Source organism: Lycorma delicatula, chromosome 3 (genome assembly GCF_047948215.1).
Source record: "Lycorma delicatula isolate Av1 chromosome 3, ASM4794821v1, whole genome shotgun sequence".
Lineage (NCBI taxonomy): Eukaryota > Metazoa > Arthropoda > Insecta > Hemiptera > Fulgoridae > Lycorma > Lycorma delicatula.
In genome coordinates this window covers 116551012-116814446 of record NC_134457.1, presented here as the reverse complement: position 1 = coordinate 116814446, position 263435 = coordinate 116551012, and the positions used below count along the sequence as shown (strand labels likewise).

Sequence of the window (263435 nt, the reverse complement as noted above, 5' to 3'; positions counted from 1 at the left end):
AAATGGAAATCTTTTTTGTAATATCCTGCTGAGGATGCTTCATACAAATTTTTTACTGTGTATTGTGTTAAAAAATAAAATGGTCCTTTGGACAATAGGCAATTTTAAAATATTATTGAGATTTTCATTAAAAATTGACAGTTAGATTTAGCATTTAATTTTGTAACAATTACTAAATTGTTTTAATTCCTTTTGGTTGATTTGTTGAGAACAGATGCTATTTTATTATTAGCCATCATTTTTAAATACTTATATAGTTGATTAGTGATAATATTTTCAAGGGTATATTCGCTTTTGAATAGTGGTTGAAATTTGAATTTTACAATTAAATGTTTTACTTTTTTTTAAAATGCTACCCGAATATATAGTAGAATATTATCTTAAGATAATATTATATATTAGGTAGTATTTTGAGTCCATTTTTATGTACAGTATTTATATATAATCTTCTAGAATGTAACAAAATTATCGTTGCATAGTCACAGATGATATAGCTACACTTCTAACAAATGAATCTACTTTTAAGGTTTCAAACAAACTTTAGGGCCATATCATCAAAATGAAAAATTGGTGCAAAAAGTAGAAAATTTAAATGAATGATAACAAATCAGAACAAATTACATTTACTTCAAAAAAGAAAACATAACATCAAATATATGTAAATGAAACTTTAATCAAATGATGCAAGGTGCTTCAACCATTTACACTGCTGACTGTCATCGATTAAACCTATCTAATATCTGTGGAAGCAATTAGGTTTGAAAATGCTAGATCTTTGTTGGACTTTTGTTAAGGTATATAACATGCATTTTTCTTCACTCTCTTAAAATTACTGTTTCATATATTCTTCATATCCCGTTGATTTTTCTACATTGTAATTTATCATATCCAATTATTACCATCATTCATTGTATTTGTTTATTTTTATTGTCGTTTACCATTATTCATTTATCATTTGTCCTATTCATTTCATAGATTATTTGTGGAATAATTTTGTTTGTTGGTGACATTATTGCTGGGTATTATATTTTTTCAGTTAATTTATTTCCTTACATTTACTTATTGATATTTTTATGAATAAAACTCATTGTAAATAAAATAATTTGTTTAAAAGTATAATTTATTTTATATTTTTATACAAATAATTATAATTTGACGGGTGGACTAGATATATAAAAATGCTATACCAGTACAAAAAAAAATTCTTACCACCTGTAGCAACGACGGTTAACGCAGAGCGCGGGCCTGTGCAATACTGTGTAGATTCTGAACGGGGAACTGTGGTGTGCGCTTCTCTGTTCACAGTAACGGCGCGACTGCCGACGGTGATGCTTTGCTATATCGGGTGTTCTAAGGTAATGAAGAAATTCTTGTACATTTCGATGTATTATGCTTGATATGCTTTATGAGCATTTTAATTAGTAAAAATATTAATAGTACTTGAGTATATTAATTAGTTGTAAATATGAGCATATTTATTTGATTAGAAAAATAAAAAAATTGTGTAATAGATTTGATGCTTACATTTTTTTTTAGTTTTAGTAAAAAATATTTGTATTTAGCGCTAGTTTACGGACATGAATATTTATTATAGGTTTTAATAACTGATTTCGAAAAAAAATGTATCTATTAAATCACAAAATACTACATAACTTACATATTAAGTAATGGAAAGTAATTTAAAATGTTTTATTTATTATTTTAAAAATCTAACAATATTATGTTACGTTATATTGTTTACAACAACACATTTAATTTATCATTACAGAAATTAATTATTTGTTTTTTAAGTTTTATTAGGATTAATAAATTATTTCTTGTAATCCGTCATTTAAACTAAAGAAAAAAATAGTGCGCCGGTAAAAAAAAAATTATATGTTTTGATTTTTAATTTTTAAAGATGTTTATAGTATTATATTAATTTCATTAAAAAAAAGAAGAAAAATATGAGCAAATTTGACTTTATTGTTTGATAAATTTACTTACGTCTTCTCTGCTTTCTAAATTCTGAATAAAATTTTAGATTCCACTAATCTCCAAAACTGTGTGATAGGTAATCTGACTTAAATCCGGATGGTTCTGAGTTTAAATCCCATCCTGCTAATCATTTTCATACATAAAAATATTCGTTCTACATTTAATAAATACAGTGGGCTAAACCTATTATTATCGGAGAAAATAAATGTTTAAAAAATTTTCATTTGTGTTCGAGAATCTTTGGCTCTGTACGCTTAGACGTTACGCATCTATAATTTAGTTAGTGGATTAATTTGTTTTTTTTTCGAATGTAATCAAAAGTATTATATAGTTCCGTCTATTATACAATGGATTAATTATTTGAACTCAATTTCTGGGATTTTGACCGAAATTTTGTTGGTGTTTACTGAGAATAGTATGCAATTTTTTTTGTAAATAAAACTGCACACCCTGCTTAAATTTGTGCTCAACCAAAATATATTAGGTGACAAATTTGGAGAAATTAGTGAGGTTCCATCCCTATTTATTAAAATATATCGCTATTAATTAACACAAAAGAACACTTTTTGGGGCAAGCATTCAAGTAACATCAATTAAATTCGTACAACCACAACCACCCCACCTCCTGTTTAAAGCTTTCCACCAACTAAATTGTGTGGTAATAATAGGTGTTATTATTTTGAATTAGTAGGAAAAAAATATTTATAATTAAGATAATAATTTAATTTTTTTTAAATTATTTAATTACTTTATTATCTTAAAAATAATAATAATATTTTTCGATTATAAGTGATTAACCATTTACAGCGTTATTAATTAATGAATTAAAAATAAAACAAGTTAATTAATTTTAATTAATAGATTGAACAATTGAAGAATTAATTTCATGGATTTTATGAAATAATTTTGATAATTTAAAACAATTTTTTAATTTAATTTTAGTTTAGTGTTGACTCAGTATTTGATTTTACTGTTGCGAGTGTTGTTGGAGTACCTCGTTTAGTTAAATGATACTGCTATTAAATTTTTTTTATTACTAATGTGTATATACTATTAAAACTAACGGTAACTGTGATGAAAATCGAAATTTAAATTGGATGACTACCGACGTAAAGTTCAGTATATTATAAAAATCATTTCCAGTATGAAGAAAGCTTTAAATAATAATCAATTACCAAATTACCCGTTTCGGATTCTAGATTATAAATAATTAAGAAAGTTTAATAATCATAATTGTATTTAATATTAAAACGCTTTTTTTAATACTTAATATCCATAATTATTCTTTTTTATATTTTATATATATCTAATAAAACAATATTCTGTAAAAGCTTTCCAAATAGTAACGCTTCAAATTAAAATATTACATTGACAAAATAATCAAATTTATTAAGCTTAATTCATTTTTTTTTTAATTTCTTTACTTTTGTAAAAATTATACGACAAAATTCCTTTAAGAATTAAGCTTAAAGGACAGTAATCCTTTAAGAAAGCTGTCCAGAGGTTATTTTTGCCTTGGTATCAGTTTAAAAGAAATCTGTTATTCATACAAAGCTAACAGTCTAATATTATCTGAATTACAGGGATTTATAGTAAAAAATATTAAGGTCTGCTAGTAACCTAACAAATTAATTATATATTATAACAATTATATAATTTTCTTATATATATATATATATATATATATAAGAAAATTGTAAGTAAAGAGACAAGTAATTGTGTATTCTTCCGATAGATCTGTACAAGCAGATACATTAATTTACCTCGCTGAGTAGAATTTTTAATAATAACCTTTTTATCAATCCAATCTAAGATTAGAGAAAAATTGCTAAAAAAAGATCCATTTTATATTTATTTTTTATTCAAAGCTCTATTAATCAGACGAAAACAGAAATAAATCAGGTTTGTAGATATTTATTCAGTAGTTAACGAATTATCAATGTAAAAATATAGTAGGAATTTAAAGAAGCCATGTCTATATACAATCATTTGCTTTTTTGAGTTTTTAGCAAATGAACTGCTGTGGTCTTTTCATGAATTATAGTTTTTTTTTTTTAAATTTTTAATTCATAAATACTTTTTCTTACTGTTATTTTAACTGGCTAGAACATATTTTTTATATCGCACTTTAATCGCAAAGTGCGATTTTATCGCACTTTAATTATTTTTTATTATATTTTTGTTTTAACATAAGAAATTTATTAAAAATTAAATCAAAAAATTGGTAAACAATGAATTAAATCATTTCTTTTGATATTTTTTTAGAAAATACTCCTTTAATTTAAAAAAATATAATTTTGGTTTATAAACGAAAAATATTTGTTCCTCTTACCATATTTCTATTCCTTGTTCATCTTTTTAACTTTTATTAATATTTCTTCTTACTTTATAACTGCTTTTTCTGTTCAAGAACTACTGTTTTAGTCGGGCTCATAATTCGAATTCCATATATCAAGCTGAATTTCCAAACCATTATTTCACAGTTATTTTACTTGTTCAGCATCATATTTTCTTAAAAATTAATATATTACAGTTCGAAAATAATATGCAATTTTCTGGCTCTATATGTATATTAAAGTGTTTTATTGTATTTTAATATAATATAATGAAACTGCTGGAATTTTAAATGTTAAATTAGCTAAAATTAACAAAATTCACATGATATTACAATATCATTTACTGTACGGTTTTATAAACCATACATTTATTAGTTAGTATTTATTACATAATATTTTAACCTGTAACTAAGGTAAAAAGTTATGAAATAATTAAGTTATCGATTTAATAAACTGATAATAAACAATAGGACAAGAAAAAAAAATACAATTAGTAGTTCATTAATCTTCAATTTGTTAAAAAAAACGAAATCTAAAACTAATTTTAGATTTGGTCGTATACACGTAATATTCATTGGATAAGTAAAAAAAGTTTTTTTTTCAGTGTTTTCACACAAAAATTATCATCTGCTAATATAAAAAATGGATTTTATTCTTGAGAATTATTATTTTAAGGGATTTTCTGTTTTTTTTCCGTTTTCATTATTATTGTGTTTATTGTATTTCGGATCATGAGCCTCACCTAAAAACTAGGTTACTTTACTGGATTTCTTTATAAGTATATGTTTAATAATTAATTGATTTAATAATATTTAAAAGTAGTACACTTCGATGATGTTAACTATAACACAATTTAAGATAAGTGATTTTATGAAAAATTCCGAAGGTTTTATAAACGTTGCACAAACTACATTTTTATGATATTACATCAAGATGTGTAGGCTTCTTGAATCATGTATTAATTTGTTACTATTTGTTTGAATCAGACTGTGTATATTTTGTAAATCACATTTACAACATTCCATTAGCTATTTATTAATTGATTTTTTTCCCTGGGATCAAAACGAAGTGCCGTTATCAGCGCCCGGACACAATATTAATAAACAAATTTTTAAAGTTAAAAATTAATTTTAAAATTAAAAAACAGTAATATAAAAACGCAGCATAGATGTAAAACGCCTATGACGTATGCTAAAGACGAAATAAGATCACATTAAAATGTAATATTAAAAATCTAAGTTAGAACAACAAAATTATCATTTGACAAACGCCAAATGGCATAAATTGCCTAAAAATACTATATGAATAATAAGATATTTGAATACAGATCTTAGATTTGATACAGGTCTTAGAAAATTTCAAGACATTCAATAACATCGTCACATTTTTCTCAAGACGTTTCGGATGTTTCAGATGACTCTTCTTTAAACTTACAACGCCACGCCGCAGAACAGATACATTCCACAAGGATGTGGTGTACTGTTATTTGTCAGTCTCAGCAAACATAGAGTGCATTGGTTTGATTCATTAGGTGTCCATGAGTGGCATCGTGGCCGATGAGGTCTCGAACATGTTTGACAGAAACACTCAAATAACTGAATCTGAAAGGCTCTCAGAGTATTTGCAAAGTACCTGTAGACGAGTCGGACAAGACGGACCGGGCAGACGTAGAGTCTATTGGTGGTCCCCTGTAATAGCAAAATCGAGAGTTACAGCAATCGCTGCGAGGAGGAAAATGCAATGGGACTCACGACGAAACGAAAAGGTGGACGAGAGAATGAGGGAAGAATATCGTAATGCAAGAAGGCCATTGACTGCTGCGATAAGGGATACTAAGCTTAAGGCTTGGGAGGGGCTTGTTGCTGAGCTTGACATGGACCCCTGGGGGGGCGTCTATAAGATGGTAATGGATCAGCTCAGTCTGTCAGTTTCCTCCTCTCTGGCGAGGTGGCGCTCCAGATGGTAGAACTCTTTCCGGTTACGGAGTTAGATTGGAGTGTTATTCCGGTCGAGCATGACAAGAGGTTTACCATAGAGGAACTGAAGAGTGCGGTGAATACGTTACATCTAAATAAGAGTCCGGGGCCAGACTTAGTACCTGGCAAAATAGTTAAGGAGATAGTGCACTGAGGATGCGCAGTGCATAATGCTGGTCCATCCTCACTGGCAAGAGGGGGGAAAAAATACATGAATAAAATGTGTCCATGAGTATGTTTAGTGTACCCTATTCGCAAACAACAAATAGTAACCTCCTCTTGACAATTATTTCTGCATGAGAAGATCCTCTAGTAGACTTACAATGAAGCTTGAACAAAACGCATCTGCAGCAAGACGGATAAATGAATGATCTACATCGAGCATCGATCAGCTCGAGTACCAGACAGAACTCTCAGCATGTCTAGCATTTTTAGACAATTTTAACTTCAGCTCTGTGAAATGTGTTACCTATTTCATTCGTTCAAACCATAACCCCTAACTGGTTCACCATATAAAAACAGTTGAATGTACACAAGTTCCCTCAACTGGAAAAAAGCATTTCGTTTTCTCCAGTGAAAAGGTGAATCAGTCATTTTGCACTACGATTCCAAACGAGTTGTTTTGAAGCAGCCTCTCGGCAGTAGCTGGTGGGGATTTGAAAACCTGGGAACCCAGAGATACTGTACCAGGCGACTAATAGGATACCTTCATACAGATCTTGGTTGTTTGCTGCGTAATTGGTGCAACAGGAATTTTATTTGATGATGTACTAACTGAAGTGGTTCTTAGTAAACCACTGTCAGTCTTTCCACCAAAAATACCCTTCTTTTTTACTGTACTCTTAGTTACCTAGATATAGTGGCTGCATGAAGCAACTTGATCAGATAACATCTGAAAAAGCAGTTTGATTCACTGCAGGATTCGCACTGTTGATTACCTGCATTTACAGAAGCTTACCTTGATGTAGTGGTGGCAAAGGGGTGCCTGGTTTTCTGATGTTCTTTGGGAAACCACTTGAACCCATTACTACCTTATTGATCAGGAAAGGTGAGATCTTATGAAGGTAACGTACCTGATTATTGTGAAGAACATCAAAGCTACTATTCGTATATTGTAGACAGGATGTTGCCATTTAAATTATTACACCACTGAGTGTAAGTATTAGAAGAAACAGTAAAAGATGTTGTTGTGTTGCTATGTGAAGTGTATATGTTGAAATCTGTGTAGTGTTTTTGGTGGGGTGTATGTGTATAGTGTAAAAGGTTCAGCAGCTCAGTGTATAGTGGGAAAAAAGCTGCATACACTAGGGCCGTGGGGATGCCATTCCAGGAGTAATGCTGTTAACCATAACCAGCTGGGACTGATTCAGTTTTAGTTAAAAACAAATAATTAATATTAAATATTAATTAATAGTTAATATTAAACAGATTGATTTAAATCCTGTTGTGAATCATTCAATGTCGTTTTATTTCAAAATTAATACATATAGACACAGACTTTGCTGTAATCTATCACTTTATGAGCTACTTGAAAATCTAATGATTGATATTTGAATGTTATAGTTTCATATTTATTTGTGAACTTACCAATGATAAATTTTGTGACACCAAACATCTTAATAAATTTCTCAGCAGTACCTATTACATACAGTTAGAGAGATATTATTTTGAAAGAAATAATTTTCCATTCTTGTTAATTTTCTTAACCATTTTTGATAGAAACAAATAATTGCTCAGGTTATTTTATTTTTAATGAATTCAACTTTTTTTCAATGTTATTACAGGAGTTTTCTATAAGTAAATGAGTTTTTATGCTAATGATTCATTGAAACTTTTAGTTAAATCACTGTTTAATAACTGGCTTATTAGAATCACATCTCTTATACAACACACAAAATGTTGCAGTTAACAAAAAAAAAGTAGAGTGAAACTACGCCAGTATATCTTAATTAAAATTGTTCAAATAAACTGATAAAACATTTCATTTCGTCGACTTTGTAGCAACACAGAAAATGTGTTTGTAAGAGCTCATCACTGATCATGTAACGCTTTGTTGTGGGTTGGGTGTATTGTAAGATTTAAATAGTGTCCGATTTCACTTGTTTAAGTCAACTAAAAGTTTACTCTGACAAAGGTAACATTGTTACTTAGATTTCTATCGACTCTTTCAATAATCCTTGTGTCAACATAGTCATAATTAATGTATGTGATTTATATTTTAGCAGTTTAAAAAACTATATCTAACAACTTAAAACATACAGGACAGAACTGCGAGTTGAAAATGATTTACAACTGACAAATTAAACAAACTTCTTCTTGAAAATGATTAAAATGTGAAACAATGAAACTTCCTTTTTGGAAATTATAGTTGTCATAATATTTTGGGATCTACTGCTCTAACTTAAGAATAAAATGTAGAATATTTTTTTCTCAATTTTATCTAATAATCCAATCTATTCTAAATTCTATTTTCAACTTCAATCTGAGTGCTATTTTTCTACTTTTCCTAGATTGTTAGAGTTGTTATTCATACAATTTCAGAGTGACAATGTCAGGAAGGGCAGATATTAACACTCAAATTAATTCAATTTTTAAGGTAAAATTTTCATATATTTATATGAAATGTGACAACTTTATCAGTGATAACAGTGCTCTATGATTACTAAAACACATTGTATTTAAAACACATTGTATTAAAACACATTGTTGTAACACATTGAAAAGCACAGTTATTTAACTATGATGTTTGTTGCTACTGAGTAACAACTTAATAACAAAGTGCGAAAGAATAGACTTTGATCACTGTTTTTAAATATGGATGAATAAAAGTAAAGAAAATTTAATTGATGTAGGAATATGGTTGATATTTTCCAATAAAGTTGCCCAGCTCTACAAATATAATTTTCCTTTCAAGAAATTTTCCTTTTATAAAGTTCATGGAACAATTGATCTGAGTGTGCTCATGGACAAGAGCACCAGAAAATGTGGTCATACATTTTACATCCATTAAAAAAACTATTTCAAACTACTGAAATGTTAATCACTAATACATATCTCATTTATCAATTTTCAACCTGCTTTTTTCACCATTATGAAAGGTGATTTTGATTTTTTTAAATGGGATATCAGTGTATGCTCACTTGGACTTGCTACAACTCATTATTACTACCTAGACTTATACCACAATCCTTATTCACATATTTAGATTATCCAACCTCAAACATTCTGATATGTATCAATCTAGGAAAGTGTATACATTATAAGTATTGACATGATGAAATTACGGGTAAAACAGAGTATATAATTTATCCATTTCCAATTTGTGTATTGAAAATATTAACTTTATCATTCTAGGATATATTATTTATAAAAGAACTTATTGATTTTAGATGTGGATACAAAATGCTAAGTTTATATTTTTTTAAATAATAATCTATGAACGATTTCTAAATATTCCAACCTTAATTATAAAACAATCAGAGAATTGTTTTTAAATTCTCCTTCAGGAGCTTTTGGAGGTTAGACTTTCGGTAGGTTAAATTTGTACTTGTTAGCTTTACTACCTACCAAATAGGATTTCATCTTTATTTTACAATTAAACTGTCTACTCCATCTTTTTTGTTTTTCTTTCTGTACTGGGAATTAATTCAGTCAAGCACATGATGTTCCTATGGGACTCAAATATATTCCAGTTTAATCAAGTTTTATCGTTCTATTACCTTTTATATGATTTTATATAAGCATACTATCCTAACAAATTCTGTACGATAAAAAGATGTTTTTATTCTTTCCCTCTTTATAGTAATATTTAAAAATCTCCCTTCTAAGTCATGAGAAATGAATTAGATATCTAAAAATATTACAGTAGAAAAGTTAAGAAATATTTTAATAATTTCCTGTTGAATTATAATGGTAAATTGGTTATAAAATATTTCAGCAAAGTAATAAATCAGGTTAATTCGATTAAAACATTGATGTATAATTAAAAAAAAAGATTTCTTATAAAAGCTACTGTCTAAAAATAACTACTCCATTCTTATACCTACGTACCACTTATATAAGTTATTTCAGCTTTACTGAAAGTTTTTAAAAGTTGAAACTTTGTTATGCAGCTGCGAAAAGAAGTAGTAGATCACTTTGAGGAACAAGCTATGAGATTGTGCCATATATTTAGTTAACAAAAATAGAACTTTCTTAAAATATGTAAAGAAAAAGGTAGTTTCTTGAAATCCATTACATCCTTTGGGTCCTTTCCATAAGTATATATGTATAAGTACATACGTATATATATATATATATATATATATGTTGTATTAATAGGAAATATTATATATTATAATTAAAATTCACTTCTAATTACATTGAGAAAAAAAGAGATTAATGTTATTACAACATTATTAATGAGATTCAAGGTAAAACTTTTAATTAAAAAAAAAATTATGCTGACAATAAAAATTAAATACTATAAAGTCTACTGAATCGATAAAAAAAATTATAAATAAAATATCTTTAATTTTGAAGTTTAAAAAGATAAATCTCTCATTAATAAATAATACCCTTTCTATGAATCATGAGACCTTGGTGATGGTGAGGGAACTTGAGTGCTCAGTGATACAGAGTAGCTGCACTGAAGGTTCAACCATATCGGAGTGGTATCTGTTGAGAGCCAGAGTAAGGAATGATTCCTGAAAGAGGGCAGCATCTTTCAGTAGCTGTTAAGGGCATAGGTCAGGAAGACTTAAACAGCTACATCAACATCACTCAATCTTCTAACTACTCCTCAGCTGAAAGTGATGGAAATCTACAATTTTTTTTTTCCAAAAAAATGTAGGTCTCTGCATTTTCATGTAACAAAGATGAAGGCACCTTCCTTGGTAAAATATTCAAGAAGTAAACTAGTCCCACATTCAGATCTCCAGGTGGGGACTGCTATGGAAGGGGTCACCAGAAAATTAAAAAATAATATTCTACGAGTCGGAGCACGGAGTGTTAGAAGTCTAAAAAGGTTGTTAGGTTAGAAACTTTAAAGAGGGAAAGGGGTAGGTTAAATGTAGGTGTAGTAGGAATTAGCAAGGCTCAATGGGAAGAGGAAAGTGACTTTTGGTCAGGTGATTTTGGATTAATTAACTCAGCATCAAATAAAGGGCAGGCAGAAGTAGGTTTCGTAATGAACAAGAAGACAGAGAAGAGAGTAGAGAATTTCAAAAAGTATAGCAATAGATTCATTGTGATCAGGATAAAATCAAAATCTAAGCTGACAGTTATTGTTATCTATATGCACAAGTGCTCATGATAATGATGAGGTTTATTGTGTATATGAAGAAATTGACAAAGCAATACATAAATGGTGATGAAAATTTATTAATAGTTTGAGATTGGAATGTAATCATCGGAATAGGCAATGAAGAAAATATTGTGGGTGAATATGGACTGAGCAAAAGAAATGAAGGAGGGGACCGACTTATTGAGTTTTGCACAAAGTATACTTTAGTAATTGCCAACACCCAGTTTAAAAAAATTAATTAATTAAATTTTATTCCAGTCTGTGTTATAGACTGGAATAAAATGTTCAGCTTTTAAAAATATTAGGGTTGATGTATAGAGATAGAAGAACAATTTCTAACATTTACAGGAACCAAACTGGACAGTAATAATTGAAGAGCATAAGAAAGAAGCAGTAATAAAAAAATGAGTCATATGAGGATGATCCGTATCTCCATTACTTTTTAATCTTTATATAGAACTAGCAGTTAATGATGTAAGAACATTTTAGATCATGAGTAACAGTGCAAGGTGAAAATATAAAAATGCTACGATTTGCTGATAATATAGTAATTCAGCAGGGAGTAAAAAAATATTTAGAAAAAATAATGAATGGCATGGATGAACTCCTACGCAAGAACTACCACATGAAAATAAACAAGAACAAAATGAAAGTAATGAAATGTAGTAGAAGGACCACAAATAAAAATAGGATGAGAAAGGACTATGGAGGTAGAAGAATTTTGTTATTTGTTATTTTGAAGAATTCTGTTATAATTCTACTGGGATGGGAAAAGTTGTGCAGGCAGGCAATGTTTGGAATATGTAAAACAAATTGTTACGGATGTAGGATGTAGGGGGTGTACCTGAATGAAATGACTGGTACTAGATAGGTAATCTTGGAGAGCTGCATTAAATCAGTCAAATGACTGAAGACAAAAAAAAATAATAAGATAAATAATCTTGGTGGTTGAACGACTAGTCTTGCTCCCAGAGTTGTGGTGATATTAGAGTTGAGATTATATTTGGGAAATGCATTTTTTGATAAAATATATATATATATAAAACTATCTTATCGTCGTCCTGATAGTCTTGTCAGGAATGACGATTCCTGACAGACAGGTGGACGATTCTTGGGCGGCCTTACTGCTTCCTGTTCCTGGTATCATGACTGTCTGATTTATTGACTAAGGTAGATTGAGAGTCAAGAGTCAGGGGTGAGAGGAAGGGAGTGGGTGAGTTATGTTCCTGGCAACTATTCGGGGTCCTGACGTTACATATAAATGTAGAACGTCGGACCTTCCGGAACAAATCTTAATGTGGCGATTTCCCAATAAATGTACTCCAACATTTTTTAAAGTAAATTTTTCTTTATTAATCAGTATTAATCGTGCCAGGATTAATGTAATTATTATTTAAAAAATTTTGATTTTATTTAATTTAAGACTAATTAGTCTTAAATAACGCCTTAATGCAAAGATGCTGGTTTGTTTTTTTATTATAACAATTAATAAAAAATAGATAGAACAAATATAATATAGTTGTTGTATGTATTTGACATATGTTTGTGGAATATTAAGTGTGACGAATTGTTAAAATATAATTTAATAACGTAGTTAAAAATACAAAGCTACTAAATAAAAATAAAAGTAAATACAGTCCTTTCTCTAAGCGCAAATTGAGTTGAATGAGAGGTATCCCATGAAGGAATATTTAAAAATTAAGTACCGTGATGACTTAATAGAATAAATCACAATAAAATAAAATTAAAAATTAAACAAGGTTCTTTATGCTTAGCTTAAGTATATAAAGGATGAAAATTTACTTTTTTTTAATCTCTCTAGATGTAAGAAATGGATACTAGGTACTAGCTGCTACTTAGTATTTAAGTTTTTTAATTATCAAAATTTATTAAGTCTACATGGATGCATAGCCTAACTTGCTTAGAAAAATTGATTTATGTTCGTTTAAATGCTAAAATTATTTTTAAAATTGTACAAATTCAATAAATTATTTTTTTAAGTTGCACTTCTCTTTTAATAAAATGATGATTTTTAGTTATGAAGGGTGATATGATCTTACGTATCGATTAGTTAAGTAATCCATTTATTGTGCCGGTTAATTCTTTTTTCTACTTTTTTCAAATAAAATAAATAACAGTTTTAAGTCTGTTTGAGTAAATAATTCGTAATTACTGGACAAAATTCAACTGATTTTACACGGTTATTTGCATATTAGAACAACGATTCAACTATCCAAGTTTGTAGTCGGGATCTCAAAGAGGTGGCGAGTTGGGGATCATACCTCCACTGTGTCTGGGCATCATGAAAATTTTATTTATACGAGGTTTGAGGTTTCTTAAAAATACTCATGAATATTTTCCTTGTACGAAGTAAAGGAAGTATTGTGATACGAAAAATTTCAGTTTTCAACGGAATTATTCATTTTGACTAGTTTTGGCGTGACGTCTGTATCTACGTATGTTTGTATCTCGCGTAACTCAAAACCGATTAGCTGTAGGATATTGAAATTTTAAATTTAGGACTGTTGTAACATCTAGTTGAGCACTTTCCCTTTTGATTGCAATCGACTGGACCAAAATTGCCCAAAAAAGCCCAAAATCTCCAAAAATTTGGATTTTGGAATTTTTCTTAACTGCAGTATAAGCCCTTATTGAGATCTTTTTAACAATTTATTATAAGTGGTAATTATTTTAAATCGTTCCAGAGTTATAGCCAAAAAAAGTTTTAATTAAAGAAAATGTGGATCTTAGGGGAAGCCACATCGGTTCGAATCAGACTTCATATTTCTTTTTTAATTTAAATATATTGATTTATTAATAATTATTATAACCTGCCATTATAAAAAAAGTTTTATGATGAGTAATAATTCAATAACAAAAAAAAAAGATGAAAAATATCAAAAGTTTTTAATGAAATAAATTTTATTTAGTTTTCATTTAAAAAAAAAAACGTGTTAATGTAATTTAATAAGCGTACAAGGAAGTCATGGTTGTCCACATCAGATTTTTTTAAGAATAATGATTTTAATAGATTTTTAACTTCTAATTTTCTATAGATTTGTTGTTTTTAATTCAAATTTGGTACACTTATGTATAAGGAATTGTTGTTATTAAATGTTTGAATTTGGATTTTAAACAGGTAACAAGAAATGTTTAAACTTGGAACGTACGCTTGTATATTTATTTACGCATCAAATAGACTGCTGGTGGTGGTAGTAGGGATGTATAATACAGGGGAATGAGTTAGTACTGCGCTTGCGCCAGATCCGCTGTGTTCTCGGACCTGTTTCAACAGGAACGAAACGTTCATTTAATCGTTTTGATCAGTGTTGTGTAGCAACTTGAGTAAAACCTTTACAGTAAATTTCATGATTATTTAATTGATTGTTGTTTATTTTAATATCCGTTGGAAGAAAATTAATTCTGCAATAATTTGTTATCAGGTAATGTCATTTCATGCTTACACTAATGAAATTATAGTCTGTTTTCTGATAAGTAACATTAAAATAGTTTTAGTATCTTTGTAATGTAAAAAATGAAATGTATAATGAACGACGACTAATATTTGCAAAAATGGAGCTTTGGGTATAGTACACACACGCGCGTATATATGTGTGTGTAGAATAATACTACTTATTACGTTGTTGATAAAATACAAAGATAATTTATTTTATTGTGTGTTTAATTACAGTAGATATTTTTTGGTACTAAAATTAATGAATTTGTTGTCGATTATTAACATTTAAGCGATATACAAATGACAAAATGGTTTCATTATTCTCCCATTCAAATATTTTCATTTCTCAAAATTTTCTATTAAAAAAGATTAAAAGATTTTACATGCATAATACTATCTGTATGTGTATTTTTGTAAGTGTGATGTTGGTCTATTTGCCTTTATATCTCGGAAATGTTTTAAACCATATACATAAAATTTGGTGTAGCAGATTGAATGTATTAAATTTTTGAAAAGATTGTTTGAGGAATAGGATGTTATTGACAGATTCCTAAATTTTAAAGTGAATTGGAGCCCATAAAAATTTTATTCGTACTCTTCTTAAGTCAATTAAAAAAAATAATAATAAGAACATACCGGTTTTTTTTTTTAGTTTAAAAATAGCTTTCATGAATTAAATATCTATTAATTTAAAAATGAATTATAACACGAAAACCGTTAGTTTAAAACTGCTCTAATTAGATAAAGATAATAAGAAATGTTGATAGACAATTAAGTAGTCAACAACCAATCATGTATTTGTATACCGAAAGATCTGAACTGGTAGTAATCGAGTAATCGGTAAATCTGTGCGTCTAAATTGTTACGCATATTATGGCATAGCAGTGTTATACGGATGACATCATCCTACTAATGCTTTGTGAGAGCATGCGTGATTGAAAAACAAGGCAGCACCAGTAGCATTTTTTTTGTGGATCAAGTATTAGAAATGTAGACTACATGGTGTGTCATTATTTTTTTTGTTAACAAATACTTCCGATGCACAAAATCTTTTATGTGTTATCCATCGACAATTTATATAATAAATTTTCTCACTTTCATGTTTAATGTTCTAATGGATAATTTACATTTTATTATAGTATGCAAAATTAATTAGTTTTAAATATTATTTTATATTTGTTAATTTCAAAGTAAGTAAATATGTGACAAATATTCACTAATGATTGATTAACATTTTTTTTATGATTTGTTTTATTTGTTTTTTTTTTTATTTTTATTTTACTTTTCTGGCAGTTTTAGTATAATTATAATACATATTCGCCTAACCGTCTAATTATTATGAATCTAAATTTAATATATTGGTAATTTTAAATGTGATTATTGTATAAGATTTAAATGAATACTTAAAAGATCGATTTGAATCTAACTTTGAATTTCAGGTTGACTTGTCTGTAAATAAGTTGTTTTTTTACGCTGTAGTATCTTATGTAAATAAATCTAAATGCTGGTTCTCCATTTATTAATTTATAAAAGCTTATGAAACAAAAAAACAAACATGGTCATTTAATACAACCGTCCTTTTAAACTCGTGTTGTTGCATTTATTATAAATGAAATTAAAATCTTCTTTTGTGCCTAATCCTTTACAGCATTTTCAAAGGTTTTAATTAAATATGTGTTATTATTTTATTTTATATTGCAATGTTAACGGTTTAATTGAAAAGCAAATATTCCTGTAAATTTACTACGTCAATCGATATTTAATTTTTTACTTAGTTCGTATTATTTTAGTAATATCATCTCTTAAGCGTTTTTTCTCTCAATTAATCAGGCTTTGTTTGGACTTCGAGTTTCGTTTAAATTTTCTTAATGAGTAGTAGCTGTGTAATGAACTATTTCACATTAGAGATATTCATTAATTTCTTTTTTCACATAATCTGCCGCATTCTTTCTTGTAGCTGCTCTTTAAAAGTTCCTGAAGTTTGACTTGGCATGGTTGTTTTATATATATATATATATATATATATTAATAAAAAAGAATAGTAGCATGTATAAAACTATACACAAATATGTTAATTTCACTAATTTTGTTTTTCCCAAGCAATAAATTTCCAAGAAAGGCAATACTGTAATGTTTTGAAGTTTCAAAACTTTAGCAAAGTAGTGTTTTTCGAAACCTCTTTAGTGATTCCAGGTTGATTAATTGGCATGTAAACACGCCACTCGTACAACAAAGAAGGATGGTTGGATACATATTAATTAAAAAGCAATTATTTAATTTTTATAAATACATTCACGCATTTTTATATTATATCCATTTTTTTTTTTTAATTATTTTAACCAATTGCTTTGAGTTGTTAACGGACTGGAGTAAATGACTAATAAATGATTAGTACGTGACCATACTACAGTTTTAGTTCTGGAATTTTTTTTAACAAAGAATTAAAAGATTCGAAATCCAAAAACTCGGGATAATTTTTTGATACAAATTTCTATCCGGTATAAAAATGTGATCTAATGTAAAAGAATGTCCTTTAAATCATTATATCCTTTAAGTCGATATAGAACTTACTACTTAATGACGTAACGAATTGTTGCCAAAAGTGTTTAATATTAAAAGTTAAATAATTTTATTATTTCTAAAATGAGTAAATTAAAATCAGAGTTGGAGTCGTCAACCGAGATTAATCCAGTAAACCTTAGATATCAATTTACTCAGTAAATTATATAAATCATCTAGAGATCATAAAATGAAGTACTATTCATAGATCTCGATTATGCAACTTAAATAAACAGGTGAAACATTTCACTATATTGTTTCATGTTAAAAATTTAGCCAATTCTTTTTCGGTAATAAATTTATCTCAACTTGATTCCTGGTCAGCAGTGGCATTTGCGGACAAAAAGAACACTGTTTTAGCAAAACTTTATTAAAAACAACAAAATAAAATGTTGAAGAATAAGTTTTGCAATTAATATTTCACTTTACAAGAAACTGCTTACTGATCCGCTAATTACTAAAATAGTAGATCTAATTACCAAATCCTAGATCTTACTATATTTTTAAACTTTAGAAGATGCTTATGAAAGTTTGTTCCAAAGACAAATATAATGTTTACCAAGAAACAATATAACTTAAAATTTTTGTTATTTCTAGAGCTTCAGTTTTTCAGCATTAATTTAGAATGCTCTGTTTGAACGCAATTAATGAAACTTAAGAACTTCCAACTTTAGAAACATTCGAAGTTTATTTTGGCCTTCAGTCTCTATTGGTAACACTTCATAAATAAACTGAATTTTAATACAAAATCATCATGCAGTATGTGACAATCGCTTAGATTTTTTTATTTTCTGGCTTATTATTTACTTATATGAATTAAACTATTATTATAAATTTTATTTTATGTGATCTGACGACATTAATTTGATTTTTTTTTTCACTTTATAAATTACCCCTTCATACGTTTTAATGGGATTTATTTCAGTAGTACGAATATATCGTCATGGTTAATCTTGATTTTTTATTATAATTTAATATTATTATTATTTTCAGAAAAAACTTGTATTAACTAGAAATCTAATAAACTTGATTCATTTTTTAATATAGTTATCACTTAATATACAGTACTTACAAGTAATAAATGTAGTAGAATCTACTTTTTACATACAACTGGTTTTGTTATTACAATGAAAAAAATAATACGTTACAACATATAAAATAATTCAAATGATTAAAAAACATGTGTCGTAACGTATAAATTTATGAATGCCAAAAAAAAGAGATTATAAGGAAGTATTGTGATCGCGAAAAATTACAGTTTTCAAATTTCAACGGAAATATCCATTTTGACCATCCCTATATCCATATTGAAAAGTTTCGGCGTGACGTCTCTATATACTTATGTATCTCGCATAACTCAGAAACGATTAGCCGTAGGTTGTTGAACTTTTGGATTTAGGGCTGTTGTTCCATCTAGTTATGCACCTCCCCTTTTGATTGTAAAAGTGTCCAAAAAAGCCCAAAACCCCAAAACATTTGGATTTTGGACTTTTCTTACTGCAGTAACAAGCTCTCATTGAGAATTTTCCACGATATATGATAAGTGGTACTTATTTTCATTGGTTTCAGAGTTACAAAAAAATGAAATTTTAATTAATGGAATATTTGAACCTTACAAGGGGAAGAGACATCGGTTCGAAACAGACATCTCTCTTTTTAATTTAAATGTATTGATTTATTAATAATTATTAACCTCAGATTGTAAAAAAAAGTCTTACAATAAATAATAATTCAATAATAACAATAAAAAAAAGTAATAAATATGAAAAAATACGAGAAGTTAATAATGAAATAAAATTTTATGTACTTTTCATTTAAAAAAATGTGTATATGTAATTTAATACGCGTACAAGGAAGTCATGAGGTGACTGACCATATCAAATTTTTTACAATAATCTAAACGTCATGCAGCAGAATCGAGTATGATACAATCTATAAAATTATTTCTCAATAGTAAAAGATAAACAAAACTAATGCTACGCCCTCTTCTGGATAAACATTTCCCTTTGTCATACTGTTTAGTTATAAATACGTTGTTGTACGTCTCTACAGGCGTACAAACTGTTAACCCACCCAGTTGCTCTAGTGGTTAACGCGTCTTCCCAAATCAGCTGATTTGGAAGTCGAGAGTTACAGCGTTCAAGTCCTAATAAAGTCAGTTATTTTTACACGGATTTGAATACTAGATCGTGGATACCGGTGTTGTAATTCCTGTTACAAAAAAAGGAATTTATTAGCTTCGTTAATAAAACAGTAAACTGCATTTTTTGTAATCAATCGGTTTTGAAGTTTCCTAGCGTTTGAAAAGTATAATTAGCAATATAAGATTATGGAACCGCCTAAAGCACGAAAAGCTGTTGCATTCTTCCGACAAACAGATGTTGTCCACATTGTTACCAGTAACAATGTAAGAAAAAGAGCACGGAGTTGTACGTTGATCGAGCAAATCAACTTCTTTCGAATTTTTCACTATGTATTTAAATGCTTACAAAGAAGAATTAGTCGCATAGATCGTATGTTTATGAATATTTTTTCTTACGCTGACCAGCCACGGCATCAGAAAATTGTCGGAGAACGACTCATCGTAAAAATAGATGAAAATTTTATTTGTTAAAAATTCATGCAAAATGGGTTCTAAGATGGGTCTCATTTATGAATTATTGGTGGTTTATGAGATAAAACGTTTTCATTGTACACGTTCGTGACGGACTGAAGATGAACAGGGGGGCAAGATAACAGACAAGTATCGTAGTTGCGTTTATTGGCGTCAGTTATTTTAATTTATTTTTAATTTTAAATATTGATTTATTAAAGGACGACGATGATTATTAGGTTAACATATTATTTTACAGTGTGTATATTTTTTGTAGATATCATTTCATTTGACCGAATGATTGATATAATCTACATTATTTATCCGTTAAAATGAATTAACAGACTTATTTGAATAACTGATTCTCAATTTTTTTTTCTTATTAAATTGAATAAAAGATAACCATATAGTAAAGAAATAATTGATCGTATAATACTAAACATTTATTGGAGATCAGAAATAATTTAAAACAAATAATTAACTTAGCATATTGTAAGAAGAATTATTTTTAAAAGAATGCAGTATTCTACTTCTGTATAGATAAATTTATTGAATAAACAAAATAACCGTAATTTCACCATATCTTGATATCGTATAAAAGTACAAACTATTTTACTAGTGATAAAAACAACCTTTTTAAAAAGTCCAAACAGAAACTGAAAACTTTCGCTTTGGAAAATAATATTTATTTAAATTTGTTTTACATTAATATAAAATTAATTCGGACATACGTAAATAATACACGTACCTCTATTATTTCTTTTCATTTATTCAGCTGAAGAATAATATAATAATTTAAGTTATATTACAGAATTTTGTAATGTGAAATTCATATTTTATTTTATCTACGATTTCTCGGCAGTTCCGTTTTATAATGCCCATTTCCATTTTCTTCTGTTTTTAGCTAAACATTTGAGTTCTTAACAGCACTCATTTCCTTTCAGATCTACAAAAATTGTTTAAATCTTTTCCGGCTTATTTTCTCTGCTCTTTCTAGCATTTAATCTATCCTCTTCTCCTGATATACTCCTGCCAGTTAGCTTTCATATTTTGAATTGGTTTGATTAAGTTTAAGTTTGATTAAGCTTCCCCTTCTTAACTGTCTTCACTATTTATGTTCTTATTCTAACAATGTTAAGAGTATAAATAAAAAATAAAAGTAATTTCACTGTTAAAGATGTGATACGTTACGTATGTCATATCGTTTTTTATTTAACTGCAGTAGTTCTTGTCTTGACCATATGAAAAGAGTATCACATTCATACATTTAAAATGCCCTACTGAGTTTTCGCTAAAGGTAAAAATAAAATTAATTTGTTAACGCCATTTTTATTTTCCCGTCTATGTAGGAGGGAAAGGTATACGTAGGAGGGAAAGGTATATATCTAGAAGACTACTTACCGATTCAATGCAAGCATTTAATGGGAAAACTAAACTTAACGCTGGTTATATGTTCCAATGACTATGTTTGTAGTTTCTTATAGTCTTATCTGAAGTTTAATGGGAAGAATTTTTTTTTTCTATCCATTCATCTGTAAATACTCACACACACGTACATATAAATGTATCCATTCCATTTCCTGCTTGAACTTACAAATGCGTACTTTCTTTGTTACTCATTAATTATGTTTCTATTCAACTTACTGTAACTATCTTAATATATTATTATTATAAGGAGTTCTACAGCTGTTGCAACAATTTCTCGCGTCCCAATCTCCAAGTCTTTTTGTTCCCAGTCGTTTCGTTTTCAAAAAAAAGTACAAACCACGTACTTTCATGGTTATTTATGCCACTCACTCACCACATCCACTCATCTTACTCCCACTCGCCACACTTTTTCTGCTCTTAGGAGATTTATAATTTCTCATTTGTAATTAGCTAGATCACAAATAAAAGTTTATAATTAAATATATTTATTTGGGATCCTTCTTTTAGCTTATTTTTATTTGATTTTAATATAACAGAATCATGTAATATGAAATCCAAATTTAAAACCTGAAAGTTTCAATTATCATCTTATCAGTTCCATTTTATGTATGTGAAAAGATGAAGAAAATAACATTAATAATTTTTATCATGAATTTATCTTGTTGTTTATTTCATCTGGAAGGAGTTCCCTTTTTAAATTGAATTTGGATTAGAAAACAATTCCGCATGAATTACAAAACAATTCTTAAATAATATAATTTTGCATGTACTGATTCTGTGATGTATAGATTAAAATTATGTTCTTTGATTTTTTGTCATTAGCAGGTTAAACAAATGGTTTTCAGTCTTGCACAAAATACACGTATACTTACCTCCAAATTTGATTATTATTATTATTATTATAGTACAAATAACACATTTTATATTTTTGTAATTAAAACTGGTGTGTAATGAGTCATTATCTTATTTTTAAGTTCGCAAACATACCCTTATATAATTTTTATTCGAGTTTAAATCTTACTCTTTACAATTATTTCATAAATAATATATAAAATACTATTTTATGCTGATACAAATTAAGATAGATGACGGAAATATGAAATAGCAGTATTTAAAAAAAAATAGTATTAAAAAAAATCATTGTTCAATAGTATAATTTTTCAAATAAAAAAATAATTTTAAAAAACTACAATTCAATTAAAATGCACAAAGTAAAAAAATACATAAAATTAGTACTTTCATGTTATTACACTATTAAATTTGTTCATTTAAATTCTAAAACGCGGGTTGGATTAGATGTTTCCGTTATCAAAATATCCTAGCACTGATAATATGCTTAATTTATTAAAAAAAGTTTTTGTTCATTAAGGAATCCGATTTAGCTTTTTGGCTATTATGTAATTTATTAGATTTTAGTAAATATACCCGTATAACTTTCTTTATTGTTTGTTATTTTTTTTTAGCAAGGCTTCCACTCTCAACTACATCCTGCCGTTTCCTCCGACATTTGTACTCAAGCAACCAGGTTAAAACATAACTGTCCAAGCAGAACAGTCTTAATACCTACTTGTATTACGACTTTAATATTCTTTCATTCGCTGATCACACCACTTTGGTGTTTAGCAGTCTTTTTGGGAAGACGTTACCTATAATGCTAAAATGGGAATTATGACAGCAAAATCCTGGGTTAATTAGCATATTCTCACTATAAATTACAAGAAAAGTGTATTTATGACCTTTTCTCAAAGTAAAAAAGGACAACCGCTTGTAAAAAATGGCTATGAAAAATCCATTCATCCATGTGTGAGAGAGTAACTAATCGATATATTTATTTATCAAAACACATATGTCCCTCTTTAGAGAGAGTTACAAAAGTCAAAATGGGATACGCAAATTAAAAACTTGTCTCAAGACTTAAAATACCTAATTTTAAATTTTACACAATCAGTGTTACACAGTTGATTGTGTGTACACAATCAGTGTTAAAAAAAATTATTCTTCAAATTCACAATCTGTGTTCCAATATGTAGTAAGAGCATACGTTGGCGCTTTTGAAACGCACCTTAATAAAATATTTATAGTACAAAAGAGAATGATTAAAGCAGCACTTGGTAGACCAAGATTTTATTCCAGCAAGAAACTTTTTAATGAGTTCAGTATTATGACCATAAATAACTCTGTTTATAAATTTAATAATAATAATGTATGTAAATGAAGTAGATACATTTTTAATGCTCATAAAACCAGACACAACTTACGACCTTGTGTAACTATTTTGCTCCTCTTGCTGATTTAACTCTGCAGGTAATTGTGTGCAGAAAACAATTTTCTTACATTTTTAACAACTTGAGCAATTTATTGAAAAAAAAGTCCAAATTCTTTTGTTAAACAAATCGTAGAATGACTTAAAAGTTACAGTATTTTCTCAAAATTATATTAATTATTGCTTGCAAGCTGTATGTATTCGCACAGGTAACAGTTTTACGCATTTGTTCTATTATGATGTTTGTATTAATATTATTTATATGTATATGACATCATCCATTTGCATTATTTACTATATAAAAATGGATACGCACCTTTTTTAATTGTACTTCATCAAAACAATAATAGAATCAGCAACAATAAAATTTTATTATTTATTGTAAAGTAGATACTTACTTTTCTTTTTTTTTTCTTGCGTATTCGTTGCTGGCTCTTAAGCTTTGCTTTGCTGGCTACCCGTATTGTCAAAAAACTATTTTTAATATTATTTTCTTTCTTATTGTTAATTATTGTAAATGTAATAATGTTGTAAAATGTGGCAAGTAAAATAACAGAGAACAACCCTAGAGGACATCTTACCTAAGAATAAAAGTATCAGTAATAAACTGCTAAATTTGCCTTCTAACTTTTCTTGAAGCGGATCAGACAGTTTTGAACTTGCTCTGAAAACTAATTAAATGAGTTAATGAGGCAACTACACATTTATTCCGGATGACAAGTTAAAGATTTAAAAAAAAAGTTCCAATGTCTATTAAAGACTATTTGAAAATATTTCGTCATAGCTTAAAAAATAAAAAAAATTAGTTGCAAACCTTAGGGCAAAGATAAATATCTATATTCTATATATTATATATATATATATATATATATATATATATATATATATATATATATATTCCAGAAAGCCTTACCTTCAATGCTGTAACCATTTCTTTAACGTTTTTTGTGTCATGCTTTCTCTCTGTCAAAATCTATTTCTTGCCTTTGTGTTTTTAGAGCGAACTTTTTCGACCCTTTTTACGGGTAAAGCTTTCTACACGTATCTTCATTATTTAAACTCCAAATTGTTGAGCGTTTACCTTCTCATGAGGGATATTTATAATTTGCAGCCTAACGATACAGTCACACAACGCTAAAGAGCTTCTTGATGCGTCTCCAGCCACCATTCTGTTGTTGGGTTCTTTAGTAACAGTACATCCAAGCCTATTGAAACATGAAGGTAACAAGTTACAAGTATACTCATTACATTGAACAAGGGATGCTTCATTAGGCATCCGAAGTTTTCCAGAATATCACACAAATCAAAGGAAACGAAATATATAAAATTAAAAATAGATTTTATTATTATCATCATTTCTTTTCAACTTTGTTTTATTGAAGTGTAAAGATGTAATTTAATAATAATCTGCCTAAAAATAATCACGAAGTTATGTTATGTTTATAAATTAAATAAAATTTTACAGTTAACATTGTTTAAGCTTCAGGTTGTATGAAATACTCTTAACTTTATTGGTTAGTTACTGCTGTGAATGAACAAATAAGCTGCTCACAACAATTCCATTAATAGATTATCACTTGAGGCTGTTTAAACACTCAATATTAAATGCGCTTGTTTGTATTAGATAAATTTTATAGTACCTTTATTTATAAACGTAAGTAGTATATTATTTATTTAAGCTAATCAATCTTAATTTCAGTGTGTATTCTATTTTTACTTGCATGTACGAAATAAAGGAAGTATTGTGATCGCGAAAAATTTCGGTCTTTAGATTTCATCTCCTTTTTTTGTTTTTTTATTTCCTTGTACGAAGTAAAAAAAGTATTGTGATCGCGAAACATTTCGGTTTTCATATTTCAACGGAAATATCCATTTTGACTAGTTTTGGCCTGACGTATATATGTATGTACTTGTATGTATATATGTATGTGTGTGCGTATATATCTCGCATAATTCAAAAAACGATTAGCCGTAGAATGTTGAAATTTTTGATTTATGACTGTTGTAACATCTAATTGTGCACTTCCCTTTTTGATTGCAATCGAAATTAAAATTAAAATTTTAATTAATGAAATATTTGGATCTTAAAGGAAAGGCACATCGGTTGGAATCAGACTTCATCTCCTTTTGTTTTTTTTAACGTGTTTTTTTTTATTTAAATACATTGATTTAATAATTATTAATCCGTAATTGTAAAAAGTTTTACAATTAATAATAATTCAATGATGATAAAAGAAAGAAAAATAATTATTAGTGAAATAAATTTTTATGTACTTTAAAACTGTGTTAATGTAATTTAATAGGCATTACATATGTAATATATTTGGTGAAGAATCTGATTATTTAATACTAATTGAAAATTATAATTTAGAATCGTATTATTTTTAGCAAATTAGTATAAAAATTGTATATTTATTTAAAAAAAATCATTTTATTTAATTATTTGACACAAAAATAAATTACATTTTTGAATTGTATTCAATTTAAAGTGATTGTTGAAAATTTTTTTTCACTTGTGCGTAATATGCACAACATTTCTGGTATGTATTTCAGATTTCTGGCGTGTCGTGTAAATAAAATTTAATGATAATTAAACTATTCCGTTTAGTAAACTCCTGTATGCTGGTTACAAATATTAATTTTGACTTTACGGTGTAGAATAATCAGTTTTTAGTATTGGATTATTTGATAAACAATTTATTTAACGAGTAATCAAGGGACGTTTACTCTAACCTGATATTTCAGGTAAGATTGTTGAATCGATTGTATAAATATTTTATGTTAATAAAATATTTTTGCAATTGTGTAACTGTCCACTTTTGTTAAAGAATTGGAGGATCGTATCTCACTTCCAAATGAAATAAGTTTAAATGAAGTGCAACAAATGTGCGTATATCTAATTTAATAGACCTACAAGTAACTCATGTGGTGTCAACATCAGATTTTTTAATAATTTTTCTTCAATTAATTTACTTTAATTGTTCTATTTAAAACTTCAGATCTATAGGTACAGTCAATTTACCAGTTCGTGGAGTAGAACCTAAAATAATGAATATTAAAAGAACATAAATTTCTTTAATTTTTGTGGATAGTCTGTGAAGAATCAAATGTAGACGAATGAAAATTATATTATACCGGTTCCAATGATAATCGTGTTTAGACACTCAAACGTAAAATGTTTCCCATTTATAATAGATTTTTATGTAATTTAGTTATGCAAGCGTAATATTTCATAATAAATATATTTTTTTGAATTACAACAATCAATCATAGATAAAATGTATACTAGAATGTTCACTGTGAAGGTTCATTTTATATAAACGGATAATTTTTTTATTAAATGATGCGGAGATTATGTATAATGGAAAATTAATTTATCTGAGGTATTAACGAATAAAAGCAGTCTAATACTTTTGTGAGCGAGCATTATGTAAACAACGTAATGATTTGTATTTACAACCCATTAGTGAATAGAAATTAATAATAATAAAAATTTAAAAGTAATTTATAACCTATTAAAAAACTTTTTATCTTCGTTTATTCAGTATAAAAATATACTGTTTTAATAGATTATATTTTCTGAATAAAGCAGTGGGTAAATTTTCAATATAGTCAAAAGAATAAACAGTAGATTCCTACATTTTGAAATATTGATTAATGTTTGTTGTATTGATTAATGTATTGAAATTTTTCCCTGTTAACAAAAAAAAATATTTTACACCTATTACAGGTGTTACCTCTGATAAAAATAAATAGAACTGAAGATTTAAAATTTTTTAAGTGGTTTATAATATTTTTTTGCTTTCCCGACGAATATTGAAAAATTGACTGTATTAAAGAGGAAATATGGTAATCTTGCAAAAAAAGGGATATCGGTTTTTTTTGCAAATCTTTACGTTTTAGCGTTCAACTAGTTCATCTTGATCAAAAACCATATATATGTACGTATGTTTGTTGTACTACTTTTGGTTTTATATCTCAGAATTGACTGAACTGATTTTCTTCAAATCTGGCACAAATATTTCTATATATGGAGCATTGATCATATTAATTTTTTTCAAAATTCGTTCAGGTGTGGGGAATGTCGCAAAAAAAATTTGTTATTTTCTTCTGAGGCACTTAAGAGAAAACCTTTATTAAAGAAAATGTGTTACTTACCTTGTATAAATAAATAATCGAAAGATGTTTTTTTTTAAATTCAACCCCAACCTCCGAAAATTGAAATATATATTTTTTGTCCTTTTGATCTATCTTTCTTCGATTTAAAAATTGTTCTAAAGTTTTTGATAGTTTATAATTCATATCAATAAATATCTACAATGATTTTAAATTATTGTCCCCGAACCTAAAATACAGAAAAGATTTTTTTTTAAAAAGGTTCTTTTTCTTATTTTAGAGTTTATTTAGCGGGTATTAGATTTGGAGAAAGCTTTACTTAAGCAAATTTATTACCCTTAACCTATAAATGAATATTTTTAGAATAATTAAAAAGAGAAATTATTTTCCACCTCTAAAATTATGTGTTTTTTTTTTTTTTATTGTTTGGTTCTAACTCTTAACTTTTATTATTAAAAAAAAAAAAATTTCTTTGCTACTTTAAGACATTAAAATTTAAGTAGTTTTAGTTCCCACAACTTACCCCGGACCCAAAAAAGAAGCAATTTCTTTCATTACTATCATAAAAGTTATACTTTAGTTCTTCAATATTTTAAAATAATCCGTTTTTTAAATTATTCTTTTTCTTAAGGTTCACGTCTTTATAACAAAACTTTTATTCAGTTGTCCCAACAGATTAAGGGACCCCCTTAAATCAAAGATTTTTTATTTGAAATTTGGAAATTTTGATGCTTAAATCTTATTTTGGACCGTTATAATGATTTAAAAGCACTATAAGATAATGGTATCAATAAAAAGATACGGCCCTCCGAATCGATTAAAAAGCACCATTGATACTGAGGGCCCCAAAATTTTATTTTTGTTATATTTAAAGGTTTATTATGAAAATAAAAAGACGTTTAATCACTGAACTGCAAAAACTTTCCGGCAAAGTGGGAAATGTTTTCCAATGAAAAAGCTGTGCAAGATAATGATTTGACCGGCATAGCCGAGAAAGTTTATGCAATACTATGCTACCTTTTTTTAATGTTTCCAGCTGCTTTCTATTAATACAAAAATGCGTTTTGATCAACTTTAATTAAAACCATCCTATTAATTTTATTCAGTTTTTATTTATTATTAATTTTTTAATAAAACGCTTGCACATATTATTAAAAGTTATAACTCTGGGATTATTCTTCTTAAGTGGTGTAATGTATTTAACTAACGTAACTTATTTATTTATATAATGTATTAAATTGATTTTTTTTATATGCCTTCCTTTTTCTGACGGAATACCCTATTTGCTATTTAAAACTTATTTTTACAAAATTTCAAAAGAGAAGAAAGTTACTTTTTATGTATATCAAGACTAGCTTTTTACCAAAATAGTTTAATTTTGATAATTATTATTCTTTTTTTTCTGTAGACAAAATTCCTTTGGTGGCCTAAAAATATGTTTCTTTCACACAACATAAGATGAAGATTTTCTAAACGAAAAATTATGGTGTCATGTTAATAATTAAAGATATTTTTTGTTTTTGTTGTCATCAACATAACCTCCGCGACTACGGTTAGATATTGCTTCAGAGGATGTGACGAATGATATGTAGCGTGTGAAAATGCCATGCCTGACGGGAATTCGAATCCGGGATCTCCGGATGAAAAACGGATTGTTTTTAGCGTAATAATATTTAACTTAATATCCTTATAGTCATATCGTAACTTCTTGCAAATTACCAACAAAATATAGATAAGAAAACATAAAAAAAACAAATTTCATATTACCTTGTACACAAAACAGGGTTCCGTAGCTACTCTGTAGTTTCTTAACTACATTTATCTGGATTACATTTTTTCTTACTTCTGTTAAAATGACGTTTCTCGCGATCTACTTTTTTCGTATAAGTTTTTAATTAATCACTGTCACTGTCAGTGTCTGTAGAAGAGTTACCGGTAGTCTCCACGTTGCTCTGCCAAAGGTGATCGTCTTCACTACCGTCAAGTTCATTAGATATTCCGCATATTTTTAAATTTTTCCTTACTAATTCCGTGAAAATACCTTCCCAAGCATCTTTTATCCAAACACAAGTCTGGTTAAAATCTGGGCGTTTGATTCTTCTTGTAGGCATGAGAAAGAAATTTTCATCAGCCATCCATTTACTGTACAGTGTTTTCATGCAGATTTGAACGGTTTATTAATCCAGACATCTAGTGGTTGCAATACAGATGTCAATCAGCCTGGAATTATTACTTAGTCTGTCATACCCCTTTTTAAAATGTCTATCACTTTATCAGTGGTATGCCCCCGATAACTATCCGTTACTAGCATACCGGTATTTTTTTATTAAGTAAATCTCCTGATTGATCGCTTTTGCCATACACACCTGATCCAATCTAAAATTAAGGTTTCGTCCATCCAACCTGATTCCTGTGCTCTGATAAAAATTCCATTTACCTGTACGGTAGGAAAAGTTTTTCTTTTAAAAACAATGTACGGAGGTAATTTTGATCCATCAGAAGTAATTCAAAGCATAACACTACAACTTTATTTTTCATTATCACCAGTGCGAATCGTAACACATTTTTAACCATTTTTGTTTACGGTTTTGTCAAGTGGCATTTCAAAATATACGGGAGTTTGATCAGCGTTTCCTATTTGAGAAGGCCTTTATCTTTTCTAAGATTTATTATGTATTTGTGAAAATGTAATACTTTTCGTTCATAAGCGTCTGGAAGTAGTTGAGAAATGGTCGTCTTTCGTCTTATTGACAAATCATTTCGTGCAAAAAATCGTGTTATCCATCCACGTCTTGCTTTAAAATCAACTTTATTCAATGATTTATCGATTTCACGGGCATATGATTTACACATTTCTGTCGTGACAGCATAACCGCATTTCCTTTTTCCCATAACAAAGTCATACAATTTTTTCTCTATATCTGTGTATTTTGATTCTAAGCCACGAAAAGCCCTTTTATTATTGGCTCTGGTAATAAAAGGGCTTAAAACACCAGAAGTTGTTTCTTCTTACGCCAGTCTTGAATGCAGCTTTCATTTACGTTAAATATTTTCCTACCGCCCGATTTCCAAATTTTTCAGCCTCTTCTATAACGCGCAGTTTTTCATTTACTGTAAAAGATCGTAGACGCTGCCCTTTGGTACTCACTTTAATGCCGTAATTAAATAAATCACCGTATTAAACTTTACAAGATAAACTATACAGATAAAATGCCACATAACCGTCCACATATACAAACAGTACAATGACTATGGCGAATAGACAAGACGACGATGGGTACCTGATACTGTAACTGTAGTGTCATTAGAACCGGATGCAGCCTATAGAGAATGTATCAGTTTTCTAAAAATACCGTAACTTCGTTCCTATCGATAATATGAACAGGATGTTAATAATTAAGGATGTATTCTGTATAAGCGGCATGGTATTGATAAACGAAAGCCTTATGTGACTGAATTTAGGTACTTCTAAGAAAACGTTTACTTTACATAAATTATCCTGGCTAAAGGCTATGTTTCAAGTAAGCCCCCGCATCCCCCCCCCCATCCAATATGGATGCCCCCGCATTCTTATTTTTTTTCCTCCAATTCTAAGAAAAAAAGTGCGGGAGGTACTCGAATAAATACGGTAATCAATAAAGTTATGTAGAGCGTAGAGTAAGTGACATGAGTATGTTTAATAGGTCTTAGGTAAATTTATAAATAATTTTTTTAATCTACTAACATATAAATTTTATAAAGTTAAGCTAAATATAATGTGTTAGTATTATATTATTTTGGTAATAATATGTTAATTAAATTAAACTCTTTAGTGAAATTTTTTGGTTACAATATTTAATGTAAATACACCGTTAAAAATAATAAATTTATATATTATTATTTTAATAATCTTACTCCTACTTTAACGTAATGCGGAAAGAAGAAAGATATTTATAAACACTGTGGATAAAAAGAAACACTGCTCTACAAAGATTTTTTCTTTTTCAGTTTAGCCTCCGAAACCACCGTAACGTATTATTACTTCAGATGATGTATGAGATGGTATGAATGCAAATGAAGTGTAGTCTTGTGTAGCCTTTGGTCGACCATTCCCGAGATGTGTGGTTAATTGAAACCCAACCACCATAGAACATCGGTATCCACGATGTAGTATTAAAATCCATATAAAAGTAACTGCCTTTATTAGGATTTCGAAACCAGCTGATTTGCGTTGACGAGTTCACCACTGGACCAACCCGGTGAGATGCTCTATAAAGATTGAAATTTTTATTACGTTTTTACGAAAGTATTATAAAATAATAAAACAAATTGCACGATATTATCCTAAATTCAATATGTCATGTAATAGAAACCATCGATTTTGCTTCAGTTCCCTTAAATGAAGTCTGCTAAAAATATTTTCTATGAATTGGAAACACCTGTTTATCAAAATTGGAATTGCTTAACTCCTCTTTACTATGGGCTAATGGGTCTTATATGCTAGTTTTTTGCAATTCATTCAATTTATATGTTTTGATTTTATTATTGTAATATCTTGTACCGAGATGAAATAGACAACACTGTTTGATCTTAAAAGGTAGTCGGAAAAAAATTATAAAATATGCCTATTATAATTATGCCTATTGATAACGCTGTAAGTAGCATGTAGGTACATGCTACTTACAGCGTTATCAATAGGCATACAATAAATATGGTAACAAATCGTAAAGAAAATAAAATAAATTGTAATCCAATTTAAATTTTATCAGTTCAGTTTTATGTCTAATTCGTAGAACCAATTAATGGGAATGTATTTAATCTAATCTGGTACAGATAGATTCATATCCAACGAATATGAGCTTACCTGACATTTAAAAAAAATTATATTTAGAAAATAGTAGAATCATTTTACTAAAAATTACAATTGTAATCGTTGAACATTATACTGCAACTGTGTTCTCGGACGTAACATTGATACAAGTATTTTCATGTAGTAGATGAACTAAACGAAATTATATTGATGAATGACGTTGATTGATTAATGAAAGTCATAAATCAATTAACCAATAACGGTTTCAAAATGGAACAACCATGTATATTTTAAATTAAATTAACTGATATTATCTAGTCAGTAATTTAAACTGTGTTAATTTCAGTTCATAAGAAAAAAATTTACTAATACAAAGAAGAAAACAAAAATTAATTCGTCAAAAGAGCAATAATAATTCTTGATGAAAAGCTTTATTATATTTATGTTATTCCTTTGAATTAATGTATGGAAAAAATTCAGACAAAATAAATTTCAATACTAACTAGTAGATGTGTATGTGCATTTTATTTGCGATCAATTTACACAATAATTATGAGCAAAAGGTTTGTTAGTGTAATCTGAAGGGGATAGGATTCCAATGGAGCTTTCTCTCCTGAATTCTAAAAATAATAAGGTTTACTTTCTATGGAAATGAATTTTTAATTATTTACATAAGCCACAGGTTTTAGTAATCAAATTACTACTTCTTTTTTTAAAGAAAAAACTTTAAAAGAAATAATTATCATGCATGCGTGATACATACGTTATCTCCGCATTCATGATACATACGGTATCATGCGTAAGGAGATAAATTTAAAATATTTATTAGCTACTGGTATTATTATTGACGATATTTCCACAAGAATTTGAAACCTTAAAAATGGTCACTTGTAACATTTTGCTATTTTCATATTTTTACATTATTCTATCTAAACATCTAAAATTTTTGTTCATATAAATCTACATTCTTCAAATTTATGGGATTTAATCTTCGTACATATTCATTGTCATTAATAAATATGGAGCTAAGTAATATAAATGCTTTAGGAGCCTTGACTGGTAGGTTACATTTAAATCGTATTTCTTCTAGTTTGATGGGTAACTGGAAATTCAAATGACGTTCACTGTTCCTGGTAAACCAGGGAGTATCTAGTATATTTTTCAATATTTTTTTTCTAAAATCTCTGTTGAATTTCGACAGTATTATTGCTAGTGACGCCTCACTGCCGAATATTTTAAAACCAAACTAGTTTTATAAATTGTCGCTTAAGAATAATTGTGGCTTCTTCCCTTGTGGCTAATACATTTTACTAAAATTAAATGTATTATTTTAATTTTTGAGATTATTTTCAAGTTGAATCCTCAGACCAGCATTAACCCTAGATATCTAAAGTAATTTTTTAACAGATTTTCATTATTCAGAATAAACTCTGGAGAAATTTCTGTTTTACAAAAAGGTTACATACATTTTTTCGCAATTTTTACTTTTCAGTCGGTTCCAATTTACCGGAACTATAACTATGTCATAAAATGAGAAAAGTTACATTAATGAATATGAGGACATAATATATTTTTAATTTTTGTTATATGACAAATATGTGAAATATTTTTAGAATATTAATATTTTTTAATGGTTTTATTCTAAAATAATTTACTTAGTATTTCAGAATGATTAATTTAACCATAAGTAGAAAAGTATTTTTTGTAAATGTTATTTGTAAACTTTAATCTTTAATTCTGCTGAATACACGTAAAACCGTAATATAGTCTCACTTAAAGGAAATATTCAAGATGAAATAAATTTATTTTAAGAACGGGTTAATTTACTAACGGATTTGGTAGGAGTATCTTGTTTTGAGAAATTATCCATAATTTAATAATTAGAAAAATTAAGGAATGAATTTTTTGTAAATTTTATTATGATCATGATGGATAGAAATTAAAATGATATCTACTGTTGGAAAATTACAAAAATAGATTTGTTTTGTAGGCTTACATGTACATATATTTATAAAATATGCCCACATATATAAACCATGCCCATATATATATGGACATGGTTTATAAAATAAATTTTAGAAAATATGTTCCATATCCACTTACGCCAAGAAATTTTTAAAATCATTATTAAGTGCAATTGATGGTAGAAAACGGAGAATAACGAAGGGGAACATTCATCTCACAGAATGTAGATGGATAGAAATTTAAACCCTGCCTTTCTCTCATTAACTAGACTGATTGCTGGTTTTCCCGCCTGAATTCAAGTAGAGGAAATTACTCGGTTAATTTTCTCTCATCGATATACTCCAACGTCCAACGTTTGTTTCTAAAGGTTAAAAGAAACTTTTAAATATTTTATTTATTAAAATTTGTTTCTTTTTTTAACATTAACAACACGTAACTGACAAATGAGTCAAGTATCATTAAAAAAAAATCATAAAAATCAAGCTAATTAAGCTGAATTGGTGCAGGAAAAACCCGTACAGTAAGAACAAAATAAAATAGTTCATAATTACAAAACAGTAAAGTAATAAGAAACAAATCCTGAGCTGATGCCCAAAAATTTGAAATTAATTAAGCTTCTCTGACATAAAACACTGATTACGATGTCTCAGGAGTTTAGTTAAAATTCTTCTGTTCTTTATTGCCAGTAAATATATTACATTTATATTTTTATTTTCATTATTATTTTATACATATGCATTAATGTTTAATTCTATTATTTTTTTAATGCAATTGTTATTAATACCTAATAAAAATCTGCCACATTTTGGTATGTTTTGTTTTTAATAAACTTCGGAGTTCTTACGTTTGTATTTAGTTTCTGTAGACTTTATTTTAACATTTTTCTCAGAATCTATTTTTCTGCAATTGTATGTGCAATACCTATTAAACAAAGTTATTTAATGCAAAACGTAAATATTGTGTTTTTCGACCCCAATCTTCAGTTTTCTATAAATGATTTAAAATATTTTTTCATAAATGATTTAAAATACAGTTCTAGGACGTTTTTTCCCAGTTTTACAGGTCAGATATAACATATAACCAATAAATTTACTGTTTAATTTGGGTCCGAAGAATTACAATCTGGCTTCATTTTACTGAAGGCACAGAAATCAGGACGAAATTTTTGGTCAACTCTCTAACGAAGCGTTTCCGAATTTATTTTTATATGAAATTTTTTTCTTCATTTTCACATGAAGTACCGAATATGTCTTGAAAGTTTGACATTCTTCATAAATCACTTTGTACAGCCGATCTCTGTGGCGGAGGGGTAGCGTCTCTGTCTTTCATCGAGAGATTAAGGGCTCGAGTCCCGATCAGGTATGAATTTTTATACAGCTACAAAGAATTCATTTTTATATCTATCAGCAGCTACTACAGGGTGCAGAATATACAGAAGTTAAATGCTGTTAAACTATGCAAGTCAATTATAAACATTCAACGTATCTATTCATTGTTCCGAGGAAATAGATTATAGATCTAATTGTGCCAAAAAAATTAATATATTTTTTAAAAAATCAAAAAGATGTAAATAACTAGATTTTAACTTAATCTTCAATTACGTATGCTCCTATCTGCAGACGATACTCTTCCCGTAAGTGTATAGTAATACAGTTAATCGTAATTAAATGCATTTGTCAGACATTGTACTTAATTAATTTTTATTTTCTAATTTAAAAAAAAATTATAATGTTACTTTCTTATGTTATACGTAGTAGCAAAAGTTATTTAGTTTTGGTATACGTAAACAGATGCCAAAAATAATTACATCGACAGTTCACTTTTTGCTAATTTTCAACAAACCTATTTATATACGTATGTACATTTATTTTTATTTGAAATTGCCGAATGAAAAATCGAAAAAAGAGGGAAGGTGAAAAGTTGAAATTGACCTTATTATTCATTATTATATTATTTAGTTCATCAATGTTCCCAGTAAACTACTGAAAATACAGATTTTTGTCGCTAAAACTCTACATAATTATACCTGAAAACAAGAGACAAATTTTGATAAAAATTATAATTAAGGAAAATAATTATAAAATAAAATATCTTACCAAATTAGATGCGAAAAAACATTAAAAAAATAATGTACTAGGTTCGGAGTGATTTGTCAAATGGAAATAGTTAATAAAATTGAGGTAATATCGTATAATAAACCCACAATAATATTATTGACAAAAGTGGCACTTTAGAAATGACCTTTAGTGGAAACATTGTTCATATAATGACTTTTTACATATTTAATATATAGAAGTACTTGTAAAAGATCTCTTAATAAAATTTGGTTCCAAAACTAGTGTATAGCAAAAATTAACGCTAAGAAACACGCAAGCGACGTTTTATCTTGTGACGTCAAAATTGGGCGTTCTTTATTGTGCAGTTCACTCCTGTCTCAAATTACTTCACCGAAATATTTTGAACACTATATCGATAAACTCATATATAACAAATATAACACTAAATTCAGATTATATATATATATATATATATATATATATGCACACAAATCAACAATGAATTTTTATCCCGAATACTTACCCCTTAAGTATAGACTAAAATTTAACCCCAACTAACCTGATTATTGGTTGTTCCCCAGCAATATTGCACTCTAGCGAATTTCTCTGGTTTTCTGTATTTACGAGTCAAATTCTCTTTTATTCTAGTTTTAATATTTTTTTTTATTTGATCTTTTTAACTTTTGTTAAACTGCAATTATATCTTTTTCAAATAATTTATAAGTGTCTGCACGAATCTCATTTTTAGCTTCACCAAGGGGAGAAGCCAATTTCCTAGAAATTTCCAATTTCTTAGATTCCTGTTTAATACATGTGCATAACGTATTATTCTTTTGACATCTATCCATTCCAGTTTTTTTATTATCTACATTACACGCTTTTCTGTCTGTAAGTGGTGATATTTAACAGTTCTTCGTAATCTCAATCATACTATCTTCATTAAAAGTTGCACAAATTGACAAAGTATGACGTTATTTGTAGTATCTATATGGTTCACTGAAATACATCGATTTATTGCCCATACTGATAGCAGTGAAAATAGGATTTTTTTTTCTACTTGTACTTTAGTTAGTGCTGACCAAAAACAATTCGGTGTGAATAAAAATAAACTTTTTTAAAATATGAAAACGTACTATAATTGAAAACCCTAAAATTAAACACTTTATACTATTTATAAATTCTTTATTATATTTTAATATTTCGAATTCGGCCCTAAAAAAATTACAAAAGACTTATTAAATCTTACTTTAGCACAGTACAAAGTCAGAATTAGAATTGAAGTTTGTCCTTTTTTTCGCAGTAAAAAAAGGACAGGCTCAATTTTCAAACTCTCTGAAATGTAGCAAGATATGATTTTTAACCTTACTCTTATGTATAAATGCATAAATTATATTCTTAAATTTACATAAACTTTAAGGTCAAATTAACTGCCCTAAACAATTACGAATTAGTTTCGTGGAAAAAACGTAACAGTAATATTATACAATCATGATGACAAAAAGAAATCTTCAAATCATGATTATGGTGGTGTAATTTTTTCTTTGAATAATTCTTGCTATATTATCTGCTAGGCACTCACTATTGGATAACTAGAGGATGTTTCTGTAGAATATAAAAAATTTCATCAAAATGGGTGCATTTGGAAAACAGTAAGGCTTGAATATGCATTTTAAAAATACAAACTGAAGTCTAATAGAGAATCTTTTCCTTTATTGAATTCGCTAAAAATTATTTTATTTTTCAAATAGGATATAGTTTATTTAAAAAAAAAGAATATTCTGTATAAAAATAATGAAAACAATATTAATAAAACGAAGAATATGATTGTCAAACAAGATTATACATAAGTATTAGAGTATATGTATATTTATGGCACACATAATTAATAATGATGAAACAATGTAGTATGTATTAATTTATCTTTTGGAAATCATAATATAGCTGTAATATCTTTGCCCTTGTACTATGGATTAGTTTTGCCCATCTCATACTAGTAGTTCCAGCTCTCATTATTAAGGTTATTTATTGCTTTAACTACACGGGTAACAGAGCTGCCATGTATCTGGACTCTTAACAAAGGTAAAGGTGATTTGCTCCTTCATTAATTATAATACTTCAGTTTTATTTCAAATATACCTACAACGTAGAGAATATATTATAACAAAAATAATGATGCTAAATTAAGCGGTTTTGCAATAAATATCCATAGGTAAAATGAAAAGCCGTTCAGACATAAGTAGCCAATCATTTATAACTTTGATGGAGCAAACTTATAAATTCTGGAGTAAAATTTGAAAATTAAGTATTGATTTTACTTAAAAACATTTTAGGTAACTTCTCTTTATTTTTATTTGCTTATTTATATATATATATATCATAAAAAGTAATAATTTATAATATAATATAATTACAATTTACAATATCTTGTATAATTTTTTCCCTAATGTGTACGTTGTAATCTCTGTTCAACTAGTGAACAATAAGCAACTTCCACGTCCCAGTGAGGTGAAGATGATATGTATTACGTGTAAATGAGGTGTAGTCTTGAACAGAGAAGGCCGAGAGTCTCAGAGAATTCCTGAGATGTATGGTTAATTGAACCCCAATCACCAAATTACACCTGTATCCACTGTCTAGTATTCAAATACGTATAAAATCAGCTAATTTTTAATAGGATTTGAACCTCAGAACCTTCGAATTCAACGATCAACTGTTAAACAACTGATCTGCGACGAGTTACCTAACCACTAGACCAGCCCGGTTGGTTTATAAATATAAATGCGAAAGTTTGTGAATCTACTTGTTTCTTTGTAACAGAATCGCGGGAGAACGAATTGACAAATTGCTTTCAAATTTTCAGAATACATTCATATTATCTCAGGAAAGGTTTTAAGCTATAGATCGACGCCCTAGCCCCCTTGGGTGTTAAGATATTAAAGAAATAAAAATTAATCCTTTTACTTTCAATAGAAAAATAATGAAGTAAACTAACTGATTCTTTTTTCTTTAATGAATATCTATGAAATATTTAGTATTATCACAATTACGAGGATAACGATCACATTGGGTTCCCGCTTCGCTCGCCTAACGAGCAAATAATTATATAATATTAACGTATAATATAATTTATATAACTTAACATAGTAATGTATCTTTACTGGATGATCATCTGAAAAGTTACCACATTTATTATTCAACAGCTATCAATCTCGTCGTATTTCCGTTTGCAGGCGTGTATACCATTCTAGGGGGGGACCTTTTTAAAATTATTTTCAAAGGGGTGGAACACACCCTTTCCGCTACACCTACTCCAACTCAAAAGTCTTAAATGACAATTGTAGCATTTAATTACATTAATTGACAACCCGAAAAAATAATGAATTTCTGTGAAAATAAAATTAAAATCCGCCTACTCCTTTGCTCAGTAGATGCGAAAAACCATTTGGGATAGTACTTTTTTTAAATTTCAGTCCGTCAAATAAAACATAAAATTTACGTGATATTACTTATTAAACCATTTGAAATAATCATAATCTGTGGATTAAAACTGAAAATTATTTTTTAAATTGCCAATACAAAATTTCGCCCTTAAATGTTTTCTAAACTTCAAAGGTGAATATTACTTGCATTTTGATGGAATTGTTATGCTAATACGCAACAATATATTCGTCTCGGAGTAGAAGCCAAGGAGGAACCCTTTTACTCCTCAATTTTCTTAGTAACCTGACATAGGGTGCATATTATTCTTGAATATAGGTATGAAATTTTCATAAGTGATTGTTATATGACTGGTCTTCACAACCATTACGGTAATGTTTCTTAACACATAAACTTGAGGATGATAATGACACATAAATTTCTAAATATTTCAGCTAGAGAAATTTTAACGACTTCATTTCGAACAAATCTTTCTTTATAAGGATAAAGGAAATTGATAAGATGTTGAAAATTTTAATAAAACACCCAATCACGGATAACCCTAAATTTAAGCCGATTTTTAGTAAATTATACTCAAAATAGTTTTAGAAAAAGTAAATAAAATCTTTTATTATAAAGCAGTTTAAGAAAAGTAAATAACTTTTAATTCCAGCATTCTAAAGATCTTGAATCCCAACAGTAACCTTGATGTTCCTATTGATAAAATATTATTTAAAAATTGTTATAAGTGGTTTAATGACCTTTATTCAGATAAGAATATAAGCTTCAGATAAAAATTTGATACTTATTTATAAAAAAATAAAGCACCAGAATATCAGCGTCATAAAAACGTACGTTTAAACATACGTACAAGATTTTGACGCGTTATCTTCCTTTAATATTCTAAAAAAAAAAATAATTCGGATAGAAATTTTTTTAACGATTTATATACCTCTATAAAGCATGTCTTTTAGGCAAAGATATTAAGAATTATTTTTTGTCTTACAATATATAAGAAAGCAGGTAACTAATTATAAATTAAATTGATTATTAATTAAATTTAACTACGCAAGCCCCTTCCACCAAGCTATATAAATAAATTATTTTGCTGAGTTTTTCTATAAATTGCGGTGAATTTTCTATATATTTAATCGCTAACTGTTGAATACATATTTTTAATCATGATAGCTAAATTAAAATTGATTAAAAAAATTTCCTATATTTGAAAAAAAAAAAGATTAAATTTCTTAGGTTTTTACAAAACAAAAAATATAAACATATGAAAGAAGGATCATCGATTAAACATAAAATCTTATTAAAATTAAGAAATTATTGTAATAAAACAAAGAATTAAAGAAAGGTTTTAACCTATTTTTGTCGATGCTAAGAGAGAGAAAAGTTTTTCTTAATTAAACTTGCTTCGCTTCTTAAGCTATACAGATTAATAAATAGCAAACATTATATTTTACGTATATAATGCAAATATTTATAATGTATCTAAAATGCTGAATATTTAAATACTATTTATACTTTCATAATATTTAGAAATTATAAGAAAATATTTATTCAATTTTTCTGGAAGTTAAAATAAAAATGTTTACTTTCAATAAAATCTTTCCCACTTGTAGTTCAATCTAATATCAATATAATATTGCTATATTAATAAAAACTAATGAAATAAGTTTCGATAAAATAAATTTTATCAAATCTTTATGAATGAACGATGCTTTCCAGTTGAAAACATTTTACACTTTCCGTTGTGAGATATTATTCATGTGTAATAGTGTATTATATATTAAATATAAAATAATATTTTATTATATATATATATATATAAATAATATTAAATGAAAGAAAAATAAAATCATTTAAAAAATGACGCTACTATAGTAGTCAGTTTCTTAAACCATTGATATCGAATAAATATCGTTAAAAGCTTTCCTCTGCGTTTGTTCTCTAATGCAGCACACAGAATTAAAGTAGCTTCTGTAGTTATAAAAGTGGAAAACTACAAATGTGTGTTTTTCAGAAGAATGATTTTGAGGAGATACATTTTATTATTGTTTCTAAAATTTTACTAGCATATGGTGACAGTATGAACTTGGTGACATACGTTACATGTTAGTATTGTTTAATTGACCAAAAATACTGGTTTAATTTAAAGCAATTTGTATGTATTTTTTGTGAATGGCTATTATATGCAGATTTATTTAAATTTATTATAGTAATATCTACTTTACTGTAGGTTAGTTTATACAGAATGTTTCTAAAATGTTGGATTGGCTATACTTTTTCGGATTCTACTGGTAAAACTAAACTAAAAATAGCTTACGAAAAATGACAATTTCTCCTTCGTTCTCCACCTGTCCGCCATTTTGTTATATTTAAATAAAAATTTATATCTCAAGTTTGGATAGAGGAATCGCATTAATATTTTGTAAGCGTCTTTGTAATAAAGTTTTAAAATTAGTAAAAAATCAGGAATTAAATACCTTTGCAAATTACAAAACGGCGGCCATTTTTATTTTTCAATCCGTTATATTTCCATAAATATAAGTTTTATCAAATGAATATTATTTCTAAAATATTAAGCCTTTTATTTTGAATAAAATTACATTTAATTTTTTTAAATCGGTTAACAAATAGCCGGTTTATGACAGAAAATTGATGTAATTTTGTGTCGATTTTCATGTCCTCCACTTTACGTTCAATTCGATTAAATATTAATTGTTTTTATTTATTGTTAATTCCAATATTGTAAGTTAGTATCAAATTAATAATCATATTCAAAAAATAAAACAACTACCTGTAATAATCTTACGTTAATTGTTTTAGAACATTAGGTATACTATTTTTTTGAAATAAACAGTTAACAATTGTGAAAAGTTATAAGAGATGTTCAAAGTGTCCACCATTAGAGATTACATAAGTCTCCAGTCTTTTTCTTAGAGATTGTCTTAACCGTTCAAAGATTCCAGGAGTATTCCTAATTTCTTGAATTCCATTTTGGATTCTTTGTTGGAGATCCTCAGTGCTGAGTATTGGAATTGAATAAACAATATGTTTCAAATGGCCTCACAGATAGAAGTCAAGGGTTTAAGTCAGGTGATCGGGCAGGCCAGGGAACTGGCCGTCCGCGACCTGTCCATTTTTTCATGAATACTTTAATACAGGAAATCTGATACCAACTGACTGCAATGTGCTGGAGATCCATCGTGGTGAAACCATATATTTCCTCTTAATTATAGAGGTTCCAAAAAATGATGATTTTCGGAAAATGAGCAAGATAATTTTCTCCATTTAAATGATTTGGTAGAATGAAAAACCCAAAAGAGTCATTAAAAATACCTGCCCGTATGTTCAAAAAATCTTTTTTGATGGTTTGGAAGGTACTATGAGGATTCTCGTCGCTCCAATTACGCTGGTTGTGATAGTTTTGAACACCATTCCTGTTGGAAAAAACTTCATTTTTACATTGTTAATATGATCAGCAGTAGTCGCTGTGTAAAATTATTCAAAAGTGAAAAATTATTATCAGTTGTTTTATTTTATTGTGAAAAAATTATTACTTAATTTGATACTAATTTACAATATTTGCAATTAACAATAAAAAAAAACAAAAAACAATTAATATTTAATCGAATTGATCGTAAAGTGGAGGGCATGAAAACAGACACAAAATTACAACATTAATCTTCTGCCATAACTCGGCTATTTGTTAACCGATTTAAAAAAGTAAAATGTCATTTTGTTCAAAGTAAAAGGCTTAATATTTTTAGCAATAATATGCATTTTAATGAAAGTTATATTTATGGAGATATAAAAATGAAAATGGCCACGATTTTGCAATTTGCGAAGGTATTTAAGTCCTGATTTTTTGCTAATTTTAAACCTTTATTACAAAGACGCTTACAAAATATTAATGTGATTCCTCTATCCAAACTTGAGATATAATTTTTTATATAAAAATAACAAAATGGCAGACAGGTGGAGAACGAATGGAAATTACCATTTTTCGTAAGGATATTTTTTTGTTTAGTTTTACATGTAGAATCTGAAAAAGTATAGCCAGCCCACCATTTTAGTACAATGTATAATTTATTTTTATACGTTGAATTATTAATATCCGTTATTTACTATTATAAGTTATTTAAAAGAAAAAATAGATATTTTAAATTCGATTACTAGTTTTTGATTAAATCGGTTTTCTTGGGGAGTGTGAAACAAAAAAAAGGCTTTGTTCAAAAATAATGTTGTCTCGAGTCTATTTTGTTCAGTACGGTGCTAGGAAATTATTGTAATAATTCATATTAAATTTAATAAAATGTGTTCATAGCACGGTCCTTTAGTAGTGTGATTAGTCCAAAATTTTCATTTATGAACAATACCAATACAGTCATACTAATACAGTCATAAAAATATAAAACAATTTTTCTTTAAAAACTACTGCCATGTCTTTGTTTAAACGTTAAACAGTACTGCAATGACAATCTTCAATAGTACTCGTACTTTAGATTTGTAACTTAATTGATAAAACTCCCTAACCTTTATTAAAGAATAGATATATCACCTTATAACGAAATTTAGAGACAATCAACCGAGCGTGTTACAAAACCAAATCACTTCTTGGGTTCCATTGGTATGAAATAAGGTAGCTGTACTTGTGTCTCCCTGTATTTCTCCACGAAATTCCTTTTCCCTTTATAAAAACTAATCATTAAATAATAACTGTTGTCTGGAATGTTTAAAGTAAGTTTTAATCAAACCATCGAAAATTCTGATGAAGGAATTTTTATACTTTAAATTTATTACAAACGAAGAGCGATTCTTTTTCTGTCTCTGAAACCAATCTTCTGTTTAATAATTTTCATACCTCCCATGTCAGTAGTATTCAGATTATCCGTAACATAAATTATATTAACAATCTTTTCCCTAAAAGTACAATAAATTTCAATAATATTAATACTTACTAATTTATCATAAATTGAGTATTTTTAAAAAATCCTTTTAAAGGATTTTACAAAACATGGTTAATCTGTAATCGAACACAAAATGCCTTTGTTTATAACTTTATGGAAGAATATATTAATGAATTTCTGATGAAACATATTACGTAAAATGCCGTTCGGTAGGATACCTAAGCTTGTAAATATCACACTTTTAAATGCCCTTCCATTTTCGGAATAATGGATACAACATTTTAAAATTGTACGTGGATAAAGGCAAAAGGTTATATTTTAAAACTATATTAATTACTCGTAAAAAATGTTCTTCAATGTAATTTAATTAGCTTAGAAATAACGTGCAAAAAAAAGTCAGGCATAAAATACATACTTTTCTATTTTTCTGTAAAAATATGTAAGGCTTTTTTTTTGACAGATATATATACGGATTTTAAATAAAATAATACTACTATATACTACGTAATAATAAATAGATATAATATTTTACAATAGATATAATAATATAACAGAATAACAGTTTGGTATGTAATCGACTGTTATTACCAGTTTTTCCAAAAATAAAATAACTCGCTTAAATTCACTCGTATTTGCTTTGTTTAAATCAAACTATAACAAAATAATTTCAAAGAATCTGAAGTTACTTAATAAAGTTAATCATCTGGAAAAGTTTATAAAATAAAATTGAAAATGGAATTTACAGAAATTCTTTTGATTACTTTTTCATAAAGAAAATAGATATCTCCATTTCTTTTTTTAACTACGTACATTATGTTTTAAGTAAATTCTATTTCTCTTAGATCTGTAAATGGAAATGAACTTTTAAGAAATTCTCTGAGTTCTAAGGCAACTTTCAATTCCTATAATAAATTTATAATAGGCCAGAAACGTAAAAGGAGAAATATTTTATCTATCTGATGACTTTTTTAAAATAAAATTCTTCTTTTTTTCATATTTTTTTATTATTTATTGTTACCGAATCTTCTTTCTATTTGTATATAACAGACAGAGAACAAAATAAAAACAATAAAAAATATATTCTTATATATTTAATTATAACATATTGATGATTATTTTTAATTAATATAACAACAAAAATAACAAATATACCACGAGTACATTAGTTATGCGCTGACGTACTATTCATAAAATGACTGAACGTATTAGAATATGAGATTCAGAAATCAAATTTCTTCAAAATCGTAAAAAGAATGTGATTGCATTAAATACACTTAATTAATTAATTGTGCAGTGTTCTAAAATGACTCAATGTGCTAATGTAATAATGTGTGCATGAAAATGTAGTCTTACATTTTTATGCTAGACACAACAAAGAAATAAATAATTACGAAGCTCGTTAAAATTACAGTTAGACTAAGCAATTAAGATGGCACCTGATACCACGAAACTACAAACTGTCCACTAATAATGCGAAGGGTGTTGTTATTTTTCTGCATATTGTGTATATTGCATTCATCAGTATATTCAAAAATATTAGCAAACTAATGACGGAACATTCAATAGTAAGAACCAAATTAAGTGTTCATCAATTAGTGTAAACCACTCTAAAAATTGGGTGATTTATTTTTGTATCTTTGAACAAAATGTTTACATATTTAAGCAGATTTTTCTTCGTTTATGAAATATTATTTTACAATTTAGCGTTTCTAAAACATCATTCATTTCTTCAAGTGATAAAAAATCTGTTATTCCTTATAGTACAGATTCGTCCTCTGTCAGTATCTAAGTAAACTTATAAATTTCAGATAAATAATATTTATTGCTTTATTTTACAATAAAATATTTAAATACAGTTTTGTTTTATTTTTTATTATTTTTTTGTTACATATATATTCCGACGAAAGTGAAAATTTAATATAAAATGAAATGAAGCGTTGGAATTATCCACGTAATATTGTTTAAAGGATAACTTTGGAATGAAGCTGCATTTCGACTTTAATTCTTTAAACCTTGTTGTGATAACTGTTTGCTAGAAATCTATTTGGTCTCATTATTTTTTCGACACTTGTTGAAAATCTCGATAAAAATTATTTTTGTGGTTATTCAGTAATACCCCTTGCACCTGGCATCTGTACTACGGTTCCATTGCACGATAGTGCCTTGTTTTTACTTTTGGTAGTAGATCTATGCTTTGTGAGTTAATATGGAGTTTATGGTGTTAATATGGTGTATTTAGAATTTATGTGATCAAGTAGCGGAGATTGGGCCTACGGATTCGTCCGAAGAATCTTTTTCTTATACTGTCTTCTTAAAAAATGTATATTATTTGGTTTTAATCTTTTTGGTAGATTATAATTCGTATATCAGCACAACTTGTATTTCCTTTTAATTTGAATAGAATTACTTTTTAATGTTTATTTAAAATGTAAAAGTGCTAAAGATTATTTAGAAGAAAGTTTAACATAAAAAAGAGTGTATTTATCATATGTTTAAACGAATTTCGTCAATGAATTAAACAATTTTACCAAACATCTACAATCTTTTTTAGAAATAAGTTTCATAAACCATAACGGAAATAGTTTACTGACTGTTTATCCGGTTATATTTTTCAACTTTAATTTCCTGACAAATGAACTGTGTTGGTTCATGGCAGCTATTGAGAAATGAGAAAAGTTTTAAACTGTTTTCAACTTTACGTGTAAAGTCAACATCTAAAACAAAGAAATAAAACTTGTTATCTGTTTTTCTGCAGTAATATTTTGTTTTATTTAACGTATAAGATTAAAATATTCATAATTAAGAAAAAGAAAACTCAAGAGCAATCGTTGCATCTACCTGTAAACAGAATACATATAAAGTACGATATTTAATTTCTTTATCTCTATAAATAGTACTTTGAGGAAAATGGGATTAATATTTTATAACTACATTTCTTGCTATCCGCCTCAGTATGTTTATTTACTGTTAACATTTTTTTGTTATCAAATTAGATTATAACTTTTGCAGGTGAATGTAATTTCTTTTTAGGTTATTTCTTTCTTATAACATTATTTTTCTTAAATCTATCGCTAAATAAACAGCAAACATTGTGATCGTAATATACAAAATATGTAAATTTTATCCCTTTAAGATCTTAATTATAAATTCAGAACGATTAAAATTTTTTACTTTAGGAGTTTATGAAGCTTTTTTAAAGTGAAATAATCATTGAAGTTCGTATTTCTGTAGTTTATGGGACTTGATTGTAAAACTTAACATCTGTTTACTTTTAAATTAAAATATCAATTTACTTTAAAGTTAAAATATTTTATTAAAGTATTGTTTTATCTTTAGAAAATATGAAAAGATTGTCTGTTTAAAACAAACAGGCTTCAGTTTTCTGTTTTGGTGTTATTTTGTCAGAACAATCTTATTGGTTTTACATATATTCTCGATTTGTAATAATTCTTTTTAGCTGGCTAGAGTATCAGCCTTGTAATCACAATAATTAATAGTACTACAATTATTTATTACTGGATTTTTTCTTTTGCAAATTTTTATGTATTATTGTACGAATTTTTGTGTGTGTAATGTTTATTTTAAAACACATTGTTTTATCGTTCAATATGTTCGTGTTCTAATCTCTTGATACTTGTTTAGCAATTTTCTATTCACCAAATATATATCTATAAAATAACCTATCTGTTATTATTAAAATCGATACAGTTTAAATGACGATTAATGATGATTAAAACGTTTAAAGGTGACAGAGATGAAGAACAAACAGTTTCTAAGGTTACTCAGCAAAGCTGTGCACAAGAAAAATAAACATATAATACGTGATTTACAACAGAAATTAATGGTGAAGCAATTTGCATTCTTAATGGGTTTTGTATACTATTGCACAGTAGTATGGCAATCCCAGCGAAATTAGGGGAATGAAGGCGTATTAATGACTACTTCACGCTGTGCAGCACAGGGTTATGGGAAGATAATTAATGTCACTGTCAAAGAAAGGAACTCTGACTACTGATCCCTTGAAATTTAGTTAAGTCTCTATCAGGAGAAAAACTATAACACAAATTTAGGACAACAGATTAATTTCTGTAAAAACACATTAATATATAAATTACACAAACGCGCGCGCTTTAAATACTTTTAAAATTAAAGATTTTAATATCTTTTTACTATTAAAATATATATAGTAAATTTGAACTCCGTTCTACGCTATTAAATCTTTTAATTTCATGCAAAATATTACATCGTTATAAAAGTCATTAATGTATAATCAGCAGTTTAATAGTAAATATTTCACGCTTCTGTAGCAATTTTATCATATACAATAATTTTGTTTATGTGACTTATTAGTTTTGAACTGAAAGTTTTTCAACTCTTATCACTAAAAAACTAAATATTTTGGTTTTCTTTGTTTAATAACAGAAGCGATAAGCTCCCCACACGATGATGTTTACTCTCAAGCATCTAAGTTACTTAAAACTGTATAACGTGAAATGGATATTAAATTTCAAAGCGTAAATGTTTGGATGAAAACGTAATATACTCGTTGTACATGAGTTTTTCTTTACATATTCTGATTTATACATTCTGCAAGGTAGCAGCAATTATCAAACAATAGACTCTAACAAGAATTTTGACGGATTCAAACGTAACGAAGGATTAAATCTCTAGTTTAAAGCTGCTAGGATCGTTGATAACAACTTGGTCTGCATACGTAAGAAACATATTTCTCCAAACTCAGATTATCTGTTATTCATTACTTTTAATTCAAAATATTTTGTTTATTTTCTTCATTTTTTATTATCAATTGCTATTAGTTTTGAAGCGATTCATGTTCGTTCATCCGTTTAATTCTTGCTACTAATTTTCTATTTAATGACATTGATTAAATTTAAAAGATTTTATGATTGCCTACAGTTAAGAAACTAAAAATTTAATCTTTGTAGATTTCTATTTATTTTATTTACAGGTTCACCAAATTTTACACATAATATTTACAAATAAATCTTTGTATGAATTTAAATTACAGCGAATTAATACCACTATCAATCAAATGTTTGTATACTTTCGAATAACGATCCAGGTTGTTTTATACTTATCTGACTGTATTTGTTTTCTAATATTTAGAGTTTCGATTTATTTTCAGGTAATTTCTTTCATCAATCAGAAAGAAGAAATTAAAAGAAAGAAGACCATCTTCAGTAGTTCTTACGTTTTAAAACCCCCTTCTTGATATCGAGCTCAATTGTATCAATTTTTTTTATAAAATTGTACCTGTTTTTAAATCGCTAAGTACAACTAATAAACCTGTTTAAAAATAATTAATTTCTAGTACTAAATGTACACAAATGATAGGTATTCCCGAAATCCATGGAGAAATGGTAACCTCTTTGCTCTTCATCCGGAAAGTTCTAAATTCGAATTTCAATAGGCTTGGCAATTTTCACACACTGAAAATATTTGTTTTTGTTACAAATATTTTATTTGTTGTATTACTACGCATAACCTTCAGTGTTTCATGTTGTGAATTATTGATTAATAGATGATTATTAAAAAACAAAGAAACTTTATAAAGAAAAGAAAAGTTTTTCTAGTTCTGTTTATTAAACAATAACAACTATTACTAAACAAAACTGTGCAAAATCGTTTTAAATAGTCCAAGTTGAAACTGAAATATCAGTTGAATTATAATATTAACCGCTTAAACTCCCAACTGAACAGGTCAGTACACTCTGTACCTAATGTGGTAGGATAAGATTATTTCAAGAATGAGTCATGACATAAACATTACACAGAAATATCTACTATATTAAATAAAGTTTAGATGTAAATATGAGGCTGTACTTACAATACAGCCTCATATTTACTACCTGGATTATTATTCATTTACTGTCCGTTGTAAGTTGTAGATGTTTATCATCTACAATTTTTTTAAGAGCAGACTGAATACTGATAAGATTGCTTTTCTTATTCCTGAAAAGCAAGAGATTGAAAAAGAAAGAATAATTATATCAAAACTAACATCGTAAAATGTCTTTTGAATAAGAAATTTAACTTTCACAAAAACGAACATTGTTTATCAAAAAATGAACGTCAAGATATCTATCTCTATACGTAATATAATGATAATTTAGATTTTGATATTTTATTTGTAAGGCTAAGGTAAACTTTTGCATGTTGCTTTAAAAAATGTTTTATTAATTATTAAATGTTTGTAATATTAAGTTCCTGATAGTTTATTAAGTTCCTGATTTCATTAAATCAAAGTTTGAAAACTTACATTATTGCGGAGGTTATTTGTTGACATTTACAAAGGCCCTTATTCAACTTTAAAAAATAAGTTTTAGAGGTTTGTTTTTGTTTCTTGTTTAATCTCCGGGACCACAGTCAGGTATTGCTTCAGAGGATGAGATGAATAATTTGTAGCGTGTGTGAAAATGCCATTCCTGACCGGAATTCGAACCCGAGACCTCCGGATGAAAGGCCGAGACGCTACCACTCGCGCCACGGAGATCGGCAAGTTTTAGAAGTTAATATTATTTTTTACTACTCTCTAAATTTAATATTATTTACATTGAGTTTTAAAAGAAGAAAATAAATATTTTTATATATTTAATACAGTAAGGCACAAACAAAAACTTTATTAGAATCAATATGCAGGTTTTATTCCCATGGGCTCCTTGTACCGTACATGCTGGCTTCGTCAGAGAATTGGAGGCTGGTGGATTCGTTTGCGACGGAAGTGTTGAGTACCAAAGGCCTGGAGGCTAGGAGAAGAGGATGCTAGTTTAGGGACGGGTGGATAGCCCCAGTTGCGAGGGCCGGTATGCTGAGGTCTACCGGTTCCAATGAACGGCTGGGGAGAATAGGTGGCGACGAAGTCGGGCCTGGTTTCCCTCCCCGATGGTTAGAGGCAGACACACGAAAAGATTGAGTCCCGGTTTCTGTGAGTAGTCGGGGTCGGTTACTCCTCCCTGGGGATTAGAGGCAGGCTTGTAAAAGATCCAACCGGGCGGTCGACCTACTGCCGGTAGGTGAGAAGTCTCTTTGGAGTTCAAAGGACACTCCCCTGGGCAAAACTTTACTTTTCGTATGTCCAGCCCAGGGGAAAAAAGTTTTTGCTCTCATAATATTTTCTAATGATTTATAGCTAAGCATCTGAAATTATCTTTTTTTGAATGATTTTGCTTAAATCCGTTGTTTCTGGGTTACTTCAATTTTTTTGTCATTGAGATAAAACAATAGACGATTCAATTTGAAATATATCACCGAAATTAAACTCAAGCCGGTGGTTCAATTTTTCGATATTCAAATATATCTTCTTTAGTGTACGACACCGGTGTTTTGTAGTATTTATGATGATGTTTTCTAGATTGTCATCATTGGTATGTGTATTACTAACACTTAAAAACAATTTCTATTTTATTTCTTAAAAAGTGAATCTTCTATAGAATATCTATGGTTTATCCGTCCATCCAACCGTACACACGATAATTCTCGAATGGATCATGATCGTCATGCAATTTTCAAAAAAATATTTCTATTTTTTCAATATCCCAGTAAGACCGACAAATACAAGAACCAAACTTGTATTACTCACTGGTTTAATTAAAAATATATCTGCATATTACAAATTTTTGTTGTACAATTTATGTAAAACATTTATACAACGCTCTTCATATTCTTCGGTGAATCTTTCCAACATATCCGTCGCGATTCCAGGACTTAATCACTAGCATTTCTTATGCTGAATTATTATTTTCTTTAATAGAAATTGTAAAGAATTTTTAATTCATAAATATTTCGGTATTACAAATTATCTAGAATTTTAATGATACTTAGTAATTAAATTTAAATTACAAAAATCTGATTAGATTTTAAAATAACCGATTGGTTGTTTAAAAATGTTTATAATTGATTGTTAACAAATAAATCAGATTATGCAATGAGCTATTTCAGTTCAGATTTCATCAGCTTATTGTTAACTGTGCAAGTTGTAGACTTAGGTTTCATTCATGTTATTTAAAATTCACTGTTAATGAGATACATTAATTCTCATTAGGACCTTTAAAATTTAAATATCTTCGATTTCGGTCAGATTCACCCTCAGCTCCTTACGGATGCACTCGGCTCTTGACGAGTCAGCGGCTCCATACAGCATGTAATCAAGCTCCTTTCTTCATTCAGTCAGTCCCCTTCAGTCCTATTCCAGTATTCGAAGAGACTACTAAGTCTGTGAGAATTCATAAAGTCTTATTTCAATCATTACATTTATTAATACAATAAACTTACATAAAGATTTACAAGTTATTAATGTTATACATATAAATGATATATACAATTACAATAAAATAATTATAATCGCAAGAACTCAAAAACTTAATTTATTAAAAGAGTCAGCACCACCTTTCGATAAAAACAAGTAACAATACTAGAGTGTTAACTTACATGTAGTACACTAATTTGTTAAGTAACAATTCTACCCACGTCTTGAAGGAACAAAGGTAATTGCTAAATACAGGTTTCTATTTGAATAACGTTCACAGATGTGTCATGTTCTAATTAGAATTATGTCAACTATCACGTTGTCTAATACTGATCAAATTGCTGGGATACAATCCTATTTGATTCTGTTAGGATTCATTCAGCATATATATCTAAGGTAATTGAATGGTTCCCGACAACTAACACGTGAGTAATAAGTTGTATTTCAATTTGTAACAATTCTAAGATTAAATTATTACTCCTCTAAGTTATTTACGTAACAAAAAAAAAGATTCTTGCGCAGAAGTGCTCAAGACCGACTTTTAGTTATTTTATTTTGTTTCCTTTTGAAAAAGTTTTCACTCTAAATTGAAAATTTCACTCTGATCTAATGTTTTACAAAAAAAGACCGATCCATAAAAAAGTTACTTGTCAAAAACGCACTACAAATAAAAACAAGTTCAACTCGCTCATTGCATAAGCGCGTATAAAAAACACTACTACAGCGTCAACATTACCTCAAATGTTTTCGACATTAAATTGAACATAACTCAAGAACGAATCAACCAGTTTTCATAAAATTTTCACATACTCAACTTCAGATAGACTACAACAGTATATCTAAATTTCAAATGAAATCGATTTAGTAGTTTTGGAAATTCTAGATCAACAAAGTTTTTTACACATAGGCCTACATATACAAAGTGGTTCCAAATTCAATTGCAATCCCTCTGGAGATGATTTTATAGCCCAAACTAAGAAAAACGTTCATATAAACATAAGTCACAGAACGGCTTGTTTGTGAGTTTCGTCTCGCAAAATATTTAGGTCAGCTTTTGCTCCCTCTGAAATTAAGCCGTTCTAAAATTATTAGAACACAAATAAAGGGATAAATTTGGTTTTTACTTTTGAGTTTTGGTTTAAGAAATTGAATAAAAGTGATTCCAGATATCTATCTCACTTAGGTTAAAAAAAAAATTGTAAATTACGAAAACTTTTCGGAAAATACACTTTTTTAGCTTGGAATAAAATAACTTTGTTAATTTCCCAATAAACAAATAAAAATTTTTAGTTGTATTAAATTTAATTGTCCGAAAAAACAATGTAAATAATGTCTATTAAAATTAAACAAAAATTTGATAACTTCAACTTTATTTAGAAGCAAAACGCACAAACTAGATCGGAAAAGTGTTAAACAGAACAATCTTCATCGATGTTTGAACAACATAATGTAGATGAAAACAAATAGAAAACTTCTCGGTAACGGAGAAAAAAGAATAAAAAATAAAAATCACATACTTTTTGGTTTTTTTCTAAAAATTAATAATTATAAAAATAGTTATTTGATAAAGCTACAAACATTTCTTCAAAGCAGTTGCTCAATGTGGCCGTCATTTGTTGAATGTATAGTTCAGCTCGGCGAATCAATGCTAACCGAGCACGTTTAATCGCTTCATTATTATTCCTAATAGTAGCTCAAGCTTCTATTGTACGTCTCAATTCTTCTTGTATGCTTATACAAGCAGAATAGACTAACGACTTCATCCAACCCCAAAGGAAAACGTCAGCTGGCGTGAGATCGGGAGATCGAGGTAGCCATTTTACTGGTCCGGTCCAGTTTCATTTCTTCGACCAACCCAATGCTTACTAAACGTGTTATTTAAATGATTCATCACATCACGACAATAGTGAGCAGGTTCGCCATTATTGAAAACGATAAAGCGTGTTGCATATCACATGTAGTATCTCATGCGGATTTTTTTTTTGCCCAAATGTGAGCGTTTCGGTAATTTACATTTCTTGTAAAACAAGATACATAGGAAATACAATACTACTAACGAGATCGAGATGATGTTCATATTTTCTAATATACCATTTACAGAATTTCATTCGTTTATCAAAATCAGGTGGTAATAACTTTTGTATACGTATTGTATGAAATGGGTTTAATTGCAATTGTTACTTTCCTTACGTTCGCCACACACTTTTTTGCGAAAAATGAAAGCAATGTGACAGGTGGGAGATAATTGTACCGCATTCAGTACTACTTCTTTAGCTTTGGCATTTTTCACAAAACGTTCTCGACCACCATCGAATTGTTGTGGTTTAAGCGCATACCTGTTTCTTGAACTCGCCTCTCCAAAGCCTCAAATGTTTTACGGTTCGGATGTTCTACTATTTGGATAATTTTACTGGACTCGCGCATAGTAACCAAAACATTTTTTTTTTTACTTTACCATAAATTAATAACATGTCGTCAATTCTCCAAATGAAAAAAAATTGTGATACTCATTGTGAGTGATAAACAGCACAAACACCGCTCAAATGAATATTCAAATTCTAGACACTAAACTTAATTGTTGATCAGCTGTTATTGCCTACCTATGAAAGATAAACATTTTTAATATGTTTTAAAAGAATGTCTTTCAAATTTATTTTTATAATTTTTGGCGTTTTATGTAAATTGTTCTGTTTAAAATCGTATCACCTTTTCCATCAGTTTTGTGTGTTTTGTTTCTAAGTTGAACTTCTCAATTTTAATAGACTTATTTACATTAGTTTTTTTTAAAAATTAAATTCTCTATAAAGTTAACTAGAAATTTGTCTATTGGTAAATTAACATTTCTTAGATCAAAACTCATAAGGAAGCCCTCGATTTATACCCCTAGATTTTTAGTACGGTTTAGTTTCACGAATTAAACCGAACCAGAGCAGAAGGCAGTGCTAAATGTTTTGCGAGTCAGAACTCGCTAACGAACCGTTTTCTAACCTATGTTTATATGAATTTTTTTCTTAGTTTTAGCTATAAAATCATCTCCAGAGGTGTTGCCGTGCTATTTTGGATCATTTTGTAAGTGTAAGGAAACCCGATTTTAATTAAATGATATTTATCTACACTTCATACCTCAAAACGTATAGAAAATTCGTTTTCACTCCCAGTCCAACCATGCGATCGAATGTAATACCGGAATTTTCTTCAATAAAAATGCAGCCTTATATAGAATGGCATTCTTGTTGAAGAGTTAAATCAAAGATATTTCAACTTGACACAAGTATTTCTACTTTTGTTATTAGATCAAATTAAATAGATAAAATAAAATTAATTTAATAGATTGCTATTATTTAATATTATTTATTATATTGTGTTAATAGAATGTTATTATTTATAGAGTGATCCGATATGACGGGAAAAGGCACCAAAAGGATCCCTGTAATTATATAAATATTTTTTATTACAAGTGCCTGATTTTAACCCGCTAGATTAGGTGTTATCATATCCATTCATTATTGTCTAAATTTTTCGGTGAAAAATAACACAAACATAACATCTTAATATGTCACTTAGAAATAATCCAAGCCGAATGTTTCAGTTGATTTTCTTAAGAAATGTATTAAATTAATGTTGTATTTGTATAATGTTTACATGTTTCATTCGAATAATAAAAATAATTCACATTTCAAATTATTTTAGGAGTAGTAGTTAGTTTCTAAATATCCGAGTTAAAAAAATTGATTATCTTTATTATTTACTTCCGATTCAGTAAAAAAAAGAACTTGGAGACATGTTTTACATAGAAACAACCAGATAAAATAATCTAAACAGCTTATCAAAATAGCGGGATTTCTTTTGTGTAACTACACAGTTCATCAATTTTTAAACTTATTTGTATTATTGTGAATAATGAAATACGTACTATGATTTGAAAATATTTTTTTCATCTTGTGTAATTATTTATAAAAGTGTTTTCACCTATTATGGGATTTTTTTCATGCTTTTATAAATGCTAAGAAATAAGTCAAATACTTATAAAAATGTATTACAAATAATTAGAGGCTTAAGTTTACACAATAAGTACTTCTAGATCTTTTACAGCCGAATATAAAAAAAGCAGTCCTAGGGCATATACAATCTGAGGCGACCCCGGTAAACCAAATACATACAAAGAAAGCAATAATACATAGTAATCCAGCAACTATAGCAGATACTCGGCGAGTATTATAGCTCAAAACCTTCAGAATACCCCGGGGAGGAAGCTCAAATTGGAAAGAGGCGGTGAGTAAGAAAAACGTTATCCCTAGGTAGAGTATACTCACATAAAAAAACAAACAACTTATTTAAAGGCGTGCCTTAAGGTCCCTTCTAGGTTTGAGCATCCACCTCGTTTCCAAATAATCTATCCAGAATAGATAGATTTATTTAGGATATCTTTATCCAGATTGGGAGCATGAATTACTACTACTCAATTATTATTATATCTGATGCTGTGATCAACTAATGCTGAAACAAATTGCTTTTTTCCAGTTTTCAAAAAAACCATTCAAGAACAGGTTGAGCATCAGTATGGAAGAAAACATTTTCTTCCATTCTCAGAATAGTGTTGCATGTACAGATATCCAACAGAATGATAATGTGTTCAATCAAACAGTATCCTACAAAAGAATACTGTAGTTTTGTTATTAAAAGTTTAAATTTTACCCTTTACGGATTCCGGTAATCATCACTGATTGCCTAATGGTTCAATCAATCTAAAGCTGTTTCACTCTGTCAAGAAATAGTTGGAAAAAATGACAAAAAATGTTAAATACTAAAAATTAGCTCACCAGAAATAATTGAAAGGAATCATACGTGCAATCTCTATTGCGAACTATCGAACCAATTAATTTAGTTTCGTAACAATAGAGCATTGTGTTGTCACTGGAGACTCCATAAAAGCATATTTTGGGGTAGCTTAGTTATCTGTAAATCGATGAATGAGTTGATTTAATGTCAATTATAATAGGACTTTAAAAAGTTTATGATATACTATCTAAAAACCAATACAAAAGCTATATCGCTGAAGCATAAAAGCTATATTGTTAAAGTATACCTTGCGTACATATGATAGTCGATGAAATCTTGAGAATAATAATTTGATAACATTATAACACACGTTAAGATTCTACTTTCTTATCAATTACAACATCCAGTGATTATTAATATGGTTTCTTCAGTGTTACTTCGTAGTGTATTTCGTACATTATGACAATATAGTAAATACCACAAGAAAACTTCTCACTCTCTTAGTAAACTTGTTATGGGAACTTGTTATTCTTGTGCACGGCTATATTATTTTTTATATTGTGACTGATGTATTATTTCTCGAAACCTCAACCATTATCACTGAATTAAAATAAATATGAATTTAACATTATTGAATCTTGATTTGAAGATTTAGTAGGCCTAAACCATTCGAAAATGAAAAAAGATGATGAATTAAGATAGCTAAGTTGACGTAAACTAGCCTAGAATTCTCTGTCTACACATTCTGTTGATGCTACATATTTTCTAATTTAAGGATTATTCCTTTAGCTAAAATTAATTTGAAAAACAATCATCTCATAAGTAGCTTATACCAGCTTTACCGGATATTGTATCCTGCTTGTGTGGGATTTTAATTCGTGTTAAATTTTAACAACAATTTAATGTGAAACCTATCTAAGATAATTCAGAAATTTGTTTTTGTTTTATTATGGAAGTGGACTTTTTCATTTTGTATGAATATTTTTAATACATATAGTAGATTTAATACCGTCGTGAGAGTAATTAAAATCATTCAAATTACTTTTTATTAACCTGTATTAGAAATTTTCAATTAATCCAATAGAATGAAATTATTTGATTAACGAAATACTTCATCCTTTAATTATTAATTATATATATATATATATATATATATATATATTTTTTTTTTACTATACTGAATTTGGATCATATTCCTTTGCTAATAACTAATAAAGTTATTTTATTGCTCTTTCAATAAGTATTTCTAGGATATTTTTAATATGTTTTTTTATTATTTATAAACAAGTTTAACATAGTAGTGATAAAGGTTATATTATTATAATAACATAGACTTACCAATACGCAATTTGTCTTTTATTGGTAAAAAATCTCTGCCCTTGAAATCACATATTTCATCAGTAAGAGTTTAACAAAAATTTGATCCAAGGCTCGTTTTAAAGCTTGCTATTTTCTTAACAATAAAAAATTCCAATAACTGAAATAAAATCAATTACATCACTGGAAATTTTTATGAAATAAAAACAATTCGTGAACTGCCCAAGAAGACCGACTTTCTGTTATTTTATTTGGTATAATATTTTTTTTTTTTTTAATAACTATTTTACGTAATAAATATACACAACTAAAATTAAATGAGAAAACTAAAAGAGTTATAATTTTTATTTAAATATTTAATATTAAAATATATTTCCTGTTTTTAAGAAAATTAATTTATTGTAACCCTATATTAATGAAATAATTAAAAATAACGATTAGACCTTACACACGGAAGTATATATTCACTCACCACTGAGACTCGCTATATAAAAAATGAAAAATATACAAATACTAAGTTAAAATATCCTCAAATTGAGGTCATGTTTATCTGATGTCAACCTTAAATTGTCCGTAACAGAAGAACGACTCAACTAATCATCAAATTTTCACATGCATAATTTCAGATACATTACTATAGCATACCTAAATTTCAATGAAATGAAACTTGTAGTTTTGGAAATTTTTGAGCTACAGAATTTTATACGTGAATTTATTTTTGAGATTTCGAACCACAAGATTTTATAAAAGAGTGGTATTTTGTAAAAAAAAATTGTTTTCACACCTCCCCCCCCAAAAAAAACTTAATACATAACTGCAGCTTTTCAAAAAACCTTAGCTCATGTTTTATGATTGTTGATTTTTTTTCACTGCATACTTTATTTTAGTTATTTAAAATAATAATAAAACCGCCTTAAAAACACAGTAATTACTTTATAAATGTTCGATTATTCTTTAAATTTTGGGTTTTTGAAGTAGCAGCTTCAAACCAACGTTTGTTTCTATATGACAGTCACTTAAAAAGTCGAAATTTAAAAAAGTTATTACGTACATTTTAGTGTTAGTTTTGTGATGTCGAGGTTTTATTTTATTTTTTTTTTTTACTTTAGCATATTTTATTATAAAATTTTACAATTTAGTGTAATTGATGCAGTTTTTAATTAACTAAATAGTAATTTTTCGGATAAAAGTTGTAAGAATGCTGGTGGTTTACGTTAGTATAAAATAAGCTTCTTCAATACACCAATCCGTTTTTACTGACGTCATTTAAACCACTTATGTTCATTTATATGCCGTTTAACATCTTTATTTTATAAGCAACTCAGATGTCATTAATCCTAATTAGTTTTTTATCATTTAAAAAAAAAATTATTGACGCAAGAATATTTTTTAATATATGATTATTTAGTAAGGAACTTATTTGTATAACCTAGATAATAATGGTATGTTTTTATGTAAATATTTTTATTAATAAAAAAAGGTACACTGTTCTTTATATTTGTTAGTACTGGTATTGTTAGTGTTAATATCAATATATGTAAACTGCATCAGAATTAATGACTTACCTTTAGAATGCTTGGTATTCTACTTTAGTTAAAAACAAAGCGAAATGAAATTATTTTTATAACGTTAAGTGTAAGATGCAGCCGGCCTCCGTGGCGGAGTGGTAGCGTCTCGGCCTTTCATCCGGAGGTCCCGGATTCGAATTCCGGTCAGGCATGAATTTCTCACACGCTAAAAAATTGTCATTCATCTCTTCCTCTGATGTAATACCTAACGGTGGTCCCGCAGGTAAGTGTAAGATGCTACTCGCTTGTATACACGTATAGGGAATGAAGGTATAGTTTATAATATAGCTCTTAAACCCAGAAAACTTTTACTTTCAACTCGGTTTAATTTTATTTTATGATACCTATAAAAATAAGACTTAAGAAATAAAACAATAATTCATTTTGTAAGTTATAGTTTCTGCGATCCGAAAATGGTGACATTCATAAAATTAACATCTTTATATATGTTTGTGTGTGTGCGTTTGCATATATATATATATATATATATATATATATATATATATATACTAGCTCTACCCGCCACGCTTCGCTGTGGCACATTGTAGTTGAATGGTGAGAAATGAGAAACAAAACAAAGCATACGTTTCATAGAAGTTTAATTTTGCAATACTTGTGGATATGCAATATTTTTTTTTTCCACTGTCTGCGTGGATATAAAGGCTATCTGGTTTGCCGACTCGGGAACACGCAACATACAGTTGCCCATGTGAGAAGCAATCCGCAGTCTAAACCACACAATTCTAAAGATTGACCTTGAGCTTTATTGATTGTGATTTGCAAATGCCAATCGAATTGGGAATTGCAATCTTTAAAATTAAATTGGTATATCGGTCGGGATTATGGGTATTCCGAGGAATGAGGACATCTTTACCTTTGAAAGGCCCCGTTAAAATCGTTGCTTCCACTACGTTATTCATCAATTTCTTAACTGCAAGTCGCGTGCCGTTGCAGAGTTTTGGCTGATTAATATTCCGCAACAGGATAATTGTCATTTTTTGATCGAACCGTTGCTAGAATCAATCTAATGAGGAATGTTTTCCCAGTTCCTCCTGGCGCATCCAAGAAGAAGGTCCCCCCAACTCCGTCATTTATCATTTGCATTATGCGATCATAAATGCCTTTCTGTTCACGCGTTAATTTGGGAACGTTTGATTGGACATATGACTGAAGATCACCAATGTTGTAACTCTGTTCACGGCGTAAATCCACATCAAATGAAGCAATCGCAGTTCGGGTGGGTGCTGGTATTTCCAATTGACTAAGAACTTTATTTGCAATAGCTAAGCACTTGTCTTCAATATTTATCAGTGCTTCGTTGTAAATGTGTTCTGTAAATTCCATGGTCATATTGGTATTTTCTAGGCGTACTCTATGCAAAATATCCTCAGCCATATGTGATCGATATCTTTCCCATAACTCTGTGGGAGATGAAGGGAAGCAAGCGGTCAATATAATAGCAAATAATGCGCGAATTTGGTTTGGATGTACAGTGTTGCACGCGTCATTAATACATATATCCCACTGTTGGTCGTTTTCTAATAAATTCAGAGCTTGGTGAAAGTCGCAGCTCAATCACGACACGATCACACAAAAGTACCTCGATTAAAGTGAATATTTGATTCCGATTGTGTAATAATCTGAATCAGATACAAGTGGAAAGGTTTTTTTTTTTTGTTAATAAACAATGTAATTGGGAACAGGTATTTTTTCACATTTGACTGCGGTTGTCGTTAGCTAGTATGGCGATTGTTCCCCTCGCTTCCGGCAGATGGCGCGGTCACTGGTACACAACTGACCGTTTTCTCGAGGTCGCGGGTATGTGACTGATGCGAAAAAACAGATAAAAACAATCTTTGATGCGGGTTATATATCGTGCTAAAATTTGAGCTCAATCGATGCAGAACATTTTGTGTTTTTGAAGCGTACACAAACGAACTTAACATTTTTATATATATAAAGATTTGTGGGCTGCGAAAAAAAGCCCTTAAATCGTGCGAAAAAACACATCATTTTAAATGCTTACAAAAGCAGAGTAATGCTTACAAATTACAGAATAATCAAACGGCGTTGATTTCAGATGTTAATAAACTGCTAACGTAAGTAGAAATTGTCCTGCTTCAGTGTACAACGTGATTCTCGAGTATGAATCTACTAATGAATTACCGCCTCCAAAGAAAACAAAACCCCGCAGGTCAATTGAGAAAAAGGTGAGATTTTGATAAAAACGCGATTCGTAAAAAAATTACACGAATTTGAATTATTTAGAAATAGTTTAGCAGTGTATTATGTCCATTGGAAGAGAATTCGGTTATTGTATTCGACAACGCTTATCATTAAACGAAAAGAATTCCAGCCGTGTTATAGAAAAATAATGATATCAAAATGTGGCTTAGTTCAAAAGAAATAATTTTTGAAGAGGTTTAAGTTAATGTTCAATCATTGAAAGGGTTTCGCGTATTAAAAGTAATTATAGTCCGTATAAAATTGGTTTGACACACAAAGCCATATTGGTAAGTCGTGTTTTTATTCGGCTCCTAACGAATATGTTTGCCGGCCTCCGTGGCGCGAGTGGTAACGTCTCGGATTTTAATCCGGTGGTTCCGAGTTGGAATCCCGGTCAGGCATGGCATTTTCATACGCTATAAATCATTCATATCATCATCTGAAGCAATGCATAACGGTGGTTTCGGAGGTTAGAAAAAACAAAAAAAATACTTAGTTTCAGTGTTACTATTTGTGAATTTTGTTCTTTGCTTTTACATAGCAAAGAACGCTAAATGACCAAAAAACGATTGTTTGGTCATATATATGTAAAAAAATAACCTAAAAAAGGATTTTTTGGTCATTATGTAGGGATATTATTTTTTGTGTATTTGATTATTTCGACTTTGTTTGCATAGTCTTAAGTCTATCTGGGCTATAAGAAAGTTGGGTGTTTTAATTTATTTACTGTAAGTCATCCTTCTTGGTGGCTTTTCTTTTTGTTTTGGTGTTTTTTTTTTTGTTTTTTTTAAAAATAAAATACAGATGTTTTAGCTGTTAAATATAATTCAAAGAAATTTGTTACTTAATCAGTTGTGATTTTGTTTACTTTGGCAACGGCCATACGGGATCTTTGTGATTGGTGGTCATTGTGTTTGACAGCGGCCTTCTTGCATTGATCTGATTGGTTTTCCTTTGTTTACATTTCCATCTGATATATTAGCCTCTTATTTATTAAAAAACTGTACAAATTAAAAATAGATAAATAGATTTATTAAAAATAGATGAAAACAATCTTTGGTGCGGGTTATATATCGGCTAAAATTTTTTTTATCGTGTTTTTTTTAAAAATAAAATACAGATGTTTTAGCTGTTAAATATAATTCGAAGAAATTTGGTCGTTGTGTTTGACAGCGGCCAACTTGCATTGATCTGATTGGTTTCCCTTTGTTTACATTTCCAAATTAAAAATGTACAAATTAAAAATAGATAGATAGATTTAGTAAAAATAGATGAAAACAATTTTTGATGTGGGTTATATATCGTGCTAAAATTTGAGCTCAATCGGCGCAGAACATTGTGAGTTTTTGAAGCCGTACACAAACGAACTTAACATTTTTATATATATACAAACACATACATACACACACATATATATCATATTATGGCATTACAGTATTTTACAAAGTAATAATACTTTACTAAGTATTTTAAGAAAAATGTTCAATTTTTTTTTTGTAAAATATAAATAGTTAATTTTTACAGTTGGTATTTAGCAGATCAATTATATTTTTATTGACATTATATTTATCAACTTGATTTAAATTCGTCTTTCTTTTAATTCTCTACCGTTCACAATTTTTCTGCTAATATCTTCTGACTTAAAATTGCTCCCTAGAATTTAAATTAAATCTTTAATTCTTTCGTAGCAAAACTTATGAGTGAAAACTTAATATTATTTATAATATTAAATTTATTGTTTATTTTTATATAATAATATATTACAGTATTAATTTTTTTTTTTTTTTGTTTCAGAGATATACTGGGCTCTTCATTCTCCAAAATGTAATAACTAATAAAAATAAACTGCAAATCCCAAAAGTGGTTTAATTAAATAATTTCTACATTAAATTAAAAAAAAAAATAAGAGTAATAATTTTTTCTGTTTTATTTTTTTAATTGGGGAAATGGTTTGGGGAGATGGTCTGACTTGTATTTCGAGAATACTTGTTTTTAATTTAATGACTGTTCTTTCTTTTAAAATTGTTTCATTCATTTTCTTGATTTGTTAACGTAATTGAATAAATTTTAACGTTAGGCGAAGTGGAGAATTCATTTAAAAGATACGATGGACAATTGTACCGTTTTAACGAATTTTTCTTCGTGTAGCACCGTTGATTTTGGTAATAATACTACTGTCACCGTCGATTGGTCATGGACCGATTGTTCCGGTGGTCCCGGTGGTGCTTTATCTTCCATTTACTTTCAAGTTATTATTTATCTCATGTATTCTGCTATATTTTTTGTTGCCCTTACTGGAAACGGTTTAGTCTGTTACGTGGTACATTCATCGCCTCGTATGCGGACCGTTACAAATATTTTTATAGTTAATTTAGCTGTAGGGGATATTTTGATGGCATTACTTTGTGTCCCTTTTACTTTTGTGTCGACTCTATTACTACAGTACTGGCCGTTTGGAGCTCCTCTCTGTCATACAGTCAGCTTTTCACAAGCAGTCTCTGTGTTGGTGAGTATAATTATTTAAAAATTTGTATAATTTCAAACAACTTTACTTTTTTTATTTTTTATCGATCGGCTAGTGCGTAGTCGCATTCGATGAAAATATATTTGTACTGGATTTATGCATATTACAATCCAGTTCTTTGTGTAAAAAAAATTTGTTCAAAATAATTCTAGCTTTTTGCTATTATCATTAAGTTATCATTCATCCTCATCGGAGTGACGGGCACTGCTAAGTAAGGGAATTCTTCATACTATATCATTTTTAACTAAAGCTGACAACAAAAATGTAAATATTCGCAGAAAATTAATGATGTGATATTTATTCTAGCTCTAGTGTTGCCAGCTACTCACATAATCGTTTATATAAACAAACATTCACTTATTTATGAATATATTAATTTTAAAAAACAACTTTTTTTTCAAAGAAAATCTTCGTCTCTGAAAAAAAAAGTATGTGAACTATCAGAATATCTATTAATGAAATAAACATTAATTGAATATATTTTATTTTTTAAATAAAATATAAATCAGTGTGTCAGAAGAATTTTTACTTGTTGATAACCGACTTGATAAATGAAACAAAAATAATTTTAAAAGAAAATAATATTTTGTATAATTTGTATCGCTTGAAGGGCAGAATGGTTGAGAAAAGCGAAACCGTTTTATGATGTATTACTATTAAAATTATTATAGTACGAAAAATATTGCACAAAATTGTTTTAAGGAATTAAATATTTACTGTATTTTACTAGAGAAAAAATTAAGTTTTATTTTGTATTGCAAGTAAAGTTTTCTCCTTTTAAAATTGATACTTCTTGAAACTATTTCTTACTTTTTTGGAATTTTGATTCTTTTTTAATTAACATCAAATATTGGTCAAAGAATTTCTTAAAATATTTATGCAGTTATTTTTTGGTTTATGTTTGAATCATGGTCAACAGGAAAAAAATAAAGAAAAAGATTAAGACTTTTGAAATGTGAAAATTAGGTGGGTTTTTTAAATGAAAAAAATTAATATAAAATTAAAAGTTGTAGGGGAAGAAAAATATGTGGATTTCCTGAAAACGATTGACCTTTGGTAGAGGGCCAAACATTATGATACACAAATTAAATTAAATTTTTTATTGTACATGCAAGACTCATGCTATTTCAGTGAAATATAAATCTCTATCTTTATTTATCTTAAGACTTACAGTCGCATTTGAAAATATTGAATAAATTAACGTTATGTTATCAACCTATATTTTAATATGTAGATTTCGGAATATAAGTCAAGGAATGAATGGTTTTGAAAATTCTCCAATAAAACATTTTAGCAAATTGTTTTTGTATTCCCATTTGAGATAAGAATTATAAAGTTTGAATATAAATGCAGAAATGTAAAATTAGAATAATAAATTGTATTAACGAGATGAAATTCTATTTTCTCACTTTAAGAGCTCTTTGTTGACAAAAAAATATTTTTTTTAGAATTATATTTGTGATTAAACTGTTTAACTTAAAAAAGAAAAAAATACAATATAAATTCAAAAAAAATTTAGGGTGGTAAAAAGTTATTTTTAACATTTTACTTGTGCAATGACAGTAATTATTTTACCTGTGTGATAATTCTTTCAAGTAGTTGTATCATATAAAAAATTGAATTTATTATTACTATTACTGTAATGCTTAAAATAAAACTTTATTTTATATTTGTCAGAGTCATTTGGAAAGTTCTCGGCCTGACAAGAGATGGACCAAGTAAAACCAAATGATTACGGCATTTGTAAAGTATGATTCTTTCGATGGTGTGTTGCGGAGTTCAGACACTTGGATTTAGTTATTTATTTATGACGATTGAATAAAGTGAACAAGTTCATTTTATGAAAAATAGATAAAATTTAAATTCAAGCTGTTATAAAATACTTTATTTTAACAGCTTGAGCCATGACGGACAAATCATAAAGAAAATATATAATTTCAAACGGACAAACATATAATTTCACTTTGAAGGATTCTTTTCCTTACTTTTGACGATAAAAATGTGGGCTACCGAATTTAAACGTAGTCATACGATGATGAATGCACAGGACGGCCATAAAACTCTACTAAATGATCATACAAATCTACAATGCCATATTAAATAATCACCGACTCAAGGTATGCGAGCTCGCGTAATTTTGATGTAGAAAACATTTCAATAAACTGTGAGTACTTAACTTGATTTTTTGGATACTAACAAGCTTTCTGCTCGAGGATGACGAGCATGTTAATAGTCGACCAAAAATTCATTCTAATGAACACTTTTCAAGGGTGTTTAGCCATATATAAACACGTTTCCGCCGAGTTTCTTTTACGTTATATAACAGTAGATGGAACACGGATTCACCACTACACGCTCAAAACCATACAGTGTGTGAGAGCAGGTGAAAGTGATGTCGAGAAATCGAAAACGTTTCCATCTGCAGGAAAAGTCATGGCTACTGTTTTTTGGGATTCTAGTGGTGTGGTACTCTAAATTACGTGGTAAAAGGTCTTTCACTTGATAGTAATTCCGCTTTACTTCTGGTCCGATTGTAAAGTGTTATTCAAGCTATAATCGTCTACATCTGGTCAAAAATAAAGTGCTTTTTCATCATGATAATGGACATACGTCTAGATTTGTTGCTGCAAAACTCCATGACCTACGCTTCAAGGTGCTTCCACATCCATATTCGTATTCCCCGGATTTGTCGCCCAGTGATTACTTTATCTCCTAAACCTGAATAAATGGCTCGCTGGACGAATATTTACTTCAAATGATGAAATCATAGCTTATTTTTGCAGAATTGGACGAATCGCATTATACTGAGGGTATTAACAAGTGGCAAAGTTGTTGATCTAAATAGTATCGATTGCAAGATGACTGCGTTGAAAAACTTCCTGAAAAATCTTGTGTTTTTGCCAGGCCGAGGACTTTTCAAACGGGTTTAGTAAATAAGGGATCGTGTTGAGGAGTTTCTTGCTCACATTGACGTATTAAGAAACATTTTTTAATTTCACTGTTTACAAAATATGTCTTTTATACAAAAAAAACCTCCAATATGTTTTTCGTAACGATAAATTTGAATTTAAGTAATTTTTAAAGTTATGTTCTAGTTTACTTAAACATAAAATAGAAAAGGATTATCTTAAAATAATTAAAAGGTTACTATGAAATTATTACATAATTCCTATGACGTAATTTTTTCGGTGTTTTAAAATTTTAATTGAATTGTTAGTTAAAACATAAGAATTTATTAATATTCAATTCAAAATTTCATCTGTAAATTTCCGTTTTAACAGACTTCATAAAAGGAGGTTATCAATTCGAAGATTTTTTTAAAAATTATGTTACATAATATCTTCGACGTTAGCAGAACGATTTTGATAATTCTATTTTAATCGAAAGAGTATACTTTCAGAATGGTCCCGTATAAATTTTAACCAAATCCGTTCATAATCTTAGGAAAAACACTAAAAAAACCGAACGGCTCGGCACACTTAGCCGCTGACCGCTCACGCAGTACAAATAAAATAATAATAAATAATCAGTTATTAATAATAATAATAGTAAAAAAAATTATAATAAATAATAATAAAAACTAACTTCAACAATTAATAAAACTATGTTACAAATAATTATATTTCTGTTTATTAACTAAAGTAAAAGTATTTACAATAAATAACTATTTTTGCAAAATTAAGCAACGATTAATAACTATACAGCCGAGTCAGCTGATTACGATCTAATACACATGAAAATCTCTTACTTAACTTAACACTGTATTAAAACTAACAACTACCGTTCCTGTCATTGCGGAATACTGCTAAAAAAAAACTACGTAAAACGACGGAATATTATGACGGAGAACGAACTAAAACCCACAAAAAGTTGACGTCTGCATATTCTGACAAAGCCTTATTCATGCATATCGGCCATGTCGGAATATTCCGTGAAAATCTGGTAAGGCGATAGTATAATATATATAGGTAATGCCAGCCGGCCTCCGTGGCGCGAGTGGTAGCGTCTCGGCCTTTCACCAGGAGATCCTGGGTTCGAATCACGGTCAGGCATGGCATTTTTCACACACGCCACAAAGCATTCATTTCATCCCCTGCAGAAAAAAAATTGCTTAACTGCGGACCCGGAGTACTAAAAGGTACTAAATGCCAACCCACCGGTTTGGTCTAGTGGTGAACGCGTCTCCCAAAATCAGTTGATTTGGAAGTCGAAATTTTCAGCGTTCAAGTCCTAGTAAAGTCAGTTATTTTAACACGGATTTGAATACTAGATTGTGAATATCGGTGTTCTTTGGTGGTGGGGTTTCAATTAACCACACGTCTCAGGAATGGTGGAACTGAGACTGTATAAGACTACACTTCATTTATACTCATACATATCATCCTCTGAAGTGTTATCTGAAAGGTAATTACCGGAGGCTAAACAGGAAAAAGAAAGGTACTAAATGGCACTAAAAATTGCGACATATTTAAAAAAAAATAAAAATAAAAACCGACTTCAAAAATTAATAGTACTAAAATGTTACAAATAATTATTATATTTTTATTTATTAATTAAAGTAAAAGTATATACAACAAATAACTATTTTTGAAGTCGATACCAGCCTACATAACTTAAACATTAAGTTACGTAAAGTTAGTACTTCAACCGACCGCTAGGCAGCTAAACGGGATTCCCACAAATAAATGGTATCTCAAGAACATATAAGAGAGAGCATCTGTCGATTATACCTCATTTTGAGTTCGCTAAGGCATATATACTAGGTGATAATATTTGTACCTAAGCATCATGCTTAATTGGGGGTCTGGTTCCGGGATACAGGGATAAAAAAAAACATCTGTGAAGTATTCTTATGTCATATTTTTGTAAGTAACAAGAAAAAAAACGTTTTTGATGTATTTATATATATACATATAAATACATATATAATCTAGTGTCATTTCAAATTAGTGAAAAGATTTTTCAAATACTAGAATATTTAAAACCTTATTATGTCTACATTTCATTAACTGGAAATAAATTATTAAATTTGAGTTACCGGTGTTCACTTCATTTGAATCTGCTTAAGTAATAAATTTAATTTAGAAATCTAATAGTTATAATATTTTTAATCATGTAGAAAATAGTATTAATAAAACTTATACATTCACACGCTCATGAAAAAAATAAAATATATATACAAAAGTATTTCTATATATATATATATATATATATATATAAAACAAATAGATGTGTGTGTATATATATAAATATACACACATTCATGAACCGATACACACGCTTTTGTGTGTATGTGTGCGCGCGTGTGAACATCAAACCAAGTAAGATGATTACATTTTTTTAAAATCAATATTGATAATTAAATTTAATTAATTTAAATTTATTATTTTTAAATTGTGATGTAGAAGTACCTTAAAAGGAATGAGTAGAACATTGAGAGGCATATCCTTTAAAGTATCAATACTAAATGCTTTTTACATTTGTTTTCATCCTTTGCCTTAGGGAAAACAGTATTTTAATATGAAACGTTTTAGCTTAGACTAGAGGTTTTTTTAGATTCTCTTTTTTAGATAACTGAATCCATTTCAAGGAACTTGATTGTGTGTGTGTGTGTGTGTGTGTGTGTGTGTGTGTGTGTGTGTGTGTGTGTGTGTGTGTGTGTGTGTGTGTGTGTGTGTGTGTGTGCGTGTGTGTGTGTGCGTGTGTGAAGTGATTTTGCTGCACTTGTTGGTATAAATTCTTGTGTTTTTTGTGTTTATGTTTTACGATTTTATGTCTTTAATTTCCTAAATAGGAAAATGGGTAATTCTTTGATGATAAGCGATACTTATATACTCTACTTAAAATTTCTTTTGTAAATAACTGCTAAAACTAGTTTCACGTCTACATTATTTATTGATTCTAGAAGAAAAAAAACAAAACTATTTGTTTCAAAAGTTTTATCAATTTAAGTATGTGGGAATCATGCAGATTTTTCCGTTGTAGAGTAGTGAGATATACTGCCAAAACCATTACTATAAGCTTTTTAGAAAATCATTAAGAATGAATTCATGAAATTACACATTGAAATTTGCAATTTACTTGTTTAAAACCTTAGTATTAAGTACATTTTTACATGAAACGGTTTTCAGGTAAGCTGGATCGTCTTCATGTAAAATATACTTTATTAAATGATCTCGCTCTTGGTAGATTTACAGAAAAATTTCATTAGTTCCATACGCAAGGAAATTAAGCCGTCCCTCTTGCTTGTAGAAAAGCGTTTAAAACTTAGTTATGTACCAGTATAAACAACGCTACAATCGGCTGAACTTTGGAAATGTATTCAAACTATCATGTACAAAAAATAATTTGTAAATATTATCTCTAACATCTCTATTCTGACTCTCTTTTTTGATGTCTTAACAAGAACGTTTCTTAAAAGGGGATATTTTTATACTCATCATTATATTTCAATCCGTATTAATCAACCGACACATTCTAACAAAAAAAATTATTATAATTTAGCTTTGTATTCAATTTTTAAAATCCATTTTATGCATACTTTTCTCTTTCTAAATGCACATTTAGACAGACTAATCCTGACAGGCTTAACGAAAACCAGAAATGATGTTCAACAAATTACTGAATACAAAAATCATACAAATAAATATTTAACAAATAAACATTAAACGAACTTTATCAAAATTTTGACAACCTAACGACACTTTGTCATTTTTATCAGCTTATTTTAGTCAGTGATAAAATGTAAGCTGCATTCTGGTTCCGTTTGAATTACGTATTAATTTCAGTGTCATGATTTTGTTTCATATTCTATTGAAATAATAACTTATTTTCATTAGAAACAACTTTTCAAAATGTAAGCACCGATTTTTTTATTATATATGAATTTATAACTGCACGTTATAAATAAAATTGTAAACTATGAACAAAAAATAGACAATAGATAGCTAAAGTTTCTTAATTTATCTCCTACAATAAAATATCATCTTTTTGTAATTATCAAAACATACAAAAGCCATATAGTTACATTTTTTTGTGTACATAATTAAATTTGCACTAAATAAAAGAAATTGAATTGGATTTTGAATTGGTGAATTTTAGGCTTAGTAAAATTTATATTTACCCTTACCGGAAATTTTAATGTGGCACTGATCAAGACAATTTTGTATTTTGGTTGAACTAAACTGCCTTTTCACTGAGTAATTACACGTGTAAGTCGTTTAGATTAATAATAAAAGATGCTTTGTGATTTTTCCAAATGTAAATTATCGCACGCGCGCGCACGTGTGTATAAAATTATTGCTTTAGATGTAGTTTGTCACAAACTTCAGTAAATTGAAAGAACTTTGACACACGTAACGTAAATTTATCTCTCTGTTTTAGTATAATTTTCTCTCTAATTTTGGAGTGAATTTTGGAGTGAGCTCTACCGTTCTGGTCCTACCAGATTTTTTCCTTTGATGACTGTGCTACAGCTTTACCTACATAATTTCTTTTGTTATTTTCTGTTTAATTTTCCCTTTTGTCATTTACATATCTTTTATAGCACATACGTTTTACCTATTCGCACTGGGAACTTTCCTGTCAGTTTGAACTCCAGCTAAAGAATTCATTCGATAGGGAATATATGTAGATTTAAAAAAATACATTTTCATAAATTATCTCCTTTAAATTTAAGGGGAAAATTAGCAAGAGTTTCAGTTTTTCTGCAGTTTTTACTTTTTCTAGTAGCTCGCACTTAATGATGCTGTATTATGTTTGATGAGTTACGGTGCTTATTTTGTCAGTTTATTATCCAATTAAATATTTAGAATTTTAACTAAAATGCAACAAGTAAATCAATTTATTTTATTCTCAGTGTTTATTGCACATACCTCACTTACTAAATCTTGTAATTTGCCTCCTTCTGACATTAAGAAGGAGGGAAAGTTTTAGAAACAATCGTGAAGCTCTTTAATAATTGTACGAACGGAGAAGATATCCCAAGTGAATGGGGATCTGGTTTGCATAAGCTCCTTGTACAGGAAGAGCTGCAGAGCAGATTGTAAAAATTAAACAGGTCAAAAAAATTAAACAGGTTCAAATTGAAGAGGCATAGTCGGTTGACTTAGAAGAGCAAAGAAGTTTTAGTGCCGGTAGGTTGATAATACTTATAAAATAACCATAAAAGTTTATCGAATATGGGAAGAAGTTGAATACAATTCTTGTTGACCTAAGATATGCATATGACAGCTTCCCTCTAAATTGATTGCGGAAGACCATGAAGAAATCAGGCATGGATTTGTCAACGCATGAAGTTATTTGCATTTAATAAATGCAAATAAAAACTTGTATAAAAGCTAAGAGCAGATCAAAACAACTTTTTCAGAAGATTTTAGAGCAAATAAAGTTCTAAGACATTGCTATTGCTTATCCCCGACTCTTTTTGAGAGTTACTTAGATTTAAATGATTAGAGACGGAAGTGTAAGCCAATAGATAATAGATTTCGATGTTGGGAAGGTATGTACAATTTGTTATTCGCTGTTAATCAAATAATTTTCGCGGAAGACAAGGGTGACATAGCCTCTAATGTCAGAACTTGAAAAAGGAGTACAAAAAATGTAATTTAGAAGTAAATATAAATAAGAAGTACTTTGTAGTCGGAGAACAAGGGAAGAGCCTACAAATGGGAAAGGAAATAATGTGTTAATGTGTAAAATTAATTTCAATGTGTAAGTGAATTTAAATATCTTGGGGTTACGCTAACATCAGACGAGATGAGATTGATATTCTAAATAAAGAACGGAACAAGAATTAAGAAGAGAACAAGTCTATAATTCGGCAACTACATTGTGTACTGTAGAATTCAGAATATCTAGAATATCTATACGAAAAACGGATTTCTGATTCATTTATAAAGAAGGTTCTTTAGACATTGGACAAAGAAGAACAAAGAAAAATCGCAGCGACGTATATGATGATTTGGAGGAGATGTTGTCAAGGGTCTGTGATGGATCGTGAGTAACCAAAGGGTTAGGAAAGAAAAGGGAATAAACTCATCGTTAAAGCACACCATTGAAATGAAACAACTTGTAATAAATTCTAGGAATGTGCAGAATCCATGATGGTCGATTACCACTAAACATTTGAGGGATGGACCCCACATTGCAGAAGGAAAATGGGAAGGCGAGGAAGTACGTGGGAAGTGGATGAAAGAATACAGAGGCAATTTAAATGATGAGGATATTTTTGATAAAGGAAAATGAAGACAGAGATTCGGTAAATGACTGCATTAGTTTACAACACTGCTGGATAAGTTAGTAAACTTTTCCTTTATTTATATCTTATGCAAAACAACTGAAAAAATGTGGTAATATCGGAAAGTTATATTTTGAATGAACTTCAAAAAGGAAAAAATAGAAATCCTCTTTTGAACTAAATGATAGATATTCAAATAAAAGTATAAGTGATAATTGATGATTTATAACCAACCATTATACTCATAATTTTACATTTTTTAAGAAAAATAATAAAAAATTAAGTTATTTAATGGAAAATAAATCAAGCGTGTGATAACATACATATGGACACACGATCAGGTGAGCCTTAATAAAGCAATTTATTTGACCATTAAGGCTGCCTCATTGTCTTAAAAATTAAAATAACCCACAGAAATCATCATATTTAATATATGTAAACAAAATAATTATTTTAAGGGAGTAAATTCTGAATAAGTGTAACTAATTTTTTTTAAATTTCAAGAGATATTGATGAAATAATATTGTGTGAAAATTTCATGATGACCAAATGGTCTGCTCAAGAATTTTCATAGCATCTGTACGGACCGACGCCGCGACAGCACACATATTCTATGCAGTATTTTTCTATTACAATAAACAGAATAACAAACTTTAGAATTTGTATAACCTTGTAAAATTTAATTAACAAACTTGTAGAAAACTTTTTTTTAATAAATCCATATTTTTAACGAAATCATCTGTATTTAATTGTGCATGTACACTGGATAACATAACGAAAAAGGTTTAAAGCTACTTGATATGAGATAAAAGTCACTCAAAACACCGCCTAAGTCATTTACAAAACTACAATTATGTTAATCAGTCCATCCTGGACATTATTAAATGGTTTCCCACTGCCACCTTCACTATTTAAAATATATTGAAGTTATGACTATTTAGTTCAATTTAAATCATTTAATTTAATTATTTAGGTATTTATTAAAAACTTGTTTATTAGCAACCATTTGGCAACCATTTTGTTTACGTTGTTTTTTATTGGTGTGGTCTTTGTCTACTTGTGTTTCTATTGGTAGTTATTTTGTTAAGGTGTTTCGTCATTGGCTGTTGTTTATTTACAACATCAGGGTGCGTTTTGTGTTTAGGATTCTGTTTTTGTTGTATTTGTGATTTCAGAAATGTCTGAAACTGAAGGAAAAAAGATAAGTCCAAACGGGCTAAACCTTGCGAGGAGATAATGGAAACGATTTAGCTTGACGACTTTTATCCTCTTTTGGGGATGAGGAGTCACGAGAAAATGCTTCTGGTTTTTCGCGGGCTGGAAAGAATAAAGATCAATTAATGATTGAGAAGTTTCTAAAGATAATGGGAGGGCTTGAGGTTCTGTCCCGTTAGTACGGGCGTTTGAAGAGAAGTACGACTTCTAATTCGATTTTTGGAAAATCCAAGAAGTACTAAGGCTAATGCGCGGGGTAAGATTCTCCCTAACATCAGGAAACTCAAACTCATTGCTCAGCAATGAGTTTGAGTTTCCAAGGACTCAGGTCCTTGGCTCAAGGCTATGAAAAATTGGCTACTAAGCCTGAGGTGACAGAGGGCGGGAGATAGATTTAGCCCCTCCCGTGGTTCCACATCAGGGGTTACCTCAGCGTAAACGGTATGGAGAGTTGCTGAAAGAGAGGCGGAAGGCTAATCTGTCCCGTAAGCAGCCAGAGGTTGTGTTCGTCAACATAACGGAGGGGGCAACTAATAAAACAACTAAGGAGATTAAGAACGAGTTTCAGGTTGTCCTTTGACAAAAGACGCAGAACCTGAGAATTCGTAATAGCAGAGAGACGAAACAAGGGTAAATCGTCATTGCTGATGACAGAGAAACTGTGTGGGTCAAGAGCACTGTTCAAGTGCTTCACTGCAGAGGGAAGGTTATTTGTAGACTTTTCTTCGTGTAAAGTCCAAGAGTATTTAGATGTTCAGGCGCTGTTTTAAGTGCTGAAGGTTTGGTCACAGGGCTAAGTTCTGTGAACATCCTGCAGTTTGCGGTCATTATGGCGGTAAAGGACACAAGCGTAAGGAGTTTCCAAAGAAGTCAGAGGGTCCGGCTTGTGTTAATTGCAAACGCCTTTGGAAGGACCATAAGTACTCTGTGAACAGTAAAGATTGTGGATGTTATCAGAGTGCTCTCAATATGTTCTCTTTCGTTAAATGATTAGAGTTGGTCATTTAAATACTCAGGGTAGTTACATTGCTCAGATTGAGTTTGGGGAGATTGCATTACGTATAGAACTGGATGTTGTCTTGTTGCGGCATCCGTATGTTGTGTCCGGTGAATTGGCAGGTTTTCTCATTGAAAAATGTTCTATTTTGGTTCTGATGGCATGTCTGCTGTACTGTGCAGAAGTAAACTTGTACAAATTTAAACTTGTAAATTTAATAATTTATGGTAGCTTTCTGTTATTAACTAACTCAAAAAAAGAAAATGTACTGTAAGTGAATTGCATGTTATCCAAAGTTACTTCAATCATCGGGATCTGCTGCTCTGCGGGGCAGCCATGAGGTTGGCAAGACGATATCCAAGGAATGTTCTCATTGCAGCGTGTTGGGTTCTTTATCGTGGGTGGTGGAATTTGATCCTCTTCTTTGGCTGAGGTGGTCCAGCGGGTTTTGCATCATGAATTATGATGACGATGAGCTTTTGCTGTTCGAAGGATGCTCGCAAAGGGAGGTTGAACTCCGAGCCACTCAAGATTGCAGGATGCTTGAGCTGTGGGGTCATCAGCATAAGATGACATTTAACCCGTAAAAGATCATGATGATGCTCATAAAAGGCCATTTGGCAGTGAGTCGACTAGTCCATGTTTCGATGGCAGACCAGCGTATAAATTAAATTCAGATTCAAAAATACCTCGGGCATTTCTTGATGAGAAACTTCAATTTAAGAAGTACCTTCAATACGTCGCGGAGAAGGCCTGTAGAGCCTTCTTCGGTACTCGATGTGTGGTCAATCTTAATTGGGGTCGTAATTTTGAGACCATTAGAATCCTGTAGGTGTGTTCACGGCTGTTTTGCTGTATGCGGCACCTGGTTTGGCGGATAGACTGAAATATAAAATCTATCTGGAGATATTATTAAGGGCTCAACGCCGAATATTGTTAACGGCAACAAGCGGTTACCCTACTATTTCATTAGAGGTATTCTTGATGATTGCAGGCGTCGTAAAACAGACTTGATTGCTGTTGAGAAGAAGCAGCGGTATGTTGCTAAGAACTCCGGTGAGTTGACTTCGGATAAAATTCGAGATATTGAACAACATGGCAATGCTTTGTGGCAGGCCAGATGGGATGATACAGAGGGTAGATATGCATGATCTCTTTCCAGATGATGTTGGTTTGCGGGACGCCTCTTGGGCACATGCTAATAAATATGTGACACAATTTTTTTCCGGCCATGGTGCTTTTAGGGACAGGCTGCAGAAATTCGGTCTGTTAGATTCTTGGATGTGTCCTCAGTGTTCACAATTGGATTACACCTACCATGTTCTTTATGAGTGCTCTAAGTACTAGTTAATATGCACGGAAAACATCGGTCGGCTTGATCTTATCGGGTCGGCATTGGAGCTCCGTGTAAATTGGAGAAGCCAGGCCAAATGGGTAATAGTGGAGAGTTTTATAGTGTACTTAGCAAAATAAAGGATCGCTGAGGGGATCTAGATCCTTGCATGGATTTCTCTTGTATTATGCTTTTGTTGATGTTTTGTTTTATAAATTATGTTTTTGTTCTTTGTTTTGTTTCAATGTTACTTTGTTATTGTTCCATGTAATATTTTATGTTTCGTGTTGTGTGTTGAACTTACTTTTACCTTCTACGGGTAGTAGTTGAGTTCCTTTAAGTCCTTTCCGTCTTACTTAAGACTCTGTAAGATGTGTTCTTTTTCGAATTCATTAAACAGTAGCACACCGATGCAAATGCCACGAGTAGCATTCCCATCGGTGTAATCCTGGCTGAGGTGGACTGAAATACATCAAATGCGAGGTTTTGAAGATGATCTCCGGTAAAACCTATAAGGGCTATGAACTGAGGGGGTGGTGGGTCAGGAAGAGCAAAAAATGCTGTTCGATCTTAACATATGAAGCCTACTGAAATACAAGAGATGTTAAGGTCGGTAAGTAACGCTTTCAATCAGGAACGGCTGAACGATAGGCCAGCCGTTTTATACTACCGGTTGAGGAACGGTTGAACAACTACCGTCTGAGAAAAAGAAACTATCCATTTCCTCTTGTACTTCGTTGCTATACTTACATTACAGCCATAAGAAAGATTGAAGCAGTGTAAAGGAACATGTTTTTTTAAGAAATAATGTATTATATACGTTACCTGTACTTTGCACAGGAAGATAAAATTCAGTTTTTCAAAAATGGGATCGTTAGTAAAATATAATTATTATAAATATAATATTTAAAACAGCTTACCAATAATATTATTTGATTTCCTCAAACGTTTTAGACTATTCTGCCATCTTCAGGAGGAATTTATAATAATTTAGAATTAAAACATATAAAATTCATAAGATAAAATTAGATATATAACAACGGATCGTTAAAAGTTAAACATTTTGTGAATGTTTAAGTCACGAGTTAAATTTAAATAATTACATCCGCCCTGTAAGAGTGTCATGATTATCACAAAACAATTATGTATAAATATTGTGACTCTTACAAAAGGGACGTAATTATTTTGATTTAGCTCATGACTTTAACATTTACAAAATTTTTATCTTATGACGATCAATTGTTATATCTCTATTTTTATCTAGTGAATTTTATATTTTAATTTTAAATTATTATAAATTCCTCCTGAAGATGGCAGAATAGCTGAAAATGTTTAAGGAAATCAAATAGTATATTGGTAAGCTGTTTTTAATATTTTATTTATAACAGATAAATTCTATTATTATAACGATAAGTTAATCTCTTTTGTAACAAAATTACAAATTTAAGTACAAAATGATTAATTTATTACTCGATTCGAACTGAAATTTTGTTTTAAGACATCTACAATTTTTTAGATATGTTTTTGCACATATAACAAAATAATAATAATCTCTTTAAATTTGTGAATAAACGTAGTGTGTTTATTATTTGTATCTCTTTTTAACTAACAGCCTTTTATCTCTATTACTCTACTTCCGGTAGTTATAACATATTTCCATAAACTTGACTGCTTCCGGATATGATGGTTCAAAATTATTTCAGCATTCATGTTTAAAATTGTAACTATGTGAACAGATGAATAAAATATAAAGGGAAAATAAAATGGTATTATTATTTAAAACAGTTGGTTATTCTACGTTTAAAATTGGTAATCATCTAACTGAATAAAGTTTTGTCTAATATTAGCTAAAAATACTTTTCTTTTTAATATATACTAAAATAAAACCTCTTTTAGTGATTTACAAGTATTCAAATTTTTTCTCTGAGAAAACAAATTATATATGTTTAGCAATCATATTCTTTTTATTTTTCCAAATTTGACTTAATGAGATACTTCATTCCAAAAGCAAAGATGAATATAATTTTGTTTTATTAAGCCTTATATAAGTAGAGGATAAAATAACTTATCATAAATATCTTAATATGCACGGTCTATAAAAAAGAAATAATATTTTTACTTCAAATAATATTTGGAGACTTCAAACATTTAAATTGAGACCAAGGTGTTATCTATAATAGATGTACAAAGTGATTCGGAGGATCAAGTAATAACAGATTTAATTAAAATTGTATAGGTGTGATCCAAAGAAAAATATTTTACGTATAACTTGCTAGTTGTTTTCTATGTGCTAACTGGTCTCAGTAAGAGACCAGTTTTTTTTCATAGAATTTCTTGGCTAACAATATTTTAAATTACACTTAAATATTTTTAATTAATTATTTAATTAACCAATTAACTTATAATTAAATTTAAACATTAATTGAACATTTATATATATATTACATTTCATTCCTTTTATGTTTCCTATGATTACCTACATTCGTCAAAACCCTGAACGAAATAAGTGATAAACAAATCTTTAAGTTAAGGCTACGCTAAAGCCATAACAGTATTCTATTATTTTCTAACCAAAGTCGTTTAAAATTATATAATACCCAATTATAAATTCCTGTATGTAAGGTAAATAAACATAGGTTCGCCTACATTTAATTTCGATAGTATTAATTATATTCTTATAAGATGGTTTGTGTTGTGTATTCGGTCACAAACAGCTAATTCAGAGAAACAAATATAAGTTTTGATTTTTTTAAGCTGGTAAAGATATTTCTTTTCTCACACAGTAGAAGTAATAAATAATCAGGTTTAGAAATATTCTTAAAAGCTATATTTTAAGTTAAGGTTTAGATTCTCAAAAGGAGGAAAATATTTTGAAGAGCATGAAAGAGTAATTCTTCATTTCAACAAAGTTTTTGTTTAGAACAGATGAAGATAAGTCGTAATCTTCCAGACGATTTACAAACATTTGTTTGCGACTATTGCACTGTAAGAATCCGAGAAAAACTTAATCTCCGGTTTATCGTTAAGTTATATGATTAACCGATAGAAAAAATTAGTTTCATCAAATCATCAATTTGTAAACGAATTTGTAAATACGTTATCCAGCGTAATAGTAACTTTTACAGTTATTTTGAGATAAAAAATTAAACACATTATTAGATGAAAGTAAAGCACTAATTATTTTATTAGATTCATGAGAATAAATATAGAGAATACAACGTTAATAATCTAAAAAAATGTGCATTTTTCTATTTTACTACATTTTCTAAATATATTTAAAATAAAATTTAAAACAGATTTTATTTATTCAAAGGAGTTATATAATTATCAATTAATTATATAATATTGGTAAACAGAGATTTTTATTATATAGCCTACTTTATATGTATTTATGGTAAAGGTATAAAAATATACAAAGAATACTGAAAGTATGAGAAGAAAGTGAATTGAAATATAAATTTGCACGAGTTTGAGAAATAGCTCAGCTTGAAAGTTAAATTATGTTGTTGCTTTTTAATAAATTATTCAAATAGACATTGGGTAAGGGGATAATTTTTTTTAATTTCACTGTGTAAAAGTTTAAAAGTTTATTAAACAAAGAAAACAAAACTTGTTAAGCACCTAAGGAAAACTTCAGTCGTGAATTCTGTAAAATTATTACGTTTCTCATAAAAGTTCTGAAACGAATAATGAAATTTAAAAAGCTGAAAAATATTCTATAGATAAACTATAACTGTAGTATGAGAAATGAATGTGATCGTACTTTTTTTTTCATGAAGTTATAATATAAAATGTTATTAATGAAAATATGGCTAAAGTGAATTATTAACGACCAATTTGCTTCCACGCTACATTACTCCTTAGACATTACGATTTGCGCACAATTGTATTCTACGAAAAAGACTGAAAATTTATTAATTTTTTCCTAAATAGGTACCTTGTAAATGTGTACCTAAGAAAAAAGTGGAAATACGATTACATAATAGTCGTGAATATTTTGATATATGAAGTAATATCGACGTCATAAATTCTAAATCCCCATTAAAGGAATTATGCTGAGTAGATTAAGCTACAGAATTCACGTAAATGTGCTGGCCTAAAGGTGAAAGATAAAGTTTAAAATACTTATTAATGTGGGTATGTATAATGTTTGTATTTGGAAAATATTAATGTCTTTGATGTAAATATGATTGTGAGTTTATATTATATCTTTTTCTATTTTTATAACTATTTGTCTTAATAAAACTTTCTCTTCTCTTCAGAGAGACCTGTTACTTTTTTAAAAATTTATTTTAACCCAAATTTGCGTTCTTCATTTTAGTTACTTGGGTTTAAATAAGTTATTCAGAATATATTTGTTTAATAATAATAATATATATTCTAATTTTCTTTCATCTTTCTCGCCAGAGAAATTTTATATTTTATTTTAAATATCTTTTTTCCCCATTATTAATTAGAATCAGAGCATATCATATACATTTTTCATGACAAAAAGGGAATAATGAGTTAGTTTATATTATCTTATAGCTGTTAAATATGAAAATAATGAATTATAAGTGGTGCCATCTTAAATTCCTTTCACTTGAAGAAACGATGTACAATATTCGATTGTCTTTGAAGAGAAGACATCGAAAATTATTTTTTCGAGCTGATTTGTAATTCGTTGAGAATTTTATTTTATACACTTTATGCTAAGTGAAGAAGAAGAAACTACTTAATTTCAAAGTTTTCCCAGTAAACAGGGCATAAAGTGCTTATTATACGTGAGAATGACTATGCACTTTCTAAGAGGATATACATCTCATGTCAGAATGTCTGTAACAGTTTTGCTTATATCACCAAAAGATGTGTTTAAAGGTTATTCACAAATTAAAGGAAGTCTGTGACAACAAGGTTGTCTGATTATTACATTTTAGTTTACCATGATAGAGGTAAATATTACAATCATAAACCATCTTTGAAAAATTTTCATTGATAGCTGAAAAGCGCTCGTAACGAGAATATTAGAGAAATAAAGTTAAATACGTTTTAAGTAATAGTTACATTCTCTCTAGTTCAATAAATTAGTCTATATAAAATAAATTTTATCTCGTTTTTTATGAATAAGTTTCTATTAGAAATTCTTAATCTCACTTATTTTATTCGAGAATTTCTTTAAATAATTTTTCATCAGTTCTCTCATACATCTCATTATCAAAGTTATTAATTAACTTTATAATTGCTTTGCTCTTCTGAATTCCTTTTTTCTCTGATCGTTTTAATAGTGTTTATCGTTGTGGAGTATTATATTGCAGCAATTGATATACCTGCGTATGTTGAGCAGGAAAGTTTTATTTTTTAATAAAGGGAACGGTCTCTTCCTTTCTGTTAATTTCCAAATAAACTTTTGATAAAATTTATTCACAAATATGTATGTATATTCGGAGTATAACTAATTACAATAATTTCAGAGATCAATTTAAAGATTAATATAATACCGGCTCTAAAAACATAACTGTGGTAACACATTAATTTTTAATAGCTAATTAAATATTAAAGCAGACAGCTTATATAAATATCGTTATGGATGCATGGTTGAGGAGGCTTGGAAAGCAAATTTGTTTTAATTTTGGGTAAAATTACTTTAAATAGAATTACGGTAGTTAATTCACGCTCCCATTTTCATTTTCCTTTTGGGAGACATGCAGTAAAAACAATCCTATTTTTGTTTTCCTTTTATCATAGGAGTTTTCATTAATATGAAACTAAATTTTACCTCTTTGATTGTTTTTCCACAGTTTTCCCCTCCTTAATAAAGAATATTAAACTACGAACTTAATTACCTGCCGGCCACCGTGACGCGAGTGTTAGCGTCTCGGCCTTTCATCCGGAGATCCCGGATTCGAATCCCGGTCAGGAATGGCATTTTCACACACGCTATAAATCGTTCATCTCATCCTTTGAAGCATACCTAACTGTGGTCCCGGATACCTTAATTACCTAATTTACTTGTGTTGCAGTCAAAAAAAACCTTTTTTAGGAAATACTTTATTAGAAAGGCATGAAGAAGAAGTGATGTTTAGAAGAAAACAAAAATTGCACAAAGAAAAACTTGATTTGCGTGTTTATGATCATTATTTTATGAATCTCCAGGACAGATTTACATGTTTCATACTCAATGGGCATGCAGAAAAAATAATTTAGGTAAATAACACTACACGCAAAAATTAAATTTTGTGGATTTCGAAAACCATACATTCGCATAAGAGTGTAAATTTATATTGAAACTGTCAGCTAAAGAATAATTAAAATAAAAGAAAAAACATTGAATGAACAAATGAATACAACATACCATACCGTGTTGCCATATTTTTATGTTTTGCGTAATACATATTATTAAAATTGACCGCCTGCTTGTAAAAGTGACGACCAAATATTTTTTAATATTTCAGCTTATTCATTCATACCCACGGTTGCGCATATTATTAGGATATTCTTGAAACAAAGTTGTTATTCGACAATAAATTTCATTCCGCTAAATATCAAGGACATTAGTTTGTCAGTGTATTATTTCACTTATATATTACTCTGTTTTTGGCTACTTACAGCAAAAGCAAAAGCGTTGATCGCGTATAAACAAAATTTAATATAATTTCTAAAAAGTATGACAGAACAGTTTACTTTAGTTCTTGGCTTTGCTTTTAAAAATCAAAATTTGTTTGATTTGTCACACTTGTGTTAAAAAAAAACTCAATGCAATAATTTTTTTTTATTAACATTTTCAGTTTAATTTTTCAGTTAACCTGAATTTATTTAAGATCAGTGACAAAAGAAAAAGAAAAAATGTATGGCACGATTTCCTTTAATTAATTCAAAATGCTTAGCGCAACCATTTTCCACGCGTTAAATTTTTATTATTAACAGATACTCCTAGTAAAACGAGATTAAAATATAAGCGGATTGTGGTACGAACAGAAAACTACTTTCACGATTTCAGTTATATCTAAGTTTTTTCGTCTTATAGTTAGTGTACTGGAAATGTTACAGTACTAACCCAGACTGCATAACTTTCTTGAAAACTGTATTATTTATGTACTAGTTTGCATTGTAATCTGCTGCCTTTATCGACTAAACATGTGAAATACTGTACTTATGTGTAAGAACAATCATTGTGGATCAAATAAAATTGTTTTGTAATTAATAAATAAATAATAATTAATTATATTTTTCTATTAAAATTTTAATAACGATGATATTTTTTCATTCCTCATCTTAATACCTAATGTCCTATAATTTTATATTGTCTGGATCTGGATTGAAGAATTAGGGGAAAAATATACGTAAATAAAATGTTGAACTTCAGAAAAATAAAAACTTTAGGAAACAAGAAAAGATTATATAGGACTCTATAAATTCTTTATTTTTTGAAAACTACTACAGTTTCTAAATATATTTTCTTTTATGTATGACCATGATAAAAACATATATTTTCTGATCGGCGAGTGGTCAGCTAAGTGAAGACGAAGTAAATCACAATAAATTAAGTCATGTCACATTTGCGTTAAGGAGGGGTAACTATCCGCGAGTCAACCTACACGGCGTTCTGACTGTGTACGCGCTTTAACTTGATCGTCGCTTTATACGGAAGAATCGTGTAAAAGAGAAGTTAAAACAGCTAAATATCAGGTTTAAGGAGCTTTATGGGTTACTAAATAGGAATTCACATTTTTCGGTGCCCAACAAATTTTTAATATACAAGATCATTCTGAAATCCATTATGACGTTTGTTTTACAGCTATGGATTTCGACGAGCAAGAGCAACATTCAGGTTATAAAACGCTTCCAGAATAAATTGTCGAGAATAATTACACAGGCGCTGCTGGTTTGCACTTAACGAAGAAATTCAAAACTATCTGGATTTGCCTTATGTCAGTTAGGAAATCAGACTATTCAGTTACGTTACAAATAACGTCTAGGTAATCGTGTAAATTATCTAGCGCTTAATCTCCTAGACAAGAGTGAGATTGTCCGGCGACTCAAATGCCTGCACGAGCTGGTTCTGGAGGAGTCTTAAGTGACTCTAGAACTGGATGAGATCCCTTAATTGAAGAGCATCTTCTCTATGCCTTGATGAAGTGCCCAAATTCCTTTCATAAGTTATGTTACCGTTTTGTTTTTTATCCTTTTCTTATAATATTATTTGATTTTTTCTTAGGGTTTTACGGACATCTACTTTTTATGAAAAGAATCTGTATAAATGCATTTATACAAATGAACTATTGTCTTATGCATTTATATATTGTCTTATATCTATCTATATCATAGTGCCTTACCTTTATTTCATATCGTCTTATGTTTTTCTTTTCCTTTGTCTTCTAATATTTGATTTTTTTTTTTTTTTAAGTTTTACCGACTATTGTAATTTTTATGGAATGAATCTGTGCAAGTGAATTTATGCAAATGAACTTTTTGTCTTATTTATATATGTTCTGAGAGAATTCGTTAGAAATCCCTCATCAAGAACTTATTGTAATTTTATTTACTTATTTTCTTCTTGGAACCGACTGTAAATAGAGAATTATGATTAAAAAACTGCCCACGGGTTATGTAATAATACTAATCGAACACTGTCTTGCAATCAACCCGATAGTGTAAGTATTTAAATATTAGCTGGTCAGGGTGAGCCTCGCTCGCCCTTCCCGTCTAGCCCATGATTGTGAAAATAATACTGATAAATAACAATTAAAGCCCGAAAGCTCTCTTTCCTTCAACTTTTCCCTAGATCTTTACGTAGAAGCTCTGATACGCTCCTGCAATAGACAAACATATGTCACTTTTGGTTCCCTTTTCCATTTCCCAGCACGATAATACGAATACACTTCTGTCATGGCGCCAGTATATCCATTATCGGTGTAAATAACCTGTACATTGTAGCTAAAGTCACGTCTATCCCTATATGATCATGGTAGCTCTACAATGACGTCAGTTTGAGCTCGTGAGGAATTTAACTGCAACTCGCGTTGCAAATTTATTGCGGTTCGAGTTTGGGCTTAGCGCTTTCAATCAGCAGGTAACCTAGAATCCCGCACTTCAGCTGCTTTACAGGTACTCTCATTCTTTTAACAGACTTTGAATAATAAGAAAGGTTACTTCCCTTTCGTGAAAGCATGTTATTTTAACTTTTTACAATTCATAATCGACAGCCATAATAAATAATCAAAACACACAAAAGTTCACTAAATGTGCTAGTTTAAGCTAATTGCAATAATAATAATATGATTGTCTAATAAAATATTAAAATATGTAAAAGTATGTAGATCTGAACACAGAATCTCTGTGTTCAGATCTTTCTTTTATTATGGTAAGAGAAATGTTAAAAAAAGAATTTGTCAAATAAAAGAATTAATTATTTTTCTTTAATATCTTAACCTCCATTAGGAATATCTAATGATAATTCTAATTGGGGATAATGAACAATCCTCTAAGGTATAAATCTGAAAATTTTTATTAAAATCTGTCCAGTAGTTTTTGCGTGATTTGCGCACAGAGACGACCCTAGATAACTTTATTATTTGTGTTTTATTATTTTGATTGCAAAATATCACATTGTTAAAGATTTTTAAAATGTGTAAATAGATAAGTATAAATTTATTTAGTTGTAACTTTACTTGTAAATATATAAAAGAAATTCAATTAAAAATCCGTAATAGAAATTAGCCTTTGGGATTAAAAATAATAGTGTTGGAAGAGTGTAATCAGCATGAGTTAATCTATTCCATTTTAGATAACTGGATTTCTAGATTAGTTAAATAAACTAATTTTAAGTATTATTTGAAATATTGTTTTTTATTATTAAATTAATAAACATTTATTTAGGTTGATATTATAAATGTGAAAAGGTGTAAAAAAAATTATTTTATAATGGCACAGACTATTTTCCTTTTGCTTTCATGAAGGACGTTTCCTAGAGGCAAGATAATTCCATCAGTGAAGAAATAAACTGTCGCTATGAATTATTTCAGCCTGTTGTTCCATGAGGGTTATGGGTTAACAAAAATGTCAGTCGGCTCATTCTTATTTGTAGACTTCCCTCATAATTTTCAATTGCTTCATCAGTATTAAAAAAGAAATTTACAAAAAAATACTGAGTTTTGTATTTCTAATTTAAAATCTATTGCTTTAAGAGTTATTAATGCGCTGTATAATTTCATTATTTTACTTCGCTATAAACTTGCAACAGTTGAGAATAAAGGAGTTACATTTCGTTGTATAATACATGTATAATAGAAGTTACGTTGTGCATATATGTTACTGGTGATGTGATGATTGCTTTAAGTGAATTATTTTACAAGTTCTATCTTTTGTTATATCTAATGCTAATATAATATTTGTTCTCTTTAATTGACTATTAAAAAGAACATTTTTAGAAACGAAGATACTGAAAAAAAAAAAAAATTAAATGAAGAAATTGATTTTCCTTCACCTTACAAAATACATTTGTTTAATTTTTTAAATGTCTTAATTTTTTTTAATTTTTCTATCCCTTAAAAATAATCAATTTCCTATTAAATGGATTGTGGGACAGTAGAGTGAAATTTTAAATCAAGAACAAACAAAATTATACCGATTTGAAGCGTTTTGATAGAATGATAACCCTGCCATCATTATCAAATATTTATTATGCCTACCACAATCCCAAATGAAATATAATGTCTTATTTTGAAATTCCCTCAGAATATCAGAATGATTTTTTATTTAGATTCAGTAAAATTTTTTGATACCGATAATTTTTGTTATGTTAAGATAATAGTAGAAATATAATATAGAAATAATAGTAGTAATAAATAATTATAGATTAAAATAAGAATATTAGATTAAAAACATCTTGTCTTTGTAAAAAAAATAGAAGAAAAATACTTTTTTAACATTAATAATAATATATTTCTTTAACAGAAGTAAAAAATATACAATTTTACCAATTTATATATTAACGCAGAACATTATGCCATTAATTTTTTTTTTTTTTTTGTAACAGTATACCATAAAAAAAATCTGTTTTTCGGCGCTATATTTCTGAGTGCTTATGATTCTGTTGCCGTTTTTAATTAATTACCAATTTAAATGATCTCCCCATTAATCCATTTAAATTACACCTAAACAAACAATTGGATTATTATTATATTTTCAAAAACTAATAACACTGAGCCGATGCATTTTTAACATATTAGTAATAAATTTTCTGCATCCTTGTTAACAAAATATACGTATTATAGTTATGCTTCAGTAATATTAGTTAACACCTTTCAGATTTTTATTTTATTTTAATTACTTAACGTCACCGCATGTTCTGCTTACAGAAATATCTATGTACTTAAATGTGGTTAAAGACCATAGGCTAAATAATCTTTAACGACATGTTTTATTTTTTTTAAAATTAATTTTGTAACATTACAATGATTTAGAAGTTTTCCATGGTTTCTCTTGGTTCTATCTGACAAATTGTGGAGCAGTTATACGTAATCATTCCTGACACGATCTATCTAATATGCAAATATTTTTCTCAATATATGGATGACCCATAATCTTGGTCTACGTTTCCGTATTTTCGACTGTCTTCTACATTGATAATCTTTTATAAACTGAAGAAACTTCCCGCTTAGCATAGCTAAGCATAGGCTCGTTGTGTATTTCTAGTACAAGGAGCCTACTAGCAAAAATATAAGTAAAACTCACCACACAGTGATAAAACATTTTTGATAGTACATTTGGTTCTGAGTCTTTCAGTTAAACTCGTTGCATCTGTTAATGCTAATGAATTTTTCTAATAAAACCTAATAATTTATTAATATGATTAAAATAGAATATTAACATTAATTTTAATAACCGTAATTAATATAATAAATATCTGTTACTTAATGTACAGTATAATAACTTTCTGTTGCAGGTTAGCGCTTACACATTGGTGGCCATTAGTGTGGATAGATATATGGCAATTATGTGGCCATTACGACCTCGTATGGATAAACGTCAAGCTAAAATCGTTATCCTTATAGTATGGTTTATAGCTTTAGCTACTGCATTACCGATACCTCTGGTAACTAGATTAGAAGAGCCTTCACCTTGGCACAGCGTTTGTCAAAGGTAAATTAAATTTAATAAAATCAAAACCATTAAATAAATGAAAATCCTCAAGTACGATTGTTGTTATTCTTTAATAATCAAAGTAATATTTTGTTTCTTTACGTGGTAATATCAATTATAAAAAACTATTTACTTTTTCATTTATCTCTCTCCCCTCTCTCTCACTCTCTCACTCTCTACTAGTGTGAGTGTCTATGTATGTATGTTTGTATTTCATCCAGTAAATATGTCTACTAGATTATTCGTTATCAAATGAACGAGACATTTCGGGTATTCTGTTGGAATAAATATAATTATTTCCGTTATAATTACTAAGATTTTCAAATAGAAATAATAGTAAGTTATTCAGTATTTATAATAAATTTACTTATTTTATAAGTGAATCTTCAGTACGATCTGTAACGGTGTAGGCTACTATAAATATTATTGTTTTAATATTTTCTTACAGATTTTCGTTTTAGATGAAAATATATATTTCTATTATAATAATTAAGGTTAAGTGTTTATAATATTTATTATAAGTATTTATGATGGATTATTATGTGTATACAGATTAGTAATTTATTCTTTACTTGGTATAAAATGAATGGTATCGTATGAAAAAAAATTTTAATAAATTTATTTGTATTCAAATTTGGTAAATAACATTAATAACTAAACAATTTTATTTATGATTTTTATCCGGTGTTATTTAAAAGCTCCTTGAGACATCACCATCTACCTGCTTTCGGTTCAAATTCAGGCGACACGGTCAGAATCATGAAGAGGCTGAGGCCCATCACTTTATCTGAGGTGTACTCTCTTCTTCGCTATGCGATAACGAGTGAATTGTTCTCGAAATTCTTCACTAACTCGGTTCCCGGTTTATAATGGAGCGCAAAGCATTCTGATGGTGGTTTTGGCTTGCAATCACTCGTGGTAGAACGTTCAATTGCATTCTCAGTCTACGTCTTAACGTGCCCCCAGGTTACAACCTACTTATTGGTCTACAGACCCAACTAAAATACCGGATTTATTAGGCTTCTACATCATTTCGGGTATGTCCTCATTGTATACGTCGGTTCAGAATAATTACGATTGAACTTCAGATCACTCACCTGCTCTACTTACCTTAAGTACTACTGTGATTAGAAAGGGGGAGTCACTTATCTTTCACAACAGCAGAACGAACTGGAATTAATATCGGAGCTGGATTGAAGCTTCAGTCAAGTTTTTTAAATTATTTTTTTATTAGTCGAACAGGTTTTATTTAAATGTTCACGTAGTATTTGACGTCGATCATGCGAGAGTGATCTCACCTGAGGAAAGATATCAAGGGAGGAAAGGCATTATCTGAGTGAGATTATGGACCTTATTCATATAAAGAGGGGTCTCAGGAAGAAGTGGCAATGCTACAGAAGAATCGAGGTCAGAATATTCCTAAACAGCACTGCTCGCAGTTTGAAAAGACTTCTGAGGTCAATTAGGAATGAGACTTTCAAAGATTATATGGAGAATCTTGCCCACTTAGATAGAGGTAGAAGAACTCAGTGGAAAGACACAAGAGATCTTCAACGATCTAAACCATCACTCCCTCCATTGAAAGGGTCTGACGGATCATGAATCAGGAGCAACAAATAAAAAATGAACTTGTTTGCTGCACATCTTAGCAAGACATTTCGCCCATACGACGGAGGGAGTTCTAATGATAAGGAAATTGTTGACTTCTTGGATAGCCCGATCGATGTCTTTAAGCTTTTCGATTAGCAAATTTTAACTAGGGACATGTTCCGGGTAATCAAACAGGGGAAACTAACGAAAGCTCTAGGTTTTGATTTATTAACTCAAAAGAGTTAGTCGTGCTCTTATTCAAGGCCATCAAGGTACATTACGCAGCTACTGAATGGTATCCTTCGTACATCTTACTTACAATTAGAATTGAAAGTATCCAAAGTAATCATGATCCCGAATCCGGGTAAACCTGCCCACGAAGTTCCTTCCTTCCTTATTGGAAGCCACTAAGCATCTTGCCGATTCTGTCAAAATTATTTAAGAGACTTTCTTCGAAGGCTGTGGTCGGCATTGAAATAGGAAAAGGTTATTCCGGATCGTCAATTTGGATTCAGAGAGGGAGCATTCTACCGTCGAATAATCTCAGGGAGCTGTTAATGTCATAACACAGTTTCTGGAAGAAAGGAGATTCTGCTCGGTGGCCTTCTTCTTGGATGTGGAGCAGGCTTTTGACGAGATCTGGCTGCCTGATCTGCTCCATAAGTTGAAAATCAGCCTTCCTCAGTTATTCTATCTGGTATTACGGAAGTATCTTCATGGGCGCTTCTCCCCGGTCAGATGCAACGGTGAGTTATCTGGATTTTTTTAATCAAATCAGGAGTTCTGGAAGCTCTGTTTTAGGACCAGTCCTGTACGCAATTTTTACTGCGGACTTTCAACTCCGTCGCTACGTTTTCTGATGATATAGTAATCTTGGATGTTAACAAGGACTTGGCCTCAACGAAGCTACAGTCGGTATCAGACCTGATCGGCGAGTGACAAGCAAAATGGAGAATAAAAGTAAATCCGAATATGTCAAATCATATTACGTTTCCATTGAGGAAGGGTGTGTCCCGAAGTCCACCTGTACAGGGTCGTCATCCTGCACTCCAATCGGGTTCGATACCTTGGGCTCCACCTTGTTCATCATTTAACGTGAAAGTGCCACGCGGAAGAGAAAAGGAAATAACTTAACACCAAGTATAAGAGGCTTTATTGGTAGTTAGGTAGGAACTCTCGCCTGTCATTGTCCAGTAAACGTTTTTTATACTCGTATAAGGTGATTTTAAAACCGGTTTGGACGACGTGCAAAAGTAATGTTGAGGTTATACAACGTTTTTTGACAAGCTGGCGAGATCTGTTGCACAGGCACCGCGGTTGATTCGAATGAGGAAATTCACGATTACCTCGGATTGTCTTTTATTCTTATCTTGATCGAACGGTTCGCTTTTAGTTACAGACAGCGATTTCACAGTCAGGTGAACTTTCTGGCAGTTAATCTTCTAAACAACAGCGAAGATATCCGCTGATTGAAACGCCAAAACGTACTAGACTTGGGATATCTGAGTAACACTTGAACTGGTTTGGTATCAGACATGTGATAATCGTCTTTCCTAAGCCTAAGTGAAGAGCACTCCTCTATTTCTTTCTATTGTTTGGTATTATCTTTCTTACCTCTATCTATTTTTTAATAACATTGTGGATTCCTTTTTTCTTTGTGTTTTTTTACTAGACTATTGTGATCTCTTAAATCTTTGTGATCCCAATTAATGCAAGTGCTCTTGTTTATATAATTTTTTTGTATGTGTAATTAAGACATACTTATGTATGTACGCTTTATTAAGGGTGTTTACTGTGCTTTTTTATGACGCAATTTACTTGCGGTTTCTTTATCGGAACCGATTTAAATACACGATTCGTGAGACTAAAAAAGAATATGATCTTCAGTCTCATTTTTACTTCTAAGACACGATCGAAAAATTAAAAAAAAAAATTATTTTAACATGATAATCTTTGTTTTTTGTAATGTCTACACATAATTTCCTTTTGTCTGAGTTTTATAAGAGTATAGAAAGAAATAATTAAATATTTATTACATAATTTTTTAATAACACACATAAAAAAAAAATATTTTCTAAAAATAACTTAGTGGTAAACTCGTCGTCACAAATCACTTGTTCAACAGCTGATTTTCGAAGCCGAAGGTTCTGAGACTCAGGTCCTTATAAAATTTAGTTACGGATTTGAATACTAGACAGCGGATCCCGATGAACTTTGGTGGTTGGGATTTAATAAACTACACCTCATTTACATGTCATGCATATTCATCCTCATCTCATTTGGCCGTGGGGGATTACTTATTGTTACTAGTTGAACAGTTGTAACGTACACATTAAGAATAAAGAAAAAACTTTTAGTATTAATCTCTTTAGAGGATTAAGTTTAATAGTTTTAAAAGGAAAGTCGTATATTTCCTCTCCTTAAATTGGGTTAATTTTCAGTACCATTTGAATTCTTTGTTAGTGGTAATGGCTTCATTCTAACCTGTTAGCCTTTCTACGTTAGAGTTAATGGCGAATACGTTTCTTGTACTACTCTGCGTAAACTATTCCTTCTAAATGATTTTATTTAGTTTTACGAAGGATGTAGTTTCTTAAATGTCTATTTTTAATTCAAATCAATTCTTTGAAATTATATTACCAGTCCATATCATTCGTACAATAAGTAATTTTAATATTAAAGTGTAAAAAAAAAAAAAAAAAAAAAACTTTTATAATTTATTATTCTTTTGATTTATTTATATGAATGCAGTTTTAATTTAAATAAAACCATTTTATAAGTAATAATCGTAATAAAAGTTAAAAAAAACCATTCTTTAAAACATGAACCCATAAAGTTGAATCTTTACTCACATAAAAAGATTAGATAAATAGATAAGGGTGAAGAGATTACGCCTCCATATGCAGCATTTAAAACCAAACCTTACCTACTTGAAACGATCATGAATTAAATTACAGATTAATAGGCGTTTAGAAAGTTAATTTTCAAAAAATCGGTATGGGTTGGATTTACTAATTCGGAAAATAATTCTGTTGTAATGTGATTCTCATGTAATTGTGACTGAGATATATTTGATGATATAAAGTTATTTAATTATTTATACACAATAACTGAAATCTAAATGAACTAAATAAAATGTACTTCTGTATTTTTCACAACTACACGAAATAAAAATCGCATTTCGAAGTCAATGAATTGAATTACGATGACAAATAAATCAATCTGTTACGAAAAACAAATTTATAGTTTTAAAAGAATTTTGAGAAAACCAATTCGTAAAATCTACGGATACGTTCTAATTTGTAGCACTTGGTTTAGATAAATTAGCATCACATATACAAAAGGCGCCAAGGTACATGTTGGAAAGTTTTTCAAGGAAAAATTGAACCAAACTGTTATTATCCTAGGAAAAATTGTGTATATTTACGAATATACTAAATCGTGCTCGGTGCAAAAGAAAGTTGTTATTGTTACGCAAACATGTTGGATGGATGTATCCATTCGATAACAGTATGGAATCATTTCAACTGTCAAACACTTAAAGTATTTTATATATTACTACTAAAATATTGTATTAATTAACGTGTATGTGAATAAAAATTTCCGTTGTTTTTGTTTAAGTGAATACAATCTGGATTTCGCCCGGTTTAGATGTTAGGTTATTTAAAACGACAATCTTTTTGAAAATGTTGATATATTTTGATGTTTACTTTATAGAATCCAGTATAAAAGGTAGTTTATTACTCCGTATTAAAAAACATGCAGCAGCAAACAACCATTACGATGAGCATATATTCTGTATGTGCTGTTAGAAAATAACTTGTAAAATAGGGGAATATGTCGTCATATATCCTGTTACACTTTAACATGTAAACTTTAATGTAGACAGGCCAAAAAGTTTTGATATGAAACTGATACATACCAATGACGGAAGAATTGGATTTTATTTAATTTAATACCAATTACCGGTGATGTTTACATGATACGAACACCAATAGACCGTTTTCATATCAATGAGAACCCATCTGATTCAAATACTGAATAAATATTCATTCTAGGAATAGCTATCTATTCCTAGAATCAACTATATTTGTCACTTAACGACTCTGGAGCAGGCTGTTACAAACGGATCAGCAGTCATAAAAACCCGTTAGATATTACAGCTCCGTCATAGCGTTTGGTTAAAATGTTACATCTACAGTATTATAACAAGGTAACAGAATAAATGAAAAAAATATTTTGACTGAAAAGGATATTTTCAAATATGAACAATTCCGCAGTCAGCAGTATTTATGCAGAAATTTGAAATCGACTAAACCTCAAATTATTATCCAATAATTATCGCATTCGTCGATCATAGTTTTCAGTAGAAATTTAAAATCAATTTTGAGATGGAAAAATATTTCCTACGTTTGAAAAGACCGATATGTATATATTTGGAAACCTTTAGCAACTTAAGAAAAACGTCAATATACAACTTCCATTATGATGCTATGAAATGAAAATATGGCAAGAAACTTTACATAAAAAATGTGATTTACCAGAACATCGGTATAAAGCAATCGGCATTCATGTATGAGATTGAAACGTTTGATTTTTACAAGAACATGAGATTTACTCGATCATTTCGAGACTACAATTGCAGTTAATTTTAAAATACAAAAATGTGATACAGTATATTTTAAAAATTACTGAGGAAATTTAAAGAAGGATCTAACAGCGATTACAAGATATGTCCCGTTGAGGTCACTTCAAGCATTTAAAAACAACACAAAATACCGTAAAAAAATAATATTTATGATTTTAAATTGCTTATAGAAGATCCCACTTTAAAAGTACACAGATCAGTGGTTTTGTTTAGAATGAAACATTACGTGTTATACAAATAAAGCGTTTTAATAAATCTCAGAGACAAAACGTGACCATTGAACGTGTACGATTTTTTACCATGGATACGTTGTATATCTATAAAATTATTAAAACTGTATAAAATACGTAAATGAATAAATATGTATAAAAAATAATAAAATATACTTTTATTCTGTTTAATATTTTAATTAAAACTTTTATAATAACATTTTTAATATTTTCCATCTTTTTCAAAATTTTATGCATAAATTATATCAATTCAAGTGTATTTTTAATGTTATTTATATCTTCTGAATAGTATTTTTTAAATATCTGTATTAATTAATATAGATAGCTTAAATATTCCCTCTATGAATCATGAAACCTTGCGGATGGTGAGGGGGCTTGACTGCACCGTGATACAGAGTAACTGAACCGAAGCTGTAACCATATCGGAGAGGTATCTGTAGAGAACCATACTAACGAATGATTCCTGGGAGAGAGCAGCAGCTCTTATAGTAGTTGTTAAGGGCGAAGGTCAGGCGGACTAAATGCCCATATCAACATCACTCAATCTTCTGAGCACTGCGCAGTGGAAAGCAATGCAAAACAACAGCTGTATTTTTCTAAGAAAATGTAGCTCTCTGAATTTTAATGTAGCAAAGATGGAAGCGCCTTCCTAGGTAAATTATTCCGGAGGTAAACTAGTCCCGCGTTCGGATCTCCGGGTGGGGACTACTAAGGAAGAGGTCACCAGAAAATTAAAAAATAGCATTCTACAAGTCGGAGCGTGGAATGGTAAAAGTCTAAAAATGGTTGGTAGGTTAGAAAATTTAAAGAATGTTAAAAAGTAAATACTTAAATCAGCAGAAGCGAACTTTGGCGGTACAAAGAGAACTGGTAGAAAACCTTGGATATGAGAGGATATATTGCAGCTGAAGGATGAACGTAGAAAGTATAAGAATGCTGGTGATGAAGGTAAAAGGAACTATCTACAATTAAGAAATACTGTAAACAGGAAGTGCAAATCAGCAAAAGAAGAGTGGATTAAAGAAAAGTGGAAAGAAAAATGATCATTGTCATCAAAACCGAATTTAAAATTTGTAACCCAATTTTAAACATGCTAATTTTTTTCATACAAAAATTTGCTCAAAATTAAAAAACGAACCTATTATTAATAATTTTTCTTAAAACTAATGAACAAATAGCATTTTTTCTATAGAAAAAAGGACCCCATCAACATACGCAATAGGGGTATCAAATTACTGGATTTTTGGCCCTGAACTAGATTCTGATACCAGATTTGGTGGTAGGACTAGTCGATGATAATATGGCTACACCACTTGTAACTCTTATATTTGGCGGTTGATCTCGCCGAAATGTATAGTATCTTCTTAATTGGAAATGTTAATTTTGGCAGAAATGTGTTTCTTGCGTGCATATACAAATTTTGTTTACATCATGTACCAGGCGTTGGAGCTGATGGATGATTGACAAAAACATCCATTACTGTTCCACTGAAGAATCGACTCGTTAATTGTAAATTAATTTATGGCCTTGGTTTGCCTTTCGGCCATCCTTTTTTTCTTTTCTTTTCCTTATTACGAACAGCTTCGTGTTCGTTAAGAATGTCGTCGCCCGTGTAGCTCCCGACCTTCGAATCGGAGACCATCGAAGCCGCGAACGACGACGGACATGGATCGGCGCCTGACTCATGCGACGATTGAGAGGCGGAAACACCTGGAAGACTCCTGACACGGGAGTCGCACCACTTGCGAAATCCAGTCCATGAAAGCGGCCTATAGGTGTAGTCAGGCCGACAAATTACATCTCCGTGAAAAAACACTCGGAACCCCGTTATTCAGTATTAAGAATAGTACTTATGTACAGTTGCTTCCACCCTGGACGTGGAACGTAGGTGTTATGTTCCGGACGCGGGGATTATCTATCTCGGGGCATTATTATTATTATTTATTTCTAATATTTCTTAATTATTATCCATATCCGTAACTTTATTTATCTTGCAATTTTTATAGTGTTCTGAAATGCTTTTCACTAATGTCCATTTTCTTTTAATATTGATTTTAATGAAATGGAATTGCAAAAATTGCTTTTTCTTTTAAACATATATTAGCACATTATTAATAATAATTTTATAAAAAGAACTATTTTTAATACATAAAATACAAGTACAAAATAAAAACACAATAAAAATAAAACTGCAAAATATATTTTTTTTAAAAATCAGTACTTTTAAATACAGTAGAAATCATAAGTACACATATCAGGACTTACATGCAAAACAAACAACATAACATTAAATCATAAAATTAATAAATCACATGTATGCATAACATATTCCGATAAAACGAATACACCAGGAATTATAATTATATAAAATTAATTGTCTTGAAATATTTATAAATACATTATGGAAAATAATTTTTAAATGAAAGACTTCATAAATAAATATTTAATAATTACTAAAAATATTATCAATGAATGTCATACAACACCTAATTATAATACAAGTAATAATAATATAAAGTATCTTATACCATTATATCCTTTTATACCTGTTGCCCCAAAATAAACAGGTTTACAAAGGATTCATTAGCATAATTTTCCAGTACATCCTCTTATTAATTATAAAATAGCACAATCGCATTACATTGCTAAAATTACGGATGAAACTGAGGAATAATATAAATCTACACTATATGTGTAACGTAAAAAATGGATTTTAGTTAATAAATAGATTAAATGATTTAATAATTAAAAGTAACTCAGAAATGGTTTCTTTTGTTAAACAAATATTCCTGTAAATGTAATTATAGGCATAATTTTAAAATAATCTTATTAATAATAATGAAAATTCCTTAAATTTTTAAATATAATCAATAATTTGTATATTATTTTTTTTTAAATTCATTAATCTACATAGTGTAAATAATCTTGGAGAACGACTATAGAGGTTCTATGTCCCTTTAGCAGGTTATTTATTTTATCATAATCACTATTTTTAAGGTTTCCTAACTATACTGTAAAATGACTAACATAATGGTTTTTTTTTTGTCTTCAGTCATTTGACTGGTGTGATGCAGTTTTCCAAGATGCCCTATCTAGTGCTAGTCGTATCATTGCGGTATACCTCCTACATCCTACATCCCTAACAATTTGTTTTACATATTCCAAACGTTGCCTGCCTGCACAGTTTTTTCCTTCTACCTGTTCCTGCAATATTAAAGCGACTATTCCAGGATGCCTTAGTATGTGGCCATAAGTCTCTCTCTTCTTTTAACTATATTTTTCGAAATGCTTCTTTCTTCATCAATTTGTCGCAACACCTCTTCAATTGTCACTTTTATCCTCCCATCTGATTTTTAACATTGTCCTGTTGCACCACATTTCAAAAGCTTCTAATCGTTTTTAGAATATTTTAGTGAGCTTGTTTTATAAATCTGTTTAACTAGGTTGGAATATTTCTATGAAAAGACAACTGAATTCGTACTTTTAAAGAATATTAATTATTGATTTAATTAATGAGGTTTATTATTGCAATACAAATTATGTTAAGGTTTAGTAAACATAAAATGTTTAATAAATTAGTTAAGAAATGACTGTTTTTAAGAAACTGGTAACTATCATTTCCTTGGCTCACATTGTATGTGATGACATATAAATTTTTACGAAAACCTATAGCCAAAGACCATAAATATATGCATGTTGATAAATTATTTCGACGACTTTTTATATTGCATTATACAGTTTTTTAGGGCCGTATAACTCGGGAATGAGAAATTTAATTTTATTTCGTAAACTGTGGTCGATACCGTATAAAATTCGAAAAATATATCATATTTTAACACTTTTACGTCTTCACATAGTTCCCAGTAGAGATATATTGCATTACACGTATATATATCTTGTTTTATCGTAGCACATAACGCTTTATAACCAACCAGTGTTTATTCTCCTTTATAATAGGTTTTTTAATTTTGCGTATAGGAACCCAGGATTCTTTTAATCGAAAGAATTTTTAATACATCAAACGGTATAAAATTAGCTGAATACTTTTATTATACATGTTAAATTTACTTTACCTTTATTAAAGTAAATTTTTCATGTGTACGATATTGCATATTTTATGAAATCATATAAATTCTAATATTATAAAATAGTTATGAAATATTTATAATTTTTTTTTAATATTGAAAAACGTGTGAAAACATAAAACCAATGAAAGCAGATTTACTTATTATTAGTTACTCGTAGCCAGCTTCTATGTATAATATTTAAAGGACTTATATGAAATTCACATTAAAAAAAATAACAGTAATAATTTATACCATTATTATTGTTTTATTAATAAAGACAGTTATTCGTTTTAGTGAAAATAAATAAAACGAAAAGAAAAAGGGGAAAAATTCCTTGGGGGTAGCTGTTGTAAACCGTCCCAAGATATTCCATTAAATCGGAAATTTTTAATAACTGATAAATGGTTGCTTAGAAAAAATCATATATGAATAGCGTAAAACAGAAAAATGTTAAACTCGTTTATTTTCCCTTTTCCACACTGTATTAAACTAATCTTTTTTCGGAAACTGAACTAAAATTATTATTACAGATTTATTTCTTAAAATAAATAAAGAATATAGTCATGAAGAGTTTGCTCACACATTTATCGTATGATCGTATTTTGGTATAAGATTGCCTTAGTCAAAATCTTAATTTTTTTGCAAATTAGTGAAACGTTTTCTGATTTGAACAATTTATAGTGCCTAAATAGTTCTTTACCTCACCTTATGATTTTCAGTTGAATTTTACTTAATTTACAAAGCGACTTTTACAATGTAAACGCATTAGACTCATAAACACCATTTGTTTGAGTTGAATTCAGTTTTATATATTTACTTGTTTATCTATGTAATAAACATCTGCTAAACATTTTTTAACTGAAAAGTTTAATTAATGCTTCAAAGTATTCTGTATAGTAATGTAAAACATAATTGGTAATGAGTAACATTTATCAAAAAAATATTTATTTTTAAGTATCAAAGATAGAATTCATTAAAGAAAACTCAAAACTTTATGATAAAAGTATAATTAATGAGCATGAAAATACGGTTCACTTTTATCAAAAATATAAATATACATAAATGATATAAAATTATTTATACATATATAAGAAAGAGGTTAGATAATTTATACAACGTGAAATTCATGAACGGATGCTTTAAAGTAATGGTGATAAAATAGAGTGGATGGCGTGGAACATTACGTACATGCAAATGATGAACCACCTTAATTCCACATTCTGTATAACCAACCTCCAGCGTGACCATTAACTGCTGTCGTGGAACCTAAATTTTACTGTACATCTTCAAAAGGATTAAAATATTCGTACATGGTTAAAATATTTTAAATACCGGTTGAAAAGCGAAACAGATTTGATAAATGGTATTTTACTTTTATCGCAGTAAATTTTATGAGGCAAGTATAATTAATTATTTAAAATATATGTTTTAACTTTAGTCCTAGCTTAATTATTCCTAAATTATTGCACAAATCTCCAACTTCAATGGAAGTGATTATATCGTTTCGTTTTTACTCTTAATTTATGAAATAAGTTATTAGTTTTTTCGCTGTTGAATGATGATATCAAAAATTCTCGGAGTATATCGGACGGTGCATTGAATCAGGATATGAAGACAGCTGCGTCCCTTTCTCAAATGTATAGTGAATTTATTTATGTCGTTACATTTCAGGATTCGTAGTTAAGGGTATGTTTTAATAAAAATTCAGCAACAAAACGCCGATCTCGATGGCGGAGTGGTAACGTCTTGGGGATCCCAGGTTTGATTACCCGTTAGGTATGTTATTTTATTACATTCGCTGCAGAATTCCATTTTATAGTCCCACGAACAAGTTTCAACAACGACTGTGGTGGATTAATAATTTAATTCATTAAAGAAAAAAAATACTAGCTGGAATCTATATCGAGGAGATAAGAGAATTAAATTACTGACCCGGTCTGGTTTCGAATAATTAATCTTTTGTGAATCCTGGCGCTAATCCTAAACGTCATCCAGATACAGATTTTATCTTCGAAATGAGTTGAGTAAATAGAGATGAATATAGTTTGATTTTAATACAGTATTAAAATAATAATGCTTCATAGGAACGTAGAATAAAAGCCAGACGTCCCATACATTTTTGACTCGAGAAAAACTTTTTATAAATGAACGAATGCATTTTTTGATTGATCTCCTATTCTGTTTCTGTTAATTTACACCAATGTTATAATATTAGTATCTTTGGTATCGAATATCATTTTCAAGTATTAATGTTTGACAATATAAAGATAAAGCAGGATCAGTTAATTACATAGTTCGTATATTATTATTACAAGCAATATACATTACAATTAATATATAATTAATTATTCATTGTATTTTTTATCATCTAAAGCGGAGCTAATTTAAGATATACTGTGGAAAATACGTGATAATACAGTATCCTTTATCATGCAGTTGTGTTGTATGTGCATTCCAGTGTAAATCATTTCTGTATAGAATGCTTAATTACGACTGATTTTTAATACACATTTAGTTAAAAAAAAAAAAATGCTGAAATAGTAAAAAATAAATAAATAAATAAAAAACATAATGAATACAAAAAAACTATACTGTCCGTTCCGAGCAATTTATTTAGTGATTTTATGGCGCTAAATTTAAAATTAATTATAATCTTATAAATTTGTAATTTTTTTTAAATTTTTTATTACTCGTTTAAAAACGTTTTTTTATTTAAAAGTTTTAATTATTTATATTTTTTATTGGATGACCCCCTACTCGCTTATCCAAAAGACGTCAAAGGATCGAAGAATGCACCAGAAACTTGAGAAAATGGTAAGTTCTATTTAAAATTCCATTTTTTAAGCTTATAGATTATAAATTTTAAAAAAGCGTCATATTCCTCAGTTATATTTTTATTTTAAAAATTTTTCTGGAAATATTCTATAGGAAAAGTAAATCCATTGCTCTTGGCATTTGTTAATCGATATCAATAAATTTAAACTTTAATTAATTCTAAATTTTGAAAATTGTTTTCAGTAATCGTAATTATTAATATAAACTTTTATATTGAATTCTAACTACATTATTCCACAGTTTAAATCACTAACCACGGTTGATTGAACTTATTTTGACTACAGGTTAAAGGAATCTTCAAGCTCTTCGTCTTTTTTTTTCTACTATTGCCTTGTAATAATTTACATCGCTTTGTACGTATAACCAATATTTGAAACTTTCACAACATAATGTTTATAAAACAACAGTAACAATAATATATTCTAGTACATTTTTTCAGAAATGCCTAAAATTGATTTATATGTCTGTATTTTAATGCTGTAAGATTAATATTATTCAAATTAATACATTGAAATTCGTTTCATTAAAACTCATAAACGCTATTAAAAGCGAGTTCATTTGTTTTTAAACAATGAATGTTTTTTAAAGTGATATGACATGTTAAATGATAATGAAATTGCTAAATTTACTAAAAGTAATAACTATTTTTAAAGAACTAAACATCTTTATATTTCTTAATTTTAAATTTTTACCTGTTTCACCTTGCTTAGGACACCATGAGTAAATAAATAAACATTCTTTATTACATTTTATCTATGTTGGTATTTTTATCTAAATTTAATACTGTAAATAAAAGAATACCGCCTGACTGGTTTTTCTATTAATAATATTGTCATTCGCATTAAAAAAAAACAAATATTATGAAATGAAGAAATAAGTTATTACGTTTTAAAATTATTAACAGTGAAAAAACAATTTTTGTATTCCTTAAACAGGGCGAAACACGTTGATGAAATATTTCAAATTAAGAAACTTCAAAAACCTTCAATTCTTCGTAAAACAACAGGAAATTTTATAATTTATACATTTTTATACATTTCTGAATAATAAAAAAAAAATGATTATTAAGAATGTGCAGAATGATGTATAAAATTAATCTAAATGAAAATTCATTTTTGTAACTAACTTCTGGCTAAGAAGGAGGTAGGTTTTAAACGGAATAACTCCATAAATTACCATTCCCATCAGTTGCGTACACTCTTCTTAATTAGTTATAGACCAGTAAAAAGGATCTTTGCCTACGAAAGAATAAAGGCTAGAATAAAAATTACCTGTTTTACATTCTTTTGATGTTGTGTTGCTATTTACGCCTCTACTTACGTTGTTGTTGGAAAAATAACTTTATTCTTATTTATTCCTTCTGTACTGTTATTATAACAACGTAAAATAACAATTACTTTTTTTATATTATATTTCTGTATTTATTGGTTTTTTTCTTATCTATCTGATATAGGCCACCAAGCACAAAAAAACAAAATAAAAATAAAAGAAGTGAAAAAAAAATGTATTCGTAGTGATTTGTGATTTGATAGTTGTTACAGCAGCCACCACGTAACGGCGAGCTTGGATAATCAGCCCGCTGTCATTATTGAAACATTTACTCTGAAATATTGACTCGCCATGTAATGATTAGTCATCTATTAGTAGCATGAATATGATGAAACTGTTGTTTACGAAGCAATGTATTTGTGTGTGTTTACAGTATTAAGAAAGTGACATGTTTCAAATACAAAACAATTATTTTTATTTCATTTTATTTTTGAACATGTTTTTACGTCGCGCAGTAATCATTACTACTCCAAGCACGCGGTTACTTGGCGGCGATTGTACTTTCTCTTCTAATATATCAAGAATAACTATGTTAAAGGGAAAGTATGGTGATCATGTCTAAAATGGGGTATCGGTTTTTTTTTTAAGTTTTAGGGTCCAATTAGTTCACCTAGACGAAAAAAATATATATATATCTATATATATATATCAATTAGATAAGGTAATTTTCACATGCAACAATTCATATTTTATAAATTTAATGATGAATAAATGAGAAGGGTATATGTAAATGGCACTCAGCCTGTAGTTTTTGTAATAAATAAATAAATAAATTTAAAGGCGATTTTTTGTCGATTATATTTTTCATATTAACAGAATTTACATAACAGTTGAATGATGAACTTAGTAAATGTAAATATTTCAAATAAATAATTAAAAATGTGATGTGAACACTACATGACTTCCCTGTACGACTATTAAGGTATATATACTCATTTTTTTAAATGAAAAGTACATAAAATTTTATTTTATTAATAACTTCTGATATTTTATTATTATTATTGAATTATTATTAATCATAATTTTTTTTTTAAAAAAAGGAGATGAAGCCGGATTCGAACCGATGTACCTTTCCCTTGTAAGATCTAAATATTTCATTAATTAAAATTTTATTTGGCGATAACTCTGGAACTAATGAAAATAAAGTACCACTTGTGATATATCGTTGAAAAGTTCTCAATAAGACCTTATTACTGCAGTTAAGAAAATTCCAAAATCCAAATCTTTTTGATTTTGGACATTTTTGGTCCATTCGATTCCAATAAAAAGGGGATGTGCACAAACTAGGTGTTACAACAGTCCTAAATCCAAAATTTTAGCATCCTACGGCTAATAATTTTTACGTTAAGCGAGTTATGCGTACATACGTATGTGCAGACGTCACGCCGAAACTAGTCGAAATGGATTCAGGAATGGTCAAAATGGATATTTCCGTTGAAATTTGAAACCGAAAATTATCACGATCGTGATAATTCCTTTACTTCGTAAAAGGAATTAAAAACTGGAATAATTGTTTTAAAATATATATGTATATATATTTCTATTTGATAATAAAGAAACCTTGAAGGTTGTTTTAATTATTTAAATTGTGAGGGTGTGTCATCTAAAAAGGAATGCGATGAACTCTCCGACTTATAAAAACATAAGTGAAATACAGAAACTAATACTTGCTTAATATTTGTTTACTAAGCAAATTTGTTTACTAAGCAAATTTAGATTTTTAAACTCTTTTATCTAAAAGCTGTACTTTAATGTTTCAATAGCAAGATTGAAATATAAAATATTTATTAATCTTATAAAATATTTTAATTTAATTTTTGTAATTTATACAATTTACAATTTTTTTGTTATTTAAACTTTTAATGTGCACGAAACATATTTATTACTGTGTGTATACTAATGTAATGCTTATGTACATTACTGAACGATCAGATTTTAAGAAATGACTATGTATTTGTGTATAAAATAAATTGCGAGTGGATAAGTGTACAATGAAAGTTTCACTTACCAAAACATTTCAAGTTACATCTATTGATAATAGTGTTTCAAGCTTAACATAAGTATTATGTTACAACAATTTAAATTAAATTTTGTTTTAAAAATTTGTAAATTTTATGGTTTTTGATCTTTAAAAAACATGAAAAACTAATCAATATAAAGTAAACTAATAAAAATCATTATTTTTACTTCCTTGCACGAAGTAAAGCCAGTATTGTGATCGCGAAAAATTTCGGTTTTCAGATTTCAACGGGAATATCCATTTGAACATCGCTGAATCTATTTTGACTAGTTTCGGCGTGACGTCTGTACTTACGTATGTATCTCGCATAACTCAAAAAACGATTAATCGTAGGATGTTGAAATTTTGGATTTAGGACTGTTGTAACATCTAGTTGTGCACCTCCCCTTTTGACTGCAATCGACTAGAGTAAAAGTGTCCAAAAATGCCCAAAATCCAAAAAAATTGGATTTTGGACTTTTTCTTAATTGCAGTAATAAGCCCTTAATTGAGATCTTTTCAACGATATATCAAAAGTGTACTTATCTTCGTTGGTTCCAGAGTTATAGCCAAATAAAATTTAAAAAATTTGTATCTTACAAGGGGAAGTTACATAGGTTCAAATCCGACTTCATTTCTTTTTCTTTTTCAACTTTTTTTTAATTTAAATATATTGATTTATCAATAATTATTAATCTCTGATTGTAAAAAAAAATCACAATAAATAATAATTCAATAATAACAATAAAAATAAAAAAAGTATCAGAAGTTATTCATGAAATAAAATTTTATGTACTTTTCATTTAAAAAAATGTGTATATGTAATTTAATAGGCGTACAAAAAAGTCATATGGTGTCCAAATCAGATTTTCTTTAAAAATGAAAAGAAAGGCAATATTGATTTCCTTTGCTATAGGTTTACTTTAATTTGAAGAAAGTCAACAGCTTTTTAAAATCAGCTTTGTTTTTAGACTGGCTTTTTGTTTTAATTTTATTTAGTAGCTTCATACTCTATTTTAAAGCTATTATTTGTTTTTTTTTTTTTTTTTTTTTTTTTTTTTTATTACAATTCATCTATCTTTCAGCATTTTACGAATTACATAAGAATGTAACTTATAGCTAATCAGGGTTGTATTTAGAATCTATTTGGATCTGTACAAACTTTTCTTCCTGAATTAATTTATCTGTGAAGAAATACTTTTTCCTAATTGGAGCATAGTTCACCGACTGGAGCGAAGTCCATCAGCTTTTGAATTTTAATAGTGAAATTTGCCATAAACAAGTATAGAAATAAAATATTAATTGTGAAAGTTTTTGTGTAAGTAGGACATAAAAACACTGAAACTTAATTTAATTTCCACTTAAACTCATCAATGGTGAATTATTGTTTTACTAACTATAGTGTAAAACATTCATCTACACTTCTACAAGGCCAATGAAAATGTCGAATACTAAAAAGAGTTCTGATAATTTAATTATAGTCTTTTATCTATGATACGGTTAATTTACTTCATTGCATTTGAACAATACAATCTCTAATTAATTGGCTACACAAGTCAATAAGGAAGCCGACTGCTATTTATAAACTTTTTAAATCTACTAATAAAACTTACATGAATTTTAAATAATTTTTTTTTTTTTATTTGAAATCTCTTTAATTATGACAAAACAATTTACAGTTATCTTTCTTTCAAAACAGGTAATGTGATTTTCATCTATGGCAACAAGCAGCATTTCATAATTAATTTATCTGTTTTGTATTATTATTAAGGGAACTCAGAAATTGTATTTCCTTACTCTTGTGTAAAATTATTTCAATTATAATTTCTTTATAAATTATTTTTATTTTCAGTTCATACTTTTCAATTAAAATTCAATTAATTTCTATTACATCAAGCTTTTTAATTCAGCTCTATTTCATTTTATGATATCACCTTCCCTATTTTCACGCTGAATTACTTACGGTAAGAATTAATTTAAAATTATTGTAAGAAAATAAGTTCAAAATTAAATCTTCTGCTTTTATCTCCCTCTCGTCAATCCACACCTACTTTTTCATTGTATTTTTCCTAACATGGTAAATTCATTAATAAAAAAGGAAAAGCTCAAAACCGTCTAATAAATAAAAATGTTAAGCTATGAAAGTGTTATAACTTTTACCATTCAGTTTACTACGTGCAGTAAGTTTACTAATAATAGCAGTAGTGGTAGTTGTGCAAACTACCACTACTGCTATTATTACTATTAATATTTTTATCTACTTTTTATTTATTTATTATTATTTTATTTTGTAATCGATTTGGGAATTTTCTATTAATGAACTGAAATGGAACTGTTATTATTATTAAATCGTTAAAAATATTTCGTATTTTTTTATTTTTTTTGTGTGTAATCTACGTAATATTAAAAATGTGGAGGTAAATAAAACATCAATTTTGTAATTGTTAAAGAATATGTATAATTTGTCATTAAAGAACTCTTATTTTTCCATTAATATTTTTAGTATAAAAGGAATAATTCGTATCAATTTACGTATATATGATACTATTGCTTGATTTTAATATTTATTTTTCCTACATGCAACCAGGATTAAGCCAGAATACACGAGACTTTATATGTTCCTTCCAATCTCTATTTATCGTAGTGCTGCATTTTTTTTTTATCTACGTTGTTGATAAGTGGGGCTTTCTTTTTATTTAAAAAAATCAAAATGACAGATAACTGATTATACGTTTATGAATTGGAACGAACATTTAAAAATAAAATATGAAAAAATTGCAAGAATTTTGTCTACAAAATTCTTGCAACTTAACTATAATTGTGACTCGCTGCATAAGTTTGTATGAAAAATACACCGATACAAAGTGAATATAACTTCAAATTGAGGTTGTCTATTGTCGACCTTAACTAAAGAACATATTATTGCGTAACTAAAGAACAATTCAACCAATCTTAATCTAATTTTCATAATCACAACTTCATATAAAGTACTAAAGAATATCTAAATTTAAATGAAATTGGTCGAGTAGTTTTGGAAATCTTCAGGCCACAGATTTTACAGATGGCTTGTACATATATAAATATATAAAAGGAAATTAAATTATTCGAAAGTGGGGTATTTTCGAATTACTCGTACCACAAAAGTAAAGAAAATTCAATTTTATCCTCCCATCGCCTCCGTGCGACCGAAAGTAATACCTTTTTTTTCTTCGAAAAGTCGGTAAAAAAATAAATAAATTACACTGGGAAAAAATTGATTCTAGTGACCAGGACTAATAGGGAATCTTTTTAAACGTTTACATTTTTAAAATTGCGGGATTTATGGGAATTACACTTATTATTACAGAAAAAAGTGCTACTTTACTAAGTCAAATTGAAATATTTATCTTTTGCTGGTTTTAACTTTGAATATAAGCATAGAAATCATATATTGAGATTATTGATAAGTTTCTATCATAAAATTTTTGAGAATGATTACCAACGTTAAATAGAGGCGCTACATAGATTTGAGTATATTTAACACATTAAAAAAAAAATTAGAAGAATTTTCCTTTCAAGCATAAAATATCAAGAAACAAATTAAAAAACTATTGTAACAATTTAGCGTTCACTTTACTAGACAATGAAATCTGCCTTTCAAGTTACAGAAAATCTAGTTATCTGATCTTCAATTCGAATACAAGGAATAATTCTGATTTTTCATTTAATTTTAAATTACTCATACAGTAATAAACATTCATGCATTCCTGTTATTTCAGTGTTTTTATGCACCACTCATTTATGATTATTATTATTATCATCATCGTTAATAACATATTTTTATAATTTTCAAAATAATTTTGTTTATTTGCAGATAGAAAAATTAATGGTCTTTTTTTAAACAAATTTTCCCATTATTACTTATATTTTTATTAACTAAATTGACTGTAAGTAATATTATTCTTAAAAAATTAAATGGTATTACACAATAATTATAAATATGGGAAACAAACTCTTTAATACTGCCCCAAAATGCTGAAAAGGATTCAAAATTGAAAGACACTTTTATATGTTTTATTATGTTGGGCATCAAGGAATTCAAAGGATTATTCATATTGTCAGGAAATACACTCTAATTTTTCAAGATAATAGACCAAGCAGAGAAAGAATTTAACCGTGGTCATTCCCAGGAAATTGGCCAAGTGGGTGGGAATTTTTGGTAAGTTATATTGTCATTTTGGTGGTTATAATTCACAATATTTTTAAATTTCTATGTTTTTAATGATTATCTGACAATTTCATGTTTTTTCTAGTACATTTTGTGTTTGTGAATAAATTAGAAAATATTGTGTTTTGATTAGTATTTATTTTACTTTTCTTCTTCTTCTTCTTGTGATCCTGGAGAGGCGTTAAAACTGTACCAATTTTAAGCAGATTTTTTCATCTCTTCAGTGCTTCTATCTCTGTTTTTATATCATAGTTCCTAAATGGTCCCATCTAGAACAGCCTTTTACCCATCTTAGAAATCGCATCTCTGCTGCTTGTACTTTTTACTTGGTCCTTGCGCTGTCAGACCATACCTCACTTCCATACATTATCAGAGGGATAGCCATTACTTTGTATAACTTCAGCATTGTGTTATCTATACTAACTTTATTACGAAGGTATCTTCTTAGTATACCAAACATATTTGAAAACTATGAATTTTATTTTCTGCATCTATGTGATCTAAAGCTTATTTTAAATATTTAAAATGTGAACCTTAACAATTGGTTTGTTTTCTAAAATAACTTTCGATCTTATCGGATCCTTGCCCCAGAAGACCAGAATCTTTGTTTCATTCATTGACGTTTTAAAATTATTTTAACTACATATATTACTTATTCAGTTTATATAAAGATCTTTGTAAAGCTTCCGCTGTGGTGTAATAACCTGGTCATCTACGAAGAGTAATGTATTTAAAACGGTTGTTCTTGGACTTAGCGTTACACAATATTTTTACATTTTCTCACAACGTCGTTAGTGTAAAAATTAAAAGGTGTAGACGATAAACTACACCCTTTTCTTACAAATACTTATCAATCCACTACTGTTAAAGCTATCATTTATTAGAATTATTTTTGATATTTTAGACCTTTAACACTTTTATTAGATGCGATAAATTTCATTTTTCATCATTTCCCAGAGCTTCTACCTTAAAATATTACCAAAAGCTTTTTCATAGTAAAAAATGCAAAGTATGTTTCCAAATCAAACTCTCTTCTCTTTTAATCAATTCCTTAAGTAACTATATCTATAAAAACTATTTTTTCCTTTCCAAACAAAGCTTCTGAAATCCGCTGAAGACGCACATTTAAGATCTTATTACACTTTATAAAGAGAGTTTAATAGTCTCTGTAATTCTCTCATTTTGTTATGTTACATTTCATAAAAAAAATTTATAACTTTTGTAACTTTCTAAGACTCAGATATTTTCCAGGACTTCCAGCACGTATTGTTAATACGCAATAATCTAAAATAAAACTGCGGTCTACCATACTTCAACTACTCAACATTAATATTGTCTACGCTGGCTGCATGTCTATTTCGGTTTTGTTTCAATGCCATACGAAGCTCCTTCAAAGTTATATCATCCCACTGTAATCATAATCCAACTCGTTGGCTTCCTGTTCTATATCAGCTTTATATCATAAACAACGATAATAGGCGATCCACTGTTCAAATTTAATTGCATGTATCCTGTCAGCCTATTCTTAGATTTATGTTTCATTATCTTACACTCCAAGGTTTGTCTTCCATACAGATCGTTCTCCGCCGTGCTTTTAGATCTATTTCACGACTCCTTTTTTCCTCTACTCTAGGTCGGTCCGAATTGTTGGGTATAACTCCACCCAAAGGAGTGTTCTAACGAGCTTTCCCACCAACCGGCTGTATATCCGGCATGGTAGGTCGGTTCGCCGGTCAGCTCTTTTGAGGAGTCTTTATTGTGCCCTTTCTTGACGCCGTGTCCGGACATATCTGCCCAAAATACAGCGCCGGGTCTTTTCTCTTTTATTGTGCCTACCATCCCCTGGAGTCCCTACAGGATCATAGGCACTGGCACACCTGGGCATGCCAGCCCTAACCTCTGGGACTGTCTTTCCGTTCCTGTACTAATATCCCGGGCGCCGCTTCTCTTGATTTTTACTCCTGATTACCTCCGTGGCATATGTGTTGACTCTCTTCCAGTGTTCTTCGCTTTGTAACATGTAGTTCGCAAGGGTATCTGGTGTGCACTTTGCGATACCCGCCCTATTCGGTTGTATGTCCCACTTTCAGCATTTGAAGATTGTATATTCAACAGAGTCCTTGTTTTCGCAAAACATACATGACGGTGACGCACGTCTGCCTATTTTATGCAGGTAATCTTGAAAAATACCGTGCCCCATTAATATTTGCATTATGTAGAAGTTTACTTCACCAAACTTTCTGCCTTTCCACGCGTCTACGACATGTATACTTCGCTTGGTCCATTGTGCCAACCCTCTTGCACGCCACCTGTTCTTCCATTCGGTCACCATACGTTCTCTAGCGTCTCTCCTGCTCAAGCCTTGAGCTATATCCAGCCTTTCTCCCACTTGAAGGTCGACTAGCGGAACTGAAGCGAGAACACAGAGGACCTCGTACGACACCGTGCGGTAGGCGGAAACTACTCCTATTAGGGCTCTCCTGTGTACGCTGTTAACTCTATTCAAATTCCTTTTTATGCGTAAGAATCTCCGCCACACTGGTGCTGCATATAAGATTGACGATATTGTTGACACTACCAATTTCCTCTTCGACGCCCTTGGCACACTTTGCGACGTTAGTAAAGCGTTCAATGTTTTTACCATGCCTTCCGCCTTCTTGCAACAGTTGATGATGTGGCTAGTAATTTACCGTTCTTATCCAGTAACAACCCTAGATATTTCAGGGAGCTTATCTCATCAATTGTTTGGTCTCCTACTACTAAATTTATCGGTTAAATTTGTCTTTTGCCTATCATTAGAATGTACCTGCATTTCGTGGGTGCCAGAGTCAACCCTTTTGCCCTCATCCAGTTATCGATCATTGCTAACGATTGATGACTAATGGTGTGCTTTACCAGCACTTACACTAACCGCTGCTTACAACCTTTCATTTTTCTCATAAATTTCATTATCTTTGTTTGCGTTTTTCCCTGAATTATTCTACATCTTCATTCCATACTCCCAAGCCTCGCTACCCGTTACGCTCCTTTATAATCCCAACAACATCATAAGCGATACTTTTTATACAATGCTGTAAATTATACCATGCTTGATTTACAACTTAACTGTTTCGAACGCCATCAAACGTTCATTCAGTCAGTTTTGGTGTAGATCACGAATAGAATTCTCTTGTAAAAGACTTGCTTTAAAAGCTTATTTTCCTGTCTTGTTCAGACTTGTATTAGTTCTTCTCCAACTTCCCCAAAGTTTTAATGTTGAGATAGCCATAAAATGATGAGGATTTCAATCCTTGCATTGAAATCTCAACACAAATTTAAACGATCAGTTTTATTAAGATCACATTGTTTCTGCAAAGATTTAGAGAATATTTCTCTAGAGTATCGTTTCTCGGACCTTCTTCCGGAGCAGATATTCCTACAATAATTACCTATATCAATCTGAAATCTTGTCAACATCAATCTCTCATTAACAAACTCATAACTCTGAAGCTTCTGTTTCCATTTCCTATTGTGTAATTAATATTGCTAATCCACAGCAAGTTGTTCTACTCTGGGTTACACCTCTGTAAATCATAGTATTATCCCCACATACTTTAATTCTCTGAAGTTTATTTTCTGTTTCAGTAACAATGGCGATTTCAACTTTCATCTTTTTTAATATTTCAACTAGCTCACCATCTTCGATTTCCAAACCGCATATATACACATAATTAATTTTAATTTATGCACTATCCCTAATCTCTTATCTTTACCTGTCTGGTTATTGTTGTTGCCGATAATCCTTTCCTGATTTTTTTCTTGAAGTTTGAGTGTAAGAAAAGATTTCCCCTAAAAGTGCTTTGTAGAGTAAGACAAGTGTTGGGGCTGTCTTCTAACAGCTTCTGGACTCGCTCTCAGTTTCATTCGGAGATCCACCACCTAGGCTCTTCCACCTCCGCCGCCGTTGGGAATTTCTTCCTCATTCGCCTTCAAAGCCATTGAACGGGTTCACTGGTTTTGTTTACGCTGGGTATTTTATTTCCCCAGTACTCTCCAACCAAATTTGGCGAACATATATCGCCAGGGGCGGCACCCGGTAGCAAATCCAATAACAGCCACGTGTTATTTTACTTATGCAATAAAAAATCGGCACCTACATTATGTTTCCAACTGAAAATCATGATCACGAAGAAAATTGGAATTAATTTTCCCCTGCTGAATTAAAAATAAGCCATTTCGTAGGCCAACTTTTTTCTTTTTTAAACTTCTAATTAAAAGTTTAACCATTAAAATTATAATATTACATTATATTAAAATTGTAATATGGTTATCCAATTAATATTAACTGTTATAAAGTTAATGTTCATAAGTTAATAATGTTCATAAAGCGTAAAGTTCATTTTAAAGGAAGTTAAAAAAACAGTCAACTTAACCACAGTTAATTTTCTAACTTATTAACAAGTTATGAAAGTCAGACAATTTTTTTTTCTTCGTTCATTATTACACGTTAAAATCGAGTCTTATTACAATAATCCTAAAAGATACGATAAACCAAATAAAGTAAGATGAAAGAGAATTGTAAATTATATTAATTTAGTTGACATCAAAAGCAATTTATATGCGAGCAGAGATAATGAGGAAAATATATGTTTTATTTTCTTTTCCTCTGTGAATTGAGAACTGATGAAACTTAAGTTTCTAGAAATTTACACTTAGTTACATACCGTAATTCCAGGATATCTTTCAATTTATTTATTTTTATTATTAATATCATTTCGTCGACCATCGGGACGGAGTGGTAGTTTCTGCCTTAAATCTGGAAGGTTGTATGTTCGAATTCGGTCAATCTTGGAATTTTTCATGCCCTACAAGACGTTTTGCATTAGCAACTGTAATTAGGTGAGTTACTTTTATTTCTATAATTAACTCAGTCTTCTCAATTATCTAATTTTCTTTTTTTAATTACTGTCTTTAAAAAATCACTTAGATGTTATAAAATTATTAATATCTTAATCATAAAATTAATTTTTTTTTTTTTTTTTTAATATTTATATGCTATATTTTTAGTTTAATAAACCGATTACCTTTTTAAAAAATTATGAATACTGTTGTTACGGAAATTTTAACAATTTTCCCGCTAGTATAGTTTTCTTTATAGCTTTTATAATAATTTGTTAGCAGCATAAAAGTAAGTAAATTGTCAAACACTTTGAACATAATATCTTTTAATTATTTGTGTTCTGATTAAAATATTTTGCTTTAACAAAATATTGGTATAATTTTAGCAAGGTATTACGTTATAGTTTTTTGCTGATATATATATATTTACACACAGACGAATCACGAAGTTCTCCCGACACTTTCGTAACCTATTCTACTTGTGAAAATAATGGAAAAAGTGTACACAAACATATGTCCTAAAATGCTTCAGGTGCGAGTTACGGCTAGTAAAAGATTTCGCTCAGATTTCAGCTACCATGGTGAAATGAGGACGTATTGAAGTTTTTAGGACGGTAATTAAAGAGCAGAATCAGTGATATTTTATAGTTTTTACCTTAAAAATCGAACAAGATAGAGCCCAGAACCGTAATTGGAATAAGGTTTAAGAAATATGCGGCGAAAAACAATAAATTGGGGTAAAAAATCGTATTTTTTTATGTTTGACGTACAGTAACTTTGATAAATGGGAAAAAACACGTAAAACTTTTAAACAAAACTTGTAGAAAATTTAATTCTGAAGAAAGTGGTTCAAGATAAGTTGAATAAAACAAAAAAAGTTAGAAAAATTCGAATTCTATTTGTTTTTATTATAGTATTATGACGTCGAATATGATACACCTGAATTTTAATGAGGAAGTTGAAACGGATAAAATGATTGGTCAACAAAATTTAAAGAAGTTTAGATTTATGGTATTTATTTCTTCTTTCATTATTACACGTTAAAATCGAGTCTTATTACAATAATCCTAAAAGATTTTATTTTATTTAATTTTAAAGTTACAAGTTATGAAATTCACTGTTATTGATAAATTGTTTTATTGTCTTAAGGTAAAAAATAAACCGTATATATTTTCCATTTTGAATGAAATGAAAAATACAAACAGAATTGTGTAACTGAAGAGAGAGGTATAATAAAATTTTCTCTTTGATGTATCAGTTTGGACTTTGGTTGTTCCTGCGTACTAAACATATATCTTCACTTGGTTTTAAAAATAGACAGGAACAGACTTTAAATATTTATGACATCATTTTCTTGGTTCTTTTAAGGAAAATGAAACGTTCTTCAATTTGTACTTTTGAAGTGACTTTAAAATGATGTCACTCGTTTGAGAGCTTTCTTCCAGAATATCTATACGTTTTTATCTATATTTTCTTCAGCTATCTTTACTTGAATGTTTTTTTTGGATTTTTTATATCTTTATGTTTTCAGCTTTATTTTCTTGTGTTATTTATTTGATTTTCATGTGAAGCATATTACACGTTTTATAAGTTGCTTAAAGGTTGCAGTGTTCTGAGTCATATTTCTGTACATCATATGAAACTGGTTTAATAATTATTTTTTTTGGAAAAAATCTTCTAAAAGGCATCATAAATTGTTTTTATTGCATATTCGTAGCCTGAATATATCTTCTTGCAACTACTATTTCTTCTACTTCGAAAATGTTTTGCTATGTTCAAGATTCTCTCTTAAACGTGTATCAGATTATAATTGGTGTAATAGAAATCTTACACTCCATGTAGAGATATGAGGTCTTTGAATTAATAAAAATTCTACTCTTGCAAACAGGTATATCAATTACTTTTAAAAAGAGTATATTACATTGATTCTTCTACTTGCTTCGGCTTTAATGTGTTTTCATTTAATTGATTTGGTATGGATTCTACTATATGATTAAGAAATCTGTAAGTTGTAGTCTGCAAGCTTCTAAAATTTTATAAATATTTTTACAATAATCAAATCAGATAGTTTTTTCCAATCTGATGATTGCATGTTGTCTACCATCACAGCCGATAAATGTTGTCAACAAACATCTAATGGTTATATATTAGGTGATAAGGGACTTTCATGTTATCGGGCGTGCTGCAAGCCACATTATTCTTAATTTATTTTTGATTCTTAAATGAGGTGAATTTACTTAATTAATCATTATGCATACCCATAATTTGCCCATTTCAAAGGCCAACATTAATTGCTAATTTTTATCATTTCTAAACCGTTTAAATAACGACGTATATAAAGCGATTTTTTTAAACCATACATACATTCATACAACTATATGTTTGTTTCCTTCAACCAGTTTTCCAGCTACTTCCCCCCCCCCTGTGTGTGCGTGTGTGTGTAGGAAAAATGCAGTTGCTGCTACCGGCTTGCCAGACTTGACATAGTCGCATATATAGTGCAATGTAAGAGTAAATATACCAGTAAACATGTAGTCAGGAACAGACTCAGGTCGACTTCTTCTGAGCCGTGTGGTTAATTGAATCCCAATCACCAAAGAACATCGATATCCACAGTCTTCCATTCAAATGTATATAAAATCAATGCCTTTAAAAGGACTCTCGACTTCAAAAATTAGCTGATTTTGCGATGATGAGTTTAACCACTAGACTAATCCGGAATATATATATATGTATATATATATATATATATATATATATTACAAGTTAATAAAGAAAAAGAAGAAAATTATTTTTTTTTAATAAATTTATTTACCAGTAACCCCTTACATATGGGATTCAATTTAGATTTCTTATGTTGTTTTTAGGGTAGAATTGACTTGTAGCATTTATTCCAGGCATGTCGAGCTTGCAATAGCTATTTTGTATTGTACTCGTGCAGAATTGGTGTAGAACATTTTTAAAACTTTGTGAATTCAAGTCTGCTAGAGTAAAGTGAATAAATCGGAGTAAAGAGACCATAACTTAAACTTGTTCTATTCCTTTATTATTCATGAATCGATGAAATCTTTCCCATTTATGTGTAAAACCTTTATTTATTTCGTTACGAGCAATCTTTCATCTTTTGACTTTATTTTTTGAAAAAGATTTTACTTCATTAATTTCTTATTATTATTTGTTTACTAATACAAAGCTGAATGATGACACCTGCGTTGGTAAAATAAATAAAAATACAAGTTCTGCTTTCTCATTTTTTAACAGACTCATTTTTTCATTGAAAATTAATTACTTAAAAGTTTTTCTATTATATTTTACTGTCTTTAAATTACAGTAATGAAAAATTTAGAGAATGTCGTACGTATTACATATTTAGAAAATTGGTTTATATTTATAGTTCATCTTTAAAAGATGAATATATTTGTCCAATATATTTTATTGAATATTTACATGCCCATCTTATGTCAGACTTCATATTTTATTTGTATCAATTTGGTGTTTTTAATGGTTTATATACAAATTAATATTTCCCAAAGGTACCTCTCAATAAGAAGTAATAAAAAATTAACATTATACATATACGTATGACATGTTATATTAATAATAAAACTGTATTTTTAATCTTTTTATTACCTCTGAAGAAAAGTACGTATGGAAATTTTATAGTCTAAAAAGTTACAAATAATTCAAAGTGATAGCAGTGAAATAAGATTTGGAAGTGGATCTTTTCATATCTTATAATCCTCTAAAATATTTACCTAAATATTATCTACCAAAATATCCACTTCCTATGTGCAAATTTAATTTGATATACTTCAATCTACTCCTAATAATCTGATATTCTGGTTAAGAAATTTTAAAATGTTCTAAAATAGATAATTAACTGAAGGAAATGGTATTTATGCCATATTAAGAAAGTTGAAAGTCTATTCTGTATCACTAATATTATTTTTTCTTATGTTGATAAAAATATTACATAAAATCATTTCAAAATTCATCTAATCAAATTAACCTAAAATTTGAGTCAATACTTTTGTTAGAACTTCCTGTTTACTTCGATAATTAGGGAATGGTGTTTACTAAGAACAATAGACAATTATTTCTTATTATGTGTGTGGAGTGTATTCATAAATTTCATATAATACAACCAAGGATTTCTAAAATATAAAACTTTCCACCAGGGGGAAATATTGTTGACCTGAAACAGGTTTCATTTTTTTCTGCCTACGTTAATACGTAAATGAAAGTACTGGTTGACATTTACCTTTAACGAGGGTAAATAATACACATAGCTACACACACCTACAAACACCTTTAATGAAGATGTTTGTAGTTATGTGAATTCAGTTGTAAATTTTATTTTATTTTTTCTTATAGCCTAGGAGAAGAGCTTAAAATTATTCAAAAGACAGAACTAATAGGAAACCGAATATTAAAAATAAGATTTGCTCCCTACAATAAATACTATAAAATGTAAGAAGAAAAAAAAATCATACTGTTACAAATAAAACATGATGTTCTGTCAGTTAACAAAAAGTGTAGTTTTCCAAACTTGAAGAAATGTTATTTATGGTTGTAGGCGAGGAATAAAAATTCTGTTAACATATAACCATTGAATAGTTAAAAAATAAAATAATTAGTTTAGAAAATTAGATATATTCAACAATATATTACTATGAAAAGAAAAACAGAAAACTTTTAACCTTCATAAATAAATTAACTCTGATAAAATGTCTGTATGTTTTAAAATCTTTCTTACTATAAAGGTTAATAAAAAGGGAGAGAAGTAATTTGTAATTGAGAGAGGAAAGAATTTTGATCTGAGATTTTTTTTTGTATCTCAAATTATTATTTACAATTGGTTTTGTAGATTAGAAACCGTTAGTAAGTATCATGACAATAATGAAGTTATAAAAGAGTTTTCGTTGAAACATCTTAATTAAATACATTCCAGTCATTTATAGTAAATCAAAGTTGGCATAAGAATTTTTAAAGTCCAGCCAGTAATGAACTAAGAATCATAATAATGTCCACTACAAGTAAAACTAAAACGTAAAAAGAAAAAAAAAATACTAACATAGGAACAAGTAACATTAGAAACATAAATGATCATAAATATCCTATGATATTTTCTGCCTAATAACCAGTATAGCTTTTTAAATTTCATAATTAAATAAAGGTCAATCAAGCGACATCGACTCGCATGACATTTGTGAGGAGAAGATATGACTGACTGCCCAGGAATCCATTTAGAAGGAAGTTACATCCTGCAAGCTAAAAGAGTATTTACATATTTACCCAGATCATCATCAACACAGAAGGTTCTGTGAACAATTTGTTTAATGAAACGAATTGGAAAAACATAAAGCCTCCTGAATATAACAAAATACCAATTGGATTTATGCTTCAATAATATGGATTTTAAGGAACATTCACATTAAACAAAAAATTGTTTTATATGAACCTTCCATGTTGACGATGATCTAGGTAAACACCTAAATACCGTACATTTTCAGCTTGCAGGATGTAACTTCCTTTTAAATGGATTCCTGGGCAGTCAGTCACCTCTTATCATCGCAAATGTCATGCGAGTTGGTTTCGCTTGATTGACCTTCATTTTCCATTTCTTTAACTATTCAGCTAGAAGGCCCAATCCAGATTGCACCATAGTCTAGGCTTGAGTTGGATGATCATCGACAGCCAATATTGCTTTGTGGTTGGTAAACGATGCATTAATAGTGCAAAGCATAAACGGAAATAAAATGAAACTGAAATTTCACGTGAAAAACTTTCTAAAGCTGACATAAAAATGAAATTGTTACAGCGAAAAAAATAATTGGATTGAGTTCAGCTTAACCTAGGACTGGACAAAAGTTTTCTGACTGGGACGTCCGATTGTAATTTTAAAGATGGAAATATTATTAATTTTAGAATTTTTCAGGGCACTAAAAGAGATAAAAATAAGTTCTTGAGGAAAATAAAACTGACTTGGTTTTCAAACCGCATGGAATAAAATTATGCTTCAGCCATTGATAGCGTACAGTAATAGATCCGGTAAATGTTATTTAAAAGATATATGCCGCAAATCTATTATTTAATAGTGACTATGACTTAACACCAAAAGTTAAAGTGAAAACATCTGACATCACTTTAATTTTTCAGTAACTACAGAATTTGTCATTCAGATATTTAAGATCATTAAACATGTAAGGTAAATCAAAAAATTTCTGTGTTAGCGAAGATATCTATTTCTGAAATATAGAAAAAGAAGTATAAATTTAGAAGACAAAGAGCTGTAAATATAGTGACAATAAAAATTAGTGTAAAAAAAAACTTCAAAACAAAAAGCCTTGAACACTTTTAATTTTTCTAATAAATATATGTATATGTGTATTTATCAGAAAAAAATTTATCAAAAAGAAAAAAATCTATATATATTTTTTTTTTTTTTACTTAATAATGATAGATTTGCTTTTTGTCTTGCTTTTTTCAGAAACTGAAGGCAAAACCTCACACCTTCCCTTAACTTTTATCCAATAAATGAAGGTTATTATATTTTCTATTTTAATTTGTATGTGTTTTAATATGGAATTTGGATGATAACTAAAGTACAATTATTCTTGCTAGACTGATTTCTTTACTATATTTATCATCTCAGATTTTTATATTACAGTTGGTTATATTACACTTGTATGGTGATGATGAGTAAGGTGAAAATTGAGCTATCATTTGAAATTATTAAACATGATTTTGTACATTAAGGAGTTACTTGTTTTGTGTTCAGTCTTACTATCTACTAACATTGTTTAAATTTTGGTCTTTTTGATGTCGGTTAATTTTGATTTTATTATCTCACTTTTTACTGTTTTATTTTTTATCTTATGTATTGTTTCAGTTGTTATTCTTGTTGAAATCTTTTATTACTTTTTTAATTTTAGTAATCTTTTACTCAGGTGAACATAAAATTTAGAACTGAAAAAGGAGTAGGTGTTTTATATAGTATTTTATATGCTGAATCTGAATATGTATTCTGAAACAAACCATTATGAAATTTTCTTAAGTTACAACCACTTAAATTTATTTGTTCCATCATTCGTGTAAAAAAAATACAAACAAGTTAGTACGTCTGTATGTTTGCTTATTGACATCTGATTTATATTGTGATGCATGCTGTAGACCCATATTTGATACACAACAGTCGAATGATGTCATTTCACGTCAAGCCAGACATGCATAGACATGTCAATGAGTCATGTAATGAGTAATTCAACATGATGAAATTTTCTTCAGTATGAGTTCAGCTCTTGGTATGACTTGCTGTGTTCTTTAGTTGTGGTAGTGGTTTTATCATGCACATATTATAAAATTGTTTCATATGTGATGGCATAAATTTAATGAAAGAGTGACAGAACAACCTTTGTTATTATTTGACTGAACATCAAAAGTTGATAAGTTGCGCGCGCGCGTGTGTGTGTTTCATGCTATGTTTTATTGCACCCCATGGAAAAAAATTTTTTTTGAAGTATTTTAAGTATTTATAAATTAAAATTTAATTATTTTTGCAATTAAGTTAGAATTTCTGTAATATGTTTAGTTTACTTTCATTCATTAAAGCATTGAATTTCACAATGAATAAAAATTGGGCTGGTAAAAATTTTCCAAATATTTTTTGTTATGTTTGCAAAGATTTCACTACTACAGTAATTCAACGAAAAACAGTATTGAATCTGTTGAAAACTGCTTACAAACATTATATTGACTGTCCTTTGGGAGACCAGGATAAATCTTGGTCTGCGCAACAAATGCTACATTAAACTAATCGAGTGGTTAAAAGGTAAAAAGAGAATTTGCCTTTTGGCATACCTATGATTTAGCTAGAGCCTACTAACCATTATGATTACTGCTATTTTTGCTTAACAAATGTTACTGGTTTCAGTTCAAACAATAAAAGCATTATTGCATACCCAGTGTTCATTCAGCTATGAGACCAGTACTTCATGGTGTTGATTTTGGTTGCTCTATCTACTTGGATAGAAATTTCTGATTCCTTAGAAGATTCAACTTCAGTAAATATTAATTACATTCCAGAAGAATCAAACACTGAATTTCACCTCATCACACAAGTAGAAATGAGTGACCTAATTTGTGATGTATTTATCAAAACAACATGCCGAACTCCTAGATTCACATCTTAAAGAATGGAATTTATTGAACAAGGATACTAAAATTTTATTATATAGAAATCAAAATGAAAATTTACTGAAATACTTCAGAAGAAGTGGTTTAATTTGTTCCTGCCAGGGGCCTAATATCTGAACTGGATGTTGAATATGTTATTCATGATTGCTGTGTATTTATAGACTCGTCAAAAAGAAGTTTAAAGGCACTGTTTCATAACTTTAATAAGTTTTCTTCTATGCCAGTAGCACATGCTGTAGGAATATAGTTATTATTATATTTATCCATTGTGTAATAAACTGCCTTATTGTATTTTCCAGTTATTTTATTGTAACTTAATTATTTACTGTTAAATTGTTCATACTTATAGTTTTATTTGTATCTTTTGAGGAATATCACTGGATGCTCCATTTTCTTGTAATTGTATTTTATATGATTTATTTATGTTTTCGCATAGGAGAAATCAATTGTAAATAAAACATTACAGAAAAAGAGTATATATGTTTATATTTGAGATGTATCGTAAATAAAAACAGAATTATGTAAATTTTTGAATCAAAAGTGGCATTATATCAAAGTCTTTTATTAAAAATTTCAGGGCAATTTTAAAAACGGGCAGATAATCAAATTTGTAGGTGTACACATAATACTACGAAACAATAATTTTCTATACTACAGTTATGACATTATTATTCTTCAGAGTACTTAATTTTATTAAATTACTTGTGTATTCATGCTGAGAATTTTATAACGTACAGTTTAAGACAAGTTCATAGGTTAATTTTATATATATATATATATATATGTATATATATAAAATATATATCTATATATATTTAGGTTAGTTTTATACATATGTAACGAATTTATATGCAAATCTTTGTTCAAAGCAAACTGTTTTTGTACACCCTGTTTTTAACCTATTTTATTAGAAATTTCTGACTTCTACATGAATTAAGGAATAGCATTCTGCTAAAGATCCCTATTGAATTTTCTGTAGAACAATTTTATTATGAGATTAAATTTAAATTGTGAATATTACAATTTTCCTATGGAAAATACAAATAACTATAATCTGGTTAATATTAGTAAGAAAAATTATTATACTTTATGTAGAATATTTTAGTTCAAATTTATTTAATGAAAAAAGATAATAATAAGATCTCTTCCATACTAACATCGACAATGTAATGGAATTTTTATAGCAATTACTAATCGTTTTTATGTATTAAATGTGGTAATATTGGATCATTTCAATCGCAGAAAAATTCTGAATATTTGTAGTTACAATTGTATTCTTTCCAATACTAATTTTCTAGGATTTTAAAAGTCTTTTTGGCAATTATGTTACAGCATTACAACAGCAAATTAATATATCTGTTAAACGTAATGTGTATGGATAATTTATATTAACCCCATCAGACATTCAGTTTAATGAATACTGTTACTTCAGTTATTTATTACTGTTAAATAACCATCGGTCTTCTGCTAACACTTTCTATTACGATATATATATATATATATATATAGTTACATAAATTTTATATAATACAAGAGACGCCTAGATTACAATAAGATGTCAAATTTTTAAATAATTATTTAGAAATACTCTAATTATTATTTAACTATACCATTATATACTTTTTAATTATTATTTCAAATAAAGTAATTATTTTAAAGACGTTTTAGAACAATTTTCAGTTTAAAATACAGAGTGGCGCTCGAAGTTGAAACAAAATTTGATTTGGTTAAAAAATATTTATTTAAATCGCGATACAGAAAAGTACAACAGAAATACATCGTGTTTACTGTAAACCGGTAGATTATGTTTTGCTTATCACAAGTTCGATATGACCACCATCACGTTTAGCGATTTGTTCTACACAAACACTTATGTTTTAATAACTCGACGACACATATCCTCGGTTATCTCGTTGCACGACTCAATGATCAGCCCTCACAGTTCCATCACTGCACGTGGATGTTTAGGAAAAATCTTTTCCTGTAGAAATCCCTAAAGAAAATAATCACACTGGATTTAAATCAGGACTGTTCGGGCGCCAGTTCTGGCCACGTAAAAGGATTAGGAAATCGTTTTGAAATGTCATTTACGTTAAAATTTTAATACAGAAAGTCTTAAACAACATCAGCTGTGTTTGGTATGGCTCCATTCTGCACGAATCACTCGTTTTCTAATTGAAAACCTTTTCCAAGAAGCTGAGGAAAAAAATTATTACGCTGCATGTTTAGATAGCGTTCACTGTTCACTTTCTGTTCAAAAAAGAATATTATTCTTTTTACACAGCGTTTTTTTTTAGACAGCGGCCCCTACCGTAATTCTTGAAGTGTGATGCACGTTTTCATAAACCACGTGTGGATTTTCGAAACTCCAAAAATGCACATTTCATTTATTAACAATTCTGTTTAGGTGAAAATGTGCCTCATCTGAAAACCAAACATTGTAAGATAATACGTCTTCGTTCACAGCCGATTCAGCGAATGCCATTCTTTGATGTTTGTTGCCAACCGTTAATTAGACAGCATTGTTATTTTGTACAGCTACAAGTGCATATCAGTTTTTAAAATTCGCTGCACAGATCATCTATAAGTGCCAAGTTGTGCTGCTGCTTTTCTTGTTGATTTGCCCGTGCTCCTCAGCAATGCTGGTCTGACAGCATCGACATTCTGTGAAGAGAACATTGGTTCGCGCTTACTGTCAAATACTGAACCGTCATTTTTACATTTTTCGTAAATTTTACGAATTACGAAATATTATTTTGTGCCATTTATTTCACTATCCCTAGTATTATTGTTATTATTATTACGTATAATTATTATTATTGTTGTTTATTATTATTTTTATTGTTTATTTTTTATCTTAGAGCAATAAATCGTATTTATATTAACACATTTAATTGTTAGTCCTCAGTGTCCTGGTAGAGCCGCGAACAAGCGACAATATATTTTGGCTGCATACCGTTCTTCAGTGATACTGTCGATGTTTTTTTTATCCATTTGAATTATTTGATTTAATTTATAAAAATTGTTTATTTATTAAGTAACAACTATAGCCGCCGTTATGAAATCTCATTACAAAAATACTTTATGTAAGTACAAAGAGCGCTTAAAAGTTTCTTCCTTTAAGCAAATTCTTCTACGTCGAATATCTCCAGATTTATTTGTATTGACTCTCTGAAGCCCTAGTAGGCGCTGGTGTTTTGTTCTAGGCTTTTTGTGTTTTATTGTCGTTGTATTTGAACCACCAAGGTTAAACCAAGAGGAACTCTTGACAAAACCCTTCTAATGTTTTAGTCATGCTGAAGAGTATTTCCCTGCGGTTCCTGCCGGATAACTGCTCTCAGTTATATTTTTTTTAATATAACATACGGATTTATGCAATTCCTAAGATAAATGACTATAGAGCTGATTCAGATATTTATTCACAATAGTAAATTCATGTTATTTTTTTTAAGCATTTAGGTAAACTACGGTAATAATTTGTTTAATTAAGTGCACATTATTTTTTATTTAAGAGAGGACGAGTAATTTCAGGAAAAGTGAATCATCATTGATTGAACGACATAGCTGAACCCCTCTTTTGAATTCATTCAATGTACTTCCATATCCAACCCGATGCGGGAAGTAAGCCTTGTACCTAGGTGACAGGAATCTTGAGCGCGCAGTGGGCTAATACTGTACACTTCGTTAAAGCTATTAGAAATTTAAATATTTATAAATTTAAATCTCATCACATTTAAACTTAAAAATTAATATAGATAATATAAATAATGACATGAGCATAGAGTCTACTAAAGTGTATATTTATAGGAATTTTTTGTAGTCTATTAGTTTTTCAAATTACACTGTTTACAAAAGATGAAGCTGTAAATAACAATCCGCTGTAATCTATTATTAACTAGTATTTACTAGATTTGTTTTCTTCTCTCTTATTTTATTTATCTCTGTTTTATTTCATTTTTATTGTATAAATATATCCTTCAAAAAAATGAAGTAACTTGCATATTATCTTGAAACAGTTTCAGAACAAAATTTTCTTTAAGGACAAAAAATTTTTCATATTCCCAACATACTAAGGTGAATTCTTAAATACTATATAGAAACACAATAATATATTATGAGAAAATGGTACATTATTATTCACATATAAATTTAAAATTAGATAATTATTACCGTGCAGATTTAGGCTGTTAATTAATATTACGTAATTTATTTTTATTTTTATTGAAAAATAGATTCTAGAAATAATTTTTCTCATATCGTTGGCAAAAAAATAAGTTATATTCATCAAAATTTTCAAAATTTAATAATCGTTTTCTAAAAAAATTATGATAAAATTTACAACATTTTAAAAAGGCTACCTTTTGCGCTTCAAGTAATCTACAGCTATAAATGTAACGAATAAATAATTCTAATTTTACAACTTAGAAATAGGGGTAATAATAAAATCTGTTTCACAGACAAATTTGTTACAATATTCTTGTATTTTTAAAAGCATGAAAATATTAATCTCTTTTATTCACTGTTTTTTTCTATTATTACAGGTCGGTATGCAACGAACACTGGGAATCAAATGAAGCACGGGTTTATTACGGTGTAGTATTGTTAGTATTACAATATGCTGTACCGCTAACTGTGTTGGTTTTTACATACGCTAGTATCGCTGTAGTCGTTTGGGGAAAACGACCACCAGGAGAAGCAGAAAATGCAAGAGATTTACGTATAGCTCGTTCTAAAAGAAAGGTAAGAATATCAGCAGTTTTATTTTTCCCTATATACTTTGTTAAAACCATTTTATTAAAAAGTAATTAATAAATAAATAAATAAAAAACACCTCATTAATATGGTTGTATAAATATAACTAACATTTAACATAAAAAACATTTATTGTAACCTAATACGAAAAAAAATTATTTAATCAAACTGCATGCAGCGTGATTACTTATTTTACTGCAATTTTATTTGATCATAAATAATAATAAAGCATCATTACTTTATAAAAATAAATACTTTATAAAACTGTTAAAATATTACTTTGTAAAATAAACAATTTTCCGTTCTTTAGTTGCAAAATTTTAAAACGATTTTGTTGATGAGTTTTTAAACGTAACAAAAACGAAACATCGTACTTTTAAATGTTTCTTTAATATTTATGATATCATTAGAGAAATACTTAACAAGTGTTTCAGCTTATTTCATGTGAATATTGAATTAAGAGGCTTAAGACATTAATATAAACACTTTTAAGTGTATAAAATTATTTCAAGGAAAATTAATAATACTCAGTTTACCGTAAATAATTTCTATATTTTAATTTTTAATGTTAATTACCATTTTTTGTTAAGTAGAATTACTATTTATAATTATGTTTATTATTACACGATAACATTTAATAATAACAACATTTTATTATATTTATTGCTGCGATTAATATATTGAAATTCATATCAACAACAAATTTTTTTTTTTAAATTTTTACGGGTATTTTGAAATCGATGGCAACCTGAATGACAAATTCGAAATATTTTTAATGACTCAGTAACCAACTTGCTGTTAACCTCTTGATTAATGGCTGAGATGTTGGTTAAAGCGATTACATGTATTAGACCAAGAAACCTAATAGAAATAATCGGGAAGAGGCTTCTATTCTTGAGTTGTGAACAACTAAATGACGCATACCATGTAAAATACGAACTTTTGCGCACGGAGACTATTTTTCGGCTGGACATTAGATCTCCGTGAGAATTGGAAAAACCGGACCGAATGGGTAATCGTTGAAAATTTCATCGGGTACCTGGCAAGAAAACGGGCTGCCAGGGGAATTTAGGGTTCCGCCTGGTCTTTCCTGTGTTTTGGTTTTGTTGTTTTTGTGTCATTAGGTTTGATGTTTATGTAGTGTTTTATTTATTTAGTTTTATTTTTAACTTTATTTTTATTTCCTGTTTTGTGTTATGTTATTGCTGCGTGTTGAACTTAACTTCTAACCTATCGGGTAGGTAGTTGTGTTTTAAATTTCAGTTTCTTCATGTCACTCAGTTTTTTTAAAGACTCGACATAGATGCCTTTTTTTTTTTGAAAGAGTTCATTTCCTAGTAGTACACCGATGGGAAGATCACATGTGGTATTCGCATCGGTGGTATCCTGACTGAGGATAGAACAAGGCTGAGAGATGCCTTTTTCCGGGGTTCTGAAGATGACCTACGGTAAAGGGCTAGGAACGAAGAGGGTGGCGTGACGACCAAAACTGCCACATGGAGGGTGTCTTCCCCTACGGAATCAGGATAATGTTTAAGTAAATGCTATCTATGTATTAATGATTGTGTTTCTGGTGTCATTTTTTCTTAACTTAATTTTTCTTTTTCTTTATGGTTTTATTCGTATTATTGGACTTTTTTGGATTTTAGTACCTAGTTGTGTAAACTTTATCATTGTACATGCTATTTTTTATTTACTATTGATATTTTTAGAATGCATTTAGTAAACTCTTTTATACTTGCTTATTATGATAAAATTTATTTATAGTTTCTACCTACAAAACTGATTGTATATAATTTGAGATACAAAAAAAAAATATTATATACGTGTCCAATATATAAACGCAAACGTTTATCTATTTCTTTGTTTGTTTGCAACAGCATCTGGCGAGAAACAACCGTTAGTTTGCTTTAAAATTTTCCTGATACATTCATGTTATCCCAGGGAAGGTTTATAACCATAGATGAAGGCCCTAACCCCCTTGGGGAGTGAAGTTGTAAAGTTTTCCTTGCTAAAGGTGTGTGTACTTCAGGTACTATAGTTAGTACTATTCTGTTTTTAGTAATTTAGTTTCTTTCTCAGGTATTTTTAAAGTCTGTATACTTTAATTGTTATTTATCAGTAATATTCTCACAGCCGTGAGTATAACGAACACAATCCAGCTGGCTAGGCGGGAAGGGCTCGCTTCGTTCGCGACCGGCTTGTGATATATGTATTTTATTAACAATTTCTGTTTTAAAAACAAGAGGAATTCTAATAATTGTAGCAGTACTTCATCTTTTAAAATGAATTACTTGGCCTTGCATGATTGATGAGGAAAATCAGTCATTATAATCAACGTGCAAGTAACATAAAATAATGTCACCAGACTTATCTGATGGTGGTCTCTCCCTCCAAATTATAACAAAAATTAGTTTTGTATTCTTTACATTGCACTTGACATAATGTTCAAACTTTGAATTCAGATTTTCCATATAGATCTCAAACAACCTGAAAGTTTACGTAAAATTAAAAATAGAATTATTTAATATTATTTTACTTGGTTTCAATCTGTAGAGGTAGTTAATAAAATTTATTATATTTTATATTTATCAGTGAATCTAATTCACTAAGATGTATTTATAAAAAAAAATTATTTTCGTTAAAGATTAATCATTTTCCTTCTTGTTTTTATGAAATACACGAACCATTACAGAAAAGCGCGTAGTCATATTTTCGGGTTGGTCTAACTTATCACAACATTGCTTATTCGTAATAGTAGTTAGTAAACTCGCAATATTTCTTAGCTAAAATCGAAAGTTAAAAAGCTTTTATGGAATTTAAAGATTGTGTAGACATTACAATACTTATTGTTTACTTTAAAAATTTAAAACTTCACAGTTTATATATCTTGCATTCAAAAATATTCTTTTAACTAAAGTTTACTATATTTTTGAAAATCGCTAATTATTAGGTTTTTTATTGCTTTCCGATACTATAATTGATTTTATTACATTTTAATACCTTTTTTTATCCCCCTCCCCTGAGCCAGACCCACAGATAAGTATAATTCAGCCCATGGGAGTGTTCTTTAACTCTAACGGGCCTTCCCGCCCACAGCTGTACGTCCGGCAAGGCAGGTCGGCCCGCCGGTTGGATCTTTTTTATTGTGCCAGCCTTTAACCCCCAGCGAGGAGACTCCGGATCCAGTAATACTGCAGAAGGCCAGATCTCGGTCTTGTCTGTGCCTTATGCCTCAAATGAGGGGTCCCCAAGAGGATCCCTCACCGAGACTCTGATTTTAACACCCCCCAATTGGATGTCGAGTTCTGAAGATCTTTATCACAACAGGGAATTGTCATAGCGGTACACGTCATGTACATTTTAGTAGCTGTTTGGTTATATTTTTAGGTACGTTATGATTTCTTGAATAGAATTCACTTATCAATATATCTTGAATAATATATTCAGGTATGACTTTAAAATAGTAGATGATAAAGTAATAAACAGGTTTGTAGATACATGTAAGCTTTTGGTTCATAAGATATTCTTCTGTTTTTTTATATCTTTAACATTTAAAACAGATCAAATTTCCCTTGGATATTTACAAAAAAAATTATTCTTTAATGTCAAACTAAAATTATTAACCATTCCCATTTAATGTAAACTAAGGGCAGATTTAGTAGAACTAACTGATTTGAGAAAAACATGTAAAAGGGTACGAGCTTGACCATGTTTACTAAGTGAAGTGACTAAGTTTACTAAGTGAAGGGTATGAAAGAGTAATGCGTTTTATGTTAAACTTTAGAAAATTTATTTGGTCACTTTTAAGTTTTCAAATCTTATTTTTGGACAAAGCAACAAAGTAACTAGATGCTTAATGGTGATTATTGCTATAAATTTTACCTACAACATAAAATTATCTACATAATAAGTTAAACCTAGGGAGAATTATGGGTAACCCAATTTTATAAACGGGTTTTCTCGCGAATAATCATTCCCCAAAAAATTAAACTTCATTATTTTAGTATTTTAAGGAAGCTAAATATTAATTATTATTATTTTATTTTCAATTCCTCCAAAACTACAAATTATTTTAGTCTTACGAGTTTTTTTAAAAAAGATAATGTTGAGAGTTTTTTTTTTAAAGGAATACGCATATTAAACACAATTCATTTAAGATATTAAGAATTAAATTAACATATTTTCTTAAAAATTAAAATATATTTTTTCGTGCGTAACATTTTTTATGTACGGAATAAGGTGAATGAAATTTCAGAGCTTCTTTGTATATTATAACTACGTAATTTATCTTTGTTGATTGATGTTTTAAATAGAAGTTACGTAACCGTGTAAAGCAAATGCGGCACAAAGGATAAAACACGAACTCGTATAAAAGTGTTGAGTAGATAAAGGCATAGAGTATACATCTCTATGTATAAGAGGAAAACATAAAATTCAGCCTTGCGATAAATTGGAAAAATAATTTTATAATATTTTGAATTAAAATTAAATACGGTAATACGGTTAAATTTTTTATACAGTAGACATTCTGAAAAAAAAAATCGTTAACCTTGTTGACAAATTAAAAATGTCATTCAAACTGTACATATAAGTAAAAAAAGCAGACAGACACATATAAAAATTATAGTAATATTACTTTAATATGAGCCTTTCTGCACATAAAAACAGACAATCTTTAATAATAAAATGAACTGGAATGTATTTAGAGAACTTTATTCATTAAATTAATTATTTATTAATTATAAACCAGTATTTTCATATTTATATTGATTCTTTTAAAAAACGACATTTTATGAAATCGTTTTTTTGGATGATTAATTCATCATATAAGCTCGAAGCTTGTGCATGCGAATATGAAATGGAAATTTTGTAGCGTTTGATAAATGTTATGTCTGACCCGGATTCGAATCAGAGATCTTCGGATGAAAGGCGTAGACGATGTCACTCCACAATAGAGTGGTATCATTTACAATGATAATTGTTTAATCGTGTTGCAAAGGTACGGTAAAAGCTGAATGCGTAAAACTGATCTGAGGCATGAAGTAAATACGCAGCGAGACTGAAATACGTAATAGTGTTTTGATAGTGTTCTGAGGTTTGATGATTTGTAATATTTTTTATGGATATTGCTTTCTTAATGAGAGAGATTTTTATAGCACGATGAGACTATTATATCAACTACAATCTTACATTCATTTCTTATTTATGAGGGACATAGCTTTTTTAATTACAAAGCCAGCATCACAAAGGTTACAAAGTATTTAAAGTTCCATAAAGATGTTATTGGTACTCTTAGTATTAAATACAGTGAATAGTTTTGTTAAACGTAAATTATTCTTATTTATTGATTGAAAGAAAATGTGGACTTCTTAAAATGTTGAGTGATTTTTAGTATTCTGTTCACTTGGTGAAACAGAAATTCAACGCTGTTTCGCGATACAAAAGCAGCAGTATCTCTTTAAATTAGGCTTTTCCAAAGCATGAAAAGATATAGACAGTGATTTTCAGTACTAGCCGAAGTCGAAGCAAAGTGTGTGGGCGTACCGTGAAAATTTAACAGGTGGCTGTTACAGATTACTTAAAATAACTCGTCTACTTAAGTGAAAAAGTGCACTATGCGAATATCTAATTAAGTTATTAAAGACTGTCGATTGAATTATATATTTAAAATAAATCTAAAAGTCATTTAAATTAAAAAGATAATAATACTATAGAAATAAGTTAAAATTAATAATTAATGTAAAAACATATTCTAATAAATTTTTGTTTTACGAATTGTAGATTATGGAAAGAAAATGTACCGTCCATCTACTGATTTATCAGCATCTTATACACGCAGTCCTTACTAATATTTATTCCCGATTTGTTCATCGGTTCAGTGTCTATTTTATTTTACATCGATCAATTTAATAAATTAGATAATTTTTGATTGTTGATCCTTGATTTTGTGATAACTTTATACAATAATCGAATCTCATGTTCTTGTGGTAGTATTCTAGTTTACCGAAAAAAAATGTATAAAACTATTAATTTTATCAATTACACAATGAGTAAAAATTATAATAAAGTAAGACAATATCAAAACACAAATAATTATACTGCGTTGATGTTTCTCAGATATTTCCATTATTTTAATTAACGTCTTCTGTAATAATAGTAAAAACGTAAACAGTTATACTTGAATTGTTTAAATATATTTTAACAATTTATTATTTAAGTAAATAAATCATAGTGAAAATCACGATATACAAAGTACTTATTTGTATATGTTTGAAAAGATCTTTTTTTCAAGAGAAATTAGGTTGAATTCTATAGATGCACTAAACGATTATTATAATCATGAGAAAACACTGTTAAAAACCCAGTTAAAAACACTGTTTCACCTTGGAGCTTCTCATGCAGAAATAACCGTTGAGAGGAGGTTATTATCTGCCATTTGTGAATAGGGCAAACTAGGTTCACCCATTGATATCTGATGACTCAAAGAGACCTACCAATTTGTGCTCGCTGCGACTGCCGACTGACAGTGGCAAGATTTGCATTGATTGATTTGCATAGCATTTCTCCTGCCACCACCCCATTCGGTCGCTCTAAAGCATAGGACCGAATATCTGTGCGACAAACGGCTACTGAGCCTCGAATCAGTTTAGCGACCAGTGTCCTAATTAGCTCCTAGAGCTAACCTAAATGCGTGTAAGAACTAAGCATGGTGCCGCATACCACTTGCTTCGAGTCCCACCGCTCACTTGTCATATATTTTAAAATGGGTAGGCGCACCCCGTCAACTACAAAAATATGTATGACATTCGATAAATTAGATTTACCTCATCAATACAGCTATTCCCTGCCACGCCTAGGTCGCTGAATGCGAGCAAATACCTGTCCACCAATTTTAAAGCGCTTGAAGCTTTAATTGGCTGATGGCCAGACATAACTCTCGGGTAGCTTCCCACAGCTGCTAGGTAGGAATCTCCCTTAAATAAACTACTGATGTCGGTTGAATAAACCAACGGCATCAAGGAACACCCACACGGTCCGATAATGCGGCTTACGCCACATCGACTCGCCGCTTATGAGTGGCCAATTTTCCCCTTATGAGTTTGAGCCCCCTTAGCCCCCTCCAAGAGCTAAGCAGTCGAACATCATATGTTCGTTCGAATGGACCTCCCCGCAGACGCACAACTCATCAGCTGCCAGGCGGAACCGAAACAAATATTGGTTCAACTTCGCGTGGTTGAAGAGCACCTGGACACCCGTTGCCCTTAAAAACGAAGGAGAGGAATACCATCCCCCCAAGTCCTGTATAAATCTATACAAGGACCTTCCCTTAGTCGTGGTTGATATTCTTGCTGCCATGCATACATCGCGAGGCTATAGAACCTCCTCCTCAGGCGGGAGATGGGCAACTGAACGAAATTTAAAACGGTGCATTGTGAACACCGTTCTGCTCCGGTACAGGCCCGGCTCGAAACTGCATCCCAAATACTTCGCTCTTCGCAACTTTCACATGGCCGCCCGAACTTTCACCATTAAATTGATTGGGAGGCCTTTCCCAATACGGTGGTAGCCTCGTAGAAGGTTATTTAAAAACCACCAGTGCGTTTATGGCCTGCGCTGGGCACTCCTTAAATTCTGAATAAGTGCTCGATTTCTGTCTAACCTATGCGCTGAAACGGACGCAGCATAAGAGGCCATACTTTCGAAGACACCTCGGTACACCATATGCAAATGATGGCCCGACAGACCATAATTCTTCCGAGTAATCCTCCTAAGCTTGTGCATAACAGAGACGGCGTCCGCCGCTACTTGCCTAATGCGGTTCCTAAACAGCAAATTCACAGCAAACAAAACTCCAAGGTACTTATGAACTCTAACTCGGCTGATTACACAGCCTTTATACTTAATGTGGGGATTACGACTGTACGATAATTTGTCTGCATCCTTGAGCAGCATTACCTTCGTCTTGGGCACAGAAATCTTAGAATTTTGCATTTCCATCCAGCCCTCCGTGGTCGACAAAGCCGCCTTCGCCCGATCTTCTAGCTGCGGTTGTGAATTACCACGAACAGGAGACAGGCTTTCTCCCGGCGAAATCTAATTTTTGAGAACCCACCATCTAAATAGCTGCGCGACCCTAAATAGAAAGGTCGGGACAGCCATTCTACCACTAACATTTTGAAAATAAAAGATATTTTATTTTTAATGTTATATAATTTTTTTATTATAAGATCTGCAGATTTCTTTGTGATGTAGGAATAATTAATTTTTACGTCAAATAAAGTTTGTTGATTGATATTGTATAAAGATTTGTATCTTTGTTATAAAGAAATACTATTTTTATTTTCCTGACATCATAGCTCTAGAGCAATGCTGCAAGAAAGAAAATACGATAATCGGTAAAAAAATGGAATACGGGTTTTTCGATATCATAATTTCATGAAACGTCGTTTGATGACCCAGGGACTCTAAAAAACTAAAAAAATCGCAATTAGTATTCGTATGTACGTGTGTTGGCGTGTTTGAAAACTAATAACTTTTAACTCGATAAACCGATTTTGATGATACAGAAACATGTGCACATAGGACAGAAATAAATTTCTTCAGATTTATGTAAATTTGTTGTTATCCCAACGAAGGTCTTAAGCCATAAACTACCTCCTTGGGAATTAAAATATTAAAGATATTCATTAAAGAAAAAACAAATTAATTCTTTTACTTCATTATTATATTTCTGTCTCCATAGCAACAGAAATATAATGAAATTAAAGGTATTATTTTTTCTTCGATCAATATCGATGTATAAATTACTAAATATTCTTACAGCATGAGGATGACGATCACGTTGGGGGTTTACGGGCGGAGCCCCTGGTTAGACGGTCCACGAGCGAAGCGAGCCCTGACTGCCTATTATAAATATATATAAAACACGCACACACACACACACACACACACACACACACACACAGAGAGAGAGAGAGAGAGAGAGAGAGAGAGAGAGAGAGAGAGAGAGAGAGAGAGAGAGAGAGAGAGAGAGAGAGAGAGAGAGAGAGAGAGAGAGAGAGAGAGAGAGAGAGAGAGAGAATGTTAAAAAGTATGGGAAAATTCTTACCCTAAATAACTCATCGATAATTGTTACACATAAAAAAATGAAATTTATCGGATGGACCTACTTCGAAATGATCGAAAGTGCTTGCAAAAAAAAAAATACGGACGAATTGTTGGTAAGGTTGAATTTTAATTTATCCCATTTATATATAAGTCATTGTTATTATTGATTTGTCCTATTTTACTTGTGTTCATAAAGTAATAAATTGTAATTATTCTTTATTTTTGCCTTTAGTCACTTGACTGGTTTGATGCAGCTCTCCAACATTCCCTACCTAGTGCCAGTCGTTTCATTTTTGTACAACCCCCTACATACTACATCCCTAAAAATTTATTTTACATACTCCAAACGTTGCCTACCTGCAAATTTTTCCCATATACTTGTCCCTCCAATATTAAAGCGACTATTCCAGGATGCCTTAAAATGTGCCTATAAGTCTGTTTCTTATTTTATCTATATTTTTCCAAATGCTTCTTTCTTCATCGATTTGCCGCAACACCACTTCATTTGTCACTTTATTCACCCATTTTTAACATTCTTCTCTAGCACCATATTTCAAAAGCTTCTAATCTTTTCTTCTCAGATAATCCGATCGTCCAAGTGTCACTTCCATATAAAGCTACATATACTTTCAAAAATGTCTGCCAAACGTTTAAGGAGCGATATAAAACAACGCAGGAGCGATATAAAATGCCAAATTACATAGGGGAAAAAAGCTTTCAGTTAAAAATATAGTTTACTTACATCAAAAATTAATTTAAACGTTTGGCAGACATTTTTGAAAGTATATGTAGCTTTATATGGAAGTGACACTTGGACGATCGGATTATCTGAGAAGAAAAGATTAGAAGCTTTTGAAATATGGTGCTAGAGGAGAATGTTAAACTGCGTTGTCCGTCTTTATTAATTCTACTACCCAAATAACAAAATTCTTCTTCCTCCGTAATCTTTTCTATTCCTATTTTTATATTCAGTGGGCCATCTACATTATTTTTACTACATTTCGTTATTTTCGTTTTGTTCCTGTTTATTTTCATGCGGTATTCCTTGCGTAGACTTCATCCGTTCATTGTTTCCTCTAAATATTTTATACTCTCGGCAAGAAAACTATGTCATCAGCAAACCGTAAAATCTTTTTTTTTTCACCTTGCACTGTTACTCCGGATCTAAATTGTTCTTTAACATCCTTAATTGCTAGTACTGTATGAAGATTAAAAAGGAACGGGAATAGGGAATATCCTTGTCGGTCTCCCTTTTTAGTTACTGCTTATTTCTTGTGTTCTTCGATTATTACTGTTGCAATTTGGTTCCTGTAAATGATAGCAATTGTTCTTCTATCTCTGTACTTAAACTCTAACGTTTTTAAAATGCTGAACATTTTATTCCAGTTTACGTTATCAAATGCCTTTTCTAAGTCTATAAATGCCATGTATGTCGGTTTGTTTTTCTTCAGTCATCTTTCTATTATTAGCCTGAGTGCTCTAAGATTGCTTCCCTTGTCCCTATACCTTTCCTGAAACCAAATTGGTCTTCTTTCACTCTCTTCTCAATTCTTCTGTAGAGAATTCTAGTTAAGATTTTTGATGCATGAGTAGTTAAGGTAATTTTTCTCTATTCTTCAGATTTATCTGCTCCTGCTTTCTTTTGTATAATGACTATAACACCCTTTTTGAAGTCTGACGGAACTTCCCTTTTCGTAAGGAAGTTTAGTTAGAAATTTATACAGTGTAAATCTATCGCTTTCTTACTTGCTCTGCGCAGTAATTCTACAAGAATCCCATCTATCCCAGGAGCCTTTCTGCCATTCAAATCTTTTAATGCTGTATTAAATTCAGACCTCAATATTGTATCTCCCTTTTCATCCTAATTGACTTCCTCTTCTTCCTCTGTAACACCGGTTTCTAATTCATTTACTCCATATAACCCTTCAATATATTCCACCCTCTTATCGACCTTTTCTTTTGTATTATAAATCGGTGTACTATCTTTGTTTAACACATAGATTTTAATTTGTGTATAAAAAAATTCTCCTTAACTTTCCTGTATGCAACTTTCACTTCTCCTTTATCCACTCTTCTTTCGCTAATTTACCCTTCCTGTTTATAGTATTTCTTAATTGTCGATAGTTCCTTTTACCTTCATCATCACTAGCATTCTTACACTTTTTACGTTCATCCATCAGCTCTAATATATCCTTTGATATCCTAGGTTTTCTACCAGTTATCTTTGTTCCTCCCAAGTATGTTTCTACTGATGTTCAAAAAAAAGTTCGCTTCTACTGATTTAAGAATTTCCTTAACTATCGAAAAGTTATTTAAGGGTTCGCTTGCCATTTTAATCTTTGTTTACATTTTAACATAAAAGTAATAAAAATTTAAAACTTTAAAATCGTGATTTTTATATTAGTATTTTTTTTACAAGTCACCATAAAGATAGATATACCACAAAGTGTAAGAATATGAGATGGCTATACTACTATTAAGTATGAGAAATGAAAACTAGCTTATTTATTTTCTATACACGTTTTTACTTCCTTGAACGATTATTTTATTATATTTATTATTAATATTATTTTATAATTATTATTATTATTTTACAATAATTTATAATTCAATAATAATAATAATAATAATAATAATAATAATAATAATAATAAAATGAGATAAATATGAAATTAGTGAAATAAAATTTTATGTACTTTTAAAAATGTGTATGTGTAATTTAATAGTCATTATTACATACGGTTATATGTAATAGATTTGGTGATACAACTGATTATTTAATATTAACTGGAAATTATAATTCAGAATCGTATTATTTTTGGATTTTCTAGTTTAATTTCTGTTTAATTTTATTTAATTATTCTGGAATATATGTATAATTTTATGTACATTAAAGTTAATTACAGAGTGACTGAAAAGTAGACCCTCACAAGAACAACATATACATTGAGAGATACATGCCCGATCTTTAATAAATCGCAAAAAAATTCTTATCTTTTAGTTCATTCAAGTCGGCGTTGATCAATTCGTTTATTTGTTTTTTGTTTGATAATCATTTAATCGCTCTTTGGTTTGATATAATTCTTCTAATCTTAATTTGTGTACACGTTTTCTAGTTTTAAATGTTTTCTCTCTTTATATTCATCATCCTCTCTTAATCTCTTTGTTCTTTCCTTGATCTTAACACTTTTTTCCCCTTTATATTTATCATCTTCTCTTAATGTTTTTATTCTTTCTTTGGTTTTAACATTTTCTGATCTAGTAACACGAGTAATAAAGGGACTTTCACTCTATCCTAATATTTCATGTATGATTGTTGAATTAATAATTGTATAAATATTTGATGTTAATAAAAACTAATTTTTCATTAGTTGTGTAACTGTCCACTTTATTAAAAAATTGGAAAAACGTATCTCACTTTCAAATGAAATAAGTTTAAATGAAGTGCAGCAAAAAATGTATATATATAATTTAATAGGCGAGCAAGGAAGTCATGTGGTGTCCACGCAGATTTTTTTAAAAATATATACTCGTCACACATTACTACGATTGAAAGTAAGTGTGTGTGTGCGTGTGCGTGTGTGTGTGTGTGTGTGTGTGTGTGTGTGTGTGTGGTAACATAATTCTAAATGTATGAGCCTGTGAAAAAATTAAGGTATGAAAATTCCTATAAGATAACTGGTTGTGCGTGATCGTATTCTTGACAAAACTACATGACAACATTTACATATGATGAATAACTGTAATGAAGCAATTGATTTTTATTAACTTACTAGATTTTTTTTTTTTTTTTTGTGAATAGTGACAAACAAAGTTTTCTAAGAAGTACATAAATAACAGACAGGATTAACTTTTTAATTAAAGAAATTATTCAATATTAATTACGTTTACAAAAAAAAAAAAAAACGAAAAAAGTATTTAATATTCGATGAACGGTAAAAACTGCTTCTTAGAGAGTGATTTCACTCGCTTCCGGTGTATATTCAGCTAAAATAATTAAATGGATAAAGCTGAAGGAGTGGCAAAGTGGCAGATAATATGGAGTAATAATAGGAATTGGGTTAAGGCGTAAAATTCACGATCTGAAACAAAAAACAAAGACTTAAGATTGAGTGAGATGAATAAAGTTCATAATTTAAAGAAATAATTTTAATTTCTCAGTGAATTATTTTTAAATACTTAATCCCGCATTAGAAATTTAATTCGTTTTAGTATTAACAAATCTTAAATATCTATTTCAGTTATAATTAAGTAATTTTATCTGTCTTTGTACACTCCAAAAAAAAGACAATACTTGAAGCTAAAGAAAAAAATTTTTATGGCTAACCTCAAAAACATTTCTTCTTTTTAACTATAGTTTTTAAAATAATCTTTAAGGGAATATTAAACTGTACCCTAAAATGGGGTTATAGAAATAGGCAAAAGTAATGCAATCAGAAAACTGGAGTAAACTTTGTTGGTTTTACTTTTGTTACAAGCTCATATTTACTAACATAAGTTATTCTAGAACTTGATTAATATAAACATTTAACTTCTATTTTCCCGATTATATAGTTATACTGTATATCTATACACTTAAATAAAGGTATGCTAATCGGATCAAATTTTACATGTCGGGGTTTTTGGAGATCTTGATGTTTCATGTCTCCCCTCGATGTAAAATACAAAATTTTTGCTTTGAAAAGTTCCGAAAGTATGTACTCGTATGTATGTCTATGTATATTAAATCGTATTCTTCTTTGTATCTCTACATTAGATAGACCAATTTGGATGAAATTTGGCTTGATGTTTTCAGAATTCATCCAAATTGGTCTTATTCAATTGGTCAGTATTCATCCAATATGGATCTTAGTGTTAAAACTTTGACTCAAAGAATAGGTACATTTTTTTCACATAAGTTAATGTCTCTTAGGTAGCAAAAATATTTTATGATAGTGTCTAAACCTCCACAAAGACGTGGGGAGCAAAAACTCCTTTTTTGTTGTTTTCGAACTTAAGATCAAATTCTTCGACTAACTAAATGATTATATTACAAAAGCATATCGCTTCCGTTATATATTTGAGAACTTTCATCATGGGAGTAATAAGCATATTTCTTTTTCGTCAGTTTTCATGATGTCTTTGGATTGGATTGAGCGATTAATTAAATTTTGATTAATTAATTAGATTCAGATGTCATCTGAATGTAGGTCATTTAATTTTGGTTTTTTTAAATGTTTTTCCATGAACTATTGGAAACTCTTTTAATCGTGGGAGTCCTAATGTTAACTCTTACGACAAGTCTAATCTTGAAACGAATGCACCATTAAATCAGTTTGAATTAGAAGTAAATTGATTTCCACCGCCCATTCAACTGATTTCACCAAAAATACGAAAGGTCTCAGCATCTGTTATTTCATCCCCTATTCATGTATCAGAGGAATTTAGTTATTTTTTGCAGAATTTCAAATTACAATAATATACGAGTAAGCATTATTGGTGTAAACATAATTTACGAAATTATAGGCAAATTTCTTTATTGTCCTTATTTCCTAAGTAAAAGAAAAATTATGAAGAATAGACTTTAAACATTTCTTAAAAGCAAATCGTATTGACAAATTTAAACTGGGTAGATAACAAAAAATTTCATTTAAAATTTTTTTCCCATTTTACTAAAAGCATTCGATTTAAACTTACATTCTTTACTGATCAAATTACTTAGTAATAATGGTATCCCATTTCTTAAAATTGTTTAATCAGTTAGAATCAGCTTAAACTGATTAAAGAAATACATTAACACAATAACATAACTAATAAATTTTGCGGGTTAATACCTGAAAAATAATGGAATGGATTTAGTGTGTGACCAAACGTGTAAATACTAAGCTAAGCTTGTATTAAATCAATTTCCTGTATCAGTATGTTTAATCTTAGATGAGATAAAATATAGTCGATTTATGATTTTCAGGAGTTGTCACAGTTATAGACGTACATTTTTATATACCAGTTAATAGATAGTTTACAACTACTTGCAAGAGAATAGTAGTTATTACCATGTACACAGCGATTTATGAGGAAAGGGAAATAATTTGGAAACTGATTCTAGAGCTTGAAATTAGGGAAAAGATTCATAAAAACATACTTCCGAAAACGCTTTTATTCGAGTTTTTAGGCCAAGAAACATAAGAAGTAATTTAATTTAATTTATTTACGTCTTAAAAATTTCAATATTCACATTTTTCACTGGTTGAACTGAAATCCGGGCGAACATTTTCGCTAGCCTAACTAGATAAAGCGTTTTCGGACATATGTCTGCATGAACTTTTTTCCGTATTCCAAATTGTAGAAACAGTTCCCATTCCCCTTTTCTTCTGAATCACTTTCTATGTAAAGCTGTTGGAACCTTTGTCTCATAATAATACCAGCTGTCACGAACAGTCGTAATTATTAAAAGGGTTATCTTCAAAGAGAATAATACATTTTAATCTTTTGTGTCTTTTGTTTCTCTCTTAGCTATAGCTTCTAAAGCGAAAATTAGCGTTATAGATGCTTGAAATAATTTAAATAGATGGTATATAAAAGTCATTAATTAAAGTTGCTAATTATCTATCCATTTCAAATTAGCTCATATGAAGACCTTATAATAAAGTAATGACCCCTGACATGGAAGACACAAGCCTACCTGTGTCAGTTGCAGGAGGCTTAGGAACTTCTATAACAGACTGCGAGGCGCAGTCATTTTCTTCCGGTCATCATCCATTATTTCACGCAAACGGACGTGGCTTTCAGGATTGGCGTCCGTTTTCTTCTGGTCAAGAGCAGTTTTGTTTTTCGAAGGTGCATAAGTTGTTGTTGCTCTAGGCTTGAGGGCGTTTACAATTTTGTTGCTTCAAGGTAGCTGATTTTCTGCAAGGTTTTTACTTCCTGCAAATCTACTTCATCTTTGTAAAATGGACAGTTTCGAGATCTGCATGAACGCTGCCCTTTACAATTGTCACGTGTAGGAGGCTCCTTACAAAGCATCTCATAGGTTGTAGGACAAATGCCCGCACATCCAAACGGTGAATTCCTGCACAATTTTCTCCGGCAGAATTGTTCGGTTAAAAGTGAGGACATGAGAAGCAGAAGGAAGAACCTAGCCGTTCCTTGTCATTTTCAACCTGTGGCGCTCTATAATCCTCACTGCAAAATATCCAATATTATTGAGCCCTAGGATCTTCTGTGACTGTGCATCACATGAAGTCCACTAAAGGTTTTCCTGATTTCCTTAACTAGGCCTCCAGCATATTTAGTTATTTCTAGAGCAATGAGAAAAGGGCTCACCCTCGAGAAATCTCCATCTTCCTTTGTAATTACCAAATACTTTGGTTTCGGTATGTTGCTTTTGTAAAAAGTTCTTTGCAAGCCTCAATTTCTAGTAGTCTTGACTCAGAACTCTTTTTCCGTTTCGCCTCTAAACGGTCTAAACGAGGGTGTCGTTTAGACCGTGATTGTTCAATTTACATGGTTCTTGATCCCTTCTGTAGTAAAGCTAGCCGCAAAGGTACACCCCCACTTCAGGGCTTCCAATCCTGAAGGTCCGGTCCGGTACTCCGGTGCAACCGGCATATGTTTCGGGAGAGAGCGGATGCGCAGTCTCTGCACTGAAACCAGGCCTCTACACACCGAGATTTTCAGGGCTGCCTGCCATTCGCCGAATACATGGGCACCTTAACTACATGTTTACCAATGCGGGGGGCATGTGGGCAGCGGAAGGCCTCCTCAGGTGTATACACCTGAAATTATTTCAACCCTGGCCGCCACATCGCCAGCTCTAAAGGTGGTGGTACAAATTAATTTCCCTAATATATTAAAATTTCTTATTTGCGGGTGGCCGCAAAACCCAGTCCATGAAAACGGCCTCTAGGTGTGGTCAGGCCGACAAATTATATCTCCCAGAAAAAACACTCGGAGACCCGTTAGCCAGTATGAAATAGTACTTATGTATGGAATTGCAAATGATTGCTTTTTCTATTAAACATATAATAGATAAGCACATTATTAATAATAATTTTATAAAAAGAACTATATTTGATACATAAAATACAACTACAAAATAAAAACACAATAAAAAATAAAACTGCAAATATTATTAAAAAAAAAAAAATCAGTACTTACAAAGTAATGCATAAGAGAAATCATAAGTATATGTATCCGGACCTACATGCTAAACAAAAACAGCGTAACAATAAAAAATAAAAATAATAAATCACATGTATGCATAAAACATTCCGAAAATAAAACGAATACACCATAATTATATAAAAATAATTATTTTGAAAATATTTATAAATTCATTATGGAAAATAATTTGGTTTATATATACCAAACTATATAAATAATATAAACTGGCTTGGTTTGGACTGAAATGAACTGTACAGGACTGGAATGACTGGTTTGTTTTTGTTTGGACTGGAGTCACCTTAATTGGACACGCCTGAACTGAAGTGGAGAAGAATAGACTGGCTGGCTTCGACTTAACTTGACTGAAGTGGAAAGGAATAGACTACTGGCTGGCTTCGACTTAACGTGACTGAAATGAGCTGGAATAGACACCCTAAACGCGATTCATGTAAACTGCACAAAACAGGAATGGTAAAGATTGAGCGGAACTTGACCTAACCTAACCGTACCGTCTCGACCAAATTGGGCTTGAATATTGAGAACTGAGTTTGTCTTTTCTGAGATAAATGGGACTGAATTGGACTGGACAGTATAGTACTATCAACAAATCGATATTACTGTACTGTAGTTTTTAAAAATCGGGGGGAACAAATGGAAAGTATTCATTGTTAAATGAAAACTTTTCATCTTCATCGTCATTATTTTTTTTCTTCTGTAGATCTACAACAATTTTTGTCATCTGTTTGCTCAATTTGAACAAATTATTATTAGTCGTATAGTTTTCGATTTTCCACTGGTAATCTAGTTTTATTCTACGGTATAAAAGAGGAACATCATTTTCTGTTTTCATTTCTGATTTTATTATATCTTCTATTCTGGTTGGCGTATGCCTAACAGAATAGAAGATATCCACGTCAACGAGGTTGTTTTTTTTATATTTCTCTAATATTTCTTGCTTTCTTGAAAACAAATTTTTCAAAAAATTTCTATTACTGGAACTGCTTGGACATGCCTTATCAATTTTCTTTATAATTTCGTTATCGTTTTGTTCTTCTATTTTATCAAACAATTTGTTTTCCAAGTTTGAGGTTGTTGAAAAATATTGATTGGAAATCCAGAGAGTTTTCTGCAAAATTAGAAAGTAAATATTTATGTTTATATAGTTGTAAATTTGTTTATAACTACTACTTTACTAAATTGTTTATAGAAAAGACCTAATTATATACTACTGACGATTTAATATTTTCTTCTAGATTAGATTATTAAGTATTTTATTTATTTACTTACCGTTGGCATCAAAACCGAATTAAAAATTTGTAACCCAATTTTAAACATATTAATTTTTTTCATACGAAAATTTGCTCAAAATTGAAAAACGAACCTATTATTAATAATATTTTCTTAAAACTAATGAACAAATAGCATTTTTTCTGTTTCCATGAAAACGATTTCTATTTCCATGAAAACGTTTAAATAAAAAAATAAAAATTTATTAATAAAATAAAAAAAAATATATAATCACCAAATTAAATTTTCATAAACTAAATAGCAGTAATATTACGCTACAATAATAATCTATTTTTTATTAACCATTAACAGAAGAATAAAATTCATCTCAATGAATGCTTTTGTAGAAATAATAATTTGTTTTTGCACAGAAATTTTTATTTTAAATTTTGGATTGTTTTGTATTTAACAATTTTTTTTATTTATTATATACCTTGGTAATATGGGTAATCACAAAAATACAAAGGTGTTTTAGTAATCGATAACAAAATTTAAAAAATCATTCGAAACTTTAAAGTGGTATATTTTTTATAAATAGTATAATCATAAATCATACAATTCATAGTTTTGGAATAAATGTTTCGAAAATGTATAAAAAGAGTTCTTTATTAAAATAACCACGTAGTAAAATTAGGGTTGTTTTATATCAGGAGTCATTCAATGTGTTTGTTCGATTGTTTGTGTAGAAACCTTATGAATTTAAAATCTTAGCTAAAATCCAAAAAAAGATAATAGTGTTTTAAAAAAGGGGACCCCCTTCAACATACGCAATTGTGTATCAAATTCTGGATTTTTGGCCCTGAACTAGATTCTGATAACCACATTTGGCGGCAGGACTAGGCTATGTTAATATGGCTACTCCACCTCTAACTGTTATATTTGGCGGTTGATCCCGCCGAAATGTATCGTATCTTCTTAACTTAATTGGAAATTTTAATTTTGGCAGAAATATGTTTCTTGCCTGCATATACAAATTGGGTTCACATCATGTACCAGGCGTTGGAGCTCATGGATGTTTGACAAACATCCATCAATGTTCCACTGAAGAATCGGTCGTTAATTTACAATTAGGCCTTGGTTTGCCTTTCAGCTATCCTTTTTTTCTTTTCTTTTCCTTATTACGAACAGCTTTGTGTTCGTTAGGAATGTCGTCCCCGTACAGCTTCCGGCCTTCGAATCGGAGACCATCGAAGCCGCGGACGACGATGGACATGGATCGATGACGAACAAGTCCTCTCAATCGGCGCCTGGCTCAGGCGCCGATTGAGAGGCGGAACCTGGAAGACCCCTGAAATGGGTGTCGCACCACTTGCGAAATCCAACCCATGAAAACAACCTATAAGTGTACTCAGGCCGACAAATTACATCTCCGAGAAAAAACACTCGGAACCCCGTTATCAAGCATTAAGAATAGTACTTACGTACAGCTGCTTTCACCCTGGACGTGGAACATAGGTGTTACGTTCTGGACTCGGGGATTATCTACCTCGGGGCATTATTATTATTATTTATTTCTAATATTTCTAAATTATTATCCATATCAGTAACTTTATTTAACTTTCAACTGTTATAGTATTCTGAAAGGCTTTTCACTAATGTCCATTTTCTTGTAATATTGATTTTAATGAAATGGAATTGCAAATAATTGCTTTTTCTTTTAAGCATATAATAGATAAGCACATTATTAATAATAATTTTATAAAAAGAACTATTTTTAATACATAAAATACAAGTACAAAATAAAAACATAATAAAAAATAAAACTGCAAAATATATTTTTTTTAAAAATCAGTACTTTCAATACAGTAGAAATCATAAGTACACATATCAGGACTTACATGCAAAACAAAAACATAACATTAAATCATAAAATTAATAAATCACATGTATGCATAAATTACGATAAAACGAATACACCAGGAATTATAATTATATAAAAATAATTATCTTGAAAATATTTATAAATACATTATGGAAAACAATTTTTAAATGAAAGACTTCATAAATAAATACTTAATAATTACTAAAAATATTATCAATGAATGTCATACAACTCCTAATTTTAAAACAAGTAATAATAATACAAAGTATCTTATACCATTATATCCTTTTATACCTGCTACCCCAAAATAAACAGGTTTACAAAAGATTCATTAGCATAATTTTCCAGTACATCTTCTTATTAATTGAAAAATAGCACATTCGCATTACATTGCTAAAATTACGGATGAAACTGAGGAATAATATAAATCTACCCTACATCCCACTTCCCTAATAATTTGTATTACATATTCCAAACTTTGCCTGCCTACACAATTTTTTCCTTCTACATGACCCTCTAATATAAAAGTGACTGTTCCAGGATGCCTTAATATGTTGCCTAAAAGTCTGTCTCTTCTTTTTACTCTATTTTTCCAAATCCTTCTTCTTTCATCGATTTGCCGCAACGCCTCTTCATTTATCATTTTATCCACCCACCTGATTTTTAACATTCTCCTATAGGACCACATTTCAAAAGCTTCTAATCTTTTCTTCTCAGGTACTCCGATCGTCCGATCGTTTACATCAAAAATTAATTTTTGATGTAAACAAATTATATTTTTGACTGAAAGCACGTTTAGCCTATGCTATTTGGCATTTTATGTCACTCCTGCTTCGTCCATCTTTAGTAATTCTACTTCCCAAATAACAAAATTCTTCTACCTTCGTAAATTGGTCGTCTCCTAACACTTCTTCCACTCTCCTCTCAATTCTTCTGTACAGAATTCTAGTTAAGAGTTTTGATGCATGGCTAGTTAAGCTAATTGTTCTGTATTCTTCACATTTATCTGCTCCTACTTTCTTTGGTATCATGACTATAACACTCTTTATGAAGTCTGACGGAACTTCCCCTTTCTCATTAATATTACACACCAGTTTGTTTAATCTATCAATCGCTTCTTCACCTGCACTGAGCAGTAATTCTACAGGTATTCCGTCTATTCCAGGAGACTTTCTGCCATTCAAATCTTTTAATGCTCGCTTAAATTCAGATCTCAGTATTGTTTCTCCCCTTTCATCCTCTTCGACTTCCTCTTCTACCTCTATAACACCATTTTCTAATTAATTTCCTCCGTATAACTAACTCTTCAATATATTCCACCCACCTATCGACTTTGCCTTTCGTATTATAAATCGGTGTAGCATCTTTGTTATTAAATTATTAAATTTTAATTTTTGTACCCACAAAATCTTTTGTGAATTTTTGTTAAATTTATAGTCAGAATGCATTTCAACGTAAAAATTCAATCAACGAAAAGAAAACTTCATTGGATTTTCTTTCACAGTTTACTTTTTTTATTTCAAAAGGTTAATGTGAGCTCTAACTCCCTTTTTTTTAACTACGTTTATAACGTACTTAACGTAAATTTATTTTAACGAAAATTTCAAGCAAGAGTAGTTTAAGAATTTTAAACATTCATTAAACCGTTTTTGAAATTTTTAACAGGAGTTCTTCCTTTACCTTACGGGGTCAGATTTTTAAGATTTATTCATTAATGGTGAATATTTTTGGAAAAAATTAGGGTACACGGATTAAAATAAATATAATTTCAACCAATCTTTGCAGAAAATGTTAACTTTTTGAGTAAATTTGATTGAAAGTTATCATTTGGCTAATAACAAGAACAGCGAATCTACAGGATGGTTTTATCTTATGTATATAAATTGTGTAATAAAAAATAAAAAAATAAAAATTTTATAATATAAAAATTAGTTTTTTGTAACAACTAAAGAAAAGAAAAATAATAAAAAAAACCGGTAAAATTTATATTTTATGATATATTATTACAATTATTGTGTTTATTTAATAAATATATTTGGTTCTACACATTCTCTCAAACTGAACCTAACCTGTGAAAAGAAAATGTTGTCAAAATTCATTATTTTACGTTAGAACTTTTAATCTCGATTGTCTTACAAAAACAAAATTTCTTTTTAATTAATTTATTATTTTTTAAATAGTTCATTCTACGTGTTCAGTGGTAGTATAGTTGTACAATTATTTTATTATATAAAAATCGGTGAACTGCAGGAATTGTAAATGGTAATTAAATAATATAAAACGAAAATTCGTACAATAAAAGGAATTAATTATGACAACTAATTTGAACGCACTGTGCCAAACCTATCCCCTTTTAACCATTTTAATATCTCCAAGATTCTTTATTGAGGAAAATATTACAGTTGTAGGAAAGCTTAAAGAAATAATTTTTAGCCATTAAAAATATTGTTTTAGGAAATTAAATTAAAAGTAAAATATGATGAGCATTCTTATATTTTTTTTTATTAAGAATGTAATTCCCCTCGATTTTCAGTACAATCTTTCTTCATTCTGATGAAATATCAGTAATCAGATATAATTAAGGGGTGAGAAATTATGTATATAGTATGTTCAAATTCAGCAGAGATTATTAAATTAATAACAGTTAACTTAAAAATATATTACAGTGACGTTTGAACCTTACCCCATTGTTATTAAGGTTGCGAGTGAAATTGAGAATGAGGTTTTTCCATTGCGTTTTCCATTAGCTGAATGTGGAACGGCACTTGTCTAAAATAAATAAATTGGTATTAATTCCTTTCCTTCTCAGATGTAAAAAACAAATTAGTCGTCAGTACAATGAGTTAGCTCATTTTACTGAGAAATTTTTCTGCTACGAATATAACAAATATTTATAATAAAATTTATACATATTCCATTCGCGTTAGAGTAAATGATTAAATGAATTATTAATAATAACTATAATAAAAATAATTTTTTAAAAGAAGGAGGTTAAAAGGATAAAGTTAAGTTAGAAGATAGATAAGATAAAGTTACAGTTGCATGCAATATAGATGAATACTGTAGTTCGAGAGACTGGGGGAAAAAAATATAAATACTGTGCAGATATAAAAAACTAAAAATGTAAAGGTTGGAGTGCAGATAAGTGAGAGAACCATCAAAAAATGTATTTTTCATTCTGCATTGAAAAAACCTATTAGGATAATTTACAATCAACACAAATGTATGCCGCAATGAAAATGAGATTTGATTCTAAGTCGCAGTACATTGTACACATATTTTGTTCTCTCCATTAATTTTTAAGTTTTTTCTGGCTTTTACGTAAATTTCTATGTGGAATTTTTATACAACTGCTAAGTTTAAGCTTTAGACTCTAGTTTGGGAATTATTTTTTTAGTATTTTTAGAATGCAATAAAGGAAGAGAAATTTAATAAAGAATTGATTCTTTTGTTTACTATCCACTGGATATAGATTACATTACAATGAGCGAATACAGCCACATAATGGCTCATTCTAGTAATGAAGCTATAAGTTAATTTTATTCCGAATTAAGTAGTACTTTAATGATAGCAAAAGTTGAATTGCAAATATGAATGTAAAAGCTTGATAGTCGAACATAATAAAATTATAAAATGTAAAGTAATAATACTAAGTAACTAATCAGAATAAGAGTGTTTATTAACAAACCTTCATAGATTGAAGATGTACGAAACGTGAGACCAATGAACTACGATGAGAGGCACAGAAAATCGCTGGGTGAAATATCCATTCAAAAACTGATATTCACTTTAACAGCTAATATCTTCATTTTGTTTAAATATTTAATTAATAAAAAAATTAAAACTTAGATACGAATAAAATTGTTTGTATTAAAATATGAGTATAATTATGGTTAATTTTGGTATATTAATATTATTATGCCACCTCAACGTACTTCAACTTTATAGAAATGGATTTATTTTCTATATACATATTAGCCGGTCAGGACTCGCGTTGCTCACCCGTCCATAGCCTGGGTCTACCCCGGGAACCTGACGCATTCGTTATCCTCATGGTTGTGAGAATATTAAAAATTTTACAGATATTCACTAAAGAAAAAAAAATTGTCATTTTATTTCATTATATTTCTGTTACCATGGAGGAAGAAATATAATGAAGTCAAAGAATTAACTCTCCTTTTTTTAATGAATATTTTTAATATCTTAATCACTAAGGGAGTAGGGCCACGATCAATAACTTAAAACCTTCCCTGGGATAACAGGAATGTACTCTGAAAATTTGAAAGTAATTTGTCGGTTGCTTCTCTCGTAATGCTTTTCAAACAAACAGACAGACAGATCCATAAACTTTCACGTTTATATAAGTATGTGTTTACACAACGAAAGTGTTTTTTTAAAAGTAATATCTATTTTTAATAGCAAGTAATATTATACATTCAAATATAGGCCATAAAATATAATTATATAAGTTATGCGTACATGCTAACTTAAATATACCAATGTGAATCGAATGAGTGCCGTACGTGGACTTACTGAATAATTATTAAAATTAAAATAAAGAATCAAAGGCTGCAGCTGAATCACATTCTTTCACACTGTGGATTTCCTAGAATCTGGGACCTTGAAAAAATCTATGTTTTGGTATGACAGTCCCTTGACGTATTCAGTAAGGCAACTAAAAAAATTTAATGGAAAGAGTAGCGTTGCGATACATCATTTAATGGCGTCGAAAACAAAACTTTTGACATAAAACACTTTGGGATAAAACGTATAAACAATACTTTTTTGTATATAGTTTCAAAAGGGCGCTACAGTACCTCTTAAATAACTGCACGACAGTGAAACATTATAAATAAATTTAGCAGTGCTATCTATCAACCCTATTTTAAAACACTCTATTTTTCGGCATGGTAAACGAGTTGAGGTGTACAGTGCAAAGATATTCTTTCTGAAATTACTTTAATTTATAATTTACAGTGATGCTAATATTATCGGAGGTGTGTTTAACGTGTAGATAAACGAATCTGAATTTACTTAATATTTTATTTTTAATACGCAGTTAATTCTTAAGAGCGTATTTGAACGAGAAAATAGATAAAAGGGGTTAACACAAGTTGTAGGAACGAGTCAATTATTGTTGACTGGTCGTTCACTTATGAGTCCCGCTCCGTAATATTTACCACTTCCAAATGAACAATAGACTCCATGGTGTGTGTGTATTGAATGAGCATGTAACACTGGTCTTAGATTTGGAAAATATAATTTTTTTAGTTTTCAATTAGTGGTTCATCATTAAGGTTATACGTTTGCCATGGAATCTAAAATGGTTTTAAAACTATATCTTGATGATTAAGGTGAATTAAATGTAGTAAGTTCATTTTATCTTTATCCCGACATTTACAGTACAAATTTTGATATTCATAATCTGTTACTAACGTAGTCGTTAATAGGCTAAATATCCTACGATCCATTCCAAATTCTTCTAATATAGTTTTAGTAATGGCTTGTTGATTACGGGTCGTCTTGATTCAAAAAGGAATAAAAATAAATAAATACCTATAAAAATATGTATTTACTGATAAACCAATTTTAACTAATTTTCCTCTGATATGACATATTCACAGGGGCGAATAAAAGAATACAGCTTGTTAAATCTAGTTACTTATATAATATTCAGCCCTCCTTTAGAATTGTTCGCAAAACTATGAAATTTTACCTTATTATACATTAAATATAAAAACAGAAAATGGGTGAGGATAAAATAAGTATTGATGTTTAACCTACTTTTTATTCATTACTTCCTCCACCACTAGAAATAATTAAAGAGCACTTCAGTACCTTTGACCCTTTAACATAGATCTTTTTTTTTAAATTGATACTTTTAATAAATTAAGCTTTCTCTAAGCAGTGTAGGTTGTCGAGGCTAGATAATATCATTATTGAAGCTCTTAAATGTTCCCAAGATAATTGAATTCACTAGCATTTTAATTTATTAAATAAGACTTTTATTAAAAAATTCCATTTCTTAGAGTATTTAAAAAATGAAAACAATTTTTAAGAAAGTGGACCCTAAAAATTTCCAAAATTATCGTTATATAAATCTTGTAGATGTTCATACACAATTATAAATAAGATGTTATATATTAAAAATAATATAAATTTTATGTAAATAAATAAAGATTATGAACATTTTAATATGAAGATAAATGATTTATGTAATGTTTTATAAAAGTTGGTTCAGTATAACAATGTCATTTGTTAGGAGCAACGGGGTTCAGCGGAGAACCACAGGTAGTTAGAGCGGTACCTATAGTAATTACGCTGGCCTCTCTGATAAAACTACAACTTATAATTAAAAAAAAAAAAAAACAAAGCTTTATCTACTTTTCATCGGTTTTTGTATCTATTTTTATTCAGTCTTTCATAATGTGATCTGAAAGAAACTTTTTAAAATTAAATGCTAGTTTGAATATCATTAAGAGTTATCACAAAACTTTATAATACTGCGAGGTTGTTTGTGATTGACAATACTGATCAAACTTTTGTAATTAACATTACTTCAAGAGTAAGATAATGAGCCCTTCGTGTAAGATAAAGCCCAAAGGTACCAAATATATAAGAATAGTATCAAACAAAGTAGGTATCAAACAAGTATCAATAATAAGATTTAAAAAGGTTGATTGTTCACGATTACTAATGATCTATGGATATTAGATCAGTATGACCACAACTACCTTTAAAAAGTATATAGAAGGTTAGTCATTTATTAGCCTTGTGTATGTAATATGAAAATCATAATTGATATCGCTTGCGAAACGAAGGGGTCAAAAAAACAATGTTTTCTAAATTGGGGAGGAGTAATTTTTAGTAAACAAATCAAATCCTTCTGAAATTTAAATGTTCATGTGTTAACAGCGAGCAAATTATAAAAAATTAATTTATTAAGATTATCATTAAACTTATGTTTATAGACACTACATAGAAAAGTTATTCTATGTAATCTAAGTGTGAAATAAAAGATAGTTAAAAATTTCGACGCGTGATAATTTCTTCAATGGTAGGGATATTGGGACAATAGTTAAGGTATAAAAATGCTTGGTAAAATTGACTGCGGTAGTATTTGCGCAGTAAAATTGTAAAATAAATTATCATGTAAATCAACCCACCACATTGCAATTATGTTTTTAACTATTGTTGAATATTCCACTTTTATGTGCTACTTTAGTTGTTATCCCTTAAAATTTTTTTATAACCTTACCGATTAAAAAACATTGTTTTTTTTTTATCAACTTGAGAATCAAAGGGGCCTCACGCCAATTTTAATTTGTTATTACATTTGAATAAGCAGCTTTCAGTTTTGTTGCTTTGAATAGTCCTATCACTGGCAAGACTTAACTTTTAGTTTTATTACTTATTCAAGAAGTAAACCGATTAAAAAGGATATAATAATTCTCATTCTTTGGTTAACTTTGATATAATTAAGTAACCATATTCTTCTAATCCTAACTCAGTTTTATCAATGTTTACATATTGTATTAAAAAATACATTGCACATTCTGACTGCGGTTTTTAGCCCCCGTGCTGGCGTTATTTTACGGGTTTTAACTGGATTCATATCTCCAAATCTAAGACTTCAAAAACCCCGATTTTACATAGTAAACTCCCGATTCTACTTCCTGAAAAAACGTTCCATTATTAGCCTGAAAAATACATAGTGTCATCCGCAAAGGACCCGATTTTACATTCAGTTTGAGCAAACCATTGACTTAATAATGAGTAGAAGTCAATATATACGAAAATTATACAATAATTATACTTTTTTAATGATTAACCTGTGATCTTTTTTTAAAAACAAAAAAAAATGCATTCTTAGCCACAGAATATGAACTACTTCGTAACTATTAAGCTATTTATTTATTAAAATTTGTTTAATAAATATTTTATTAGATGACATTTTTATTTATTACACATTTGTAATTAAAATTAATTAGACGTATAGAAGACCAGTACAATGACTTATCTCTATTATACCTTATAGGACCTACAAGAGTGTTCTGTAACAAACAGTTAATTTTAGAGTCGAATCGAACTTTATTTTCTACCTACTAGGATTTCACTTGATATGGTTTTCCACTTCAGCAACTCACAGTTTATACATAAATAGTTGGAAATGATTTTAAGTACTGATAATAATGTACGGAATAAATCTAATTAGAATAAACAATCCTTATTTCAATAACACTGACTTCAGTTTGTTAGCAAAAGGGTTACGACTTATGAAATCTAGAATTTCATAACTTAACAGTTAAATTACACACTCCTTCCTTTGATATCTATCACAAAGGCATATTTTAGCTAATTTCAAGATCCTCAATTTTCTACTCTAACCACATTAATACAAATAAAGAGCCATGCTAAACTATTAATTTAAAAAAAATACCTTAAATACATTTTAAACTAAAAAAATGATCGATGACTTGAAGGTATTTAATGTTTTTTTTTTTTTTTTTAACAAGTTCACTGAGGAATAAAATTAAAGGTTTATCGGTACAAGGAACAAAATCTAAATAATAGATTTTTTTCTATATATTTTTTTGTTGATATCTTTCTTTTGTGATTCATATGTAAGCATTGAAAGAGATGTTGGAATATATATGTATGCAGGACACTATTGAACGTACCTGAAACGTGGTAATTGTTGTTTTCCTTTTGTGTTTGGCATCTGAAATATCCTTTTTAGTCTCCAAACATAACTTGCAAACCTATTTCCTATGACTGTGAGTTGCTCGTGGAAATGTTCCCCAGTTCGTCAATGACCTCGTCGAGATTGTACGAAGTCCAGTTGTGAACTCTGGAATCCGTATTTTTTTTCAAATAATAAAATATAACACCATTTTTATCCATAAAACTTAAAAAAAGTTGTAGAAAAACCTTACTTTTATATGGAGTAAAGGTAAAAAAATCATGTCCTAGTTAACTAGCGGGAGATGTATAACATTTTCTGTCCAGGACTAAGTGCTTCACACTTTGGCCATCCCTTCCTTATATAATGATTTGTCTCGCCCCTGGTGTCCCATTCGTACAAATAGCACAAAATAACAACAGTAACAATAACAAAATTTATTGTAGCGGAACTGCAAACGCATTAATAAGACAATAAATTTTAAACTCCAACATACAGTCCAACGGTACGTACATCAACTCAATTTTTTCTTACAGGACTTTATTGTCATGTGTTTCTTTCATTTTAGTTTCATAAACTAACGGCACAGAAGGAAATTTTTTGTAGAACTACCTCATATTTTAATCCATCTTTTAGAGTTAGATCTGTTGGAGAATAAGTTACACATAAGTCCTCATCGCGAAGCACTAAACTTATACCAAACGGTAAATTCGGGTACTGCGCTCTGTGTTTGGATTTACTACTTATTACTTTTTTCTCTGTCATACAAAAATAAGTCTGACAAATGGTTTTGTGCTAAATAGGTTATTCCTAAAAAATTAAGTAGAATTCCTCTAATGCAATACTTCAAAATTTTTTTCACACTACTGTTGATAAAACAATTCGGATGGCAGTTTTTAATTCAACATAAAAAAAAAAATTATATCAGGAACATAATAAAATTTTGATGCATAACAAATACTGTGTTTATTAATGTTATAAATATTGAGAATATGATATTTTTATTGAGACAAACCATAAGTAAATAAATATATGATTTTAGTCAATCTGTAATATTAAACAGACCCATTAGGAAGAGATAAATTTGCTACCCCACGGGTAACAAAAAAAGTCGTTCAAACATTTTTCCTACGGGATTTTGAATATTCATGGGGAAACGTATAACCAAAAAAAATCCAGAAAACTGTAATTAGTAATTTTTTAAAAATGTAACAAAAATATTGACGACTTATTTTCAAAAACACAACTCGTTTTTTCAAGGCAGGACTTTGGATATTATTTGAAGTTTTATTCTCAATTTATGTACTGTATGGAGCAATTTCAGATACTTCCACGATCAACCAGGGATCGGGTGTAATTGTATGTGGGAATTTCGTATTGCTATCTTCTATATCATGTCAGACAAAATAAAGATATATCCTAAGTTAAAATTTTGACAACTATGCCGCTTAACTTTCCTGTTAATAGCATAGAGCATGAATTTTACCTTCCTCTTGAGATAAAGTTGAAAATAAATATTTCTTTACAATGTAATTTATTTATTTATTTTGTTGACAAAAAATAAACGATAGAAAACACAATAATAATTTATTTAAACCATAAATACAGATACAGAATTAACTAAAACTATATAATTTCTTAATTTAGGTCTATAGCTTTCAAGGTAACATAAAAATGATGTTAAAAATATCTCAAATAGATATATTTTTATTTATTTTTTAAAGAAATCGCATAATATTTAATCTTTATCTCTGTAAAAAAAGGTTGCAACTTTTCCTCTCTGATTACCTCATTTCGAAAAAATTAAGTAAAATAATTTTTCATCTGAAAATTGAAACAGTAGGTTAAAAGTTACAAATATTTATAGAAAAAAATATTCAAACTTCATAAATTTATGTTAAAATGTACCTTAGGAATAAACCCAAAAAGGGTTTAATTAAAAAGAATTACCGCGCGCGCACATACATTCATACACACAGAATATTTTAACTAAGATTTTATTTAATATGATTCCAGGATCTCTGGACATCGAGGAACATATAAAGGGGGGGGGGGAGTATTGACCGATAGAAATACCATTCTTCTGAATACCTAGAATGTAAAAGTAGGTTCTAAATAAAATTGCTCAATTTAACATTGAGCTATTAAAATAAAAGGAGATAATTAATTTATTATTTTACTCGAACACTAGTAAATAATAATGTTAATAGAAGTAATTGTGATCACATGTTGTATGATTATAAAATAACAAAGCAATGTGCTCTAGTGTAGGCATTGCTCAAGTTCAGCTAGTTGTGTGTATACTGTATTGTTTTTCGACTGGAGTTCAGTAACATGTTTTACATAATCTGTCCTTTTATTATTAACTAATGTAAAGCACCTGTGGTTCAGGAAGCACTAAAGTTGCTTGCTCTGAAATTAATCGTATTCACTTATGAACAATTGAAAACTAACATGCAGGATGTTAGGATTAAAAAAAAAACTCCAGCTATGAAAAAATTTTACATTACCGTCAACCTGAGTAAATTACCGATACGTAAAACATGGGAACTAATAAATATTTTACCGGCTGCTCGAAAAAAGCAGAAAGGACTTATATGAGGTACTATTGACCAGCCTACAAACATATTTCCTGCGTAATTTTATAATATTATCGGTCTTGTAACAAATCCACCGGGTTGGTCTAGTAGTGAACTCGTCATCGCAAATTAGCTGATTTCGAAGTCGAGAGTTCTAAGGTTAAAATCCTAATAAAGGCAGTTACTTTTATTCGGATTTGAATACTAGATCGTGGATGCCGGTGTTCTTTGGTGGTTGGGTTTCAATTAACCACACATCTCAGGAATGGTCGACCTGAGACTGTATAAGACTACACTTCATTTACATTCATACATATCATCCTCATTTATTTTCTGAAGTATTACCTTACGGTGGTTCTTGAAGGCTAATCAGAAAGGTCTTGTAACAATCTCCATAATGGCAAATAAAAACGTAAACGAAACAAAACTGAACAATTACGCAAAACCAACTATTCCATAATTTTTTATTTTAATTATTTTGAGTGATTCCCTTCTATTTTTTATATAAATAAATCCATTAGGCTATTAAATATTGTTCATCTTTTAGAATCTGAACATTTCTTTAAAAAAAATAATAAAACATTGCGTAATATATTTGGTCTTATAGAAGACTTTGTATAGATATTTTTATTTTTTATAATTTGACACAGTTAAAAAGACTATATAAAGCTCAATTCTTGAAAAAAAAAAAACAAAGAATGAAAAAAACAATATTTTAGTAATTTCATTTTTAGTTCTAATCTCATAAAACTACCCAGTAAAAATAATTTTATTTTTTATTTTAAAATAAAAATTTATGATTATAATAAAAGTGCTTTATTATTAAGTGTTACATATTCAAAAATTATAGCATGATAAATTGTTTTCCGACTATAATGATAGAATCTGGTTAATACGTAAAAGCTTATAGCGCTAAGAAAAAAGTCAATTCATTTGCTAAAATGAATGTGCGAGGATAGGAAAGAAATCCTTTTTACTTTTTGTAGATTCAGATAGTAGTATTAGTATTACGCATGAAGTTCAATTGAAAGTTTTTCCTTGTAGTTCGATCGGCTGTGACTTCTTCGTATTAAGTATTACACTGGAGAATAAAATTAAACTTTTTTTTGAATAAGAGGAAAAATATCTGTCCTAATAAAACTTTTCACAGTGGATTCAAATAAGTTTTTCTTTTACTCAGGATTTTTTTATAGCATCCAGATTAAATACGAAAAAAATTTGTATATTTACATAAGTATTATATTTTCATAGTAATATTCATCTTACCTAAAAACATGATGGTCGTTATTTTTCCTTCTATATTTGGTATCTGGAATATCCCTCTTTTGCATTCAGCAATAATCAGCAGGCATTCTTGTACTCCGGATACACTTGTTAACATAAATTTAATCAAATATCTTTGTATGACTGTAACAGTTCACTCACAATCTTATATTTGTTTATGATTTTCTAAAGTAAATTGCATCACCTTTGAAAGACCCCCATGCTGATTTTTCAACTTGGCTTATCAGATCTTCAAACTTTTTATGTTTAATCAAAAGTTTTATTTGGGAGCCTACAAAGATTCCTTCCTTGATTTTAACATCACTAACATCTGAAAATCTTTCCTACTAATAAGAAATCATCATTATTTTTATTTATCGCCTCAAGATTTTCTTTTTTAAAATCCTAATTTTAAATGAAAAGAAAAGCCGGTAGGAAAATCATATCCGAGTTGATTACCGCTATCGCCCTCGCACTCGCACAAGACACATAAAAATTTAATGTAGTTGATCTGTAAAGCCATTAACAACGCAATGACTTTTAAATCGCTACATCATAGTGAAAAAATAGTTATTCTGAATTTCTTCCTAAAGTATCTTAGTATTCTTGTATGCTTCCTTCATTTAGTGTCATAAGCTAACGACAAGGTCGTTTAATTAATCCTAAGTTGTTAGATGAAATTCGTATGAAGTACTTGCATAAAAACTAGCATCTCTTTGCTCCAAATTTTGAACATTGGTGGCTGCCTCCGATTCATCTTCTGGTTACAACTCATCTTTTAAAATTAGATATGTTAGAGGATGTGGTACAGACAAATCCTCTCTGTGAGGTAATGGCTTCATACCAGATGGCAAATTTGGTACATTCTGAGTTTTTGAATTTATTGCTTACTCCTGATATTTTGTAATAAAAAGTCCGATGTAATTCAAGCTACACCATTACGCCATGGGAATAGTAAGCCTCATCTACTGAGGTCGGTTACTTCAGTCTCTCAGATTTTCATAAAGTTTGATCGTCAAATATGAGGGGTTCCCTCATATATGGGCAAATATAATCGGGTCAGATTTATTTTTATCCTTCCATTTAGCCCAAAATATAGTTCGTAATATCTTTTAACTACTGTAGTCAAATTTAGTCCGCAATCAATAAACATCAAATACCTACACGCCTAACAAAATTTATCTGAATGGTTTGACCCGCTAATTGGCACATTTATTCTCTTAACACATCACGTGGTAGTACTAAATAGAAAAAAGCAGAGCATAGTAGATGTATACACAAGGAATGGTTGAAAATCACGTGAATTCGCATAATCTATTTTGACAAGTTGAACACGTGTTGCAAAAATAAACTTTTTCCAACTGATCACATGATCTGTACATGTTGAGTAGTAGAGCCCGTGATAGGATCAAATAAATTTTCTGCTGATTCTTAACTATTTCATGAATCGTTATTCCTGTATTATAATTACGCCTTCTGTGTTAAAAAGTTGGAATGCAAAAACTTTCCTAAAATAATTACTCCAAAGATCGTAGTATTGTGATTTATTCCTAATTTACGTTCGCAAAATTCGACAGATGTTAGCTTGATAGATCAACCGTATAAACAAAGATTCTTCATAGAATGGTAAACTTGACGATTCTAATAATATACTTTAGCGCTCATCAATTTCAAAGTGCAGTATTATCGCTTATTGCAATTCTAATGCACGCATCTACGGTCTGAAATTATTAATTTAACGTCACATCCATTTCTATATATTCTAGTACGATAAATGTTTTTGTTAATCTATTATTGCTTGTAAATTTTTAATTAAGTTTTACTCGCTTTTAAAAAATCCATACTTACTAATGGAATTATTGAATTCCACTTTTTTGGCATTAAATCCGAATAAGTAATGAATAAAAATTATCAATTACATTAAATAATCTTATCGCAATAGAGAAAAAATACTAGTATTAAAATAAAAGATTGTACTGTTGTTACCACAATAGCAGTATCATCTGCGAAAGTAACAAAGAAAAGTAAAATTTGCAAGAGTTTACTCTAGTTAATGTTATAAATGCACAGTTTTTCAAAATTTGGACTAAATGTAATGCCTTTAAAATAATTCTTCTAATTCTAGTTTAGAAATGCAAAATATAGGGAACTTATAAATTAAGTCAAAATAACATTAATTGTTCTTATATTATAATTAAATTAACTTGTAATAGATTTTGAGAAAGATTATAATTCAACGTCATATTTGCGTTAAAATTTTAATGAATATGTACACGCGTGACAAATTTTTTAAGGTGCTGCATCACTAACCCAAGAGAAAAATGCTTTCGAGACCAAACTTTTGTAATACAGTATATTCATTCTCTAGCGATCAGCGGTATAGTGGTTTACGTAATAATACCATATAGTGAGAATAAATCAAATAATCTGGATCATTGCTTGTATAATTCAACATCAACTAAAGCGTAAAGAAAAAGATGACTGGTTACTGTTCAGACCTGATAAAGAGCTTTCATTTCGTTTCTCCTCACCCAATTTTAACGTATAATGGTTTCATTCCATTACACTTAGCCTAAACTTCTTTGCATATGAGTTTTTAAAATGTTTAAACCGGATTAACTTTTATAACCATAAGTAATATCCGTAAATTAGAAAAAGAATTAAATTAATTTTTAAATTAAGATTTTTTTTATAATTTTGTATACAAAAATATGCAACAAACGTTTTTGATCAGCGTATGCATGAAAACGGTTATTCTACTTGTAACGAAAAATTATAATTGTTTAAAACATACTTTATGTGATAAAACTTATTACTTAGATTGAATCAAGTGTAAAATATTAAAAAGTAGATGCCAATTATTATCTCTACGCCTAATAATATTGTGTTGAATGGACCAGGTATTAGGCAACTTATTGCAATATAAATTCACAACAACTGGTCTGCGATACAGTACACTGAAGAACTGTAACCATATAATATTGTAAATAACGTATATTTTTGTTAATTTACTTTTTATGTATTATGTATCGAAGATGTATGTTTTATCTGTAAATTATATTTTAACCCCAACAAAATATGAAGTAGATTACGATCATGGGCTTAATTATATGATATTTTTAAACAAATCTTGGTTTTTTTTTATTCATTATAATATTTCTATTGTATTTGTACGTGTAAAGGTTTTATTAACGCAAGTATACCGAGACAAAAATTGCTGTTCTACTTGTGTAGGTCTTTCTAATAATTCATCGATACGTGACTTCCTCCTGTTGTATTACTTGGTGTGAGTTACACTCACACCCTGACATAAGACGTTATTATTCTTATAGTGTAGGGTTTAGGGTGTAGGGTGGGGAATCCAGCAAATCAGATGAATTAGGATTAAATGAGATGAATAAGTATGTTCGATGAATGAGTTTTCTCATGAGAATAACACATCTCTCAACTTGTTATGGATAGTAGTGTACTTAATAACGTAAGAGACAGGTTTGCCACAGCAAATTCAACTCAAATCTGCTACTTTATGTCCCACAGGGAATAATCACACGGAACAACATTGTCCTATTCCACTTCATCTATGAGTGCTCATCATTAAATGATGAAACTTATATTAGATTTGTACATTTCAGTTAGTATGTAAATTCAACTTCTTCGTACTCTAGGATGTAGAAAAGGAAGTGTAGTAAAATCCCACATCTGGTTATAATTTTTGGTTAATAATATCTGTGTAGTTTTCTTTATTAATTCAGTCGGAGAAAAATAAACACAACGATAAGTAAGTGATCTTCTGCATTCGTTCCGAATGAATGGCTCTATTTACTTTTGTCATCAAATCAGATAGTCAACGGACTACGTAAGAGTTTAATATTTGTGCAAAATACTTATATTGTTGAAAATTTGGGAGTAAAAAGTATGATTATTAATGAAAGCCGGTAATTAAAATCATATTCAAAGAAAATAATAAGTATAAATGACTTAAGTATAAACACTTATCCATTCCTGTCATATGATCATAATACAAAATTAAAAAAATGGTATTTTTTTTTCTATCAAGGTGTCTAATTTGAGTAAGATATAACAGTGCTCTTTACATGACTTCACTTTATCTGCTAAAAATTATCCAAGGCGTTTGAAGAGGAACGTTTAATAAAACTGAGGATAATTGATGAAATAGGTAAAACAGATATAATTTTTTTAAAAATCCGAAAATTTCACTTTTGCATAACCATTTTAAAATTGTTTATAAAGTACTTTGCAAATACATTCACAAATTAATTAAAAGAAGATTTATGTGAAAAAAGTTTAAAAAATAATCCCAAAATCTAAACTGATGAAGATATTTAAAAAATTGACTAGGGTAAAAAAGCTTTTAAAAAATCCTTATTCCTTTTCATAATTTTTTTTTGACACAACTGAAAATAGCCTTAGAAATAGTTTTTTGAAAATCTCTAATATGAAAGAGAATGAAAAGTTTTGAAAGATCGAATCGGCATAGGTTGGTATTTTCTTAAAAGCCACTGATATAAAACAGTCTATCTGATTTTTTAAATAAGTAACAAAAAATTGTTTTGGTAGTAAAATTATCTTGATTACAAATACGTAATTAGACTGCATGCACAAAAAGAATTCATATTTGAGAAGAATATGAATAAACAAAGATGTAATTAATCTAAAAATAAACCAAAAACAGAGCTCAAATTAAATTTCATATGGAATTTAACACCGAAATATTTATATGTACATTACAGTCAACTCTAATAACAATAAAATAATTTTCATTCTGTGAAATGTAATAAATTTTAAAAAATGCAACAAAACGAAATAATTTTAAATTTATTGTAAAATATTAAACATTAAAAATTTTCTAATAAATGACGAATGAATTCGATTGAATAATGCGTTTTATTACAAACGTAATCAATATTGTCATCCTACATTTTTTTCTTTTTTTTACAACTAACTTGCTACTGAATAATGTAAGTCGAAAGAATCTATTGTCAGAATGAAGGACAAACCAGGCAAATACGTTTTTAATGATATAACATTTCTGATCTATTATGTCTTAAAAAATATATTGAAGAGTATTTTTTATTCAGAAAAGTGCATTATATCAGAAAGATTACATTTATATTTTTACGAAAAATTACTTAAGATAAGATGTAAAAATAATTAAATTTATTAATGAAAAGTCAGGTCTTTGTATTTTTATTCTTGTCCATAATTCATTGTTCTACATTTATTACAGTTTAGATTATTAAACAATATAATTTACACGTACATATTTACTGGTTACTTTATACTGCAAAAATCCATCAATTTCTTTAAATAAGGAAAACTACTGATGACAATAAAATTACGCTTTTTACTAGTCTACACGGTTTTTTCCAGTTAAATTTTTAACGCAATCTTATATTATTTCGTGGGAGAATTATTATATCGCTGTTATCTCTCTATAACCGAGTGATATTGTCCAAAGTTTAAATATGAGCCCCCTATGTATAGAATTTTAAGCAAATGATGAATAATATTTAATCAAATTATAAAAAAGTGGATTATTAATTTAAAGATATTTTAAAATTATATTGAAAATAATGAAATTTTGAGAAGTTCTGCATTCACCCAATGCTACTATTTCACTACTGAAGATTTAACAAAGTACCATTAAATATTAGACATAAATTTTGAAGAAAGATAGAGAGAGATAGAGAGAAAGAGAGAGAAATAGGAAAATTTAACTAGGGATTAATTTTTATTTGTTTATTTTTATATTTTGCTAGCTCTTGATAGCTATCGAAACAGAGTTGAATAAAAAATATATTTTCACGCAGTGAACAAAACCCATTACACGACAGATTATAATAAAGGAAGACAAAACAAAAGGAGAAAAAGTAGAATGTATTAGAAAGGTTTAGTGTAATTCTCATTTTTCAGTTCCTGAAAACGTAATCAAGTAATCTCTTTTAAGAACATTAATTGAAGTAGAATATATGATGCGTTCAAAAAGTGAATTACTCTTGCTTATAATTAAAACTGCGAAGGATAAACCGTACAGTAAAGTTGTTAAGCGTAAATTTGGAAGTAATATTCATGCAAACGGATACCTCTGCTACAAATGGTGACATCAGCCCAAAATTTTAACACAAATAATTAAGACTTCGGTTCAAAACTATTAGTCTATAAATAAACAGTAAACGATGTAATATAACTGGAACGGCAAGAAGAAAAATACAGCAAATTCAATAACTTAGAATTCGTTCGTCAAATCGTTACATGCAACACTCAGTGATGAAAGAAGGTATAATCAAATACATAACTAATATCCTTGTAATAGAAACTGCAAAAAATTTTTTTACCAATTTAGGTTTGTTGCTTCTAAAATAAACTTTTTTACAATGTTCCATCTAAGAAAATCATTAGAAAGATTTATCAGTTCGAACTCCTAGCAGAAAAACATATGTGCTCATAAGCCAACACTATCATGTACTACACTTGACAGGACAAAAAAATCTTTTGACTCAGCAAGTGTGAGTATGCTAAAATAATAATCTTATTTTAATTGGGTGCAATTTAAAATTATATGTTGTAAACCGGTTAGTCAAAAAGAAAACGTATGATTTATAATGTATTTTGCTTCAACTAAGGTTCAACAATGTGTTATTCTTCAATTAGTAGCTTAATTAGTAGTGTTTATTAGTAGCTTTACATGACAGATAGACATAATAAAAATACTCCCAGTAAACTAATTTTAAACGGGTGAGTTTCTTCACAAACCATTTTCTTACTGGCAACTTTTTCTAAGACTTATTATAAAAATAATTTTAGGATAGTTTTCATGTTAAAATAAATTAATCCTGCTGTTGTTTCGTTGCTAAAGGAAAACAAATATTTTATGAAATTGCGTAAATCAAGCTGTACTTTCTACTTCGTAAATCAAAAGTTCTAAAAATGCTGAAAAAAAATGGGCTGTTTTACATTATTAGCGACAGTAAACTAGTAGTATAATTAAAACATACGAACGGCATTTGTGATTATTCATGTAACAACAAAAATGTTCTATTACGATAGTATCCATATAATGTACTGGTTAAATTGTTGCATAATCATAAATTTAATGTTTTTATTGTTTTTACGTTGTATAACATTTGGTTTCATCTTTATAATTCTCGTTTATATTTATTTAAATTCTCATAATTTTATTATTTTCTATTAACAATTAATTGTGTTTATCCTCAATAATACACAGTTAATGATTAAGTTACACAGTTTTAATACACAGTTTTTTTTGTATTAAATTTTCCTTAATAATATTAATTTTTAAAAACCGTATTGTTTTTTAAAATAAATTAAATGATGAAAATAAAAAAATTAATAAACTGAAAATAATGCTGATTTATAAAAAAATGAAATATTAATTTATAAAAGTTTTATTAGTGTTAGTAGCAATGGAATAATATCGGTCTTATATTTATGTTGGTTTGTAAAGTTGCTGTACAAGAATGTTATATTACATTGGTATAAGTGAAACTAAGTAAGTACAGTTAACTTGATTTTTATTTTAACCAAATATTGAATTTACTGAAAATTTTTATTGATTTTTTATTTTAATCTTATTTTTCTAATGCATACGTTGCAATCTGTTCAGCTAGTAAATCTGTTCAGCTCCTCCTCCACCATGGCTCAATGAAATGAGGAGATGATATGTAAATGAAATGTACGCTTGTACAGACATATGCGACCACTCCTGAGACGTGTGGTTAATTAAACTCCAACCACCCAAATACACCGCTAGTATTCCACTCTAGTAAACACCACCGCTAGTAAATACCGCTGTCTAGCATTCAAACCCATTAAAAGCAACTAACGTTTACTAGGATTTGCATCTCAGAACCTTTGAATTCATCAGCCGTTAAATAACTGATTTCCAAAGACGAGTTATCCATTAGACCAGCCCGGTGGGTTTTCTATTGAATTACCTTCTTTTTTTTTTCTTAGCTTATGAACTAATAAGAATTTGCTGCTTATTAATCATTACATATGAGTTAACAATAATTTTCTTTATCAGTAAAGAAACTAGCTTTGTTTTGTTTAAAATTATTTTACTTTACATTTAGATTTAAATATAGATCTAAAATAAAGGTGCTTGTTTATTTACTTATTTGTAAAATCAACTCTTTTTTCATTCATATGGATGGTTAAATACTTGATTTACCCATGATGCCCATCAAAAAAAATTGATTGAATTTAATTGTTTTCATGTAACATGCTAAATTGCAATTTATGGTCTGAACGTGATGTCTGAAGAAAAAACCTGTTCTGTTAGCAGACTTCATTGTTCTTTTCCAAACTGCAAAAATAAAAATAATAAAAAAATGGTACCAAAAAAAAAAAAATCTAATGTCTAGTTCTGTTATACTAGTTTAACAATTGTTTCAAATTGTTTAGGAAATAATGTCAAAAACAACACGGTTACATTAAAACATTATTTTACTCATTTAAAAGCAAAAGCTTGCAAAAATACAACGGACAGATCTTAATTAAGTATAATAATTTTAATTCGTGCTTACATAATTACAAATAAAGAAAATTTTCCCTTCCTGCTCAATCATATTTATTCTTTGAGGAAGGCGTAATATTCCAGATATTAAAATAATAAAAGAAAAAAATAAGTGAACTTTAGCTTATTAAATTAATTTTTTTTTTTAATTATGGGTTTGGAATAAGCCTACTTTTAAATTTTTTCTTACAAAAACACACAAGAATTTCTGGTATAAAACTCAGTATCCTAAGACTCAGTAACTCAATATCCTCAGTTATAAATATTGTTTTTGGCTTTAATAATTATCTGGAAAAATAGATTTTCCTGTAAATCCTTATTTCTTATATCTAACAGTTTTTTTGTCTGTTGCCATAAATAGAACTCTAAAGCTATTGAAGGTTAAGGAATATATTCCATGAAATTCCCTTTTTTTTCCAAAACGTGTTTGAAAAACTCCAAAACTACTGGCAACATATTTTTCCCCATTGTTTTTTTTTTTACAGCAGTTTGGTAGATTTAATACTGGAATTGCTGTTTATTTTTATCGTTAATTACAGAAGTATGTAAAATGTAAGCAGATCTGATAATATTTTTTTAGGCATAAAAATCTGAAATAAAACGTTAACGTCCACCGATAAAACATGTAGTTCATTCAATACTGTACTGAAATAAATCTTTACGATATATAAGCTAATAAAAGTGAATAGAGGGTAAAAAGACGAATAATTTTTTTCGCAATATTTAATTTACAATCAGTTCCAATTTGTAGGAACTATAAGTAAACTTGAATACAAAAAATGACATGTAGAGAAGGGTTTCCATTGAAATTCTACTGAAAGTCTTGATTGCATCTGACTTGGGAAAAACTTCCTTCGAAGAAGCTGTGTTGAATTAAGTAATGTGGTTGAGGAAGCCTCCTTTTCAAATTACAGAGTAGGCTACGAGCCTCATAAGTCTTCGATAAAAATTATCGCATAACGAATTAGAAACAGAAAATTTACTTGTCCCTTTGTTTATTTTTAAAAACAATTTCTTGGTGACATATTCAATATTATGAATAACAACTGAGATTATTCATTTTATACATAATTATTATTGATTACATTAAGAAAATGAAAAGATTGTTTTTACTATAAAGCGAACACTTATCGCTAAAAAAAATCGAGCCATGTGTCATTTACAGTGAGAAGTGGTGATTGTCCACGAGTTCATCTGAATGGCATTTACATCCCTCACACGGATCGGGTACGGTACCTTGGCCTACACTTATATCGTCGCCTGACGTGGAAGGGCCATGTGATAGAAAAGTGGAAACAGCTTAACAATAAACATAGGAAACTAACCTGATTATTAAGTAAAAACTCACAGGTATCGTTATCTAATAAACTGTAGATCTATAAAGTTATCCTTAAACCTATCTGAACGTATAGGATCCAGCTATCGGGTACGACGAATACCAACAATACTGAGGTAATTCAAAGATTTCAAATTGAATTGGTGAGAACCATAACAGAGGCGACAAGTTTTGTCAGGGGCAGAGAAATTTATGACTGTCTAGGATTATCTTCTGTTTACAAAGAGGTTCAAAAAACAATCGTCTCACGGTAGAAACAGGGGTTAGACAAACATGTAAATTATCCATCAATAAATTTATTGGACAACAGCGATGATATCAGGTGACTGAAATGTTTCTACATGCTGGGCCTGGGATTTGTAACCCCAGGAATGACCTGGCGAAGGAACGTAGGAGGGGGAACAGATGATAACTCCGTCGCAGTACGGTGAACGTCATTTTGATCTTCTACGAATTGTAGTTATTTCTACTTATCAACAAATATTTGTTTTACTTATAGTTTTGGTTTCATATTCTGGTATTGATGACACCGTTTTTATTTTTGTTTTTTGGTTTAATTTGAAAAAACTTTCAATGTTAATTTTTTTAACATTCCTTTAATGGAATTTATACACGAGTATGTAGCACATAATAAGTAGTTTTGTCAAAACATATAACTCAATTGAAAACAAATTTCTTGACTTCTCGAAGTACTAAAACGAATTTTTTTTAACAACTGCCTTGAAATAATATTGCTGAAATTTAGAAACAAGTATAAAAAGATGATATTTTTATGAGTAATATTTTGTGATTCCTACAGTTTTTCTTCAAGTAAATCAACAATCTTTATCAAAAGAGAAAAAAAAATTAATATGATAAAAATTTTTTTGTTGATTTAGTGCGTAATTTAGAACTAAATAGTGAGTCTTCAAAGCAGTCACACCACAATCAATAAACCATAAGAAATTAAGAAGGTAGTCTATTTTATTTGTTTGCTCAGAAAAGGTGTTTTAAATATAATTTGCAGTTGCTACTTGCTATTTAATAAATTTTAAAACTGTTTTACATTTCCGGCTACAACTCTATTGCTGCTGCAGCAGTATAAACGGGAGGTATAACGATTGGCTAAGACTTTGTGTACTGAACTAGGTTTTTGAATGTATCGACGTTTCAAGTCCCCCTTAACTTAAAGAACACAAAAGCTTATAAAATTTTCCAGATGTATGTACCTACTCAAATGGGTTGCTTTGTATTTTTAATAATATTTAAATAATATTTAATTTTTGAGTTAGATCAATAAAAGAAGTGAGCCAAACACAGAAAGTTACTTTATTTTATTCATTTATCTGTGGTTATTCAGTTTGAGGTCTCATAAGAAATCGGTTACATGCAAACCTTGGAGCTTTAAATTTGCGTGTACATCACAATTTATCCGTCTCAATAATGTTGTTTTAATCTTTGTTTTAATGAACAATAGAATTTTCAAACGTGGTTTATTTTTAATACGTACACAAATTAACACGATTAGAAGCCTCTCTCTCTCTCTGTTTAACCTCTGGAACCACCGTAAGGTATTACTTCAGAGGATGAATAAGGATAATATCTATGAATGTAAATGAAATATAGTGTTGTTTAGTCTCAGGTCGACCATTGGTAAAATGTGTGGTTAATTGAAACCCAACCACCAAAGAACACCAGTACCTACAAAAAAATTAGACGACTGCATTCTTATAACTGTACTGCTATTTTTAATTTACTGCATTCTCTAATCTATATATATGTTAAGTTCGTTTGTGTACGGCTTTAAAAACTCAAAATGTTTTGCACCGATTGAGCTCAAAATTTAGCACGATATATAACCCGCATCAAAGATTGTTTTCATCTATTTTTAATAAATCTATCTATTTTTAATTTGTACAGTTTTTTAATAAATAAGAGGCTAACAAATCAGATGGAAATGTAAACAAAGGAAAACCAATCAGATCAATGCAAGATGGCCACTGTCAAACACAACGACCATTCACAAAGAGCCCGTATGGCCGTTGCCAATGTAAACAAAATCACAATTGATTAAGTAATAAATTTCTTTGAATTATATTTAACAGCTAAAACATCTGTATTTTATTAAAAAAAAAAACACCAAAACAAAAAGAAAAGCCACCAAGAAGGATGACTTACAGTAAATAAATTAAAACACCCAACTTTCTTATAACCCAGATACACTTAAGGCTATGCAAACAAAAAAAGTCGAAATAACGAAATACACAGAAAATAATATCACTACATAATGACCAAAAAATCCTTTGTTAGGTTATGTTTTTACATATATATGACCAAACAATCGTTTTTTGGTCATTTAACGTTCTTTGCTTTGTAAAAGCAAAGAACAAAATTCACAAATAGTAACACTGAAACTAAGTATTTTTTTTGTTTTTTCTAACCTCCGAAACCACCGTTATGCATTGCTTCAGATGATGATATGAATGATTTATAGCGTATGAAAATGCCATGCCTGACCGGGATTCCAACTCGGAACCACCGGATTAAAGTCCGAGACGTTACCACTCGCGCCACGGAGGCCGGCAAACATATTCGTTAGGAGCCGAATAAAAACACGACTTACCAATATGGCGTTGTGTGTCAAACCAATTTTATGCGGATTATAATTACTTTTAATACGCGATACCCTTTGCAGTGTTTGAACATTAACTTAAACCTCTTCAAAAATTATTCCTTTTGAACTAAGCCACATTTTGATATCATTATTTTTCTATAACACGGCTGGAATTCTTTTCGTTTAATGATAAGCGTTGTCGAATACAATAACCGAATTCTCTTCCAATGGACATAATACACTGCTAAACTATTTCTAAATAATTCAAATTCGTGTAATTTTTTTACGAATCGCGTTTTTATCAAAATCTCACCTTTTTCTCAATTGACCTGCGGGGTTTTGTTTTCTTTGGAGACCGTAATTCATTAGTAGATTCATACTCGAGAATCACGTTGTACACTGAAGCAGCACAACTTCTACTTACGTTAGCAGTTTATTAACATATGAAATCAACGCCGTTTGATTATTCTGTAATTTGTAAGCATTACTCTGCTTTTGTAAGCATTTAAAATGATGTGTTTTTTCGCACGATTTAAGGGCTTTTTTTCGCAGCCCACAAATCTTTATATATAAAAATGTTAAGTTCGTTTGTGTACGCTTCAAAAACACAAAATCTTCTGCATCGATTGAGCTCAAATTTTAACACGATATATAACCCGCATCAAAGATTGTTTTTATCTATTTTTCGCATCGGTCACATACCCGCAACCTCGAGAGAACGGTCAGTTGTTTTTTTAACGGTCAGTTGTGTACCAGTGACCGCGCCATCTGCCGGAAGCGAGGGGAACAATCGCCATACTAGCTAACGACAACCGCAGTCAAATGTGAAACAATACCTGTTCCCAATTACATTGTTTATTAACAAAAAAAAACGTATCCACTTGCATCTGATTCAGATTATTATACAATCGGAATTAAATATTCACTTTAATCGAGGTACTTTTGTGTGATCGTGTCGTGATTGAGCTGCGCCTTTCACCAAGCTCTGAATTTATTAGAAAACGACCAACAGTGGGATATATGTATTAATGACGCGTGCAACACTGCACATCCAAACCAAATTCGCGCATTATTCGCAATTACATTGACCGCTTGCTTCCCTTCATCTCCCACAGAGTTATGGGAAAGATATCGATCGCATATGGCTGAGGATATTTTGCATAGAGTACGCTTAGAAAATACCAATATTTCCATGGAATTTACAGAAGGCATTTACAACGAAGCATTGATAAATATTGAAGACAAGTGCTTAGCTATTCCAAATAAAGTTCTTAGTCAATTGGGAATGCCAGCACTCACCCGAGCTGCAATTGCTTCATTTGATGTGGATTTATGCCGTGAACAGAGTTACAACATTGGTCATCTTCAGTCATATGTCCAATCAAACATTCCCAAATTAACGCGTGAACAGAAAGGCATTTATGATCGCATAATGCAAATGATAAATGACGGAGTTGGGAGACCTTCTTCTTGGAGGAGGAACTGGGAAAACATTCCTCATTAGATTGAGTCTAGCAACGGTTCGATAAAAAAATGACAATTATCCTGTTGCGGAATATTAATCAGCCAAAACTCTGCAACGGCACGCGACTTGCAGTTAAGAAATTTATGAATAACGTAGTGGAAGCAACGATTTTAACGGGGCCTTTCAAAGGTTTAGATCTCCTCATTCCTCGAATACCCATAATCCCGACCGATACACAATTTTAATTTAAAAGATTGCAATTCCCAATTCGATTGGCATTTGCAGTCACAATCAATAAAGCTCAAGGTCAACCTTTAGAATTGTGTGGTTTAGATTTAGATGCGGATTGCTTCTCACATGGGCAACTGTATGTTGCGTGTTCCCGAGTCGGCAAACCAGATAGCCCTTATATCTTCGTGACAGTGGAAAAGCAAAAAAATATTGTATATCCACAAGTATTGTAAAATTAAACTTCTATGAAACGTATGCTTTGTTTTGTTTCTCATTTCTCATCCATGCAACCACAATGTGCCACAGCGAAGCGTGGCGGTTAGAGCTAGTTAAGATATAAAATTGTAAACAGGATTTACAAGAAGAACAAATATAACATTTTAAAATTTACGCACATTTTATATCAGTGTGAGTTTACTCTTTTCATAATTACAATAAAAATATCGAGCGTGAATTTATTTCAATCGAATTTATATATTTTCATGAAATTGTAATTTATGATAGTTCTTATAAAACTATTAAAACTGTTAAAAATATTAATTAGCCTATACAAAAAAGAATATGAACATTTTTACTTACAGAGGTAAATAAAAAAGTTTGATTCAGATTCTTAAAGCAACTAAACGTTCTTTAACTTACCGGGATTTTGTTAGAAATCTAAAGGCGGACCTGCAATTGTTAAGTTGTACATGATCATTTTTCTTTTTAATATTAACTTTTAACTTATATATCGCACTTCGGTATTATTATCTTGTTGAAACGAATGAACTATTTTTTTATTTTTAATTATGCAATTTAATTATTATTTTCATTATATTGTATTCAGTATATTACCAAGATAATGTATTATAGTGTAATATTTATGGGTTTCATTACTTAACTTTTATTTTGATGATATTTTATTATAATTTAATTTTTATTTTGCTTCTTGTCTCTAAATGCAATGACTTTATGATTGTATATATAGTTAACTTTATAGTGAAATAGCGCTGTTTAATTTTGCTCAAAACTGACAAAAATTTACTATGATAGTAACACATTAAATGTTGAATTTATGTTTTTAGTTAGTAACAAACATATGTAACTAACGGGTATAGAATATGATACTCTATACAACAATGGTGAGGAAGTGAAGATTGCTTGTTTAGGATAAAATTTCACGAGCTTGTGTTCTCATTACCGTTTCTCACCACAGCTTTCTACACAGCAAAAGGACTTGGGAAACTGGTACTCTAAATTAATATTAGTTCCACTAAGATGTGTTTACATTCGCATCTGTATCAGATTCTTATCGCGTTATTAAAGATTTTCCCGTTACAAGGAATAGAGTAGACCATTTTAAGTCTTGTTTATCTACCAGTAAACGATTCGAACCGTATCAGCATACTCGTATGTATTACCATACCGTATGTATTATTTTATAACAAAGGAAGACTTGATTACGGATACGAAAAAAGTACAAATGAAAAAAATATTTTCTTTTCACTACCCTCCTGCCGTGAATTCTTAGTTCGAGTGAAATTTCTTACTCTTTAAATTCTTGCTTAGTAAATTGGCTGAAGGGTTGATACGCTATACTTTTTTTCCTGTTTAGCCTCCGGGAATCAACGTCAGGTATTACTTCAGAGGATGAATGAGGATGATATGTATGAGTTTAAATGAAGTATAGTCTTTTACAGTTTCAGGTCGACCGTTTCTGAGACGTGGTTAATTGAAACCCAACCACCAAAGAACACCGGTATCCACGATCTAGTATTCAAATCTGTGTAAAAACTGATACGCCGTACTGGAAAAGAATAACCCATCGCTTTTAATTAATCATTTACTAACGTTTATTTTTCATAAATATTCAAGGCAATTAATTGCTTTAATGATTATATTTTATTGTTTTATACATACGGAAAGAAGCGAAAAATTTGTATACTAAAAAGTAGCATTTTTTTATTATAAGAACTAACTATAACTGTAATCATACGTTCATTTAGTGCACTGCATTAATTAATCAGTTAAATATTGATAAAATTAATTTTTTTAATGTAAAACTAACATAAAAGATAGAGCAACGAATCTGAAAGAAAGTCAGTTCGGTCCAAATCCATATTACTTGTATATCTGTTTGATTAAACATTATAAAATTAAAAAGATATCAGAGGAATAGGTTACCTCATGAAAAAGATTTTTCGGATACTGAATGATAATTTGGCAATAAGTTTAGAGAAACGTCTTAATATATGCTAATAAAACTGAAGTTACTGGGTAGATCAGACGCAATTAGTTTTAAACGGCTTTCATCTGATAGTAAATTTTCCACAAGGGTGTACTGTATAATTTATTATGTCTTTCTTTTAAACATCGTTCGTTCATTGCTCGCTAAACATAGCGTAATAAATAATTTTTCTTTAATTTAATAATAGGAATTAACTGGGAAGTTTATGAAAAATTTTGTGCATTTTATTGCCTTAAAGAAGGTCGCATAACAACTAGTTCCGAATAAAAATTAGATTAAAGAAGATAGACGCATATCTTTTCTTTTATAACAAATTATTTTTTTAGCGCTTTAATACGTTATCAAATTTTTAACGATTAAACCGTTACCAATTTCACTATTTTTAACAAATTAAATAAAAGTGAAACTCGAGGATTTATTTAATCATTTATATTTAAAGAAACTTGCTTCAAATATATTAAAATTATTTTTTATTACTAAAATTATACAGGGAGCGGCTGAAATAATTCCCCAGTTTGAAGGGCTAATAAAAAAATACGTAATAGATTTTAGTCAAACTTTTATTATACCATAATAAGAATTATCATTGCCATTTATTGTATATCTAAATGATTAAAGTTTCAGTTACTTAAAAATAATATCATTTAAATGGCGACCGTCATTGTCTATACACGACTGAAGCCTCACTTGGAAATTGTGCATTGCTCTCGTCGTCATCTCTTGTGGAATTTCCGCGATTTCGTGTCGGATAACAGCTTTGAGTTCGTCGATTGTCCTCGGTTTTTTTTTTTGTAGACTTGACTCTTTAAGTAGCCCCATAGAAAGAAGTCACAAGCAGCAAGATCGGGTGAACGAGCTGGCCACGGCATGTTACCTCGCAGTGAGATTAAACGCCCTGGAAACATTTGTCTTAGGACTTAGGAATAGATTGTCTTGCTGTGTGAACGGTTGCACCATCCTGTTGATACCATACAACACGATTTCCAATTTCATTCAGTTTCGTCTTCAGGAAGTTGTTTAGCATGTGTACATAACGTTAAGACCAAACTGTAACTGTTCGCCCTTTCTCCTCAAAAAAATACGGGCCTATGATTCCAAAGTCTGCTACAGCACACCAAACTGTAACATGTTGGCTATGGAGAGGTCGCTCATGCAGTTGTCTAGGATTATTTTCTGCCCGATAACGAAAATTTTGCTTATTGTCATAACCTGATAAATGAAAATGTGCTTCGTCAGATGAGAGTACGACTGCATTGTTTGGAACATTTTCAAGGATAGCGTGACAAGATGCAATATGACTGGCCCAATCACGTTCACTAAGTTCCTGTACAACCATTATTTTATACGGGTGGAAGTGCAGGTCTTGGTGTAAAATTCTTCTCACTGTTCGATCAGATATTTCCAAGCTGGCAGCGTGCCTACGGGCTGGATGCCTTGGAGATCGTGTAACTGCTTGCTGGAGTAGTTGAACGTTCTGTGGAGTTCGAACGCTGCGAGGTCTACCTGGTGGTGGTTTTTTCATAGCCGAACTCGTAACTCTAAAATTTCTAACCCATGTTAGAATGGTTTTCCTGTCAGGGATTGCACCGTGTCGACTTATCCCGAAGTGTTTACGAAATAATCGCTGCGTACATATTACAGAATCACCATTTTTAAAATAAGTTTCGATGATGATTGCAACACTAGACCTGCACTATGGAACCAGTCCGGACCCGCCTACTACAGTAGCGCTGAGCTACGACGGTGGCAAATTCGGGTATAGCTAGCACATACAATGTGCCATCCGTCGGAGTGTAAGGTATTGCAAACAGTAATGATCCCTAAGCGGGTAAACCAGTGCACGATGTATCTTCATACAGAACAGTAAATCAATAAACCTATTTACGTCTAACGTATTTGAGAGGCTATTTTTTCGAAGATTTTGGCCTATTATAGAACAGGGAGAAGTTATTCCTGACTATCAATACAGCTTTCGCGTCGGTCATTCTGTCATCGAACAGATATATACAACATTTTTCATGTTATCAAAGGCTTGAAAGAGAAAAATTATTTTATGGCTGCCTTTCTGGGTGTTCAGCCAGCCTTCTATAAAGTCTGGCTTTCGGGGTGTCCAGCCGGCCTTCTATAAAGTCTGGCTTCCTGATCTGATTCATAAACTAAAAACGTGCCTGCGTCAATTATTTCATATAATCCTGCATAGCTAACTAGACGGAGTTTTTTCCAGGTTAAATATAATGAGGAGTAGCCTGGATTCATTGATACTGAGTCGAATGTTTTTCAAGGCTGGATTTTGGAACCTATTCTCTAAATTATCTTCACTGCTGGTCTTCCAGCTCCGGATCATACCGCTGTTGCTTTATTTGCTGATGGCACAGCGATCCTGGCTGACGATGATTATCAAGATCAAGCTTCACCAAAACTGCGATGTGGGTGGATTTAATCAATGCGTGGCTGACTAAATGGAAAATGAAAGTCAATCCAACGAAATCGACTCGTGTGATGTTTACAATAATAAGAGGTGAAACTCCAGAATAGAGTTTACATCCAGCATGCTGACAGTGTGCGTACCTACATCTGGATCGTCATCTAACGTGGAAGATTCATATGAGGGAAAAAAGGAAACAACATCAAGTTTAAAGAGCTGAACTGTTTATTAGAGAGGTGATTGCAGTTATTACTATCTAACCGGCTATTGTTTTACAAAATGATTCTGAAGCCGATTTGTACCTATGACATCTAACTCTTGGGCAGAACAAGCGTCAGCAACATTGAAGTCATTCAGCTCAAATCATTCCAGAGCAAATTAATGAGGAGCATAACGAGGTGCTAACCGATTGTAAATAATACTTTTTTCTTTTTTTTTAACTTCCGGGACCACCGTTAGGTATTGTTTCAGAGGATGAGATGAATGACAATTTTTGTAGCGTGTGAGAATGCCATGCCTGACCGAGATTCGGACCTTCGGATCAAATAAAAAAACTCAAGACAAGAAAAAATACATTAAAATTAAAACTTCTATTGTTTTGATATTTATATTATCGATATCACAATGATATCGGTTAACATATTAACTTTAAAAATATATATAAGTAACAAAATGGAAAAAAAAATCTGTACTTCTTATTACACTCCTTTAATTATTGACTTTTATAAAAAGGTAGTTTTGCTTATTTCACAAATTTAAGGTTAATTTTATTATATTAAAGATAAAAAAACTGTAATTAATATTTAGGTAAAACTAAGGTTTCGCTCACATGGTAAAATTAAATAACAATTTTTGACTGCTTATCCAAATATGCAATGAAATAGATCATTTACGGGCAACATTAGATTTTTAGACATACACGATATTGAAAACATCTCAAACGTTATTGAATAAATTTGTAAATTTCAATCGAACTTATTTAGCATTTTGCAACGAGATATATTTAAAGTTAAACACGGGTAATAAAAGAACCTCGGTTATTAACCTTTTTTTTTTTTTTTTTTTAAGATGCGCATAATTTTAACGAGATCATAAGGAATAATAGTAATTATGACAAATATTTTGTAACATTTTCTTAAAAGAAAATTAACTTTTATTTTCCAGTTTAACTTTTTCCTTTGACTCTTAAATGTCATTTAAAAACAAATTACAGATTTCTTTTTTACAATAAAAACACCTATCTAGCAAAGAAACTCTTCTTTAAAGTTTTGGCAAACTTTTAACTGTTAAAAACCTTCTGTTTGATGTTTGCGAGAATCTATTTTCTGGAAAGATAGTGAAGTGAAGAGTTCAATTCAAACATACATGTCAACGACTCAATTTGAGATTCTTTTTGTAGTAAAATTATATACGAAGGATATTTTGATTTTTAAATAAAATAAATTACCGGAGGCTAAACAGGAAAACAAAGAAATAAATAGCATACACAAACGCGCGCGTAAGAATGGAGAACTACGTACACAGTATACACTAGGTATTTATTCACCATTGCGATTTAAGTACTTGGTATCATTTAATATACTACAGAAAATCATTTTAACTACGAGTAATTCAACTGGAAAAATGAGTAAAGAGATCTTTATTCATTAATTGTCGATATTTTCTTTAAAAAGTTTCTGTTATTAATAGAATGATTTTTCGAAATACGATAATGAATGTAATTAGACATGTTTTAACGTTTAAAAAAAAGTTATTTATATTTTAATGTAATATAATATTTTCTACAACTATAAAAAATTTATTACAATTTACTTATTTAATTCTTATTATTATCCAGTACTTTTAATTCTGACTACTACCGTGGTTTGTTTATACTCATTAATGCGGATTATTAATGTTTGATCAATTTTATGGCATTTTTTAGTTTTACCTTATTGCTTAAATGATGTGCGCCTATCTGAAAATATTAAAAATACCTTGATACATTTAAATAATTTAGTAATAGGTAACACATTGATGTAATCACTGTCGACACGAAGATCAAATTTTGAGTAGTTATTCGCGAAAAAGTGATCGAATTAACATGAAATGATTTGTCAAGGATCAAAGGCCTTGCACTAAGGTGAAAATCTACTAGAACAGCGCAAATCAAACCATACGCAGAAGTTGGTCGGGCTAATTACTTTCGTGAATACAGTGGTAATAGTTTTCTGTAAGTTAACATATAAATTGGAAAAATATAGTTTGAAATTAATAAAAATCTGTTTTCTTGTTTAAAACATGAAACTCTTGTTTTGTATCACAGCACTAGTTTCGGTAGTATAGGTAAGAAAACTAAAAAATATTTATTAATATCCGTTTAAAATAAGAATTTTATAATGCCGTTTAATAATGCCGGGTAAGATATGGTCAACTCATCAGATATTAAAGTATTATTAAACAGTAAGTTTTTTGAGTATTTGATCGAACTATTCTAGTTAGTGTGTGGTAATGTTTTATTCATGAACTTTTGCAATTTTTTTTTTCAGCTTTTTTTTTATACGGATTCATTTTTAAAGATATTTATATAACTTTATTAATTTACGTAATATTTTATATGAAGAAGCGTCCAGGATAAATTCATTAATTATTTTTATAAAAAAAATAAGTTTTTTTTATTTAATAAGTTTTCATGGTACTAATGATAATATAAAAATTATTTTATAAATATATAATTATTTTGATATGCAATAACTTCCAAAAATAACAAACCAAACTGAATTAAATTTAAGGATACAATTATGCTAGAAAAATAAGCAAAAGAAAAAACTAATTATATAAAAATAAGAATAAAAACGTATAAGATAAAAATAATCATATATATAATTTAGTCATATAATAATATCATATAGATTAAACTTATTAAAGCTGTAAGAAAGATTCAGATCTCAAATACAAAGTAAATCATCTACAGATCGAATTAACTAGAAAAGAACAAGGATTGATAAAACTTAAAAGTTTCTTTCGTAAATTCTATGAATTAAGGAGGCTGAGCTACATAAGACATGAACATATCTTACGATATGCGTATATCATACGTACATTTCACATACACAGAGGTTAAAAATACATATTAACATATAATGGAATAATTATACGGTAACCGGTATATTTAATGACGTTAATATTATTTTTGATATTCAATAGAAAAAATAGCGGTTTAAAAGCCTACTATCCTTCGGAGGATCTAGTTAAACAAGCTCATTAATATAAAATTCCAAATTCGTTAATATAAAATCCCAATGGATGATACTATCTAAAACGACTTACAGTCGTTTTAGATAAAATTTTCTTTTCGTATAAGTAAGAAAAGAGCATAATTTCACCCGTTTCTGTAGGTCAGATAGCGGTAACTTGAGAATTCCAAGTAGCCGCTTCATATTCAAGAACACTGCGAGTAAGGTTTTAAACAATTACGGTAGCACATCCTACTACTGAATGTCAACTAGCTTTATATTATTAAAGTAAGCTATATTCTATATTTGTTTCTAGAAGTATGTGTGGCGAATTTTAAACTTAGATTTTTTAATATTATGTCCCTCATTTTAGTTCGATTTAATCGATTTTTTCGCTGTCCTCGTTGATTTAAAACGTACGAAATGGACAGGGTGTCTACAATTAGGACATCCTTAATGTTCTTATTCCGAATTGCAACAAGTGCACTTAGGGAATCGGAACATATTAGTAGTCTCTCTTCGCAGTTGTGTTCCGTGTAGCGAAGAGCTTGGTGTAGACGGTTCGGTTATGCAGACGGTTTTAGAACCGTCTGCATAACTTTAATGTGTTTTTCGTATCTACTGATGGTTGATAAAAATTCCTATTGGAAGATTACTGCTGGCTTCTTTTTTATTTCTTGCCGAAAGAGATCCAGCCTTGGGCATACCGCTGGCAAAATTCATGACAGTTTTCTCTCGTAGAAATTGCTAATGCCTCTGGTAAAGCAATTTCTTATTTTCTTGTCAATTCGTTATACCTTATTCCGGCTGGTCTGGAATAGGTAGCACGATGTTCATATAATGCAGCCAAAGGATGATTGTTAAAGAGTTTGTTATTTATATGGGTAGGAAAAACCCATATATATAATTGCTGCATATCTTAGCAGTACGATCTCTCTTCTATAATGTAGTGGCATTATTCCGACTTCCGACATTAGACTAGTTGCCGGACTTGTGCGGAATGCGCCTGTCGCGTATCTTATTCCGCTGTTATGAATTGTGTCTAACTTTCTTAAATGCGACTTCCTAGCGGATGAATGCACAATATATTCATAGTTGAGTTTCGATTGAACCAGTGCTTTATACAGCCTATTTCTTTATCTGAGCCCCAATTGATGTTGGATAAACATTTAAATTTAATAATGATTAGTGCACTTTTTCATCTATCACACAAGTCCTGTGTATGTAATCCTTATGTAAAGGATTTACCCAATAATAGACATAAAAATCTTACATTATCCTTATATTCTATTGAATTTTTACCGATGGTCAAAACGGCTTTGGTGAGGAATTCTCTTCCTACAGAATTGTACACAGCAGTTTTTTCTAGTGAAAATTGGAATCCATTATTCCTCGCAACTTCATTAACAGCGTTGTAATTTTTACTTCACCATAGCTGTCTTGTTGCTTTTATACACAATTGCCAGATCATCAACATAGACACTTTTGCTGATTTCTACTGGAATAGCTAATATTAGTTTATTAATGGCGACCGTAAACAAGGTACCGCTCAACAGCGAACCTTGTGGTATGCCATTTTCTAAGCTTTTTTCAGATCAATATTCATTGTTGACGCGTAGTTGGAAAGTACGGTCATTCATAAAGTTGCTGGGTAAAACTGGCAGATTGCACGAATGCCCCATTCATGTATCTGGAGCATTATTCCATGTCGCCAGGTCATATCGAATGCCTTCTGAAGATCAAAGAAGACTCGACACAATTTTTTCTTGTAATAAAGGTGTTATATACAATGTTCTCTAAGTTGATCATTTGATCAATGGTAGAGTATGATTGCCTTAACCTACTTGATATGAGGATATGAGGTTTTCTTTTTCTAAAATCCAAACGAGTCGATTATTTATCATTTTTTCCATAGCGCATGTCAAAGAAATAGAACAGTAACTATCGGGATCTGTTAAATTTGTATCTTTCTTTGGTACTGGAGAAATATGGGCTTTTTTCCACTGCTGCGAGTACATTCCATCCCGCCATATTTGATTATAGAGTTCTAATAATCTGCGTTTTGCAGTGGTATTCAGCTGCTTGAACATGTTGTAATGAATTTCAACCGGACAAACAGCTGAGTTGCATGCTTTCTCCAACGCTTTCACAAATTCTTCAAAAGGTACATTGTGCGAAAAATTTATTTCAGTTCTGAACTTTAGTGGACCTTCAAGTTCTGCTTTTTTCGTCCTAAAATCTTCATCGTAGTTAGCAGTTATTTTTCGTAGTGATTGTCTAATTACTGCAATTTCGTTTGGAGTGTCTTTAATTTCATTTTCATATTGAAGGCTAGATATGGAGTAAAGTTTGTACACCCACAAATCGCCTTCACTTTCTTCCAAACGTCTGATGCAATTGTGCTTCTGTGAATGGATAACACGTATTGCTGCCAGATCATTTTTTAGAGTCTTAAATCGTCGTTTAAGAGAATAAGATCAGAGTTCAGCAGGAACTTTTCCAATTCTCTTCCCCGGGGCTATACTCGATCCGACCCCCAAAGAGAATTATGGATTTTGAAATTACCCACCAGTAGTATAGGTGGGGGAAGCTGAGAAATTAATCGTGCTATGTCATCCTCCTTTCAATCAAAGTTCGGCAAGTATATGCTGCAGATAGTGATCTGAAGCAGACTCTTTATTCTGATGGTGACCGCTTGTAAATTTGTAATTAGATCAACAGCTTCGGCGGTAGGTCTATTCGATGTTAATGTGGACACACCACCTCTTTCACTTTCTTCCGGTCATCAACCAATATTTCACGCAAGCGGACGTGGCTTTCTGGCTTGGCGTCCGTTTTCTTCTGGTCAAGCAGTTTTATTTTTCGAAGATACGCCTGAGCATAAGTTGTTGTTGCTCTAGGCTTGCGGGCGTTTACAATTTTTTACTTCAAGGTAGCTGATTTCCTGCAGGGTTTTTACTTCCTGCACATCTACTTCGTCTTTGTAGACAGGACACTTTCGGGATCTGCGTGCGCCCTTTACAATTGTCACATGTAGGAGGCTCCTTACAAAGCATCTCATAGGGTGTAGGACAAATTCCCGCACATCCAAACGCTGAATTCCTACACGATTTTCTCCGGCAGAGTTGGTCAGTTAAAAGTGAGGACATGAGAAGCAGAAGGAAGAACCTAGCCGTTCCTTGTAATTTTCAACCTGTGGCACTCTATAACTCCTTGTGGTATCAATTGCTCAACTATTTCCTGCTCTGTGCAGTTCAGAAGATCCTGACGGACCAACACTCTTTGAGGTGTTGAGTGTGTCGTACGGATCAATACGTACTGCAAAATCTCCAATATTGTTGAGCCCTAGGATCTTCTGTGACTATGAATCACATGAACTCCATTAAAGGTTTTCCTGATTTTCTTAACCTCCAGCATATTTAGTTATTTTTAGAGCAATCAGAAAAGGGCTCACCCTCGAGAAATCTCCATCTTCCTTTGTAATTACCAAATACTTTGGTTTCGGTATGTTGCTTTTGTAAGCAACATACCTAAACCAACAAAGACAGCGTAACAATGGGGTGATGTAAGAGTGTTGTTTTAAAAACCTTTTTAATATATTTGTAATTTGTTTATGTGATTGTTTTTCTTCATGAAATAATGAAATATAACAAAAAAGTAGTCACCGGAATGTACCGATCACTAGCGAAAAATCCCGATTCGTTAGTATCAATTTCTAGAGTTAGATTTCTAATTTAACTTTCGTTACATCAATTTTCATCAATCAAAAAAAATATTTTTACACAAGAGTTAATCAATTTTGAACACCTAATAATCCCATTCCGAGGCGCCGCCCGCCAGGGCTCAGCTGCGGAGGCGTACAAGCGGCACGCCCTGCAGCTAGTATTTAATAAAATTATGCAGCTTAGCAAAAAAATTAATTATTTAGTCGAACGTTTAGTAAAAGTAATACAATTACAGAAGGAAATTTACATCTGATTACAGCAACTCAATCATTTTCTATGGTGTTCAGAATAACAATGAAAGAAAGAAAGAAAATGTAATCTTATCTGAATGATACAATTATTTTCCTTACTTTAAGTTCTGTGTGGTATATTACTTTGCAGTCCCTTAATAAACCAACACTGCATTACTTATACAAAAGACAGATCTCCGTGATAATTTCCACGTTGTTTCTCATTACCACTCTGCTACTCGGTTTCATTTATTTCAGCTCTGTAACGAAAGAATATTGTTAGTTAAAAGCGAATCTTTAGTACATCTGATTTATATAATTAAATTAATGTTTTATAATTACCTCTTTATATATATATATATTATTTGTTTATTTATACAAGTGTAAAGTTAATGTAATTTTCGGTATGTTAAATTACTTTCTGATAATTAGTGAATAGCGCATTTTGGTTATCACTTTCTAAAATTTCAAGTGGACAATTCAGTTAACTTTGTACATCTTTAAAATTAACTTTCTTTATCTAATCATTTTAATCTGTGAGATATTCGAGTTGTAATAGGAGAACACACAAAATAAATTATTATAAACTATTTTTACCTGGGATAGATATACGACAGTACGGTTATTCAATTTTATTTTACATCATTCTTTAATATATTTTCAATATAACAGCAACAAAACATAACTTTCATCTGCATTTCTTCTATTTTGTGGTCTTAAGAAATTAAGATTTTGGCAGAAGAGCTCAATATAAATCTTAGAAATGTAATAAGAAATAATTTTAAAGGGTTTAAACACCAACAGTAAAAATAGTTGGGCGTGAAATAAAATAACTAAAAGTCAGTCGTTTTGCACAGAACTACACAATAATTTTTTGGTTTCATCTTCTATAATATATTTATGTACCGTATGAAATAATATATAGTAGTAATCTATAATGTATCTTTAATAATTTACATCGATCCTTTTAATAAAGATTAAACAAAAATTATACTAAATTATAATTTTTATTCAAGACCAAATTTTCATGTTGCTGTGTTGCATGAAGTCGTGATTCATTAAAAAACATTAAGCTTCATTTATGTGTTAACTCCTTCTTTAATAATCTTTATATGTGAGTCAGAAACTTTTCTAATCCTCCTTTACTTACTTTCATGAAACCAGTAGTATTTTATACCCATATTATTAGTATCCTCAAAACGTAGTTTATATTGGGAATTTATTTATAACCTTCAGAAACGATATTTCAGTTAAATAAGTTAATTTATCTACTTTTTTTCATAATTGAATAATTTCTGGGATTTTTTCTGATAAATTTATCCTAATCAAAATTTTCTTGATTTTAATAACTTCATTTCAATTTCAATTTGTATCTTTGAATTCTAATTTTTACTTTCTTGTACGAAGTAAAGGAAGTATTGTGATCGCGAAAAAATTTCGATTTTCAGATTTCATCGGAATTATCCATTTTAACCGTCCCTGAATCTATTTTAAGTTGTTTCGGCGTGACATCTGTACGTAACTTATGTATCTTGCATAACTCAAAAACGATTAGCCGTAGGATGTTGAAATTTTGGATTTAGGACTGTTGTAACATCTAGTTGTGCACTTCCTCTTTTGATTGGAATTGACCGAACCAAAAGTGTTCAAAAAAGACCTAAAATTTCAAAAATTAGATTTAGGGCTTTTCTTAACTGTAATAATACGCCCTCATTGAGAGCATTTTAAACGATATATCCATAAGTACCATTATGATATAACCATACATAAGATACTACTAGATATAAGTGGTTCTTATTTTTTATTGGTTCCAGAGTTATAACCAAATAAAATCTTAATTAATGAAATATTTGGATCTTACATGGGGAAAGCACTTCGGTTCGAATCAGACTTTATCTCCTTTTTTTTCTTTTTGATTTAAATATATTGATTTATTGATAATACGATAAATAATTCAATAATAACAATAAGAAATAATGAAAAGATAGCAGAAGTTATTAATGAAATAAAATTTTATGTACTTATTTAAAAAAAAGTATATATGTAATTTAATAGACGTACAAGAAAGTCATGTGGTGTCCACATCAGATTTTTAACTATTGTGTTATTACCTAAGGCGGGTCATACGTATTGTTAAAAAACTCATGAAATTATTTATCATAGACTTTTAAATTTATATAGTTATCAGCAAATATTGATATTTTAATATTAGTCTTTAAAGATATATATTTGTCAATCAAAATCAAAATTACATTAATCAATGCGTTACTTATATAACTGCTTTTATATTAATCAGACTTCCTTTTTATGATTTATCAAGAAAATAGTGTTCATTATTAATCTTAAATCTTTCTAATCTATTCGTATAACCTTAACAATTTCTATTACTGAAGTTTAATAAATGAGAATTATGAAGCGTATTAGGTACTGCTTCTTATTTTTATGTTGCAATTTTCATAAATGCTCTTTTATAGCAAGAAAAAAAATGTATTCTAAGTAAACCTAGTAAATAATGTTTCACAACTTTTATATTTTTTTCTAATTCAAACAGTCCTTCCATAGTATTTATCGATATCTTCAATTCAATATCTTGATAAGAATTTCTGTTTTGTTGGTGAGAATTCTCAATATCATGAAACTAATTGTTTCATGTTTTCTACATTTTCTCATTACTTTATTTTTCTTTTAATTGGAGGATAGCTACAATAATATTCTTTTTTAATAGAGCGTAAAGCATGATTTAAAAATATACTTGATTCAATTTCTTTACTTTCATCAATTTCACTATACTGATCAATAAGTAGTAAAAATAAACTCGGGTGAGGTGTGACTGATATTAATCAGCAGGTATAGGTTTACAATTGTAATTTTTTCCATGAAAAGTAGACTACTAGAAAGAAAAATGGCGGGTTAAAGACCGTAGTATATTCAACTTCCCTTTACATTATTAATCTATACTTAAAAAAATATATTATAAATAATTTAAAAATAATAGCAATAAATAATTATTAATGAATCACAGTATATCCGTATTTGAAAGATAAAAACCGGTTGAACATGTTTATTTCGTTAATCATTTAATTTAATATTTTTTAAGGGTTCTTGAGTATGATTTAAAAAAAAAACAAATCCGATAGGTTATTTACAAATTGTTATTGATTTTATTACTGATTGTTATTTTATCTTTATTTTGATTGTATATTTTTGCTGGCTACCGTGGCGCTAGTGGTAACGTCTCGGCCTTTCATCCGGAGATCTGGAGTTCGAATCCCGGTCGGTCAGGTAGGATGTTTTTCATAGACTATAAAATTCCATTTTCATATCCCACGCACAATCTTCAAGCCTATGTGGCGATATCATCAAGCAAAATATCTTTATTGCCAATAAACTGTGTTTATTACTTTATTCTTCTACACATAATACCTTCTTTTTTCTTTTTTTTATTATTTTTTAACCACTCAGGGGCAGCCGGTAACCGCCTGAAAGACGTTGCCATGACTGGCCTTAAGTAACGTGGCGGTGACTAACCACCCGCCCTTCATCGTCGCCTCTCTTCGGATGTCCCATAGGGGTCCCCACTGGTTCATTGAAGCGGCACGACCTCCGCTTCTGGATGCCGTGAGCCCCTTCCCAGTCAAGCTACCCTTTCCGCCACTACACCTAATCGAGATCCGAGTATGCCCCATCCCCCCCCCCCGCTGAACATACTAATACCTCCATGTATGTTTCTTTTATTTAATTAACTAATTAAATAAACATCGATATTTTAAACATATTTATGTTTTTGTTTAATTTTTCTATCTCTTCAATGACAAAACATAATAATGCGTTGGTTTGTTGTATGTGCTCACACACATACAACAAACCATTTTTATTTTAGCTGCTGTTGGCGCAGAGCGGACCATGCGGGACGCCGAACAGCTGTGCACAACGCACAAACGATTCATTCGTTCCAACGACTCATTCGTTCGAACAACTTAACGATTCATCTAAAATTTTATTTGTGTTTTGGGGATAAAAAAGGAAAACATAGGGGTAAGAGCTGTGTTAAAAAATCACAACTCAAGAATCGGCTAAAAATGTTCAGGATTTTGAAGCTTTTCGTTGTAAACGTTTTTGTTTTTATTAGTATGCTAAATTCATGAACGTAACAAATAGCAAAAACATTTAACAAAATCATGTGTAATGAAACATAAATCGTGTAACATTTTGGCGGCGGGCCTTAGGCCCATCTTTTTTCAAGTTTATATAAATATAGATGTTGAAAAGATGAGTCGCTCACAAAGTATATATTTCTAATATCAAATGAACTTATAAAATATATGAGTAATAGTTCAAGTTGAAAACAACTGCTTGGTACGAAAAAAATGTTATTTCTATATTTAAGTGTTTCATTAAGTGCTGGTATTTACAGTCAAAATAATGATTGAAAATAATATTATTTATTATGGTCAAGTTATTTATTTTTAAATAACGGCTGAAATCGATTTGTAATGTATAATTAAGTGTTGCCAAGTAAGGTACTTGTAGATAAGCAAGAAATCATGTGTTTTTGGAACGATCCGTCTGTAATGATATTTACCTAATCTTAGCACAGCCTTTTTATGTTTTTTCATATTATGAATGATATTTTCACTCCTCTTAGTTCATTTATATTTTACAGCATGTATCTACCCTACTTTAATTTCTCTCAAATAGTGTCAGCAATATTTCTCGCAAGTTTCATCGTTTAAAAAAGTTACAGAATTACAGTTTTGGTTTGATTAATTTTTTCATAATATACTTCTAATTTAAAACTTGAACCGATAGTATCTGTTTCTTGGAGCAAATGAAACTTTAACTCTGAGTTCACTGTTATCATCTTTCACTATATTGATCTTGGTGTTCTAGAATCTCGTATAAGAAAGTAGTTAAACAGTGGATACACGTGGGTATATTCTGCTCGGTTATAAATTCTAAGCAATCTATTTGATATTTAAGCCCTTATGTATTACAAAACCACCAAACTGGTTCTTGGCTATGTCACAGTTAAGTAGCTTTTCGTCATTAAGATCAATCTCTTCCATTTGTTTTCTACATTATGATAAATTTGAATTAAAATAGCATCGATGTATAATCATAATATTACACTGTAGACTTAATTACTATTTTAAGATATTGTTTAGTTAAAAATAACATTAAACTAGTGTAAATTTAACTTCAGTACTTTAACTTTTATCCTGCTAATAATATCATTAAGGTTTCAGTATAAGTTGTTAATTTTATTACTTAATTTTTTAATTATTTTTTATTTCCTTAATACTACCCAGGAAAGGTTTATAATCTAGTTTTTCAGATAAAGGCTGTTTAGGATTGTCATATTCTTGGTATTAATATTTTAACTATTTATGAATTAATGACTGCATAAAATTATAATTGGTAAGGCAAGATGGAAAAAAAATAACGATGAATTAAACAGTATAACTTGAAATTAAGAAATAAAAGAATTTTGTTGTTATTTATGTACTAAATCACAAAAAAAGAGTGGCAAATTGATGAGCAAGAAATCAAAAGAAAATTAACACAAGAATATATTTCATTCAAAAAATATAATTTCATTAGTTACGAATTATAAAAAAAACCAAAAAAAAAAAAGAATTATAAAAAAAAGAGATATTAAAGTTCTTAGGAAAATATGGAATGGTCGTGAAGAATATCCCATATTAATAAATGCTATTCATTATAGGATGGAATTTAATATTTGAATGGTACTTTTTACAAATATACAGATTGTGTCAGTCACGATATACTCCCGGTAATCTCATAACCTATTCTACTTATGAAAATAATGGAAAGAGTACATATAATCATATATTCTAAACTGCCTCTTTTGCTAGTTACGGCTACTGACAGATTTCACTCGGGTTTCTACCCCGGTATATTAAGGTATTACTAAAATTTTTAGAATGTTAATTAAGAAGCAGAAATAGTGGTTTCGTATAGTTATTGACCTGAAAATTCGAGTAAAATAGTTCCCAAAACCGTGTCTGCAGTAACTTTTGAGAAGTCTGGAGTGAAAACCAATAAATTGCGACAACAATTCATTCACCTTTTCTTTTTATTTGACGTAGAATAATTTTATTAAATGGGTAATAAACCCATAAAAATTAAACAAACCTTGTAGAGAATTTAATTCTAAACAAAACTGGATAAAATAAAACGAAAGAAAAATTCGAATTTTATTTATAAACAGTTCATTAGACAAAAGTGTATTATACGACCAGTTAATAATAAATGTTGAAAATGAGCCCACCATTTTCAACACATTTCTTGGCACGCTTCTGTACTGCTTTTGTTGCTACTTTTTAGTTCTTCAGGGCTGTCCTTACGTTGCCAGCCGCATCCATAATGCGGACAATTAATTCCTCACAAGAATATATTTTTGTTTTGTATGCAGTATTCTACATCCATCCCCAGACGCAAAAATCTAAAGGTGTTAGTTCAGGCGATCTTGGTGGTCAGAAATGTGGACCTCCACGACCAATCTATTTTTCAGGGAAATTATGATTTAAGTGAGTGAAAATAGTACAAGAGAAGCGGAGCGGCGCGCCATCGTGCTGTAAGTATACTTAGTGTCTCAGCGCTAGAGAAATATCTTCAAGTCGCTGCGGCAATTCTTCTTGAAGAAAGTGCTAGTAGATCTCAGCATTTAAGCGGCCAGATAATATAAACTGCCTAATCAGCTGATTGTGAAGAAGGTCGCACTATACATTGACGCTAAATCGGTGTAGAAAATTGCCTTCCACCGTTTCATGAGAATTTTCTTCTACCCATGTTTGCTCATTGCGTGAGTTGATGCGATCTCTAGTGAAATTTGTCTCGTCGGTAAACAAAACATACTTGTAGAGTTGTCCAAATGTATTCTACCAGTTGCATAAATGCAAACTAAACAGGCCGTCTACTAGGTGTAGATATTGAACTGGATGTTTATAAGAATAAAACTTATTTTAAGTTTTCTTCAAACCATCTAATGCGAAACTCCGACCCGCTTAGAATGACGTCGTGTATTGACGCCTGGACTGCACTGAATTGTGTCGATAGTAATTTCATCAATAACAGCGTTGTGTTGGACTGATCGTTCGTAGCTGGTACGATTGTTAGGTAGTGATCCCGTTTCCCGAAGATTGTGAAAAGTCGCGCTAATTGTTTTGGTATCTGCGGATGGAAAACCTATTTCACGTTTTGTTGCAACAGCTGTAGCATGACCATTATCCACACCCAAAATGAATACTATATCATCGTACTCCTCTGTTACAAATAACTACGGCATTATTTCAATGGCAAACCGATCAAATTCAGAATAAAATTGACAGAAAACCTTCGCTAACAATAGCACAATTCACACAATCCTATATACTTAATGTACCTTGCAGAATGGTGTAAAAACTAATACAGCATTGCGCATTGTTGATGAGCTGTTGTTATTTCTTGGCCAACTTTGAAATAATCGTACTTCAAATATTTTTTTGTATTTCTGTCATTAAAATATTATTGTCTAAGTAATTTTTATTTATTTATTTATTTTAATTTTAGGGTTTTTTTTCACCCAGTTAAAAAAACCGTGGGGTATGTATTCTTTCTAAATAAAATTCGAGTTTTCTAACTTTTCTTTGTTTAATTTAACTTTTCTTAAATCATTTTGTTCAGAACTAAATTCACTATAAGATTTTTTCATTTTGTTGTGTTTATTATTCATTTAACAAAGTTATTGTACTTCAAACATAAAAAATATGGTTTTTCTTACTACACTTAATTTACATTCATACATATCCTCGTTCATCTTCTGAAGTAATACCTTACGGTGGTTCCGGAGGCTAAACAGATAAAGAGAGAGTGATGATAAGCTACCTTTTGAGGGAGGGATTGCCTTAGAATAAATATTTCACGTAAGAAGATAGAATATTTTAATCAAACAGTATTAAAAACTTTTAATTAATTTTTTTTCTGAAAATGAAAACATTAATAAAAACTGTTTTGATAATGCTTATTAAAGTTTGGTTTATGAAATTGTAGGATCTATGAAGGCATGAAGCATTTACGGATAAAAGGTATCAATTTCTTTTAAGCCTGCATTAAATTTTAATTTTAATTCTTGGAAACAGCTTAATTTCTTCTACATTATTTCTTATCATATAAGACTTAATTTTATTTTTTGAAAATAGATGATATTTTGAAAAAGAAATTTTGAGTATAGGAATTTCAATTTAATTTTTTAATGAAATTAAATCCGAAAGGAGTTGTTATGGGGATTCAAAAAACTGTCAACTTCAGTGATGGTAATTTCTGCTTCCAAAGAGTCAGATTACATGTTTAGTGGATATTTTATCAGCAATTTCGGACTTATCAGACATTATTCATTAATAATATATTATTATTAATCTTTATTACCTTGAAGGAATATCAGAGAAGATAAAATTAGGGGGAGGGGTATAAGGGAGTTAAGTATTTATGTAAGGCGCTGGCGAGGGAGAGCCCATGGCTTGCTGGATTACAGCCTTACCCAGTTTATGGCGGGCCTTGGGGGATACAGAGCATACCTTCATAAGTAAGGCCCTGAACAGTAAGGATGAACAGAACTGCCCGGTATGCGAGGAGGAGGAAACGCCATACCACATGTTCTTTCACTGTCCAAGATACGAAGGACCTAGGACAGAACTACTTGACATAGTAGGCAGGGAAGTGATGTTCCAGCCTGAGGAGCTGATGGACATAATGATAGAAAAGAAAGAAAACTGGAAGGCGATCACTACGTATGTAAAAATCATGATGAGGGACCTCCAAGCATGGGAGGAGTCACGAAACAATAGTCTGAGAGTGCGGGGGCGGACAGGTTCGTGAGTGAGCGACTAGGGGGTCCCTCGTACATGTGGGGGTCGCCTTGACGTGAAGAGCCCGTGGACACTCCGCTCCTGTATCTGTTGGCGTCCGCAGATATTGTGTGACTTTCTTTGTGAGCAGTATGTAGTTTCATAATCTGTTTCTGTATCTTGATGTATAGTGATGTTTCTTGTTTGCTGTAACTGATGTGTTTCTGTTGATATTGTACTATGACGTATGAATGTGTGAGTGGGCGTGTAACCCCATGCTTCGTTAGCGGTTTCAGGAAGGGTGGTAGCCAGGGGTGGCGGTTTAGTCGGTAGTGCGCAGGTTTATTAATAACATCGTGCGGCACCTGTTAGCGAGCCCGACACTGCTTAAGCGTCCGTAAATGGGATTCCCCACCTCTTTTACAAAAAAAAAAATTAAAAAAAAAAAAACTATTTACACAGTCAGTGACACTTAATAAGGAATCGATAAGAATTATACTTTTTACCGCAGACAAACAAATTGTCTTTTCACATATTATTATTCTTATTACTCATATTATTATTATCTAGATTGAATTCTGAATATTGCTGAACATTTATATGGTATTTTTCATACCCTGAATTGTATTTGAGATGGAGAAGTTTATATTAAATCCAGGTTATATTAAACGTCTATTATGATTGCAGGATAGGACAGACACTAAAAGCGTTTGTTCTGAAAAGATTGAATTTCATATGTATTGTAACCCTATCTAAGAAATAAGTGGAAGAGGTGTTATATTACTACACTGAGAGTGTGCCAAGAATTTCATAAAATTCTCTACCATTATGACAAGTATGACACGTAATAAGTATTACTATCAGCTTTTATTTTTTTTAAATAGTTAAATTTATGAACGCCATTAGAAATTTGTTTTACAGTATTATTTATATATAAACTAATTTTGTACTTTATTAAATAAAAATTTATTTCTACAAATAAATTTTTAGGGATAAATATAAAAACAAAAGATTTAGTTTTAACTTTGATTAATAACCTTAAATTAGCTTATTCTTTAAAGAAAAAAGGAAACCAAACCAGATTTTATTTTCTCTGAGTTTTCTTTAATTTCTTATAAAATGCGGTAGACCTTTCTTTCTTATTATTTTTCTATATGTGACGAATTATTTTCGAGAATAAATTTTTAAATTAAATTAACTTCATAAGCTTCATCTGTTTAATCAGAAATTGTTTAAAATTCTTTAAGAAAATCTCCCACAGCTTTCTATTTTCTAAGAAAATCACAGAAATTCTCTTCAATTAATCACTTCAATTTTACCTTTACATATTACCTGGCAGATGTATTTGGGTAATTATCTAAAAGAGATTTAAAGTAGCATGTTAAGTGGTATACTTTGAAAATAACCGTTTTCATTTCCAGTTAAGTTAATTTTCACTATTTTTTCTTAATGTAAGCATTTATAAAAAGATTATATTAATTTATGGGTTTTTTTTTGTTTAGTCATACACTAAAACCTTTAATAACTCTGAATTGTATTGTTTTAATAGTAACAAATTAATATTTACTTCTGTTATTAAAAATTTTAACAGTAAGTTTATAAATTCAGAAGGTATAAAAATGATTTATTTATACTATATTCGATAACTACAGACTTACACCCAAAGAAAGTCCCTAGACAATTTTTTTCTTTTGTTAAAAAATGAATGGAGATTATCCAATTATGAACAAGTATTATTATAATTTTTTTAATCAGTAAAGTTAAATATCTTTTCTGATCAACAATTGTAAATTTTTAAATATTCTGTAATATATATATACACGTACATATTTAGACGACATATTTACTACAGTCGCCATCAGACTTGAAACAAATCCATTCTTACTTCATTAAATTTTTTTCCTGATTTAATTATTATTATAATGTTATTTTTGATAGAAAACATCTAAAGACAGAAAAGAAAAGACTCCATTAAATTAAATTTTTACTGTCAAATTTCATTTTATAATTTAATGATTTACTTTCTTGTAATTCAAAAATAATTAAAATTCTTCTATAACTATAATAAATAAACAGTATATTTCTTCCACTCTCCATAACACTTTGAATTAGGTTTCAGAGAATTTACTAATCTTTCTGGAGTATTTTCTCTGGAACCTTTATATTTTCTTTCGCAGTTTATATCCTTCAGTAATCTATTCATTTCCCACTCACTCAATGACCAACTAACATTCTTTGTTTTTATAGTAAAAATATTAAATGAATTATATTTATAATAATCCGTATTTAAAAAAAAAATATATATATATATTATAAATTTATTTATATTTTTAATTCTTAAAAGAAATATACTAGCTATTAAAACTTACTACCGAAGTTACCTTTAAGAACTGAAAAATTAAAAGGAAGTGTATGCAAGCGAGTCACAATTTGAAGACGAGTGATAAAAATTATAAGATATTATTCTTTTAATTACAATGTAAAATAAGCTGTAAGAAATATCGATATTATACACTTATCGGTAAGATAAAAATTCAATTTGAATATAAAAGAGTAAAAAAAAAAAGAAATGAAATGTGATAATAAGATAAAAAGATAGAAAAATTAGCGTGAAAGTAAGATAGTTGATTAATTATTAATATTGGGAAATATAGTGAACTACAAGCTAAAGAATATATTTTGGTAGTGAATGTCAAAGGATAAGTGAATTAAGAAAATATGAGAAATGGATCAGTGTAGATTGAAAGACCGTTTACAAAGAAAAAGCTACCAGGGTGAAACCTAGACTTCGGCTTTAACAAGCTGTTTTTAATTATTTCTATTAGCACATACATTATAACTTTTAAACACAGACACCAGGAGAACGAAGAATAGAGGAGGCTTTTGAAATTTAACATGAAGAAACATTCGTTACTTACATGAATTAAAATATAGTTCTCTGTATCACATCGTAAGCTTTTTTGAAATGACTATATAAAGATGGCTGAAATTCCCATCTGTTGTGTAATGGAAATTTATTCTTCTTTCCCGAAGAATCCTTTATTCACCCAGTTATTGGATGTAAATATGGAACTACGTGCCCCTACTACAGACGTTTTGCTAAAACAAGCAATATAATTGCATTAGTAATCTTTTAAAAATTGTTGTCATTCAGAAACTGAAAATTGGGAAAAAATTAAAAATATATAAAATTCTGTTTCTGTACAAAAAGAACAGTAGTGTTATTTTTGTTCTATTAATTGTGTATATATTTTCATAACGAAGCTATAAAACGTTAAAGATACAGCAGGAGAAAAATGAGATAGTTTTTTCACCATAATTTTCCATGTTTTCTTTAAATAAATTAAAACTCTACGCAATAACATAGAAATAAATAAGGTTTAACTGAATATAAAATTGATTTTTCCATCGTGATGATTGTAATCATAATTCCTCTAAGACAAGTTTTTTTTCTTGTTTTTTTGACGTTTTCTAGTTATACAATACGTTTGTCAATGAGGTGGAGTTTAACTCACAAAAACGTTCTAAATAGTGTTTTTTAAGTGCCTAATAACTAACTAATCGTTTCTCATTAAACTCCCCAATTTTACATTTTTTTACCAAAATAATTACTGTACAGCATTTTATTATTCAGTCTAACTCTCCAACAATTGTGAATGAATTTATTAATTATTAATTCAAAGTATAAAAAAACTGCTAATTTTTTTTTTTTTTTTTTTTGATAGGGTGAAGAATTAAATGTGTGAAGTTAATTATCTTGTAAAAAAAAGCCTGAATTAAGTGAGAACTGTGAGAAAAAGTTAGTTATTAAGTAAAAAATTACCAGTTTCAGAATTATTTTTACCAGGTATTCAAATATATTTTCTTTTTTCTTTTCACTCTAGCTTACAGTCGAATTTTGTTGAGAAGATTCTAAAAAAGGATAAATTTTCTCTTAATTCTTCTTCATTATTTGGAATTAAAATATTAGAAATTAAATAAATTTGTGGGTATTGACAGAAAAGTGATTGGAGAATAAGATAAATCCCCTTTAACTTTTTTATTCTTATTATGAAGTACGTTACAAATCTTCACATTCATTGGCAAATTATAACGCAATTGGTTATTTCCGTGTAATTTTAAATGAAAGTAATTTTTTTAATGAATAAGTAAGAATTTATCTGGTTAAAATCACGTTGTAATCTATTTGTCTTTGAACAGTTTTATTTTTTTTTTAAATGAACAGACCGATGATATATTAAATTACAGGCTAAGGCTGACTGAATTAATTCTGAGAGTCGGTTCTATATGCGGTACTTTTCCGTTAATTTTCCAAATCATGAAAACTTCTCTTATACGAGCGATATTGCTTTAAAAAAAATGTTTTTTTTATATTTCTTTATTACAGTTATAATAGAAGTTTTAATTATTTAGACGATCCTATAAGCTAAGAGTCCTTATAAATTACTATACATTGAAACTTAATTACATTTTCTGGTATGATGAGTTAAATCGACTCGTGTAACTTTTACGATCCGTAAATATAAACCTGAGTTCTACAGCATCACATAACAGTTTTAACAATATCCGATCAACAAACAAATCAGTTGTATAAATGAATTAGTTTCATAAAATACTGACGATATAAATCGACATATAATAAACAGTTTTCAATAATCTAATATCATAATTTAACAACCAGTAACTTTTTTGGAGTATGTAAAATTATAGTTAGATTTATTTCAATAAAATCATAAGAAAAGTAAGTTATTTAAAAGGAGATTTTATGATGTGTAATAATTAAATAATTATACAAAGTAAATGGCACGGAAATAATCATAAATAAGAAAAAATAGAATTTGTTTTTATATATTTCTATTTTTATAAAATAAAACTAAACTACATGGAAATTATTGATTGCAGTAGTTAAAGATATGTACTCATTCAGTTAAATCAGGTAGGAGTTATATCAAAGGTAAACGAACATGACGTTAAGATGATCACTGTATAATTTAATACAATAACGCAAGTAACCTCTATGGAGAAGTGGTAGGAGTATCGCGAAGAGCATTGAATGTTTTTATTAGATAGTGCACATATCGTTCGGCACAAAGTATAGCTGGACTGTAATAAACAGGAAACATTTAAGTTAAAACAGTATTATAATTCTCAAATAGAAAAGCCTCGTTATCTCATGTTTTATGTATTTTCTAAGTTTACGTGTAGTGACAATTGTATGAGAATTTTTTGCTTTTACATTACATTAATGTAAGTATTGTAGTATTTTTATTTCATTTTGTGATAAAATAATCAAAACATTTACAATTATTCATACTCACGTATTGTAGAGATGATCTCAATATTGTTTATCCACATATATTTATATATAAATTCATATATTCACATGTTGATTTATACTTTGAATTGGTTTAAATATTATTTCAAAATTCATTGCTAATGCTTAAATGAATGAATTAATTATTTTTATAACCATACGGAATCTTTAAAAATAAAACTGTTATAAAACGTGAAATACTAGCTTAAATGGTTTTGACATGTTTTTTAAGTATTGTAATGTTTATAATTATTTAAAAAAATTTAATTTTTCTGATTTCGAACATGCTGTAGATGACTATTTAAATAATGTTTTAAAAAGAGTGCGTTTAAAAAATAGCATTCTTATAAGTATATTTTATAACATTTAATTTTTAGAGATTATGATTACATTCTAGTAGAAATATTATTAACCGACTTCAAAAAAAGAGGTTAGGTATTCGACCCATATATGTATATATATATATATATATATATAAATAACCCTACTATATAAAAAAAAATATATATATATATACACGAGGGTTATTTTTTCAAGGTCCGATCGGTCACGAAATTAAAACCACAGTGAAAATAAAAAGTTTTTTATTTGTAACAAGTACTTACATAGTTATGCTGTTTCTATACATAATCGCCACTCCGATTTAGACATTTGTCTTAGCGTGGTACCAATTTTCCAATACCCTCTTCATAGAACGGAGCCGCCTGTGCTTTCAGCCATGTTTAGCCATCGAGCCGCAGACCAGCGTCTGCGGCTCGATGACTGTGCCAGAATGTTGTCCTCCTAGCCAGCGTTTCATGTAAGCAAAGAGGTGAAAATCGAATGGAGTCAAGTCCGGGCTGTATGGTGGGTGATCAAACACTTCCCAACGAAAACGCTGCAGGAGCTTCTTTTTTACAGCTGTAGTGTGCGGCCGACCATTTTCATGGAGAAAGATAGTCTGATGACAACATTCCTCTGCGCTTATTCTGAATTGCCCTTCGTAGACGTTGAAGTCACGCAGTATGAGGCTGCAGTGATGGTCGTGCTACGTTCCATGAATTCCACCAAGAGAACTCCATTTCGGTTCCAGAACACAGTAGCCATACAATGGACCCATTTCTCGTCCCCTGTGAAAATTTTGTTCAAAAAATCACTTCACACTTGGCAGGAGATGCTATTGATGTAGACATGTTTACATGTTAGCTGCGTGTTCAGAACTAAACGAAGTGACGCGGCGTGATTGAAGACCATACTAGAGACGCTGCGCAACACATATGCGCAAAGGTTCATCCGATTTTTAGTTGGAATCCTGATATTCTATATATGTGTGTCGCGTTAGATGATGTTATTTGATCTTCTGTAGGGCAAGTAATACCAGTTCCTGCACAAGATATTAGCATTGTTAAAAAATCATCAAAAATCAAGATATCTCGTTTTAAACTTTTCAATATTCATTACATATAAGAAATATAAGAAACTGAATCGGTAGGGACAATGGGAATCTTATAATTTTTCATAAGTGTATCGAATTGTATGGTCTTTTGCGGTTTTTTGCAAGGTCGAACAATTAAATTTCTTCATAATACTCATAACATTGTTGAAAAGTCGTTAGTAATCAGCGTATCGTCGCCTTAACTGAACTTTAGCGCATTATTTAATCCATTGCAAGGTTTCTCAATATTTCTGTTTCAGCAAGTGCTTTTTTATCGATCGGGGTATTCAATATTTTACGTGGATCTAAATCGCTCGTAGCTAAACCATCTAAGCTTCTCACAACTTAGAGCAACATAAACTTGCCCTTTTGCAAACACTTTTCTCCCCAAATCTACTACAGCTCTATTTAATATTGAACCTTGCAATTTGTGCACTGTTATAGCCCAACTTAAACGATAGCATACGTCTTTCTACATCTCCATATCCTGTAGTAGCTTGGGTACTTATCGGTTATACGGGACCCCTACTGAAATCCAATTGTTTTTTGCGTTTTACTTATTCTGATAAATTTGCATCATTTATCTATTAGTTTACTACCTTCATGTCTACTGGCCACCTTAATAAGTAAAATATATATAATTTCTATATTTAACATTAATTAGACGACGTTAACGAGCGAAGCGAGCGTAGGTTATGTCGATATACGTGCGCGATTCGTCATTACACAGAATTAATGTAATCTAATCAAACATAACCTACGCTTGCTTCGCTCGCCAACCTCGTGTAACTTACGTTAAAAATAAAAATTATTTACAATAAGTTATACGTATATAAGTTTTATCGTGTCAAGATGCGTACAAAGGTTATATATATATATATATATATATATAATTACTATCTTATACTTCTAAATTTATATCAAAAATATTATACTAATAGAAAAATTATGAAAATTTACTAGAACAAGTAAAAGGCAAAAAACAATTGGATTCAGTAGGGGTCACGTATAACTGATAAGTACTGTAGCTTGAAACGTTGTATTTACTAATGTAATAGGTACTCAACCACCTTCATGTTTCATTTGTGTTTCTATTGTTTCGTCGTCGAAGTTAACTCGTATTAACACTTTTTCAATTAATATCTTACCCAGTTGGTCCCTTCATAGGGCAGGTCATTTGAATTTTTTTACAATTCTCATAGCGCCATTAACTAAACCATCAGAAATCGATATGTTACACTGAAACATAACTCTTGAATCTTCTGCCAATTTTACATTATGCAACAGGCCACCACAATTATAGACGTCTACCGGAATAACATTCCCGACGGGGAGTTTTCGCATACGTTGCCGCTTTTCGTGATTCATCAATTGCGTTAATAACATTAACTCTATTTGTTTTTGATAGTTAATTTAATAGTTGGGAATATTCTTGCAGCATTTGTATCTGCAAATTTATTAAAGATACCCTTTTTTTTAGTAAAGCATTTCCAATTGGCCAGTCGTAACTACATCAAAACGCAAGTTATTTAATAAATCGATGAACTGCATGCCATTTCTTTGTCTAATTTTTATTGTTAGCTCACAAAATGAAAACTGATGCTACAGATTTATTTCTGCTTCATGCCAAGGAGGTTGAACAAAATACCAACGGCCTTTGATTGGAGGCAGCTCCAATATATCACCAATAAGAAACACATTAACTTCACAGAATAACTTACCCTTATTAATCAGACACAAAACTATGAAATAATTGTTTTAAAAGAAAATGGAACCGACATCAAAATTCGCTATAAAGCAAGAAATATTGTTTTCCAAATACTTAATTAATTCCTTTGACACTTTTTGAATCGGCACTTGCTTCTACAAAATTCTATAAAAATACGTAATAATCGCAAACGGAAAAGAAATCAAAGCACATAAATATGAATTCCAATGATGCAATATCTGTATTAGGTTTTATGTAGTGTATGTATATAGTGTTATAGAACAGATGTACATTATATCTAGAAATTAATTTTGTAAAGCAGGCTCCGATTCCAAAAAGTATCTAAGGAATTAATTAATTATTTGAATGAAATTATTTCATACTTTTTAGCGCATTTTGATGTCAGTTCCATTTTTACTTTCCCGTCTATATAGCAGCTACACCAAAGCTATAGCTATATAGAAGAAAACATATGGTGATCGGTTAAAATTAGACATTTCCGGTTTTCATCGAATCTTGTCGAATTGAACCCAGAAAACCGAAAAATGACATCGAAATTTCCGGAACAAAATGTGCATATGTATATATGTATGTATCTCCAGAACTACTCGACCGATTTGGACTTAACTTGGTCAGATTACCTCTGTATATGGAGCATTGATGCTACTAAATTTTCAATTCAAAAGGTCAGTGGGTGGGAGATGCAATGTGGGCAAACAAAATCGTCTACAGATTTCGCATAATTAAGATTAGATTTTTTTTGTTGGTAATTTTTGAATATTAATAAACAAATTTTGTAAAAAAGATGTTTTACTAAATTTCACCATCCCCCCCTAAAAATCGTTTTAATTTTTAAGAGTTATAGAAGGCATTACAATGGGTGATTTTCGTTGCATTTTTAAAAAATATTTTTGTGAACAATTATAAAAAAAACATCTTTGTGCAAGAACATGCATCGCACTTTAAAAAATAGTAATAATTTTGAAACGTTGTAGAAGACAGTAACAGTGAGTCTTTTTCGTTGCAGTTTTTTCTGTTAACATCTCCTTGGATCCACAAATTTGTTCCCAATCAAAGTAGGGTTTAACACAGCCACCCCCGCTCTTACACATCTCACATCCCACTTAGCGGCGGGACTACTGCTGTAGTCATCTACTACGTTATGACGCACTGGTGAGCGGTAGAATTAAATAAATGAATAATATTTAAAGTGTAACAATTTATTTAAAGTGGCCGGTAGTACCGTCACACCTGCGCACGAATGAAATACTCTATGCGGCACGCTTTGGTTCAAATCATTAAATTAAATAAACAGAAAAATATTGTATTTAAATAAAGTGATAAATATTTTTAATTAAGTTGTGTGTGTGTGTGTGTGTGTGTGTGTGTGTGTGTGTGTGCGTGTGTGTGTGTGTGTGTGTGTGTGTGTGTGTGTGTGTGTGTGTGTGTGTGTGTGTGTGTGTGTGTGTGTGTGTAAGCTGTGCATCAAAAAAAATTCCCGTTACGAGAAAGTGCTACAACTGTATTGTCAGCTTTTTTTTTTAATAATTATTTTTATTTTTCTCAATTAAAATTATTTCCAGCCGTCTTCAAAAAGGAGAAGCTTCTCACCTCGAACGGTATTCACGTATATATATTTTTGTCACGGTATAACTTTTCACCAAATGCACCAATTTGGATGAACCTTTTTAAATAATACAGAAGATCCTACGGTAGTCGCATACCATTAGCTAGCTGTACTGGCCATAAAAACATATATTGGGCGAAAAACTTTGATCGAGGCAGTAAAATGGATTTATTGCTACTCGAAATTATTTTTCCTACATCGAACACGTGCCTTAGGTTACTTGATATTTTACCATTTTCTGTAAACGAGTATATATTTCATTGTATCTTTCGTTTCGCAAGTTTCACGTTCACACCCTCTTACAACAGTTAATCAATGTGAACGTTTTTCAGGCTTTTCATTATAAATACGAATCCATTATAAATACATTCTCGTTATGCAATACGAAAAACGATGTAATCTTTGTTCTTGAATCTTATTTGAAAGTCACTTGCAGATAAAATTATGTCGATTTCTCTTTCAGACTGACATTTTTTGTCTACTTACATTTCAAGTATTATCGAATTTTAGACAGTTTCTGTTAATGTACGATATCAAATTCTTGTCTCAAAATCCTACGCATCCTTTTCCTCGGATATTTAAGTCATTTTGAACGAGCCTGTTTTTTTCAGTAAAACTTTATTTTTCTTACGAGCAGGCTCTTCTGAAGGACCCACCGGGTTGGTCTAGTGGTGAACGCGTCTTCACAAATCAGCTGATTTGGAAGTCGAGAGTTCCAGCGTTCAAGTCCTGGTGAAGCCAGCTATTTTTACACGGATTTGAATACTAGAACGTGGATACCGGTGTTCTTTGGTGGTTAGGTTTCAATTAACCACACATCTCAGGTATGGTCGAACTGAGAATGTACAAGACTACACTTCATTCACACTCATACATACCCTCATTCATCGTCTGAAGTATTATCTAAACGGTAGTTACCGGAGGCTAAACAGGAAAAAGAAAGGCTCTTCTGAAGGCCTGTTCATATCTCAGCTTTTAAGAAGTTACAAAAGTAAAAAGAATGAGATTTTTTTGATAAGAAATAACGATTAAAATAATGATTATTAAACATGTTTAACAATCATGTTGGAGATACAAGTACCTTACACACAGAAAAATTGTAAAACAATATCTAAAATTTTAACAATATGGGCAATTTACTAATTACTTTATTATAAATACTTCATAATGAAGTATTATGAACTTAAAACTCCATATATTGAACTTAAAATTCACAAGAAATTTCGCTGTGAATATTTTTAAAATTTTCAAATCATTGAATCTTCGTTTCTCTTAAATTACATTTTATATTAAAAAAAAATATATAGAGCAAGGTATTAATATTTAATTTTTACACTTGATTTGATACAAACATCATGAGATTTAAACTGAATCATAATCTACTACACAGTCCATGAAACAACAAGAAGCGAATTCTCCTCACAGTGTTTGTATTTGTATTTCAGCGTGATTTATTCAACCAAAGCCTTCTCAGATAAATTTTCTATCTACTCGTGAAAACCGCATTGAATTGGACGAATGGTTTTCTAATTTATCGGGTTAAAATGGACAGACAAAGGAAAATTAAGTTAAACTTTGAATGTTACTATTATTTAAGTTTCTTGTTTTTGTTGTTGTTCTTCTACTTCTTCTTCTTCTTATTATTGCCACCCCCGCTCTTACACATCTCACATCCCACTTAGCGGCGGGACTACTGCTGTAGTCATCTACTACGTTATGACGCACTGGTGAGCGGTAGAATTAAATAAATGAATAATATTTAAAGTGTAACAATTTATTTAAAGTGGCCGGTAGTACCGTCACACCTGCGCACGAATGAAATACTCTATGCGGCACGCTTTGGTTCAAATCATTAAATTAAATAAACAGAAAAATATTGTATTTAAATAAAGTGATAAATATTTTTAATTAAGTTGTGTGTGTGTGTGTGTGTGTGTGTGTGTGTGTGTGTGTGTGCGTGTGTGTGTGTGTGTGTGTGTGTGTGTGTGTGTGTGTGTGTGTGTGTGTGTGTGTGTGTGTGTGTGTGTGTGTGTAAGCTGTGCATCAAAAAAAATTCCCGTTACGAGAAAGTGCTACAACTGTATTGTCAGCTTTTTTTTTTAATAATTATTTTTATTTTTCTCAATTAAAATTATTTCCAGCCGTCTTCAAAAAGGAGAAGCTTCTCACCTCGAACGGTATTCACGTATATATATTTTTGTCACGGTATAACTTTTCACCAAATGCACCAATTTGGATGAACCTTTTTAAATAATACAGAAGATCCTACGGTAGTCGCATACCATTAGCTAGCTGTACTGGCCATAAAAACATATATTGGGCGAAAAACTTTGATCGAGGCAGTAAAATGGATTTATTGCTACTCGAAATTATTTTTCCTACATCGAACACGTGCCTTAGGTTACTTGATATTTTACCATTTTCTGTAAACGAGTATATATTTCATTGTATCTTTCGTTTCGCAAGTTTCACGTTCACACCCTCTTACAACAGTTAATCAATGTGAACGTTTTTCAGGCTTTTCATTATAAATACGAATCCATTATAAATACATTCTCGTTATGCAATACGAAAAACGATGTAATCTTTGTTCTTGAATCTTATTTGAAAGTCACTTGCAGATAAAATTATGTCGATTTCTCTTTCAGACTGACATTTTTTGTCTACTTACATTTCAAGTATTATCGAATTTTAGACAGTTTCTGTTAATGTACGATATCAAATTCTTGTCTCAAAATCCTACGCATCCTTTTCCTCGGATATTTAAGTCATTTTGAACGAGCCTGTTTTTTTCAGTAAAACTTTATTTTTCTTACGAGCAGGCTCTTGTGAAGGACCCACCGGGTTGGTCTAGTGGTGAACGCGTCTTCACAAATCAGCTGATTTGGAAGTCGAGAGTTCCAGCGTTCAAGTCCTGGTGAAGCCAGCTATTTTTACACGGATTTGAATACTAGAACGTGGTTACCGGTGTTCTTTGGTGGTTAGGTTTCAATTAACCACACATCTCAGGTATGGTCGAACTGAGAATGTACAAGACTACACTTCATTCACACTCATACATACCCTCATTCATCGTCTGAAGTATTATCTAAACGGTAGTTACCGGAGGCTAAACAGGAAAAAGAAAGGCTCTTCTGAAGGCCTGTTCATATCTCAGCTTTTAAGAAGTTACAAAAGTAAAAAGAATGAGATTTTTTTGATAAGAAATAACGATTAAAATAATGATTATTAAACATGTTTAACAATCATGTTGGAGATACAAGTACCTTACACACAGAAAAATTGTAAAACAATATCTAAAATTTTAACAATATGGGCAATTTACTAATTACTTTATTATAAATACTTCATAATGAAGTATTATGAACTTAAAACTCCATATATTGAACTTAAAATTCACAAGAAATTTCGCTGTGAATATTTTTAAAATTTTCAAATCATTGAATCTTCGTTTCTCTTAAATTACATTTTATATTAAAAAAAAATATATAGAGCAAGGTATTAATATTTAATTTTTACACTTGATTTGATACAAACATCATGAGATTTAAACTGAATCATAATCTACTACACAGTCCATGAAACAACAAGAAGCGAATTCTCCTCACAGTGTTTGTATTTGTATTTCAGCGTGATTTATTCAACCAAAGCCTTCTCAGATAAATTTTCTATCTACTCGTGAAAACCGCATTGAATTGGACGAATGGTTTTCTAATTTATCGGGTTAAAATGGACAGACAAAGGAAAATTAAGTTAAACTTTGAATGTTACTATTATTTAAGTTTCTTGTTTTTGTTGTTGTTCTTCTACTTCTTCTTCTTCTTATTATTATTATTATTATTATTATTATTATTATTATTATTATTATTATTATTATTATTATTATTATTATTATTATTATTATTATTATTATTATTATTATTATTATTATTATTATTATTATTATTATTATTATTATTATTATTATTATTATTATTATTATTATTATTATTATTATTATTATTATTATTATTATTATTATTATTATTATTATTATTATTATTATTATTATTATTATTATTATTATTATTATTATTATTATTATTATTATTATTATTATTATTATTATTATTATTATTATTATTATTATTATTATTATTATTATTATTATTATTATTATTATTATTATTATTATTATTATTATTATTATTATTATTATTATTATTATTATTATTATTATTATTATTATTATTATTATTATTATTATTATTATTATTATTATTATTATTATTATTATTATTATTATTATTATTATTATTATTATTATTATTATTATTATTATTATTATTATTATTATTATTATTATTATTATTATTATTATTATTATTATTATTATTATTATTATTATTATTATTATTATTATTATTATTATTATTATTATTATTATTATTATTATTATTATTATTATTATTATTATTATTATTATTATTATTATTATTATTATTATTATTATTATTATTATTATTATTATTATTATTATTATTATTATTATTATTATTATTATTATTATTATTATTATTATTATTATTATTATTATTATTATTATTATTATTATTATTATTATTATTATTATTATTATTATTATTATTATTATTATTATTATTATTATTATTATTATTATTATTATTATTATTATTATTATTATTATTATTATTATTATTATTATTATTATTATTATTATTATTATTATTATTATTATTATTATTATTATTATTATTATTATTATTATTATTATTATTATTATTATTATTATTATTATTTTTTTTTTTTTTTTTTTTTTTTTTTGAGGTTTTTAGGGGCATCGACTACTTTGGTCATTAGCCCCGTCCCACTTCAAAAAAAAATAAAAAAAAAAGGTTCAAAATTTCACAAAATGATCAAAATTTTGCTTTTCCTTATAATTTCTGGTCCAATTATATCACTTTCTAGGCTTTCCTTTCGGCCAACCCTTTTTACACCGCTTTTCCATTCTGCGAACGGCCTCAACTTCCGACGACAGAGTGTCTGAGGCTTCGGACATGGCATCGTCTTCTCTTTCTGACGCCAATGACGTTCGCCGGCTTACATCAGGTGATGAAAGCTTCAATGGTGCTGTGAGCATCGTTGCAATTGAGTCTAAACTTGCAACCGATGCACTTTCGGCGGCTGATGAACTCGATTCTATGTCTAAGGCTGTGCTTGGACCGGCTGATACAGATGCTCTCGCCACAGTTGTTCTCTGAGCTTTTGGGGCCTCTGTAGGTACAGTTTTAATATCGTCTGTGTCCGGTGCTTTTTGGATAGTTACTTGCACCTCCATTTTGGTTGACGCAGATTTTTCCTGTACTCTTGTCACAGTATCCTTAGCTATATGGCTCGTCGTCGGGATGATCTTTAGATCTTTGTCGGGTAAATCAAGATTTTTCTTCATTACGTCTATTGCTGGAGTTATAATCGAGGATTTTGCCGGTTTTTTAAACTGCGCTGGTGCGGGTCTTCTGTCGGCGACGTCAGTCCGGGATTGAGCCTTCTCATGTTTACTTTGCTGTATCTGTTGTGTAGACTCGATCTTGGAATCAATGATTCTTTCTATTATTGTCGCGAGACTTGGCGCCATCGTATTAAGCAACTGCTCCACGTTGATTTTAGGTGTGGGGGGAGCAGCAGCTGCTTCTGCGTATGAAGTCGATGGTCTAGGTGTACGTAGGTTAACAATCTTCTTCGCTTCAGGGTAGCTGACTTTTTGAAGCGTTTTAACCTCCTGAATGGCTGTTTCTGATTTGTATACTGGGCAGTTCCTGGATCGACAGTTATGGTGCCCTTTACAATTTATGCAGACTGGAGGATCTTTACATGGATCACCCTCATGTATCTTCGATCCGCATATACAAATTTCCTGCGCTTCACATCTAGCGGCAGTGTGTCCGAAACGTTGACATCTAAAACATCTCATCGGCTGCGGAATAAATGCCCGTACATCAAGCCGATGGATGCCAGCTCGTACCTTTTCAGGAAGACTTGGCCTATTGAATGTCAATACATGAGAGGCCGAAGGAAGAATCTCACCATTTCGTTTCATAGAAAGTCTGCGACAATGTGTCACTCCCTGACTAGACATTTCCTGCACTATTTCTTCTTCAGTACAGTTAAGAAGATCACGGCAAACAACAACTCCTCTAGATGAATTAAGTGTACTATGCGGTTGGACCGTAACCACAAATTCACCGATCTTCTTCAACGCCTGGACTTTCTGACTTTGCATGTCGTTTATAGTTTCGACATGTAATCCGTTAAACGTCTTACGGATGTCCTTGACAGGACCACCAGCACAATTTGTAATCTCTCTAGCAATTAAGAATGGACTTACCTTTTGGAAGTTACCATTCTCTTTTGTAATGACCAAAAATCTTGGTTTAGGAACATTATTACCAAACAAAGCTTTTCTGAAATCTTTACTGATTTTATCAGCATCTTTTCTAATCTTATCACTCTCCTTGCTTTTTTTCCGCTTCGCTTGTGGCGAATCGGCGGTTTCTAAACGAGGGTGTTTACGTGCACCCTCTGCCACGTGAGTTTGTTCAGGAAAATTCATGAACATTGATCCCTTCTGTAGCAAGGCTAGCCGCCGGGGTACACCCCCACTCCAGGGCTACTAACCTTGGAGGTCCTATCCGGTACTCCGGTGGAACCGGCATATGTCCTGGCAGAGAGCGGATGCGCAGTCTCTGCACTGACTCCAGGCTCCTACTCACCGAAGCTTTCAGAGCTCCCATGCACCGACATACATGGGCACCATTGCTACATGCTTGCCATCGCAGGGGGCATGTGGACAACGGAAGGGTCTCCGTTACACCTGCAATAACATTGACCCTGGCCGCCACATCGCCAGCTCTAAGAATGGTATGAATCCATTTCCAAAATCATATATTACTCCATTTCCTGCAGGTAGCCAAAAATCCAGTCCGTTTAGTGACCTGAAGTTGGAACCAGGTCAAACTTAACAATGCATAACCGAGGAATTTACTCGGAACCCCGTTAGCCAGCTATATGTGATGTGCAAAGGTACAGCTGTTGCCGCCCTGGACGTGGAACATAGATGTTGTGTTCCGGACGTGGGGATTATCTACCTCAGGGCATTATTATTATTATTATTATTATTATTATTATTATTATTATTATTATTATTATTATTATTATTATTATTATTATTATTATTATTATTATTATTATTATTATTATTATTATTATTATTATTATTATTATTATTATTATTATTATTATTATTATTATTATTATTATTATTATTATTATTATTATTATTATTATTATTATTATTATTATTATTATTATTATTATTATTATTATTATTATTATTATTATTATTATTATTATTATTATTATTATTATTATTATTATTATTATTATTATTATTATTATTATTATTATTATTATTATTATTATTATTATTATTATTATTATTATTATTATTATTATTATTATTATTATTATTATTATTATTATTATTATTATTATTATTATTATTATTATTATTATTATTATTATTATTATTATTATTATTATTATTATTATTATTATTATTATTATTATTATTATTATTATTATTATTATTATTATTATTATTATTATTATTATTATTATTATTATTATTATTATTATTATTATTATTATTATTATTATTATTTTTTTTTTTTTTTTTTTTTTTTTTTTTTTTGAGGTTTTTAGGGGCATCGACTACTTTGGTCATTAGCCCCGTCCCACTTCAAAAAAAAAAATAAAAAAAAAAGGTTCAAAATTTCACAAAATGATCAAAATTTTGCTTTTCCTTATAATTTCTGGTCCAATTATATCACTTTCTAGGCTTTCCTTTCGGCCAACCCTTTTTACACCGCTTTTCCATTCTGCGAACGGCCTCAACTTCCGACGACAGAGTGTCTGAGGCTTCGGACATGGCATCGTCTTCTCTTTCTGACGCCAATGACGTTCGCCGGCTTACATCAGGTGATGAAAGCTTCAATGGTGCTGTGAGCATCGTTGCAATTGAGTCTAAACTTGCAACCGATGCACTTTCGGCGGCTGATGAACTCGATTCGATATCTAAGGCTGTGCTTGGGCCGGCTGATACAGATGCTCTCGCCACAGTTGTTCTCTGAGCTTTTGGGGCCTCTGTAGGTACGGTTTTAATATCGTCTGTGTCTGGTGCTTTTCCGATAGTTACTTGCACCTCCATTTTGGTTGACGCAGATTTTTCCTGTACTCTTGTCACAGTATCCTTATCTATATGACTCGTCGTCGGGGTGATCTTTAGATCTTTGTTGGATAGATCAAGATTTTTCTTCATTACGTCTATTGCTGGAGTTATAATCGAGGATTTTGCTGGTTTTTTAAACTGCGCTGGTGCGGGTCTTCTGTCGGCGACGTCAGTCCGGGATTGAGCCTTCTCATGTTTACTTTGTTGTATCTGATGAGTCGACTCGATCTTGGAATCAATGATTCTTTCTATCACTGTCGCGAGACTTGGTGCCATCGTATTAAGCAACTGCTCCACGTTGATTTTAGGTGTGGGGGGAGCAGCAGCTGCTTCTGCGTATGAAGTCGATGGTCTAGGTGTACGTTGGTTTACAATCTTCTTCGCTTCAGGGTAGCTGACTTTTTGAAGCGTTTTAACCTCCTGAATGGCTGTTTCTGATTTGTATACTGGGCAGTTCCTGGATCGACAGTTATGGTGCCCTTTACAGTTAATGCAGACTGGAGGGTCTTTACATGGATCACCCTCATGAATCTTCGATCCGCATATACAAATTTCCTGCGCTTCACATCTAGCGGCAGTGTGTCCGAAACGTTGACATCTAAAACATCTCATCGGCTGCGGAATAAATGCCCGTACATCAAGCCGATGGATGCCAGCTCGTACCTTTTCAGGAAGATTTGGCCTATTGAATGTCAATACATGAGAGGCCGAAGGAAGAATCTCACCGTTTCGTCTCATAGAAAGTCTGCGACAATGTGTCACTCCCTGACTAGACATTTCCTGCACTATTTCTTCTTCAGTACAGTTAAGAAGATCACGGCAAACAACAACTCCTCTAGATGAATTAAGTGTACTATGCGGTTGGACAGTAACCGCAAATTCACCGATCTTCTTCAACGCCTGGACTTTCTGACTTTGCATGTCGTTTATAGTTTCGACATGTAATCCGTTAAACGTCTTACGGATATCCTTGACAGGACCACCAGCACAATTTGTAATCTCTCTAGCAATTAAGAATGGACTTACCTTTTGGAAGTTACCATTCTCTTTTGTAATGACCAAAAATCTTGGTTTGGGAACATTATTACCAAACAAAGCTTTTCTCAAATCTTTACTGATTTTATCAGCATCTTTTCTAATTCTATCACTCTCCTTACTTTTTTTCCGCTTCGCTTGTGGCGAATCGGCGGTTTCTAAACGAGGGTGTTTACGTGCACCCTCTGCCACGTTAGTTTGTTCAGAAAAATTCATGAACAGTGGATCCCTTCTGTAGCAAGGCTAGCCGCCGGGGTACACCCCCACTCCAGGGCTACTAACCTTGGAGGTCCTATCCGGTACTCCGGTGGAACCGGCATATGTCCTGGCAGAGAGCGGATGCGCAGTCTCTGCACTGACTCCAGGCCCCTACACACCGAAGCTTTCAGGGCTCCCATGCTCCGAACATGGGCACCTTAACTACATGCTTGCCATCGCAGGGGGCATGTGGACAACGGAAGGGTCTCCGTTACACCTGCAATAACATTGACCCTGGCCGCCACATCGCCAGCTCTAAGAATGGTATGAATCCATTTCCAAAATCATATGTTACTCCATTTCCTGCAGGTAGCCAAAAATCCAGTCCGTTTAGTGACCTGAAGTTAGAACCAGGTCAAACTCAACAATGCATAACCGAGGAATTTACTCGGAACCCCGTTAGCCAGCTATATGTGATGTACAAAGGTACAGCTGTTGCCGCCCTGGACGTGGAACATAGATGTTGTGTTCCGGACGTGGGGATTATCTACCTCAGGGCATTATTATTATTATTATTATTATTATTATTATTATTATTATTATTATTATTATTATTATTATTATTATTATTATTATTATTATTATTATTATTATTATTATTATTATTATTATTATTATTATTATTATTATTATTATTATTATTATTATTATTATTATTATTATTATTATTATTATTATTATTATTATTATTATTATTATTATTATTATTATTATTATTATTATTATTATTATTATTATTATTATTATTATTATTATTATTATTATTATTATTATTATTATTATTATTATTATTATTATTATTATTATTATTATTATTATTATTATTATTATTATTATTATTATTATTATTATTATTATTATTATTATTATTATTATTATTATTATTATTATTATTATTATTATTATTATTATTATTATTATTATTATTATTATTATTATTATTATTATTATTATTATTATTATTATTATTATTATTATTATTATTATTATTATTATTATTATTATTATTATTATTATTATTATTATTATTATTATTATTATTATTATTATTATTATTATTATTATTATTATTATTATTATTATTATTATTATTATTATTATTATTATTATTATTATTATTATTATTATTATTATTATTATTATTATTATTATTATTATTATTATTATTATTATTATTATTATTATTATTATTATTATTATTATTATTATTATTATTATTATTATTATTATTATTATTATTATTATTATTATTATTATTATTATTATTATTATTATTATTATTATTATTATTATTATTATTATTATTATTATTATTATTATTATTATTATTATTATTATTATTATTATTATTATTATTATTATTATTATTATTATTATTATTATTATTATTATTATTATTATTATTATTATTATTATTATTATTATTATTATTATTATTATTATTATTATTATTATTATTATTATTATTATTATTATTATTATTATTATTATTATTATTATTATTATTATTATTATTATTATTATTATTATTATTATTATTATTATTATTATTATTATTATTATTATTATTATTATTATTATTATTATTATTATTATTATTATTATTATTATTATTATTATTATTATTATTATTATTATTATTATTATTATTATTATTATTATTATTATTATTATTATTATTATTATTATTATTATTATTATTATTATTATTATTATTATTATTATTATTATTATTATTATTATTATTATTATTATTATTATTATTATTATTATTATTATTATTATTATTTTTTTTTTTTTTTTTTTTTTTGTTAATTTTTACGGGCATCGACTGCTAAGGTCATTAGCCCTCGTCACATTCTTTAAAAGAAATTTTTATCTCCATCAGGATCGTCATATGTAAGGGTGTAAAGGGCCCTTACATTTTATTTAAAAACACAAACTTCACAGTAAACATTAAAACATGAAAGACAAGGACAATCACAAACACTTACGGGGTGTAAAGGGCCCCAATATTAAAATTTGAGATAGGTTCTCAAAAGACCATGAACTTAAAATTATAATTAATCTTCTCAATACCATATCTTTCCTCTTTCTTCTATATGTATATATATATATAACTACCACTTAGAGTATCTTTTTCCACAGCTTTAAACTTCCATTTTACAGACTTTTAAGAAGTCCACTGGCGTGTAAAAATGCAACTATATTTTCTTCATTTCCATTATCCAGATCAGCACTAATATTATTTGTAAAACAGAACCTCTTTCTGAGGTCCTCATATATGGTACACTCTTCTATTAGATGCTTGGTTGTCAGTGTTTTATTGCAAACACCGCACATTGGTCTCACTTCGCCGGTTAACAAATATAAATTTGTTAATCGCGTGTGACCGATTCTAAGTCTGGTCACCGCTACTTGTTCACGGCGAGTCAATTTAAAGTCGCTTTTCCATTTATAAGGAGAAGTTTTAACTGAGTTTAATTTTGTATTTAAACTCCTCCATTCAGCGTTCCACTTGTTTCTTACTATATTTGTTAGACGGTTTTTAATATCTGCCACTCTTACAGGAAATGCATCCAAATCATCGCAGACTGTTGCCTTTCTGGCAGCTTCGTCTGCGATTTCATTACCTGTAATACCAGCATGCCCCGGAGTCCATACAAATACGCATCGCTGTCCTCGTTGTTTTAGAACGTATAAAATGGACAGGATGTTTGCAATTAGGACATCCTTAATGTTCTTGTTCCGAATTGCGACAAGTGCACTTAATGAGTCGGAACATATTAGCACTCTCTCTTCGCAATAGTGTTCAGTGTAGCGAAGAGCTTGCTGAATTGCAGTGAGTTCTGCCGTGTAGACACTGGCCACATCTGGCAGTCTCCAAGAGTGGGCTTCTTCATTTACATATATCGAGCATCCAACACCATGTTCGGTTTTAGAACCGTCAGTATAAATTCTAATATGTTCTTCGTAACTACTGACGGTTGCTAAAAATTCCTGCTGGATGATCACTGCTGGTTTCTTTTTTATTTCTCCTTGAGAGAGATCCAAACTTGTATTTACCGCTGGCAAGAGCCATGGCGGTATTTCTCTAGTAGAAATTGCTAGTGTCTCTGGTATAGCAATTTCATATTTCCTTCTTAATTCGTGGTACCTAATTCCGGCTGGTCTGGAATAGGTAGCACGACGTTCGTATAATGCAGCCATGGGATGATTCATAAACAATTTATTATTTATATGGGCAGGGAAAGCCCATATATTTGCTGCATATCTTAACAAGAGGATCTCTCTTCTATAATGTAGTGGCATTATTCCGGCTTCAGACATCAGACTAGCCGCCGGACTCGTGCGGAAAGCACCTGTTGCGTATCTTATTCCGCTATTATGAACTACGTCTAACTTTCTTAAGTGCGACTTTCTAGCGGATGAATATACGATACATCCGTAGTCTAGTTTAGATTGAACCAATGCTTTATACAGTCTCAATAATGTCTCTTTTCCTGAGCCCCAATTTAGGTTCGATAAACATTTTATAATGTTTAGGGCTCTTTTGCATCTATCACTTAAGTCCTGTATATGTAATCCCCATGTGAGGGATTTATCCAATACTAGTCCTAAATACCTTACACTGTCTTTATATTGTATTGGATTATCATCAATTGTCAGAGCAGGACTTTGATGAGGAATTCTCTTCCTACAAAAGTGTACACAGCACGTTTTTTCTGGTGAGAATTGGAATCCTGTATTCCTTGCAACTTCATTTAGAGCATTGATCGCTCGTTGCAATTTGTACCTCACTATAGCAGTCTTGTTGCTGGCATATACGATTGCCAGATCATCAACATAGACGCTTTTGCTGATTTCTACTGGAATGGCTAATATCAATTTATTAATGGCAATGGTAAACAAGGTACCGCTCAACGGCGAACCTTGCGGTATGCCATTTTCCAAGATTCTTTCACATGAATATTCGTTGTTGACGCGTACTTGGAAGGTACGGTCATTCATGTAGTTGCTGAGCAGTATAGGCAAATTGCCACGAATGCCCCATTCATGTAACTGGAGCATTATACCATGACGCCAGGTCATATCGAAAGCCTTCTGAAGATCAAAGAAGACTCCGACACAATGTTTCCTTGTAATAAAGCTGTTATATATAATGTCCTCTAAGCTGATCATTTGATCAGTGGTAGAATGGTATTGTCGAAAACCTGCTTGATACGATGATATCAGGTTTTCTTTTTCCAAAACCCAGACGAGTCGATTATTAATCATTTTTTCCAATATTTTCCCCATAGCACACGTCAAAGAAATAGGACGGTAGCTATTGGGGTCTGTTAAATTTTTATTTTTCTTTGGTACTGGAACAACATGAGCTTTTTTCCACTGCTGCGGGTACGTTCCATCCCGCCATATTTTATTATAAAGTTCTAATAGTCTACACTTTGCAGTGGTATTCAGCTGCCTGATCATATTATAGTGGATTTCATCCGGACCAGCAGCTGTGTTACCTGATTTTTCCAACGCCTTCGCGAATTCTTCCATTTTAAATGGTACATTATATGAGTAATTATACTCAGTTCCAAAATTTAGTAGACCTTCGTGTTCTTCTTTTTTGGTTCGAAAACCTTCCTCGTAGTTGGCCGTTTTGCTGGCCTTTTCGAAATGATTGGATAACAGCTCTGCAATTTCATATGGAGTATCTTTTATTTCATCTTCATCTTGAAGGCTAGTTATGGGAGTAAAATCATTACGCCCACAAATCGCCTTCACTTTCCTCCAAACATCTGATGCAGTAGTAGTTTTGTCAATGGATGACACGTATTGCTGCCAGGATCGTTTTTTCGAATCTATCATAACACGTTTTGCATACGCCCTGTATTTCTTAAAGGCAACAAGATTTTCTATACTAGGACGCTTCTTAAAGGCATTATACGCCCTTTTCTTTCTTTTTATAGCTTCACTTATTTCATCGTTCCACCATGGAACGGGTTTCTTTGTAAGTTTCCCAGATGTTTTGGGAATATATCTCGATGCCGACTCGATTATTGCATTTGTTATGGCGTCGACATCGTCTCCGATAACTCCAGTTGTTTCTGGGAGCATCGTTCTAGCTGTGAAGCTCGTCCAGTCTGCCTTTTCAAATAACCATCTTTTAGGGATGGGATATATTGTTCTAGTAACATCAGTTACAATTTGCACCGGGAAATGATCGCTTCCATGCAGATCGTCTATAACATGGAAGCTGTACCTCGGTGCTATCGATCCGCTTATGAGTGCAAGATCTATACAGGACGTCGATCCATCTCTGGCATTGAAAAAGGTTCCTGATCCGTCATTTAAAATAATAAGATCAGAATTCATCAGGAACCCTTCCAGTTCTCTTCCACGGGGATCTACTCGATCCGATCCCCAGAGAGAATTATGAGCGTTAAAATCACCCACCAGTAAAACAGGTGGGGGAAGCTCGGAAATTAATCTTTCTATGTCATCCTTATTCCAATCGTAATTCGGTAAGTATATGCTGCACACAGTGATCTTAAGCGGTCGCTTCATTCTAACGGCGACCGCTTGTAGGTTGGTGTTTAGAACAACCGCTTCGGTGGTAGCTCTAGTCGATGTTAATATAGCTACTCCACCTCTAACTCTTACATTTGGCGGTTGATCTCGCCGAAATATATGGAATCCTTTTAATTTAAAATTTTCATTTCGGCGGAAATGCGTTTCTTGCAGACATATACAAATCGGGTCTACGTCATGTACCAAGCGTTGGAGCTCATGGATGTTTGAAAAACATCCATTGATGTTCCATTGTACAATCGACTCGCTAATTTTTAATTTTTAATTAAATTATTGCCTGGGTTTTCCTTTCGGCCATCCCTTTTTCCTTTTCTTCTCCATCCTGCGAACAGCATCGTGTTCGCGGAGAAGGTCGTCGCCTGTAAGGCTTCCGGTCTCCGTATCGGAGACCACCGAAGCCGCCGACGACGACGGGCATGGATCGGCGCCGGTTTCAGGCGCCGATTGAGAGGCGACAACCTGCCCGCTCCCCAACACGGGGGTCGCACCGGTCACCGCCTGTGGGAGGGGGGACACTCGCCCCCCCTGTGTGATTTTTTGTGGCCTCTGAGGCTTAGAGGCCACTTCAGTTACAGGAGGCTTGGGAGCCTCCATAACAGACTCTGTAGGTATCGCCTTTTTCTTTTCATCGAGGATCTCGCTGAGACGGACTTGACATTCAGGTTTATTGTCCGTTTTCTTTTCTGGAGGAGCAACTTTCACTTTTATCGACTTATCTTCAGCAGGCTGTATCACTATCTTTGGCTTAACAAGTTCTTTATTGCCAAGAGGTTTCATCTTGTTTTCGATGATCCTCTCAATCATGTTAGCCAAAGTGGGAGCAAGTTTATTTATAATTTGTACCTCATCTACAGCAATCGGAGCAGGAGCAGGAACAGTAGCCGCAGCCTGAGCATAAGATGTTGCTGCTCTAGGCTTACGGGCGTTAACTATTTTTTTTGCATCGAAGTAGCTGACTTTTTGCAGGGTTTTTACTTCCTGCACAGCTACCTCATCTTTGTAGACAGGACAATTCCTTGATCTACAAGAATGCGCTCCTTTGCAGTTTATGCATGTAGGAGGCTCTTTACATGGCTCTCCCTCATGCACCTCTTCACCGCACACGCATATTTGCGGTCTTTCGCATCTAAGAGCGGTGTGGCCAAAGCGTTGGCACTTGAAGCACCTCATCGGCTGTGGGACAAATGCCCGCACATCCAAACGGTGAATCCCCGCTCTTATCTTTTCTGGCAAAGTAGGCCGGTTGAAAGTAAGGACATGAGAAGCCGAGGGTAAGACCTCACCGTTCCTTCTCATGTTTAACCGACGGCACTCTATTACTCCTTGTGCTGCCAGCTCCTCTACAATCTCTTGCTCCGAACAGTTTAAAAGATCCCGACAGACCACAACACCCCTTGAGGTGTTGAGCGTGCCGTGGGGATCAACGCGTACCGCTAGCTCTCCAATTTTCTTCAGCCCTAAAATCTTCTGAGACTGTATATCATTAACAGTCTCTACATGAAGTCCCGTAAAAGTTTTCCGTATTTCCTTTACAGGGCCTCCAGCACATTTGTTTATCTCTCGAGCGATGAGAAAAGGACTCACCCTCGAGAAATTTCCATCCTCCTTTGTAATGACCAAATATTTAGGTTTCGGTACATTACTACTTTTAAAAAAAGCCTTCTGTAAGCTTTTTCTAGCCTCAATCTCTATCTTCTTACTCTCCGTACTCTTCCTCCGTTTTGCCTCAGGCGAAACGGCTGGTTCTAAACGAGGGTGTTTACGTGCACCCTCTGCCACGTTGGTTTGTTCAGGAAAATTCATGAACAAGTAATCCCTTCTGTAGTAAGGCTAGCCGCCGGGGTACACCCCCACTCCAGGGCTACCAACCCTGGAGGTCCGTTCCGGTACTCCGGTGGAACCGGCATATGTCCTGGCAGAGAGCGGATGCGCAGTCTCTGCACTGACTCCAGGCCCCTACACACCGAAGCTTTCAGGGCTCCCATGCTCCGAACATGGGCACCTTAACTACATGCTTGCCATCGCAGGGGGCATGTGGACGACGAAAGGTCTCCGTTACACCTGCAAATAACTTTGACCGTGGCCGCCACATCGCCAGCTCTAACGGCGGAATTAATCCATTTCCGTAATCGTTAATAATGTCATATCTGCAGGTGGCCGTAAAGTCCAGTCCTGTAATTCGGCCTATAGATGTAAATCGACCGAAAAAAGTATATCCGAGAAACAACACTCGGAACCCCGTTAGCCAGCTATATGTAATGTACTTGAGTACAGCTGTTGCCGCCCTGGACGTGGAACGTAGATGTTGTGTTCCGGACGTGGGGAATATCTACCTCAGGGCATTATTATTATTATTATTATTATTATTATTATTATTATTATTATTATTATTATTATTATTATTATTATTATTATTATTATTATTATTATTATTATTATTATTATTATTATTATTATTATTATTATTATTATTATTATTATTATTATTATTATTATTATTATTATTATTATTATTATTATTATTATTATTATTATTATTATTATTTTTTTTTTTTTTTTTTTTTTTGAGGTTTTTAGGGGCATCGACTACTTTGGTCATTAGCCCCATCCCACTTCAAAAAAAAACAAAAAAAAAAGGTTCTTTAATTCATATTTCCATGAAGAAAATAAGTGAACAAAATTTCAATTTTCTAATTTAAAATCCACAAATTACCGCCTAGGCTTTCCTTTCGGCCAACCTTTTTTACACCGCTTTTCCATCCTGCGAACGGCCTCAACTTCCGACGACAGAGTGTCTGAGGCTTCGGACATGGCTTCGTCTTCTCTTTCAGACGCCAATGACGTTCGCCGGCTTACATCTGGCGATGAAAGCTTTAATGGTGCTGTGAGCATCGTTGCAATTGAGTCTAAACTTGCAACCGATGCGCTTTCGGCGGCTGATGAACTCGATTCGATATCTAAGGCTGTGCTTGGGCCGGCTGATACAGATGCTCTCGCCACAGTTGTTCTCTGAGCTTTTGGGGCCTCTGTAGGTACGGTTTTAATATCGTCTGTGTCTGGTGCTTTTTCGATAGTTACTTGCACCTCCATTTTGGTTGACGCGGATTTTTCCTGTACTCTTGTCACAGTATCCTTAGCTATATGACTCGTCGTCGGGGTGGTCTTTAGATCTTTGTTGGATAGATCAAGATTTTTCTTCATTACGTCTATTGCTGGAGTTATAATCGAGGATTTTGCCGGTTTTTTAAACTGCGCTGGTGCGGGTCTTCTGTCGGCGACGTCAGTCCGGGATTGAGCCTTCTCATGTTTACTTTGTTGTATCTGTTGAGTAGACTCGATCTTGGAATCAATGATTCTTTCTATTATTGTCGCGAGACTTGGCGCCATCGTGTTAAGCAACTGCTCCACGTTGATTTTAGGTGTGGGGGGAGCAGCAGCTGCTTCTGCGTAAGAAGTCGATGGTCTAGGTGTACGTAGGTTAACAATCTTCTTCGCTTCAGGGTAGCTGACTTTTTGAAGCGTTTTAACCTCCTGAATGGCTGTTTCTGATTTGTATACTGGGCAGTTCCTGGATCGACAGTTATGGTGCCCTTTACAATTAATGCAGATTGGAGGGTCTTTACATGGATCACCCTCATGTATCTTCGATCCGCATATACAAATTTCCTGCGCTTCACATCTAGCGGCAGTGTGTCCGAAACGTTGACATCTAAAACATCTCATCGGCTGCGGAATAAATGCCCGTACATCAAGCCGATGGATGCCAGCTCGTACCTTTTCAGGAAGACTTGGCCTATTGAATGTCAATACATGAGAGGCCGAAGGAAGAATCTCACCATTTCGTCTCATAGAAAGTCTGCGACAATGTGTCACTCCCTGACTAGACATTTCCTGCACTATTTCTTCTTCAGTACAGTTAAGAAGATCACGGCAAACAACAACTCCTCTAGATGAATTAAGTGTACTATGCGGTTGAACAGTAACCGCAAATTCGCCGATCTTCTTCAACGCCTGGACTTTCTGACTTTGCATGTCGTTTATAGTTTCGACATGTAATCCGTTAAACGTCTTACGGATATCCTTGACAGGACCACCAGCACAATTTGTAATCTCTCTAGCAATTAAGAATGGACTTACCTTTTGGAAGTTACCATTCTCTTTTGTAATGACCAAAAATCTTGGTTTGGGAACATTATTACCAAACAAAGCTTTTCTCAAATCTTTACTGATTTTATCAGCATCTTTTCTAATCTTATCACTCTCTTTACTTTTTTTCCGCTTCGCTTGTGGCGAATCGGCGGTTTCTAAACGAGGGTGTTTACGTGCACCCTCTGCCACGTGAGTTTGTTCAGGAAAATTCATGAACATTGATCCCTTCTGTAGCAAGGCTAGCCGCCGGGGTACACCCCCACTCCAGGGCTACTAACCTTGGAGGTCCTATCCGGTACTCCGGTGGAACCGGCATATGTCCTGGCAGAGAGCGGATGCGCAGTCTCTGCACTGACTCCAGGCTCCTACTCACCGAAGCTTTCAGAGCTCCCATGCACCGACATACATGGGCACCATTGCTACATGCTTGCCATCGCAGGGGGCATGTGGACAACGGAAGGGTCTCCGTTACACCTGCAATAACATTGACCCTGGCCGCCACATCGCCAGCTCTAAGAATGGTATGAATCCATTTCCAAAATCGTTTGTTATTTCATTTCCTGCAGGTAGCCAAAAATCCAGTCCGTTTAGTGACCTGAAGTTGGAACCAGGTCAAACTTAGAAAAGCATAACCGAGGAATTTACTCGGAACCCCGTTAGCCAGCTATATGTGATGTACAAAGGTACAGCTGTTGCCGCCCTGGACGTGGAACATAGATGTTGTGTTCCGGACGTGGGGATTACCTACCTCAGGGCATTATTATTATTATTATTATTATTATTATTATTATTATTATTATTATTATTATTATTATTATTATTATTATTATTATTATTATTATTATTATTATTATTATTATTATTATTATTATTATTATTATTATTATTATTATTATTATTATTATTATTATTATTATTATTATTATTATTATTATTATTATTATTATTATTATTATTATTATTATTATTATTATTATTATTATTATTATTATTATTATTATTATTATTATTATTATTATTATTATTATTATTATTATTATTATTATTATTATTATTATTATTATTATTATTATTATTATTATTATTATTATTATTATTATTATTATTATTATTATTATTATTATTATTATTATTATTATTATTATTATTATTATTATTATTATTATTATTATTATTATTATTATTATTATTATTATTATTATTATTATTATTATTATTATTATTATTATTATTATTATTATTATTATTATTATTATTATTATTATTATTATTATTATTATTATTATTATTATTATTATTATTATTATTATTATTATTATTATTATTATTATTATTATTATTATTATTATTATTATTATTATTATTATTATTATTATTATTATTATTATTATTATTATTATTATTATTATTATTATTATTATTATTATTATTATTATTATTATTATTATTATTATTATTATTATTATTATTATTATTATTATTATTATTATTATTATTATTATTATTATTATTATTATTATTATTATTATTATTATTATTATTATTATTATTATTATTATTATTATTATTATTATTATTATTATTATTATTATTATTATTATTATTATTATTATTATTATTATTATTATTATTTTTTTTTTTTTTTTTTAACTGAATTTTTACGGGCATCGACTGCTAAGGTCATTAGCCCTCGTCACTTTCTTTAAAAGAAATTTTTATCTCCATCAGGATCGTCATATGTAAGGGTGTAAAGGGCCCTTACATTTTATTTAAAAACACAAACTTCACAGTAAACATTAAAACATGAAAGACAAGGACAATCACAAACACTTACGGGGTGTAAAGGGCCCCAATATTAAAATTTGAGATAGGTTCTCAAAAGACCATGAACTTAAAATTATAATTAATCTTCTCAATACCATATCTTTCCTCTTTCTTCTATATGTATATATATATATATAACTACCACTTAGAGTATCTTTTTCCACAGCTTTAAACTTCCATTTTACAGACTTTTAAGAAGTCCACTGGCGTGTAAAAATGCAACTATATTTTCTTCATTTCCATTATCCAGATCAGCACTAATATTATTTGTAAAACAGAACCTCTTTCTGAGGTCCTCATATATGGTACACTCTTCTATTAGATGCTTGGTTGTCAGTGTTTTATTGCAAACACCGCACATTGGTCTCACTTCGCCGGTTAACAAATATAAATTTGTTAATCGCGTGTGACCGATTCTAAGTCTGGTCACCGCTACTTGTTCACGGCGAGTCAATTTAAAGTCGCTTTTCCATTTATAAGGAGAAGTTTTAACTGAGTTTAATTTTGTATTTAAACTCCTCCATTCAGCGTTCCACTTGTTTCTTACTATATTTGTTAGACGGTTTTTAATATCTGCCACTCTTACAGGAAATGCATCCAAATCATCGCAGACTGTTGCCTTTCTGGCAGCTTCGTCTGCGATTTCATTACCTGTAATACCAGCATGCCCCGGAGTCCATACAAATACGCATCGCTGTCCTCGTTGTTTTAGAACGTATAAAATGGACAGGATGTTTGCAATTAGGACATCCTTAATGTTCTTGTTCCGAATTGCGACAAGTGCACTTAATGAGTCGGAACATATTAGCACTCTCTCTTCGCAATAGTGTTCAGTGTAGCGAAGAGCTTGCTGAATTGCAGTGAGTTCTGCCGTGTAGACACTGGCCACATCTGGCAGTCTCCAAGAGTGGGCTTCTTCATTTACATATATCGAGCATCCAACACCATGTTCGGTTTTAGAACCGTCAGTATAAATTCTAATATGTTCTTCGTAACTACTGACGGTTGCTAAAAATTCCTGCTGGATGATCACTGCTGGTTTCTTTTTTATTTCTCCTTGAGAGAGATCCAAACTTGTATTTACCGCTGGCAAGAGCCATGGCGGTATTTCTCTAGTAGAAATTGCTAGTGTCTCTGGTATAGCAATTTCATATTTCCTTCTTAATTCGTGGTACCTAATTCCGGCTGGTCTGGAATAGGTAGCACGACGTTCGTATAATGCAGCCATGGGATGATTCATAAACAATTTATTATTTATATGGGCAGGGAAAGCCCATATATTTGCTGCATATCTTAACAAGAGGATCTCTCTTCTATAATGTAGTGGCATTATTCCGGCTTCAGACATCAGACTAGCCGCCGGACTCGTGCGGAAAGCACCTGTTGCGTATCTTATTCCGCTATTATGAACTACGTCTAACTTTCTTAAGTGCGACTTTCTAGCGGATGAATATACGATACATCCGTAGTCTAGTTTAGATTGAACCAATGCTTTATACAGTCTTAATAATGTCTCTTTTCCTGAGCCCCAATTTAGGTTCGATAAACATTTTATAATGTTTAGGGCTCTTTTGCATCTATCACTCAAGTCCTGTATATGTAATCCCCATGTGAGGGATTTATCCAATACTAGTCCTAAATACCTTACGCTGTCTTTATATTGTATTGGATTATCATCAATTGTCAGAGCAGGACTTTGATGAGGAATTCTCTTCCTACAAAAGTGTACACAGCACGTTTTTTCTGGTGAGAATTGGAATCCTGTATTCCTTGCAACTTCGTTTAGAGCATTGATCGCTCGTTGCAATTTGTACCTCACTATAGCAGTCTTGTTGCTGGCATATACGATTGCCAGATCATCAACATAGACGCTTTTGCTGATTTCTACTGGAATGGCTAATATCAATTTATTAATGGCAATGGTAAACAAGGTACCGCTCAACGGCGAACCTTGCGGTATGCCATTTTCCAAGATTCTTTCACATGAATATTCGTTGTTGACGCGTACTTGGAAGGTACGGTCATTCATGTAGTTGCTGAGCAGTATAGGCAAATTGCCACGAATGCCCCATTCATGTAACTGGAGCATTATACCATGACGCCAGGTCATATCGAAAGCCTTCTGAAGATCAAAGAAGACTCCGACACAATGTTTCCTTGTAATAAAGCTGTTATATATAATGTCCTCTAAGCTGATCATTTGATCAGTGGTAGAATGGTATTGTCGAAAACCTGCTTGATACGATGATATCAGGTTTTCTTTTTCCAAAACCCAGACGAGTCGATTATTAATCATTTTTTCCAATATTTTCCCCATAGCACACGTCAAAGAAATAGGACGGTAGCTATTGGGGTCTGTTAAATTTTTATTTTTCTTTGGTACTGGAACAACATGAGCTTTTTTCCACTGCTGCGGGTACGTTCCATCCCGCCATATTTTATTATAAAGTTCTAATAGTCTACACTTTGCAGTGGTATTCAGCTGCCTGATCATATTATAGTGGATTTCATCCGGACCAGCAGCTGTGTTACCTGATTTTTCCAACGCCTTCGCGAATTCTTCCATTTTAAATGGTACATTATATGAGTAATTATACTCAGTTCCAAAATTTAGTAGACCTTCGTGTTCTTCTTTTTTGGTTCGAAAACCTTCCTCGTAGTTGGCCGTTTTGCTGGCCTTTTCGAAATGATTGGATAACAGCTCTGCAATTTCATATGGAGTATCTTTTATTTCATCTTCATCTTGAAGGCTAGTTATGGGAGTAAAATCATTACGCCCACAAATCGCCTTCACTTTCCTCCAAACATCTGATGCAGTAGTAGTTTTGTCAATGGATGACACGTATTGCTGCCAGGATCGTTTTTTCGAATCTATCATAACACGTTTTGCATACGCCCTGTATTTCTTAAAGGCAACAAGATTTTCTATACTAGGACGCTTCTTAAAGGCATTATACGCCCTTTTCTTTCTTTTTATAGCTTCACTTATTTCATCGTTCCACCATGGAACGGGTTTCTTTGTAAGTTTCCCAGATGTTTTGGGAATATATCTCGATGCCGACTCGATTATTGCATTTGTTATGGCGTCGACATCGTCTCCGATAACTCCGGTTGTTTCTGGGAGCATCGTTCTAGCTGTGAAGCTCGTCCAGTCTGCCTTTTCAAATAACCATCTTTTAGGGATGGGATATATTGTTCTAGTAACATCAGTTACAATTTGCACCGGGAAATGATCGCTTCCATGCAGATCGTCTATAACATGGAAGCTGTACCTCGGTGCTATCGATCCGCTTATGAGTGCAAGATCTATACAGGACGTCGATCCATCTCTGGCATTGAAAAAGGTTCCTGATCCGTCATTTAAAATAATAAGATCAGAATTCATCAGGAACCCTTCCAGTTCTCTTCCACGGGGATCTACTCGATCCGATCCCCAGAGAGAATTATGAGCGTTAAAATCACCCACCAGTAAAACAGGTGGGGGAAGCTCGGAAATTAATCTTTCTATGTCATCCTTATTCCAATCGTAATTCGGTAAGTATATGCTGCACACAGTGATCTTAAGCGGTCGCTTCATTCTAACGGCGACCGCTTGTAGGTTGGTGTTTAGAACAACCGCTTCGGTGGTAGCTCTAGTCGATGTTAATATAGCTACTCCACCTCTAACTCTTACATTTGGCGGTTGATCTCGCCGAAATATATGGAATCCTTTTAATTTAAAATCTTCATTTCGGCGGAAATGCGTTTCTTGCAGACATATACAAATCGGGTCTACGTCATGTACCAAGCGTTGGAGCTCATGGATGTTTGAAAAACATCCATTGATGTTCCATTGTACAATCGACTCGATTGCCTGGGTTTTCCTTTCGGCCATCCCTTTTTCCTTTTCTTCTCCATCCTGCGAACAGCATCGTGTTCGCGGAGAAGGTCGTCGCCTGTAAGGCTTCCGGTCTCCGTATCGGAGACCACCGAAGCCGCCGACGACGACGGGCATGGATCGGCGCCGGTTTCAGGCGCCGATTGAGAGGCGACAACCTGCCCGCTCCCCAACACGGGGGTCGCACCGGTCACCGCCTGTGGGAGGGGGGACACTCGCCCCCCCTGTGTGATTTTTTGTGGCCTCTGAGGCTTAGAGGCCACTTCAGTTACAGGAGGCTTGGGAGCCTCCATAACAGACTCTGTAGGTATCGCCTTTTTCTTTTCATCGAGGATCTCGCTGAGACGGACTTGACATTCAGGTTTATTGTCCGTTTTCTTTTCTGGAGGAGCAACTTTCACTTTTATCGACTTATCTTCAGCAGGCTGTATCACTATCTTTGGCTTAACAAGTTCTTTATTGCCAAGAGGTTTCATCTTGTTTTCGATGATCCTCTCAATCATGTTAGCCAAAGTGGGAGCAAGTTTATTTATAATTTGTACTTCATCTACAGCAATCGGAGCAGGAGCAGGAACAGTAGCCGCAGCCTGAGCATAAGATGTTGCTGCTCTAGGCTTACGGGCGTTAACTATTTTTTTTGCATCGAAGTAGCTGACTTTTTGCAGGGTTTTTACTTCCTGCACAGCTACCTCATCTTTGTAGACAGGACAATTCCTTGATCTACAAGAATGCGCTCCTTTGCAGTTTATGCATGTAGGAGGCTCTTTACATGGCTCTCCCTCATGCACCTCTTCACCGCACACGCATATTTGCGGTCTTTCGCATCTAAGAGCGGTGTGGCCAAAGCGTTGGCACTTGAAGCACCTCATCGGCTGTGGGACAAATGCCCGCACATCCAAACGGTGAATCCCCGCTCTTATCTTTTCTGGCAAAGTAGGCCGGTTGAAAGTAAGGACATGAGAAGCCGAGGGTAAGACCTCACCGTTCCTTCTCATGTTTAACCGACGGCACTCTATTACTCCTTGTGCTGCCAGCTCCTCTACAATCTCTTGCTCCGAACAGTTTAAAAGATCCCGACAGACCACAACACCCCTTGAGGTGTTGAGCGTGCCGTGGGGATCAACGCGTACCGCTAGCTCTCCAATTTTCTTCAGCCCTAAAATCTTCTGAGACTGTATATCATTAACAGTCTCTACATGAAGTCCCGTAAAAGTTTTCCGTATTTCCTTTACAGGGCCTCCAGCACATTTGTTTATCTCTCGAGCGATGAGAAAAGGACTCACCCTCGAGAAATTTCCATCCTCCTTTGTAATGACCAAATATTTAGGTTTCGGTACATTACTACTTTTAAAAAAAGCCTTCTGTAAGCTTTTCCTAGCCTCAATCTCTATCTTCTTACTCTCCGTACTCTTCCTCCGTTTTGCCTCAGGCGAAACGGCTGGTTCTAAACGAGGGTGTTTACGTGCACCCTCTGCCACGTTGGTTTGTTCAGGAAAATTCATGAACAAAAAATCCCTTCTGTAGTAAGGCTAGCCGCCGGGGTACACCCCCACTCCAGGGCTACCAACCCTGGAGGTCCGTTCCGGTACTCCGGTGGAACCGGCATATGTCCTGGCAGAGAGCGGATGCGCAGTCTCTGCACTGACTCCAGGCCCCTACACACCGAAGCTTTCAGGGCTCCCATGCTCCGAACATGGGCACCTTAACTACATGCTTGCCATCGCAGGGGGCATGTGGACGACGAAAGGTCTCCGTTACACCTGCAAATAACTTTGACCGTGGCCGCCACATCGCCAGCTCTAAAGGCGGTATAAATCCATTTCCGTAATCGTTAAAAATGTCATATCTGCAGGTGGCCGTAAAGTCCAGTCCTGTAATTCGGCCTATGGATGTAAATCGACCGAAGAAAGTATATCCGAGAAACAACACTCGGAACCCCGTTAGCCAGCTATATGTAATGTACTTGAGTACAGCTGTTACCGCCCTGGACGTGGAACGTAGATGTTGTGTTCCGGACGTGGGGAATATCTACCTCAGGGCATTATTATTATTATTATTATTATTATTATTATTATTATTATTATTATTATTATTATTATTATTATTATTATTATTATTATTATTATTATTATTATTATTATTATTATTATTATTATTATTATTATTATTATTATTATTATTATTATTATTATTATTATTATTATTATTATTATTATTATTATTATTATTATTATTATTATTATTATTATTATTATTATTATTATTATTATTATTATTATTATTATTATTATTATTATTATTATTATTATTATTATTATTATTATTATTATTATTATTATTATTATTATTATTATTATTATTATTATTATTATTATTATTATTATTATTATTATTATTATTATTATTATTATTATTATTATTATTATTATTATTATTATTATTATTATTTTTTTTTTTTTTTTTTTTTTTTTTTTGAGGTTTTTAGGGGCATCGACTACTTTGGTCATTAGCCCCATCCCACTTCAAAAAAAAAACAAAAAAAAAGGTTCAAAATTTCACATTTTATTGTTCAAAAAAAAAAATGATCAAAATTTTGCTTTTTCTTATAATTTCTGATTCAATTATATCACTTTCTAGGCTTTCCTTTCGGCCAACCCTTTTTACACCGCTTTTCCATTCTGCGAACGGCCTCAACTTCCGACGACAGAGTGTCTGAGGCTTCGGACATGGCATCGTCTTCTCTTTCTGACGCCAACGACGTTCGCCGGCTTACATCAGGTGATGAAAGCTTGAATGGTGCTGTGAGCATCGTTGCAATTGAGTCTAAACTTGCAACCGATGCACTTTCGGCGGCTGATGAACTCGATTCGATGTCTAAGGCTGTGCTTGGTCCGGCTGATACAGATGCTCTCGCCACAGTTGTTCTCTGAGCTTTTGGGGCCTCTGTAGGTACAGTTTTAATATCGTCTGTGTCTGGTGCTTTTTCGATAGTTACTTGCACCTCCATTTTGGTTGACGCAGATTTTTCCTGTACTCTTGTCACAGTATCCTTAGCTATATGACTCGTCGTCGGGGTGATCTTTAGATCTTTGTTGGATAGATCAAGATTTTTCTTCATTACGTCTATTGCTGGAGTTATAATCGAGGATTTTGCCGGTTTTTTAAACTGCGCTGGTGCGGGTCTTCTGTCGGCGACGTCAGTCCGGGATTGAGCCTTCTCATGTTTACTTTGTTGTATCTGTTGAGTAGACTCGATCTTGGAATCAATGATTCTTTCTATTATTGTCGCGAGACTTGGTGCCATCGTATTAAGCAACTGCTCCACGTTGATTTTAGGTGTGGGGGGAGCAGCAGCTGCTTCTGCGTATGAAGTCGATGGTCTAGGTGTACGTAGGTTAACAATCTTCTTCGCTTCAGGGTAGCTGACTTTTTGAAGCGTTTTAACCTCCTGAATGGCTGTTTCTGATTTGTATACTGGGCAGTTCCTGGATCGACAGTTATGATGCCCTTTACAATTAATGCAGACTGGAGGGTCTTTACATGGATCACCCTCATGTATCTTCAATCCGCATATACAAATTTCCTGCGCTTCACATCTAGCTGCAGTGTGTCCGAAACGTTGACATCTGAAACATCTCATCGGCTGCGGAATAAATGCCCGTACATCAAGCCGATGGATGCCAGCTCGTACCTTTTCAGGAAGACTTGGCCTATTGAATGTCAATACATGAGAGGCCGAAGGAAGAATCTCACCATTTCGTCTCATAGAAAGTCTGCGACAATGTGTCACTCCCTGACTAGACATTTCCTGCACTATTTCTTCTTCAGTACAGTTAAGAAGATCACGGCAAACAACAACTCCTCTAGATGAATTGAGTGTACTATGCGGTTGGACAGTAACCGCAAATTCACCGATCTTCTTCAACGCCTGGACTTTCTGACTTTGCATGTCGTTTATAGTTTCGACATGTAATCCGTTAAACGTCTTACGGATATCCTTGACAGGACCACCAGCACAATTTGTAATCTCTCTAGCAATTAAGAATGGACTTACCTTTTGGAAGTTACCATTCTCTTTTGTAATGACCAAAAATCTTGGTTTGGGAACATTATTACCAAACAAAGCTTTTCTCAAATCTTTACTGATTTTATCAGCATCTTTTCTAATCTTATCACTCTCCTTGCTTTTTTTCCGCTTCGCTTGTGGCGAATCGGCGGTTTCTAAACGAGGGTGTTTACGTGCACCCTCTGCCACGTGAGTTTGTTCAGGAAAATTCATGAACATTGATCCCTTCTGTAGCAAGGCTAGCCGCCGGGGTACACCCCCACTCCAGGGCTACTAACCTTGGAGGTCCTATCCGGTACTCCGGTGGAACCGGCATATGTCCTGGCAGAGAGCGGATGCGCAGTCTCTGCACTGACTCCAGGCTCCTACTCACCGAAGCTTTCAGAGCTCCCATGCACCGACATACATGGGCACCATTGCTACATGCTTGCCATCGCAGGGGGCATGTGGACAACGGAAGGGTCTCCGTTACACCTGCAATAACATTGACCCTGGCCGCCACATCGCCAGCTCTAAGAATGGTATGAATCCATATCCAAAATCATATGTTACTCCATTTCCTGCAGGTAGCCAAAAATCCAGTCCGTTTAGTGACCTGAAGTTGGAACCAGGTCAAACTTAACAATGCATAACCGAGGAATTTACTCGGAACCCCGTTAGCCAGCTATATGTGATGTACAAAGGTACAGCTGTTGCCGCCCTGGACGTGGAACATAGATGTTGTGTTCCGGACGTGGGGATTATCTACCTCAGGGCATTATTATTATTATTATTATTATTATTATTATTATTATTATTATTATTATTATTATTATTATTATTATTATTATTATTATTATTATTATTATTATTATTATTATTATTATTATTATTATTATTATTATTATTATTATTATTATTATTATTATTATTATTATTATTATTATTATTATTATTATTATTATTATTATTATTATTATTATTATTATTATTATTATTATTATTATTATTTTTTATTTTTTTTTTTTTTTTTTTTTTTTTGAGGTTTTTAGGGGCATCGACTACTTTGGTCATTAGCCCCATCCCACTTCAAAAAAAAATAAAAAAAAAGGTTCAAAATTTCACAAAATGATCAAAATTTTGCTTTTCCTTATAATTTCTGATCCAGTTATACTACTTCCTAGGCTTTCCTTTCGGCCAACCTTTTTTACACCGCTTTTCCATTCTGCGAACGGCCTCAACTTCCGACGACAGAGTGTCTGAGGCTTCGGACATGGCATCGTCTTCTCTTTCTGACGCCAATGACGTTCGCCGGCTTACATCTGGTGATGAAAGCTTCAATGGTGCTGTGAGCATCGTTGCAATTGAGTCTAAACTTGCAACCGATGCACTTTCGGCGGCTGATGAACTCGATTCAATGTCTAAGGCTGTGCTTGGGCCGGCTGATACAGATGCTCTCGCCACAGTTGTTCTCTGAGCTTTTGGGGCCTCTGTAGGTACGGTTTTAATATCGTCTGTGTCTGGTGCTTTCTCGATAGTTACTTGCACCTCCATTTTGGTTGACGCAGATTTTTCCTGTACTCTTGTCACAGTATCCTTAGCTATATGACTCGTCGTCGGGGTGATCTTTAGATCTTTCTCGGATAAATCAAGATTTTTCTTCATTACGTCTATTGCTGGAGTTATAATCGAGGATTTTGCCGGTTTTTTAAACTGCGCTGGTACGGGTCTTCTGTCGGCGACGTCAGTCCGGGATTGAGCCTTCTCATGTTTACTTTGTTGTATCTGATGAGTCGACTCGATCTTGGAATCAATGATTCTTTCTATTATTGTCGCGAGACTTGGCGCCATCGTATTAAGCAACTGCTCCACGTTGATTTTAGGTGTGGGGGGAGCAGCAGCTGCTTCTGCGTATGAAGTCGATGGTCTAGGTGTACGTAGGTTTACAATCTTCTTCGCTTCAGGGTAGCTGACTTTTTGAAGCGTTTTAACCTCCTGAATGGCTGTTTCTGATTTGTATACTGGGCAGTTCCTGGATCGACAGTTATGGTGCCCTTTACAATTAATGCAGACTGGAGGGTCTTTACATGGATCACCCTCATGTATCTTCGATCCGCATATACAAATTTCCTGCGCTTCACATCTAGCGGCAGTGTGTCCGAAACGTTGACATCTAAAACATCTCATCGGCTGCGGAATAAATGCCCGTACATCAAGCCGATGGATGCCAGCTCGTACCTTTTCAGGAAGACTTGGCCTATTGAATGTCAAGACATGAGAGGCCGAAGGAAGAATCTGACCATTTCGTCTCATAGAAAGTCTGCGACAATGTGTCACTCCCTGACTAGACATTTCCTGCACTATTTCTTCTTCAGTACAGTTAAGAAGATCACGGCAAACAACAACTCCTCTAGATGAATTAAGTGTACTATGCGGTTGGACCGAAACCGCATATTCACCGATCTTCTTCAACGCCAAAACTTTCTGGCTTTGCATGTCGTTGATGGTTTCGACATGCAATCCATTAAAAGTTTTACGAATATCCTTGACAGGACCACCAGCACAATTTGTAATCTCTCTAGCAATTAAGAATGGACTTACCTTTTGGAAGTTACCATTCTCTTTTGTAATGATCAAAAATCTTGGTTTGGGAAAATTATTTCCAAACAAAGCTTTTCTTAAATCTTTACTGATTTTATCAGCATCTTTTCTAATCTTATCACTCTCCTTACTTTTTTTCCGCTTCGCTTGTGGCGAATCGGCGGTTTCTAAACGAGGGTGTTTACGTGCACCCTCTGCCACGTGAGTTTGTTCAGGAAAATTCATGAACATTGATCCCTTCTGTAGCAAGGCTAGCCGCCGGGGTACACCCCCACTCCAGGGCTACTAACCTTGGAGGTCCTATCCGGTACTCCGGTGGAACCGGCATATGTCCTGGCAGAGAGCGGATGCGCAGTCTCTGCACTGACTCCAGGCCCCTACACACCGAAGCTTTCAGGGCTCCCATGCTCCGAACATGGGCACCTTAACTACATGCTTGCCATCGCAGGGGGCATGTGGACAACGGAAGGGTCTCCGTTACACCTGCAATAACATTGACCCTGGCCGCCACATCACCAGCTCTAAGAATGGTATGAATCCATTTCCAAAATCATATGTTACTCCATTTCCTGCAGGTAGCCAAAAATCCAGTCCGTTTAGTGACCTGAAGTTGGAACCAGGTCAAACTTAACAATGCATAACCGAGGAATTTACTCGGAACCCCGTTAGCCAGCTATATGTGATGTACAAAGGTACAGCTGTTGCCGCCCTGGACGTGGAACATAGATGTTGTGTTCCGGACGTGGGGATTATCTACCTCAGGGCATTATTATTATTATTATTATTATTATTATTATTATTATTATTATTATTATTATTATTATTATTATTATTATTATTATTATTATTATTATTATTATTATTATTATTATTATTATTATTATTATTATTATTATTATTATTATTATTATTATTATTATTATTATTATTATTATTATTATTATTATTATTATTATTATTATTATTATTATTATTATTATTATTATTATTATTATTATTATTATTATTATTATTATTATTATTATTATTATTATTATTATTATTATTATTATTATTATTATTATTATTATTATTATTATTATTATTATTATTATTATTATTATTATTATTATTATTATTATTATTATTATTATTATTATTATTATTATTATTATTATTATTATTATTATTATTATTATTATTATTATTATTATTATTATTATTATTATTATTATTATTATTATTATTATTATTATTATTATTATTATTATTATTATTATTATTTTTTTTTTTTTTTTTTTTTTTTTTTTTTTTTTCTGAATTTTTACGGGCATCGACTGCTAAGGTCATTAGCCCTCGTCACATTCTTTAAAAGAAATTATTATCTCCATCAGGATCGTCATATGTAAGGGTGTAAAGGGCCCTTACATTTTATTTAAAAAAAAAAAAAAAACACATACTTCACAATAAACATTAAAACATGAAAGACAAGGACAATCACAAACACTTACGGGGTGTAAAGGGCCCCAATATTAAAATTTGAGATAGGTTCTCAAAAGACCATGAACTTAAAATTATAATTAATCTTCTCAATACCATATCTTTCCTCTTTCCTCTATATGTATATATATATATAAAACTACCACTTAGAGTATCTTTTTCCACAGCTTTAAACTTCCATTTTACAGACTTTTAAGAAGTCCACTGGCGTGTAAAAATGCAACTATATTTTCTTCATTTCCATTATCCAGATCAGCACTAATATTATTTGTAAAACAGAACCTCTTTCTGAGGTCCTCATATATGGTACACTCTTCTATTAGATGCTTGATTGTCAGTGTTTTATTGCAAACACCGCACATTGGTCTCACTTCGCCGGTTAACAAATATAAATTTGTTAATCGCGTGTGACCGATTCTAAGTCTGGTCACCGCTACTTGTTCACGGCGAGTCAATTTAAAGTCGCTTTTCCATTTATAAGGAGAAGTTTTAACTGAGTTTAATTTTGTATTTAAACTCCTCCATTCAGCGTTCCACTTGTTTCTTACTATATTTGTTAGACGGTTTTTAATATCTGCCACTCTTACAGGAAATGCATCCAAATCATCGCAGACTGTTGCCTTTCTGGCAGCTTCGTCTGCGATTTCATTACCTGTAATACCAGCATGCCCCGGAGTCCATACAAATACGCATCGCTGTCCTCGTTGTTTTAGAACGTATAAAATGGACAGGATGTTTGCAATTAGGACATCCTTAATGTTCTTGTTCCGAATTGCGACAAGTGCACTTAATGAGTCGGAACATATTAGCACTCTCTCTTCGCAATAGTGTTCAGTGTAGCGAAGAGCTTGCTGAATTGCAGTGAGCTCTGCCGTGTAGACACTGGCCACATCTGGCAGTCTCCAAAAGTGGGCTTCTTCATTTACATATATCGAGCATCCAACACCATGTTCAGTTTTAGAACCATCAGTATAAATTCTAATATGTTCTTCGTAACTACTGACGGTTGCTAAAAAATCTTGCTGGATGATCACTGCTGGTTTCTTTTTTATTTCTCCTTGAGAGAGATCCAAACTTGTATTTACCGCTGGCAAGAGCCATGGCGGTATTTCTCTAGTAGAAATTGCTAGTGTCTCTGGTATAGCAATTTCATATTTCCTTCTTAATTCGTGGTACCTAATTCCGGCTGGTCTGGAATAGGTAGCACGACGTCCGTATAATGCAGCCATGGGATGATTCATAAACAATTTATTATTTATATGGGCAGGGAAAGCCCATATATTTGCTGCATATCTTAACAAGAGGATCTCTCTTCTATAATGTAGTGGCATTATTCCGGCTTCAGACATCAGACTAGCCGCCGGACTCGTGCGGAAAGCACCTGTTGCGTATCTTATTCCGCTATTATGAACTACGTCTAACTTTCTTAAGTGCGACTTTCTAGCGGATGAATATACGATACATCCGTAGTCTAGTTTAGATTGAACCAATGCTTTATACAGTCTCAATAATGTCTCTTTTCCTGAGCCCCAATTTAGGTTCGATAAACATTTTATAATGTTTAGGGCTCTTTTGCATCTATCACTCAAGTCCTGTATATGTAATCCCCATGTTAAGGATTTATCCAATACTAGTCCTAAATACCTTACGCTGTCTTTATATTGTATTGGATTATCATCAATTGTCAGAGCAGGACTTTGATGAGGAATTCTCTTCCTACAAAAGTGTACACAGCACGTTTTTTCTGGTGAGAATTGGAATCCTGTATTCCTTGCAACTTCATTTAGAGCATTGATCGCTCGTTGCAATTTGTACCTCACTATAGCAGTCTTGTTGCTGGCATATACGATTGCCAGATCATCAACATAGACGCTTTTGCTGATTTCTACTGGAATGGCTAATATCAATTTATTAATGGCAATGGTAAACAAGGTACCGCTCAACGGCGAACCTTGCGGTATGCCATTTTCCAAGATTCTTTCACATGAATATTCGTTGTTGACGCGTACTTGGAAGGTACGATCATTCATGTAGTTGCTGAGTATTATAGGCAAATTGCCACGAATGCCCCATTCATGTAACTGGAGCATTATACCATGACGCCAGGTCATATCGAAAGCCTTCTGAAGATCAAAGAAGACTCCGACACAATGTTTCCTTGTAATAAAGCTGTTATATATAATGTCCTCTAAGCTGATCATTTGATCAGTGGTAGAATGGTATTGTCGAAAACCTGCTTGATACGGTGATATCAGGTTTTCTTTTTCCAAAACCCAGACGAGTCGATTATTAATCATTTTTTCCAAAATTTTCCCCATAGCACACGTCAAAGAAATAGGACGGTAGCTATTGGGGTCTCTTAAATTTTTATTTTTCTTCGGTACTGGAACAACATGAGCTTTTTTCCACTGCTGCGGGTACGTTCCATCCCGCCATATTTTATTATAAAGTTCTAATAATCTACACTTTGCAGTGGTATTCAGCTGCCTGATCATATTATAGTGGATTTCATCCGGACCAGCAGCTGTGTTACCTGATTTTTCCAACGCCTTCGCGAATTCTTCCATTTTAAATGGTACATTATATGAGTAATTATACTCAGTTCCAAAATTTAGTAGACCTTCGTGTTCTTCTTTTTTGGTTCGAAAACCTTCCTCGTAGTTGGCCGTTTTGCTGGCCTTTTCGAAATGATTGGATAACAGCTCTGCAATTTCATATGGAGTGTCTTTTATTTCATCTTCATCTTCATCTTGAAGGCTAGTTATGGGAGTAAAATCATTACGCCCACAAATCGCCTTCACTTTCCTCCAAACATCTGATGCAGTAGTAGTTTTGTCAATGGATGACACGTATTGCTGCCAGGATCGTTTTTTCGAATCTATCATAACACGTTTTGCATACGCCCTGTATTTCTTAAAGGCAACAAGATTTTCTATACTAGGACGCTTCTTAAACGCATTATACGCCCTTTTCTTTCTTTTTATAGCTTCACTTATTTCATTGTTCCACCATGGAACGGGTTTCTTTGTAAGTTTCCCAGATGTTTTGGGAATATATCTCGATGCCGACTCGATTATTGCATTTGTTATGGCGTCGACATCGTCTCCGATAACTCCGGTTGTTTCTGGGAGCATCGTTCTAGCTGTGAAGCTCGTCCAGTCTGCCTTTTCAAATAACCATCTTTTAGGGATGGGATATATTGTTCTAGTAACATCAGTTACAATTTGCACCGGGAAATGATCGCTTCCATGCAGATCGTCTATAACATGGAAGCTGTACCTCGGTGCTATCGATCCGCTTATAAGTGCAAGATCTATACAGGACGTCGATCCATCTCTGGCATTGAAAAAGGTTCCTGATCCGTCATTTAAAATAATAAGTTCAGAATTCATCAGGAACCCTTCCAGTTCTCTTCCACGGGGATCTACTCGATCCGATCCCCAGAGAGAATTATGAGCGTTAAAATCACCCACCAGTAAAACAGGTGGGGGAAGCTCGGAAATTAATCTTTCTATGTCATCCTTATTCCAATCGTAATTCGGTAAGTATATGCTGCACACAGTGATCTTAAGCGGTCGCTTCATTCTAACGGCGACCGCTTGTAGGTTGGTGTTTAGAACAACCGCTTCGGTGGTAGCTCTAGTCGATGTTAATATAGCTACTCCACCTCTAACTCTTACATTTGGCGGTTGATCTCGCCGAAATATATCAAATCCTTTTAATTTAAAATTTTCATTTCGGCGGAAATGCGTTTCTTGCAGACATATACAAATCGGGTCTACGTCATGTACCAAGCGTTGGAGCTCATGGATGTTTGAAAAACATCCATTGATGTTCCATTGTACAATCGACTCGCTAATTTTTAATTTTTAATTAAATTATTGCCTGGGTTTTCCTTTCGGCCATCCTTTTTTCCTTTTCTTCTCCATCCTGCGAACAGCATCGTGTTCGCGGAGAAGGTCGTCGCCTGTAAGGCTTCCGGTCTCCGTATCGGAGACCACCGAAGCCGCCGACGACGACGGGCATGGATCGGCGCCGGTTTCAGGCACCGATTGAGAGGCGACAACCTGCCCGCTCCCCAACACGGGGGTCGCACCGGTCACCGCCTGTGGGAGGGGGGACACTCGCCCCCCCTGTGTGATTTTTTGTGGCCTCTGAGGCTTAGAGGCCACTTCAGTTACAGGAGGCTTGGGAGCCTCCATAACAGACTCTGTAGGTATCGCCTTTTTCTTTTCATCGAGGATCTCGCTGAGACGGACTTGACATTCAGGTTTGTTGTCCGTTTTCTTTTCTGGAGGAGCAACTTTCACTTTTATCGACTTATCTTCAGCAGGCTGTATCACTATCTTTGGCTTAACAAGTTCTTTATTGCCAAGAGGTTTCATCTTGTTTTCGATGATCCTCTCAATCATGTTAGCCAAAGTGGGAGCAAGTTTATTTATAATTTGTACCTCATCTACAGCAATCGGAGCAGGAGCAGGAACAGTAGCCGCAGCCTGAGCATAAGATGTTGCTGCTCTAGGCTTACGGGCGTTAACTATTTTCTTTGCATCGAAGTAGCTGACTTTTTGCAGGGTTTTTACTTCCTGCACAGCTACCTCATCTTTGTAGACAGGACAATTCCTTGATCTACAAGAATGCGCTCCTTTGCAGTTTATACATGTAGGAGGCTCTTTACATGGCTCTCCCTCATGCACCTCTTCACCGCACACGCATATTTGCGGTCTTTCGCATCTAACAGCGGTGTGGCCAAAGCGTTGGCACTTGAAGCACCTCATCGGCTGTGGGACAAATGCCCGCACATCCAAACGGTGAATCCCCGCTCTTATCTTTTCTGGCAAAGTAGGCCGGTTGAAAGTAAGGACATGAGAAGCCGAGGGTAAGACCTCACCGTTCCCTCTCATGTTCAACCGACGGCACTCTATTACTCCTTGTGCTGCCAGCTCCTCTACAATCTCTTGCTCCGAACAGTTTAAAAGATCCCGACAGACCACAACACCCCTTGAGGTGTTGAGCGTGCCGTGGGGATCAACGCGTACCGCTAGCTCTCCAATTTTCTTCAGCCCTAAAATCTTCTGAGACTGTATATCATTAACAGTCTCTACATGAAGTCCCGTAAAAGTTTTCCGTATTTCCTTTACAGGGCCTCCAGCACATTTGTTTATTTCTCGAGCGATGAGAAAAGGACTCACCCTCGAGAAATTTCCATCCTCCTTTGTAATGACCAAATATTTAGGTTTCGGTACATTACTACTTTTAAAAAAAACCTTTTGTAAGCTTTTTCTAGCCTCAATTTCTATCTTCTTACTCTCCGTACTCTTTCGGCGTTTCGCTTCAGGCGAAACAGCCGGCTCTAAACGAGGGTGTTTACGTGCACCCTCTGCCACGTTGGTTTGTTCAGGAAAATTCATGAACAAGTAATCCCTTCTGTAGTAAGGCTAGCCGCCGGGGTACACCCCCACTCCAGGGCTACCAACCCTGGAGGTCCGTTCCGGTACTCCGGTGGAACCGGCATATGTCCTGGCAGAGAGCGGATGCGCAGTCTCTGCACTGACTCCAGGCCCCTACACACCGAAGCTTTCAGGGCTCCCATGCTCCGAACATGGGCACCTTAACTACATGCTTGCCATCGCAGGGGGCATGTGGACGACGAAAGGTCTCCGTTACACCTGCAAATAACTTTGACCGTGGCCGCCACATCGCCAGCTCTAACGGCGGTATTAATCCATTTCCGTAATCGTTAATAATGTCATATCTGCAGGTGGCCGTAAAGTCCAGTCCTGTAATTCGGCCTATAGATGTAAATCGACCGAAAAAAGTATATCCGAGAAACAACACTCGGAACCCCGTTAGCCAGCTATATGTAATGTACTTGAGTACAGCTGTTACCGCCCTGGACGTGGAACGTAGATGTTGTGTTCCGGACGTGGGGAATATCTACCTCAGGGCATTATTATTATTATTATTATTATTATTATTATTATTATTATTATTATTATTATTATTATTATTATTATTATTATTATTATTATTATTATTATTATTATTATTATTATTATTATTATTATTATTATTATTATTATTATTATTATTATTATTATTATTATTATTATTATTATTATTATTATTATTATTATTATTATTATTATTATTATTATTATTATTATTATTATTATTATTATTATTATTATTATTATTATTATTATTATTATTATTATTATTATTATTATTATTATTATTATTATTATTATTATTATTATTATTATTATTATTATTATTATTATTATTATTATTATTATTATTATTATTATTATTATTATTATTATTATTATTATTATTATTATTATTATTATTATTATTATTATTATTATTATTATTATTATTATTATTATTATTATTATTATTATTATTATTATTATTATTATTATTATTATTATTATTATTATTATTATTATTATTATTATTATTATTATTATTATTATTATTATTATTATTATTTTTTTTTTTTTTTTTTTTTTTTTTAACTGAATTTTTACGGGCATCGACTGCTAAGGTCATTAGCCCTCGTCACATTCTTTAAAAGAAATTTTTATCTCCATCAGGATCGTCATATGTAAGGGTGTAAAGGGCCCTTACATTTTATTTAAAAACACAAACTTCACAGTAAACATTAAAACATGAAAGACAAGGACAATCACAAACACTTACGGGGTGTAAAGGGCCCCAATATTAAAATTTGAGATAGGTTCTCAAAAGACCATGAACTTAAAATTATAATTAATCTTCTCAATACCATATCTTTCCTCTTTCTTCTATATGTATATATATATATATATATAACTACCACTTAGAGTATCTTTTTCCACAGCTTTAAACTTCCATTTTACAGACTTTTAAGAAGTCCACTGGCGTGTAAAAATGCAACTATATTTTCTTCATTTCCATTATCCAGATCAGCACTAATATTATTTGTAAAACAGAACCTCTTTCTGAGGTCCTCATATATGGTACGCTCTTCTATTAGATGCTTGGTTGTCAGTGTTTTATTGCAAACACCGCACATTGATCTCACTTCGCCGGTTAACAAATATAAATTTGTTAATCGCGTGTGACCGATTCTAAGTCTGGTCACCGCTACTTGTTCACGGCGAGTCAATTTAAAGTCGCTTTTCCATTTATAAGGAGAAGTTTTAACTGATTTTAATTTTGTATTTAAACTCCTCCATTCAGCGTTCCACTTGTTTCTTACTATATTTGTTAGACGGTTTTTAATATCTGCCACTCTTACAGGAAATGCATCCAAATCATCGCAGACTGTTGCCTTTCTGGCAGCTTCGTCTGCGATTTCATTACCTGTAATACCAGCATGCCCCGGAGTCCATACAAATACGCATCGCTGTCCTCGTTGTTTTAGAACGTATAAAATGGACAGGATGTTTGCAATTAGGACATCCTTAATGTTCTTGTTCCGAATTGCGACAAGTGCACTTAATGAGTCGGAACATATTAGCACTCTCTCTTCGCAATAGTGTTCAGTGTAGCGAAGAGCTTGCTGAATTGCAGTGAGTTCTGCCGTGTAGACACTGGCCACATCTGGCAGTCTCCAAGAGTGGGCTTCTTCATTTACATATATCGAGCATCCAACACCATGTTCGGTTTTAGAACCGTCAGTATAAATTCTAATATGTTCTTCGTAACTACTGACGGTTGCTAAAAATTCCTGCTGGATGATCACTGCTGGTTTCTTTTTTATTTCTCCTTGAGAGAGATCCAAACTTGTATTTACCGCTGGCAAGAGCCATGGCGGTATTTCTCTAGTAGAAATTGCTAGTGTCTCTGGTATAGCAATTTCATATTTCCTTCTTAATTCGTGGTACCTAATTCCGGCTGGTCTGGAATAGGTAGCACGACGTTCGTATAATGCAGCCATGGGATGATTCATAAACAATTTATTATTTATATGGGCAGGGAAAGCCCATATATTTGCTGCATATCTTAACAAGAGGATCTCTCTTCTATAATGTAGTGGCATTATTCCGGCTTCAGACATCAGACTAGCCGCCGGACTCGTGCGGAAAGCACCTGTTGCGTATCTTATTCCGCTATTATGAACTACGTCTAACTTTCTTAAGTGCGACTTTCTAGCGGATGAATATACGATACATCCGTAGTCTAGTTTAGATTGAACCAATGCTTTATACAGTCTCAATAATGTCTCTTTTCCTGAACCCCAATTTAGGTTCGATAAACATTTTATAATGTTTAGGGCTCTTTTGCATCTATCACTCAAGTCCTGTATATGTAATCCCCATGTGAGGGATTTATCCAATACTAGTCCTAAATACCTTACGCTGTCTTTATATTGTATTGGATTATCATCAATTGTCAGAGCAGGACTTTGATGAGGAATTCTCTTCCTACAAAAGTGTACACAGCACGTTTTTTCTGGTGAGAATTGGAATCCTGTATTCCTTGCAACTTCATTTAGAGCATTGATCGCTCGTTGCAATTTGTACCTCACTATAGCAGTCTTGTTGCTGGCATATACGATTGCCAGATCATCAACATAGACGCTTTTGCTGATTTCTACTGGAATGGCTAATATCAATTTATTAATGGCAATGGTAAACAAGGTACCGCTCAACGGCGAACCTTGCGGTATGCCATTTTCCAAGATTCTTTCACATGAATATTCGTTGTTGACGCGTACTTGGAAGGTACGGTCATTCATGTAGTTGCTGAGCAGTATAGGCAAATTGCCACGAATGCCCCATTCATGTAACTGGAGCATTATACCATGACGCCAGGTCATATCGAAAGCCTTCTGAAGATCAAAGAAGACTCCGACACAATGTTTCCTTGTAATAAAGCTGTTATATATAATGTCCTCTAAGCTGATCATTTGATCAGTGGTAGAATGGTATTGTCGAAAACCTGCTTGATACGATGATATCAGGTTTTCTTTTTCCAAAACCCAGACGAGTCGATTATTAATCATTTTTTCCAATTTTTCCCCATAGCACACGTCAAAGAAATAGGACGGTAGCTATTGGGGTCTGTTAAATTTTTATTTTTCTTTGGTACTGGAACAACATGAGCTTTTTTCCACTGCTGCGGGTACGTTCCATCCCGCCATATTTTATTATAAAGTTCTAATAGTCTACACTTTGCAGTGGTATTCAGCTGCCTGATCATATTATAGTGGATTTCATCCGGACCAGCAGCTGTGTTACCTGATTTTTCCAACGCCTTCGCGAATTCTTCCATTTTAAATGGTACATTATATGAGTAATTATACTCAGTTCCAAAATTTAGTAGACCTTCGTGTTCTTCTTTTTTGGTTCGAAAACCTTCCTCGTAGTTGGCCGTTTTGCTGGCCTTTTCGAAATGATTGGATAACAGCTCTGCAATTTCATATGGAGTATCTTTTATTTCATCTTCATCTTGAAGGCTAGTTATGGGAGTAAAATCATTACGCCCACAAATCGCCTTCACTTTCCTCCAAACATCTGATGCAGTAGTAGTTTTGTTAATGGATGACACGTATTGCTGCCAGGATCGTTTTTTCGAATCTATCATAACACGTTTTGCATACGCCCTGTATTTCTTAAAGGCAACAAGATTTTCTATACTAGGACGCTTCTTAAAGGCATTATACGCCCTTTTCTTTCTTTTTATAGCTTCACTTATTTCATCGTTCCACCATGGAACGGGTTTCTTTGTAAGTTTCCCAGATGTTTTGGGAATATATCTCGATGCCGACTCGATTATTGCATTTGTTATGGCGTCGACATCGTCTCCGATAACTCCGGTTGTTTCTGGGAGCATCGTTCTAGCTGTGAAGCTCGTCCAGTCTGCCTTTTCAAATAACCATCTTTTAGGGATGGGATATATTGTTCTAGTAACATCAGTTACAATTTGCACCGGGAAATGATCGCTTCCATGCAGATCGTCTATAACATGGAAGCTGTACCTCGGTGCTATCGATCCGCTTATGAGTGCAAGATCTATACAGGACGTCGATCCATCTCTGGCATTGAAAAAGGTTCCTGATCCGTCATTTAAAATAATAAGATCAGAATTCATCAGGAACCCTTCCAGTTCTCTTCCACGGGGATCTACTCGATCCGATCCCCAGAGAGAATTATGAGCGTTAAAATCACCCACCAGTAAAACAGGTGGGGGAAGCTCGGAAATTAATCTTTCTATGTCATCCTTATTCCAATCGTAATTCGGTAAGTATATGCTGCACACAGTGATCTTAAGCGGTCGCTTCATTCTAACGGCGACCGCTTGTAGGTTGGTGTTTAGAACAACCGCTTCGGTGGTAGCTCTAGTCGATGTTAATATAGCTACTCCACCTCTAACTCTTACATTTGGCGGTTGATCTCGCCGAAATATATCGAATCCTTTTAATTTAAAATTTTCATTTCGGCGGAAATGCGTTTCTTGCAGACATATACAAATCGGGTCTACGTCATGTACCAAGCGTTGGAGCTCATGGATGTTTGAAAAACATCCATTGATGTTCCATTGTACAATCGACTCGCTAATTTTTAATTTTTAATTAAATTATTGCCTGGGTTTTCCTTTCGGCCATCCCTTTTTCCTTTTCTTCTCCATCCTGCGAACAGCATCGTGTTCGCGGAGAAGGTCGTCGCCTGTAAGGCTTCCGGTCTCCGTATCGGAGACCACCGAAGCCGCCGACGACGACGGGCATGGATCGGCGCCGGTTTCAGGCGCCGATTGAGAGGCGACAACCTGCCCGCTCCCCAACACGGGGGTCGCACCGGTCACCGCCTGTGGGAGGGGGGACACTCGCCCCCCCTGTGTGATTTTTTGTGGCCTCTGAGGCTTAGAGGCCACTTCAGTTACAGGAGGCTTGGGAGCCTCCATAACAGACTCTGTAGGTATCGCCTTTTTCTTTTCATCGAGGATCTCGCTGAGACGGACTTGACATTCAGGTTTATTGTCCGTTTTCTTTTCTGGAGGAGCAACTTTCACTTTTATCGACTTATCTTCAGCAGGCTGTATCACTATCTTTGGCTTAACGAGTTCTTTATTGCCAAGAGGTTTCATCTTGTTTTCGATGATCCTCTCAATCATGTTAGCCAAAGTGGGAGCAAGTTTATTTATAATTTGTACCTCATCTACAGCAATCGGAGCAGGAGCAGGAACAGTAGCCGCAGCCTGAGCATAAGATGTTGCTGCTCTAGGCTTACGGGCGTTAACTATTTTTTTTGCATCGAAGTAGCTGACTTTTTGCAGGGTTTTTACTTCCTGCACAGCTACCTCATCTTTGTAGACAGGACAATTCCTTGATCTACAAGAATGCGCTCCTTTGCAGTTTATGCATGTAGGAGGCTCTTTACATGGCTCTCCCTCATGCACCTCTTCACCGCACACGCATATTTGCGGTCTTTCGCATCTAAGAGCGGTGTGGCCAAAGCGTTGGCACTTGAAGCACCTCATCGGCTGTGGGACAAATGCCCGCACATCCAAACGGTGAATCCCCGCTCTTATCTTTTCTGGCAAAGTAGGCCGGTTGAAAGTAAGGACATGAGAAGCCGAGGGTAAGACCTCACCGTTCCTTCTCATGTTTAACCGACGGCACTCTATTACTCCTTGTGCTGCCAGCTCCTCTACAATCTCTTGCTCCGAACAGTTTAAAAGATCCCGACAGACCACAACACCCCTTGAGGTGTTGAGCGTGCCGTGGGGATCAACGCGTACCGCTAGCTCTCCAATTTTCTTCAGCCCTAAAATCTTCTGAGACTGTATATCATTAACAGTCTCTACATGAAGTCCCGTAAAAGTTTTCCGTATTTCCTTTACAGGGCCTCCAGCACATTTGTTTATCTCTCGAGCGATGAGAAAAGGACTCACCCTCGAGAAATTTCCATCCTCCTTTGTAATGACCAAATATTTAGGTTTCGGTACATTACTACTTTTAAAAAAAGCCTTCTGTAAGCTTTTTCTAGCCTCAATCTCTATCTTCTTACTCTCCGTACTCTTCCTCCGTTTTGCCTCAGGCGAAACGGCTGGTTCTAAACGAGGGTGTTTACGTGCACCCTCTGCCACGTTGGTTTGTTCAGGAAAATTCATGAACAAAAAATCCCTTCTGTAGTAAGGCTAGCCGCCGGGGTACACCCCCACTCCAGGGCTACCAACCCTGGAGGTCCGTTCCGGTACTCCGGTGGAACCGGCATATGTCCTGGCAGAGAGCGGATGCGCAGTCTCTGCACTGACTCCAGGCCCCTACACACCGAAGCTTTCAGGGCTCCCATGCTCCGAACATGGGCACCTTAACTACATGCTTGCCATCGCAGGGGGCATGTGGACGACGAAAGGTCTCCGTTACACCTGCAAATAACTTTGACCGTGGCCGCCACATCGCCAGCTCTAAAGGCGGTATAAATCCGTTTCCGTAATCGTTAAAAATGTCATATCTGCAGGTGGCCGTAAAGTCCAGTCCTGTAATTCGGCCTATGGATGTAAATCGACCGAAGAAAGTATATCCGAGAAACAACACTCGGAACCCCGTTAGCCAGCTATATGTAATGTACTTGAGTACAGCTGTTACCGCCCTGGACGTGGAACGTAGATGTTGTGTTCCGGACGTGGGGAATATCTACCTCAGGGCATTATTATTATTATTATTATTATTATTATTATTATTATTATTATTATTATTATTATTATTATTATTATTATTATTATTATTATTATTATTATTATTATTATTATTATTATTATTATTATTATTATTATTATTATTATTATTATTATTATTATTATTATTATTATTATTATTATTATTATTATTATTATTATTATTATTATTATTATTATTATTATTATTATTATTATTATTATTATTATTATTATTATTATTATTATTATTATTATTATTATTATTATTATTATTATTATTATTATTATTATTATTATTATTATTATTATTATTATTATTATTATTATTATTATTATTATTATTATTATTATTATTATTATTATTATTATTATTATTATTATTATTATTATTATTATTATTATTATTATTATTATTATTATTATTATTATTATTATTATTATTATTATTATTATTATTATTATTATTATTATTATTATTATTATTATTATTATTATTATTATTATTATTATTATTATTATTATTATTATTATTATTATTATTATTATTATTATTATTATTATTATTATTATTATTATTATTATTATTATTATTATTATTATTATTATTATTATTATTATTATTATTATTATTATTATTTTTTTTTTTTTTTTTTTTTTTTTTTTTTTGAGGTTTTTAGGGGCATCGACTACTTTGGTCATTAGCCCCATCCCACTTCAAAAAAAAAATAAAAAAAAAGGTTCAAGTATTCACATTTCTATGAATCAAAAATGTTCAAAAATTTATGTTCTCCTAACTTCGAATCCACAAATTACCGCCTAGGCTTTCCTTTCGGCCAACCTTTTTTACACCGCTTTTCCATCCTGCGAACGGCCTCAACTTCCGACGACAGAGTGTCTGAGGCTTCGGACATGGCTTCGTCTTCTCTTTCTGACGCCAATGACGTTCGCCGGCTTACATCAGGTGATGAAAGCTTCAATGGTGCTGTGAGCATCGTTGCAATTGAGTCTAAACTTGCAACCGATGCACTTTCGGCGGCTGATGAACTCGATTCGATATCTAAAGCTGTGCTTGGGCCGGCTGATACAGATGCTCTCGCCACAGTTGTTCTCTGAGCTTTTGGGGCCTCTGTAGGTACGGTTTTAATATCGTCTGTGTCTGGTGCTTTTTCGATAGTTACTTGCACCTCCATTTTGGTTGACGCAGATTTTTCCTGTACTCTTGTCACAGTATCCTTAGCTATATGACTCGTCGTCGGGGTGATCTTTAGATCTTTGTTGGATAGATCAAGATTTTTCTTCATTACGTCTATTGCTGGAGTTATAATCGAGGATTTTGCCGGTTTTTTAAACTGCGCTGGTGCGGGTCTTCTGTCGGCGACGTCAGTCCGGGATTGAGCCTTCTCATGTTTACTTTGTTGTATCTGTTGAGTAGACTCGATCTTGGAATCAATGATTCTTTCTATTATTGTCGCGAGACTTGGCGCCATCGTATTAAGCAACTGCTCCACGTTGATTTTAGGTGTGGGGGGAGCAGCAGCTGCTTCTGCGTATGAAGTCGATGGTCTAGGTGTACGTAGGTTAACAATCTTCTTCGCTTCAGGGTAGCTGACTTTTTGAAGCGTTTTAACCTCCTGAATGGCTGTTTCTGATTTGTATACTGGGCAGTTCCTGGATCGACAGTTATGGTGCCCTTTACAGTTAATGCAGACTGGAGGGTCTTTACATGGATCACCCCCATGAATCTTCATTCCGCATATACAAATTTCCTGCGCTTCACATCTAGCGGCAGTGTGTCCGAAACGTTGACATCTAAAACATCTCATCGGCTGCGGAATAAATGCCCGTACATCAAGCCGATGGATGCCAGCTCGTACCTTTTCAGGAAGACTTGGCCTATTGAATGTCAATACATGAGAGGCCGAAGGAAGAATCTCACCGTTTCGTCTCATAGAAAGTCTGCGACAATGTGTCACTCCCTGACTAGACATTTCCTGCACTATTTCTTCTTCAGTACAGTTAAGAAGATCACGGCAAACAACAACTCCTCTAGATGAATTAAGTGTACCATGCGGTTGGACAGTAACCGCAAATTCACCGATCTTCTTCAACGCCTGGACTTTCTGACTTTGCATGTCGTTTATAGTTTCGACATGTAATCCGTTAAACGTCTTACGGATATCCTTGACAGGACCACCAGCACAATTTGTAATCTCTCTAGCAATTAAGAATGGACTTACCTTTTGGAAGTTACCATTCTCTTTTGTAATGACCAAAAATCTTGGTTTGGGAACATTATTACCAAACAAAGCTTTTCTCAAATCTTTACTGATTTTATCAGCATCTTTTCTAATTCTATCACTCTCCTTACTTTTTTTCCGCTTCGCTTGTGGCGAATCGGCGGTTTCTAAACGAGGGTGTTTACGTGCACCCTCTGCCACGTTAGTTTGTTCAGAAAAATTCATGAACAGTGGATCCCTTCTGTAGCAAGGCTAGCCGCCGGGGTACACCCCCACTCCAGGGCTACTAACCTTGGAGGTCCTATCCGGTACTCCGGTGGAACCGGCATATGTCCTGGCAGAGAGCGGATGCGCAGTCTCTGCACTGACTCCAGGCCCCTACACACCGAAGCTTTCAGGGCTCCCATGCTCCGAACATGGGCACCTTAACTACATGCTTGCCATCGCAGGGGGCATGTGGACAACGGAAGGGTCTCCGTTACACCTGCAATAACATTGACCCTGGCCGCCACATCGCCAGCTCTAAGAATGGTATGAATCCATTTCCAAAATCATATGTTACTCCATTTCCTGCAGGTAGCCAAAAATCCAGTCCGTTTAGTGACCCGAAGTTGGAACCAGGTCAAACTCAACAATGCATAACCGAGGAATTTACTCGGAACCCCGTTAGCCAGCTATATGTGATGTACAAAAGTACAGCTGTTGCCGCCCTGGACGTGGAACATAGATGTTGTGTTCCGGACGTGGGGGGGATTATCTACCTCAGGGCATTATTATTATTATTATTATTATTATTATTATTATTATTATTATTATTATTATTATTATTATTATTATTATTATTATTATTATTATTATTATTATTATTATTATTATTATTATTATTATTATTATTATTATTATTATTATTATTATTATTATTATTATTATTATTATTATTATTATTATTATTATTATTATTATTATTATTATTATTATTATTATTATTATTATTATTATTATTATTATTATTATTATTATTATTATTATTATTATTATTATTATTATTATTATTATTATTATTATTATTATTATTATTATTATTATTATTATTATTATTATTATTATTATTATTATTATTATTATTATTATTATTATTATTATTATTATTATTATTATTATTATTATTATTATTATTATTATTATTATTATTATTATTATTATTATTATTATTATTATTATTATTATTATTATTATTATTATTATTATTATTATTATTATTATTATTATTATTATTATTATTATTATTATTATTATTATTATTATTATTATTATTATTATTATTATTATTATTATTATTATTATTATTATTATTATTATTATTATTATTATTATTATTATTATTATTATTATTATTATTATTATTATTATTATTATTATTATTATTATTATTATTATTATTATTATTATTATTATTATTATTATTATTATTATTATTATTATTATTATTATTATTATTATTATTATTATTATTATTATTATTATTATTATTATTATTATTATTATTATTATTATTATTATTATTATTATTATTATTATTATTATTATTATTATTATTATTATTATTATTATTATTATTATTATTATTATTATTATTATTATTATTATTATTATTATTATTATTATTATTATTATTATTATTATTATTATTATTATTATTATTATTATTATTATTATTATTATTATTATTATTATTATTATTATTATTATTATTATTATTATTATTATTATTATTATTATTATTATTATTATTATTATTATTATTATTATTATTATTATTATTATTATATCATAATTATAATCATATTATATCATTATTATTATTATATCATGCGGCTGATCGCTTCTGCATGCGACGCCTCCATGCCCCACGGGGGGCCGAGGCACCAGAAGCGACCCGTGTACTGGTGGACACCGGAGATTGCGGGGTTTCGCCGGGAGTGTCTTCGACTAAGACGAGTGGCGCAACGTGCGAGGAATCGCATAGACGCGAACGCCAGGTCAGCCGAGTACAAGACGGCAAAGAAGCGGCTCCGTCGAGCCATCAACGTGAGCAAGGCACGCTGCTGGAGAGAACTGACGGAGACCGTGGATGCAGACCCTTGGGGGCTAGGTTACAAGATAGTAACTCGGCGATTGGGGGTCTCGCGGTCACCAGCTCCACTAGACGAAGCTAAAGCGGAACACGTCGTTAAGACGTTGTTCCCGGCGCACTCGGTCCGTGCCGAGCGGGACTTCAGCGACGTGGGCGACTTTTCGCTCTTCTCGATGGAGGAATTGGAAGGAGTCCTACGGTCGCTGAAATGTAGAAAAGCCCCTGGTCCCGACGGTATACCGGCCGAGGTGCTCAAACTAGTGGGGCGCTGCAGGCCCCGTCTTCTACTAGACATGTATAATGCATGTCTGAAGGCTGGGTCTTTTAGCGCCAGGTGGATGACCGCGCGTCTTGTGCTAATTCCCAAAGGAAAAGAAAACCCAGAGTCGCCGTCCTCCTACCGCCCATTGTGTATGCTTGACACAGCTGGGAAGGTATTGGAGAAGCTGTTAAAGAAAAGACTGGTTACGGCGATGAATCAGGCAGGTGGCCTGTCACCTAACCAGTACGGTTTCCGGCAGGGTCGATCGACCCTAGACGCAATTCAGGAGGTTGTTGAGGCGGTGCGGCGAGCAGAGGACCACAATCATTTTTCGCGACGTGTGGTCCTTCTCGTTACGTTGGACGTAAAAAACGCGTTCAACTCCGCACGATGGAGCGATATGATTCGGGCCCTGGAGCATTCGTTCCATGTGCCTCAATACCTTCTGAGAATGGTAGACGCATACCTGAGGAACCGCGGTCTCATTTACGAGACCGCAGCAGGCTGGCGTAGGACTACGATCACGTCAGGGGCGGCGCAGGGGTCGATTCTCGGCCCCGACCTTTGGAACGCCGTCTACGATGGCTTGCTGAGGCTGGAGATGCCTGAAGAATCTGCCTTGGTTGGGTACGCTGACGACGTTGCGCTACTTGTCGCAGATCGCGACGTGGAGCGCGCCCAACTGAGGCTCAGTCGGGCCATGCACAGAGTCGGTGCCTGGCTGGACGATCATGGATTGTCTCTAGCTCTCAGCAAAACGGAGATCGTAGTTCTCACGAAGAAACGTATCGACACCCTTCTTTCCCTGCGGGTCGGGGTAGAGGTTGTCGAGACCAAGCCGGCCGCAAAGTACCTCGGTATGATGATTGACCGGAAACTCAGCTTTGCTGAGCAGCTTCGTACAGCCGCCGACAAAGCTGCGAGAGCCGTAACTGCTCTCAGCCGGCTGATGGCGAATGTCGGCGGACCGAAGGCCAGCAGACGGCGATTGCTGATGTCCACGGTACATTCCATCCTGCTATACGGGTCGGAAGTGTGGGCCCAGGCATTAAGAGTTGCGAGAAACCGGAAGCGGCTCGCGCAGGTGCAACGCACCGCAGCCTTGCGAGTCGCTTCCGCGTATCGGACGGTCTCCGAGCCTGCAGTACTTGTGGTCGCCGGCGTCATACCCATTGCTACTTTAGCAAGGGAGCGCCAGGCGATCTACGGGAGGCGGCGGGCAGGCGGAGACCGGGTGACCATTGCCAACGAGGAACGCACTCGCACATTCCTCGCATGGCAAGAGACCTGGGACCACGAGACCAGAGGACGATGGACCGCAAGGCTTATTCCTCTGGTCAGACCGTGGACGGAGCGACGGCATGGAGAAGTGGAGTACTACATGACCCAATTTTTAACGGGTCACGGGTACTTCCGCGCTTACCTCCATGTCATAGGGAAAGCGCCGTCCCCCGACTGCCTGTATTGTCCCGGTGTACGGGACGACGCCGAGCACACCTTTTTCAAATGTGCTCGGTGGGCGGCAGATCGAGGGACATTAGAGGCGGATCACGGAGCACTGAGTCCCCACAACGTGGTTGCGATGATGCTCCGTGACCTGGGCAGCTGGGAAAGCGTAGCCCGATTCGTCGGCAACATACTCAGGGCCAAAAAGGCTGACCTGGACAGTCCTGAAAATTAGGTAGCACCAAACAGGCTAGTATAGGAGGACTCGACCGGAAGTAATGTGATAAACGGTTCCGGGTCGAGCCCTGGTAGAAAGGGGGGTGGTTTTAGTCGGTAGTCCGCTGATGGTGATTGGATAATACCACCAGCGGGAGCCCGACACTCCGTGCGTAAATGCATTTCCACCTCCCTACTCAAAAAAAAAAAAAAAAAAAAAAAAAAAAATTATTATTATTATTATTATTATTATTATTATTATTATTATTATTATTATTATTATTATTATTATTATTATTATTATTATTATTATTATTATTATTATTATTATTATTTTTTTTTTTTTTTTTTTTTTTTTTTTTTTGAGGTTTTTAGGGGCATCGACTACTTTGGTCATTAGCCCCATCCCACTTCAAAAAAAAATAAAAAAAAAGGTTCAAAATTTCACAAAATGATCAAAATTTTGCTTTTCCTTATAATTTCTGATCCAGTTATACTACTTCCTAGGCTTTCCTTTCGGCCAACCTTTTTTACACCGCTTTTCCATTCTGCGAACGGCCTCAACTTCCGACGACAGAGTGTCTGAGGCTTCGGACATGGCATCGTCTTCTCTTTCTGACGCCAATGACGTTCGCCGGCTTACATCTGGTGATGAAAGCTTCAATGGTGCTGTGAGCATCGTTGCAATTGAGTCTAAACTTGCAACCGATGCACTTTCGGCGGCTGATGAACTCGATTCAATGTCTAAGGCTGTGCTTGGGCCGGCTGATACAGATGCTCTCGCCACAGTTGTTCTCTGAGCTTTTGGGGCCTCTGTAGGTACGGTTTTAATATCGTCTGTGTCTGGTGCTTTCTCGATAGTTACTTGCACCTCCATTTTGGTTGACGCAGATTTTTCCTGTACTCTTGTCACAGTATCCTTAGCTATATGACTCGTCGTCGGGGTGATCTTTAGATCTTTCTCGGATAAATCAAGATTTTTCTTCATTACGTCTATTGCTGGAGTTATAATCGAGGATTTTGCCGGTTTTTTAAACTGCGCTGGTACGGGTCTTCTGTCGGCGACGTCAGTCCGGGATTGAGCCTTCTCATGTTTACTTTGTTGTATCTGATGAGTCGACTCGATCTTGGAATCAATGATTCTTTCTATTATTGTCGCGAGACTTGGCGCCATCGTATTAAGCAACTGCTCCACGTTGATTTTAGGTGTGGGGGGAGCAGCAGCTGCTTCTGCGTATGAAGTCGATGGTCTAGGTGTACGTAGGTTTACAATCTTCTTCGCTTCAGGGTAGCTGACTTTTTGAAGCGTTTTAACCTCCTGAATGGCTGTTTCTGATTTGTATACTGGGCAGTTCCTGGATCGACAGTTATGGTGCCCTTTACAATTAATGCAGACTGGAGGGTCTTTACATGGATCACCCTCATGTATCTTCGATCCGCATATACAAATTTCCTGCGCTTCACATCTAGCGGCAGTGTGTCCGAAACGTTGACATCTAAAACATCTCATCGGCTGCGGAATAAATGCCCGTACATCAAGCCGATGGATGCCAGCTCGTACCTTTTCAGGAAGACTTGGCCTATTGAATGTCAAGACATGAGAGGCCGAAGGAAGAATCTGACCATTTCGTCTCATAGAAAGTCTGCGACAATGTGTCACTCCCTGACTAGACATTTCCTGCACTATTTCTTCTTCAGTACAGTTAAGAAGATCACGGCAAACAACAACTCCTCTAGATGAATTAAGTGTACTATGCGGTTGGACCGAAACCGCATATTCACCGATCTTCTTCAACGCCAAAACTTTCTGGCTTTGCATGTCGTTGATGGTTTCGACATGCAATCCATTAAAAGTTTTACGAATATCCTTGACAGGACCACCAGCACAATTTGTAATCTCTCTAGCAATTAAGAATGGACTTACCTTTTGGAAGTTACCATTCTCTTTTGTAATGATCAAAAATCTTGGTTTGGGAAAATTATTTCCAAACAAAGCTTTTCTTAAATCTTTACTGATTTTATCAGCATCTTTTCTAATCTTATCACTCTCCTTACTTTTTTCCGCTTCGCTTGTGGCGAATCGGCGGTTTCTAAACGAGGGTGTTTACGTGCACCCTCTGCCACGTGAGTTTGTTCAGGAAAATTCATGAACATTGATCCCTTCTGTAGCAAGGCTAGCCGCCGGGGTACACCCCCACTCCAGGGCTACTAACCTTGGAGGTCCTATCCGGTACTCCGGTGGAACCGGCATATGTCCTGGCAGAGAGCGGATGCGCAGTCTCTGCACTGACTCCAGGCCCCTACACACCGAAGCTTTCAGGGCTCCCATGCTCCGAACATGGGCACCTTAACTACATGCTTGCCATCGCAGGGGGCATGTGGACAACGGAAGGGTCTCCGTTACACCTGCAATAACATTGACCCTGGCCGCCACATCGCCAGCTCTAAGAATGGTATGAATCCATTTCCAAAATCGTTTGTTATTTCATTTCCTGCAGGTAGCCAAAAATCCAGTCCGTTTAGTGACCTGAAGTTGGAACCAGGTCAAACTTAGCAATGCATAACCGAGGAATTTACTCGGAACCCCGTTAGCCAGCTATATGTGTTGTACAAAGGTACAGCTGTTACCGCCCTGGACGTGGAACATAGATGTTGTGTTCCGGACGTGGGGATTATCTACCTCAGGGCTATTATTATTATTATTATTATTATTATTATTATTATTATTATTATTATTATTATTATTATTATTATTATTATTATTATTATTATTATTATTATTATTATTATTATTATTATTATTATTATTATTATTATTATTATTATTATTATTATTATTATTATTATTATTATTATTATTATTATTATTATTATTATTATTATTATTATTATTATTATTATTATTATTATTATTATTATTATTATTATTATTATTATTATTATTATTATTATTATTATTATTATTATTATTATTATTATTATTATTATTATTATTATTATTATTATTATTATTATTATTATTATTATTATTATTATTATTATTATTATTATTATTATTATTATTATTATTATTATTATTATTATTATTATTATTATTATTATTATTATTATTATTATTATTATTATTATTATTATTATTATTATTATTATTATTATTATTATTATTATTATTATTATTATTATTATTATTATTATTATTATTATTATTATTATTATTATTATTATTATTATTATTATTATTATTATTATTATTATTATTATTATTATTATTATTATTATTATTATTATTATTATTATTATTATTATTATTATTATTATTATTATTATTATTATTATTATTATTATTATTATTATTATTATTATTATTATTATTATTATTATTATTATTATTATTATTATTATTATTATTATTATTATTATTATTATTATTATTATTATTATTATTATTTTTTTTTTTTTTTTTTTTTTGAGGTTTTTAGGGGCATCGACTACTTTGGTCATTAGCCCCATCCCACTTCAAAAAAAAAACAAAAAAAAAGGTTCAAAATTTCACATTTTATTGTTCAAAAAAAAAAATGATCAAAATTTTGCTTTTTCTTATAATTTCTGATTCAATTATATCACTTTCTAGGCTTTCCTTTCGGCCAACCCTTTTTACACCGCTTTTCAACGGCCTCAACTTCCGACGACAGAGTGTCTGAGGCTTCGGACATGGCATCGTCTTCTCTTTCTGACGCCAACGACGTTCGCCGGCTTACATCAGGTGATGAAAGCTTGAATGGTGCTGTGAGCATCGTTGCAATTGAGTCTAAACTTGCAACCGATGCACTTTCGGCGGCTGATGAACTCGATTCGATGTCTAAGGCTGTGCTTGGTCCGGCTGATACAGATGCTCTCGCCACAGTTGTTCTCTGAGCTTTTGGGGCCTCTGTAGGTACAGTTTTAATATCGTCTGTGTCTGGTGCTTTTTCGATAGTTACTTGCACCTCCATTTTGGTTGACGCAGATTTTTCCTGTACTCTTGTCACAGTATCCTTAGCTATATGACTCGTCGTCGGGGTGATCTTTAGATCTTTGTTGGATAGATCAAGATTTTTC

At 31.2% G+C, this 263435-nt stretch overlaps 1 protein-coding gene across 1 annotated transcript; it reads left to right on the top strand.

The window, feature by feature from the left end:
• Positions 1-19918: 19918 nt before the first annotated feature.
• LOC142321199 (RYamide receptor-like) lies at positions 19919-130580 on the top strand. Its single transcript, XM_075359195.1, has 5 exons — positions 19919-19996; positions 65370-65798; positions 90523-90719; positions 129240-129438; positions 130575-130580. Exons 1-5 carry the CDS (start codon positions 19919-19921, stop codon positions 130578-130580), a joined length of 909 nt encoding a protein of 302 aa, XP_075215310.1.
• Positions 130581-263435: the final 132855 nt, after the last annotated feature.

Bases quoted from the DNA above. Each gene is read 5' to 3' on its own strand.
- LOC142321199 (XM_075359195.1), top strand. From the start codon at position 19,919: ATGGAACCGCCTAAAGCACGAAAAGCTGTTGCATTCTTCCGACAAACA. The intron at 19,997-65,369 runs GTAAGAAAAAGA...TTTTAACGTTAG, and splicing joins ACATTGTTACCAGTAACAAT to GCGAAGTGGAGAATTCATTT. The intron at 65,799-90,522 runs GTGAGTATAATT...TTTCTGTTGCAG, and splicing joins CACAAGCAGTCTCTGTGTTG to GTTAGCGCTTACACATTGGT.